The 276,251-nt window shown below is 48.5% G+C and overlaps 6 protein-coding genes across 11 annotated transcripts; 3 read left to right on the forward strand and 3 right to left on the reverse strand.

Moving 5' to 3' along the window:
* Nucleotides 1–10,625: 10,625 nt before the first annotated feature.
* taf5l (TAF5-like RNA polymerase II, p300/CBP-associated factor (PCAF)-associated factor) lies at nt 10,626–40,819 on the reverse strand. 2 transcript variants are annotated; one of them, XM_041183031.1, is made up of 5 exons: nt 40,664–40,819; nt 38,646–38,790; nt 25,851–25,955; nt 21,576–22,300; nt 10,626–12,388 (listed from the first exon to the last, which is right to left on the reverse strand). In XM_041183031.1, the coding sequence occupies exons 2-5, from the start codon at nt 38,785–38,787 to the stop codon at nt 11,597–11,599; spliced, it is 1,764 nt and encodes a 587-aa protein (XP_041038965.1). In that variant the 5' UTR covers nt 38,788–38,790; nt 40,664–40,819; the 3' UTR covers nt 10,626–11,596. The 2 variants fall into 2 exon arrangements, with proteins under 2 accessions (XP_041038965.1, XP_041038966.1); XM_041183032.1 differs by lacking the exon at nt 25,851–25,955.
* Nucleotides 40,820–40,882: 63 nt separating this feature from the next.
* On the forward strand, nt 40,883–114,053 carry urb2 (URB2 ribosome biogenesis homolog). Of its 2 annotated transcripts, none has more exons than XM_041182733.1 (10): nt 40,883–40,967; nt 44,222–44,350; nt 45,366–45,542; nt 47,483–50,819; nt 103,119–103,279; nt 106,115–106,225; nt 108,083–108,325; nt 110,048–110,144; nt 111,932–112,071; nt 113,016–114,053. In XM_041182733.1, exons 2-10 carry the CDS (start codon nt 44,225–44,227, stop codon nt 113,211–113,213), a joined length of 4,590 nt encoding a protein of 1,529 aa, XP_041038667.1. In that variant the 5' UTR covers nt 40,883–40,967; nt 44,222–44,224; the 3' UTR covers nt 113,214–114,053. The 2 variants fall into 2 exon arrangements, with proteins under 2 accessions (XP_041038667.1, XP_041038668.1); XM_041182734.1 differs by lacking the exon at nt 40,883–40,967 and adding an exon at nt 40,981–41,189.
* A 1,223-nt stretch (nt 114,054–115,276) lies between these two features.
* Nucleotides 115,277–154,899, reverse strand: memo1 (mediator of cell motility 1). The gene is made up of 9 exons (XM_041182976.1): nt 154,604–154,899; nt 144,132–144,213; nt 140,510–140,578; nt 130,712–130,824; nt 126,439–126,550; nt 123,499–123,641; nt 120,283–120,359; nt 116,756–116,860; nt 115,277–115,956 (listed from the first exon to the last, which is right to left on the reverse strand). The coding sequence occupies exons 1-9, from the start codon at nt 154,893–154,895 to the stop codon at nt 115,825–115,827; spliced, it is 1,125 nt and encodes a 374-aa protein (XP_041038910.1). The 5' UTR covers nt 154,896–154,899; the 3' UTR covers nt 115,277–115,824.
* A 6,544-nt stretch (nt 154,900–161,443) lies between these two features.
* Nucleotides 161,444–188,972, forward strand: bud23 (BUD23 rRNA methyltransferase and ribosome maturation factor). 2 transcript variants are annotated; one of them, XM_041213749.1, is made up of 12 exons: nt 161,444–161,534; nt 166,776–166,813; nt 167,895–167,990; nt 169,095–169,177; nt 171,942–172,038; nt 174,865–174,961; nt 175,454–175,504; nt 179,169–179,254; nt 181,375–181,420; nt 184,931–184,986; nt 187,921–188,010; nt 188,658–188,972. In XM_041213749.1, the coding sequence occupies exons 1-12, from the start codon at nt 161,487–161,489 to the stop codon at nt 188,710–188,712; spliced, it is 843 nt and encodes a 280-aa protein (XP_041069683.1). In that variant the 5' UTR covers nt 161,444–161,486; the 3' UTR covers nt 188,713–188,972. The 2 variants fall into 2 exon arrangements, with proteins under 2 accessions (XP_041069683.1, XP_041069690.1); XM_041213756.1 differs by lacking the exon at nt 167,895–167,990 and having other exon boundaries at nt 161,445–161,534.
* A 2,559-nt stretch (nt 188,973–191,531) lies between these two features.
* Nucleotides 191,532–230,388, reverse strand: rnaset2 (ribonuclease T2). 3 transcript variants are annotated; one of them, XM_041213763.1, is made up of 10 exons: nt 230,273–230,388; nt 210,848–210,964; nt 203,676–203,736; nt 202,152–202,213; nt 199,905–199,962; nt 196,726–196,790; nt 193,900–194,013; nt 193,430–193,472; nt 193,262–193,336; nt 191,532–192,747 (listed from the first exon to the last, which is right to left on the reverse strand). In XM_041213763.1, exons 2-10 carry the CDS (start codon nt 210,946–210,948, stop codon nt 192,556–192,558), a joined length of 771 nt encoding a protein of 256 aa, XP_041069697.1. In that variant the 5' UTR covers nt 210,949–210,964; nt 230,273–230,388; the 3' UTR covers nt 191,532–192,555. The 3 variants fall into 3 exon arrangements, with proteins under 3 accessions (XP_041069697.1, XP_041069696.1, XP_041069698.1); XM_041213762.1 differs by lacking the exon at nt 230,273–230,388 and adding an exon at nt 213,671–213,749; XM_041213764.1 differs by lacking the exon at nt 230,273–230,388 and adding an exon at nt 213,603–213,621.
* A 1,095-nt stretch (nt 230,389–231,483) lies between these two features.
* LOC121272663 (cytochrome c oxidase subunit 7A2, mitochondrial) lies at nt 231,484–243,311 on the forward strand. Its single transcript, XM_041179371.1, has 4 exons — nt 231,484–231,608; nt 234,329–234,418; nt 241,979–242,063; nt 243,085–243,311. The coding sequence occupies exons 1-4, from the start codon at nt 231,579–231,581 to the stop codon at nt 243,138–243,140; spliced, it is 261 nt and encodes an 86-aa protein (XP_041035305.1). The 5' UTR covers nt 231,484–231,578; the 3' UTR covers nt 243,141–243,311.
* The last annotated feature ends 32,940 nt before the right edge of the window (nt 243,312–276,251 follow it).

The raw sequence follows: 276,251 nt of genomic DNA on the forward strand, positions 1-276,251 counted from the left end.
AGGCTGGGTCATTGAATATATTCAAGGCTGAGTTAGATAGTCAAGGGTCATGGGGGTTGTGAATGTAGGGGTGGGGGAGCAGGCAGGAAAGTGGATTTGAGGCTACAATCAGATCAGACATGATTTTATCGAATGGGGCCAAATAGCCGTCTCCTGCTCCTATTTCTCATGTTCAATGATTGTGAAGCATGTAGAAGATTTGTGATGACATAATGACCATTCTTGTTATGCTTCCCATGAACATCCATTGTGCAGCCTTGCATTCTTTTCAACAGTATCCTTCATTTCGGAACTCATTCCTTTGCCTGTATATCCCTGGACATGGCCTTTATTATTATCCGTGTGTGTTGTGAATGTTCAGGTACCCACCCTGACAGATGGGCAGATAGATCTCTGTACTCTCGGCAATTTCAAAGCTTCATCTATCTTTTCTCTTTGCAGACATTAACTAGCTTGCTTTGTGCATCTGTCATTTGTTGTTTCCCCTTTTTATTTCACTCTTCCTAGAGACATTTGCTGAACACATGGGTAGGATCGTTAATAAGGACTTCAACAACCTCCTTTGCCATCCAGTCTGTCATTATGTGAATTACAATCTGGAGTATATTTCCCGAAAGTGTGTGGAAGCCGCTGTGATGGATAAAGACTTGAAGTGGAAAAAATTGCAGAGCTAGGGGAAAGGGCAGGGTGGGGGGGGGAACTAACTGGATAAGTCAACAAAGGCAGGCATGGACTGAATTGGCTCCTTCTGTACTTTATTACTCTATAATGTTATAACAGTTTGAATTTGTGATTGATTACTAAATCTCAGTGAAATATTGTACTTGCTCGAATTAGAGAGGTTTAACCCTATGACCCTACAGATGGCAGCAATGCACTCTCTGTATTGGCAGAGCTAAAGAAGTGAAATTCTCAGCTATGCTTCATGAGTGCGTGTGTGTGTGTGTGTGTTGCAGAGCGGAGGAGGGGGCAAACTAAAGAAGGGTAGATGGATCAAGGATGAATGGATGGAGGATTAAAGGGTGCATGTACAGAACATATAAGGCATTGAAAGTGCTATTGAGCCACAAAGGACACCAAAGTCAATGTAAAGAAGTGTCGAAATACTTGCATATACAGGGCGTTAATTCCCTATCTGCACCATGGTTGATTTCTCAGGCCTTCCACTGATGACTGAAAAGCTTGACCCAGCAAACTACAGGTGGTCTTCTATTGGTCACGGCATAGGTGAGTCACAGTAACACCCTGACATGCATCCAAGGTTTAAACACCCTGCGTGCCCCAGTAACACAAGTTTAGGGAACTCTTCCTGGTAACATAACTGCAGCAGTTGTGTGTTTTTTTTTTGCAGTTTCTTGGCCTTCTCCTGAACTAGCACAGCTGTCAATTTTGAGTTGACGCCCCTAAGAGCTGCAGCTGTATTTTATTTCCTGCTCGCATCTCACCAGTGAGTTTCAGCCCAACCTCACTGAATATAAGTCCCCGTCTTGGATAACCCCCCTAGATCAGGCAAGCATATTAAAGTAACCCTAAACAAAAACAGAATTACCTGGAAAAACTCAGCAGGTCTGGCAGCATCGGCGGAGAAGAAAAGAGTTGATGTTTCGAGTCCTCATGACCCTTCGACAGAACTTGAGTTCGAGTCCAAGAAAGAGTTGAAATATAAGCTGGTTTAAGGTGTGTGTGTGTGGGGGGCGGAGAGAGAGAGAGAGAGGTGGGGGGGGTGTGGTTGTAGGGACAAACAAGTAGTGATAGAAGCAGATCATCAAAAGATGTCAACGACAATAGTACAATAGAACACATAGGTGTTAAAGTTTTGGTGATATTATCTAAACGAATGTGCTAATTAAGAATGGATGGTAGGGCACTCAAGGTATAGCTCTAGTGGGGTTTTTTTTTATAATGGAAATAGGTGGGAAAAGGAAAATCTTTATAATTTATTGGAAAAAAAAGGAAGGGGGAAACAGAAAGGGGGTGGGGATGGGGGAGGGAGTTCACGACCTAAAGTTGTTGAATTCAATATTCAGTCCGGAAAGCTGTAAAGTGCTTAGTCGGAAGATGAGGTGTTGTTCCTCCAGTTTGTGTTGGGCTTCACTGGAACAATGCAGCAAGCCAAGGACAGACATGTGGGCAAGAGAGCAGGGTGGAGTGTTAAAATGGCAAGCGACAGGGAGGTTTGGGTCATTCTTGCGGACAGACCGCAGGTGTTCTGCAAAGCGGTCGCCCAGTTTACGTTTGGTCTCTCCAATGTAGAGGAGACCACATTGGGAGCAACGAATGCAGTAGACTAAGTTGGGGGAAATGCAAGTGAAATGCTGCTTCACTTGAAAGGAGTGTTTGGGTCCTTGGACGGTGAGGAGAGAGGAAGTGAAGGGGCAGGTGTTGCATCTTTTGCGTGGGCATGGGGTGGTGCCATAGGAGGGGGTTGAGGAGTAGGGATTGATGGAGGAGTGGACCAGGGTGTCCCAGAGGGAGCAATCCCTACGGAATGCCGATAAGGGGGGTGAAGGGAAGATGTGTTTGGTGGTGGCATCATGCTGGAGTTGGCGGAAATGGCAGAGGATGATCCTTTGAATGCGGAGGCTGGTGGGGTGATAAGTGAGGACAAGGGGGACCCTATCATGTCTCTGGGAGGGAGGAGAAGGCGTGAGGGCGGATGCGCGGGAGATGGGCCGGACACGGTTGAGGGCCCTGTCAACGACCATGGGTGGAAAACCTCAGTTAAGGAAGAAGGAGGACATGTCAGAGGAACTGTTTTTGAAGGTAGCATCATCGGAACAGATGCGACGGAGGCGAAGGAACTGAGAGAATGGGATGGAGTCCTTACAGGAAGCGGGGTGTGAGGAGCTGTAGTCGAGATAGCTGTGGGAGTCGGTGGGTTTGTAATGGATATTGGTGGACAGTCTATCACCAGAGATTGAGACAGAGAGGTCAAGGAAGGGAAGGGAAGTGTCAGAGATGGACCACGTGAAAATGATGGAGGGGTGGAGATTGGAAGCAAAATTAATAAATTATTCCAAGTCCCGACGAGAGCATGAAGCGGCATCGAAGTAATCATCGATGTACCAGAGAAAGAGTTGTGGAAGGGGGCCGGAGTAGGACTGGAACAAGGAATGTTCCACATACCCCATAAAGAGACAGGCATAGCTGGGGCCCATGCGGGTACCCATAGCCACACCTTTTATTTGGAGGAAGTGAGAGGAGTTGAAGGAGAAATTGTTCAGTGTGAGAACAAGTTCAGCCAGACGGAGGAGAGTAGTGGTGGATGGGGATTGTTCGGGCCTCTGTTCGAGGAAGAAGCTAAGGGCCCTCAGACCATCCTGGTGGGGGATGGAGGTGTAGAGGGATTGGACGTCCATGGTGAAGAGGAAGCGGTTGGGGCCCGGGAACTGGAAATTGTTGATGTGACGTAAGGTGTCAGAGGAATCACGGATGTAGGTGGGAAGGGACTGGACAAGGGGAAAGAGAAGGGAGTCAAGATAACGAGAAATGAGTTCTGTGGGGCAGGAGCAAGCTGAGATGATCGGTCTACCGGGGCAGTTCTGTTTGTGGATTTTGGGTAGGAGATAGAAGCGGGCCGTCCGAGGTTGGGCGACTATCAGGTTGGAAGCTGTGGGAGGGAGATCCCCAGAGGAGATGAGGTCAGTGACAGTCCTGGAAACAATGGCTTGATGTTCAGTGGTGGGGTCATGGTCCAGGGAGAGGTAGGAGGAAGTGTCTGCGAGTTGACGCTCAGCCTCTGTGAGGTAGAGGTCACTGCGCCAGACAACAACAGCACCACCCTTGTCAGCGGGTTTGATGACAATGTCAGGGTTGGACCTGAGAGAATGGAGTGCAGTAAGTTCAGAGAGAGACAGGTTAGAATGGGTGAGAGGAGCAGAGAAATTGAGATGACTAATGTCGCGCCGACAGTTCTCAATGAAAAAAAGATGAAAAAATTATAAAGATTTTCCTTTTCCCATCTATTTCCATTATAAAAAAAAACCCCACTAGAGCTATACCTTGAGTGCCCTACCATCCATTCTTAATTAGCACATTCGTTTAGATAATATCACCAACTTTAACACCTATGTGTTCTATTGTACTATTGTCATTGACACCTTTTGATGATCTGCTTCTATCACTACTTGTTTGTCCCTACAACCACACCACCCCCCTCCCCCACCTCTCTCTCTCTCCGCCCCCCACACACACACCTTAAACCAGCTTATATTTCAACTCTTTCTTGGACTTGAACTCAAGTTCTGTCGAAGGGTCATGAGGACTCGAAACGTCAACTCTTTTCTTCTCCGCCGATGCTGCCAGACCTGCTGAGTTTTTCCAGGTAATTCTGTTTTTGTTTTGGATTTCCAGCATCCGCAGTTTTTTTTTGTTTTTATTAAAGTAACCCTACTGCTTGAGTGGGCAGGATGTGATTTTTTTTTGCTCCATACAAGGTAGGACGTGATCTGTTGCTATCACCAAATAGTCTGGTCACAGATTATCTGGCAGACACCACAAAGCTCATAGTGATGATGTATTTTGACCATACATACTTTAGATTGAAAAATGAGAAGTGGTGACATGAACAAAATGGTACATTTTCAAAGGTGGATGCAGGAACAAAGTGATCTAGGGCCGCACATACACAAGTCTTTGAAGGTGGCAGGACAAGCTGATAATCCTATTAAAAATACATATTGGATTCTGATTTGCTTTTTAAAAAAAGCAAAAGTTATGGCTTTATAAATCACTGGTTAAGACTCAACTTGGGTTGTGTTCAATTCTGGGCACCACACCTTAGGAAGGATGTCAAGGCTTTGGAGAGGATGCAGAGATTTACTAGAATGGTACCGTGGGGGGAGTAACTTTCAGAAACTTAAGAGAGACTGGATAAGCTGAGGTTGTTCTCAGAGCAGAGATGGTTAAAGTGAGGTTTAATAGAGGTGTTTGTAATGATGATTTTGAGAAGAGTAAATAGGGAAAAAACTGGTTTTCACTGCCAGCAGGACCAGTAACCAGAAGAAACAGGTTTAAGCTAATCAGTGAGCAGAAGGGAAATTAGATTGGATTTTAATTATTTATTCTTTCGTGGAATAAAAGTGGCACTGACAAGGCCATCATTTGTTTCACAAACCTAATTGCCCTTGAACTGAGGGGCTTACTAGGTCATTTTAGTTAGGGCAGTTGAGAGTCAAACACATTGCTGTGGGTCTGGAGTCACAAGTAGGCCAGGCCAGGTGAGGATGACAGATTTCCTTCCCTAAAGGACATTAGTGAACCATTATGACAATCACCATTACTGTGATCAGCTTTCAATTCAAGATTTATTAATTGAATTCAAATTCCACCAGCTGCCATGGTTGGATTTGAACCCATGGTCAGAATCACAGTGCAGAAGAGGCCCTTTGGCCCGTCGAGTCTGCACCGACACGTGAGAAACACCTGACCTACCTACCTAATCCCACTTACCAGCACTTGGCCCATAGCCTTGAATGTTATGACGTGCCAAGTGCTCATCCAGGTACTTTTTAAAGGATGTGAGGCAACCCGTCTCCACCACCCTCCCCGGCAGTGCATTCCAGACCGTCACCACCCTCTGGGTAAAAAAGTTTTTCCTCACATCCCCCCTAAACCTCCTGCCCCTCACCTTGAACTTATGCCCCCTTGTGACTGACCCTTCAACTAAGGGAAACAGCTCTCCCTATCCACCCTGTCCATGCCCCTCAGTCTTCTCTGCTCCAGCGAAAACAACCCAAGTCTATCCAACAGAGCATTAGCCTGGGCCTCTGTATTACTAGTACAATGACATTACCAATCTGTGCCAGTAGCATCCAACAAGCACAGTAAGATTTATGACCAGTTAACCAGCCATTAATTGCCATGAGCCTTCACATACTGTGGGCTGAAGTAGCTGTATCTATCACTTTGCTTGTGACTGGGTGTGGAGTTTTCTGCTTTTCAATTAAATGGGTCAACTCTGGTTGACAGCAATTGTTAAAATTAGATGATCTAAAAATAACTAGTCTGTTACGGAGAGATGAGGAATCCAGGCACATTGGGATAAGTAATTTTGTTACCCCGAACCCTCCTCCCAGCTAGATTGAAATCATAATAATCCATTGATTTCAATGAATGTGAAAGCTGTTTGATTAAAGCTAGGATGTAATTGACAGTGACATTCAAGGTCTTAAGATATTAATTTGGACATGGATCATGATAATACTGTGATAATTTTGGTTTTAGGGGACTAGAAGACACAGGAATATAGTTTAATGAAGCAGCAAGTTGTTGCATAGCTCCATTGTGCTCAGACACATTGCTACTTATAGAAAAACCCAGTGATTAAAGTTGAGTATTGCAAAAAAAAACCTGGGCAATAAATCTAGGGAAATAAGGTTGCACCAAAAATTTTACTGACAGAAAGAAATTTCTTTCTCTGTTTCACTACTTTCGATGTCATTGTTCCTTGACTCTGCCCAAATTGAAACCCAGGCTGGACCAAGTTCTGTACTTCTTCCTAATATTCCTTTAGTGAATCACAATAACCTCATTAACAGAATCAGACTCCATGCTGATCAGATGCCCAGTGGCACCATGGACGTCGACAGAGTTTGAGAAGTGCCTGGCCACTAAGGCTGAATCAGGAGATAGTCTTTGAAATGGTGCCGCATTCCTGGCTCAATGCCAGTGGTTGGTTGCATCCAGATTCCCTTTGAGAATAGTGAATATTAGCAATGCTTCAGTTGCATTTTTACATGAACTCCTCTGGGGCTGCAACTGAATGGATAGCACAGTGGTAACAAGGTAAGTGACTTTTCAACAACTTGCTTGTCCTTAATAGTCAAAAGTAATTCACTGTATCGTACAAAATTCAACTATAAATGAGCAAGATTTGTGCAAAGATTGACAAGATTTGTGTAGCAATTGCCTAAATAATAGGAAATCAGGTAGAATGGTGAAGAGGTCAGTCATGTTTTGTAGTTTGATTTGTCCTTAATCATTCTTCCATTTCCTTATTCAGAAGCAACTTCTGTTGCTTTACAGCTCATTGTTGGTATCTCTGCAGCACTTTACCCCAAAACCATTCCTCATACATGAATGTTGACAATGTCAACAGATCTTTTGGCTACGCTGGATCCTTTTTAGATAGATGCATGTTATTCTGGAGAGGAAAGGGCATGGGAGTCCCTAAATAAAGATCAAGGACAGGAGTTTCCCCCATTTCTCCTTCCCTAGCCTCCAAAACACACAGACCCATTTGTAGCCCATATAACTTGATCTAAGATTTCAAATGTCCGCCTTCTTGCTTGTGTGTACTACATTAGGTAGTACCTTTGTTTGGGTGATTATGAGATTTCCCTCTCCACATTCATGCTCTTTCACTTTGTCAAATCCAAGTGAAATGAGATGGTCATTTCTGAAAATTCTAATTCACACAAAAGTTGTACAGCATTAATGATAAGAACTGTAACATTGCAATATTTCAAGAGATTGCCTCGAGTCACATTGTGGTTCAAATCTTGGAAACATTCCCTGTGATAATAGCTGTCGATTGATGTCGCACGCATTAAGAGGTTACCAGTGTGATTCCCTCCCTCCGTGAGTAAAACAAATCTGAACAATGGGAGTTGCTTCCAAAGACTGGAAGCAACAGGCCATATGTCTTCATAAAATAAGTACCAGTTTTTCCAAAAAGGGTTGAAACATCAACAGTGATGGTATTTCCTTCAGTAAGGCTTAGCACAGGTATGAGGACAGGTAATTTTACGATTCTGTTAGAAAGAGATTTGGAATTATATTAGTTATAGATTAAGACCATCAATGCAGGAGATGAAGTTCATTAGAAATGAGCAACTTCCCAGATAATTTATGTTGCAGCCCAAGTTACGTACACAAAGATAAACAGGAATAAATGTCTTGCAGAAGCATATGGTGGTGCAGTGGCTGTGTCACCGGACTAATGATCCAGACAATTGGATCAATAATACAGAACGAGATCAAATCCCAATAGGGGTTTGCAAGCTTGTTGAACTGTGACAACATTTGACCCAGAAGCTCTACTGTAAGAAAAATTTGTAATTTCTTTAAAAGTCTGGGGAATCTGTAATTTTCTTGGATAAGAAAAATGCTGGTCCATGCGACCTGGTGACTCTTGACATAGAAGCAGTACCAACATGAAGGAAGTTAAGACATAAGGCATGTGACCAGACACAAAGGAGAGTTGCAGACACGAAGGAGAGCTAGAGTCATAAAGTGATCAGCATACAGATGCAGATTCAAAGAAGTGCAGTGGCAGGACGCAGTTATCAAAGTCCAATGGTGCATTTAGGAGCAAGCCAGTTTTCTGTTTGGCAGCAAAAAAAAAAAAACATTACAGAAGCTTTTGAGGGATCCGTGGATGACCCAACTGAAAGGGAGTGAATCCTAAAAGCAGTATGAATAGCTCACTTGCAAAAAATCTAAGAGTTTGCATCAGAGGACCAGATCAGGAACTGGGTATGGTTGGTTGGCCAGTTGAAAAGGAACTCTGGAAGGATGCCCCATCAGGACTTCTGCAACCCAGGGTGAGAGGATTCATAGACTATATCCGGGGACCTCAGATAAAATATATCTGCCACTGAGCATCACTTGAGGGCTGAATCTATTGACTGGGAAAGTGAGAAATCCTACATGTCAGAGGCCAAGTTGGAAAGACTGAGATTGCACATTTATGGAGGGAGTGATGCGGATGCTTGTGATTGCGTTAGTCATATCTTTGTATCAACTATTTAAATTGAAATTCAAGTTAAAATAAAGGTTACAAAAAAAATGCAATCTTGGTAATTTCTTCATTTGGAAGTTGTTCAGTAAACTTGGCTATTTTGGTTTACAGTTCCTCCATGGAGATTGGAACATAATCCACATTACATTATTCTTGCATAACTAAAATATATTTTTTCAGAGCTTATCACCTTTGACTTTTACCAAAAGAATGGAGATTTGAGAAAGATTTATGTTCAAGTCTCAGCCACAGCTCAGCTGATAGCACTGTCACCTCTGGGTCTGAACGATATGGGTTCAAGTCCCAGGTCAGGATTTAATGACAAAAATCTAGGCTAACATTCCAGTACAGTACTGAGGGAGCGCTGCAGAGATGTCAGAGATGCAGTCTTTTGGATGAGACATTAAACCAGGGCCCCATCTACTCTCTCAGATGCAAAAGATCCCATGGCACTATTTTGAAGAGCAGGAGGAGTTAACTCTGGTATCCTGGCAAATATTTATCCTTAAATTAATATCACAAAAACAAACAGATTATTGGGCCAGCATCGCATTATTGTTTGTGGGAGTTTGCTGTACGCAATTGGCTTCCACATTTCCTACGTTACAACAATGACCACACTTAAAATACTGCAGATGCTGGAAATCTGAATACAACAGTAAAGGCTGGAAATACACAGCAGGTCTGGCAGCATCTGTGGAGAGAGAAACAGTTAACATTTCAGGTCTGTAACCTTCCATCTGAATAGTACGAGTATTTCTGACATTTTCTGTTTTTACTTCAAAAGTACTTCCTTGGCTGTAAAGCACTTTGGGGCATCTGGTGGTTACAAGGCAAGTCTTTCTTTCTTGTATCGTTTTTACATAACTATCAACATAGCATTTTCCCAAACTACAAGAGATTACATAAAAAAGAAATTGGTTGTTTTGGCCTGCAGAAAATGAATCCATCTAACCTGACAGATGATGTAGTGTGAACAGATTAATTCCACTCCATGGTGTTAGTCAAAGCCTTTTGTTTGCACAAAAAATTCAGCAACTTAATTAAAACAGAACTTATTCATTTACATGAAACAAAAATTAAGTAAAATGAAATGGATTTGAATTAAACAGTAGTCTGCAACCATTAACCCTTGGCTATGCAACGTAATGCAAACACTACCCATTCATTAGAAGCCAAGGCCACTCGGTGGTGATATCATTATTTGGTAGACTGTTTGACTATTGAACAGATTGCATAACATGGCACACACTTTGGGGAGTGTTTATAATGTAAGCTACATAAGCTTTTATTTTTATTTATTCTTTCCTGGGTTGTGGCCATCGTGGGCAATGTCAGTAGCGGTTGCCCATCCCTAATTGCTAGGCTATTTCAGCAGTTAATAGCTGTAGGTCTGGGGTCACATGTAGACCATACAGGGTAAGGACAACATTAGTGAACCAAATGGGTTATTAACGACAATTTGGCAGTTTCAGTCACCATTGCTGAGACTAGCTTTCAATTCCAGATTTATTAATTGAACTTAAATCCCACCAGATGCCGTGGTGGAATTTGAACCCATGCCTGGGCCACTGGATTATTAGTCCAGTGACATTACCGGTATGCCACGATCTCTGTTTTAAACGTATAACGTTGTGATTACAGAGTCCTCCAAGTGGAAGCACTGCAGCACTACCACAAGTGGAAAGGTGGAATTCCAGCCTGCTGGATTTCTACTTTAAAATATGGACACGGGAAAACAATAGTAATGGCACGATTTACAGCTTTGAAACAGAGACACTAAATTACATCTGCATATCATGGCTAATTATTTCCTACCCTCTTAACTTTGCTTTACTTGAAGAATCCATTAGAGTCTTGATAACCATGTCAAAGCCATGGGGAAACAAATGTATATTTATGTAAATCTTTGCCTCAGTGTTACAATTAAATTGTGAGATTTCTTCCAAACAACAATATCTTGATCACTGGTAAAAACCACAACTAACAATTGACATTGTATTCAGAAACGACAAACTGCATTTGGAAAGCAGGAATCAAATTCATCTCACACTGTGCAAAACAGAGTTTAATACGCAGTTTGACAAAACGTATCTTGATGTTTTTCTGGAGACAGAGCAGAAGGTTCATTTCATTTCTAAAGGCCTGTGGCTGTATGTGAAGTACTTCTTAAATCCCTTTCATAATTTCACAATACACTGCTTCACAGATTAAACATAATCAACCCCTGCCTTACAAGCATATCTGCCAGAAAATTGCAGAATTAAACATCTGGGCTAGTGTAACAGAGGAACTCAAATTTCAGCAAGGTTTTGTTTGTTTTGAACATAAGATCAGATGAAATGAATTACAGCAAGAACATTCCAGTCACCTTTCGGCTGATTGTGTATGAGTGGTATACTTCATCCAACAGATGGACAAAATGGCAGTTAGCATCGGAATGGTGTCCGATTCACGTTCTGAATGTCATAGCAATACAGTGATACAAGCATGCGTCTTAACCTCAACCACGTGTTGATCGGAGCTTCTGCGCCGAGTGGATTTGCATAGGACTGCAAACTGAGTGACTCAGACACCCGGCACAGATGTCCCAGGGTTGGCAAGGGGAGAACCACCATTTCAGTCCCAGTGTGCATCATAAAATCACTCTTTCCTATCTAAATATTGGAAGATTGTGCAACAGGTGGTGTGTTTGGCTGCAACAAGTTGTAATCAAAGCAAGACTGTATGGTACACTCACGATATGTCTCCCCAAAGAAAGTCAGTAAGGTAAATTCATGATACACCTGGTCCTCTGATGGCTTACTTTTCTTAGGAGCTTCTAATTAAATAGTGGGAATTGTTCTTTTATGCTTATTGTTCTTTTTTTTCTTGTGCAACCCCTGTAACCAAAACCAGATTGCAGGCCATGAACTGCACACTCAAAAGGTTACTGGTCTGTCCCATATATACGCCCACCAGCTCACTGGAAGAACCATCCACCAATGAATTAGAGTAAGTGTTACGAATATCCCAGACACGAACTGAATTATCAACAGATGCTGAAACTATCAAACTGCTATCCGGACTAAACGCAAGGTTAGTTATATTGTCAGTGTGCCCTCTCAGCTCTTTGAATAAAGTACCCGATGCAAGGTCCCATAGTTTCAGTCGCTGATCTTCACCCGCTGAAGCCAAGTACTTTCCATTAGGAGAGAAAGCCAATGCCAACACAGGTCCACGATGTCCCGTGAAGAGACGCACAGTATTCCCTTGCTGTGTACTCCACAGCCGCACAGTTTTATCTATCGAGCCTGTGGCTATGTAATTAGAGTTCGGGTGGAACTTAACACAGTCTACGTCTGCTAAGTGACCCGCATAAATGCGTAGTGGGTACGTTCTGTCAAGCGCCCAAAGTCTTGCTGTCCGATCATGCGATCCACTTACAAAGTAAAGGCTCAGGGGACTAATATCAATGTCCCAGACTGGATAAGCATGTCCTTGATACAAACCAGTGTTCTTGAAACTGCACAAATCCCAGTAACGGACTGTTGTGTCTTCTGAACAAGACAGGAGTCCTGAATTATCAGAGAGGAATTTGGTGCCATATACAGGCCCACAGTGCCCTCGTAGGATTTTCATTTCGCTGCCCACATCATCTTCCACCTGCATTAGGGAATAAAAATACAAAACCAATAAATAAAAGGAGCAGGTAGAAAAAAAAACATTTAAATTTCAATTACTCATACAAACATGTAGGATCTGAAAGTTTCCTTCTTTGCTCCTCTGAAGTTTTACATATCACACTGTGATCTTGGGAGTGCAATGGCAAAATCAACCATGTGCTTATACCCTCCTTTGCTTCTGCTCTCCTGTAGATCAACTGATGATTCAGAACATGAGACATGGTATTTTGCACAATCATCTTTCCTAAATCAGCTTCCAATGGGCAAGAGAGTGAGAGCAAGGGGACAACAAGATCTCTTTCCATCTCTAAGCTGTCCTGGGAATCAGGTGAAGCTGGCTCCGGAGTGCGTGTTTGTAAAAATTAATGCTGTAGGCCTGGAAAACAGCACAGAGACAGCCTTGAACATCAGACTGTTACAATGCTGCTCTGTCAGGGGCTAAGCACCTGGACACAGCTGGTGCAGCTCACTTAGCAGGAAGAAGCTGAAAGTACCAACTACAGAGCAGTAAAAGTGAGTTCTCCAGCTGTGGAGCCCAGACTGTTTACAACCAATGGTGGTCTAGTCAGACAGAGGCAACTTGAGGGCAGAAGCTCTTTAACACTCCCTCTGATCCTAAAGAGCAAAGGTGACATTTTGAAATGATGCAAATTCACTACCTATTACAAATATATATATTATTCATATTCATACAGTGCAACAGAACACATGATGGAACCTCCCTGCAATCCACCACGCAATGGAACAGCAGAAAAACACAACAATGTGTGCACCAGTTGCATCATGTGCCTTAAATAGAAAAGAGATCTCACACCTGGTAACCCTCTAGCCTCGGAGTCAGAAGCCCCATTTCAGAGACTTGAGCACATAATCTTGGCACACTGCCCCAAACATAAGCTGCTTTTATACTGAAGCCTGGTACTTGGAGAGGGCTGACTACAGTACCCTCACATTTTTAATCAGTAGATCCTACAGCTAGAAATGCTGCAGGCATGGGAAATAGAGAATAAAGACAACATGCTACAAATACTCAGCACATCTGGCAGCATCTGCTGAGGAATTATTCAAAAGGTTATTGACCTGGAATATTTAACCCTAACCTTCCTCTCACCACAGGCTGCACCATACACCAGTAAAGATAGTGTGACTGCTATACTGTCTCGGGAGTAGTCAAGAGACCAAATAGAGTAAAAGAAATTGCTGGCATAGACCAGATGGACTGAATGGCCTGTTTGTGTGCTGTAATGACTCCATATCATTGTTGCACTCCAGAAGCCAGTGGCCAAAACAATATAAAAAAAAATTTTTAGCCATTCTTTCCCTATACAGCCATAGGGCTTTTAAAATTCAATTGTGATGCCATTGACTCACTGAGGTTGGAAGGAGGATTGATCCAGTTTGTGTCATTCATTGTAGGCTCAGTATTACAGTGGCTTAGTCACTGTTTCAAGTGGTCAGGTTACAGGTTACAACCTTGACGTCTCTATAGATTCCCAGATGTACCTGGAATTTCACACTCTGGTTGCAAACAGGTAATTCTTCTAGTAGCCCAGAGAACATTCAAATTCCCACCACAGCAGTAGAGTTTTGAATTAAAGTATTTTTTTTAATATCTGAAAATTAGAAGCTGGTACACAACTGATTCACCAACATTCTTTAAAGGAAGAAAATCTGCCATCCCTACCTGGTTTGGCTGCAATGTGACCATGGTGATTGATTTAATGGCCTAGCAAGTTATTTAGTTGAAGTAAATGGAAGCACCTTAAGGGGGAACTACAGATGGACAATAAATGTCAGTATTCTAGATAATGAGAAAAATTCTCATAAGAGATTATATTCTAATTAATTATATTATATGAGCATACGAAATAGGAGAAGTAGGCCATTCAGCCCCTCAAGCTTGCTCCGCCATTCAATGAGATCATGGTTAGTCTGTTTGTGTTTCAAATTCCACATTCCTAGCTACCCCTGATAACCTTTGATTCTATCTATCTCTGCCTTAAATATATTCAGTGACCCTGCCTCAACCACCTTCAAAGGCAGAGAGTTCCAAAGTTGCATAACCCTCAGAAAAAAAAATTCCTCATCTCTGTCCTAAAAGGGCAACCTCCAATTTTAAAACAGTGCCCCCTAGTTCTGGACTCACCCACCAGTGGAAACATCCTTTCCACGTCCAACTTGTCAATACTGTTCAGGAGCTTATATATACTTCCTCACTCTTTACTCTCCCCTCACTCTTCTGAGCTCCAGTCTGTCGAGCCTTTCCTTATAAGACAACACGTTCATTCCAGGTATCAATCTAGTAAACCTCCTGAATGGCCTCCAACGCATTTACATCCTTCCTCAAATAAGACCAAAACTGCACACAATATTCGAGATGTGGTCTCACCAATGTGCCCTGTATAACTGAAGCATTAAATCCTTACTTTTATGTTCAATTCCTCTTGTAATAAAGGATAGCATTCCATTAACCTTCTTACTTACTTGCTGTAGCTGCATACTAACTTTTTATGACACACACTAGAACACCTAGATCCCTCTGCACCTCTGAATTCTGCAGTCATCTCTGTTTAAGTAAAACTCTGCTTTTTTATTCTTCCTGCCAAAGTGAACTGCACATTTTCCCACATTATACTCCAACTGCCAGATTTTTGCTCACTCACTCAACCTATCTACATCTGCCTGCGACCACCTTATGTCCTCTTAACGACATTCTTTCCTGCCAATCTGTGTTGTCTGCAAATTTAGCTACTATATCATTGTTTCTCTCATCTAAGTCATTGATGTAAATTGTAAAAAGTTGAGGCGCCAGCACAGACTCCACTCGTCACATCCTGACAATCAGAAAAAGACCCTTTTATGCATACTCTCAGTTTTCTGCCAGCCAGCCAATCTTCTACCCATGCTAATATTTACCTTCTACACCATGAGCTTTGCTTTTCCACAATGACTTCTGATGTGACACCTTATCAAATGCCTTCTGGAAATCAAAGTACGGTATTCTACAGGCTCCCCTTTATCCACAGCGCATGTTACTCCTTCAAAGAACTCCAATAAATGGTTAAACATGATTTCCCTTTCACAAAACCATACTGACTCTTCCCATTTACCTTGTGTTTCTCTAAGTGCCCAACTATAACTTCCTTAATGATTGATTCTAACACCTTCCCCACGACAGACGTCAAGCTAACTGGCCTATAGTTTCTTGTTTTCAGCCTCCCTCCCTTCTTGAAGAGGGGTTATTTTTGCTAGTTTCCAGTCTGATGGGACCTTTCCAGAATATAGCGAATTTTGGAAAATTAACACCAACCCATCTAATATCTCATTAGCCACCTCTTTTAAGACCCAAAAATGAAGCCCATCAGGACGTGGAGACTTGTCAGGCCACAGCTCCATCTGCTTGCTCAGTACTGTTTCCCTAGTGATTGTAATTTCACCAAGTTCCCCCCTCCCTTCCAACTGATTTACAGCTATTACTAGAATATTTTTTGTATCCTCTATAGGGAAGACAGAAGCAAAATACTTGTTCATTTCAACTGCCATTTCCTTATTATGTACTATTAACTCCACATTCTCACTCTCTAGAGGACCAACACTCTTTCCTTGTTTAAATACCTATAGAAACTCTTGCTGCCCATTTATACATTTCTAGCTAGCTTCCTCTCATACTCTAATTTATTTCTCCTGATTGACTTTTTAGTCATTCTCTGCCATTCTTTATATTCTAACCAATCATCTGGCCTGCCGCTCATCTTTGCACCATTATATGCTTTCCTTAACTTCTTTAGTTAACCACGGATGGTGGCTCCTAAGACCATAAGATATGGGAGCAGAAGTAGGCCATTCATCCATCGAGTCTGCTCCACCATTCTGATAATTCTCAAATCCACTTTCCTGCCTTTTCCACCATGGTCCTTGATTCCTTTACTGATTAAAAATCTGTCGATCTCAGCCTTGAATATACTTAATGACCCAGCCTCCAAAGGCCTCTGCGGTAAAGATTTCCAGATTCAATACCCTCTGAAGAAATTCCTCCTCTTCTCTGTCTTAAATGGGCAACCTCCTACTGAGATTATGCCTTCTAGTCCTAGAGTCTCCCACAAGGGGAAACATACTCTCAGCATCTACCCTGTCAAGGCCCCTAAGAATCTTATATGTTTCAATAAGGTCACCTCTCATTCTTCTAAACTCCAATGAATACGGCCAAACCTACTCAACTGCCATACCTGGGATCAACCTAGTGAACCTTCTCTGGACTGCCTCCAATGCCAGTATATCTTTCTTTAGATAAGGTGACCAAAACTGTTCACAATATTACAGGTGTGGTCTAACTAGTGCCTAGTTTTAGCAGGGCTTCCCTATTTTTGTATTCCACACCCTTTGAAATAAAGACCAACATTCCATCTGCCTTCCCTAATACCTGCTGAACTTGTATGCTAGCTTTTTGTGATTCATACACAAGGGCCCCCAAAGCCCTCTGTGCAGCAACTTTCTGAAATATTTCTCCATTTAAATAATATTCAACTCCTCTATCCTTCCTGCCAAAGTGCATAACCTCACACTTTCCCACATTATAATCCATCTGCCATGATTTTGCCCACTCACTTAACCTGTGTATATCCCTCTGTGGACTGTCATCCTCACCACTTGCCTTCCCACCTACGTTTCTGTCATCCACAAACGTGGCAATAATACATTCACTTCCCTCATCTAAGTCATTAATATATATATTGTAAATAATTGTGACATCAGCACTGATCTCTGTGGCATTCCATTAGTTACAGGTTGCCATCCTAAAAATGCCCTCCTTATCTCTGTCTTCTGTTAGTTAGCCAATCCTCTATCCATGCTAATATACTGCCCCAACAACTTGGGGTCTTATCAAGTAGCCTTAAGTGTGATACCTTATCGAACGCCTTTTGGAAATCCAAATATATTACATCTACTGGTTCCCCTTTACCTATCCTGCTTGTTACCTCCTCAAAGAACTCTAATAAATTTATCAAGCATGATTTCCCCTTCGTGAAGCCATGCTGACTCTGCTTGATTATACTGTGCATTTCTAAATGCTCTGCTTTTACATCCTTTATAATAAACTGTAACATTTTCCCAAGGACAGATGTTAAGCTAACTGGCCTAGAGTTACCTGTTTTTTTTGTCTCCCTCCCTTTTTGAATAATGAACATTGGCAGTTATCCAATTCTCTGGGACTTTTCCACAATCTAAGGATTCTTGGAAGATTACCACCAGTGCATCCACGATCTAAGTAGGTACTTCCTTTTAATATCCTAGGATGCAACCCATCAAGTCCAGGGGACTTATCGGCCTTTAGTCCCATTAGTTTCCCTAGTACTTTTTCTCTAATGATAGTCTTTGTATTTATTAATGTCTTCTGCCATGAATGCTGATGCAAAGTATTTATTCAACTCCTCTGCCATTTCCTGGCTCCCCATTATTATTTCCCCAGCCTCATTCTCTAAGGTGCCTATGTTCATTTTGGCTTCTCTCTTCCTTTTTATATATCTAAAGAAGTTTTCACTGTTTGTTTTTATACTACTTGCTAGTTTACTTTCAACGTTTCGTTTTCTCCCTCTATTATTTTTTTGGTTATCTTTTGTTGGTTTTAAAACTTTCCCAATACTCTGGCTTACCACTAATCTTTGCCACATTATATATTCTTTCTTTCAATTTGATACTATCCTTAACTTCCTTGGTTAATCATGGTTGGATTACCCCCTTCCTATAATCCTTCTTCCTTTGAAGGATCCTCTCCCTAGAATTTTTCTTTATAGTAGGAGTATACTTATTCTGAATATTATGAAATATTCTTTTAAATGTCTGCCACTGCTTCTCTATTGATCTATTCCCTAGCTTAGTATCCCAGTTCACTTCAGCTTTCATGCCCACATAGTTGCCTTTATTTAAATTTAAAATATTAGTCTTAGACCTACTCTTCTCCCTTTCAAACTGGGTGTAAAATTCAATCATATTGTGGTCACTGCTACCTAGCGGTGTCTTCATTCTGAGGTCATTAATTCATTGTCACATTACACAATACCAAGTCTAATGTAACCAGCTCAACACAGCCCAATCACAGACATGCTTCTGTGGAACAGCACCAGGTTTGTCTGCCTTGGTCGGACTCAGCTTCCCTGGTCAGCTCACCAGAAAGTGGAGGGTGACTCTCAGCAAGCAGCTGTTGAAGTCACTTTGTCTTTTCCCCACCTGCTTCGCTCGATTGGGGTCAACTCCAACATTTATGTCTGCAAACTCCCATGTGATTAGCTGAATCAGATCCAAATTTGCCCCATTTAATATCAAAATCAAAGATCTCCATCCACTCTGCTGCCTGGTACACAGGCCACATTGGTGACCTTAAGTCTGCAGGCTGAGACTAGAATTCCAGGACAAAGCAGTTTGCTTAATTGACAGTCCATCCACCACCTTAAAGCCTCCACTGAAGGATTTTGGGATACAGCACAATATCATTCACTCTCATTTCCCTATTCTAGAGAACAAGAACAGCCCTAAACACACTTCTCTACAACTGAGCTTCTCCAAGCCCCCCTATCCTGCATCTTCAGCTCGAGGCTTTCTTGATGTTAAAAATAAAGGTTCTGTTTAGCAACCCCTAGTTCTTCCTTTTGTCCCTCAGTTCTCCCTATTCCCCCACCCTATTCTACCCATCTCTTTCTTAATGCCTCTCAGCTGATTCTTCAACCCCTCCAATTTGACCACTCACTCACTCTTTATTGACACCATACTAACTGGGCATTGCATCGCTGTCCCCAGCCTTCACTGTTCTTACTTCTCTTAAAAGTCTTTTTCTAAAAAGGAAAAAAGCCCCATTCCCAACCATCTCTCCTTACAAGCTACTGTTCCAATCCTAACCAGTCTTTTCTCCCTATGGTCACCTCTACCACAAACTCAGCTCTCGATAGACCCCTTTCCAATCTTATTTCTAACCAGACCAAGACAGAAACACCACTATGGTCAATGTCATAAGGATATCCTGTGCAACACTGGTAAGTGCTCACTGTCCTTTCATTTTCCTTGGCTACTCTTCAATCTATGCAACTGTTGATTACTCCACTTTTCACCACAGACTGCACTGTACTTTCATATCACACTTTGTTAGGCCACTCTGATGTATCCTAGTGTCAATTTCTCATCTACTCCAAAGCTGCTCATTCATCTACATACTATTCCTTAATATCATGTCCATAGAACAGCGGACGATACGAAAATACCAGATAAACCAAAGTTTCCTGCAGTTTAGCAATGGCTGGTCTATCCCATTCAGAAATCTACTTACTTCTGCCTCCAGCGCCGAATTTCCTGCATGTCTACCTGGACTAAATCCAATGATGTATAAGCTTAGTATTCTGCTTTGCCTCAAGGCATGCATTCACAGCGTCATCAACATCAGCTTCTTCCATCCCTGGGATTCTAATTGTTTATGCCCCTTTCGTCCCAAATCAAATCAAACAGCATGTTCCTTGCTGTTTGAGTGTTTGTAATAGGTAGCAGAGTACAGACTGTACTCAACCAGCCTGCACTTGTACAACCCAAAATAAAAAGTCTACTGTTAGGTGCAATTCCACAAAGGGAAATAAAAAAATGTCCAATGAGAAAATAACATGCTTCACTGCTGGCAACTAAGTAAAGTGCTGTACCAACACACGGTATTGATGTGACAATTGCATTCTCTCTCATTATGGGGAAAAATAATTTTGATTTATATAGACCTTTCATGACATTAAGACATCCCAAAGCGCTTTACAGCCAATTAAGTTTGTAGTCACTGTCGTATTACAGAAAATGGGGCAGCCAATTTGCACATAGCAAGGTCTCACAAACAGCAGTATGATAATGGCCAGATAATCTGTTTTAGCAACGATGATTGAAGAGTAAATATTGGCCAGGACACTGGGGATAACTCCCTTGCTCTTCTTTAAAACAGTGCCACAGGATCTCTTACATCCAGCCAAGAGAGCAGACAGGGACTAATTTAACATCTCATCAAAAGATGGCAAGTCCAACAGTGCGATTCCCTCAGTACTGCACTGATATGTCAGTCTAGGTTTTTGTGCTCAAGTCTCTGCAGTAGGCCTTGAACCAGCCACCTTCTGACTTTCAGAGGGATATCAACTAAGGCACAGCAGCTGAAAGTCAAACCTTGGGATGGTATGTGAGGTTGGCAATCCTGGGACATGGAGCATACAGAGTCTGAGGAAGGGCTGTGCTATGAGGGTATGTTGGGAAGGAGAGGTGATGGAAGCATGTGAAAGGGGGATATTGTAAAGAGGGAGGGTGCCATGTCCTGCAAGCTGCATTCTTCCTGCATCTGCCATCAGAAAATTTGACCAACTGTACTTGGCAGGTTTTCTTCCCCACACACCACTCAAACAAGGGAGAAGAGAGAGAAATTAAAAGAGCAAGTACAGGACAATCGACAAGAGAGCCTAGCTTCCACCATGGCAGATTCACTTTTGCATGCACAAAAAAAAACCTGCATTCAGCACATATTCTGTCCATTGTGTCACAACATGCAGTTCCTTTATCCAAGTTGTTGAGCTGGGAACGATGTGGATTCTCTAGCTCTGATCTGTAGTGTTAAGGAGTGCGCACCAAGTGGATTCACAGCCACGTCCTGCCTGTTTTACAACACAGAACTATACTCACCATTTAGCAAGTTAACACAACTGAAGAAAAATGATTACATTTGGAAGAAATGGTTAGAAGGTGTCATTGCAGAGCCAGCTGTGTTATTTACTGCATCAGTCACTTGGAGCCTCAACATCAGCTATAACAAACCTTAAATTTTGTTGAAAATATTTCTTCACCAAACTCAAGTAAACAGAATGGTTATTCTTGGAAACATCTCGTGTGTAGCCTGTGTGCAAGAGTACTTCAGGTGACCTACCTCATGTATCTTACCGACTGCACAATATGTTGGTTGTTCCTTCACCGTGCTGTGAATATGAATGGGAGTTTAAAAGGTAACTTCAAACCCTAGGAGAGCCAAATGAAAATTCAAGTTTTCAGGATCTCTTGCAACTGCCAGTGACCAAAATATTAAATATCAAACCTATCATCCAACATGATACTAACTGCTAGATTTAGCCCGTCATCACAAAACCCAGGGAGCACAAACACTTTCATACCTCATCATCCAAGATATCACAGGCAAGGTTGATGCGAGAGACATCCACCTGCTGGGGTCCGAACTTGAGTTTCTTCGACCTCAAACTCCAGAGTTTGATGCAAGAGTTATCAAAACCAGCACTAAGCAGTTTGTTGTCTGGTGAAATTTCTGCAGTATTGAGCAGCTGGTCTGTGTTGTAGAAAGCATAGAAACAAATGGTTGTGAGAGAGGGAGGTCCATCTTTTACCCGTTTTATGGTGTCCTGCAACATATCCAGCGCAGCTTCATTCTGCAACATGGTAGAGGGTAGCTCTGAGGGCTCCATGCCTACCCCCTCGTTGCGAGATAGTGTCCCGACACTGTACAGCTGATAGCCTGTCTGTGGAGAACACTGCACATCCAGCTGAACCCGAGAGGCCAGAACCTTGCACAAAGCACTATTGTTGTCACTCTGGAGGTAGCGGAGGAGATAGTTGTAGCTTTCTTCAGTAAGGGTAAGAACATATTTGTTTTCAATCAGGCTACGCAGTTTGGAGTTTGAATAAATGTCCTGGCTATTCAGGGTAGTCCGTAGCTGTTCCATGATGTCCTTCTGATCCGTATTTTGTAGGAACATCCCGTGAAAATGACTGTAGAAGCTGTCTGCTGCACTCTTCAAACCACTGTGCACCATGTCAAGGTGGAGGTAGACAAATAAAGGGTAGAGCAATTGTTTCACTTCTCGGCTGTACTTTGATTCAGTATCTGGAACCAGAAGTGTGATAGCGGAGTGAGTAAATACACTTGTAGCACTTGCTAGAACTCAAACTTTATGTTTCCCCAATATTCAAAATAGTAATCTTTGGATTACTGCTGGTGCCATGTACAAGGGAGCTTAGAAACAGGAGGATAGAACAGATGAATGTGTGGGGTACAATTGAGGTATATTCCCACAAGGGAGAAAGGTACGGTAATCAAAGCCAAAGCTCCCAGCATGAAGAAGGAGATAGAGTAAGATGAAGCAGAAAACAAAAAACGTGTGTAGACATAGCAGGTTGTTAATACAAATGGTTATAATCTTCCAATCTTTTTTAGATACAGGAATTGTGTCAGAGAACTGGGGGATTACAAATGTAACACCCTTTTTCAAAAATAAAAGGCTATAAGGTTAAACTCCAGGCCAGTTGGTTTAACTTTGATGGTAGGAAAGCTTTTAGCAACGATAATCTAGGACAAACAGTCATTTGAACAAGAGTGGATTAGTTATGGAAAGCCAGCATGGATTTGTTAAAGGCAGCTTGTATTTAACTAACTTGATTTAGTTTGGTAATGTAACAGAGGGTTGATGAGGGTAATGCTGTTGATGTGGTGTGGATGAACTTCCAAAAGGCATTTGATAAAATGCCACATATTAGACTTGCCAGCAAAGTTGAAGTTCACTGAACACAAGGGACAGTGGCAGCATGGATACAAAGTTGGCTAAATGACAGGAAAAAGTAGGTGAAAAGTAGTTGTTTTTCGGAATGGAGGATATACAATGGTGTCCCCCAGGGATTGTTACTAGGACCACTTTCTAGATCTATATTAATGACTTAGGGCTTGGGTGTACAGGGCACTATTTAAAAATGTGCAGAGGACAAAACTTGGAAGTATTGCGAACGGTGAGGATAGTGATAGACTTTAATAGGACATAGGCTGGTGGAATGGATGGACATATGGTAAATAGAATTCAGTGCAGAGACGTGAAGTGAGGCATTTTGGTAGGATGAGAAGAGGCAATATGAAATAAAAGGCACAATTCTAAAGGGGCTGCAGGAACAGGGATACCAGGGGGATATATGTGCACAAATTGAAGGTGCCAGGACAGGTTGAAAAAGGATTAGAATCCTAAGTTTTAAAGAGAAGCAGGGAGTACAAAAGGAAGGAAATTGAACCTTTATAAAACACTAGTTTAATCTCAACTGGAGTATTTTGTCCAATTTTCGGCACTGCACTTAAGGAAGGGTGTGAAGATTTTAGAGAGGGTGTGGTAAAGATTTACCAGAATGGTTCCCAGGATGAGGGGCTTCAGTTACCTGGACAGACTGGAGAAGTTGGGGTTGTTCTCCTCAGCAAACAGAAAGTGAGAGGAGATAATTGAGGTGGTCAAAATCATGAATGTAGACAGAATATATAGGGTGCAACCGTTGCCATTGGTGGAAGGGTCCAGTACCAGAGGGTACCTATTTAAGGTGAATGGCAAAAGCACCAAAGGCGACATGGGGAAAAACAGCAGCAAATGGTTAGGATCTGGAATGAACTGCACAAGGGTGTGCTGGAGGCAGATTCAATCGTGGCTTTCAAAAGGGAATTGGATAAGCACCTTAAGGGAAAAGAATTGCAGGGCTATGGGGATAAAGGGTCAGGGTGAGTGGATCTTGCTAAGTTGCTCTTGCAGAGAGCAGGCACAGACACGACAAGCTGAATGGCCTCCTGTGCTGAAGCTATTCTATGATTCCTTACTTGCGCTTCAACAGAAAAGGGAGCTTCCATTGCAAGTCCCACTTTCTATGAATGAAAACTTAATCACACGAGTCAACTGGGTGGGTAAAAGGTGAGCCCTAGCTCCATTAAGGCAAGCACCAGGAATACTCAGCACCAATATTCCTTGTAAAATGTTATTTTCTCAACGTGCAGTACCTTTAAATTTATTTGAGCGGATCTGCATGCATTGTATTTAATCAGGAACAAGGCCTGCATGGTCGCGCACAGCTTAGCGGAAACACTGGTTGGCACCCTCCTGGTATTTCTAAAGTGACGGAAAATGCCACGCTGTCTTGACTGTCATTCCGGCTAACAGTATTTATTAAAATGGCAGGTGGAAACCTAGAATAAGCAGTGACATGTGCTTCCAACAGAAGTCCCAATATCTTTGTCATTCTCTTCAATAACTTTTACCTGTGGGAACTGAATTGATTGAACTAATACCATTTTCTGCATTCAATGAAATGAGTGAAGTGAACTGCAAGATCTGCTTTCCTGGGACTCAAATCAACAATTAAAAGCTAAAAGTGCCTATTAGCTCTTGAGAATGGACCAATTTACTCTCCATATGCCACACATATAATTAACATTCTTTACAAGTGAGAAGATTATTTAAATCTTCTGAAAGTCTCATTGTATTTGATGCTACATTTCCCTGTAGTGTTAGAGTATACAATACACCATCTCACACACTGCTATTTTTTTCCCCATTTTCATCTACATCATACCCCCTCCGCTCTGAATAGCAAGACAAGTTTCAGAAAAAAGTAGACTCATACTGAACAAGTATCTGACAGTGGGTTAGTTCAGTAATTTAAAAGGTGACTGTATTTCTCACTTCCAAGGCACCTGTGAGAACTGCTTCAATATCAATAGAAGAGATTTTTTTTCCTCCCAAATAACTTCTCAAAAGGCAAAGTGTTAATTTAAGGAGGAAGTAGTACTGAGCACACTTACTATAAAACTTTGTTCAACTAAGACCCTCAATTAACTAAATGGGAGACAAATCTTTCTACAAATTACAGGACCTGCACCTTAGTCACTAATGCCCGTTCTTAAACATTCATTATGGAATGTAGGTGCCACTGGGCAAGGCCAATATTCAATGCTAATCCCTAATTACCCTTGAAAAGGTGGGGGTGAGCAGTCTCGTTGAATACAGTAGGTGGTTTGCTAGACCATTTTGGAGGAAACCACAACAGTTGACCACATTGCTATGCACCCAAAGTAATGTATAGACCCACCAGGCAAGGACGGGAGATTTCCTTCCCTAAAGGATATTAGTGAACCAGGTGGGCTTTTACGACAAACTAATACTTTTACGTTCACCATAAGTGATACTAGCTTCTTATGCCAGAGTTATTTAATTAATTGAATTTTCCAACTGTAGTGGAGGGATTTGAACTCATGCCTCCGAATCATCCAGGCCTCTGGATTACTAATCCTGTAACATGTCACTATGCTACCATACCTCCCAAACCTGTGTCTGTGTTCTGAACTTGGGTTATGAGGTTTAACAATGCCACTAAGTCAGCTGTACTGGTAGAATATCTTTCTTTTGATTGTCCGAGCTCAGTAGCTATTTAACTAATTTTGAAAAGAGGATAAATTTCAAATAATACTGTTTTTTTTGGTAAAAATTTGAACGACACACAAATTGTAGCTTTCTAATGCGATCTACCGATTTCAGGAAGAGTATCAAGCAGAGAGCAAGACACACAAACTCAGTGCAAGGACAACTTTACATGAACATTTTTACTATTAAACACAAGCTGCTTCTATCTGAACTTACCGAAAAGGAAGATTTTCAACCTTGCAAACTGTATTTCATATTGATTAGGATCAGCTTGACAGGGAGCTGCAGACACCACATTGGGAGAACCAGACTCTGCCTGAACTGTTTTTGAAAATACAAAATTAATGCGATCAGCATCAAAGACCTGACACTTGCAGAAAAGTCATACATGCCACAGTCTGTAGTGTAAGCTGGTAGTTGGGTTGAGGAAAGTCCTGCAGAAATGGAAGTTTCACCAGGGACCTGGCAGAAAGTGCCTCAGAAAAACAGGTGCAGAAAGTTGAGACAGCATTGTATTATTTGTATGGATTTTTGCTAATCCCTACCCCTCTCCCCACCATCACTCCCCTCCCTGCCAACACTGGCCTCAGGTATGGTTCTGGACACAAAGTTGAAGAACCAGGCATAACTGAACACATACAAAGGCTGCACACACCTCTTGGTGTGCCCAGCTGCCAAAACTAAAAACATACAGTACATTACTGGAAGCAGCTGGATGTTCCTTGGACATACTCAAACAACCTGCCATTTTACTTGCCATGGTCCAACATTCCACTTGTCCTAGGAACATGTGAAATGCCATAATACAATATGAACCCTCATCCTCTGGGTTGTTGATCCAGTGCCATAATCACTTGTTCCTGGAATATGGGAGACAACTGCAAGGTTGTATTTATTACCCACCCACAATTGCACCATTAAGATTCAACCACACTGAGAGAGACTGGGTCATATGTAAGTTAACAGACCAGATGGAGGTGGCAGGGTCACTTTCCTGAAGAACATCAGTCAAACATGGTCATTTTCTGCAGTAATTTAACAAATTACCAAATTAACAATTAATTTGCCGTGATCCAATTTGGACTCGTGACTTCTGGGTTGCTAGTCCAGTACCGTAATCACTGGGCTATCATATACTGCTGGAGTCCATAGAATGTAGCAACATACACAATTGGTCAAATACCCCAAAATCTTTTTTGCTATCTTTTGTGTACATTTTACTGTGACTTCTGCTCATTAACATGGTAAATAGGTACGGGTGGGAAAGAGACTTCCATTCCATGAGAATGGGGTAGATTCAAACCAGATCCAACAGACACATGCAACCTACATCACAAATGCCACATGTACTTGTACTTAAGATTATATCATTCAATTCTATTAAAATCTTTGTCAACAATGTATGCTTGCTTATGAAGCCCAATGGGTTGAGCCTATTTCCTCAGTTTCCAATAGTGCGAGTTATGCACAGATAATTACAATATCCAAAGTATCACCCACTTTGCAATATATATATCTTGCATTTCTTGGTATTACTTCAATTCATCTGCTCAATTACTTCAGGACTATAGATTATTTTAAAATCATACAGGCCTCCTCAAAGCAACCCAATTTCAAATATAAATCGTACCTTAAAAAAAATTGCATCAGTTTCAGCATTTTAAAAAAGTAGTTCTCACATTCATTCCCCTGGGAATTGCAACCGTCCAATTACAAATACTGGTGGCAATAATTACCCTGAGCTGTATATCACAAGTTAATTAACATTTCAAAAACTCTTCATCCCACGTATTTTATTTTTAGCCACAATGCCTTTGTGAACTAACACTTACTATAGCTGCTTTTACACAGCTGCTTAGTCCCAATTCTGAAGAATAAGTGATTTTACGTGCCCACCATTCTACTGCTAAGGGGATTGCAATTTATTGGAACCACAAGAAGTCACCACACAGACGTTGGTCTCCCAGAATCCGAGCAAACATCTGCATAAAACTTGTTTGTGACATTCCTAACTTGGACTTAGTTTTTAATTTTGTAACATTTTTACAAAAGCACCATAAAACCGGCTCCCATCTCTTTTCATACATGTTGTCAATGATGGGCTCAATGCAAAAGAAATGAGCTAATTATAAATATAACAACTTGTATTTATACAGCACCGTTAACGTAGTAAAATGACCCAAGACACTTCAGATGAGAGCTAACACACATGATTCAACATCAAGCCAAATAAGGATATGTATTACGGCAGATGGCCAAATCCTTAGTCAAGTATGCAGATTTTTGAGGACGGTCTAAAAGAGGGAAAGGGAAGAAGAGAGTCAGGGAGATTTTGGAGGGGAATTTCAGAGCTCAAAGTCTGAGCAGCTGAAGACATGGCTGTCAAAAGTGGAGATATTAAAATCAGGGTGCTGAAGAGGCCAGAACTGGACAAGTGCAGAGATTGCAGAGCTGGAGGAGATTGTAGATAGGGAATGGCGAAGCCACAGAGGGATCTGAAAAAAAGGATGAAAATTTTAAAATCGAGGCCTTGCTTAGCTAGAAGTCAGCAGAGGTTAATGAGCACAAGCTAATGGGCAAACGGGATATGGTGCGAGTTCGGAAACAGACAGCAGAGCTTTAGATAACTTCAAGTTATGGAAGGTAGAACATGCGAAGCCAGCCAGGAGTGCATTGGAATAGTCATGGCTATGGATAACAAAGGCACGAATGAGGGTTTCAGCAGCAGATGAGCTGAGATGGAGTGGAGATGGAAACAAGGGGTCTTAGTAATTGGAGCAGAAATGTGGTCAGAAGCTTGCCCTTGGGTCAAATGTGACACCAAGGTTGCAAACAGACTGGTTTTGTCTCAAACAGTTGCCAGGGAGAAGAACAGAGTCAGTAGCTGGTGAATAGAGTTTACTGGGGAGGGGGGTCTGATGACAATGACTTTGGTCTTACCAATATTTAGTCGAGGGGCAATTGCTGATCGTCCAATACTAGCTACCAGACAAGTAGTCTGACAATTTGGAGACAGTGGAGGGCCTGAACACGGTGGTGCTGAAGTGAAGGTAGGTGTCATCAGTGTACATGTGGAAACTGATAAAAACAAAAAAAAACTGCGGATGCTGGAAATCCACAACAACAACAAAAACAGAACTACCTGGAAAAACTCAGCAGGTCTGGCAGCATCGGCAGAGAAGAAAAGAGTTGACTTTTCGAGTCCTCATGACCCTTCGACAGAACTTGAGTTCGAGTCCAGGAAAGAGTTGAAATATAAGCTGGTTTAAGGTGTGTGTGTGGGGGGCGGAGAGAGAGAGAGAGAGAGAGAGAGGTGGAGTGGGGGTGTGGTTGTAGGGACAAACAAGCAGTGATAGAAGCAGATCATCAAAAGATGTCAACAACAATAAAACAAAAGAACTCATAGGTGTTAAAGTTAAAGTTGGTGATATTATCTAAACGAATGTGCTAATTAAGAATGGATGGTAGGGCACTCAAGGTATAGCTCTAGTGGGGGTGGGGAGAGCATAAAAGATGTAAAAAAAAATAAAGTTTTTTTTTCCTTTTTCTCTTTTTATAATGGAAATAGGTGGGAAAAGGAAAATCTATATAATTTATTGGAAAAAAAAAGGAAGGGGGAAAACAGAAAGGGGGTGGGGTGGGGGAGGGAGCTCACGACCTAAAGTTGTTGAATTCAATATTCAGTCCGGAAGGCTGTAAAGTGCCTAGTCGGAAGATGAGGTGTTGTTCCTCCAGTTTGTGTTGGGCTTCACTGGAACAATGCAGCAAGCCAAGGACAGACATGTGGGCAAGAGAGCAGGGTGGAGTGTTAAAATGGCAAGCGACAGGGAGGTTTGGGTCATTCTTGCGGACAGACCGCAGGTGTTCTGCAAAGCGGTCACCCAGTTTACGTTTGGTCTCTCCAATGTAGAGGAGACCACATTGGGAGCAACGAATGCAGTAGACTAAGTTGGGGGAAATGCAAGTGAAATGCTGCTTCACTTGAAAGGAGTGTTTGGGTCCTTGGACGGTGAGGAGAGAGGAAGTGAAGGGGCAGGTATTGCATCTTTTGCGTGGGCATGGGGTGGTGCCATAGGAGGGGGTTGAGGAGTAGGGGGTGATGGAGGAGTGGACCAGGGTGTCCCGGAGGGAGCGATCCCTACGGAATGCCGATGGGGGGGGGGGGGGGGGGGGGGGGGGGGGGGGGAAGATGTGTTTGGTGGTGGCATCATGCTGGAGTTGGCGGAAATGGCGGAGGATGATCCTTTGAATGCGGAGGCTGGTCGGGTGATAAGTGAGGACAAGGGGGACCCTATCATGTTTCTGGGAGGGAGGAGAAGGCGTGAGGGCGGATGCGCGGGAGATGGGCCGGACACGGTTGAGGGCCCTGTCAACGACCGTGGGTGGAAAACCTTGGTTAAGGAAGAAGGAGGACATGTCAGAGGAACTGTTTTTGAAGGTAGCATCATCGGAACAGATGCAACGGAGGTGAAGGAACTTAGAGAATGGGATGGAGTCCTTACAGGAAGCGGGGTGTGAGGAGCTGTAGTCGAGATAGCTGTGGGAGTCGGTGGGTTTGTAATGGATATTGGTGGACAGTCTATCACCAGAGATTGAGACAGAGAGGTCAAGGAAGGGAAGGGAAGTGTCAGAGATGGACCACGTGAAAATGATGGAGGGGTGGAGATCGGAAGCAAAATTAATAAATTTTTCCAAGTCCCGACGAGAGCATGAAGCGGCATCGAAGTAATCATCGATGTACCAGAGAAAGAGTTGTGGAAGGGGGCCGGAGTAGGACTGGAACAAGGAATGTTCCACATACCCCATAAAGAGACAGGCATAGCTGGGGCCCATGCTGGTACCCATAGCCACACCTTTTATTTGGAGGAAGTGAGAGGAGTTGAAGGAGAAATTGTTCAACGTGAGAACAGGTTCAGCCAGACGGAGGAGAGTAGTGGTGGATGGGGATTGTTCGGGCCTCTGTTCGAGGAAGAAGCTAAGGGCCCTCAGACCATCCTGGTGGGGGATGGAGGTGTAGAGGGATTGGACGTCCATGGTGAAGAGGAAGCGGTTGGGGCCAGGGAACTGGAAATTGTTGATGTGACGTAAGGTGTCAGAGGAATCACGGATGTAGGTGGGAAGGGACTGGACAAGGGGAGAGAGAAGGGAGTCAAGATAACGGGAAATGAGTTCTGTGGGGCAGGAGCAAGCTGAGACGATCGGTCTATCGGGGCAGTTCTGTTTGTGGATTTTGGGTAGGAGATAGAAGCGGGCCGTCCGAGGTTGGGCGACTATCAGGTTGGAAGCTGTGGGAGGGAGATCCCCAGAGTGAAGCCCAACGCAAACTGGAGGAACAACACCTCATCTTCCGACTAGGCACTTTACAGCCATCCGGACTGAATATTGAATTCAACAACTTTAGGTCGTGAGCTCCCTCCCCCACCCCACCCCCTTTCTGTTTCCCGCTTCCTTTTTCTTCTCCAATAAATTATATAGATTTTCCTTTTCCCACCTATTTCCATTATAAAAGGAGAAAAAGAAAAAAAAAATATTTATTTATTTATTTTTTACATCTTTTATGCTCTCCCCACCCCCACTAGAGCTATACCTTGAGTGCCCTACCATCCATTCTTAATTAGCACATTCGTTTAGATAATATTACCAACTTTAACTTTAACACCTATGTGTTCTATTGTACTATTGTTGTTGACATCTTTTGATGATCTGCTTCTATCACTACTTGTTTGTCCCTACAACCATACCCCCCCCCCACCTCTCTCTCTCTCTCTCCGCCCCCCCACACACACACCTTAAACCAGCTTATATTTCAACTCTTTCTTGGACTCGAACTCAAGTTCTGTCGAAGGGTCATGAGGACTCGAAACGTCAACTCTTTTCTTCATGTGGAAACTGATGCTGTGCTTTCAGATGACATTGCTAAAGGGCAGTTTGTAGATCAGAAATAGGAGGTGACATAGGATCGATTGATTCTTGGGGGACCAGAAGACCATAAGACATAGGAGCAGAAATTAGGCCATTCGGCCCATCAAGTCTGCTCCGCCATTCAATCATGGCTGATAAGTTTCTCAAGCCCTTACCAATCAAGAACCTATCTATCTCAGTCTTAAATACACTCAATGACCTGGCCTCCACAGCCTTCTGTGGCAATGAATTCCATAGATTCACCACTCTCTGGCTAAAGAAGTTTCTCCTCATCTCCGTTCTAAAAGGTCTTCCCTTTACTCTGAGACTGTGCTCTCGGATCCTGGTCTCTTCTACTAATGGAAACATCTTCCTCACGTCCACTTTGTCCAGGCCTTTCGGTATTCTGTACGTTTCAATCAGATCCCCCCTCATCCTTCTAAACTCCATCGAGTATAAACCTAGAGTCCTCAAACTTTCCTCATATGTTAAGCCTTTCATTCCTGGGATCATTCTCGTGAACCTTCTCTGGACTCTCTCCAGGGCCAGAACATCCTTCCTGAGATACGGAGCCCAAAATTGCTCACAATATTCTAAATGTGGTCTGACCAGAGCCATATAAAGCCTCAGCAGCACATCCCTGCTTTTATATTCTAGTCCTCTCAAAATAAATGCCAACATTGCATTTGCCTTCCTAACTACCGGCTCAACCTGCAAGTTAACCTTAAGAGAATCCTGGACTAGGACTCCCAAGTCCCTTTGCACTCCAGATTTCTGAATTCTCTCCCCATTTAGAAAATAGTCTATGTCTCTATTCTTCCTACAAAAGTGCATGACCTCACACTTCCCCACGTTGTATTTCATCTGCCACTTCTTTGCCCATTCTCCTAACCTGTCCAAATCCTTCTGCAGCCTCCCCGCCTCCTCAATACTACCTGTCTCTCCATCTATCTTTGTATCATCCGCAAACTTAGCCAGGATGCCCTCAGTTCCTTCATCTAGATCATTAATGTATAAAGTGAAAAGTTGTGTCCCAACACTGACCCCTACGGAATTTCACTAGTCACCAGCTACCACCCTGAGAAGGACCCCCATATCCCCACTCTCTGCCTCCTGCCAAACAGCCAATCTTCTATCCATGCTAGTACCTTGCCTCTAACACCATGGGCTCTTATCTTTCTGAGCAGCCTCCTGTGCGGCACCTTGTCAAAGGCCTTCTGGAAGTCCAAATAGATAACATCCATTGGCTCTCCTTTGTCTAACCTACTCGTTACCTCCTCAAAGAATTCTAACAGATTTGTCAGGCATGACCTCCCCTTGATGAAGCCATTCTGACTTTGCCCTATTTTACCATGCCTTTCCAACTATTCTGAAATCTCATCCTTAATAATGGACTCTAAAATCTTCCCAACGACCGAGGTCAGGTTAATCGGCCTGTAATTTCCCGTCTTTTGCCTCACTCCCTTCTTAAACAGGGGGGTTACATTAGCGATTTTCCAGTCCTCTGGGATCCTCCCTGATTCCAGTGATTCCTGAAAGATCACCACTAATGCCTCCACTATCTCTTCAGCTATCTCCTTCAGAACTCTGGGGTGTAATCCATCTGGTCCAGGTGATTTATCCACCTTCAGACCTTTCAGTTTTCCTAGCACCTTCTCCTTGGTAATGGCCACCATACTCACCCCTGCCCCCCGACTCTCTTGAACTTTGGGGATGTTACTCATGTCTTCCACTGTGAAGATTGACGCAAAAGTACCTATTCAGTTCCTCCGCCATTTCTTTGTTCCCCACTACTACTTCTCCAGCGTCATTTTCCAGTGGCCCAATGTCCACTTTTGCCTCTCTCTTACCCTTTATATATCTAAAAAAACTCTTGCAATCTTCTTTTATATTACTGGCTGGTTTACCCTCACATTTAATCTTCTCCCTATTTCTTTTTTAGTTGTCCTCTGTTGGTCTTTGTAGGCTTCCCAATCCCCTGGTTTCCCACTGCTCTTCGCCACATTGTATGCTTCCTCTTCAGCTTTCATGCTGTCCCGGACTTCCCTTGTCAGCCATTGTTGCCTTGTCCTCCCTTTAATATGTTTCTTCTTCCTAAGGATGAATTTTTGCTGTGTCTCCCAAATTTCTCCCAGAAACTCCTGCTATTGCTGTTCCACTGTCTTTCCTGCTAGGCTCATCTCCCAGTCAATTCTGGCCAGATCCTCCCTCATGCCTCTGTAGTTGCCTTTATTCAACTGTAATACGACACCAGAGGTAACGACGTGGGAGGGGGAAAGAGAAGTCACTGCAGTTAATTCGCTGGCTTAGACTGGGTGGGTAAGAATGGGAGCAGGTGAGTGCAGTCTCAGCAGCTGGATGGCAGTGGAGGAGAATGGTGTGGTCAAAAGCCACAGACAGGTCAAAAAGGGCAAGAAGAGATAGTTTACCTTTGTCACCCCACTTAAGATATAATTTGTGATTTTGAATAGAGCCTTTCCAGTATTATGGTAGGAGTGTAAACCGAAATTCAAAAGTAGTTCTGAGAAAGATCTGCTCAAGACATTGGACAGAAATTGGACTTTGGAAATGAGGCAATGGTTTGCATGGACAGAGGAGTCAGGTTTATTTGTGGGATGGGGTGATGGTAGATTTAAGGGAGATGGGGAAAGAACTGAAGGATGGAGAACAATTAACAATATCAGCGCAGGGGCGGGGGGGAGATGGTGGTGTCATGGTAATATCACTGGACTAGTAATGCAGAGGGCCAGGTTAATGCACTGAGGACACTGATTCAAATCCCACCACAAGAGCTGGTGGAAGTTAAATTCAACAATAAATCTAGAATTATAAAGCTATTCTCAGGATGGTGACTATGATAGCAATCATCATTTGTTGTGTAAAAAAAACCCCATCTGGTTCACTAATATCCTTTAGGGAAGGAAATTTGCCATCCTTATTTGGCCTGGCCTACATGTGACTCCAGACCAACAGCAATGTAGTTGACTCTTAACTGTCCTCTGAAATGGCCTAGCAAGCCACTCAGTTCAAGGGCAATTAAGAATGAGCAACAAATGCTGGTCTTGCCAACAACACCCACTTCCCATAAAAGGAAGAGAAATAAAAACTGGAAACTGAAAGACAAATTGGGTGGTCAGCAGTCTAATGGGAATAAAGGGAGTGAAAATAAGGTTGAGGGAGCAACAAGTGGGTCTCATGACCAAGATGAATTTGAAGGGCAATGGAAGAGAAAAATGCAAGTCCAGGGCTGGGGCAGGGGTGAATCTTAGAGGAGGTTTGGCCCAGCGATGAGGGGGAAGGGAGGGAAATGGGAGAAGCAGCGGATCAAATGGGCTCAATGCTAGTGGCAAAGGAGTTCACAAATGTCTAGCACCTTTTGTTGCTGGAGCGAGGGTAGGGGGTTAAGATGATGGTTTGCAGTACAGAAAAGAAGCCTGGGCTTACCTTGGCATTCCAGGATGATCCTAATACAGTGAACATTTTGGGCAGGCAAGGGCAAGGCCCCAATGCTTTATGCAGCCCAAACAGATCTGGCAGTCAGCGGCTAAATCAGTTGGCTGCCATCTCTGTTCAAGCCTGCATCCCCTGGACCAAAGGGAGTTAAGTATACCAGGGTGAGTATGTGTAATGGCTTTAATGAAATGAGGATTGAGCAAGTCAGTAGCTGCAAAAATGTCTTGGTGAAGGGAGGGCTAAAGGCTGGATAATTGGGATTTTAAAAGTGCGGTTGTATGTGAATTAGGAGAGATTGGTTATCATATTTTGAAGATTCTATATGAAAGGCTGACACATTAGCAACCTAGAATAGTGAATGCTATCAACATGGACAGCCAGCCCGTCAGTGCTTTACTGTACACTGTGCTGTATTTCCAAATTTCAGAATTGTGGCAGTAGTCTATCCGTTTTGTTACTAGTTCTGAATCTCAGTGGCTCTCCCACACAGCTGATGTAACAGCCAGATCCCATGTGTGCTGAGCCTCAGTTACCCCACACCCGTCCCCTCAATTCAATAAAAGCAGGGTACCCTAACTGTTCAACCACATGGGTTACTAAGGAGTTTTAATTCATGATCTCATTCATTTGCGAAACCCTCAGATTGCCAATATCAACAGATTACAATTTAGAATATATCTAACAATTCTCTAACAGTGATTCTCACTTAGAACTGCAGTGCATACTATCTGCAGGATGCACTGCAGAAATTTGTTGAGGCTTCTTTGACAGCAAATCCCAAAATCACAAAGAGCAAGGACAGCAAGAGAATGCGGACATTTGGACATATCTCGCTATTCCTTTACTGTCACTGCAGAACTCCCTACCCAATAGTATTGTGGCAGTACCTTCATCAGATGAACTGCAGTGGTTCAAGAAGTTGGCCCACCACCACTTTGTTCAAGAGACAGACCATAAATGCCACCATATGCAGAGAATAAATCAAAAGAAAAAGGAGATTACAATTTAGGATAATTCCGCCAATTCTCTAATGATAACAAATAGCAACCACCTGGGTTTCATAGGCTGATTTACCAGGCTGCAATTAGTCATCGTTGACTGCTGCATGCTACAACAGCTCAATTTAGAGAACCCTTTAAAATTCAGTGGAAGAGCAAGGTGAAAGCTATGTTCTAGGCCTTCTTACTCAAGTGTTATAACTTGCCTGAATGACTTTTTAACCCTCAATTCAGCCACTGGGATTTCACTTCAGACCGATGGGTTGAAAGTCAATATCTCTCTCTCTGTCTGAAAAATAAGTCTTAACCCAGCTCAGAATCTCACAATGCGGAAGACGCCCATCGAGTCTGCACCGACACGTGAGAAACACATGACCTACCTACCTAATCCCATTTACCAGCACTTGGCCCATAGCCTTGAATGTTATGACGTGCCAAGTGCTCATTCAGGTACTTTTTAAAAGTATGTGAGGCAACCGCCTCCACCACCCTCCCAGGCAGTGCATTCCAGACTGTCACCACCCTCTGGGTAAAAAAGTTTTTCCTCACATTCCCCCTAAACCTCCTGCCTCTCACCTTGAACTTGTGTCCCCTTGTGACTGACCCTTCAACTAAGAGGAACAGCTGCTCCTTATCCACCCTGTCCACGCCCCTCAATCTTGTACACCTCGATCAGGTCGCCCCTCAGTCTTCTCTGCTCCAACAAAAATAACCCAAGTCTATCCAACCTCTCTTCATAACTTAAATGTTTCATCCCAGGCAACATCCTGGTGAATCTCCTCTGCAACCCCTCCAGTGCAATCACATCCTTCCTATAATGTACTCCAGCTGCAACCTCACCAAGGTTCTATACAACTCCAACATGACCTTCATACTTTTGTAATCTATGCCTCAATTGATAAAGGCAAGTGTCCCATATGCCTTTTTCACCACCCCACTAACATGCCCCTCCACCTTCAGAGATCTATGGGCACATATGCCAAGGTCCCTTTGTTCCTCAGAACTTCCTAGTGTCATGCTGTTCATTGAATACTTCCTTGTCAAATTACACCTTCCAAAGTGTATCACCTCACAGTTTTTAGGGTTAAATTCCACTTATCCGCCCATTTGACAATCCCGTCTATATCTTCCTGTAGCCCAAGACGCTCAACCTCGCTGATAACCACCCGGCCAATCTTTGTGTCATCCGCAAACTTACTAATCCTACATCCACATAGTCATCTATGTTGTTTATATAAATGACAAATAATAGGGGACCCAGCACAGATCCCTGTGGTACGCCACTGGACATAGGCTTCCAGTCACTAAAGCAGCCTTCTGTCATCACCCTCTGTCTCCTACAATTAAACCAATTTTGAATTCACCTTATCAAATTACCCTGTATCCCATGTGCATTTGCCTACTTTATAAGTCTCCCATGTGGGACCTTGTCAAAGGCTTTGCTGAAATCCATATAAACTACATCAACTGCACTACCCTCATCTACACCCCTGGTCACCTCCTCAAAAAATTCAATCAAATTTGTTAAGCATGACCTCCCTCTGACAAAGCCATGCTGACTATCCCTGATCAAACCTTCCCTCTCCAAGTGCAGATAGATTCTCTCCAATAGTTTCCCTACCACTGACATGAGACTCACTGGTCTGTAGTTCCCTGGCTTATCCCTTCTTGAATAGCAGAACCACATTAGTTGTTCTCCAATCCTCTCACACTTCCCCCATGGCCAGATTGGAATTCAAAATTTGGGTCAAAGCCCCGGTGATCTCCTCCTTTGCCTCCCTCAGCAGTATGGGACACAAATCATCTGGACCTGGAGATTTGTCCACTTTTAAGCCTGCCAACACCTCCAATACCTTGTCACTCCCTATATCAATTTGCTCAAGAGCCTCGCATTCCCTCTCCCCGAGTTCCATAGCTTCATTCTCATTCTCTTGGGTGAAGACGGATGTGAAGTATTCGTTCACCACTCTACCGATGTCCTCTGGTTCCACCTATAGACTGCCCCCTTGGTCCCTAATGGGCCCTACTTTTTCCCTGGTTATCCTCTTCCCATTGATATACTTATAGAATATCTTGGGATTTTCCCTACTTTTACCAGCCAGAGATGCGAGTTCACAGCAGGAAGCTATGTGCAATTTACTATGCTTCAGTAAACGTGCAGGCAGACTTGCTTACTTAGCCGTAGCTTAAATGACTTCCACTGCACAGTTGTGCCATTAACTCTTTTACTCCTCCATGCCCATACCCCCTTTCAATTGTCTAGGGATGCTTTAGTATATTAAAGGAAATTATTATTGAATGCAGACATGCAGGTGGCTAGTGCAGGAATTGGAATGCCACACTATTACAATCGTGAGAAGTAAACTGGGGTGGGCGGGTGGGCGGGCGGGGGGGGGGGGGGGGGGGGGGGGGGTGGTGGTGGTTAAGGTTCACAGCAAAGGAAAAGAATGTGACATGGAGTTTACCGCACAGAAACAGGTCATTTGGCTCACCCAATCAGTCTATGCTCCACACAGGCCTTTCCCCATTCTATTTACTTCATATCACCCCATCAACGTATCAGCAAGAAGCTTTACTCTGCCTGGCTTAACGCTGATACCTAGTCCACAAAATAAGGTGGAATGATCCACATCGTTGCTCAAATTGGTCTTTGATGTACCTGTTAAGTTAGTTGCCATTTCCTCTGCAGTCTGAGAAAATTTGGGTCCTTGCTTCAGGGCTCCATCGGAGTCTACATATTGTCTTCTTCGGAGGTAGTGAGCCACTGCAGCCTGTATCTGTTCTGTGCGTACTCGCTTCATGGTCTAATTGTGAAAAACACAAGATCAATACAAAGGACAGTATACCACAGTCATACTCTCTAGGCGACTGTGTTATCAATAATATTTCTGCAGCTACTGATTGGCTAAACTGCAGCCTCATCTTTTCATTTGATGCCCTAGTCCCCGCTGAAACTATTACTCGCTCTCTCTCACTGTGACCGTTCACTTTGGTAAGGCCCTCAGCACCACTCACTCAGGCTTAAACGGACATGGCAGACATCAGGTTTAACAATTCAATGCCAAATTTAGCTGAAGCAATAAAGCTCTATTGCACCCTGTTCACACCAGCCAAAACACAGGATGGGGGTCCGTTAATTACCTGTGTTTGGGGGTGGGTACCCAGGTGGCCAGGCAGGGGAGCTCCCAGGTTGGGAGTGGGGTTTACCTGGGTTGGGGTGGGGGTCCAAGGGTTACAGGGGTTTGGGATGGGAGAGGGAGGGTTTCGGAAGAGGGGGGAGGGTTTCCCAGGTTGGGTTGGGGGTAGGGATTACACATGGGGGTACAGTTTTGGGGAGAGAGGGGGAGAGTGTGGGGGTTACCCAGGTGGAGGGAGAGAGAGCAAGAGAGCACGATAGAGAGGGAGCGCAAGATAGAGATGGTGTGGCGGGGGGGAATTGGGGGTTACCCAGGTTGAATGGGGTGGGGAGAGAGTTGGGGCTTACCGGGGGGGGGGGGGGGGGGGGGGAGACACTGTTAGTGGTTTACCCAGGTTGGGTGGATTACCCAGGTTGGTTGGTGGGGGATGGTGGTGGAGCAGTGGGTTCTCCCCATGTTGGTTGGGGGGATGGGGGTTACCCAGGTTGGGTGGATGGGGCTAGGGGGGGGAGGGGGTTACCCACCCAGGTTAGGTGGATGGGGCTGGAGGGGGGGGGTTACCCAGCTTGGGTGGATGGGGCTGCGGTTTACCCAGGTTGGTTGGTGGGGGTGGGGGATGGTGGTGGAGCATCGGGTTCTCCCCAGGTTGGTTGGGGGGATGGGGGTTACCCAGGTTGGGGGGGGAGTGGAGCTGGGGGGTTACCCGGGTTGGGGTGGGTGGGGCTGGGGGGTTACCCGGGTTGGGGTGGGTGGGGCTGGGGGGTTACCCGGGTTGGGGTGGGTGGGGCTGGGGGGTTACCCGGGTTGGGGTGGGTGGGGCTGGGGGTTACCCGTGTTAGAGTGGGTGGGGCTGGGGGTTACCCCAGATGGGGTGGGTGAGGCTGGGGGGCGGGGGTTTACCCGGGTTGGGGTGGGTTACCCAGGTTGGGTGCATGGGTCTTGGGGGGGGTTACCCAGGTTGGGTGGGGCTGGGGGGGTTACGCAGGTTGGGGTAGGTGGGGCTGGGGGGGGTTACCCAGGTTGGGGTGGGTGAGGCTGGGAGGTGGTTACCCGGGTTGGGGTGGGTGGGGCTGGGGGGGTTACCCGGGTTGCGGTTACCCGGGTTGGGGTGGGTGCGGCTGGGTGGTCTGGGTTACCTCAGTTGGGGTGGGTGGGACTCGGGGGAGGTGGTACCCAGGTTGGGGTGAATGGGGCTGGGGGGTTACCCGGGTTGGGCGGGATTACTCGGGTTGGGAGGGGTGGGGCTGGGGAGGTTTACCCTGGGTTGTGGTGGATGGGGCTCGGGGGAGGGGGTGGTACCCGGGTTGGGGTGGATGGGGCTGAGTGGGTTACCCGGGTTGGGGGGCTGGGGCTGGGGGTGAGTTACCCGGGTTGGGGTGGGGGATGGTGATGGGGCGGTGGGTACTCCACAGGTTGGTTGGGGGGATGGGAGTTACCCAGGTTGATTTGAAGCTGCGGCCGGCCCGGGGTCCTGTAGGCCGGAAGCCTCGGCCCGGCCGAACCGTCTCCTCCTTCTCCTCCCTCGGGCCGGGGAACTTACTGCATGACGGCCGCTCGCTAACACCGCAGAAAGGGAAGTCGACAATCCGGGGAGCGGCCCCCGGACTCGGGTTCGGGTTCGGGTTCGGGTTCAGGCCCGGACTCGAGGCCTCTCCGCCGCTTTGGCGCCTCCGCTCGGCTTCATGTTGATTGGCTGGGTGAGGGGTGAGGGGTGAGAGGTGAAGGGTGAGGCGGGTCAGGGGTCACATGATGCTGGCACTGGAGAAACCACGTGGTGTAGTGGAGACTGAAGCTGGAGAGCAGGAGGAGAATCTGTCTGTAACTGGATAGGAACCTGGGAGCCTGTATGTAACTATATATAGAGGTCTGGGATCCTGTGTAACTGTAAATGTAAAGAGAGGTTTGGGGAACTCTGTATAACTTATACGTCTGGGACGTATGGAGGTCTGATACACTGTGTAATTATATATAGAGTATTGGACACTGATAAGCCACATAGAGGGGTCTGAGACATTGTAACCAAAAACGGATAGCAAGAGTTTCTACATTATTTAAAAAGGAAAAGAGTAAGTAAAGTGAGTGTTGGTCCTCTAGAGAGTGACAGTGGGGAGTTCATAGTAGATAATAAGGAAATGGTGGATGAAATGAACACATATTTTGCTTCCGTGTTCACTATAAAGGATACAAAAAACCTTCCAGTAATAGCTGCAAATCAGGAGGTGAATGGGAGAGAGGAACTTGGTGAAATTGAAATCACTAGGGAAACGGTACTGAGCAAATTGATGAAGTTGCAGGCTGGCAAGCCTCCGGGGTGCCCTTGGACTACATCCTAGGATCTTAAAAGAGGTGGCTGATGCACTGGTGTTAATTTTCCAAAATTCGCTAATTTCTGGAAAGGTTCCATCAGATTGGAAAGTAGTAAATATAACCCCTCTATTCAAGAAGGGAGGGAGGCAGAAAACAAGAAACTATACACCAGTTAGCTTGACGTCAGTTGTGGGGAAGTTATTAGAATTGATCATTAAGGAGGTTATAGCTGGGCATTGAGAAGAGCTCAAGGTAATAGGAAAGAGTCAGCATGGTTTTGTGAAAGGAAAATCATGTTTAACCAATTTATTGGAGTTTTTTTGAAGGAACAACATGCGCAGTGGATAAAGGGGAGCCTGTAGATACACTGTACTTTCCAGAAGGCATTTGATGATGATTATTACAGAAGATAAAAGCGCATGGTGCAGTGGGTAACATATTAGCAAGGATAGAAGATTGGCTGGCTGGCAGAAAGTATGCATAAATGGGTCTTTTTCTGATTGGCAGGATATGATGAGTGGAGTCCCACAGGGATCTGTACTGGGGCTTCAACTTTTTACAGTTTACATCAATGACTTAGATGAGAGGAGTGAAGACATGGTAGCTAAATTTGCAGATGACACAAAGATAGGTAGGAAAGTATGTTGTGAAGAGGACATGAGGAGGTTGCAGATGGATATGGATAGGTTGAGTGAGTGGGAAAGGTCTGGAAAATGGAGTTTCATATGGGAAAATGTGAAGTTGTTCACTTTGACAGGAAGAACAATAAAGCAGAGTATTACTTAAATGGAGAACAGCTGCATAATTCTGAGGTGCAGAGGGATCTCGATGTTCTGGTACATGAGTCACAAAAAGTTAGTATGCAGGTCCAGCAAGTAATTAAGAAGGCTAATGGAATGCTGTCCTTTATTATGAGATGAATTGAACATAAAAGGAAGCATGTTATGCTTCAGTTATACAGGGCATTGGTGAGACCGCACCTCAGATATTGTGTACAGTTTCGGTCTCCTTATTTAAAGAAGGATGTAAATGTACTGGAGGCGGTTCAAAGGAGGTTTACTAGATTGATACCTGGAATGAATGGGTTGTCTTATGAGGAAAGGTTGGACAGACTAGGCTTCTTTCCACTGGAGTTTAGAAGAGTGAGTTGTGATTTGATTGAAGTGTACAAGATCCTGAATGGCCTTGACAAGGTGGACATCGAAAGGATGTTTCCTCTTGTGGATGAGTCCAGAACTAGGGGGCACTGTTTTAAAATTAGGGGTCATGATTTTAGGACAGAGATTAGAAATTTTTTCTTTCAGAGGGTTGTGCGACTTTGAAACTCTCTACCTCAGAAGGTGGTGGAGGCAGGGTCATTGAATATTTTTAAGGCACCGGTACATAGATTCTTGTTAGGCAAGGAAATCAAAAGTTATCGGGGGTAAATGGCAATTTGGAAATTGAAACACAAGCAGATCAGCCATGATCTTATTGAATGGCGGAGCAGGCTCAAGGGGCCGAATGGTCTACTCCTATATCTATTTCTTATGTTCTTTTTTATTATTGGACACTATTGTTACATAGAGGGATGAGGGACACTGTTACTAAATGTATGGGGATCTGGTCACTCGAGGGTCTGAATGGCCTCCTCCTGTTCCTGTGTCTCAAAGTGAGTCCTGTGTGATCCGGTGAGAAAAATAGGTAGAGCTCCTGGTAAACAGGTAAATGCCTGTAGGCACCTCACAGTTCCTGACTGCACTGGGCAGGTACAGGGGTTAGCAGGACGACAGTAGGTTCAAAAAGCAAGTAATGTTAGCAAAATGTCAGGCTTAATGTAGTGAAAATTTACTAGATTCAAATACCACAAATTAGAAAGTACTTTTTTTAACTTTCATGAGACTGAATAGACTGGAACTCTTTCTTTGGAAAAGAGAAGGCTGAGCGGTGACTGGATTGAAGTCTTTAAAATTAGGAAAGATTTTGAAGAGAAGATGTTTCCACTTGTGAGGGAGCCCAAAACTATGTAAACAGAGATATGGGACATTGTAGCTATATAGAGCCTGGGATACTATGTAACTATATAGTAATGTGGGACGCTATGTAACAGCATACATGGGCATGGAAAACTATTTAACTGTATGGGATATTATGTAACTATACGATGATGTGGAACACTAATTATATGTAGGTATATGGGCACCATGTGACTATATAGGATTATGGGACACTATATCTAAATTTGTAGCGGTTTGGGTTCACCTAACTTTGTATATAGGACACTATGTAACTACATCGAGGTACAGAACACTGTATCTAACTATAAAGGGATGTGGGATATTGAATGTAACTACATATTTTAGTTTGAGACACTATGCAAAAATAAATAATGGCCAGAAGACCAGGGAGAAATCTTGTTCTTCAAATAGTTATGTGGGATCTTTCACCTAAAAGAGCAAATTGGGCATGTTTAACATCTCATCTGAAAGATGGCACCTTTGACAATTTCTACTTTATTCGTCCTTGGATTCTGAGCATCACTGGTAAGGCCAGCATTTATTGCCCATCTCTAATCGTCCTTAAAGAGGTGCCTTGAGAAGATGCAGCACCCCCTCAGGACTGTCAGCCTTGATTTTGTGCTCATGTCTTGGGGTGGGGCTTGAATCCACAAATTTCTGACTTAGGCAAGAATGCTAACCATTGGCAAAGTGGATACTGATGCAATAGTTCACATCGAGACATAGAGAGTCACCACCAAGTTTCTGGGCAGCTCTCTCTATGTTAACTCTAAATGTTGTTCTGTTGATTTCAGATCATGGCTGCGATTTATTCTGGGATTCACCAAAAAATAAAAAGTGCAAAGACCCCATGGGGAGACAAACTGAAGTTGGCTCGATTTGCTTGGATTTCACACCAGTGTTTTCTCCCAAACAAGGAACAGGTGTGTAGTCTGTAAACCTTCTCATCTCCTTTTTAATTTGGTTTTAAAATTCCCATCCTTGTTTTCAAATCCCTGGGCCTCTGGATTACTAGTTGAGTGACATCACCACAATGCAGTGGTCTCCCCAGTTGTGAATCCTGTGATATAAGAGAGGGCCAAATGATCTTTTCTTGCTTGTTTGCTGATAAGAAAAATATTTTAACATTGTTAGGCACTTTTGAAAATAAAATCTCTCAACCGTAAGTGAGTGTAAGTGCTGCTTGGTCAATTGTTGGGTTACTGGTCATAAATATGAATTCAGACCCAGCCTTACCTTTTGGTCAGATTGAGCTGCAATCTATTAGTGGCATGATGGGGGCATAGTGGGGAGATGGTGGGGTAGTGGTAAAGTCACTGGACCAGTAATCCATAGATCCAGGCTAATGCTCTGGGGATATGGGTTCAAATCCCACTGTGGCAGCTGGTGGAAATTAAATTCAATTAATAATCTAAATTAATAAAGCTGGAATATAAAGCTAGTTCAGTAATGGTGACCATGGCAATTACCATTGATTGTTGTGAAAACCCATCCAGTTCACTAATGTCCTTCGGGGAAGGAAATTTGCCATCCTTACCTGGTCTGGCCTACATGTGACTACAACCACAGCAATGTGGTTGACTCTTAACTGCCCTCTGAAATGGCTGAGCAAATCACTCAGTTCAAGGGCAATTAGGGAGGGGCAACAAATGTTGGCCTTGCCACTGACACATCCCATAAAGGAATAAAGAAAAAAAATGTCCTTTTGTCGGCTGAGTATCTATTCAGGTCTCTTCCCCCAGAGCTAAGAAGGTAAGAAAAGGCAATAAAAGTGCCATAAAAACCTATCTTCAATTTGTTAAAAAATCTTGTATCTCAGATGCAACTTCGCCCCGTCATTTTTAATATATTCTCTGACTCATCTAAATGGAAATGACTTTGGTGCAGTGGTAGGAGTTTTTAATATTGTAATCCACTCCTTTTCTCTCCAATACAAAGGTATTAGTGGATTGGGTGAGTCACGCATTGACTGGATATTACAGCAAAAAGCTACTGTTGGAAGATGAGATTGTGGAGGGACTGTGGATCTACCTGGATGATATTCTTCATAGCGTAAAGCTGCAGAAGCTGCTCGAGAAAGGGAAGATCATCACTATTCGCGCCACGATTGCACAGGTGAAATGACTCAAAGTACCTGTATAGGTCACAGTGTATAGGTCACAGTGACAGAATCATCAGTTGTTATTAATAACCATCTCAATTTAGCCCAGCTCTTTCAGTTTAGACAGAAGTGGACTAATTGGTGACTATCATGCTAGAAAGACATACAAGAAAGAACTTATATTTGTGTAGCGCCTTCTACAACTTCAGGACATCCCAAAGTGCTTTACAGCTACCAAAGTACTTTTATAGTCACTCTTGTAATGTAGAAAATACAGCAGTCAATTTGTGCACAGTAAACTCTCACAAACAGCAATGTGATAATGACCATATAATCTGTTTTAGTGGTGTTAGTTGGGGGATAAATATTGACCAGGACACTGGGGAAAACTTCCCTGACTCTTTTCGAAATATTGCCATAGGATCATCTACATCCAGTTGACAGGGCAGATGGAGTCTCAATTTAATGTCCCATCTGAAATATGGCACCTCCAATAATGCAGCATTCTCTCAGTACTGCACTGGAGTGAAGGCCTAGATTATGTGCGGCAGTCTCTGTGGTGGGACTTGAACCCACAGCCTCCTAGCTCAATGTTAAGAGTTAACCACTGAGCCAAGGGAACAAAGATCAGTGCCTAGCCCATCACAGCATCTGGCTTAAGTAATTTTGTTTAAACATCTTAAAGCTAAAGGGGCTGAATGGCCTCCTCCTGTTGCGATGCCTCAAAGCAAGTCCTGTAGATCTGGCAGGAAAAGCAGGGTGTTTTTCTGATAATCTCCATCAGCACCTCACATTTCCTGATCATGCATGGCCTCTGCAGGACTGCAGTGGGTTCAAAAAACAAGTAACATTAGCAAAATGTTTGACTTAATGTGGCGCACATTTAACGGATACAAACACCGCCGACTGAGAAAGTACTTTTTAACTGTCATGAGACTGAACAGACTGGAAAAAAGGTGGCCATGGGGTGACCTGCTGCTGCTGAGTGTGTAGCCACTCCCACCAGGAGGTCTGCTGTCATAGTATGTCACACTCGCCTGTCTTGCGCCATCTTAACACATCCAGTGTAGCTCGTCTGTAACCACCTTGTGATATCCAACTATGCCTCGGTCGACCCCTCTTTCTGCTGCCCTCCACGTTGCCTTCTAGAAGGGATTTGTGTAGCTTTTCATCTCTGATCAAAGGGCTGAAATACTGACATTTTCTTTTCTGATGCCACTTTTTAGAGTTCTTTTTGCTCTGGCAATTTCGAGCTTGTTTTATGGACTGTGTATAGAAATTTTAGCACACGTCTTAGCACCCACATCTCAAAGGCCTCTATTCTCTTCCACAGATCTTTACTTATTGTCCAGGCTTCCAAGGCAGACAGGGAAGTGGAAAGAACATAGCATCTTATGAGTTTTTTTTCATTGTTACAAGCTTGAGTTTTCTTGTTAACACAACCTTCATCTTCACAAAATTACTTCTGGCTGCCTCAATCCTTCTAACTTAAGCATTGCATTGACTATTGTCTGTTATTGCTCTTTAAACTTATGAAGGGTTTGTGGTGGAGTCCAAAATTAGCGGCTATAACTATAAGGCAGACACTAATAAACCCAGAGAATCCAAGAGAAACATCTTTTCCCAAAGATTGGAACTTGCTACCAGAGGATGTAGTTGAGGCAAATAGCGTGGCGTGTTTAAGCTGAAGCTTGATAAACACATGAGGAAGAAGAGCAGAGGATATGTTAATTGAGTGAAATGAAGTAGGGAAGGAGAAGGCATGTGTTGAGTGTAAAAACTCTCAATGTAGACCAGTTGGGCCAAGTGTTCTGTTTCTGTGCTGTAACTTTGATGTATCCTAAACATGTTTATAAACTTGTAATTTGTGAAATACTCCCTCGGTATTTAATACGAAATGTCTAAATCTGTGTGAGAAATATTGCCAATGCCTCTTTTAAAATTTTCATTTCAGATTATAAATGACAGGATCTGGGAACATTCCGGGAAAGTGCCGCTGAATGACTGCACAGTGAGCGTAACCACGGTGCTGAGCTGCTGTCAAGGCATTCTCACCTCTCCTGCTTTGTCCATCATCTATACCAGCAAGTGGGAGCTGCTGGTGGATCTTCTCTGTAAACTTTCCATACTGCTCTGCAGCAGGTTGAAATCACAGGAAGCCTTGAGCACCACGCAGCTCTTTGATGTCCTCCTGCTGACCTTCGAACAGTACCTCGTCATTCAACGGCAGCAGCACAACCAGTCCCGGGTATTCCTGCAGGTCTGCGGCCCTCTCCTTCAGCCCTTTCTCCTCCTGAGGCACCTGCTGTCCTCTAGGTGCTGGATGAGTGAGGACGAGGCCACCGTGCGACAGCACCTCAGCAAAGAGATATGCAATCAAATCCAGGCGGCCCTTCATAGCGGCCTCTTCCACGCTGACTTCTTGAACTATTACAGGGAGGAGCTTCTGCAAAGTGACGGATTGCAGCAGCAGAAGATGGGCTTTTCTAAGGCCTTGGCAGCACCTGTCGAAATGGTGCTCTTAAGGTTAGCCGACGCTGACTTCTTCGGCCCAGACCTGCACCCCGCCATTGTGGCGGGGTCGGTCCCACTGCTTTTCAGACTGTGTCTCGAGTCCTACTGCAGGGATGAGAATCACCTGCTTGGTTTCCATATCTTCACCAGATTCTTTGACTCCCTGGGATTCCAAAAGCTGAAGGGCGACGAGGCTGGGGAATCGGCAGACTGGAATCCTGGGCTACTAGCTCTCGACCAGCTACTGAATTCGATCTTGAGCCGCAACATTTACAACATTGCAGTGGATAAAATCCGGTGTGGGGGCGTGCAGTTCACCTTCTACAGCAGAGTGGCGGAGATGTTGCTAACTTACCCCCTCCCAGCAACACCGACCTGGTTTAGGTGCCTGAAGACGTTGATCCTATTGAACCATTTGATTGTGGAGCCGAACCTAGATGACTTGGTGTCGTTGGCATGGATTGATGCCGATGTCAATGATTCGCGGGTCAAAAGAGCGCAGGAAGCACTGCTCAGCACACTGCTTGAGATTTATACCAAACTACGGCAGTTGCCGAGGTTGTTTAAGGAAGTGTTGGCTGTTGTTTCTCGTCCGGCTGCTGACGAGCTGAGGCAACCCATCCTATCCTTTGGCCTTACCAAGCAGCTTTGTGAATGTCTATTGGAAGTACCAGCCAGTCAAGTCCTGGATATCTGGGACCTAATCTTGAAGAGCCAGGAATGTTTGATGCCGGAACTAGCTGGGAACTCGGACATGGCATTGAAAGTTCTCTCAATGAGTACCCTACTGAACTCGGTTCTTTTCAACATGAAGAGTCTCGATAGCAAAACACCGGCGCCAATAGTTCTGCGCACGCAGCTTCTAATGGATAAGATGGCGCGGGTGGTGGTGATGCCACTCTTCCGCACAGCCAGGAGCCCTGATTGCCATGACTCTTCCTTATGGGCCGAGAGAGCCATGAGCTCAGGGCTGATTCTCAGCTATACCTGGGTGGAAGTTGATCACATGTTGAAGTTGAACTGTGGCAAATACATCTCGCCTGGCGGTGAAGCGGGCAAGATTGACGGGGAGGAGTGGAATCTTCATTGTCCTCTTCCTCAGGTGGGATGGGGTGACAGGAGGCTGATGGTGGAGGCCTCGGGACAGAGCAGCCACTTCCTCCAGCTGCTGGCAGTCCAGGAGATGAAAAAGATCATGCTTCAGCCTGGGGTGCGGACGGAAATGGAGGAGGCGCTGCTGAGATCGGCCGCCCTGTTCATCGTGCAGTCCGGAAAAACTGCTGTTAAAAACGCAGCAGAGGCCCAAGGATGGGATGGAGAAGCCGGCACAATAAACGATGAAACGTACGCTGTCGCACATTGGCATCTGGTCACATCAAACCTCGTCCTCCTGGTTCCCTATCTCCCTAAGGAAGAGCTCACCTATGTAGCGGATGTGGTGATGAGGAATTTGTTATTGAGGGAGACTCGGGAGGCGGGCCGAGACCCAGGAAATTCGCTTTCTATTCCAACAATGTGTGAGAGTTTGCTCAACAGCACTCTTCTTCCAGAAATGCAGCCCCTGCACCGAGCGATTTTACTTGTGCTGATGGAGAGGGTGAGGGGTCAGGTATCTGTCCCGGAGCTCAGTGTGCCCACCCATATACTAGAACAGCTGGGAGACAGGGATGATGCCAGCCAGGGCAGCGGCAACCAGCAGAGCAGCACTTCAGAGTCGCTGGTCTCTCACCCTGTGCTGCCTCAAGGGAGCTCACTTCTTGTTGCCCACAATGCACTGTCTGTAAATAGGCCCGCATTTCTTGCCCTTTCTGAGCAGCAGTTGGATCGCCTGCTGCGATCTTTGGACATTCTGTCTGCATTGAGGCTGGACAGCCTGTCATGCACCGATCACCTCCATTGCTTTCTTTTCCTAGTGTCCCTGGTGTCTACCCTCAAACCCGGCTCAGAGAAGACCAACGCCTCCAAGTGTCTGCAGGCGTTGAGCAAGTGCTACTTCCTCCTCACCATCCTGCAGACGGGCACCAAAGCGAACGTGGTCTTTAAACTGGCGCACGCCGGAGATATCCTGGTGACGGTGACAGCTCCTTTGTTTCCAGTGAGCAGCGAGTTGTCCAGCTGTGTAGGGTGTCCGGCCTGGCCAGAATTTCTTGGCAGCGTTCAGAGGTTTCTGACTAATTTCATCCAGACCATAGTTGAAAGGAAGCAAAGCATGCGCCTGAACTTGGAGCAATTTGTTGTTTTCCTCTCGAACGCCTGGTTGTCTTCCAAGGTAAAAGGCAAGTGGAAACCGGTGGCCGAGCAGCTGCTCATTGTTACCCTGTCGACATTGAGTCGGGTCATCGTGAACACTCTGCAGCGATATGAGAAGGCCAGACACACAAGCAGCACTCTGCATTCCCTTCTCGCCCAACTCACTGGGCTGTTGGCTCCCGTTCTCCACTCCCATTTCGACAGGGGCGGACGATTAGACCGAACCCTCACCGTGCCCTGTGTCGCTGCCCTTCTGGAAGCAGAGCAGTGTCTGAGAGGGAAGGAGGACGACGTGGTCAGTGAGGGAGGGAGCCAAGATGTCCAGGGGCTGCAGCACAGTGACTTGTACCAGAGGACGTGTTTTCAGGTTCTTCACCAACTCACCTCTCCCACTGATGACCTGGAATTACTCCGAATACAACTTGAATTTTTACAGGCGTTCTGCTCAGCTTCAGAGCTTTGCTCTGATTGTGACACCAAGACTGGCATCATCTCCATACTCAGCGCTGTAAAGGCCCTGCTCGCAGGTAAATAACTCGAATGTTTGCTTATTCAAAGCGAATATAAAATGATGATGCAAATATAAATGATGATGACGGCAGCAACTTGTATTTATATAGCACCTTTAACATAATACAATGACCCAAGGAGCCTCATAGGAACCCCATTGAACAAAATTTGACATCGAGCCACATAGAGATAATTAGGGCAGATGACCAAAAGCTTCGTTGAAGAGGTGGGTTTTAAGGTGTGTCTTAAGGGAAGAAAGAGAGGTGGAGAGGTTTAGCGAGGAAATTCCAGAGTTTAGGACTGTGACAACTGAAGGCACAGTCACCAATGGCGGAGTTGATGGAAATCAGGGATGCTCAAAATGCCAGAATTGGGGGAATGCTGAGAACTCGGAGGGCTGTAGTGCTGGATGTTACAGAGATAGGAAGGGGCAGGGCCATGGAGGGGTTGAAAACAAGGATAAGAATTAAAAAAACGAGGTGCTTGTTAACTGGGAGCCAGTGTAGGTCAGCGTGCACAGGGGGCGATGGGTGAACATGAGACTTGGTGCGAGTCAGCACATGGGCAGCAGAGATTTACAAATTTACAAAGAGAGACTGAGAGGCCAACCAGGAGTGTGTTGGAATAGCCATTCCCAGATGGAATGAAGGCACAGACGAAGGTTTCGGCTGCAGATGAGCTGAGGCTATTGTGGAGTTGGCCAATGTTACTGAGGTGGAAATAGGTGGTCTTAGTAATGGCGCAAGTACGCACCTCAGAGTCAAATATGGCACTAAGGTTGCAAACAGACTGTTTCAGCCTCAGACAGTTGCCAGGGAGAGGAGTGGAGTCAATAGTTAGGGAACAGAGTTCGTAGCGGGGACTGAAGACAATGGCTCCAGACTTCCCAACATTTACTTGGAGGAAATTTCACCTCACCCAGTACTGGATGTTGGATAAGCAATCTGACAGTTTAGAGACAGTGGAGAAGTCAAGAAAGATGGTGCTAAGGTAAAGACGGTGTGTGGTCAGCGGACATGTGGAAACTAATATAAGAATAGAAAGTGCCGGAAATACTCAGCAGGCCTGGCAGCATCTGCAGAGAGAGAAACAGTCTTAGCGTTTCGAGGTCGAATATGACTTCTCCAGAACTGGAAACTGTTGCTTTGTTTTCAGATGAAGTCGCCGACGGACAACATTTAGATTAGGAATAGGAAGAGGCCAAGGATAGATCTTTGGGGGCACCAGAGGTAATGGTGTGTGAGCAGGAAGAGAAGCAATTAAAGTTGGTACTCTGGCTGTGCCTGAATAGACAGGAGTGCAGTCATCCACAATAAGCTCATGGATGGCAAGTGAATGGATATCTTAGAGGGAGATGGGTAGAGAGCTGATCCACTGGCAGAGGCCATAGGGTCAGCACTGGGAGGGTTGAGCTGGACAAGTAGACGATTAGCAAGGTTAACCCCCAGCAGCTGAACTGGGTGGAAATCTCGGTGAGAGAGTAGGATGGGGCAGTTGGGGTTGGTGCTCGTAATGAGCCGGCGCCGAGTGCCGTGATGAGCCTATTAAAGGATGCCAGGAGAGGCACAAAGGGAGGTTGTAGGCTTACCTAGGAGGATGTCAAGCCTAGGAGAGTAGGATGGTCAATGAGGTGTGATGAAGGGTTTGGGTAGGGACTTGGGAAGACAGAACACATAGTAGAGAAATGAAAGATGGCAAGAGAAAGGAGAGAGGATTCTAGGAGGGGTTAAGAGAAAAGATTTTTTTAAAAAAAGAAAAAAGTTGAAATAGAAGTGACGGGCTCGGGTTTGGAGCAGCGGACCCCATGTTTAAAATGTTAAATAAATTTGAAGATTCTGTGCGTTTCTGCTCCACCAATCACAGGCAGTTTCTCTCCTGCATTTGCTATTAAAGGCTCACTATAGTGATCTTATCAGCAGCAATGGTGAGAGAGAATCAGTCGCTGATTGGAGGAGTAGTTTCCTTCAGTTTGAGGCCTGAAAAAAATGGCATGATGGCAGCGGTGAGTCTGTAGGGGAGCGAGTGCATGAGAGAGGGAGAGAGCGCATGACAGAGAGAGAGAGAGAGCGAGCGCGTGAGAGAGAGAGAGCGAGCGCGTGAGAGAGAGAGCGAGCGCGTGAGAGAGAGAGCGAGCGCGTGAGAGAGAGCGCATGAGAGAGAGCGAGCGCGTGAGAGAGAGAGCGAGCGCGTGAGAGAGCGAGCGCATGAGAGAGAGAGAGTGAGCGCGTGAGAGAGTGAGCGCATGAGAGAGTGAGCGCGTGAGAGAGAGAGTGCGCGTGACAGAGAGAGAGTGCGCGTGAGAGAGAGTGAGCTCGTGAGAGAGTGAGCGCGTGAGAGAGAGTGAGCGCATGAGAGAGAGTGAGCGCGTGAGAGAGAGAGTGAGCGTGTGAGAGAGAGAGTGAGCGTGTGAGAGAGAGAGAGAGTGAGCGTGTGAGAGAGAGAGCGAGCGCGTGAGAGAGCGAGCGCGTGAGAGAGAGCGAGCGCGTGAGAGAGAGCGAGCGCGTGAGAGAGAGCGAGCGCGTGAGAGAGAGAGAGCGCGTGTGAGAGAGAGAGAGCGAGCGCGTGTGAGAGAGAGAGCGAGCGCATGAGAGAGCGAGCATGTGAGAGAGCGAGCGAGCGCGTGAGAGCGAGCGAGCGCGCGAGAGAGAGCGAGCGCGTGAGAGAGCGAGCGCGTGAGAAAGAGAGCGAGCGCGTGAGAAAGAGCGAGCGCGTCAGAGAGAGCGAGCGCGTGAGAGAGAGCGAGCGCGTGAGAGAGAGCGAGAGCGCGTGAGAGAGAGCGAGCGCGTGAGAGCGAGCGCGTGAGAGAGAGCGAGCGCGTGAGAGAGAGCGAGCGCGTGAGAGCGAGCGCGTGAGAGAGCGAGCGCGTGAGAGAGCGAGCGCGTGAGAGAGCGAGCGCGTGAGAAAGAGAGCGAGCGCGTGAGAGAGAGCGAGCGCGTGAGAGAGAGCGAGCGCGTGAGAGAGAGCGAGCGCGTGAGAGAGAGCGAGCGCGTGAGAGAGAGAGCGAGCGCGTGAGAGAACGAGCGAGCGCGTGAGAGAGCGAGCGAGCGCGTGAGAGAGAGAGCGAGCGAGCGCGTGAGAGAGAGAGCGAGCGAGCGCGTGAGAGAGAGAGCGAGCGCGTGAGAGAGAGAGCGAGCGCGTGAGAGAGAGAGCGAGCGAGCGCGTGAGAGAGAGAGCGAGCGAGCGTGTGAGAGAGCGAGCGAGCGCGTGAGAGAGCGAGCGAGCGCGTGAGAGAGCGAGCGAGCGTGAGAGAGAGCGAGCGAGCGCGAGAGAGAGCGATCGAGCGCAAGAGAGCGAGCGAGCGTGTGAGAGAGAGCGAGCGAGCGCGTGAGAGTGAGCGCGTGAGAGAGAGCGAAAGCGTGAGAGAGCGAGCGCGTGAGAGAGAGCGAGCGCGTGAGAGAGCGAGCGCGTGAGAGAGCGAGCGCTTGAGAGAGAGCGAGCGAGCGCGTGAGAGAGCGAGCGCAAGAGAGCGAGCGCGAGAGAGCGAGCGCGAAAGAGTGAGCGCGTGAGAGAGACCGAGCGCGTGAGAGAGAGCGAGCGCGTGAGAGAGCGAGCGCATGAGAGCGAGCGCGTGAGAGAGCGAGCGCATGAGAGCGAGCGCGTGAGAGAGCGAGCACATGAGGGAGAGCGAGCGAGCGCGTGAGGGAGAGCAAGCGAGCGCGTGAGGGAGAGCGAGCGAGCGCGTGAGAGAGAGCAAGCGCGAGAGAGAGCAAGCGCGAGAGAGCGAGCGCGAGAGAGCGAGCGCGAGAGAGAGCGAGCGCGTGAGAGAGAGCGAGCAAGAGAGAGCAAGCGCGTGAGAGAGCGAGCGCGTGAGAGAGCGAGCGCGTGAGTGAGCGCGTGAGAGAGCGAGCGCGTGAGAGAGAGAGAGCGAGCGCGTGAGAGAGAGCGAGCGCGTGAGAGAGAGAGAGCGAGCGCGTGAGAGAGAGCGAGCGCGTGAGAGAGAGCGAGCGCGTGAGAGAGAGCGAGCGCGTGAGGGAGAGCGAGCGAGCGCGTCAGAAAGAGCGAGCACGAGAGAGAGTGAGCGCGTGAGAGAGCGCGAGCGCGTGAGAGCGTGTGAGAGAGCGAGCGTGTGAGAGAGCGAGCGCGTGAGAGCGAGCGCATGCGAGCGAGCGCGAGAGAGAGCGAGAGAGAGCGAGAGAGAGCGAGCGCGTGAGAGAGAGCGACGCGTGAGAGAGAGCGAGCGCGTGAGAGAGAGCGAGCGCGTGAGAGAGAGCGAGCACGTGAGAGAGCGCGTGAGTGAGAGAGCGCGTGAGTGAGAGAGCGCGTGAGTGAGAGAGCGAGCGCGTGAGAGAGCGAGCGCGTGAGAGAGCGAGCGCGTGAGAGAGCGAGCGAGCGCGTGAGAGAGCGAGCGAGCACGTGAGAGCGAGCGAGCACGTGAGAGCGAGCGCGAGAGAGCGAACGAGCGCGAGAGAGCGAGCGCATGAGGGAGTGCGAGCGCGTTAGAGAGAGCGAGCACGTGAGAGAGAGAGCGAGCGCGTGAGAGAGCGAGCGCGTTAGAGAGAGCGAGCACGTGAGAGAGAGAGCGAGCGCGTGAGAGAGCGAGCGTGTGTGAGAGAGCGAGCGAGAGAGAGCGAGCGCGTGAGAGAGAGCGAGCGCGTGAGAGAGAGCGAGCGGGTGAGAGAGCGAGCGCGTGAGAGAGCGAGCGCGTGGGAGACAGAGCGAGCGCACGTGAGAGAGAGAGCGAGCACTTGAGAGAGCGAGCGCGTGAGAGAGAGCGAGCGCGAGAGAGAGCGAGCGCGTGAGAGAGAGCGAGCGCGTGAGAGAGCGAGCGCGAGAGAGAGAGCGAGCGCGTGAGAGAGCGAGCGCGTGAGAAAGAGCGAGCGCGTGAGAGCGAGCGCGTGAGAGAGCGAGCGCGCGTGAGAGAGAGAGCGAGCGCGTGAGAGAGAGCGAGCGCGTGAGAGAGAGCGAGCGCGTGAGAGAGCGAGCGCGAGAGAGAGCGAGCGCGTGAGAGAGTGAGCGCGTGAGGGACAGAGCGAGCGCGTGAGGGAGAGAGCGAGCGCGTGAGAGAGCACGAGAGAGAGAAAGCGAGCCCGTGAGAGAGAGAGCGCGTGAGAGCGAGTGAGCGCGTGAGAGAGCGAGCACGTGAGAGAGCGCGTGAGTGAGAGAGCGAGCGCGTGAGAGAGCGAGCGTGTGAGAGAGCGAGCGCGTGAGAGAGCGAGCGAGCACGTGAGAGAGCGAGCGCGAGAGAGCGAGCGAGCGTGAGAGAGCGAGCGCATGAGAGAGTGCGAGCGTGAGAGAGAGAGCGAGCGCGTGAGAGAGCGAGCGTGTGTGAGAGAGCGAGCGCGAGAGAGCGAGCGAGAGAGAGCGAGCGCGTGAGAGAGAGCAAGCGCGTGAGAGAGCGAGCGCGTGAGAGAGCGAGCGCGTGAGGGAAAGAGAGCGAGCGCGTGAGAGAGCGAGCACGTGGGAGACAGAGCGAGCGCACGTGAGAGAGAGAGCGAGCACATGAGAGAGCGAGCGCGAGAGAGAGCGAGCGCGTGAGAGAGAGCGAGCGCGTGAGAGAGCGAGCGCGTGAGAGAGCGAGCGCGTGAGAGAGCGAGCGCGAGAGAGAGAGCGAGCGCGAGAGCGCGAGCACGTGAGAGAGCGAGCGCGTGAGAGAGAGCGAGCGCGTGAGAGAGAGCGAGCGCGTGAGAAAGAGCGAGCGCGTGAGAGCGAGCGCGTGAGAGCGAGCGCGTGAGAGAGCGAGCGCGCGTGAGAGAGCGAGCACATGAGAGAGCGAGCGCGTGAGAGAGAGCGAGCGCGTGAGAGAGAGCGAGCGCGAGAGAGCGCGAGCGCGTGAGAGAGCGAGCGCGTGAGAGAGAGTGAGCGCGTGAGGGACAGAGCGAGCGCGTGAGGGAGAGAGCGAGCGCGTGAGAGAGCACGAGAGAGAGAAAGCGAGCCCGTGAGAGAGAGAGCGCGTGAGAGCGAGTGAGCGCGTGAGAGAGCGAGCGCGTGAGAGAGAGAGAGCGAGCGCGTGAGAGAGAGCGCAAGCGCGTGAGAGAGAGCGAGCGTGTGAGAGAGAGCGAGCGCATGAGAGAGAGCGAGCGTGTGAGGGAGAGCGCGTGAGAGAGCGAGTGCGAGAGAGCGAGTGCGAGAGAGCGATCGCGTGAGAGAGAGCGATCGCGTGAGAGAGCGAGCGCGTGAGAGAGAGCGAGCGCGTGAGAGAGCGAGCGCGTGAGGGAGAGAGCGAGTGCGTGAGAGAGAGCACGAGAGAGAGAAAGCGAGCCCGTGAGAGAGAGCGCGTGAGAGAGAGCGAGCGCGTGAGAGCGAGCGAGCGCGTGAGAGAGCGAGCGAGCGCGTGAGAGAGCGAGCGAGCGCGTGAGAGAGAGCGCGAGAGAGCGCGCGAGAGAGAGAGCGAGAGAGAGCGAGCGCGTGAGAAAGAGAGCGAGCGCGTGAGAAAGAGCGAGCGCGAGAGCGAGCGAGCGCGTGAGAGCGAGCGAGCGCGTGAGAGAGCGAGCGAGCGTGTGAGAGAGAGCGCGTTAGAGAGAGCGAGCACGTGAGAGAGAGCGAGCGCGTGAGAGCGAGCGCGTGAGAGAGAGCGAGCATGTGAGAGAGCGAGCGTGAATGTGAGAGAGCGAGCGCGAGAGAGCGAGCGCGAGAGACCGAGCGAGAGAGAGCGAGTGCGTGAGAGAGTGAGCGCGTGAGGGAGCGAGCGCGTGAGAGAGCGAGCGCGTGAGAGAGAAAGAGAGTGAGCGCGTAAGAGCGAGCGCGTGAGAGAGCGAGCGCGTGGGAGACAGAGCGAGCGCGCGTGGGAGAGAGCGAGCACATGAGAGAGCGAGCGCGTGAGAGAGAGCGAGCGCGTGAGAGAGCGAGCGCGTGAGAGAGCGAGCGCGTGAGAGCGAGCGCGTGAGAGAGCGAGCGCGAGAGAGCGCGAGCACGTGAGAGAGCGAGCGCGTGAAAGAGAGCGAGCGCGTGAGAGAGCGAGCGCGTGAAAGAGAGCGAGCGCGTGAGAGAGCGAGCGCGTGAGGGAGAGAGCGAGCGCGTGAGGGAGAGAGCGAGCGCGTGAGAGAGAGAGCGAGCGCGTGAGAGAGAGAACGAGCGCGTGAGAGAGCGAGCGCGTGAGAGAGCGAGCACGAGAAAGCGAGCCCGTGAGAGAGAGCGCGTGATAGCGAGCGAGCGCGTGAGAGAGCGAGCGCGTGAGAGAGCGAGCGCGTGAGAGAGAGAGCGAGCGCGTGAGAGAGAGCGAGCACGTGAGAGAGAGCGAGCGCGTGAGAGAGCGAGCATGAGAGAGCGAGCGAGCGCGTGAGAGCGAGCGCGCGAGAGAGCGAGCGAGCGCGTGAGAGAGAGAGCGCGTGAGAGAGAGCGAGCGAGCGCGTGAGAGAGAGCGAGCGAGCGCGTGAGTGCGAGCGCGAGAGAGCGAGCGCGTGAGTGCGAGCGCGAGAGAGCGAGCGCGTGAGAGAGAGCGAGCGAGCGCGTGAGAGAGCGAGCGCGAGAGAGCGAGCGCGAGAGCGCGTGAGAGAGCGAGCGTGTGAGAGAGCGAGCGTGTGAGAGCGAGCGTGTGAGAGCGAGCGCGTGAGAGAGCGAGCGCGTGAGAGAGCGAGCACGTGAGGGAGAGTGAGCGCGCGTGAGAGAGTGAGCGAGAGAGTGAGCGCGTGAGAGAGCGAGCGCGTGAGAGAGAGAGCGAGCGAGAGAAAGAGAGGGCGAGCGAGAGAGAGAGAAGGCGAGCGAGCGAGAGAGAGGGCGAGCGAGAGAGGGCGAGCGAGAGAGAGGGCGAGCGAGCGAGGGTGAGCGAGAAAGAGAGAGGGTGAGCGAGAGAGAGAGAGTGGGCGACAGAGAGAGGGCGAGCGAGAGAGAGGGCGAGAGAGGGAGAGGGCGAGCGAGAGAGAGAGAGAGAGAGCGAGCGAGAGAGGGCGAGCGATCGAAAGAGGGCGAGCGCGCGAGAGAGAGGGAGGGCGAGCGAGAGAGACGGAGGGCGAGCGAGAGAGAGGGAGGGCGAGGGAGAGAGAGGAAGGGCGAGGGAGAGAGAGGGAGGGCGAGGGAGAGCTAGTGCGCGCGAGAGAGAGAGGGCTAGTGCGAGAGAGATAGGGTGAGAGAGAGAGAGGGCGAGCGAGAGAGGGCGAGCGAGAGAGAGGGCAAATGAGAGAGAGAGTGCGAGCGAGCGAGAGAGAGGGCAAGTGAGCGAGAGAGAGGGCGAGCGAGAAAGAGAGAGCGAGTGAGAGAGAAGACGAGCGTGATAAAGAGAGGGCGAGCAAGAGAGAGGGCGAGCGAGAGAGGGTGAGCGAGAGAGAGGGCGAGCGAGAGAGAGAGAGAGGGCAAACGAGACAGAGAGGGCGACCGAGCGAGAGAGAGAGAGGGCAAGCGAGAGAGAGGGCAAGCGAGCGAGAGAGAGAGAGAGGGCAAGCAAGAGTTGAGAGAGGGCAAGCGAGAGTTGAGAGAGGGCGAGAGAGAGGGCGAGTGAGTGAGAGAGAGGGTGAGCGAGAGAGAGTGGGCGAGCGAGAGAGTGGGCGAGCGAGAGAGTGGGCGAGCGAGAGAGTGGGCGAGCGAGAGAGTGGGCGAGCGAGAGAGAGGCCGAGCGAGAGAGAGGGCGAGCGAGCGAGAGAGGGCGATCAAGAGTTGAGAGAGGGCGAGCGAGAGAGGGCGAGCGAGCGAAAGAGAGGGCAAGCGAGAGAGAGCGAGCGAGAGAGAGGGCGAGCGAGCGAGAGAGAGCGCACGATCGAGAGAGAGGGCGAGAGAGAGGGCGAGAGAGAGAGGGCGAGCGAGAGAGAGCGAGAGAGGGAGAGAGCGAGAGAGAGGGCGAGCGAGGGAGAGAGGGGGAGAGAGCGAGAGAGAGAGCGAGCGAGAGTTGAGATAGGGTGATCGAGAGTTGAGAGAGGGCGAGCGAGCGAGAGAGGACGATCAAGAGTTGAGAGAGGGCGAGCGAGAGAGGGCGAGCGAGAGAGAGAGGGCGAGCGAGAGAGAGGGCGAGCGAGAGAGAGGGCGAGCGAGAGAGAGAGAGAGGGCGAGCGAGAGTTGAGAGAGGGCGAGAGAGAGAGGGCGAGAGAGAGAGGGCGAGAGAGAGAGAGAGAGCGCGTGAGAGAGAGCGAGCGCGTGAGAGAGAGCGAGCGCGTGAGAGAGAGCGAGCGCGTGAGAGAGAGCGAGCGCGTGAGAGAGCGCGTGAGAGAGAGCGAGTGCGAGAGAGCGATCTCGTGAGAGCGAGCGCGTGAGAGAGAGCGAGCGCGTGAGGGAGAGAGCGAGCGCGTGAGAGAGCGAGCGCGTGAGAGAGCGAGCGCGTGAGAGAGAGCACGAGAGAGAGAGCACGAGAGAGAGAGCGCGTGAGAGAGAGATAGCGCGTGAGAGAGAGAGCGAGCGCGTGAGAGAGAGAGCGAGCGCGTGAGAGAGAGAGCGAGCGCGTGAGAGAGAGAGCGAGCGCGTGAGAGAGAGAGCGAGCGCGTGAGAGAGAGAGCGAGCGCGTGAGAGAGAGAGCGAGCGCGTGAGAGAGAGAGAGCGAGCGCGTGAGAGAGAGAGCGAGCGCGTGAGAGAGAGAGCGAGCGCGTGAGAGAGAGCGAGCGCGTGAGAGAGCGAGCGAGCGCGTGAGAGAGCGAGCGAGCGCGTGAGAGAGCGAGCGAGCGCGAGCGAGCGCGTGAGAGAGCGAGCGAGCGCGAGAGAGCGAGCGAGCGTGAGAGAGAGAGCGCGTGAGAGAGTGCGAGCGTGTTAGAGAGAGAGAGTGAGCGCGTGAGAAAGAGAGCGAGCACGTGTGAGAGAGCGAGCGCGTGAGAGAGAGCGACCGTGTGAGTGTGAGAGAGTGAGCGCGAGAGAGAGAACGAGCACATGAGAGAGAGCGAGCACATGAGAGAGAGAGAGCGAGCGCGTGAGAGAGCGAGCGCGAAAGAGAGCGAGCGCGAAAGAGCGAGCGCGAGAGAGCGCGAGCGCGTGAGAGAGCGAGCGCGTGAAAGAGAGCGAGCGCGTGAGGGAGAGAGCGAGCGCGTGAGAGAGAGAGCGAGCGCGTGAGAGAGCGAGCACGAGAGAGAGAAAGCGAGCCCGTGAGAGAGAGAGCGCGTGATAGCGAGCGAGCGCGTGAGAGAGAGAGCGAGCGCGTGAGAGAGAGAGCGAGCGCGTGAGAGAGCGAGCACGTGAGAGAGAGCGAGCGCGTGAGAGTGCGAGCGCGTTAGAGAGAGCGCGTGAGAGAGAGCGAGCACAGAGAGCGAGCGCGTGAGAAAGAGCGAGCGCGTGAGAGAAAGAGCGAGCGCGTGAGAGAGAGAGCGAGCGCGAGAGAGAGAGCGAGCGTGTGAGTGTGAGAGAGCAAGCGTGAGAGAGAGCGATCGAGAGAGCAAGCGTGTGAGAGAGAGTGAGCGCGTGAGAGAGCGAGCGTGTGAGAGCGAGCGGGTGAGAGAGCAAGCATGTGAGAGAGCGAGCGCGTGAGAGAGAGCGAGCGAGCACGTGAGAGAGAGCGAGTGCGTGAGAGCGAGCGCGTGCGTGAGAGCGAGCGTGTGTGAGAGCGAGCGCGTGTGAGAGAGCGAGCACGTGAGAGAGAGAGCGAGCACGTGAGAGAGAGAGCGAGCATGTGAGAGAGCGAGCATGAGAGCGAGCGAGCGCGTGAGAGCGAGCGCGTGAGAGCGAGCGCGTGAGAGAGCGAGCGAGCGCGTGAGAGAGCGAGCGCGAGAGAGCAAGCGCGAGAGAGTGCATGAGAGAGCGAGCGCGTGAGAGAGCGAGCGTGTGAGAGAGCGAGCGCGTGAGAGCGAGCGCGTGAGAGCGAGCGCGTGAGAGCGAGCGCGAGAGCGAGCGCGAGAGAGTGCGTGAGAGAGCGAGCGCGAGAGCGAGCGTGTGAGAGAGCGAGCGCGTGAGAGAGCGAGCGCGTGAGAGAGCGAGCGCGTGAGGGAGAGCGAGCGCGTGAGAGAGCGAGCGCGTGAGAGAGCGAGCGCGTGAGAGAGAGCGAGCGAGAGAGAGAGGGCGAGAGAGAGAGAGAAGGCGAGCGAGAGAGAGGGCGAGCGAGCGAGAGGGTGAGCGAGAAAGAGACGGTGAGCGAGAGAGAGTGGGCGAGAGAGAGAGAGAGGGCGAGCGAGAGAGAGGGCGAGAGAGGGAGAGGGCGAGCGAGAGAGAGAGAGAGAGAGCGAGCGAGCGAGAGAGGGCGAGCGATCGAAAGAGGGCGAGCGCGCGAGAGAGAGGGAGGGCGAGCGAGAGAGAGGGAGGGCGAGCGAGAGAGAGGGAGGGCGAGGGAGAGAGACGAAGGGCGAGGGAGAGAGAGGGAGGGCGAGGGAGAGCTAGTGCGCGCGAGAGAGAGAGGGCTAGTGCAAGAGAGATAGGGTGAGAGAGAGAGAGGGCGAGCGAGAGATAGAGTGGGCGAGCGAGAGAGAGAGGGCGAGCGAGAGAGGGCAAGCGAGAGAGAGAGTGCGAGCGAGAGATAGAGAGGGCAAGTGAGCGAGAGAGAGGGCGAGCGAGAGAGAGAGAGCGAGTGAGAGAGAAGACGAGCGTGATAAAGAGAGGGCGAGCAAGAAAGAGAGAGCGAGCGAGAGAGGGTGAGCGAGAGAGAAGGCGAGAGAGAGGGCGAGCGAGAGAGAGAGAGAGGGCAAACGAGAGAGAGAGGGCGACCGAGCGAGAGAGAGAGAGGACAAGCGAGAGAGAGGGCAAGCGAGCGAGAGAGAGAGAGAGGGCAAGCGAGAGTTGAGAGAGGGCGAGAGAGAGGGCAAGTGAGTGAGAGAGGGTGAGCGAGAGAGAGAGAGTGGGCGAGCGAGAGAGTGGGCGAGCGAGAGAGTGGGCGAGCGAGAGAGTGGGCGAGCGAGAGAGAGGCCGAGCGAGAGAGAGGGCGAGCGAGCGAGAGAGGGCGAACGAGCGAGAGAGAGGGCGAGAGAGAGGGCGAGTGAGAGAGAGCGAGAGAGGGAGAGAGCGAGAGAGAGGGCGAGAGGGAGAGAGCGAGAGAGAGAGAGGGCGAGCGAGAGTTGAGATAGGGCGATCGAGAGTTGAGAGAGGGCGAGCGAGCGAGAGAGGGCGATCAAGAGTTGAGAGAGGGCGAGCGAGAGAGGGCGAGCGAGCGAAAGAGAGGGCGAGAGAGAGGGCGAGCGAGCGAGAGGGCGAGCGAGAGAGAGAGCGCGCGAGCGAGAGAGAGGGCGAGAGAGAGAGGGCGAGCAAGAGAGAGCGAGAGAGGGAGAGAGCGAGAGAGAGGGCGAGCGAGGGAGAGAGAGGGAGAGAGCGAGAGAGAGAGAGGGTGAGCGAGAGTTGAGATAGGGCGATCGAGAATTGAGAGAGGGCGAGCGAGCGAGAGAGGGCGATCAAGGGTTGAGAGAGGGCGAGCGAGAGAGGGCGAGCGAGAGAGGGCGAGCGAGAGAGGGCGAGCGAGAGAGGGCGAGCGAGAGAGAGAGAGGGCGAGCGAGAGAGAGAGAGGGCGAGCGAGAGTTTGAGAGAGGGCGAGAGAGAGAGAGAGAGAGCGCGTGAGAGAGAGCGCGAGCGCGTGAGAGAGAGCGAGCGCGTGAGAGAGAGAGCGAGCGCATGAGAGAGAGCGAGCGCGTGTGAGCGAGCGAGCGCGTGAGAGAGAGAGAGCGCGAGCGCGTGAGAGAGCGATCGCGTGAGAGAGCGAGCGCGAGAGAGAGCGAGCGCGTGAGGGAGAGCGAGCATGAGAGAGAGAGAGCGAGCGCATGAGAAAGAGCGAGCGCGTGAAAGAGCGAGCGCGTGAGAGAGAGAGCGAGCGCGTGAGAGAAAGAGCGAGCGCGTGAGAGAGAGAGCGAGCGCATGAGAGAGAGAGCGAGCACGTGAGAGAGAGAGAGCGAGCACGTGAGAGAGAGCGAGCACGTGAGAGAGAGAGAGCGAGCGCGTGAGAGAGAGAGCGAGCACGAAAGAGAGAGCGAGCGCGAAAGAGAGCGAGCGCGAGAGAGCGCGAGCACGTGAGAGAGCCAGCGCGTGAAAGAGAGAGCCAGCGCGTGAAAGAGAGAGCGAGCGCGTGAGAGAGAGCGAGCGCGTGAGGGAGAGAGCGAGCGCGTGAGAGAGCGAGCGCGTGAGAGAGAGAGCGAGCACGAGAGAAAGCGAGCCCGTGAGAGAGCGCGTGATAGCGAGCGAGCACGTGAGAGAGCGAGCGCGTGAGAGAGAGCGAGCGCGTGAGAGAGAGCGAGCACGTGAGAGAGAGAGCGAGCGCATGAGAGAGAGCGAGCGCGTGTGAGCGAGCGAGCGCGTGAGAGAGAGAGAGCGCGAGCGCGTGAGAGAGCGATCGCGTGAGAGAGCGAGCGCGTGAGGGAGAGAGCGAGCGCGTGAGAGCGAGCGCGTGAGAGAGAGCACGAGAGAGAGAAAACGAGCCCGTGAGAGAGAGAGAGCGCGTGAGAGAGAGCGAGCGCGTGAGAGAGAGAGCGAGCGCGTGAGAGAGCGAGCGAGCGCGTGAGAGAGCGAGCGTGTGAGAGAGAGAGCGAGCGCGTGAGAGTGCGAGCGCGTTAGAGAGAGCACGTGAGAGAGAGCGCGAGAGAGAGAGCGCGAGAGAGTGAGCGCGTGAGAAAGAGAGCGAGCGCGTGAGAGCGAGCGTGTGAGAGAGCGAGCGAGCGCGTGAGAGAGTGAGCGCGTGAGAGAGCGAGCGCGTGAGAGAGCGAGCGCGTGAGAGAGCGAGCGCGTGAGAGAGCGAGCGCGTGAGAGTGCGAGCGCGTTAGAGAGAGCGCGTGAGAGAGAGCGAGCATGAGAGAGAGAGCGAGCGCATGAGAAAGAGCGAGCGCGTGAAAGAGCGAGCGCGTGAGAGAGAGAGCGAGCGCGTGAGAGAGAGAGCGAGCGCATGAGAGAGAGAGCGAGCGCGTGAGAGAGAGCGAGCGCGTGAGAGAGAGCGAGCGTGTGAGTGTGAGAGAGAGCGAGCGCGAGAGAGCGATCGAGAGAGCAAGCGCGAGAGAGAGCGAGCGTGTGAGAGAGAGTGAGCGCGTGAGAGTGAGCGCGTGAGAGCGAGCGCGTGAGAGCGAGCGTGTGAGAGAGCGAGCGCGTGAGAGAGAGCGAGCGAGCACGTGAGAGAGCGAGTGCGAGAGCGAGCGCGTGCGTGAGAGCGAGCGCGTGAGAGCGAGCGCGTGTGAGAGAGAGAGCGAGCGCGTGTGAGAGAGAGCGAGCGCCTGAGAGAGAGCGAGCACGTGAGAGAGAGCGAGCGCGAGAGAGCGAGCATGAGAGCGAGCGAGCGCGCGAGAGCGAGCGAGCGCGTGAGAGAGAGCGCGTGAGAGAGAGCGAGCGAGCGCGTGAGAGCGAGCGCGTGAGAGCGAGCGCGTGAGAGCGAGCGCGAGAGAGCGAGCGAGCACGAGAGAGCGAGCGCGAGAGAGCGAGCGCGAGAGAGTGCGTGAGAGAGAGCGAGCGCGTGAGAGAGCGAGCGTGTGAGAGAGCGAGCGCGTGAGAGCGAGCGCGTGAGAGAGCGAGCGTGTGAGAGAGCGAGCACGTGAGGGAGAGTGAGCGCGTGAGAGAGTGAGCGAGAGTGAGCGCGTGAGAGAGCGAGCGCGTGAGAGAGAGAAGGCGAGCGAGAGAGAGGACGAGCGAGCGAGAGAGAGGGCGAGCGAGCGAGAGGGCGAGAGAGAGAGAGTGGGCGACCGAGCGAGAGAGAGAGGGCAAGCGAGAGAGAGGGCAAGCGAGCGAGAGAGAGAGAGAGAGAGGGCAAGCAAGAGTTGAGAGAGGGCAAGCGAGAGTTGAGAGAGGGCGAGAGAGAGGGCGAGTGAGAGAGAGAGGGTGAGCAAGAGAGAGAGTGGGCGAGCGAGAGAGTGGGCGAGCGAGAGAGAGGGCGAACGAGAGGGCGAGCGAGAGAGAGGGCGAGCGAGAGAGTGGGTGAGCGAGAGGGAGAGTGGGTGAGCGAGAGAGAGAGAGGGCGAGCGAGAGAGAGGGCGAGCGAGAGAGAGGGCGAGCGAGAGAGAGGGCGAGCGAGCGAGAGAGAGGGCGGGCAAGCAAGAGGGCGAGAGAGGGCGAGAGAGAGAGGGCGAGAGAGAGAGGGCGAGAGAGAGAGGGCGAGAGAGAAAGAGGGCGAGAGAGAGAGAGGGTGAGCGAGAGAGAGTGGGCGAGCGAGAGAGAGTGGGCGAGCGAGAGAGAGTGGGCGAGCGAGAGGCCGAGAGAGAGGGAGGCCGAGAGAGAGGGAGGACGAGCGAGAGAGGGCGAGAGAGAGAGGGCGAGAGAGAGGACGAGTGAGAGAGAGAGAGAGGGCGAGCGAAAGAGAGAGAGGGCGAGCGAGAGTTGAGAGAGGGCGAGCGAGAGAGAGGGCGAGCGAGAGGGCGAGAGAGAGAGAGGGCGAGCGAGAGAGGGAGAGCGAGAGTTGCGAGAGGGCGAGCGAGAGAGAGGGCGAGAGAGAGGGCGAGAGAGAGCGAGCGAGCGAGAGAGGGCGAGCGAGAGAGAGGGCCAGCGAGCGCGTGAGAGAGAGAGCGCGTGAGAGAGCGAGCAAGTGAGAGAGAAGACGAGCGTGAGAAAGAGAGGGCGAGCGAGAGAGAGAGAGAGGGCGAGAGAGAGGGCGAGAGAGAGGGCGAGCGAGAGAGCAAGAGAGGGAGAGAGCGAGAGAGAGGGCGAGCGAGAGAGAGAGGGAGAGAGCGAGAGAGAGAGGGCGAGCGAGAGTTGAGAGAGGGCGAGCGAGAGAGAGGGCGAGCGAGAGAGAGGGCGAGCGAGAGAGAGGGCGAGCGAGAGAGAGGGCGAGCGAGAGAGAGGGCGAGCGAGAGAGAGGGCGAGAGAGAGAGAGGGCGAGCGAGAGAGGGAGAGCGAGAGTTGCGAGAGGGCGAGCGAGAGAGAGAGAGGGCGAGAGAGAGAGGGCGAGCGAGAGAGAGAGAGGGCGAGAGAGAGAGAGCGAGCGAGCGAGAGAGAGGGCCAGCGAGCGCGTGAGAGAGAGAGCGAGCGCATGAGGGAGCGAGCGCGTGAGAGATAGAGCGAGCGAGTGAGAGAGAAGACGAGCGGGAGAGAGGGCGAGCGAGAGAGAGGGCGAGCGAGCGAGAGAGGGCGAGCGAGCGAGAGAGAGCGAGCGAGAGAGAGCGCGTGAGCGAGAGAGAGAGAGGGCGAGAGAGAGGGCGAGAGAGAGAGGGCGAGCGAGAGAGAGCAAGAGAGGGAGAGAGCGAGAGAGAGGGCAAGCGAGAGAGAGAGGGAGAGAGCGAGAGAGAGAGAGGGCGAGCGAGAGTCGAGATAGGGCGATCGAGAGTTGAGAGAGGGCGAGCGAGCGAGAGAGGGCGAGCGAGAGAGGGCGAGCGAGAGAGGGCGAGCGAGAGAGGGCGAGCGAGCGAAAGAGAGGGCGAGCGAGAGTTGAGAGGGCGAGCGAGAGAGGGCGAGCAAGTGAGAGAAGACGAGCTTGAGAAAGAGAGGGCGTGCGTGAGAGAGAGAGCGAGTGAGAGAGAGAGAGAGAGGGCGAGAGAGGGCGAGCGAGAGAGAGGGTGAGCGAGAGAGAGGGCGAGAGAGAGCAAGAGGGAGAGGGCGAGCGAGAGAGGGCGAGCGAGAGAGAGGGCGAGAGAGAGAGAAAGGGAGAGAGAGGGCGAGCGAGAGAGAGAGGGCGAGCGAGAGAGAGGGCGAGAGAGAGAGAGGGCGAGAGAGAGAGGGCGAGAGAGAGGGCGAGCGAGAGAGAGTAGGCGAGCGAGAGAGAGAGGGCGAGCGAGAGGCCGAGAGAGAGAGAGAGGGCGAGCGAGAGAGGGCGAGAGAGAGGACAAGCGAGAGGGCGAGAGAGAGAGGGCGAGCGAGAGAGAATGAGGGTGAGCAAGAAAGAGAGAGGTGAGCGAGAGAGAGAGAGTGGGCGAGAGAGAGAGAGAGGGTGAGCGAGAGAGAGGGCGAGAGAGGGAGAGGGCGAGAGAGGGAGAGCGAGTGAGCGAGAGAGGGCGAGCGCGTGAGAGAGAGGGAGGGCGAGGGAGAGGGAGGGCGAGGGAGAGAGAGGGAGGGCGAGGGAGAGCTAGTGCGCGCGAGAGAGAGAGGGCTAGTGCGAGAGAGATAGGGTGAGTGAGAGAGAGAGGGCGAGCGAGAGAGAGAGAGGGCAAGCGAGAGAGAGAGTGCGAGCGAGAGAGAGAGAGTGCGAGCGAGAGAGAGAGAGTGCGAGCGAGAGAGAGAGAGTGCGAGCGAGAGAGAGAGAGTGCGAGCGAGAGAGAGAGAGAGGGTGAGCGAGAGAGAGGGCGAGAGAGGGAGAGGGCGAGCGAGAGAGAGAGAGAGCGAGTGAGCGAGAGAGGGCGAGTGCGCGAGAGTGAGGGAGGGCGAGGGAGAGAGAGGGAGGGCGAGGGAGAGAGAGGGAGGGCGAGGGAGAGAGAGGGAGGGCGAGGGAGAGCTAGTGCGCGCGAGTGAGAGAGGGCTAGTGCGAGAGAGATAGGGTGAGTGAGAGAGAGAGGGCGAGCGAGAGATAGAGTGGGCGAGCGAGAGAGAGAGGGCGAGCGAGAGAGAGGGCAAGCGAGAGAGAGAGTGCGAGCGAGAGAGAGGGCAAGCGAGCGAGAGGGCGAGCGAGAGAGAGAGCGAGTGAGAGAGAAGACAAGCGTGATAAAGAGGAGGCGAGCAAGAGAGAGAGGGCGAGCGAGAGAGAGAGGGCGAGCGAGAGAGAGGGCGAGAGAGAGGGCAAACGAGAGAGAGAGGGCGACCGAGCGAGAGAAAGAGAGAGGGCAAGCGAGAGAGAGAGAGAGAGGGCAAGCAAGATTTGAGAGAGGGTAAGCGAGAGTTGAGAGAGGGCGAGAGAGAGGGCGAGTGAGTGAGAGGGTGAGCGAGAGAGAGAGTGGGTGAGCGAGAGAGTGGGCGAGCGAGAGAGTGGGCGAGCGAGCGTGGGCGAGCGAGCGAGAGAGGGCGAGCGAGCGAGAGAGGGCGAGCGAGCGAGAGAGCGCGTGAGCGAGAGAGAGAGAGGGCGAGAGAGAGGGCGAGAGAGAGAGGGCGAGCGAGAGAGAGCGAGAGAGGGAGAGAGCGAGAGAGAGGGCGAGCGAGAGAGAGAGAGGGAGAGAGCGAGAGAGAGAGAGGGCGAGCGAGAGTTGAGATAGGGCGATCGAGAGTTGAGAGAGGGCGAGCGAGCGAGAGAGGGCGATCAAGAGTTGAGAGAGGGCGAGCGAGAGAGGGCGAGCGAGAGAGGGCGAGCAAGCGAAAGAGAGGGCGAGCGAGAGAGAGAGAGGGCGAGAGAGAGAGAGGGAGAGAGAGGGCGAGCGAGAGAGAGCGAGCGAGAGAGAGAGAGGGCGAGAGAGAGAGAGGGCGAGAGAGAGGGCGAGCGAGAGAGAGTGGGCGAGCGAGAGAGAGAGGGCGAGCGAGAGGCCGAGAGAAAGAGAGGACGAGCGAGAGAGGGCGAGCGAGAGAGGGCGAGAGAGAGGACGAGCGAGAGGGCGAGAGAGAGAGAGGGCGAGCGAGAGAGAGAGAGGGTGAGCAAGAAAGAGAGAGGTGAGCGAGAGAGAGAGAGTGGGCGAGAGAGGGAGAGGGCGAGAGAGGGAGAGGGCGAGAGAGAGAGAGGGCGAGAGAGGGAGAGGGCGAGAGAGAGAGAGGGCGAGCGAGCGAGAGAGGGCGAGCGAGCGAGAGAGCGCGTGAGCGAGAGAGAGAGGGCGAGAGAGGGCGAGAGAGAGGGCGAGAGAGAGAGCGAGAGAGGGAGAGCGAGAGAGAGGGCGAGCGAGAGAGAGAGAGGGAGAGAGCGAGAGAGAGAGAGGGCGAGCGAGAGTTGAGATAGGGCGATCGAGAGTTGAGAGAGGGCGAGCGAGCGAGAGAGGGCGATCAAGAGTTGAGAGAGGGCGAGCGAGAGAGGGCGAGCGAGAGAGGGCGAGCGAGAGAGGGCGAGCGAGCGAAAGAGAGGGCGAGCGAGAGAGAGAGAGGGCGAGCGAGAGAGAGGGCGAGCGAGAGAGAGAGGGCGAGCGAGAGTTGAGAGAGGGCGAGCGAGAGTTGAGAGAGGGCGATCCAGAGTTGAGAGAGGGCGAGCGAGCGAGAGGGCAATCGAGAGTTGAGAGAGGGCGAGCGAGAGAGAGAGGACGAGCAAGAGAGAGAGAGAAGGCGAGCGAGTGAGAGAGAGAGAGAGGGCGAGCGAGAGTTGAGAGGGCGAGCGAGAGTTGAGAGAGGGCGAGCGAACGAGAGAAAGAGCGCGCGAGCGAGAGAGAGGGCGAGAGAGTGGGCGAGAGAGTGGGCGAGAGAGAGGGCGAGCGAGAGAGGGCGAGCGAGAGAGAGGGAGAGAGCGAGAGAGAGAGGGTGAGCGAGAGAGAGAGGGAGAGAGAGAGAGGGCGAGCGAGAGTTGAGATAGGGCGATCGAGAGTTGAGAGAGGGCGAGAGAGAGTGAGCGAAAGAGAGGGCGAGCGAAAGGGCGAGCGAGCGAGAGAGAGGGCGAGCGAGAGAGGGCGAGCGAGAGAGAGAGAGAGGGCAAGCGAGAGAGAGAGAGAGGGTGAGCGAGAGTTGAGATAGGGCGAGCGAGAGTTGAGATAGGGCGATCCAGAGCTGAGAGAGGGCGAGCGAGCGAGAGGGCGATCAAGAGTTGAGAGAGGGCGAGAGAGAGAGAGGGCGAGAGAGGGAGAGGGTGAGCGAGAGGGCGAGCGAGAGTTGAGATAGGGCGATCGAGAGTTGAGAGAGGGCGAGAGAGAGCGAGCGAAAGAGAGGGCGAGCGAAAGGGCGAGCGAGCGAGAGGGCGAGCGAGAGAGAGAGGGCGAGCGAGAGGGCAAGCGAGAGAGAGAGAGAGGGCGAGCAAGAGTTGAGAGAGGGCGAGCGAGAGTTGTGATAGGGCGATCCAGAGCTGAGAGAGGGCGAGCGAGCGAGAGGGCGATCAAGAGTTGAGAGAGGGCGAGCGAGAGAGAGAGAGGGCGAGAGAGGGCGAGAGAGGGCGAGAGAGAGAGACCGAGCGAGAGAGAGGGCGAGCGAGCGAGAGAGAGGGCGAGCGAGCGAGAGAGGGCGAGCGAGCGCATGAGAGCGAGCGCGTGAGAGAGTGAGCGCGTGAGAGAGAGCGAGCGCGTGAGAGAGAGCGAGCGAGTGAGAGAAGACGAGCGTGAGAAAGAGAGGGCGTGCGTGAGAGAGAGGGCGAGCGAGCGAGAGAGAGAGGGCGAGCGAGCGCATGAGAGAGCGAGCGCGTGAGAGAGAGCGAGCGCGTGAGAGCGAGCGCGTGAGAGAGAGAGCGAGCGAGTGAGAGAAGACGAGAGAGGGCGAGCGAGCGAGAGAGAGGGTGAGCGAGAGAGAGAGGACGAGAGAGAGGGCGAGTGCGAGAAAGAGAGGGCGAGCGAGAGAGAGAGGGCGAGCGAGAGGGGGCGAGCAAGTGAGAGAGAAGACGAGCGTGAGAAAGCGAGGGCGAGCGAGAGAGAGAGGGCAAGCGAGAGAGAGGGCGAGAGAGAGGGCGAGCGAGAGAGGGAGAGCGAGAGTTGCGAGAGGGCGAGCGAGAGAGAGAGAGGGCGAGAGAGAGAGAGCGAGCGAGCGAGAGAGGGCGAGCGAGAGAGAGGGCCAGCGAGCGCGTGAGAGAGAGAGCGAGCGCATGAGGGAGCGAGCGCGTGAGAGAGAGAGAGCGCGTGAGAGATAGAGCGAGCGAGTGAGAGAGAAGACGAGCGTGAGAAAGAGAGGGCGTGCGTGAGAGAGAGCGAGCGAGAGAGAGCGAGCGAGAGAGAGAGGGCGTGAGAGAGAGGGCGAGCGAGAGAGGGCGAGCGAGAGAGAGAGGGCGAGCGAGAGAGAGAGGGCGAGCGAGAGAGAGAGGGCGAGCGAGAGGGAGAGAGAGAGGGCGAGAGAGAGGGCGAGCGAGAGTTGAGAGCGCGCGAGCGAGAGAGGGCGACCGAGCGAGAGAGGGCGACCGAGCGAGAGAGAGAGATCGAGCGAGAGAGGGCGAACGAGAGTTCAGAGAGGGCGAGTGAGAGTTGAGAGAGGGCGAGTGAGAGTTGCGAGAGGGCCAGCAAGAGAGAGAGGGCGAGAGAGAGAGAGGGCGAGAGAGAGAGAGGGCGAGAGAGAGAGAGGGCGAGAGAGAGAGAGGGCGAGAGAGAGAGAGGGAGAGAGAGGGCGAGCGAGAGAGAGGGCGAGCGAGAGAGAGGGCGAGTGAGCGAGAGAGAGGGCGAGCGAGCGAGAGAGAGAGGGCGAGAGAGGGCGAGTGAGAGAGAGGGCGAGCGAGAGAGATAGGGTGAGTGAGAGAGAGAGGGCGAGCGAGAGATAGTGTGGGCAAGCGAGAGAGAGAGGGCGAGCGAGAGAGAGGGCAAGCGAGAGAGAGAGTGCGAGCAAGAGAGAGAGAGGGAGAGGGCGAGAGTTGAGAGAGGGCGAGCGAGAGTTGAGAGAGAGCGAGCGAGAGTTGAGATAGGGCGATCCAGAGCTGAGAGAGGGCGATCAAGAGTTGAGAGAGGGCGAGCGAGAGAGAGGGCGAGAGAGGGAGACCGAGCGAGAGAGAGAGAGGGCGAGCGAGCGAGAGAGAGAGGGCGAGCGAGCGCGAGGGCGAGCGAGCGCGAGGGCGAGCGAGCGCGAGAGAGAGCGAGCGCATGAGAGAGCGAGCGCGTGAGAGAGAGCGAGCGCGTGAGAGAGAGAGCGAGCGAGTGAGAGAAGACGAGCGTGAGAAAGAGAGGGCGAGCGAACGAGAGGGCGAGCGAGCGCGTGAGAGAGAGCGAGCGCGTGAGAGAGAGAGCGAGTGAGTGAGAGAAGACGAGAGAGAGGGCGAGCGAGCGAGAGAGAGAGGGTGAGCGAGAGAGAGAGGGCGAGAGAGAGGGCGAGCGAGAGAGAGGGCGAGTGCGAGAAAGAGAGGGCGAGCGAGAGAGAGGGCGAGTGCGAGAAAGAGAGGGCGAGCGAGAGAGAGAGAGGGCGAGCGAGAGAGAGAGGGCGAGCGAGAGGGGGTGAGCAAGTGAGAGAGAAGACGAGCGTGAGAAAGCGAGGGCGAGCGAGAGAGAGAGGGCGAGCGAGAGAGGGCGAGCGAGAGAGAGGGCGAGCGAGAGAGAGGGCGAGCGAGAGAGAGGGCGAGCGAGAGAGAGGGCGAGAGAGAGAGGGCGAGCGAGAGAGGGAGAGCGAGAGTTGCGAGAGGGCGAGCGAGAGAGAGAGAGGGCGAGAGAGAGAGAGCGAGCGAGAGAGGGCCAGCAAGCGCGTGAGAGAGAGAGCGAGCGCATGAGGGAGCGAGCGCGTGAGAGAGAGAAAGCGCGTGAGAGATAGAGCGAGCGAGTGAGAGAGAAGACAAGCGTGAGAAAGAGAGGGCGTGCGTGAGAGAGAGAGCGAGCGAGAGAGAGAGGGCGTGAGAGAGAGGGCGAGCGAGAGAGGGCGAGCGAGAGAGGGCGAGCGAGAGAGAGAGGGCGAGCGAGAGGGAGAGAGGGCGAGCGAGAGTTGAGAGCGCGCGAGCGAGAGAGGGCGACCGAGCGAGAGAGAGCGAGCGAGAGAGGGCGAACGAGAGTTCAGAGAGGGCGAGCGAGAGTTGAGAGAGGGCGAGTGAGAGTTGCGAGAGGGCGAGCAAGAGAGAGAGGGCAAGAGAGAGGGCGAGAGAGAGAGAGGGCGAGAGAGAGAGAGGGCGAGAGAGAGAGGGCGAGCGAGAGAGGGCGAGCGAGAGAGAGGGCGAGCGAGAGAGAGGGCGAGCGAGAGAGAGGGCGAGAGAGAGAGAGGGCGAGCGAGAGAGGGAGAGCGAGCGAGAGAGGGCGAGCGAGAGAGAGGGCCAGCGAGCGCGTGAGAGAGAGAGCGAGCGCATGAGGGAGCGAGCGCGTGAGAGAGAGAAAGCGCGTGAGAGATAGAGCGAGCGAGTGAGAGAGAAGACGAGCGTGAGAAAGAGAGGGCGTGCGTGAGAGAGAGAGCGAGCGAGAGAGCGAGCGAGAGAGAGAGGGCGTGAGAGAGAGGGCGAGCGAGAGAGGGCGAGAGAGAGAGGGCGAGCGAGAGGGAGAGAGAGAGGGCGAGCGAGAGTTGAGAGCGCGCGAGCGAGAGAGGGCGACCGAGCGAGAGAGGGCGACCGAGCGAGAGAGAGAGGGCGAACGAGAGTTCAGAGAGGGCGAGCGAGAGTTGAGAGAGGGCGAGCGAGAGTTGAGAGAGGGCGAGTGAGAGTTGCGAGAGGGCGAGAGAGAGAGAGGGGGCGAGAGAGAGAGGGCGAGAGAGAGAGAGGAGCGAGAGAGGGCGAGCGAGAGAGAGGGAGAGAGGGCGAGAGAGAGAGAGAGAGGGCGAGCGAGAGAGAGAGAGGGCGAGTGAGCGAGAGAGAGGGCGAGCGAGCGAGAGAGAGGGCGAGAGAGAGGGCGAGTGAGAGAAAGAGAGGGCGAGCGAGAGAGATAGGGTGAGTGAGAGAGAGAGGGCGAGCGAGAGATAGTGTGGGCAAGCGAGAGAGAGAGAGAGGGCAAGCGAGAGAGAGGGCCAGCGAGCGCGTGAGAGAGAGAGCGAGCGCATGAGGGAGCGAGCGCGTGAGAGAGAGAAAGCGCGTGAGAGATAGAGCGAGCGAGTGAGAGAGAAGACGAGCGTGAGAAAGAGAGGGCGTGCGTGAGAGAGAGCGAGCGAGAGAGCGAGCGAGAGAGAGAGGGCGTGAGAGAGAGGGTGAGCGAGAAAGGGCAAGAGAGAGAGGGCGAGCGAGAGGGAGAGAGAGAGGGCGAGCGAGAGTTGAGAGCGCGCGAGCGAGAGAGGGCGACCGAGCGAGAGAGGGCGACCGAGCGAGAGAGAGAGGGCGAACGAGAGTTCAGAGAGGGCGAGCGAGAGTTGAGAGAGGGCGAGTGAGAGTTGCGAGAGGGCGAGAGAGAGAGAGGGGGCGAGAGAGAGGGCGAGAGAGAGAGAGGGCGAGAGAGAGAGAGGGCGAGAGAGGGCGAGCGAGAGAGGGCGAGCGAGCGAGAGCGAGAGAGGGCGAGAGAGAGAGAGGGAGAGAGAGGGCGAGCGAGAGAGAGAGAGGGCGAGTGAACGAGAGAGAGGGCGAGCGAGCGAGAGAGAGGGCGAGAGAGAGGGCGAGTGAGAGAAAGAGAGGGCGAGCGAGAGAGATAGGGTGAGTGAGAGAGAGAGGGCGAGCGAGAGATAGTGTGGGCAAGCGAGAGAGAGAGAAAGCGAGAGAGAGGGCAAGCGAGAGTTGAGAGAGGGCGAGCGAGAGTTGAGAGAGGGCGAGCGAGAGAGGGCGAGCAAGTGAGAGAGAAGACGAGCGTGAGAGAGAGCGAGTGAGAGAGGGCGAGAGAGAGAGGGCAAGCGAGAGAGAGGGCGAGTGAGAGAGAGAGAGAGAGGGCGAGCGAGAGTTGAGAGAGGGCGAGCGAGAGTTGAGAGAGGGCGAGCGAGAGTTGAGAGAGCGCGAGCGAGAGTTGAGAGAGCGCGAGCGAGAGTTGAGAGAGCGCGAGCGAGAGTTGAGAGAGGGCGAGCGAGAGTTGAGATAGGGCGATCCAGAGTTGAGAGAGGGCGAGCGAGCGAGAGGGCGATCGAGAGTTGAGAGAGGGCGAGCGAGAGAGAGAAGGCGAGTGAGTGAGAGAGAGGGCGAGCGAGAGTTGAGAGAGGGCGAGCGAGAGTTGAGAGAGGGCGAGCGAGCGAGAGAGAGAGGGCGAGCGAGAGAGAGGGCAAGCGAGAGTTGAGAGAGGGCGAGCGAGAGTTGAGAGAGGGCGAGCGAGAGAGGGCGAGCAAGTGAGAGAGAAGACGAGCGTGAGAAAGAGAGGGCGTGCGTGAGAGAAAGAGCGAGTGAGAGAGAGAGAGAGCGAGAGAGAGAGGGCGAGCGAGAGAGAGGGCGAGTGAGAGAGAGAGAGAGGGCGAGCGAAAGAGAGAGAGGGCGAGCGAGAGTTGAGAGAGGGCGAGCGAGAGTTGAGAGAGCGCGAGCGAGAGTTGAGAGAGGGCGAGCGAGAGTTGAGATAGGGCGATCCAGAGTTGAGAGAGGGCGAGCGAGCGAGAGGGCGATCGAGAGTTGAGAGAGGGCGAGCGAGAGAGAGAGGACGAGCGAGAGAGAGAAGGCGAGTGAGTGAGAGGGAGAGAGAGGGCGAGCGAGAGTTGAGAGAGGGCGAGCGAGAGTTGAGAGAGGGCGAGCGAGCGAGAGAAAGAGCGGGCGAGAGAGAGGGCGAGCGAGAGAGGGCGAGCGAGAGAGAGCGAGCGAGAGAGAGCGAGCGAGAGAGAGGGAGAAAGCGAGAGAGAGAGAGGGTGAGCGAGAGAGAGAGGCAGAGAGAGAGGGCGAGCGAGAGTTGAGATAGGGCGATCGAGAGTTGAGAGAGGGCGAGTGAGAGAGGGCGAGCGAGAGAGGGCGAGCGAGCGAAAGAGAGGGCGAGCGAAAGAGAGGGCGAGCGAGAGGGAGGGCGAGCGAGAGAGAGAGTGCGAGCGAGAGAGAGAGTGAGAGGGCAAGCGAGAGAGAGAGGGCGAGCGAGAGTTGAGAGAGGGCGAGCGAGAGTTGAGAGAGGGCGAGCGAGAGTTGAGAGAGAGCGAGCGAGAGTTGAGATAGGGTGATCCAGAGCTGAGAGAGGGCGAGCGAGCGAGAGGGCGATCAAGAGTTGAGGACGAGCGAGAGAGAGGGCGAGAGAGGGAGACCGAGCGAGAGAGAGGGCGAGCGAGCGAGAGAGAGAGGGCGAGCGAGCACGAGGGCGAGCGAGCGCGAGAGAGAGCGAGCGCATGAGAGAGCGAGCGCGTGAGAGAGAGCGAGCGCGTGAGAGAGAGAGCGAGCGAGTGAGAGAAGACGAACGTGAGAAAGAGAGGGCGTGCGTGAGAGAGAGAGCGAGTGAGAGAGGGCGAGCGAGCGCGAGGGCGAGCGAGCGCGAGAGAGCGAGCGCGTGAGAGAGAGCGAGCGCGTGAGAGCGAGCACGTGAGAGAGCGAGCGAGTGAGAGAGGGCGAGCGAGAGAGAGGGCGAGAGAGAGGGCGAGCGAGAGAGAGGGCGAGTGAGAGAAAGAGAGGGCGAGCGAGAGAGAGAGGGCGAGCGAGAGAAAGAGAGGGCGTGCGTGAGAGAGCGAGCGAGAGAGAGAGAGGGCGAGAGAGAGAGGGCGAGCGAGCGAGAGAGAGAGGGCGAGCGAGAGAGAGAGAGGGTGAGCGAGAGAGAGGGCGAGTGAGAGAAAGAGAGGGCGAGCGAGAGAGAGAGAGGGCGAGCGAGAGAGAGAGGGCGAGCGAGAGGGGGCGAGCAAGTGAGAGAAGACGAGCGTGAGAAAGCGAGGGCGAGCGAGAGAGAGAGGGCGAGCGAGAGAGAGGGCGAGCGAGAGAGAGGGCGAGCGAGAGAGAGGGCGAGCGAGAGAGGGAGAGCGAGAGTTGCGAGAGGGCAAGCGAGAGAGAGAGGGCGAGAGAGAGAGCGGGCGAGCGAGAGAGGGCGAGCGAGCGCGTGAGAGAGCGAGCGCATGAGAGAGAGAGCGCGTGAGAGAGAGAGCGCGTGAGAGAGAGAGCGCGTGAGAGAGAGAGCGAGCGAGTGAGAGAGAAGACGAGCGTGAGAGAGGGCGTGCGTGAAAGAGAGAGTGAGCGAGAGAGAGAGGGCGTGAGAGAGAGGGCGAGCGATAGAGGGCGAGAGAGAGAGGGCGAGCGAGAGGGAGAGAGAGAGGGCGAGCGAGAGTTGAGAGAGCGCGAGCGAGAGAGGGCGACCGAGCGAGAGAGGGCGACCGAGCGAGAGAGAGCGAGCGAGAGAGGGCGAGCGAGAGTTCAGAGAGGGCGAGCGAGAGTTGAGAGAGGGCGAGCGAGAGTTGCGAGTGGGCGAGCAAGAGAGAGAGGGCGAGAGAGAGGGCGAGAGAGAGAGAGGGCGAGCGAGCGAGAGAGAGAGAGAGAGGGCGAGAGAGAGAGAGGGAGAGAGAGGGCGAGCAAGAGAGAGGGCGAGCGAGAGAGAGAGAGGGTGAGTGAGCGAGAGAGAGGGCAAGCGAGCGAGAGAGAGAGGGCGAGCGAGAGTTGAGAGAGGGCGAGCGAGAGAGAGAGGGCGAGCGAGCGAGAGAGAGAGAGGGCGAGGGAGCGAGAGAGAGGGCAAGCGAGCGAGAGGGCGAGAGAGGGCGAGCGAGAGAGAGGGCGAGTGAGAGAAAGAGAGGGCGAGCGAGAGAGAGAGGGCGAGCGAGAGAGGGCGAGCGAGAGAGAGAGGGCGAGCGAGAGAGGGTGAGCGAGAAAGAGGGTGAGCGAGAAAGAGAGAGGGTGAGCGAGAGAGAGAGTGGGCGAGAGAGGGAGAGGGCGAGCGAGAGAGAGAGAGGGCGAGTGAGCAACAGAGAGGGAGGGCGAGGGAGAGAGAGGGAGGGCGAGGGAGAGAGAGGGAGGGCAAGGGAAAGCTAGTGTGCGCGAGAGAGAGAGGGCTAGTGCGCGCGAGAGAGAGGGCTAGTGCGCGCGAGAGAGAGGGCTAGTGCGCGAGAGATAGGGTGAGAGAGAGAGAGGGCGAGCAAGAGAGAGAGAGAGGGCGAGCGAGAGAGAGAGGGCGAGCGAGAGTTGAGAGAGGGCGAGTGAGAGTTGAGAGAGGGTGAGCGAGAGTTGAGAGAGGGTGAGCGAGAGTTGAGAGAGGGCGAGCGAGAGAGAGAGGGCAAGCGAGAGAGAGAGGGCGAGCGAGCGAAAGAGAAGGCGAGCGAGAGAGAGAGAGGGCGAGCGAGAGTTGAGAGAGGGCGAGTGAGAGAAGACGAGCGTGAGAAAGAGAGGGCGAGTGAGAGAGAGAGAGAGGGCGTGAGAGAGAGGGAGAGCGTGAGAGAGAGGGCGAGCGTGAGAGAGAGGGCGAGCGAGAGAGAGAGGGCGAGCAAGAGTTGAGAGAGCGCGAGCGAGAGTGGGCGACCGAGCGAGAGAGAGGGCGACCGAGCGAGAGAGAGGGCAAGCGAGCGAGAGAGAGAGGGCGAGCGAGAGTTGAGAGAGGGCGAGCGAGAGTTGAGAGAGGGCGAGTGAGAGTTGAGAGAGGGCGAGTGAGAGTTGAGAGAGGGCGAGCGAGAGTTGAGAGAGGGCGAGAGAGAGGGCGAGCGAGAGAGAGCGATAGCGAGCGAGAGAGGGCGAGCGAGAGTTCAGTGAGGGCGAGCGAGAGTTGCGAGAGGGCGAGCGAGAGTTGCGAGAGGGCGAGCAAGAGAGAGAGGACGAGAGAGAGGGCGAGAGAGAGAGGGCAAGAGAGAGAGCGAGCGAGAGAGAGAGGGCGAGCGAGCGAGAGAGAGAGAGAGAGAGGGCGAGGGAGAGAGGGCGAGCGAGCGAGAGAGAGGGCAAGCGAGCGAGAGGGCGACCGAGCGAGAGAGAGAGGGCGAGCGAGCGAGAGAGAGAGGGCGAGCGAGAGAGAGAGGGCGAGAGAGAGGGCGAGTGAGAGAAAGAGAGGGCGAGCAAGAGAGAGAGGGCGAGCGAGAGAGAGAGGGCGAGCGAGAGAGAGAGGGCGAGCGAGAGAGGGTGAGCGAGAAAGAGGGTGAGCGAGAAAGAGAGAGGGTGAGCGAGAGAGAGAGAGTGGGCGAGCGAGAGAGAGAGAGAGGGCGAGCGAGAGAGAGGGCGAGAGAGGGAGAGGGTGAGTGAGCGAGAGAGGGCGAGCGCGTGAGAAAGAGGGCGAGCGAGCGAAAGAGGGCGAGCGCGCGAGAGAGGGAGGGCGAGGGAGAGAGAGGGAGGGCGAGGGAGAGAGAGGGAGGGCAAGGGAAAGCTAGTGCGCGCGAGAGAGAGGGCTAGTGCGCGAGAGATAGGGTGAGTGAGAGAGAGAGAGGGCGAGCTAGAGATAGAGAGGGCGAGCAAGAGAGAGAGGGCGAGCGAGAGAGAGGGCAAACGAGAGAGAGAGAGAGGGCGAGCGAGAGAGAGAGGGCGAGCGAGAGTTGAGAGAGGGCGAGCGAGAGTTGAGAGAGGGCGAGCGAGAGTTGAGATAGGGCGATCCAGAGTTGAGAGAGGGCGAGCGAGCGAGAGAGGGCGATCGAGAGTTGAGAGAGGGCGAGCGAGAGAGAGAGGGCAAGCGAGAGAGGGCGAGCGAGCGAAAGAGAAGGCGAGCGAGCGAGAGAGAGAGAGGGCGAGCGAGAGTTGAGAGAGGGTGAGTGAGAGAGAAGACGAGCGTGAGAAAGAGAGGGCGAGTGAGAGAGAGAGAGAGAGAGAGGGCGAGCACGAGCGAGGGCGAGCGCGAGAGAGAGGGCGAGCGCGAGAGAGAGAGGGCGAGAGCGAGCGAGAGAGAGGGCGAGGGAGAAAGGGAGGGCTAGTGCGCGCGAGAGAGAGGACTAGTGCACGCGAGAGAGAGAGGGCTAGTGCACGAGAGGGAGAGGGCGAGCGAGAGAGGGCGGGCAAGTGAGAGAAGACAAGCATGAGAAAGAGAGGGCATGCGTGAGAGAGAGAGAGAGCGAGTGAGAGAGAGAGAGGGCAAGAGAGGGCGAGCGAGAGAGAGAGAGAGGGCGAGCGAGCGAGCGAGAGGGCGAGCGAGAGAGAGAGGGCGAGCGAGAGATGGCGAGAGAGAGAGAGAGGGCGAGCGAGAGAGGGCGAGCGAGCGAGAGTGGGCGAGCGAGAGAGAGAAAGGGCGTGCGAGAGAGAGGGCGAGAGAGAGGGTGAGCGAGAGAGGGCGAGCGAGAGAGAGAGGGCGAGAGAGGGAGAGAGAAGGCGAGGGAGAGAGAGGGCGAGCGAGCGAGAGAGAGGGCGAGCGAGAGTTGAGAGGGCGAGTGAGTGAGAGAGAAGACGAGCGTGATAAAGAGAGGGAGAGCGAGAGAGGGCGAGCAAGAGAGAGAGGGCGAGCGAGAGTTGAGAGAGGGCGAGCGAGAGTTGAGAGAGAGCGAGAGAGAGAGGGCGAGCGAGTGAGAGAGAAGACGAGCATGATAAAGAGAGGGCGAGCGAGAGAGAGAGAGAGGGCAAGCGAGAGGGCAAGCGAGCGAGAGAGAGAGAGAGGGCAAGCAAGAGTTGAGAGAAGGCAAGCGAGAGTTGAGAGAGGGCGAGAGAGAGAGGGCGAGTGAGAGGGTGAGCGAGAGAGAGAGAGTGGGCGAGAGAGAGAGGGCGAGCGAGAGGGCGATCGAGAGTTGAGAGAGGGCGAGCGAGAGAGAGAAGGCGAGTGAGTGAGAGAGAGGGCGAGCGAGAGTTGAGAGAGGGCGAGCGAGAGTTGAGAGAGGGCGAGCGAGCGAGAGAGAGAGGGCGAGCGAGAGAGAGGGCAAGCGAGAGTTGAGAGAGGGCGAGCGAGAGTTGAGAGAGGGCGAGCGAGAGAGGGCGAGCAAGTGAGAGAGAAGACGAGCGTGAGAAAGAGAGGGCGTGCGTGAGAGAAAGAGCGAGTGAGAGAGAGAGAGAGCGAGAGAGAGAGGGCGAGCGAGAGAGAGGGCGAGTGAGAGAGAGAGAGAGGGCGAGCGAAAGAGAGAGAGGGCGAGCGAGAGTTGAGAGAGGGCGAGCGAGAGTTGAGAGAGCGCGAGCGAGAGTTGAGAGAGGGCGAGCGAGAGTTGAGATAGGGCGATCCAGAGTTGAGAGAGGGCGAGCGAGCGAGAGGGCGATCGAGAGTTGAGAGAGGGCGAGCGAGAGAGAGAGGACGAGCGAGAGAGAGAAGGCGAGTGAGTGAGAGAGAGAGAGAGAGGGCGAGCGAGAGTTGAGAGAGGGCGAGCGAGAGTTGAGAGAGGGCGAGCGAGCGAGAGAAAGAGCGGGCGAGAGAGAGGGCGAGCGAGAGAGGGCGAGCGAGAGAGAGCGAGCGAGAGAGAGCGAGCGAGAGAGAGGGAGAAAGCGAGAGAGAGAGAGGGTGAGCGAGAGAGAGAGGCAGAGAGAGAGGGCGAGCGAGAGTTGAGATAGGGCGATCGAGAGTTGAGAGAGGGCGAGTGAGAGAGGGCGAGCGAGAGAGGGCGAGCGAGCGAAAGAGAGGGCGAGCGAAAGAGAGGGCGAGCGAGAGAGAGGGCGAGCGAGAGAGAGAGTGCGAGCGAGAGAGAGAGTGAGAGGGCAAGCGAGAGAGAGAGGGCGAGCGAGAGTTGAGAGAGGGCGAGCGAGAGTTGAGAGAGGGCGAGCGAGAGTTGAGAGAGAGCGAGCGAGAGTTGAGATAGGGTGATCCAGAGCTGAGAGAGGGCGAGCGAGCGAGAGGGCGATCAAGAGTTGAGGGCGAGCGAGAGAGAGGGCGAGAGAGGGAGACCGAGCGAGAGAGAGGGCGAGCGAGCGAGAGAGAGAGGGCGAGCGAGCACGAGGGCGAGCGAGCGCGAGAGAGAGCGAGCGCATGAGAGAGCGAGCGCGTGAGAGAGAGCGAGCGCGAGAGAGAGTGAGCGCGTGAGAGAGAGAGCGAGCGAGTGAGAGAAGACGAGCGTGAGAAAGAGAGGGCGTGCGTGAGAGAGAGAGCGAGTGAGAGAGGGCGAGCGAGCGCGAGGGCGAGCGAGCGCGAGAGAGCGAGCGCGTGAGAGAGAGCGAGCGCGTGAGAGCGAGCACGTGAGAGAGCGAGCGAGTGAGAGAGGGCGAGCGAGAGAGAGGGCGAGAGAGAGGGCGAGCGAGAGAGAGGGCGAGTGAGAGAAAGAGAGGGCGAGCGAGAGAGAGAGAGGGCGAGCGAGAGAAAGAGAGGGCGTGCGTGAGAGAGCGAGCGAGAGAGAGAGAGGGCGAGAGAGAGAGGGCGAGCGAGCGAGAGAGAGAGGGCGAGCGAGAGAGAGAGAGGGTGAGCGAGAGAGAGGGCGAGTGAGAGAAAGAGAGGGCGAGCGAGAGAGAGAGAGAGAGGGCGAGCGAGAGAGAGAGGGCGAGCGAGAGGGGGCGAGCAACTGAGAGAGAAGACGAGCGTGAGAAAGCGAGGGCGAGCGAGAGAGAGAGGGCGAGCGAGAGAGAGGGCGAGCGAGAGAGAGGGCGAGCGAGAGAGGGAGAGCGAGAGTTGCGAGAGGGCAAGCGAGAGAGAGAGGGCGAGAGAGAGGGCGAGAGAGAGAGCGGGCGAGCGAGAGAGGGCGAGCGAGCGCGTGAGAGAGCGAGCGCATGAGAGAGAGAGCGCGTGAGAGAGAGAGCGCGTGAGAGAGAGAGCGAGCGAGTGAGAGAGAAGACGAGCGTGAGAGAGGGCGTGCGTGAAAGAGAGAGTGAGCGAGAGAGAGAGGGCGTGAGAGAGAGGGCGAGCGATAGAGGGCGAGAGAGAGAGGGCGAGCGAGAGGGAGAGAGAGAGGGCGAGCGAGAGTTGAGAGAGCGCGAGCGAGAGAGGGCGACCGAGCGAGAGAGGGCGACCGAGCGAGAGAGAGAGAGCGAGCGAGAGAGGGCGAGCGAGAGTTGAGAGAGGGCGAGCGAGAGTTGAGAGAGGGCGAGCGAGAGTTGCGATGGGCGAGCAAGAGAGAGAGGGCGAGAGAGAGGGCGAGAGAGAGAGAGAGAGGGCGAGCGAGAGAGGGCGAGCGAGCGAGAGAGAGAGAGAGAGGGCGAGAGAGAGAGAGGGAGAGAGAGGGCGAGCAAGAGAGAGGGCGAGCGAGAGAGAGAGAGGGTGAGTGAGCGAGAGAGAGAGGGCAAGCGAGCGAGAGAGAGAGGGCGAGCGAGAGTTGAGAGAGGGCGAGCGAGAGAGAGAGGGCGAGCGAGCGAGAGAGAGAGAGGGCGAGGGAGCGAGAGAGAGGGCGAGCGAGAGAGAGGGCGAGTGAGAGAAAGAGAGGGCGAGCGAGAGAGAGAGGGCGAGCGAGAGAGGGCGAGCGAGAGAGAGAGGGCGAGCGAGAGAGGGTGAGCGAGAAAGAGGGTGAGCGAGAAAGAGAGAGGGTGAGCGAGAGAGAGAGTGGGCGAGAGAGGGAGAGGGCGAGCGAGAGAGGGAGAGGGCGAGCGAGAGAGAGAGAGGGCGAGTGAGCAACAGAGAGGGAGGGCGAGGGAGAGAGAGGGAGGGCGAGGGAGAGAGAGGGAGGGCAAGGGAAAGCTAGTGCGCGCGAGAGAGAGAGGGCTAGTGCGCGCGAGAGAGAGGGCTAGTGCGCGCGAGAGAGAGGGCTAGTGCGCGAGAGATAGGGTGAGAGAGAGAGAGGGCGAGCAAGAGAGAGAGAGAGGGCGAGCGAGAGAGAGGGCGAGCGAGAGAGAGAGGGCGAGCGAGAGTTGAGAGAGGGCGAGTGAGAGTTGAGAGAGGGTGAGCGAGAGTTGAGAGAGGGCGAGCGAGAGAGAGAGGGCAAGCGAGAGAGAGAGGGCGAGCGAGCGAAAGAGAAGGCGAGCGAGAGAGAGGGCGAGCGAGAGTTGAGAGAGGGCGAGTGAGAGAAGACGAGCGTGAGAAAGAGAGGGCGAGTGAGAGAGAGAGAGAGGGCGTGAGAGAGAGGGCGAGCGTGAGAGAGAGGGCGAGTGAGAGAGAGGGCGAGCGAGAGAGAGAGGGCGAGCAAGAGTTGAGAGAGCGCGAGCGAGAGTGGGCGACCGAGCGAGAGAGAGGGCGACCGAGCGAGAGAGAGGGCAAGCGAGCGAGAGAGAGAGGGCGAGCGAGAGTTGAGAGAGGGCGAGCGAGAGTTGAGAGAGGGCGAGCGAGAGTTGAGAGAGGGCGAGCGAGAGTTGAGAGAGGGCGAGAGAGAGGGCGAGCGAGAGAGAGCGATAGCGAGCGAGAGAGGGCGAGCGAGAGTTCAGTGAGGGCGAGCGAGAGTTGCGAGAGGGCGAGCGAGAGTTGCGAGAGGGCGAGCAAGAGAGAGAGGACGAGAGAGAGGGCGAGAGAGAGAGGGCAAGAGAGAGAGCGAGCGAGAGAGAGAGGGCGAGCGAGCGAGAGAGAGAGAGAGAGGGCGAGGGAGAGAGAGGGCGAGCGAGAGAGCGAGGGCGAGCGAGCGAGAGAGAGGGCAAGCGAGCGAGAGGGCGACCGAGCGAGAGAGAGAGGGCGAGCGAGCGAGAGAGAGAGGGCGAGCGAGAGAGAGAGGGCGAGAGAGAGGGCGAGTGAGAGAAAGAGAGGGCGAGCAAGAGAGAGAGGGCGAGCGAGAGAGAGAGGGCGAGCGAGAGAGGGTGAGCGAGAAAGAGGGTGAGCGAGAAAGAGAGAGGGTGAGCGAGAGAGAGAGAGTGGGCGAGCGAGAGAGAGAGAGAGGGCGAGCGAGAGAGAGGGCGAGAGAGGGAGAGGGTGAGTGAGCGAGAGAGGGCGAGCGCGTGAGAAAGAGGGCGAGCGAGCGAAAGAGGGCGAGCGCGCGAGAGAGGGAGGGCGAGGGAGAGAGAGGGAGGGCGAGGGAGAGAGAGGGAGGGCAAGGGAAAGCTAGTGCGCGCGAGAGAGAGGGCTAGTGCGCGAGAGATAGGGTGAGTGAGAGAGAGAGAGGGCGAGCTAGAGATAGAGAGGGCGAGCAAGAGAGAGAGGGCGAGCGAGAGAGAGGGCAAACGAGAGAGAGAGAGAGGGCGAGCGAGAGAGAGAGGGCGAGCGAGAGTTGAGAGAGGGCGAGCGAGAGTTGAGAGAGGGCGAGCGAGAGTTGAGATAGGGCGATCCAGAGTTGAGAGAGGGCGAGCGAGCGAGAGAGGGCGATCGAGAGTTGAGAGAGGGCGAGCGAGAGAGAGAGGGCAAGCGAGAGAGGGCGAGCGAGCGAAAGAGAAGGCGAGCGAGCGAGAGAGAGAGAGGGCGAGCGAGAGTTGAGAGAGGGTGAGTGAGAGAGAAGACGAGCGTGAGAAAGAGAGGGCGAGTGAGAGAGAGAGAGAGAGGGCGAGCACGAGCGAGGGCGAGCGCGAGAGAGAGGGCGAGCGCGAGAGAGAGAGGGCGAGAGCGAGCGAGAGAGAGGGCGAGGGAGAAAGGGAGGGCTAGTGCGCGCGAGAGAGAGGACTAGTGCACGCGAGAGAGAGAGGGCTAGTGCACGAGAGGGAGAGGGCGAGCGAGAGAGGGCGGGCAAGTGAGAGAGAAGACAAGCATGAGAAAGAGAGGGCATGCGTGAGAGAGAGAGAGAGCGAGTGAGAGAGAGAGAGGGCAAGAGAGGGCGAGCGAGAGAGAGAGAGAGGGCGAGCGAGCGAGCGAGCGAGAGGGCGAGCGAGAGAGAGAGGGCGAGCGAGAGATGGCGAGAGAGAGAGAGGGCGAGCGAGCGAGAGTGGGCGAGCGAGAGAGAGAAAGGGCGTGCGAGAGAGAGGGCGAGAGAGAGGGTGAGCGAGAGAGGGCGAGCGAGAGAGAGAGGGCGAGAGAGGGAGAGAGAAGGCGAGGGAGAGAGAGGGCGAGCGAGCGAGAGAGAGGGCGAGCGAGAGTTGAGAGGGCGAGTGAGTGAGAGAGAAGACGAGCGTGATAAAGAGAGGGAGAGCGAGAGAGGGCGAGCAAGAGAGAGAGGGCGAGCGAGAGTTGAGAGAGGGCGAGCGAGAGTTGAGAGAGAGCGAGAGAGAGAGGGCGAGCGAGTGAGAGAGAAGACGAGCATGATAAAGAGAGGGCGAGCGAGAGAGAGAGAGAGGGCAAGCGAGAGGGCAAGCGAGCGAGAGAGAGAGAGGGCAAGCAAGAGTTGAGAGAAGGCAAGCGAGAGTTGAGAGAGGGCGAGAGAGAGAGGGCGAGTGAGAGGGTGAGCGAGAGAGAGAGAGTGGGCGAGAGAGAGAGGGCGAGCGAGAGGGCGATCGAGAGTTGAGAGAGGGCGAGCGAGAGAGAGAAGGCGAGTGAGTGAGAGAGAGGGCGAGCGAGAGTTGAGAGAGGGCGAGCGAGAGTTGAGAGAGGGCGAGCGAGCGAGAGAGAGAGGGCGAGCGAGAGAGAGGGCAAGCGAGAGTTGAGAGAGGGCGAGCGAGAGTTGAGAGAGGGCGAGCGAGAGAGGGCGAGCAAGTGAGAGAGAAGACGAGCGTGAGAAAGAGAGGGCGTGCGTGAGAGAAAGAGCGAGTGAGAGAGAGAGAGAGAGAGAGAGAGAGGGCGAGCGAGAGAGAGGGCGAGTGAGAGAGAGAGAGAGGGCGAGCGAAAGAGAGAGAGGGCGAGCGAGAGTTGAGAGAGGGCGAGCGAGAGTTGAGAGAGCGCGAGCGAGAGTTGAGAGAGGGCGAGCGAGAGTTGAGATAGGGCGATCCAGAGTTGAGAGAGGGCGAGCGAGCGAGAGGGTGATCGAGAGTTGAGAGAGGGCGAGCGAGAGAGAGAGGACGAGCGAGAGAGAGAAGGCGAGTGAGTGAGAGAGAGAGAGAGGGCGAGCGAGAGTTGAGAGAGGGCGAGCGAGAGTTGAGAGAGGGCGAGCGAGAGAGAGAAAGAGCGGGCGAGAGAGAGGGCGAGCGAGAGAGGGCGAGCGAGAGAGAGCGAGCGAGAGAGAGCGAGCGAGAGAGAGGGAGAAAGCGAGAGAGAGAGAGGGTGAGCGAGAGAGAGAGGCAGAGAGAGAGGGCGAGCGAGAGTTGAGAGAGGGCGGGCGAGCGAGCGAGAGAGGGCGAGCGAGAGAGGGCGAGCGAGAGAGAGGGCGAGCGAAAGAGAGAGGGCGAGCGAAAGAGAGTGAGAGGGCGAGCGAGAGAGTGAGGGCGAGCGAGAGTTGAGAGAGGGCGAGCGAGAGTTGAGAGAGGGCGAGCGAGAGTTGAGAGAGGGCGATCCAGAGTTGAGAGAGGGCGAGCGAGCGAGAGGGCGATCGAGAGTTGAGAGAGGGCGAGCGAGAGAGAGAGGGCGAGCGAGCGAAAGAGAGGGCGGGCGAGCGAGCGAGAGAGGGCGAGCGAGCGAGAGAGGGCGAGCGAGCGAGAGAGGGCGAGCGAGCGAGAGGGCGAGCGAGAGAGAGGGCGAGCGAGCGAAAGAGAAGGCGAGCGAGCGAAAGAGAAGGCGAGCGAGCGAGAGAGAGAGAGGGCGAGCGAGAGTTGAGAGAGGGCGAGCGAGAGGGGGCGAGCAAGTGAGAGAGAAGACGAGCATGAGAAAGAGAGGGCGAGCGAGAGAGAGAGAAAGAGGGCAAGCGAGAGAGAGGGCGAGCGAGAGAGAGAGAGGGCGAGTGAGAGTTGCGAGAGGGCGAGAGAGAGAGAGGGCGAGGGAGAGAGAGAGAGAGCGAGCGAGAGAGGGCGAGCGAGAGTTGAGAGAGGGCGAGCGAGAGTTCCGAGAGGACGAGCGAGAGAGAGAGGGCAAGAGAGAGAGAGCGAGCGAGAGAGAGGGCGAGCAAGCGAGAGAGAGCGAGCGAGCGAGAGAGAAAGGGCGAGCGAGCGAGAGAGAAAGGGCGAGCGAGCAAGAGAGAGAGGGCGAGCGAGCGAGAGAGGGCGAGCGAGCGAGAGAGAGAGGGCGAGCGAGCGAGAGGGCGAGCGAGCGAGAGGGCGAGCGAGAGAGAGAGGGCGAGCGAGCGAGAGAGAGAGGGCGAGTGAGAGGGCGAGAGAGAGAGAGGGCGAGCGAGAGAGAGGGCGAGCGAGAGAGAGGACGAGAGAGAGAGAGGGTGAGCGAGAGAGTGGGTGAGCAAGAGAGGGCGAGCGAGAGAGAGAGAGGGCGAGAGAGGGAGAGAGAGGGCGAGCAAAACAGAGGGCGAGCGAGAGAGAGGGCGAGCGAGCGAGAGAGAGAGAGCGAGCGAGAGAGAGAGGGCGAGCGAGTGAGAGAGAAGACGAGCGTGATAAAGAGAGGGAGAGCGAGAGAGAGAGGGCGAGCGAGAGAGAGGGCGAGCGAGCGAGAGAGGGCGAGCAAGAGTTGAGAGAGGGCAAGCGAGAGTTGAGAGAGGGCGAGCGAGAGTTGAGAGAGGGCGAGAGAGAGAGGGCGAGAGAGAGAGGGCGAGCAAGAGAGAGAGGGCGAGCGAGAGAGAGAGGGCAAACGAGAGAGAGAGAGGGCAAGCGAGAGAGAGGGCAAGCGAGCGAGAGAGAGAGAGAGCAAGCAAGAGTTGAGAGAGGGCGAGAGAGAGAGGGCGAGTGAGTGAGAGAGGGTGAGCGAGAGAGAGAGAGTGGGCGAGCGAGAGAGGGCGAGCGAGAGAGAGGGCGAGCAAGCGAGAGAAAGAGCGCGCGAGCGAGAGGGCGAGAGAGAGAGCGAGAGAGAGAGAGGGCGAGCGAGCGAGAGAGAGAGGGCGAGAGAGAGAGAAGGCGAGCGAGAGAGAGGGCGAGTGAGAGAAAGAGAGGGTGAGCGAGAGAGGGCGAGCGAGAGAGAGAGAGTGAGCGAGAGAGAGAGAGAGTGAGCGAGAGAGAGAGAGAGTGAGCGAGAGAGAGAGAGTGAGCGAGAGAGAGAGAGTGAGCGAGAGAGAGAGAGTGAGCGAGAGAGAGAGAGAGGGCGAGCGAGAGAGGGCGAGCGAGAGAGGGCGAGCGAGAGAGAGGGCGAGTGAGAGAAAGAGAGGGTGAGCGAGAGAGGGCGAGCGAGAGAGAGAGGGTGAACGAGAAAGAGAGAGGGTGAGAGAGAGAGAGAGTGAGCGAGAGAGAGAGAGGGCGAGCGAGAGAGAAGGCGAGAGAGGGAGAGGGCGAGCGAGAGAGAGAGGGCGAGTGAGCGAGAGAGGGCGAGCGAGCGAAAGAGGGCGAGCGCGCGAGAGAGAGGGAGGGCGAGGGAGAGAGAGGGAGGGCGAGGGAGGGCGAGAGAGAGAGGACTAGTGCGCGCGAGAGAGAGAGGGCTAGTGTGCGAGAGATAGGGTGAGTGAGAGAGAGAGGGCGAGCGAGAGATAGAGAGGGCGAGCAAGAGAGAGAGGGCAAGCGAGAGAGCGTGCAAGCGAGAGAGAGAGAGGGCGAGAGAGAGAGAGAGAGGGCAAGCGAGCGAGAGAGGGCGAGCGAGAGTTGAGAGAGGGCGAGGGAGAGAGGGCGAGCAAGTGAGAGAGAAGACGAGCGTGAGAAAGAGAGGGCGTGCGTGAGAGAGAGAGAGCGAGTGAGAGAGAGAGAGAGGGCGAGAGAGGGCGAGAGAGAGAGGGTGAGCGAGAGAGGGCGAGCGAGAGAGGGCGAGAGAGAGAGGGCGAGCGAGAGAGAGAGAGGGCGAGCGAGAGAGAGAGAGGGCGAGCGAGAGAGAGAGGGCGAGCGAGAGAGAGAGGGCGAGCGAGAGAGAGAGGGCGAGCGAGAGAGAGGGCGAGAGAGAGAGGGCGAGAGAGAGAGTGAGAGAGGGCGAGCGAGAGAGAGGGCGAGTGAGCGAGAGAGAGGGCGAGCGAGAGAGGGCGAGCGAGAGAGAGAGGGTGAGAGAGAGCGAGAGAGAGAGAGGGCGAGCGAGAGAGGGTGAGCGAGCGAGAGAGAGGGCGAGCGAGAGAGAAAGGGCAAGCGAGAGAGGGCGAGCGAGAGAGAGAGGGCGAGCAAGAGAGAGGGCGAGCGAGAGAGAGCAAGAGGGCGAGCGAGAGAGAAAGGGCGAGCGAGAGGGCGAGCGAGAGAGAGAGGATGAGAGAGAGAGAGGGTGAGCGAGAGAGAGGGCGAGCGAGAGAGGGCGAGAGAGAGAGAGGGCGAGCGAAAGAGAGGGCGAGCGAGAGAGAGGGTGAGCGAGTGAGAGAGAAGACGAGCGTGATAAAGAGAGGGAGAGCGAGAGAGAGAGAGAGAGGGCGAGCGAGAGAGAGGGCGAGCGAGAGAGGGCGAGCGAGAGAGAGGGCGAGCAAGAGTTGAGAGAGGGCGAGTGAGAGTTGAGAGAGAGCGAGAGAGGGCGAGCGAGTGAGAGAAGACGAGCGTGATAAAGAGAGGGCGAGCGAGAGAGAGAGAGAGGGCGAGCGAGAGAGAGAGAGGGCGAGCGAGAGAGAGAGAGAGGGCGAGCGAGAGAGAGAGGGCGAGAGAGAGAGCGAGAGAGAGAGGGCAAACGAGAGAGAGGGCAAGCGAGCGAGAGACAGAGAGCAAGCAAGAGTTGAAAGAGGGCAAGCGAGAGTTGAGAGAGGGTGAGAGAGAGAGGGCGAGTGAGTGAGAGGGTGAGCGAGAGAGAGAGTGGGTGAGCGAGAGAGGGCGAGCGAGAGAGAGGGCGAGCGAGCAAGAGAGGGCGAGCGAGCGAGAGAAAGCGCGCGAGCGAGAGAGGGCGAGAGAGAGAGCGAGAGAGAGAGGGCGAGCGAGAGAGAGAGGGCAAGCGAGCGAGAGGGCGAGCGAGCGAGAGAGAGAGGGCGAGCGAGAGAGAGAGAGAGCGAGAGAGGGCGAGCGAGAGAGAGAAAGAGAGCGAGCGAGAGAAAGGGCGAGCGAGAGAGAGGGCGAGAGAGAGGGTGAGCGAGAGAGAGGGTGAGCGAGAGAGGGCGAGCGAGAGAGAGACAGAGAGGGCGAGAGGGCGAGCGAGAGAGAGGGCGAGCGAGAGAGAGAGAGAGGGCGAGCGAGAGTTGAGAGAGAGCGAGAGAGAGGGCGAGCGAGTGAGTGAGAAGACGAGCGTGATAAAGAGAGGGCGAGCGAGAGAGAGAGAGGGCGAGAGAGAGAGGGCGAGCGAGAGAGAGAGAGAGGGCAAACGAGAGAGAGAGAGGGCGACCGAGCGAGAGAGAGGGCAAGCGAGAGAGAGGGCAAGCAAGAGTTGAGAGAGGACAACCGAGAGTTGAGAGCGAGAGAGAGAGGGCGAGCTAGAGAGAGGGCGAGCTAGAGAGAGGGCGAGCGAGCGAGAGAGAGAGAGAGGGCGAGAGAGAGAGAGGGCGAGAGAGAGAGAGAGGGCGAGAGAGAGAGAGAGGGCGAGCGAGAGAGGGCGAGCGAGAGAGGGCGAGCGAGAGAGGGCGAGCGAGAGAGGGCGAGCGAGAGAGGGCGAGCAAGAGAGAGGGAGAGAGAGAGAGAGAGAGGGAGAGAGCGAGAGAGAGAGAGGGCGAGTTGAGATAGGGCAATCAAGAGTTGAGAGAGGGCGAGCGAGAGAGGGCGAGCGGGCGAAAGAGAGGGCGAGCGAGCGAGAGAGGGCGAGCGAGAGAGAGATAGGGCGAGCGAGAGAGAGAGAGGGAGAGAGCGAGAGAGAGAGGACGAGCGAGAGTTGAGATAGGGCGATCGAGAGTTGAGAGAGGGCGATCAAGAGTTGAGAGAGGGCAAGCGAGAGAGGGTGAGCGAGAGAGGGCGAGCGAGCGAAAGAGAGGGCGAGCGAACGAGGGAGAGAGAGGGCGAGTGAGAGAGAGGGCGAGCGAGAGAGAGAGAGTGAGGGCGAGCGAAAGAGAGTGAGAGGGCGTGCGAGAGAGAGGGCGAGCGAGAGTTGAGAGAGGGCGAGCGAGAGTTGAGAGAGGGCGAGCGAGAGTTGAGACAGGGCGATCCAGAGTTGAGAGAGGGCGAGTGAGCGAGAGGGCGATCGAGAGTTGAGAGGGCGAGCGAGAGAGAGAGGGCGAGCGAGAGAGAGAGGGCGAGCGAGAGAGAGAGAAGGTGAGCGAGCGAAAGAGAAGGCGAGCGAGCGAGAGAGAGAGAGAGGGCGAGCGAGAGTTGAGAGAGGGCGAGCGAGAGTTGAGAGAGGGCGAGCGAGAGTTGAGAGAGGGCGAGCGAGAGAGGGCGAGCAAGTGAGAGAGAAGACGAGCGTGAGAAAGAGAGGGCGAGCGAGAGAGGGGGAGGGCGAGCGAGAGAGAGGGCGAGCGAGAGAGGGCGAGAGAGAGGGTGAGAGAGAGGGCGAGAGAGAGAGAGAGCGAGAGAGAGAGGGCGAGCGAGCGCATGAGAGAGAGCGAGCGCATGAGAGAGCGAGCGCGTGAGAGAGCGAGCGCGTGAGAGAGAGAGCGAGCGCGTGAGAGAGCGAGCGCGTGAGAGAGAGAGCGAGCGCGTGAGAGAGCGAGTGAGAGAGCAAGCGCGTGAGAGAGAAGACGAGTGTGAGAAAGAGAGGGCGAGCGAGAGAGAGGGCGAGCGAGAGAGAGAGGGCGAGAGAGAGAGCGAGAGAGAGAGGGCGAGCGAGAGAGGGCGAGCGTGAGAGAGGGCGAGCGAGAGAGAGAGCGAGAGAGAGAGAGCGAGAGAGAGGGCGAGAGAGAGAGGGCGAGCGAGAGAGGGCGAGCGTGAGAGAGGGCGAGCGAGAGAGAGAGAGCGAGAGAGAGGGCGAGCGTGAGAGAGGGCGAGCGTAAGAGAGGGCGAGCGAGAGAGGGCGAGCGAGAGAGAGAGGGCAAGCGAGAGTTGAGAGAGGGCGAGCGCGCGAGAGAGAGAGAGCGCGTGAGAGAGAGCGAGCGCGAGAGAGAGAGCGAGCGTGTGAGAGAGCGAGCGAGCGTGTGAGAGAGCGAGCGAGCGCGTGAGAGAGCGAGCGAGCGTGTGAGAGAGTACGAGCGAGCGCGTGAGAGCGAGCGAGCGCGAGATAGCGAGCGAGCGCGTGAGAGAGTGCGAGCGAGCGCGTGAGAGAGAGCGCCTGAGAGAGAGTGAGCGCCTGAGAGAGTGAGTGCGTGAGAGCGAGCACGTGAGAGCGAGCGAGCGCGTGAGTGAGAGCAAGCGCGTCAGAGAGAGCGAGCGCGTGAGAGCGAGCGCGTGAGAGAGCGACGCGTGAGAGAGAGAGCGAGTGCGTGAGAGAGAGAGAGCGAGCACATGGGAGAGTGAGCCAGTGAGAGAGAAGACGAGCGTGAGAAAGAGAGGGCGACCGAGAGAGAGAGAGGGCAAGCGAGCGAGAGGGCGAGCGAGAGGGCGAGCGAGAGGGAGAGAGAGAGAGGGCGAGCGAGAGTTGAGAGAGGGCGAGCGAGAGTTGAGAGAGGGCGAGCGAGAGTTGAGAGGGTGAGAGAGAGTTGAGAGAGGGCGAGAGAGAGAGGGCGAGAGAGAGAGGGCGAGAGAGAGAGGGCGAGAGAGAGAGGGCGAGAGAGAGAGGGCGAGAGAGAGAGGGCGAGAGAGAGAGGGCGAGAGAGAGAGGGCGAGAGAGTGAGAGGGCGAGCAAGAGAGAGGGCGAGCAAGAGAGAGGGCGAGCGAGAGTTGAGAGAGAGCGAGAGAGAGAGAGGGCGAGAGGGAGAGAGGGCGAGAGAGAGAGAGGGTGAGCGAGCGCGTGAGAGAACGAGCGAGCGCGTGAGAGAGAGAGCGAGCGCGTGAGAGAGAGCGAGCACGTGAGAGATAGAGCGCGTGAGAGAGAGCGCGTGAGAGCGAGCGCGTGAGAGAGAGCGAGCGCGTGAGAGAGAGAGCGAGCGCGTGAGAGAGAGAGCGAGCGCGTGAGAGAGAGCGAGCGCGTGAGAGAGAAGACGAGCGTGAGAAAGAGAGGGCGTGCATGAGAGAGAGAGCGAGCGAGAGAGAGAGAGAGAGGGCGACCGAGCGAGAGGGCAAGCCAGACAGAGGGCGAGCGAGAGAGAGTGGGCGAGAGGGCGAGCGAGAGTTGAGAGAGGTTGAGAGAGGGCGAGAGAGAGAGGGTGAGTGAGTGAGGGCGAGCGAGAGAGAGAGAGGGCGAGCGAGAGAGGGCGAGTGAGAGTTGAGAGAGGGCGAGTGAGAGTTGAGAGAGGGCGAGCGAGAGTTGCAAGAGGGCGAGTGAGAGAGAGAGAGGGCGAGAGAAAGGGCGAGAGAAAGGGCGAGAGAGAGGGCGAGAGAGAGAGAGGGCGAGCGAGAGAGAGAGGGCGAGCGAGCAAGCGAGAGAGAGAGGGCGAGCGAGCGAGAGAGAGAGAGAGGGCGAGCGAGAGAGAGAGGGTGAGCGAGAGAGGGGGCAAGCGAGAGAGAGGGCGAGCGAGAGAGAGGCCGAGAGAGAGAGGGCGAGCGAGAGAGAGTGGGCGAGCGAGAGAGAGAGAGTGGGCGAGAGAGAGAGGGCGAGCGAGAGAGAGTGGGCGAGCGAGAGAGAGAGAGTGGGCGAGCGAGAGAGAGAGAGAGGGCGAGCGAGAGAGAGGGCGAGCGAGAAAGAGAGAGGTCGAGCAAGAGAGAGAGTGGGCGAGCGAGAGAGAGAGGGCGAGCGAGAGAGAGGGCGAGAAAGGGAGAGAGAGAGGGCGAGAGAGAGAGAGAGGGCGAGCGAGAGAGAGAGCAAGCGAGCGAGAGGGCGAGCGAGAGAGAGAGATAGGGCGAGCGAGAGTTGAGAGAGGGCAAGCGAGAGTTGAGAGAGGGCGAGCGAGAGTTGAGAGAGGGCGAGCGAGAGTTGAGAGAGGGCGAGCGAGAGTTGAGAGAGGGCGAGCGAGAGTTGAGAGAGGGCGAGCGAGAGTTGAGAGAGGGCGTGCGAGAGTTGAGAGAGCGCGAGAGAGAGAGGGTGAGTGAGTGAGAGGGCGAGCGAGAGAGAGAGAGGGTGAGCGAGAGAGGGTGAGCGAGAGAGGGCGAGTGAGAGAGAGGGCGAGCGAGAGAGAGGGCGAGCGAGAGAGAGGGCGAGAGAGAGAGAGGGCGAGCGAGAGAGAGAGGGTGAGCGAGAGAGAGGGCGAGTGAGAGAGGGCGAGCGAGAGAGAGAGAGAGGGTGAGAGAGAGAGAGAAAGGGCGAGCGAGAGAGAGGGCGAGCGAGCGAGAGGGCGAGCGAGAGAAAGGGCGAGCGAGAGAGAGGGCGAGCGAGCGAGAGGGCGAGCGAGAGAAAGAGCGCGCGAGCGAGAGGGCGGTCGAGCGAGAGTGAGGGCGAGAGAGAGCGAGAGAGAGGGACAGAGCGAGAGAGGGCGAGCGAGAGTTGAGAGAGGGCGAGCGAGAGTTGAGAGAGGGAGCGAGCGAGAGAGGACGAGCGAGAGTTGAGATAGGGCGATCGAGAGTTGAGAGAGGGCGAGCGAGAGAGGGCGAGCGAGAGAGAGCGAGCGAGCGAAAGAGAGGGCGAGCGAGGGAGAGAGAGGGCGAGCGAGAGAGAGAGAGGGTGAGTGAGAGAGAGGGCGAGCGAGAGAGAGAGTGAGGGCGAGCGAAAGAGAGTGAGAGGGCGTGCGAGAGAGAGGGCGAGCGAGAGTTGAGAGAGGGCAAGCGAGAGTTGAGACAGGGCGAGCGAGAGTTGAGACAGGGCGATCCAGAGTTGAGAGAGGGCGAGTGAGCGAGAGGGCGATCGAGAGTTGAGAGGGCGAGCGAGAGAGAGAGGGCGAGCGAGAGAGAGAGAGGGTGAGCGAGCGAAAGAGAAGGCGAGCGAGCGAGAGAGAGAGAGAGAGGGCGAGCGAGAGTTGAGAGAGGGCGAGCGAGAGTTGAGAGAGGGCGAGCGAGAGAGGGCGAGCAAGTGAGAGAGAAGACGAGCGTGAGAAAGAGAGGGCAAGCGAGAGAGGGAGAGGGCGAGCGAGAGAGAGAGAGAGGGCGAGAGAGAGGGCGAGAGAGAGGGCGAGAGAGAGAGAGGGCGAGAGAGAGAGGGGGAGCGAGAGAGAGAGGGCGAGAGAGAGGGCGAGAGAGAGAGGGCGAGAGAGAGAGAGCGAGCGAGAGAGAGAGAGGGCGAGCGAGCGAGAGAGGGCGAGCGAGCGCGTGAGAGAGAGCGAGCGCATGAGAGAGCGAGCGCGTGAGAGAGAGAACGAGCGCGTGAGAGAGAGAGCGAGCGCGTGAGAGAGAGAGCGAGCGCAAGAGAGCGAGTGAGAGAGCGAGCGCGTGAGAGAGAAGACGAGCGTGAGAAAGAGAGGGCGAGCGAGAGAGAGAGGGCGAGAGAGAGAGCGAGAGAGAGAGAGGGCGAGCGAGAGAGGGCGAGCGTGAGAGAGGGCGAGCGAGAGAGAGAGAGAGAGCGAGAGAGAGGGTGAGCGAGAGAGGGCGAGCGTGAGAGAGGGCGAGCGTGAGAGAGGGCGAGCGTGAGAGAGGGCGAGCGAGAGAGAGGGCGAGCGAGAGAGAGGGCAAGCACGCGAGAGAGAGCGCGTGAGAGAGAGAGCGAGCGCGTGAGAGAGAGAGCGCGTGAGAGAGAGAGCGAACGCGCAAGAGAGAGAGCGCGTGAGAGAGAGAGCGAGCGCGAGAGAGAGAGAGCGCGAGAGAGAGCGAGCGCGAGAGCGAGCGCGTGAGAGAGAGAGCGAGCGTGTGAGAGAGAGCGAGCGCGAGAGCGAGCGAGCGCGTGAGAGAGCGAGTGAGCGTGTGAGAGAGTGCGAGCGAGCACGTGAGAGCGAGCGCGTGAGAGCGAGCGAGCGCGTGAGAGAGAGCGCCTCAGAGTGAGCGCCTGAGAGAGAGTGAGCGCGTGAGAGCGAGCGCGTGAGAGCGAGCGAGCGCGTCAGAGAGAGCGAGCGCGTCAGAGAGAGAGAGCGAGCGCGTGAGAGAGCGAGCGCGTGAGAGAGCGAGCGCGTGAGAGAGCGAGTGTGTGAGAGAGCGAGCGCGAGAAAGAGCGAGCGCGTGAGAGAGAGCGAGCGTGTGAGAGAGCGAGCGCGTGAGAGCGAGCGCGTGAGAGAGAGCGAGCGAGCGCGTGAGAGAGCGAGCGCGTGAGAGAGCGAGCGCGTGAGAGAGAACGAGTGCGTGAGAGAGAGAGAGCGAGCGCATGAGAGAGTGAGCCAGTGAGAGAGAAGACGAGCGTGAGAAATAGAGGGCGCGTGAGAGAGAGAGCGAGCGAGAGAGAGAGGGCGAGAGAGAGAGGGCGACCGAGAGAGAGAGAGGGCGAGAGAGAGAGGGCGACCGAGAGAGAGAGAGGGCAAGCGAGCGAGAGGGCGAGCGAGAGGGAGAGAGAGAGAGGGCGAGCGAGAGTTGAGAGAGGGCGAGCGAGAGTTGAGAGAGGGCGAGCGAGAGTTGAGAGGGTGAGAGAGAGTTGAGAGAGGGCGAGAGAGAGAGGGCGAGAGAGAGAGGGCGAGAGAGAGAGGGCGAGTGAGTGAGAGAGCGAGCAAGAGAGAGGGCGAGCGAGAGAGGGCGAGCGAGAGTTGAGAGAGAGCGAGAGAGAGGGCGAGAGGGAGAGAGGGCGAGAGAGAGAGAGAGGGCGAGCGAGCGCGTGAGAGAGAACGAGTGAGCGCGTGAGAGATAGAGCGCGTGAGAGAGAGAGAGCGCGTGAGAGAGAGAGCGCGTGAGAGAGAGAGCGAGCGCGTGAGAGAGAGAGCGAGCGCGTGAGAGAGAGCGAGCGCGTGAGAGAGCGAGCGCGTGAGAGAGCGAGCGAGCAAGTGAGAGAGAGCGAGCAAGTGAGAGAGAAGACGAGCGTGAGAAAGAGAGGGCGTGCGTGAGAGAGAGAGCGAGCGAGAGAGAGAGAGAGAGGGCGACCGAGCGAGAGGGCAAGCCAGACAGAGGGCGAGCGAGAGAGAGTGGGCGAGAGGGCGAGCGAGAGTTGAGACAGGGCGAGCGAGAGTTGAGAGAGGGCGAGAGAGAGAGGGTGAGTGAGTGAGGGCGAGCGAGAGAGAGAGAGGGCGAGCGAGAGAGGGCGAGTGAGAGTTGAGAGAGGGCGAGCGAGAGTTGCGAGAGGGCGAGCGAGAGAGAGAGGGCGAGAGAGAGGGCGAGAGAAAGGGCGAAAGGGCGAGAGAGAGGGCGAGAGAGAGAGAGGGCGAGAGAGAGAGAGGGCGAGCGAGAGAGAGAGGGCGAGCGAGCAAGCGAGAGAGAGAGGGCGAGCGAGCGAGAGAGAGAGAGAGAGGGCGAGCGAGAGAGGGGGCAAGCGAGAGAGAGGGCGAGCGAGAGAGAGGCCGAGTGAGAGAGAGAGGGCGAGCGAGAGAGAGTGGGCGAGCGAGAGAGAGAGTGGGCGAGCGAGAGAGAGAGGGCGAGCGAGAGAGAGGGCGAGCGAGAAAGAGAGAGGTCGAGCAAGAGAGAGAGTGGGCGAGCGAGAGAGAGAGGGCGAGCGAGAGTTGAGAGAGGGCGAGCGAGAGAGAGAGAGGGCGAGCGAGCGAGAGAGGGCGAGCGAGCGAGAGGGCGAGCGAGCGAAAGAGTGGGCGAGCGAGCGAGAGGGCGAGCGAGAGAGAGGGCGAGCGAGAGAGAGGGCGAGCGAGAGAAAGAGAGAGACCGAGAGTGAGTGAGAGGGCGAGCAAGAGAGAGAGAGGGCGAGCGAGAGTTGAGAGAGGGCGAGAAAGAGAGAGGGCGAGCGAGCGAGAGATGGCAAGCGAAAGGGAGAGAGAGGGCGCGCGAGCGAGAGAGAGGGCGAGCGAGAGAGTGGGCGAACGAGAGAGGACGAGCGAGAGAGAGTGAGGGCGAGCGTGAGAGAGAGGACGAGCGAGAAAGAGAGGGCGAGCGAGAGTTGAGAGAGGGCGAGAGAGAGAGGGCGAGTGAGAGAGAGAGAGAGCGAGAGAGAGAGCGAGAGAGCGAGAGAGAGAGCGGGCGAGCGAGAGAGAGAGCGGGCGAGAGAGGGAGAGAGAGGGCGAGCGAAAGAGAGGGCTAGCGAGAGAGAGGGCGAGCGAGCGAGAGAGAGGGCGAGCGAGTGAGAGAGAAGACAAGCGTGATAAAGAGAGGGAGAGCGAGAGAGAGAGGGCGAGCGAGAGAGAGGGCGAGCGAGAGAGAGGGCGAGCGAGAGAGAGGGCGAGCGAGAGAGAGGGCGAGCGAGAGAGAGGGCGAGCGAGAGAGAGAGGGCGAGCGAGAGAAAGAGAGAGAGCGAGAGTGAGTGAGAGGGCGAGCGAGAGAGAGAGAGAGCGAGAGTTGAGAAAGGGCGAGAGAGAGAGAGAGGGCGAGCGAGCGAGAGTGGGCAAGCGAGAGGGAGAGAGAGGGCGCGCGAGCGAGAGAGAGAGAGAGGGCGAGCAAGAGAGTGGGTGAGCGAGAGAGGATGAGCGAGAGAGAGGGCGAGCGAGAAAGAGAGGGCGAGCGAGAGTTGAGAGAGGGCGAGAGAGAGAGGGCGAGCGAGAGAGAGGGCGAGCGAGCGAGAGAAAGAGCGCGCGAGCGAGAGAGAAAGGGCGTGCGAGCGAGAGAGAGGGCGAGAGAGAGCGAGAGAGAGAGGGCGAGCAAGAGAGAGAGGGAGAGGGCGAGAGTTGAGAGAGGGCGAGCGAGAGTTGAGAGAGGGCGAGCGAGAGTTGAGAGAGGGCGAGCGAGAGAGAGAGGACAAGCGAGCGAGAGAGAGAGGGCAAGCGAGCAGGAGAGAGAGAGAGGGCGAGCGAGCGAGAGAGAGGTCGAGCGAGAGAGAGAGAGGGCGAGCGAGCGAAAGAGAGGGCGAGCGAGAGGGCGAGCGAGCGACAGAGAGGGTGAGTGAGAGAGAGGGCGAGCGAGAGAACGAGAGGGAGCGAGCGAGAGAGAGTGAGAGGGCGAGCGAGAGAGAGAGAGAGGGCGAGCGAGAGAGAGAGAGAGGGCGAGCGAGAGTTGAGAGAGGGCGAGAGAGAGAGAGGGCGAGCGAGCGAGAGAGGGCAAGCGAGAGGGAGAGAGAGAGAGGGCGCGCGAGCGAGAGAGAGAGAGAGAGAGAGGGCGAGCGAGCGAGAGAGAGGGCGAGCGAGCGAGAGAGTGGGCGAGCGAGAGAGAGGACAAGCGAGAGAGAGTGAGGGCGAGCGTGAGAGAGAGAGGGCGAGCAAGAGAGAGAGGGCGAGCGAGAGTTGAGAGAGGGCGAGCGAGAGAGAGAGAGGGCGAGCGAGAGAGAGAGAGGGCGAGCGAGAGAGAGAGGGCGAGCGAGAGAGAGAGGGCGAGCGAGAGAGGTAGAGGGCGAGCGAGCGAGAGAGGGAGAGGGCGAGCGAGCGAGAGAGGGAGAGGGCGAGCGAGCGAGAGAGGGAGAGGGCGAGCGAGCGAGAGAGGGAGAGGGCGAGCGAGCGAGAGAGCGAGAGAGAGGGCGAGCGAGCGAGAGGGAGAGAGTGAGCGAGAGAGAGAGGGCGAGCGAGAGAGGGCGAGCGAGCGAGAGAGGGCGAGCGAGCGAGAGAGCGGGCAAGCATGCGAGAGAGAGAGGGCGAGCGAGAGAGAGAGAGGGCGAGCGAGAGAGAGAGAGGGCGAGCGAGCGAGAGAGAGGGCGAGCGAGCGAGAGAGAGGGCGAGCGAGCGAGAGAGAGGGCGAGCGAGCGAGAGAGAGAGTGGGCGAGCGAGCGAGAGAGAGGGCGAGCGAGCGAGAGAGAGAGTGGGCGAGCAAGAGAGAGCGAGCAAGAGAGAGGGTGAGCGAGAGAGAGTGAGAGGGCGAGCGAGAGAGAGAGGGCGAGCGAGAGTTGAGAGAGGGCGAGAGAGAGAGAGGGTGAGAGAGAGAGAGGGCGAGCGAGCGAGAGAAGGCAAGCGAGAGGGAGAGAGAGAGAGGGCGCGCAAGCGAGAGAGAGAGAGGGCGAGCGAGCGAGAGAGTGGGCGAGCGAGAGAGAGTGAGGGTGAGCTAGAGAGAGAGGGCGAGCGAGAGTTGAGAGAGGGCAAGCGAGAGAGAGAGAGGGCGAGCGAGAGAGAGGGCGAGCGAGAGAGGGAGATGGCGAGCGAGAGAGAGAGAGGGCGAGCGAGAGAGAGGGCGAGCGAGAGAGAGTGAGGGCGAGCGAGAGAGAGTGAGGGCGAGCGAGAGAGAGGGCGAGCGAGCGAGAGAGGGAGGGCGGGCGAGAGAGAGGGTGGGCGAGCGAGAGGGAGGGAGGGCGAGCGAGAGAGAGGGAGGGCGAGCGAGAGGGAGGGAGGGCGGGCGAGAGGGAGGGAGGGCGAGCGAGAGAGAGGGAGGGCAAGCCAGAGAGATAGAGGGAGGGAGGGCGAGCGCGAGAGGGCGAGAGAGTGCGAGTGAGAGGGCGAGCGAGCGAGAGAGAAGACGAGCGTGAGAAAGAGAGGGCGAGCGTGAGAGAGAGAGAGAGCGCAAGCGAGCATGAGAGAGAGCGGGCGAAGGCATGCGAGAGAGCGACCAGGTGCCCAAGAGAGGGGGCTGGCGAGAGAGAGAGCGAGTGAGCAAGCGTGCAAGATAGAGCATGAGAGAGAGAGAGAGCAAGCGCCTGTCTGTGTGTGAGAGTGAGCATGAGTGCGTGTGTGTGAGTGCATGAGAGTCTGGCTCACTCCCAGTTGCAGGGTTCACGCTCACACACACCAACACACTTGCACCAACTCACACAGCGGGTGTGTGTGAGGGTGAGTGAGTAAGCACTGTGAGTCAATCACAATTTGACCCTCTCACGCTCAAATGGTCATTTTTATTAATTGCTCATTTTTTTAAAAAATATCAATTTATTGCTGTGACATTGCGTTATTTTTGCTCAGCAAGCGGTTTATTTTCCTCATACCTCAGCATTTTATTGAAATTCGTTTAACGTTGCGCCAAACCTTACCTTTCTGAAACTTGCATCATCAGTCCTTTGAGTGAGGAAAAAATTGAAACATGGCACCTTGTACGAAAGAGTTATAGGGGAGAAAAAAAGGTGGAGACTACCAAAAAACACAGACATGACGGAAAAATGTACTACAGTGTAGAAGAGTGAATTTCTGGCCAGGAACCAGACTGTAGCAGAAAGTGGAAAGACCAGTGGAACCAGTCCCAAGCTCAAGCAGTAACAGCAGTGGTGAGGGGAAAGGCTGTAAGCTGATCATTGCCACTTGGTTGGGAGATGCACAATGGCGGCTCAAACAAATAGTTAACCTGTAGTTAGAGCCACTGTTGGAGCCAATGAAAGGAAGGTGATTGAGGGATAAAAACAAAAAACTGCAGATGCTGGAAATCCAAAACAAAAGCAGAATTACCTGGAAAAACTCAGCAGGTCTGGCAGCATCGGCGGAGAAGAAAAGAGTTGACGTTTCGAGTCCTCATGACCCTTCAACAGAACTAGGTTCTGAGGTGATTGAGGGAGGACTGGCTAAGGATAGGAACGCACTGCAAGGAGCTCCCACGGGGAATGACCACCCAGGAACCATCTGGAACATTCCTTCCTGAAAATCATTCTTGACAGTAAAATCAGGATTATTGTCATGGAGACATCATCCGTTCTGGTAGTAAGGAATTAACTCATATTTTTCCTCATCTGTTTGACTTGTTTTTGTCAGCTGTTGTCCTTTAAGTTTCAAAACAACACTGGTGATGAAAATGGGCATTCAGACCATGATTATCTCTGTTTCATTTTATAAGCAGAATATAAAGAAAGTCGTGCATTAATGTAGCACCTTTCACAGCTTCGGGACATCCCAAAACTCTTACAGAAAATGTACTTCTGAAGTGCCATCGCTATTGTAATGTAAGAAAATCAGTAGCCAATTTGTAAAGAGTAATGTCATAACGACCAGATAAACTGTTTTTGTGATGTTGTTTGAGAGAGCTAAATGTTGAAGAAGGCACCAAAGACAGTTCCCCTGCTGTTCTGGGAATAGCGCCACAGGATGATTTACACCCACCTGAGAGGACAGGCTCGGTTTAATGCCTCATCCGAAAGCTGGCCCCCCCTGCCAGTGCAGCACTCCCTCAAAATGCGTTAAAGTGTCGGACAAAATGGTGCGAATTTTGGCTCTGAAGTGGGACCTGAACCCACAAACTTCTGACTCCGAGCTGAGTACGCTACCACCGAGGTGAGGCTGACGTCTGAATCTGCAGTTGCACAATAATGTTGTAAATTCAGCCCAAAACCATACTCAGCGTTTGAGTCGATGCTAGCAGAGCCCAAGACCAGCATGGTCTCACTCCCCATCACTTTGGAGTCAGGTCAGGACTTCCAGCATTCCACAAGTTAAGGGTAAAACGGAAACCATCTCTCATGTCCTGTAAACTCTGTGTGTGAAACACTAGAAAAGGCTTTCTGCTGAATCTAGCTGTATTGGTTGCACCGATTATGCATTACGCTCACACTTTGTCACGCTGGCACTGGCAAAAGACTGCTTCCACTTGAATGGGTCTGACTTATGCATTAAATTTTATGGTACCTGAGAGAATGGTTATGAACTTGAAAGATAAGCTGTAGTACAGGTACATTATCGATCTACATGTTATACCCTTTATTCTTTGGAGTCCCTGCAAAGCCTTCACAAGGAAGAGGGTACAATTACAGCGTGACTCGTTTACATAGACAGTTTCCATAACAAATTGGCCAAGCTCCTGTGGCATTGTACAAGGTGAGTTTGGGTACACAAGTTTAAAAGCATCGAACCAGGATATCTTCCTTCCCCCATTCTCCCTCCCAATCTTTTTCTCTCTTCCTCTAGTCCTGTGGTTTTTTAAAAAAAATATCTGGCACATGGGAAATTTGTCAAATTGATTAGGTTCTTCTATGGTTACTTCACTTAAGGGGAGATGGTGGCGTAATGGTAACATCACCTGTCTAGTAATCTAGAGGCCCAGGCTATGTTCTGGGGACTGGGGCTCAAATCCCACCCCGGCATTGGGTGTACGTATACCCACAGTGCTGTTAGGGAGGGAGTTCTAGGATTTTGACTCAGTGATAGTGAAGGAACAGTGATATAGTTCCAAGTCAAGATAGTGTGTGGTTTGGAGGAGAATTCACAGTTTGTGGTGTTTCCATGCCTCTGCTGCCCTTGTCCTTCTAAGTGGTAGAGGTTCTGGGTTTGAAAGGTTCTATCAAAGGTGCCATGGTGAGTAGCTGCAGTGCATCTTGTAGATGGTGCACATCTTGTTGCTGTTGTTATGATAGGCAGAATGTCCTGTTTCATTCTATGTCCCTATAAAGTTAGTGCAATGTTACCTTGTGTTGCTCTTAAACTGCTCTTCATTTCACAGTACAAATTTAATCACACTGCTCTCTGTGTTGCTCCAGCTCCATGGATGACGGCGCAATTCATTCAGTTGCTGGACGTTCAGCTCACTGGACTGCTCCAATGCTTAGCAGAAGGGTCTACAAATCAGCAGTTTTACCTGATTTTGAAGTCCTTTACACAGGGCCTTGAAGTCAGCAACCTTTGGAAAGGACAGCATCAGGTGAGTGGACCTCTGGCCCTCAAACATACATACAAACATACGAGTTAGGAGCAGGAGTAGGCCACACAGCCCTTCGAGCCTGCTCCACCACTCAATAAGACTGTAATCGCCCACCTACCCTCGATGACTCTTCACCCCATTGTTTACCAAGAATTTATCTACCTCTGCCTTAAACATGTTCAAAAACTCTGCTTTCACTGCCGTTTGAGGAAGGACTCACTACCCTCGGAGAAAAAAATTTCTTCTCATCTCTGTCTTAAATGAGCGACCCCTTTATTTTTAAACAGTGACCCCCTAGTTCTAGATTCTCCCACATCACTCCTTATCCACCCTGTCAAGACCCCTCAGGATCTTGTGTTTCAATCAAGCCACCTCTTACTCTTCTAAACTCCAGCGGGTACAAGCCTAGCCTGTCCAACCTTTCCTCATAAGACAACCTGCCCATTTCAGGTATTAGTTTAGTAAACCGTCTCTGAACTGCTTCTAATGCATTTATATCCTTCCTTTAAATTAGGAGACCAATACTGTACACAGTACTCCAGATATACAACTGAGGCATAACCTCCTTGTGTATTCAATTCCGCTCGCAATAAACAATATCGTTCTATTAGCTTTCCTAATTACTTGCCGTACATGCATACTAATCTTTTGTGACTCATGGACTAGGACACCCAGATCCCCCTGCATCTCAGAGCTCTGTAACCTCTCTCCATTTAGATAATATGCTTCTTCTGTAATCTTCCTGCCAAAATGGACAGTTTCACATTTTCCCACATTATACTTCATTTGCCAGATTTTTGCCCTCTCACTTAACCTTTCTGTGTCCTCTTGTAGCGTCTTTATGGCCTCTTCACAACTTACTTTCCTACCTATGTTTGTATCATCAGCAAATTTAGCAACAATACTTTCTGTCCCTTCACCCAAGCCATTTATATAAATTGTAAAATGGTGAGGTCCCAGCACTGATCCCTGTGGCACATCACTCGTCACATCCTGCCAACCTGAAAAAGACCCACTGATGGCTACCCTGTTTCCTGTTAGCTAGCCAATCTTCTATCCATGCCATTGTTACCCCCTATACCATGAGCTTTTATTTTCCACAATAATCTTTGATGTGGCACCTTATCAAATGCCTTCTGGAAATCTAAGTACAGTACATCCACCTTTTATCCACAACACATGTGACTCCTTCAAAGAACTCCAATAAATTGGTTAAACATGATTTCCCTTTTACGAAACCATGTTGACTCTGCCTGATTGCCTTAATTTTCCCAAGCACCTTGCTATAATATTTTTAATAATAGCTTCCAACATTTACCCTATGATAGATGTTAAGTGAACTGGCCTGTAGTTTCCTACTTTGTTTCCCTCCCTTTTTGAATAAAGGGGTTACATTTGCTGTTTTCCAATCTAATGGCACTTTCCCTGAATCCAGGGAATTTTGGAAAATTAAAACTAATGCATCAACTATTTCACAAGCCACTTCTTTTAAGACCCTAGGTTGAAGCCCATCAGGACCCCGGAATTTGTCAGCCCACAGCTCCAACAATTTGCTAAGTACCATTTCCATGATTGTAATTTTCTTGAGTTCCTCCCTCCCCTCCAGTTCCTGGTTTACAGCTATTTCTGGGATGTTACCAAAAGAAAATACCTGTTCAATTCATCTGCCATCTCTTTATTTTTCATTATTAATTCCCCAGACTCACTTTCTATAAGTCAAAGCTCACTTTGTTAACTCTTTTCTTATTTAAGTATCTATAGAAACTATTACTATCCATCTTTATATATCTAGCTAGCTTTTTCTCATACTCTAATTTTCCCCTCCTTAGTAATCTTTTTGTCATTTATATTCTTTCCAATCTTCTGACTTGCCACCCTTCTTTGCACAATTATGTGCTTTTTAAAAAAGTTTGATACTGTCTTTAAACTTTTTAGTTAACCACAGATAGTGGGTCCTCCCCTTTGAATTTTTTGTTCTCATTGGAATATATCTATTCTGTGTATTCTGAAATATCCCTTTAAATGTCTGCCACTGTACCTCTATTGACCGATCTCTTAACCTCATTTGCCAGTTCACTTAAGCTAGATCAGCTTTCATTTTCAATTGCCCTTATTTAAGTTTCAAATACTAGTCTCGGACCCATTCTCCTTTCCCTTAAACTGAATGTAAAATGCAATCATATTATGATTGCTGCTACCCAGGGACATCTTCACTATGAGGTTATCAATTAATCCCATCTCGTTGCACAATACCAGGTCTAGGATAGGCTGTTCTCTGGTTGGCTCCAGAATGTGCTGTTCTAAGAAACTATCCTGAAAACATTTTATGAACTCCTCGTTTAGGCTATCTTTGCCCATCTGATCTTTCCAGTCTTTATATAGATTAATATCCCCCCCCCATAATTATCGCCGTACCTTTCTGACAAACTCCCATTATCTCTTCCATTATACTCTGTCCTACTATGTAGTTAGTCCTACCATGTAGTTACAATTTGGGGGCACACCACTCCCACAAGTGACTTCTTGCCTTTATCATTTCTCCTCTCGACCCACAACACTTCTGAATCCTGTTTTCCTGAACTTAGGTCATTCCTCTCTAATATGCTAGTACCATCATTAATTAGCAGAGCCACCCCTCCACCTTTTCCTAGCATCTTGTCCTTCATTAAAGTCACGTAGCTTTCATTATTCAGGTCCCAGTCTATGTCATCCTGCAACCATGTTTTTGTATTGGCTATTAGATCGTACCTGCACCTGGAGCCCAACCTCCTCATTGAGCCAGTTTCTATTCTCATTAACGTTGTGCTGTGATTTGGTTTTATCTGTTTGATTCAGGATGTTGTGTCATCTCTGATCCTGACCACACTCCTCTTGAAATGTCCTCTAAGCGGGGATGTAGAAAAGGCTGTTTGGTTTACAGCTCCGCAGATCATCATGGCACTCCTGGTAAGTCATAGCACGAATTGGCTTTTTCCCTGCTTTTGGAAGAAACCGAGAGCAATGGGTGGGTCCAATGTTTGGTGATCACACGAGTATTGAGTCTCGAGGATCAAATGCAGGGTTTGAACAAGGAAGAGCTTGCATTTATATACAATAATTGCATCCTTGGGATATCGTAGGGTGCTTCACTGTCAATAAATCACATTTTGAGTGGTAGTCCCATTTTGCAGGCAAATTGTGCACAGCAGGATCCCACAAACTGTAAATGAGATAAATTACCAGATAATCTGTTTTAATGATGTTGGCTGAGGGATTAATATTGGCTGGGACATTGGGGAGAATTAGTTTTGAAGTGTACGCGCTACTATGTAGGTAAACGACAGTCAATTTGCACACAGCAAGACCTCATTAAGAGCAAATCAAATATGCGATCAGGTAATCTGCTTGACAATCCATAGGATGGATAATGAGCTGAACCAACTGATTCCCAAAGGTTTTTGACAGAATATTCATCAAACCTCACATCTGCCATTATTAATCACTTGCCCTGAGGATTGACCATTATAGTCTATAACTATCCCATAACTTTCAACCCTAATCCTAAGCAACTGTATATCCAGCTCCATTATGAAGAAACTAATCAATATGTCATCAACTGTTTGCACTGTGACTTAGTTCCGCAGAAGGGCTACCCATCGTCTGGAAATCATCCCTATTGTTTTTTTTGGAAAACACCAGGAAGCTTTACCTTTACAATTGAACATTGCTGAAAAGAGAGACCTGTTGCAGAAGGTTTTCATCTTGCACTCGTCAGGACAAACGCAAGAGCGTCAAAGTTCAAATGATCACAGCAATTTATACTACAGGAGAAAAGGGTGCTAAATTGTTGGCAAGTCAACTCTGATCAGCCGGGGCATTGCCATGGAGAAGGCAATCGGGAACTCTGGGCTCCCCAATCTCCTGGGTAATTTATTAGGTAATTCATACAGACAAAAGAACATATCCAGGCGTTGTGCCTTTTTTGATTAAACAAAAGCGTGGGGGACAATAGTTCCTTGGTGCGTTCTTCATGGCTACACCTCGACCAATGAAAGTCAATTTGCCAACCAATCAACACCCTTTTCCCATGCAATATAAATTGCTGCTCTCTTTGAAATTTGGCATTCTTGCGTCTGTCCTGGTGAGTGCAAGATGAAAAGTTTTGAAAGCATGTCTTTTTTTCAGCAATACTCAATATTTGTTCTTGGGGTGTTGGCAGCACTGTCTAGCCAGAAATTCTTGCCCATCCCTAGGTGATCCGGGGGAAATTAGGAGTCAACCATATAGTGTGGGACTGGAGTCAAGTGCTGGCCAGGACAGGTAAGGATGGCACATTCACTTTCCTAAAGGACATTATTGAACCAAATGGGTTATTGCCCTAATCTGTCAACTTCTCAGGGTCATTTTCTGGTATCAGACACAAATTACCATATTTATTTCACAATTTGCCCTGGTGGGGTTTGAACCCATCATCCGTGGGTTGCGAGTCCAACTCAGCCCACTCCTTTTCCTTGATGTAGTGCCATGGGATCTTTAACATCCACCCAAGCAGACAAATGGGACCTCAGTTTAGTGTTTCGTCGGGAAGATGGTACCTCCGACAGTGCAGCCCTCCCTCAGTACCGCACAGGAACGACAGCCTTGACTTTTGTGCTCAAGCCCTGCAGTGGGAGTCAAACCTGGAACCTTGTGATTCAGAGACAGAAGTGCTACCAACTGAGCCACAGCTGGCACTTGAAGTATTCAACAGAATGATAGGGCTTACAGTGCAGCCCATTGACAGAAGCTTCACTGTCATTACCTTTTAACCTCTTGGTTTTTCAGGTCCTGTGCAAGGAAGCAGCTCTGGATCATCCCTGGGGTTGTAAGATCACTTTGCTCAGTTTGGAGACCTTGGCAGTTCTCATACAGCAGGGAGAAGGCATGCTCTCAAATCCACATCACGTGACACTTGCGTTTGATGCTCTGTTGTGTGTTTCACTTGACCATCTAAAGTTGGATGAATATGGGGCTATTTTTCGAGCTATCCAGGCGGTGCTGTTTTCTATCTTACAGTCTCACCCTAAGGTAAGCTGGTGCTTCTGGGTATAATAAGGGTCCTCTCCTAAATGCTGCTTATAATTCGATCAGCTGAACCCTGAAGTAGGTGTGTGGCTGTGGGACAGGGGCCGCCTTCACTCTCCCAGACTCTGCCAGTGAGATCTTGCCCATTCCTGCCTTTCCTTGCACTGTGTATGATGAGGCAGTCGGGAGGTAGGTTTGGAGCATGGCTTGGATCTGTCACTGTGGGCTGGATTTAACCAACCCCCACCCAGTGGGTTTGAAGCCGATGAAGACTTGTTAAATCCATCAGGTGGCTTGCCTGCTGCCTACCCACCCTCCCCAACCCCCATTGCAATTCAACAAGCAGCGGGGGTGGTGTTGGGTGGCCCATTAAGTGGGCCAATTGAGACTCGGAAGTGGACAATTAATGCCCAATTAGGGGCCTCACTTCCCGCCCCCGCCAGCTGCCAGCATTTAATCGGTGGTGGGAGAGGCCCACGTCAAGCTGCCAGCCTGGCAGGTTTCCCAGCACAGACTAGTGATGGGCGAGGTGGGAGTTCCCTCAAATGACTCCCTGGCCCTGTTGGAGCCCCCTGCACCACAAGGTCCAACCTGTCCACGTTGCCTTCCCCCATGTCCTCTCAAATCTGAGTCTTCACCACCGCTTCCCCCTCGCTGCCCCCCAAACATTTACAAAGTTCCAATCTAGCACAGCTTGTCTCATCACACGAGTGCAATACCAGCAGTGGCCACTGCTCTTCACTGGCACTACGAGTACATCGAGAGCTGACAGCTTCTGATTGGTCAACAGCTCTCTGAGGTAGGACCTCCTAACCCTGAGGGGTGGGAATCCCGCCTTTAGTCTATTAATGGCCAATTAGTTGTTAAATGACTGTGGAGCAGCTATTTTTCCCTTGGTCGGGCTCCCCCTTGACTTTTTATCTGGACAGTGGGGACCACAGTGCTCCCTATAATTCAGCCCTGTGTTTATAATGCCCTTGCTATGCCACTGATGCTCCCTAAATCTGAGAACGTGACCAATGGGTTTCCTTGAAGCATTGATTGGCTGGAATGGGTGAATTTTCAGAGAATTTGTCCTCAGACTCCTTTTGGTGGGAGCGATGATTGGAGAATTGGCAGATGTCAGCATACTTTCTCCTGATTACAGTACAGTATGCCGGAGGCTAAAGATTTAGTGTTCTGCAGTTAAAAGTACGGTATGCTATTGCACTCAGACTTTTAGAGTGTATTCACTTAGAATAAACTCAGGGTGACTTTAAAAAATGGAATCTTTAATAATCATATTTGTTATTGGACTTTCCTCTACATAGAACCCTGTAATCTTAAAGCTGCTGTATTTGCTGATTAAAATACTTTCATGTGGAACAAAAGGGGAGTTTATTTGCATAGTAGGGGCTGAGAGCAGATTCCTCTGACATGTGACCATGCTCATCCTTGTGTTTGCAGGAAAAAGCCTGTACTGTAGCTTTGGACTTTAGTGGGAGGAACTGATTATCAACCAGTTGCTCTTTGGCCAGATTCACCTGAGACTGGCTGTTCATGTATGGGATCCTGCTGATCCCTAGTCTGAGAATGATGTAACTTGTACAAGGAAAGAGGGCCCGATTCAATATTAACTTAAAAAGGGAGATATTTTTGGAAGCCCTGAAACTCTGGCCTTAATTATTTCTTGTTACCCTGATTGAAGTATTGCCATTGATTGGGATCCTTTACTTTGGCACACAGGTTTTGCACAATGCTGCACCCTCCTTCCTCAAGTGCTTTAACCGACTGGTGCTTTCTATTATGCATAAGGGTCGTCAAAAATGTGTTGGAGAGAAAGGTACGTGCAGAACAAATTTATCCTGAGTTGTTCCACCTTTTGATGAAGTCACTACAAACCCTGCATTAGTTTGCCTCTGTAATGTACTGGAGTGTCAGCTTAGATTTTTTTACATTATTTCATGGGACGTAGGTGTAGCTGGCAAGACCAGCATTGTTGCCCATCCCTAACTGTCCTTGAACTCAGTGGCTTGCTAGGCCATTTCACAGGACAGCTAAGAGTCAACCACATTATTGTAGATCCAGAGTCACATGTAGGCCAGACCAGGTAAGGGTGGCTGATTTGTGAACCAGATGGGTTTTTACGACAATCAACAATAGTTTCATGGTCTAGCTTTATATTCCCGGGTTATTAATTGAATTTAAAATTCAACCAGCTGCCATGGTGGAATTTGAACCCGTGTCCCCAGAGTATTAGCCTGGACCTCTGGATTACTAGTCCAGTGACATTACCACAACATCACCATCTTCCCCCATTTGTGCTCAAGTCTTAGAGTGGGGCTTGAACTTACAATCTTCTGAACAACAGCACATATTCATATACTGAGCCTCAGTGCAACACCGTTTCTAGTTTTTTTAAACATGCACCTTTGAAGTTTGACCTAAAGCAACTTGCTTTATGTGGAAAATATAATAGTTGCTGGAAATTTGAAATAAAAATGGAAAATGCTGAAAATGAAAATATAGGTCAGTATCAATGGAGAGAGATACGGTTAACGTTTCAGGTTGATGACCTTTCATCAGAGTTTTGGCCTGACCTATTGAGTATTTCCAGCATTTTCTATTTTTACTGTCTTTATATATTGCCTTTAACATATTAAATTATTTCAAGGTGCTTCACAGGAGCATAATCAGAGAAAATCTGACACAGCCATGTAGGTAGATATTAGGACAACCGACCAAAAGCTTGTTCAAAGATGTAGGTTTTAAGGAGTGTCTTAAAGGAGGGTAGAACGACAAGAGGCTTAGGGAGTGAATTCTAGATCTTAGGGCCTAGGCAGCTTAAGACATTTTGAGAGAAATTAAAATTGATGATGCACAAGAGGCCAGAATTGAAGGAGCCACAGATATCTGCAGCTTGTAGGGATGAAGGAAGCGATAAACGGAGGGGCAAGATCATGTTTCACACAAGCACTTAAATCTACAAATATTCAACAAGCATCTCAACCTCAAACATTACAGTCAGGAATCTGTTTAAACTCTGGCAAAGTTTGTAAATTCGACTGTTTGATCAGATTCCAAAATAAGCAAGAGTCGAGTGATGTAGTGGGTTTTTGACAGTGGCATTTTATCCCTGCGGTCTGGATTTGAAACCGGGTACCTTCATTTTGGTTGGAGAAGTAACTTTAAGATGTTCAGCTCAGTTTGGAGCGTGATGTGGGGCCATAAAACAAAACACAAAATTCACAGCGCTGCAGCGTCGGTCACTGTTCTGAGGTTGGAGTAGAAGGAGCTTTATCTGATGAAGAACAAGTACCCAGATTAGGAAAGTTGTCCCTCCATCATTACTATCATTCACCTGAACACAAGGTCATCAAAAAAAATTCAAATACTCATAGATGACCCAGCAGTGCAGTGATAAGTTGTTGAGTTGGTGTGTCAATGTTACGTGAGGATGAACTGATGCAATGAAGTGTCGGTGTGTTGGTGAGATGCAATGCTGTGCCAATGCACTGTTACAATGTAACAGTAAAATACCAAAATAAGTAGGGCGTTCATATATGCTTTAGTAAAATTTCCCCCTTGGCTGGAGCCCTGCAATCTCTAATTATTGTAATTTTATCACAGCTACAACAACAGTCAGTGAAGTTGTCCTGGAATGTGCACATCTGGTGGAAAGGACGTACACTCACATTGCATCAAAAGCGGAGGAGTTTGCAATATTCTCTGCCTTTACAGTGGCACTGTATGTCAATGAGCTACAAAAGGTAATCATCATCAACAATCAATGCTACCTTCTAATTGCAGGACTTCACTTGGAACGAATGATTCAACCAAGGATCAATAGTAGGACACTTGCCTCTGAGTCAAAGGTTATGTGTTATATCCCCACTCCTAAGACCTGAGCTATTCGCTGGACTTGGCGTTACAATATGGCAGCCAATTTGCTCAAAGCACAATCCCACAATGTCATCTGTTTTCATGATGTTGGTTGAGGGATAAATACTGACCAAGACACCGGAGATAACTCCTGCGTTCTTCAATTTAGAGCCTTGGGATCTTTTACATGGACCTGAAAGAGCCGACATCGTAACCTCTCATCCGAAAGATGGCATCACTGAAAATGCAGCTGGACTCAGTAGTCAGGCTGACAAGTGTCAGCCTGGTTTCTGTCCTCAGGTCTCTGGAGTGGGACGTGGAACCCACAGTGTTCTAACTCAGAAATGAGGGGGATTGCCACCAGCTGAGCTGACACCACTTAGCATCTTGTCACATTGTAGCACGGAGTGCCAGGAACTTGGTTTGTGCCTATGATTTCCTCCCAATCTATCTGAAACTAACCAAACCACAACAGAGAAAGGCAAACTAGAGACTGTCTATTCTCCTGCTGTAAGCAGTCTGTTGTGATCCTTGCAACCCTGGATCTGGCATATCAGAGTGTTTCACAATTGCCAGTGGTCCTACTGGAGCATCGTGGAACATGGAGGTTGATGCATAGATTGCAGATTGTACTGTTAGGTCAAATTGCCTCACACTCTGAGCATCTCCCAACATGGAGCACAGAATGATGCAGTTACCAGCAAAACAGCTGCTGTTCCATATCCAAAGGCCCCTCTTATTTCCCAGATATTGTTGAACTTCACAATGAAAGGTTGTCATGCTTTTTTTCAAAATACATGAGTTCCTACCAGTCTGTGTTCTTTATTTTCAGGTCACCCTCAATGCAGATGTGAAAAGACACTTGACAGGGGGAATGTATCACCTCCTGGATCTGGTCACCGAACGCGATCTCCGCTTCCTCAATGCATCATTACAGACTGGTGTGAGGGAGGTGTTTAAGGAGTTGTACAACGATTACACACACTACCACAAGAGTAAAAGACAAGGCGAGGAGAAGTACACAGCCTAAAGTGGAAGGAACAAAATTTTGTTTTCTTTTGGCTCTGCAAATTTTGATCTTTTCCTCTCCCGATGCCTTGGTGACCCATTGCCCACCAATGCCTCAGCGATAGGACTGTCATTCATGGGTAAATCCTTGAGTGTTGGTGGGAATGACAACCTTAGCCCAGTCTTTGACTGTATGGTTCCCAACAAGAAAGCTGGAAAGGAAAACCTTGCTCATGTCACCCCACTAACCCCATCTTCCATAAGTCACTGGTTTTAGCCTAGAAAACATGCACTAGGAACCTATAGTTCAGTTGAGAGACCTCTAAGAAGATATGAAAATTGCTCAGATTTAAAACAGAGGCTCCTCTCTCATCGTGACATAAAATGAAACACAGACCCTATGTGGGTCAAATAACCAAATAAATCACTCCTCGTCACATAGGGGCAGTGTACCTTAGTATAATTTCTGTTGTGAGCCATGTATGAATGCAGTATTTGAAATGCAGGTGAAGTCAGAATTATTTTAAGTCATTCTCTCAGTGGTTGAAAATGCCAAGCAAAGAAATAGCATCAAATCCGATCAAAGTGATGAATATTTTCAGTTCTGGTAAAGTCCAGGTTCTGCAGGCAAATTAAGACTTGTGTACTCAGGCTGAAAGACTAGAGACAACAAAAGCAGCCTGTTGGTCCAAAGGAATTGCCATTTAACTGATTAAGAGGCAGCTTGTTCATATGGGCTCATTAGCTCCTTATGGACCAATTAGAATTAATTTCTATGAATATTGCATTGGTTGGTATTGCCATGTCTTTCTGCTTTTGTATATATCTTGTTTGTAAATAAATCTATAACACTTTAGCCTTACAGTAGTCTGAGGGTGATATTTTTCACTGGGACTAAATTTTTCAGTAATACAATTAACGCGGTTTAGTGTAGTTCCAATTAACTGACTAAGTGTGGCAAAGAATGTGGTTTTCAGCTGATAATTCTAAGAGAAAGGTCGTTAGGGAAACTGCTTGAAACATAATGGTCATTTGGGAATTGTATGGTCCTAGCGAGACCCTTTTCTAAAATACGGTGTCCAGCTTTAGTCTGCAAGGTTTGAAAATACTCCATTGACCCACTTTAATATTCTTGGCCTAACAAATCTGTCAGTTTCAGTTTTGAAATTTTCAGTTGACCTAACTTAAGCTTTTTGAGAAATCTGATATTTTTATTACCCTCTGTATGAAGATGTGGTGCCCAATATCACCCTTGAACAACCTAGCTCTAAATTTAAGGTTAATCTTCTAGAGGGGGGAAAAGAAACTTAGTCGATGCAATCTATCCTCATAATTTAAACCATTTTAGCTACTTCCTTCAACTTTTTCCTCTGCTTTCTGACTCTCAATCTCTCTCTGGCTATGTTCTCTGGATCCATTTCCATTATCAATTTCTCCATTAAATCTCTTTCCTTCAGACATCTCTCAATGTTTGTGTGTGTCTCTCATTTAATTTTACTTATGCAGCCAACTTCATGTTCCTGACTTTAAGCCCCAGGTAGCCGCGAGGTTGCAACCAAGGTGCATTGCCAGATGGGCTGGGGGTCTGCCTGACGATAAGTGTAGGCTGGAAAGAAACTAGGCCATTTGGGGTGAGGCAGATGTTGATGAAGTAGGAGGGAGTAGGCAGCCTGGGTTTGTGAATGCAGTGGAGAGCTAGTAGTAGGTGGTGGCAGAATCTAGGCTTAGCAGCAGGACTCCTAGAGGAGGTTTAACACCTGCCAGCATTTTGCCAATCCTCTTTACCCCTCCATCCCCAACCTGCTTCCCAGATGTGGGATACAGAGCCAATTAGATATTTGAGACAACTTTGATGTGCTTTGTTCACAGATAAGGCATTTGATTTTGTTGGTTTGCAGCCTCTCACTGCCCAGCACCAGACACAAACATTTAAATACATGTACAGAAGTAACCTTGCAGAACAGAAAGGGGTTAACTGGATGGGCACACCAGAGTTGTGGGGAGACTGGTTCATCCTGCTTGGAGAAATATTTAAGTAAAATTAGAAACTATGTATAAAGTATGTGTTGTAAGTAATGAAAATAATCAAGAAAAGAATTAAACTTTAATTGTTTTTAAAAATAGGTAATAAAAACACTACAGTTAGTGACAAAATTCAGATTACACATTGGATAGCAGGAAATCTAAATCATAAGACCATTTTGGTGTGTGTAGCCCTTTATTAGCAACTAAACAAAAAACCTTATACAATGTTGGCAGCAGCTGTTTGCACTGCAGCTTATATCTTGAGTAACTATGGTATGAGATTATAAATGCAACTGACGTGAATATAAACGGTACACTCTCACCCACATCCTGCAGAACTATCTGTAAGCAAGTACACGTCTTCGGTTTTACAGGGTCAGCATTGGCCAACTTATCACTACTTTACGTCATCCTGTACCTCACTTCAGCGTAAAGAAGAAAACAAAGAAAAAGCACATGTCAATCAAAACTATGAGGGACTACACCTCAAGGAAGAAGAAAGTTCAAAAGTTCAATGTTAGATAGCTCCAAATAATGGAGGTATGTCTTCGAGGGAAGGCTGGGACCAGGAGTCTGAGGATGCAGTGGCTTTCCTGAGTAGCGATGATTCAGTGGACCATCAAAGTACCCGCGGCATAGCTAACGGAGCTATCCTCCCAGTTTTTGCATTGACTTGATTGGGCATAGTTCAGGAAGGAGAACGCCATGTTCATCCCATTCTTCCTCAATTCTGCTACCGCCTAAAAGAAAAACAGGAATAACCTTTAACATCCCATAAGCAAAACCTGGCGGGGGGGGGCAGTGTGTGGAGACAGGGAAAAGAGCATTTCTGGTTATTAAAGCCCACTAGTCATTCTTTGACCAAACATTGCAAACCGATCAAGGATATGAACCATCACAACTAACTTTCAGCACGTTAGGGTCTAATTAGAGAGTCTGATTTTGAGTTGTACTGCAGTTTCATTTTTTCTCATGTAGCTCATGTAAGCAAACAGGGTGTTGCAAGATCCTCAAAACCCTGTAATGATTTTGAACACTTCTAATTATCAGAAAAGAAATGCTATTGAAGCTGCAGTGTGACTCGCCCACTTTTACTGTTAAGTGGCACCTGATGTGACCATTCTTTTTGCTTCTGTTTGCATTGACAAAGATGGCAAGTTTGATAGCAGTTAGGAAGCTGCAACAGTTAAACTCTTTGGACACCCTGATGACTCATTAGACTGTTGAACATTTATGCAGCTGTAAACTACACATTTTCAGCATGCCAAATAGAGCATACAAAAACATGAACCAAATGTATGGATTTCATTTTTAGATGAGACTTCATAGAAATTAAATGTCAGGGCTTTTCCCTGACCCAAAACAATTTAATCTGAATGTGCTCTCCCTATAGCACATGTACTTGGCTTCCCACTACAAAATGTTAGACCATCAATGATCCAAATAACTACAATAAAAGGATACATTTAACAGCAACTAGTAAAACTACAGTAGAGAGATAAAGGCCAAAAACAGCAAAACTGAGTAATTCCAACTTACATTGAGAAGAACCCCAATTGGGTGGCGACCACAGATAGTGTTGTGGTATTTCTTCAAATAGTTGTTAAATGACACAGCGTCTAATTGCTCTATAATATCCATACCCTGAAACAAAACAGATTAAGTGATAGACTGCATTGTAATCCATTCTGGGGTTCATTGCAAAACTGTCTATCTTCAGGATACATTACCAATCCTGCTGTCTTCAGAAACCAAACTTCACCATGTGTAAAAGGCCAGTTTGTGAGGAAACAGGTTCTATCCAAGATTCAATGACTGTTGCTTTACTGATGAACAAACTAAATCCTTAAGATATAAATGCCATTGCATTTCTGACTATTTGCAGTTACACAGATTGGCCCCGTCCGAGAGGGAAGATGGATTGCTTTTTAATCAAAGTGCATTCAAACTCTTAACCCATCTATCTCTTTCCCTGTGCCATCAATCAATGCACTCCTTGAAATTGCATGGAGTATTGTTTAATATCCACCCCAGCAATTCCAAAACCTATAATGTAATCATGGATCTGAACTTAAATTGCTAATCAAAAAGTATAACTCTATAGATTTTCAAGTATGAACATGATGGCCTGAATGGCCTTTTGTGTAAATTTCTAGGATTTTGGATCAGTAGTCCCTTCAGCTGTTTCAATTCTATTAGGCCAAAGCTTAATTGCATCAGTCTGCAAGGCCCTAAAAAAGCTCAGGAAGTTCAGTGCGCTAAATCTATTAAACGTTTTACTGTTTCAGCAAATCTCTCAATCACAGAAAAATGACGTAGGAGGCCACCATTTGGCCCATCATGTCTGCACCAGCTCTCCAAATGAGCAACTCACCTAGTGCCATTCCCCTGCCTTCTCCCCGTAACCCTGCACGTTATTTAATTTTCAAACAACAGTCTAATTCCCTTTTGAATGCTTCAATTGAACTTGCCTCCATCACTCTCAGGCAGTGCATTCCAAACCCTAACCACTCACTGTGTGAAAAAGTTTCACCTCATATCAGTTTTGCTCTTTTTTTTACTAATTACTTTAAATCTGTGCCCTCTTGTTCCTGATCCTTTGACGAATGGGAACACTTTCTCCCTACCTACTCTGTACAGACCCCTGATGATTTTGAATGCCTCTATAAATCTCTTCTCAACCTCCTTCTTTCTAAGGAAAACAGTCCTATTCTCTCCAATCTATCTTCACTACTGAAGTTCCTTATACCCGGAACCACTCTCGTGTACCTGTTGCTCTCATGATAGAAATTTATACACGAAACAACAACCCTCATCACAATTGCCCGTGTTTCCTTCTGAAATTAATCAAGTATCCTTTTTCTTTTATGCAATACTAATTCGACCAATCCGTCTTTCAGATGAGATGTTAAACCGAGGCCCATTCTGCCCTTTCGGTGGATGTAAAAAATCCCACAGCACTATTTCAAAGGATTGTATGAATGAGCATTCTCCCCAGTGTCCAGGCCACTATTTAACCTTCAATCAACATCATAAAAACAGATTATCTGCTCATTTTCACAATGCTATTTTTAGGAGTTTGCTGTGTGCAAAACTGGTTGACGCGTTGCTTCGATTACAATAGTAACTATACTTCAAAAACAAAAGTACTTTATTGGCTGAAAAACACTTCGAGACATCCGGTAATAAGAGTCCTTTTTTAATCCTGTTCTCTCATTTGGAACCCCAATACAGCCAATCCTGTTATACATGATCTCATTGCCCAATGATAAGTTACAAAATTCCACTATTGATATATTGATATAAAATATAAAATATTGATCAGCAATAATCGTTCCCAGAGAGCCTTCTTCACTTCTGACTAGGCAATTACTGCCAATCATGGCTTACTTCCATTCATTGACTGGCCGAAAGTGATCGGTTCCATGCTTGCACTCATGTACACCTCAAAGACCTCCTCTCTGCTCACTTATCCAAAGTTCATAAAAGGACCTTAGTGTGCCATTAAAGAGCCTTATGATAGTACAGGGTGCCCCAACCTCAGTCATATCTTTCTCTGTGTGTGCGACAAGTAAATCATCCCATAACAATGCCATTTAGAAGTCATTGAGTTATTGAAGCCACCCCAATAAAAAGACTTGGAGCCCGTGCAACAACTCACCAAGGCTTCTTCAGCAGCACCTTCCAAAACCGTGACCTCTACCATCTAGAAGGACAAGTGCAACAGATATATGGGAACAACACCGTCTGCAAATTACCCTCCAAGTCACTCACCATCCTGACTTGGAACTATATTGTCATTCCTTCAGTATCACTGGGTCAAAATCCTGGAACTCCCTCCCTGACAAAACTGTGGGTGTGCCTACACCACATGGGCTGCAGCGATTCAAAAAGCAGATCACCACCAACTTCTCAAGGACAATTAGGGATGGGCAATAAATGCTGGCCTAGCTAGCAGCGCCTATATTCTGTGAAGTAAGTTTTAAAAAGAGACAATTTACAACAACATCTTGTATTTATATAGCTCCTTTAACATAGCAATACATCCCAAGGCACTTTGCAAGAACATATCACTGTTTGATACTGAGACACATAAGGAGATGTTAGACAGGTGTCCAGAAGGTTGGTCGGAGAGGTAGTATTTAAGGAGTATCTTAAAGAGGAGACAGAGTTAGAGAGCACAAGAGATGTAGGGTGGGAAAAGGGCCAAGGCAGCTAAAGACAGCATCTGATGTAAAGCAGCTTTTTGATTCAAGATTTGCTTGCAGTCAAGAAATTCTGAACAGCCCGTCATGGCAGAGCAGAGACACCCAAGCAATAGTAGTGAATTATGCAGGTAAGTCTGCCTTATAGATAGAAGTGCATGAAATGACCAAACACAAATAGGATGAGCCATTTTTCTGCTTCAAACGCTTAAAGGGCAAAGGAGAGAAAAATGCTTCACTTAACATTCAGCCTTTATTAGCTTAGTGGATTTAGGTCAGGTTGGTCATGAATCTAGACAACAAACAGCCTGGGGAAATCACTTGTGTTTCAGCAGTAGACCAAATCCACAGAACCACCAGGACTTTGAGCTTTCACTAATGTAACAGATACCTGATGGCAGACTTGAAGGGGCTTGGATAGGGTGGACAAAGAAGATGTTTTCCATTTGGGGAGAGACCAGAATTAGGAGCAATAAATATCAGATAGTCACTTGTAATTCCAATAAAGAAATCATGAAGAATATCTTTACCCAGAGTTTGGCTGGAATGTAGAACTTGTTACCACTGAGACATTGAAGGGGAAGTTAGATAAACACATGAGGGAGAAAGGAATAGAAAATTGTGCTGATAGGATTAGATGAAGAGGGGCAGGAGATTTGTATGGACCATAAACATCTCCATAGGTCAGTTGGGCCACATAGAATGTACAGCACAGAAACGGCCATGTTCGAATGATAGGCTCCTTTTCGTATGCAGTTAATTGTGTTTAATTTGCTACAAATGGCAAAGTTGGAACAAAACTGTATACAGGAAACACAACAAAGGGTCTCCTCCCTCAGAAAACAACGTCATATGCCGTACCATTTTATCCAAGTGCTGAATCGATCTGTAGATCTCCCCTTGACTCTCATCATAATGTGTGTATCGAAAACGCTGCCCTGAAAAATAACAAGTGTCAGAATCTGAGGCAGAGGTGGTCCAGCAAGCTTTAAACCCAGCTACAAACACTACATCCTTAATCACACAAGTACTCTGCAGTCCGATGGACTGAATGGCCTCCTGCTGTTCATGCCCATTGTTCTATAAATAATGAGGTGGCCCGTGTAATACTTTTGCTGCCTGATTTTCCGCATTTTTAAAGGGAACAGCTCATTCATTTGTAGACATGGCTCTCTGTAAATCCATTATTTGCCCTCTCCTGGAATACCTGTGCAGTCAAGCAGAATCAAAAAGCAGCAATGTAAAGCCATTGAAAGTGTTAGAAAAGGGCTTGCAAAGTCATTCTTGGTCCTAATTACCATAGTTATTCAGATGCCTTACATGATTGTGGTCTGCAGACGCGCAAGAATAGACACGATCAAGTCTGCCGTCCTTTCACAAGTTTGCTGAACTCCAAGCTTCACTACCTGTTAACTGCAGACATCTCACAGATGCTACCAGCTACTGAACTCAAAACAACTGAATGAAGATGTAATATGACAAGATTTAAGAATAGTCCAATACCATATCTCATCTGCACAATGAACAAATTCTAATGGCTATTAAAATTTGAACCCTGACAATGTAAATACCACCATGATAAATATGTTATTCTACTCTGTGGTATGTATTTTTATATCTTATTTCGAATGATCGATTGTAAAAACTTACCTCAATTCGGCCCTTGGCCACAATGGATTTTTAAATAAATAAACCTTTGATAAAATTAACAATAATATGCACATAATGGAACTCTTTCCATATCAAGCACTCCCAGGTCAGACATCAAGTAAAGCTCCCTGTGCTCTGTCCCTAAACTGAGAGGAATGCCCCCTACTGTCAAAGTGTGGCATTGTCCCATTTTCCACATCAAGCATTCTTGGGCCTCTTGAGTGCAAGACTGCCAATCAGTGTCGGACAGGGAACACTTAGTTGTGTGCTGTCAAGAACTGGGCTGAGACCAGCTAAATTCACCTCAGAGTCTGGGCTGGATCCAAACTTAGGTCCCAGAGGTAAAAAGCCAACCTACTGTTCCACTCAATTCCCCCTAGCTCGAAGTTTCTATCACTGTGGTTCACTTGCACTGTAAAAATAAAATACTTTAATGTTGGGTAGCAACAGAAAGAAAAAGGCTAATATGTCTGCCATTAGCAATGAAAGCAAACTCCAATATCATCCAATTATACTCTTGTAATAAGCATCAGAGCCAGGCTGTGAAACCATAAATGAGTTCTATGACAATTTATTAAAATATAAGGCTATTGGGGGTTGAGAATTTTAATATCTACTAATGGTATTGTCATAATCATCCGGTTTCATAGTTTATACTAATATTTTAGATATTACTTTTATATTAGAGATTGAAGTGTTAAATGAAAGATAAATGGAAAAACCTGGTTAAGAAACTGATATATAACTCTATAGTAAAGGCAAATCAAACAAACCTAGGTTTAATTAACCTGTGCTTATCATACAAGGTCAGAGTTGATAATGAAAAAACTTGAACAAAGAATGAGCCATCCCTAACTTGTAATGGAGCCAGAAAGTTTACCCTTGTCTCAATAAAGATTTAAATTGTTTATGTAGTTCCCAGATGAAAAGAAACTACAGGCAGTTTGTAAACATGGCTTTTTCCATGGGTGTTTCCATGGGTGATATGGAATCATATCCATTATTCATGTGGGCTACAGAGTCAAAGAGTTGTGTTAAAGGTAAGATAGTTGATTTACATTTGTGTTTGGGACCTCCCAAAGCATGCCATGTTGTCATGGAGATGGGCTGTGGAGGTTAGAAGGTTCTTTTGGTTAATTTAGCTGGGTTTTTCTCACAGAAGGCAGTTGCAGATTTGGTCTCGTGCAGTTGCGGCTCACTGAGTCAAGGGAGCAAAAGGAGATAAATGTTAGTCAGGCCTGCACCTTAAGCAGAGAAAATACTAACTTTATCGATCACCGCACAGGACGCGGGTGGGGGCTCGAGCTCAGTTCAGAGACATGGGGTTTATGAGGGGAAAATAGAAAGCTGGGAGATTTGCCTAGCTTAAAGCTAGAAGACGACATCCACAATGGTTCTTACAGTGAAAGGCAGTTAGCCTTACAGTAGCTAGCTGTCAGTCAGCTTGAAGCAGGCAGAGAGAAACTGGGAATCAGCTGTGGCACCAGAAGCAGTACAGGAGCTGTTGGAGCACAGAGAGCCATTAGGAACCAGGTGTGTTCCTGATGTTTAAATTCCTAAGCAAGGCGGCAGTGAAGCCCATGAGTGAATTGAAGAACCAACAGTTGGGAAGTCTTGAAAGAAAATTGGAGGATCGCTTAGTCAAAAGCTAATGGAAGGATCCCCATGAAATTTCATATTTCAGGGAATAACTGGGACACTAAGAAGAAATTGAAGTGACTTCTGCAGGGCTGTGGTTTACCTTTGGATTGGTCCCAGGAAAAGCGAATGAACCTTCAGGATTTTGTAAGATAAGGGAACTCTTGGAGGGAGTGGCAGGGGGCTGGAGAGGAGGTTTAAGTAAACTGAATTCATAGCAAACATAGTTATAAACTATAATGTTAATAGCGCTTGCTTTCTTTAAATTTCTTTATTTATACAATAAGGATTATTTTTATATAGAAACGTGAAATCTTGTGACATAGTTCTGCCAGTTAATTACTGGGTGTTCAGACATCTCTTTAAACATTAACGCTCCCTACAAGAGGACCAAGATAGTAGATGGAACATTTTAGAGATATCTGAAAGTCACTTCACAATGACAAAAAAGGCAATAAAATGCCCTCAACATTTATAAACAGCACAGGGGCTAAAACAAACAAAATACTTTCTCCATGCTGTATATTTATATATAAACAGAAGTACAGAGCTTCTAGAGCTTAATTGCACTTGGGATCAAAATCAAGAGCTAACTCACTCAGCTCCCAAATTCTAGACTCAAGAACCTGTATTCAAAGGATTATCTTTTATACATTTACCTTTTTAATGGATTTGTGGCTTAGAAGATAGTGTAAATATGAGATTACAATATGTGACAAAACTGCACAAAGATGGCATCCTTTCTCAGATCCCTTCCAACAGCACAATGTGGTTTAAATTGATACATACCCCAGTGACAGAAATCTGATGAAATCACAAAGAGGTTTAGAGGATCCGCTAGGTATTTACTGAAGAGTTCCCCGTACATCTGCTCTTTGGAATCACTCAGGGCTCCAACCAAAACGGGAACAATGGTTAACTCATCTTTTTGGCTGGTTAAAAACAGAGTCATTTCAGTAAAAATTGTAACAGTTACTAGGAATGAAAAATATTTTCTTAGCATTTTAAAAAGGGTCCAAGCTGACATTGGATTACTCACCTGCTTCTCTTTTTCACCAGCCATGACTCATTTGGTAGCACACTCCCCCTCTGAATCAGAAGGTGAAGTTCCACTCCAGAGCCTTGAGTAGCTAATCTAGTTTGTCACTTCAGTACATTACTGAGGGAAAGCTGCACCAGAGGTGCTGTCTGTTTGATGAAATGTTAAACTGAGGCTCCGTCTGCCCTCTCAAGTGGATGTCAAAGATTCCAAAGAAACAATTTCTAAGAGCAGAGGAGCTTATTTATTCTACTGTTCTGGACAAAACTTATATCAATAATTGATTGGTAGTACAGAACTTGAGTATTGCTGGAAAAGAGAGACATGCTGTCAAGCTTTTTGTCTTGCAGTCATCAGGACAGGCACAAGAATGCCAAATTTCAAAGAGAGCAATAATTTATACTGCATCAGAAAAGGATGATGATTGGTTGGCAAATTGACTCTGAGTGATTTGACAGCATCTCTCTCTCTTCTGCATCTTGTAACTGAGGGCTATAAATGTTGATTGGATACTCCATGACACATGCTATTGTGGTCAAGGAAGTGGCACAAACCAACATCCAACAGGCTCAAACTGAATAAGAGTCATGTTCGACCATCTGTGAAGACGGAGATGTGTGCAGAGCCACTCCTTGAAAGATTGAATAAGGTACTGCTTATTTCTTGTGGAAGAAGTGACTTTGAGAGGAAAAAAGGACCTTTTCTAATTTTGTGTTACATTTCTACCATTCTTCTCCATATCCTTTGATGATCTCACTATTGTCCATAGCTGTATCCTCAGGTGGATGGATAAAAGGGGCCTGTTTTGACACTACAATCCCAAATTCTGTCCCCAATATTGGCCCAAAAATGATCACTGTGTTTATACAGAACACTTTACCATCCACATACTTCCACTGATTATCCAAGGCCTCTGAGTTTTCTATGCTGTGCAGCTGCTAGGTTCAAAAGCCGATAACTTAATGGAAGGTTCAGTCTGTCAGTGAGGACATAAAATCTGCTACATTTTAAGTAGGGAGGAAGACCCAATTCCTTTAAAAATAAATGTCAAGAACACTTGGACCACAGCTGTATGTTCTCCAGTCTAACAAATGCTGAATGCTCATATGACTTGATTGAAGCAAATGTTTCAAAGGGAACTTCACAGCTGGAGATCAGAACAATGTCCTGTACCATCACCCCGCTGTTTTTGCATGACCCTTACTTTATTACGAGTGCTAATAAAACCCTGTTTGCTCCAAGTCAGCAAGCCCCAGTTGATTTAAACTGTAAAAAGGCAAGTCCAATTGGACATACTAAAAAGGACTGAGTGTTGGGCATTTGGGTCCTCCAAGGCATACAGTGCCCATGACTGAAGAAACAGCATGGAGACCTGACCCAAGAATAAGAATAGGCCATTTAACTCCTCATTCTTGGACCCATTCAGTTGGATCATGGCCGACCTGCTATTAAAGCCATTTACCTGCTTTGGTTCCATAACCTTTAATAACTTTACTCAATAAAAATCTCAGTTTAGAAAATTTTCAACTGACCTAGCCTTAACAGCATTTTAGGATAGGACGGTTCTAGATTTCCACTACCCTTTGTGTGAAGAAATGCTTCCTGACATCACTCCTCAAAAGCCTAGCTCTTATTTCAAGGTTATGCTCCCAAACACTGGACTCCCCCTCCCCAAGGGAATACAAGCCTGGTCTGTGCAACCGGTCAACGTAATTTAGCCATTTTAGCACTGGTATTATTTTAGTGAATCTGTGCTGCATCCCCTCCAAGCTGCTTAAACCACTACATTGAAACAGGGAAAACAGCACTGACCAGGATTCATACAAACATACATAGGAATGAGGAGGAGTAGGCCATCGAACCTGCTCCGCCATTCGATAAGATCATGGCTGATCTGATTGTGGCCTCAAATCCACTTCCCCATCTACGGCCTATACCTTTTGACTCCCTTGTCAATCAAGGATCTATCTAACTCATCCCGAACAATATTTAATGACCCTGCCTCCACTGCTCTCTGACTCAAAAAAAATTCTCCTCATCTCTGTCTTAACTGGGAGACAGATTTTTAAAACTGTGCCCCCTAGTTCTTGTCTCTCTCATAAAGGGAAAACAACCTCTCAGCATCCACTCTCTCAAGTCCGTTCAGGATCTTATGTTTCAATAAGATCACCTCCCATTCATCTAAACTCAAACGGATACAGGGCCAACCTTTTCTCACAAGATAACCCCTTCATTCCAGGAGCCAGGGGGAGGAGAGGAGAACAACAACAGGTCTATGATGTCGATGAGGTGAGGTGGGGTGCGGACGGAAATGATGCTCAGGTGTTGCTGGGCCATTTATACCGGGAGAGACAGATGGGTTTTCATGGAGCAGCAGTAGTCAGGATAGATTATGAAAAGCAGGACCAGATCAGGAGCAGAAAATCACTGACTTTTTGAAGCAAACTGAAAATGAAATTAAATTCAACTTTACACAGAGCCCAGTAGTATTCCAAGCATGGCACAAGATGGTGGTGAGTTGTCCCAGCTCTGCAGTAAAGTAACACGTTATCTGAACAACATCTCGCCTCTCAGCACAAAGCCCTTTACAACATTTCAGCCAATGGAAACACAAGAGGGAGGCTTCAAATTTAGTTTTACTTTAAATAACTGCACGCTCACTCATGATGTACAGCAGTTGGGTGACTTACCTCTCCATGGTTTTAGCTGTGTAAGGCAGATGCATTTCAATACTATGTTCATCTTCATCTATCTGAATAGTCATCCGTTCAAACATTCCCGTCTTCCACAGTTCTCCATAAACTAATAGTTACAAAAAAGGAAAAAAATCAAAATCGCAAGGCATCTTCGACTTCAACACGATTTCACCTACACGTGCCTTGCCCCTCATTTGAGGTATTTCTAACCATAGTATCACTCAATTAAATTCACCAGCATCTTCAGACCGAGTGTGAGCCAGAAATCTGAAAGAACTGGTCAAGTAACATTGGACAGGGCATTTGTTATTGGTTCACTTGGACACTGAAGAATTTCTCCGCATTGAGGGGGGTTGAGGAAGTGAGAGACCTTGGAGTGCATATCCAAAGGTCCCCAAAAGTGGCAGGACAGGTGGATAAGGTGGTAAAGGAAGCATATGGAATGTTTTCATTTATTGGACAAGGTATTGAATACAAAAGCAGGGATGTAATGATGGAACTGTATAAAACACTGGTTAGGCTACAGCTGGAATTGTGGTCACACAGTACAGGAAGGTCATAATTGCTCGGAGAGAGCAGAGAGATTTACAAGAATGTTGCCTGGGCTGAAAAACTGCAGCTGTGAGGAAAGATTGGATAGGCTGGGGTTGTTTTCCTTAGAACAGAGGAGGCTGAGGGGTGACCTAATTGAGCTGTACACAATTATGAGGGGCCTAGATATGGTAGACAAAAAAGATCTGTTTCCCCTATCTGAGGAATCAATTAGCAGGGGCTTAGATTCAAGGTGATTGGTAGAAGGATTAGAGCGTACATGAGGAAAAACTCTTTTGTCTAGAGGGTGTTGGGCATCTGGAATTCACTGCCTAAATTGGTAGTTAAGTCTGAAATGCTCAACTCATTTAAAAAGGTACCTGGATTTGCACCCAAAGTGCTATAACCTGCAAGGCTACGGACCAGGTGCTGGAATGGGATTAAAACTAATTGTCTAGTTTCTTTTCTTTTGGCTGGCGCTGACACGATGGGCTGAATGGCTTCTTTCTGCACCGTTAACTTTTCTATGGTTCTATCTCACTCTCACAGAGCACACAGAATAAAACAACTATCAGAATATTACAATCTGTTATCCTCTCTGACAAAGTACTTAGTGGAGCTGAAAACGATCTCGAGGCAAGCTCAAGTGCATGTTCTGTGAAATGATTAAGGCATTCCTCAATTTAAGCTCTGTATGGAGCTATGTTAGTTTTCACACAAACAGAGAACACCATGCTCCCTATAATTTAGTGATGCCTTGTGACAGTGCGGCTGTGTGACAATGCCTGTCAACACACACAAGTCTTTTATTCCTATCAGGGTTGCCGTGGAGAGAGACACCAAAGCTTAAGGGGTTGATTGCCCAGTGCTGTCTGACAGACTTCCTATTGGCTTATTCCCAAACCCTTCCATTTTTAAAGCTTTGCGATTTAGTTTGGCATGACTTGCAAAGTGCCCTTTGTCAAATGATACCAAGTGACAATCCAACAGAATACTTCCAAGCAACTGAAAAGTCAGTTTTCTGTCTGGGTGTGGCCAAGCTTTTATAGGCCATTTATAACATTTGGAGCCTGTGGCGGGGTGGGGGGGGGGGGGGGGGGAACGACACACACGACATTTAAATCCTTGTCCCCACTGTCTTCATAAATCTCATCTCAGTGCTGATACTAACAGATCCTGGGTATTCTGATTCAGGATTTACCCACCATTGAGGCAACAGTGCTAAGAACAGCCCTTTTCCATATCTCTAGATTCATGCAGGACAGAGAAATACAAGTGCAAAATGGACTGAGCTGCCTGAGCTTTATTGGGCACAGGCAGCCCAATCTCAGATGACCTTGGGCCAGGATCAAAGAGTGAACATTTATAGACCACGTGGTTGGCCAAATTAATAATGAGCATTAATAAAAACAAAAAAACTGCGGATGCTGGAAATCCAAAACAAAAACAAAAACAGAATTACCTGGAAAAACTCAGCAGGTCTGGCAGCATCAGCGGAGAAGAAAAGAGTTGACGTTTCGAGTCCTCATGACCCTTCAACAGAACTTGAGTTCGAGTCCAAGAAAGAGTTGAAATATAAGCTGGTTTAAGATGTGTGTGTGGGGGGCGGAGAGAGAGAGAGAGAGAGAGGTGGAGTGGGGGTGTGGTTGTAGGGACGCCCCTACAACCACACCCCCACTCCACCTCTCTCTCTCTCCGCCCCCCACACACACATCTTAAACCAGCTTATATTTCAACTCTTTCTTGGACTCGAACTCAAGTTCTGTCGAAGAGTCATGAGGACTCGAAACGTCCACTCTTTTCTTCTCCGCTGATGCTGCCAGACCTGCTGAGTTTTTCCAGGTAATTCTGTTTTTGTTTTTGTTAATAATGAGCATTGTGATTTTCACAAGCAACACAAACATTTAATTCAGTTTAATAAATAATGAGATTTTGAATTGCTGACCCCTGTAAGAGGACTATTCCAGAAAATAAGGATGAAGGACTTGCCCTTCCTTTACTACTCTTCTAAAGACACTGCCTAATGTTGGGGTGTGTTTTTCACCGGTCCTGTGGAGCTTGGACAGCAAGTGCCGGTGGTCTGGCCTACTCTGGGGGCCACTGATGTTGCCCACAGGGGCACCAAATGGGATATCCTGATTCAATTACCTCAGCCCTAGGTCAGAGGAGCAAGTGTCAACTGTATCATTACCACTACAGCCCCCAATGAGAATTAGCAAAGTTCAGAACAAGTGACCAGTCAAGCTTGGGGCCCTGTTGCTCCCATGGGACTTAATACCACACCCGATCATTTCTAAATCCATTGGGCAAATGAAAAAGCGTTTAGGGTGGGGTTGTTGGGCCAAACTGCAAGTAGTAAAGAAATAGACAGAAGTTACAACATGGAGACAGACATCCAGCCAAACCAGTTCATGCTGGTGTTGACATTCACATGAACAAATAATCCCAATCACATTTACCCACTCTGCTCCCATATGCCTTCAACCTTTTTCCTTTATCCAACTATTCAATCTAAGCTTGAGTAAACAGTTTCTGTCTCAACAATTAAATCAAGGGCAACACCTTGATTTAAAATTCTCATTCTTGTTTTCAAATCCCTCCACTGACTCTTTTCGTATTCTAACTTCTGTGTATTTCTATACTATTTCCAATTTGGCCCCTCTTCCTCCTCTAGAAAGAGATCAGGTTTGGATCTTTAAGATCATTAAAGATTTCATAGGATGGTTATATAAAGGTGTTTCCACTTGCACGCAAGACCAGGTCTAGGGGTCATTAATGAAGAATAGTCACTAAAAATCTAACAGGAAATTCAGGAGAAACTGCTTTTCCTAGAGGCTGGTTAGAATGTGGAACTTGGTGGCTCCCACAAGACTAGCATGGATGCGTTTAGGGGGAAGCTGGATAAACACATGAGGGAGAAAGGAATACATGGATATGCTGATAGGATTATACAAAAGATAAGGCGCATGTGGAGCATCAACACTAGTACTGACCTCTTGGGCTGAATAATCTGTCTTGCTAGACTGTAAATATTACATAATACTATATAACCCAAGTTGCTACCTGTCATGTCCTGTGAATCAGTGCCCCAAATCACAGCATTGAACTTACTTCCATTAAAAGTACAATAACTGATGTTTTATTTTACAATATGTACCATCTCACACATACTGATATTGAATTGCATCTGTCCCTTTTCAGCCCATTTCCCCATCATACCAATATCCCATTGCAGCTTTCTTTGGTTTTCTAAAGAATTAACTATATGCCATATTTTGGTATCATTTATAAACTTCAGCACTGTTTCCTCTAGGCCTATATCCAAAACATTGGTATATACAATGAACAGAGTGGCCCCGGAAACACTGTGGGACAGTATTATCAACTTCTGAAAATCTGCCCTTAATTCCTACTCTTTGTTTTCCGCTTTCTAACCAATTTTTAATCCAGTTTGGCATTCTCCCCGTAATTTCATACCGTTAACCTTCTCTAACAACCTCCAATGTGGTAACGAGTCAGAGTTTCCTAAAATCCATGTACACCACAACCACTGCATTTCCCCCTCTACTTTGCCCATTACCTCCTCAAGGGGGGCAGAACAGTTAATAATAAATGTTAAAGGAAATCTATTTCTAGATTTAGTGATTTTAACATGAGTTGTTCCACATATGTTAAAAAACCCAAACATAATGCTTTGCTTTTTAATCAGTAGCAAGATGCAAGTATTGACACTTACTCTTTTGATCGATGCGTAGATCATACAAAGGCGTTCTATAAATATCTGCAGTGGATAGAGCACAGCGAGAAAGAGGCGCATGGTGCGATGGTCCCAAGATAAAAACTCTGCGTCTGTGATGAAATTAAATTGACTGGTAAATCTAAGCAGTCACCTTCCTTCTAATTTAACACAAATGATTAGAAATTATTTAAAAGGAGAACCCATCAGTTCTACAACAAGCAGTTAGACACGCAGCAGAGATCAGCAACAGGTTCCAACCTTCTGCCTTTTTACCTGCTCTTTAATGTAGGTGACAGGTTTGATGACACTTGCCATTTACTTTCCATTGAAATACAGAGAAAAGGGCTCAACTATCTCAGTGTCACAGGCCCGAGAGTGACATGGTAATGTCACTTGGGTCAAAATCCTGGAACTCCCTCCCTAATAGCACTGTGGGTGTACCTTCACCATACGGACTGCAACGGTTCATGAAAGCAGCTCACCACCACCTTCTCCAGGGCAATAAATGCTGGCCTAGCCAGCGACGCCTATGCCAGGTGAAAAATTTTAAAAATGACAGTTGAGAAGGCTCATTCAGCCCATCTTATTTCATCCATCTAGTGAGATTGTAACAGCCTTCCATTGCAACATCTAATTATTTTGGAACTGATGTCAGGGTTTTGCCACCATCGCACTATTTGGAAGTTTCTTTAATCACTGTGTGCAGAATTCCTTGATATGGGTCTTATAATCAATTTTCACTAGTTTGTACCTCTGGCCACCTTAAGAGCATAAGCAGGAGCAGGAATAGGCCATACAGCTCCTTGAGCTTGCTCCAACATTCAATAAAGTCACGACTGATCTTCCACTCAAATTCCACTTTCCCCCCATATAACCCTCGATTCTCTTAGTGCCAAAAATCTCTATATTCAATATACTTAATGACTAAGCATCTACAGCCCACTGGAATAGAAATGCCCTAAGTATCTTAAACCACTAAGTGAAGAAATGTATCCTCCCCTAAGTTCTAAATGGCTGATCCACCATTCTTAGTTTCTCACTCTACAATTAAGAACAATATTCTGGGTTAACTTTGTACTACCTAATGCCATTTCGGAGATCCTCTGAAATCCCACTGCCCCTTCTGATTTGGAATCATCCTCAAATTTGACCACTTTGTGTTGATTTTCCAAATCCAGTAACTGGGAAACATTAAAGGAACTTGGACTTAAGAGTTTCAGTTTGTTTCAGGGTGCCAAAAAAAACTTGGGTTTTCTCCTAGAGTTTCATGCACCCTAACTTTCATTCATTTTGCAGTCACTGGAGTTCTACATTAAACAGTCTAGTGAAGTGCCCAAGATGTTGTCCATAGTTAGTTGAATACGAGCTATCTTTTACATACAATGTGGCAACAGAATTGGAGAAAGACTACAGAAAGTAAGTCCACAGCCACTAAGTGGCTCAACGAAGCACTCGGCACTGCCTCTTACTGATTACAGGATTGCAACTCTTGGCATTGCGGCAACATTAGCATGGACTGAGATTGGCTCATGGGTAGAAAAGAGACTAGGAACGATTGAGTCATTCTCAAGTTTGCAAGCTGTAACAAGTGTAGGCCATTGGAAGGACCAGTGCTTGGGGCTCACCTATTTACCATCTGTATCAATGACTTAGATAAGAGAGCCGAGTGCAGTGTATCCAATTTTACTGACTATACAAAGCTAGGTAGAAAAGTAAGCAGTCAGGAGAACACAGAGGTTGCAAATGGATTTAGACAAGATTAAGTGAGTGGGCAAGGATGTAGCAGATGAAATATAATGTGGAGAAATGTAAAGTTATCCACATTGGTTAAAAAAAGGAAAGCAGAATATTTTTTAAATGGTGACAGACTGGGGAATGTTGGTATTCAGAGGGGCCTGGGTATCCTTGTATACAAATTCTAAAGTTAATGCAGGTCTAGCACACAATTATGAAAGCAAATGGAATGTCAGTGTATATTACAAAAGAATTAGAGCATAAGACTAAAGATTATTACTGCAATTATGTGTGTCTTGGTGTGATCACACTTGGGAGCACTGTGCATAATTTTGGTCTCATTTCCTAAGGAAAAATATACTTGCCTAGAGGGAGTGCAACAAAAATTTGCTGCACTTATTCATGGCATGGAGATTTTTTAAAACATCCTTTCATGGGATGTGAACATCACTGGAAAGGCAGCATTTGTTGCCCATCCCTAAATGCCCTCGAGGTGGTGAGCCACCTTCTTCAGCTGCTGCAATCCATCTGGTGTAGGTACACCCAGTGCTGTTAGGACAGAAGCTCCAGATTTTTGACCTAGTGACAGAGTAGGCTAGGCCTATGGTGTTTAGAAGAATGAGAGGTCATCTCATTGAAACGTATAAAATTTTTAAGGGCTTGACAGGATAGACATTGGGAGGCTGATTACTCTGGGTGGAGAATCTACAACAAGGGGTCACAATGCACAGACAGTCTCAGGATGAAGGGTCGGCCATTTAGGACTGAAACGAGGGGAAATTTCTTCACTCGAAGGGGTTGAGAATCTTTGGAATTCTCTACCCGAGGTCTGTGGATGCTCAGTCAGAGTACATGCAAGTCAAAGATTGACAGATTTTTGGATACTAAGGGAATCAAGGGATATGAGGGTACAGCAGAAATGTGAAGTTGACATAGATGATCAGCCAAGAACTTATGGGATGGCAGGGCAGGCTAGAAGGGCTGAACAGCCTATTTCTACTTAAGCTCTTATGAGCAGCAACTCCAAACTGCCCAATCCCACTCTGCTGTTGACCTTCTGCCCTGTACCCCAGCTAGGGGATAATCCTACCAATATCTTTACTTTCCAATTCACCATTCCCAGTGCTGATCATGTGGACTCATCAGTGGATCAGTTATCACCATCCTTCTCCACATCTCCCTCAAGAATATCCGTTCAGGTGTGAGCAAGGCCCTTGCCATCCATGAGCTTATTGTGGATGGCTGCATTGACATCATAACCTTGATTGAGCTTGGCTGAGAGGTGATGACACCTTCCACCTAAATGAAGCCCCCCTACTCAGATGGTCTTTTCCTCCATCCCCTCGACCCCAACTAGCTGTCACCCTAAACTTGGAAAGGCTAAATGCCATTTATTGGCTAAATCATCAATGTTGTAATAACGTGCTAAAACGACAAAGACAGTTCTGGTCACAACTTGGATTCTGGCTTTTGGCACCCAGTATCTAAAGTGGAGATTGTGGAAAGGTTGCATCCAGCAGTCAGAAACCAGTTTGAAAGCTAATTCTCCATTTGTATTAAAATGAGTACCTTTCCTCCTTACACCTTTTAGCAGGGTCTGAGCCATTGCACAGATGGAAAAATGTGGCAACTTGGGCTTGCCAAATGACAGAATCTGTGCTGTTGCAAATGCCCAAAATTTCAATTTGCAGTGTAATCTGCCTACACTCTAAGTCAGCACTGCCATCCACTCGCTTCCAACATTGGTGACTGCTGCAGTGAAAATAACTGTCCAAACAATCAAACCCTGTACATCCAGACTGTACAGGGGTTGTGACATATACAATTAGTACAAAAAACGCAGGTCAAATGATTTTTATTGATGAAAGCATTGAGGGAGGGGGAAAATGGAAACATAAGAAAAACAAATGACAAGTAAAACATCCAGTCCTTCTTTTGAAATTTAATCCGCTTATGGCAGACTATCCCAACCTTCCACCCCACCACCCACTGGTAGGTCTCCACCCATGCCCTTTACAAAGAAAGGTCACATGTACAGTTTGATATACCCCACTGATAAACGCAGTTTCATTCTCTGACTGGCTCCTCCATGGGTCATCAAGCAGACAAAGCAATGCACTTGCAGACAAATGAAAATGAGGGGGACACTTCCCCCCCATTACACACGGCTATCAGAGGGTCTTTTATTAACTGCCAGTGAGGTTTAGTTTGCTGGAGTACTTTACCAACTTCAAGAGGGAAGATGGTGCATCGGAGGTGGTTAGTGCAATGGATGAAAATTAAACCGCAAGCAGAACAGTTCATTCTAATGTCTAAGTAAACCTAACCAAGGAATGCACTTGCAATACTCACAAATGAATATTGTGATATTTGCTTGTTGCTGCAGTAAGAATTCCAGTAATGCTTCAAGAGCATTTGGAACTACAGAGGCTCCTACACTAAGCTTTTTCCGTTTTGAAGCAAAACAGGGCGTACCTCTCCAGTTCTTTTGACTTGCATTCTCCTGTTGGGAGCAATCTAGCAAAAGGAAGTAGTCATTGTTTTTTCTATTAAACTGCAGACATTGTACCATTTCATGCTCTTCACTGAGGCATGAGATCGACTGTAGTTACTTAGATACGAGCAGCAAAACTAATCTCAGATTCCATGTTTCCCTGAAACCTATGTTTCTGATTTTGTTCAGTATACTGTTTTAATTTTTAAGAATACACTGGTTCCATAAGAATACATTTTTGATTTAAAGCAGAATCTATTTTTGCAGTATTATGTTTAAAATAGGGGCCAGTTGAGCAATAGACAGGGGGCTTATCCAATCAGTAAACAAGGGCTCATCTAATCAATCAGTATTTCCATGTTCGCCATGCAACCATCCTCTTGCTAGTCCCATCCTATCAGTTACACCTTCAATCCCTTAAGTCCAAGAGACGGAGACTTGCAAGGGTATGGTGCACAACTGATTTAGCCATCCACTGCCAGATCTGGCCGGGAAACCACTTCAAGCACTTTCAGGGCCTGCTCTTAACTGCGAAAAATGCTCACAAATCCAGGATCACCATGGAATGCAAAGGTAACGCCCTGCCTCTTCTCTTTATTGCAAATCATCGTCTTGAATCCCTTGCCACACCCCCTGTCCCCTCCACCAAAAAAAGAGCTCAAGGACTGGTCATTAAGATCGAGACTATCTGATCTTTGCTGAAAAGAAACTTGCTGCCATAGCTTTTCATCTTGCACGCATCAGGACAAACACAAAAATGCCAAATTTCAAACAATCACAACAATATATACTACAGGAGAAAAGGTACTTGCTGACTTGCCAACCAATCATCACCCTTTTCTCCTGTGGTATAAATTGTTGTGACCATTTGAAATTTGGCACTCTTCCATTTGTCCTGATGAGTGCAAGATGTCTCTCTTTTCAGCAACTCTCAAGTTCTACACCACCAAGTGGCCATTTGATCAACAGCCTCCCTCCCATCCATAAGCCAAGCTGGCCAAATTTCCTTTAATGCTCCAACCCCCCCCACTCTAACCCCAAACTTGCACCTTTGTCTCAGATCTTCTTTCATGCCAACTCCAAGCTCATCTTGTCCTTTTGTTCCCTCCACCCTATTCTCAAAACTGATCACCCAGCTTCTTCTCCTGGCCCCCATTTTAGCAAATATTGTAAAAGGTTCTCTCTATTCGGGTATTGCCTCTCTCTCTCCTTTAAATCTGCCATCATCAATCCCCCAATCAAAATAAAATAAAAACTACCCTTGACTCCACTGCTCTTGAAAACTACATCCCTTTCTCCTCTGTAAATTAGATACAGGCAGGGGATTTATCCTATCAGTAATGGACTGGTCTTATCTAGAGTAATTGAGTCAGACAGGTTAATCTCCCAGCCTGTTCTGAGTTAGTTAATTTGAACCATGGCAGTTGTAGCTCACTATAGTTGACTGAAGCAGCCCTGAATTTTCCTTGAAAGGGAGAGAGGGAGGGGGGCAGGAAAGAAAAAAACAAGGACAAGCAGGGTCCTGTTTTTGGTCACCACCCAGTGACACTTGAAGGTACATGCAGCCATCAGATGGGCACAGAATTGCATCCAGCAGAGGCTTCCATGGTGGAACAGCTTATTGGCATTCAACATCAAGGCTCACGTATGAATAAGAGTCAGAGAGCAGAATAACTGATATCGGAGGAAGGTATGAATACTTTTCCAGACAGGATGCATGGGCAGGAGAAGAGAGAAAGAAAGCATTGACAAATAGACTAGTCTCAGTAATGAAACCATGAAACCATTGTCGATTGTTCTAAAAACCCATCTGGTTCACTTATGTCCTTTAGGGAAGGAAATGTGCCATCCTTACCTCGTCTGGCCCACAGCAGTGTGGCTGACTCAACTGCCCTCTGGAGTGGTGTGGCAAGCCACTCAGTTTATGGGCAATTAGGGATGGGCAAGAAATGCTGGCCTCATCAGTGATACCCACATCCCATGAAGGAATAAAAAAAGACAGAGGAGACAGCAACAACAGATTTTCAGCTGTATAAATGTTTATTGCTAATATATAAATTAGTTACTTAGCTCTGCTACAAGTGCAGATGTATAAAGAACACTGTACATGGCTTGCAAGTAAACTTAACTTTTTGCGCAAGTCTGAGCCAGTTATTGGCCCTGTTCCATTTTGTCAGATACTCCAGCTCCATCTTTTTAATCCTAATACCCTGCTCTTTCTTGATATTGCTTAATATCCTTACTGTCAAAGCCTCCTTGTCTCTTACAAAGCATGTCAATTGTTTCTGCATTTAATGGCATCAGGGACAACGCACTGCACATTCTCACAATCCTTGATGTGAAGGCAATTTTGTGAATTTGCTTTAAACCAGTATGTTCCAGTTCTAAAATTCTGTCCCCTGGGTCTGGATTCCCCCACTAGAGGGAAGTCATTCTGCCTCTATCCTGCCAATCATTGTTTTAGACACCCAAAGCAGATCACCCCCAACATTTATCATCAGGGAGCGCAACACAAGTTTACTCAGTACGTTATCACAGCCCAGTCTGCTCACCTCACGCATCACAGCTTGATTCTCCAAGGCCAGTATCTCCTCCCTACAGTCTACACCCAAAACTAAATATTATAGTCCAAAAAGAATGCTAAGGAGCCCTGCTGTGTCACCACTGAATCCTTGTTTTCATATTCTATAGCCTTAGAACTAATAGCTAAAACCAAATTCAATATGCTGTTAGCTATTTAAGATTACTTTTTGCACTCAAGCTAGCTTTTAACAATTCAGGTACCTGGGTTCTAAATCTCTGTTCTTCTCTCTCCTTCACCCGTAGTACTTCCAAACTTGAGCTTTGCTCCCATTCGTCATGCTTACCACCAAATTCTCACATTTTACTCTACTCTGCATCTGCCATTGATCCACATACATTTCACCGTGACCTTCTTTGTATTTCTCCTTTCTTCACAATTCACCTTCTAGCTCAGTGGCATCTGCAAACCTGCATATACACCATGAATTAATAATTAGAAAAGTTTGGGTCCCTAGAGCATCACAAGCCATCGCTTCCTTTTATCTCAAATCTCTGCGACCTACCTAAATTCCTATCCATGCTAACAAGTTTGCCTCCAATCCCATTTCCTATAATCCTTGCAATTAATCTCCTGTATGGAATCATTTCAAACACCTTCTGAGATGTACAGAATATCCAGAGAAACCCCTACCTGCCAACTCAGTGATTCTATCGTTAGGTTAGATAGGTATACTGCTACCTTTCATAAAACAACATTGACTGCACGTCTGTGGTAGTGGTTATGTTACTGGACAAGTAATAATCCAGAGAATGGAGTTCAAATCCCACTGTAGCAATTTTGAGAACCAGAATTCTGGCTTTTTTTAAAAAAAAATCTGTAAATAAAAAGATGGAATTAGTTTAAAAAAAATGACCATGACGCTAACAAAAGGCTCACCACCATCTGTGTAGGGCAAACAGGAATGAATAATAAATGCTCAGCTTGTCAGCTTTTCCAATACATCCATTAATATTTATTTTGTGTGGAAAGGTTCTTGGCCTGGAGCTGTAATCTCAATGTTTTATCCATTGCAAATTTCTGTCCACACTTTGCTTTTTCCTTTCTTGAACTAACCTTCAGGTTCCCTGTAGCTCTAATACCGTACCGACCTTCTCTAATGTGAAGATATGGATAAAATGTTAATTTGCCAATCCCATCGCATCTTATCCTCTAAAACCATTCTTAAATGGCCGCAACCACTTTATTTCCCCCATGTCCGTGTAAAACCCTTTTCTACTTACACTTCATACAATTTGTGAATCCCTTTTGACATCATTTCATCAGTATCTTTTGTTCTTTATACCTTCTTCCTTCTCTGAGCATCATGTTTCCCTTTACACAAGTTTTCTTCTTTCATTCCATTCTGGTCTCAGCCCCTCTTGCAGACAATGGCAGAAATGTCCGCAAAAGTAATTCTGAAGCCTTTCCATGCTCATTTATAATGATCTTGGATAGATCATGGAATGACACAGCAGACTAGGAGGCCATCCGGTCCATCAAGTGTGCGCCGGCTCTTTTGAAAGAGCTATACAATTCACCCTCTGTTCTTTCCCCATAGCCCGGAAATTTTTTCTCCAAGCGTTTAACCAATTCCCTTTTCATAGTTACAGTTAAATCTGCTTCCATCCTCCCTCCGAGCAGTGCATTTCAGATCATAACTTGTTGCATAAAAAAAGCTCTCATTTCACCACTGGTTTTTCTGCCCATGATCTTAAATCTGTGTCCTCTAGTTACTGACCCATCTGTCACTTGAAAAAGTTTCTTATTCACTTTATCAACACCCTTCATGATTTTGAACACCCCCATCAAATCTCCCCTTAACTTTCTCTGGTTTAAAGAAAGCAACCCCAGCTTCTCCTGTCTCTCCGCATAACTGGAGTCCCTCATCCCAGGTACCACCCTAGTAAATTTCCTCTGCATCCTCCCTTGACATACTTCCTACAATGTGGTGCCCAGAATTGGACACATCAGCTGGGGCCTAACCAATAATTTATAAAGGACTAACACAATGTTCTTGCTTTTGTTCTCTATGCCTTTATTCATGAAACAAGAGATCCTGGGCTTCAACTTGTTCTAACTTCTTCATAGATTTGTGTATCTATACCCCAGATCTCTATTCCTGCATCCTCTAAAATTGTACCATTTAGTTTATACTGCTCTCCTCATTCTTCTTACAAAGTACATCACTCCACACTTCTCTTTGTTAATCTGGCATTCACCCTCCCATGTCACCAATCTGCTCATGGTCTCTTGGAGTCTATCCCTCAGGGTTTATTTTTTGTTTATTTGTTCATGGGACATGGACGTCGCTGGCTATGCCAGGATTTGTTGCCCATCCCTAATTGTCCTTGTTCAGAGGGCATTTTAAAATCAACCACATCACTGTTGGTCTGAAGTCAAGTGTAGGCCAGACCAGGTAAGGGCACAGATTTCCTTCCCTAAAGGGCACCAGTGAACCAAATGGGTTTTTATGACAATCAATAATGGTTTCGTGGTCATCATCAGTCTTTTACTTCCAGATTTTTTATTGAATTCAAATTCCACTATCTGCCATGGTGGGATTTAAACCCAGGTCCCCAGAACATTACCCTGGGTCTCTGGATTACTAGTCCAGTGACAATACCACTATGCCACCAGCTCCCCAATTTGACTTTCATGTCATTTGTAAATTTTGGCATTATGCCCTGTATACCTAAGCCCAGGACCCTAATTTACATCAACAAGAGATGTGGTCCTAATAACAAGCCCTGGGGAACACCACTGTATACTTTCCTGCAGTTTGAAAAACAATTGTTCGCCACTACTCTCTTTCTGTTTCTTAACCAATTTGGTATCCATGCTATCACTGCCTCATTAATCCATTGGGCTTTAAATTTGTTAACAAATCTAATATGTGGGAAGATTTCATTGATTTAAATATTCCCACCACCCAATTCTCCTTCAAAATTAACCTTGCCTAAGATAGTGTTTACCAGAGAAGCCCCAACATTTAAAATTCACTTACGTGATGGATGGATCCACTTGTTTATAAGCATGAGCAGCACAAGATCCACAGTATGTGTATCCTGCATGACTGTAAAAGGGAAAAAAAAACAGAAGAGGCTCGCATAAGCACAGGAATTCCACACCATCTTACACAGATCTAATCAAAATGTCTCCAGCCAGTGTAAGATCCTGTACCACAGAATGGTAGGACATGGCTTTAAGCCAGCAGCCCTCTGCAGGGCACGGTTCCAACTCAGATGAGCAAGTGGAAACCAAGCACTTCCTGGCACAGAGGGAAGAAGGATCAGTAGGAATGTCATCAGGGAGTTGTTCTTGTGCACCTTGCAGCAGCAATTACAGAGCCGCAATTGAGGTAGGCTCAGAAGCAGATCAAGACTGTTTCAGGGACAGAGAGGACAGGTGGGAGAAAAATACAAACATAAAGTCCCCAAAAATTGCCATAAAATGCTTTTTAGTGTTTTCTCAATATTCCCACAGACAGGGAATGTTCTAGCAGTCAGCTTTCAAAGCTTAAGATACTAATGGAGAATTTGCTATCTTTGAACTTGGCAGTGAAAAAAATGCACCCAAGGCATAGGAGTTCCCTGGGTTAATCCATGCAACATCTCAGTAAGATGCTTATTCTTACATAGGCAGGTTATTTTATATAATTTTTAATGGCTGTTACACCCGTGGCCATACCACACCTTTGCACCAGCACTATTCACTGTATGCACGTTATCTGCATGCACCTGTGCCTCAGCTTGTCCAATTCACCTTTCAGGCCAACCAGTTCACTTAAGGTGACAAAATATATTGTACAAAACAAACATATCAGGAGATGAATTACACCATGTACAGCTCAATTCAGAATTTGTAACATGCCAGCCAATATCATTCTGGAACTGCACATTCTGTACCTAAAAATGGGGAGGGAAATCTTGAAGCAATCAAGTCACCATTTGGCACTACGTTGAGGATGATGCAAAATCTAAGACTACAAAAACCATATTGCACAGTTTAAGTGTTGGCAATTCTGATGAAAATATATTTGATCTTGGTAGCACCAATAGCATAAGACTATTCTTTCTGAGTGGGGTGTCAATAATGAGGTATCATCCATTTAATTAAGTTACCAAGAGAGTGAAGGAGAAAGATGAAGAAACACGTCTTTATACAGAGAGGCGATGGATGATCGACTGATCTGAGGTTGAGTCAGGAACCACTGCATCCTTTACTGGACAACCTGACAAATATTTCAGACAGAGCAGAACACATAATGAGCAGTCCACAGGGCAGGGGGATTAGTTCTGGATTAGGCCAGCCAAGAATAGGCACAGATAAGAAGGGCTGTACATGAATAGATCTCAAGTGCTCTGATGCAAGATTTATCTGCCAATACGGCAATGCCATGAACAAACTTTTAAAATCTTTCTGTTCCAGAAAATTCAAGCACAACAAACTAGCAAATTAATATGTATGAGAGGACATGGCTGAATGGGCTTTCAGGTCATGGGGTCAGAAATTGGAAGCTGCCCTTTTCCAGTTGTCCTCGAGAAGGTGCTGGTGAGCGTTCCTGTGTGGTGGTGGTACACTCAGTTCCAGGAGTTTGGCTCAGTATGATGAAGAAACAGTCCAAGTAGGGACGGTGTGATACCTGCAGGGGAACCTAGAAGTGATGGTGTTCCAATGTACTTGCCCTTGTCTTTCTAGGTGGTGGAGGTCACAGTGCTTTTGGTTGAGGGAGGAATGTTGACTAGGATTCTGGGGGAACTCCTAATCTACCCCAATTAGTGTCACTGAATCTTTGATACATTCGTGAGCAGATAGGTGAGTCTCGCCTGAAAGACGAACTCTCCAAAAAAATGCAGCACTCCCTTAGCATGACCTTCTGCTTCAGGTGTGAAAGTAGTGCAGTAACCATTTCCAGGTACACAACCCATAACAATGCAATGCAAGCAATTCGCATCTTCTGTTTACAGGCACCAGCATGCCCTTGCTATAGCACTTTATATAAACTCTTCAAAGACAAAATTATAATAATAAATGAACCAGTTATATTTTTGTGGGTCCACAGCTGTGAACACTTATTAATATCTTGAACTGCTCAGAAATGTTCTTACATTAACCAAGAAATCAACTGGAGAATGCTTGCATTGTCTTTTCATGCAAGTGGTTTGTGTTCAAATACAAGCTAACGATAGGTAATGGTGGTTATTTGCCACAAAGCGCTTACTTGACTGGTAACTGAGAATTGGAACAGCCAGTTAAACAACTGGTTCAGTCATATCAAACAAACTTGTATTTACATAATTACTTTCCCAAGCAGTTCACATCCAATGAAGTACTTTCATTGTTACTTTCATAAACTTTATGAAATTTACTCATTGCCTTAATAAATGGAAATCAATTTGCATACAGCAAAATCCCATAAATAGCAATGATGGGATTAACCGCTAGATAATTTGCTACAGTGATGTTGGTGGTCAGGACACTGGATGCTTTCCCTGCTCTTCTTTGAACAGTGTCACGGGATCTTTTACATCCTTTGAGGGGAAGACGGGCCTCTGGCTGAACATCTCATCCAAACGATGTCATCTCCAACAGTGCAGCACTCCCTTAATGCTGCACTGGAGCATCTGCCTAGATTACACACAAAAGTTTCTGGAGGGGGGTCTTGAACCCACCACCTTCTGCATCAAGAGACAACAGAGTTCCCACTAAGCCAAGGCTAACACTTCCTCCAAGACATCATCACAACTAACAAAACAAGTTTTGCTCAAACAAAATTGAAAGTTAATATTGCTGAAATAGAGAGACAAACTGAAGCTTTTCACCTTGCACTCATCAAGACACTTTACAAGAATACCAGAAAGAACATGTATACACAGCGCACCTGTTTCAGCTAAACAAAATAAGTGACAGCCATTCACTGACTCATTCCTCAGGACAATGCCTTGACCAATCAAGGTCAAGCTGTCTGGTTTAAATTTCAAATAATGCTTAGCAGTTAACTGTCAGTTACCATCACTGGTGCATTATCCATAGCAACACCTCTACCAATCAGAGTCCATTTGACAACCAATCAGCACACTCTTCACATACAGTATAAATTGTTGTTTTCCCCTTATACTGGTATTCTTGCGAAGTGTCCTGATGAGTGCAAGATGAAAAGCTTTGACATGTCTCTTTCAGCAATACTCTCAAGTTCTGTACTACCAAATAACTATATGAAAGTTAATAATTCAATGACCTCGGTAACCAGTTTGAACAAAGGTGCCTCCTTTCAATGGGATGTCAAACCGAGATCTCATCACCCTATTCAGATGGATGCAAAGGTTACAATGGTACAATTGAGAGAACCAAGATTTCCTGGTGTCCTGGTCAACTCTCCTCCTTTAACCAACACCAGCCCAAAAATGTTTGCTAATTGTGGGATTTGGTGCACATTTACCCACACTGAGTGGAGGTGAAGCACGTTGGAACATCTGGGTTGTGGAAAGGCACTGTACAAATAAAGGTTCTTTCCTCACAGCTGAGGCAAACAGGATCCGCATATTTGGTAGGAATAGACATGGGAGTGAACTTGCTGTTAAGACTGTCACTTTAAAACTGTTGACAGGTTTAATGGATATACTTACGGTGCAATGATGGCTCTAGCTGGCCTCCCAGTGGGTTGTGCTTGGGCAAGCCAGCTTTCTAATTGTGCGTTCAGTTGAGCTCCTGGAAAGAAACAAGAGATTATTCCTGGTGGATCTTAAAAATTCATCTTGTTCACAAGTTCTGGCTGCACATTTCAAATGGGGCCTATTTTGATTCTTTGCTTCTTCTTCAACCTCTTCTTGCTCAACCACCACCGACCCCCCTCCCCCCGCCAACTGATTCTACTAGTCCAAGAACACCCTGTTCCTCAAACATTTGTACATCCCCATTCTGTGCCCCACCTTCAACAAGCATGCCTTCAGAAGTCCTACACTCCAGAATGCTCTCGTAAACCTCTCCACTGCTCCCCCTTCCTTTATCACACTGCTTAAAACACACCTCTGACTAATTTTTTAGTCACCCCATCAAATCTCTCTCATCATTCATGTTTCTCTGATTACAACAGCAGCTTGCACATGAGGCTAGAATTGGAGGAGTGCATAGATCTCGAAGGGTGTAAGACTGTAAGAAGTAGGGAGGGGCATGGCCATGGAAAGGTCTGAATAAAAGGAAAAGAATGTTAAAATTGAGGCCAATGTAGGTCAACGAATATGGGGTGATGGGCAAATGGGACTTGGTCCGAACTAGAATGTTCACAGCAGAGTTTTGGATTATGGGCACCTGTGAAGTAACTTGGGATGCTTTTTACGTTAAAGGCACTATATTAGTCATCGATACTGTTAAATTATTGGTGTTGGAATCCCCAACACTACATGTTTAAGACCAAAAAAGTCTAAGCATAGATCCTGTGCCAAGTAAATTCTAACACTAACAGCCTGACCTGATTTCCCTACAAACAGAATGAATCTACGAGGGAAAAAAAAAAGCTCATTATCATCTCTGCTTTTAAGCTGGCAAATAGAATAGGACACGATAGGATTAGGAAACTCTGTTCTTGAACAGTACAAATAAATCTAAAAATGCTCAAGTGGAATAGGCATGTTTAAACATATATTAAGTAAAACAGATCCTTTGTAAAGTTAAAATTTCCCCAAGGTTTAAAGAAGAATGACTAGGCCAAAATGTTATAATATTCAGGGAATCACACATCATGCATACTTTGTACATGTATATCTTTTAACACAAGTTTAAATTGGCATAATCCCAATCTTCAAAAAAACCCTTATGCCTTCTTGTTCTTCCTGAGGACACATTTTAAATACATCACTTTATATTTCTCACATCACAATAGAAATTGAGTGCAAACTGGTGAAACAAAACAAAATGCAGCTGATGCTGGTAAACTCTGGCACCAAAGCACTGCAGCCACATTGGGGCAATGTGGCTGCAGATATGGGTGCAATTGTCAAAGAGATGACAATGCCATTATGGACTGTCAAGCCTCAGAAACCATATGAAAGGTGAGGAGGCCATTCAGTCCACCTAATGTCTCCTAAAGAAACCTACAGTTCACCACAACAACTTCCGTCACAGTGCATCATCTGCAGGTTTGCCTCAACCCTCCACCTTGAAAACAATTCTGGCTACAGATCATTGAGACATGCTTCTTGAGACCAAACCTGAATTCCCTCATTAGCAGTTTGCCCTCTTACCCCTTGTCTTCTAAGTCATCGTTTAACTTAGAAACATTGGAACAAGAGGACTGAGTCTTTGAGCTTGTTCCGCTGTTCAAATAGATCAACAGCTGTGGTTCTGTAATACTTAATATCCTTATCCACAAGCATCTATTGATCTCAGGCACAAAATTTTTAATTTCATAACAGTGCTCAGGATTAACCTTTTCAATTCTAATTAAGCCCTCAGATATTCTACATGATTCTTTCTCATTTGCCTCCCTTCATGGCTAAGAGTTCTGGCAACTCAACTGCCAGACTAACGGTCAGGTCCCAAGTCGAGGCTGTTTGTTAGGGGAAGAAAACAATATTGCACTGGCATGACGCTGAATCACATTTAAAAAAAAAATTCTTGTGAGTAATTATTTCACAAGAGGGGAACCACTGAATGACCAGCAGATCCAGTTCGAGTGTTACCATGCAACTCAGTTTTATGTAATTCCGGATTAGTATTGTTCAATGGGTCATACGGTCACTTTATGACTCAAAAGAATCTTGTTCTTTTATTCTTCAAAAAGGGCTGTGAAAATTTGGGTTTTAGTAGATTGTGTGGATCATTAGTCTCTCAGCGGGGTCACGAACATGTAAAGCTTACCTGGAGTGCCAAGTAACTCCCATACATCTCAAGTTGTTAACAGCAACTGGTGTTCTGATTCCACATTTAGCCATCGCAAGGCAACAGGATAACCCCTTCAAAACCACCTGGCCCATTTAAATTCAGACAGGGCATTACAGAAATACAAGCACAAATAGAACTGCGTTGCCTTGGCTCTGACTTCAGGGCCTCAGAGGGGCTGCAGTTTGGAAATCCATGCTTTAAAATAACAGGGAGTAGCAAAGTCATACAGCAGCTGGTTGGCAGAAGTGAGCAACTTGAAAAAGACACCTGCCATCTTCCTGTTACAGGATGAGATGATCAGAGGTGCTTTGACAGCCAACCACAGCAGCAGAACAACTTCAAGTCCACCAGACCAAAACCGAGTGAAGAATCACAAGAGTTTCAACCCTCCATCCATACTCCAGTGAGTTCTTAGAATTTCCAACAGAGTTAAAAGAAAAAAATCATTTAGTCACCCTGCAGTACAAACATCAACAGGGCACCAAACCTGCTAAGCAGCCCCAAACTAGCAACTGCAAGAAATGGCAAGGGTTTTCAGCTGCAGCGAACATTCATTATGGGAATGAATTCAGCCCTGACTTTTTGCAAGAGTCATCTTTGGGCTTGTATTGCCCACGTTACTGACATGCCAGCAGGATTAAGTGCCCACATTCAGCCTTCTTTACTAGACAGAGATATTGTGTAGAACCACATCACAGAGTAACATCTGGCTGTACTTTCCATGTTGAATATTGCCAATGAAAGTGTATTTACCACTGACCCACAGCCTCACCAGGAAAAGAAGCAGCAGATTCAAAGGCCCATATGACTTCCTCCTGCTCCTATTTCCAATGAACCTGTCAATGCAGCACTGAGGACTTCAGTAAAAACAGACTGAAGAGAATCGAGTTACATCAGCTGTTCGTAGCGATGAGGTTCAGAAATAAAGCCGCACACCAGGCTGGCCCTGAAACCATGATATGAACTCCATGTGGAAATTCAACAGCTTAGAATATACTCACCAATAATTTTCTTCTGTCACTGATTCTGCAATCATTTAACAATCCATCAAGCAAAAAGAGGAAAATGCTGAATTTATGTTTAATTCTTTCAAGCCCGAAAAGTGACCATCATTCAACAGCCAGTTAAGCAACAACCCCCAAACCCTCCCCTTGGTTACACCCCAACTTTCACTGATCATCTCTGGTCAAACCCCACAACCACCCCAATTTCCACATTTCAGTTTCCCCTTCCATGCCCAGCCCACCACCCACTGCATGTTTGCGTTCATTCATTTCATTAAGGTGAGGGAGGCTGCACCCTCCATGCCTGCATCCACTGGAGTTTAGAAGAATGAGAGGTGATCTTATTGAAACATACAATATCCTGAGGGTCTTGGCAGGGTGGATGCTGTAAGGGTTTCCCCTTATGGGAGAGACTAGAACTAGGGGATAGTTTAAAAACATGGGAGCTTCCATTTAACATGGAGATGATGAGACTTTTTTTTCCTCTCAGGAGGTTGTTAGTCTGTGGGATTCTCTTCCCCAGAGAGGCTGGATCATTGATTATTTTTAAGACCAAGTTAGATTGACAAGGGAGTCAAAGGTTATAGGGGACCGACAGGAAAATAGAGTTGAGACCATAATCAGATCAGCCATGATCTTAACAAATGGCCTACGCTCCTACTCCTAATTCTTGTGTTCTTGTTCTCCTATTTCGTTCAGGCATGCAGCCATCTATGTCAAGCACCCTCAAAGCAAAAAAGCTTAAGTATGGTATGGGTATGATCAATACCCACTTGTAACTCTGTCCCTAACCCAAACCCACCCGCATCATTTCACACACATGCTGCCATTACGGTCCCTTGTGGGCAAGTTTATTGCCAAGTTAACAGACTTGCATTGGCCACACCCACTACAAACTGGGCAGCAAGATCCTCATTTTACTCTGGACCCTTAAAGGAAAAGGCCATCATTCCATCTGTTTGTGTTAGGTTAGGAGGAGGGAAAGACCAATATGCTAACTGACTGTTCTACAGTGTTCTGGTATTGTCTGCATCAGATCTCTTCACACTTGTAAACACTATTTCTTCTTGGATTCCAGCAAAATATGTCTTGTTAGGACAGAATTTGAATATTGCTGAAGAGAGACACATTACCAAAGCTTTCCATCTTCCACTCAGACATGCCAACCAATCAGCCCCCTTTTCTCCAAGAGTATAAATTGTTGTGATCATTTGAAATTTGGAATTCTGTTTGTCCTCAAGAGTGCAAGATGAAAAACTTCAGCAACATGTCTCACTTTTCAGTAATACTGTCCCATGTGCAGGATGATAAGGACATTCATCAATTCTCCAACAACTTCCTGTCACCACCACCCATTAACCATGTCAAATACCATCTCCAATCTCCAAGCCTCTTCCCCAATGTCCTGTTACCCTTTATCCCCATCAGTTCCCCCTCCCAATCTACCTTGTACCTTACCACTCCTCATTCTTCAGAACTGCCATTTTCCATGCTCGTGCCTCCACATATATTCCCTTTCCATCACATCATTAAACTCCAATCAACTCTACAATCCACCCTAATCTATTTACACTGATCAGACCCTGTCACCACTGTCAATATCACATCACATACTGCACTCAACATCAGCTATCATGGTCCCTGCTATAGAGGTTGAGACACAGGGCTTCAGTTGCTCAATGCCAGATCCCCATCCACTATCCAACAATCCTATCGCTCCTCTTCCGATATATGGTACATCTATCATGTCATTCCAATAATTCACCCTGCCAGCCTCACCCCTTCCTAGTAATCCACCCATATCCCAATTCTGTCACCGTCCTTCCCCTCAGTGAACATCCCATATCCCGATTTTGTCACCTTTCCCCACCAGTAAGCTAATCCTGTCACATTTTCCCCCAGTAACCCACCATGTCCTAATCATGCCCCCCTTCCTCAGTAACCCACCCATATCCCAGTCCTGTCCCCCTTCCTCAGTATCCCACCTATTTCCCAGTCCTATCACACTCCCACCCCCCATCCCAGTCCTGTCACCCTTCACCCCCCAACTATGCCACCCCTCCTCCAGTAACCCACCCATTTCCCAGTCCTGTCACCCTTTGCCCCCCCCCTCCAGTAACCCACCCATTTCCCAGTCCTGTCACCCTTTGCCCCCCCCAATCCAGTAACCCACCCATTTCCCAGTCCTGTCACCCTTTGCCCCCCCCCAATCCAGTAACCCACCCATTTCCCAGTCCTGTCACCCTTTGCCCCCCCTCCAGTAACTCACCCATTTCCCAGTCCTGTCACACTCCCACGCCACCCCCCACCCCATCCCAGTCCTGTCCTGTCACACTCCCACCCACCCAGTCCTGTCCTGTCACAATCCCACCCCCCCACCTCATCCCAGTCCTGTCCTGTCACACTCCCACCGGTCCCCACCCCACCCCATCCCAGTCCTGTCACACTCCCACCCCTCCCCCCACCCCATCCCAGTCCTGTCACACTCCCACCCCTCCCCCCACCCCATCCCAGTCCTGTCACACTCCCACCCCTCCCCCCACCCCATCCCAGTCCTGTCACACTCCCACCCCTCCCCCCACCCCATCCCAGTCCTGTCACACTCCCACCCCTCCCCCCACCCCATCCCAGTCCTGTCACACTCCCACCCCTCCCCCCACCCCATCCCAGTCCTGTCACACTCCCACCCCTCCCCCCACCCCATCCCAGTCCTGTCACACTCCCACCCCTCCCCCCACCCCATCCCAGTCCTGTCACACTCCACCCCTCCCCCCACCCCATCCCAGTCCTGTCACACTCCCACCCCTCCCCCCACCCCATCCCAGTCCTGTCACACTCCCACCCCCCCCCCACCCCACCCCATCCCAGTCCTGTCACACTCCCACCCCCCCCCCCACCCCACCCCATCCCAGTCCTGTCACACTCCCACCCCCCCCCCACCCCACCCCATCCCAGTCCTGTCACATTCCCACCCGCACACCCCATCCCAGTCCTGTCACCCCCCACCACCCCATCCCAGTCCTGTCACACTCCCACCAACCCCCCCCAACCCACCCCACCCCAGTCCTGTCACACTCCCACCCCCCCAGCCCCCCATCCCAGTCCTGTCACACTCCCACCCCCCTCCAACACAGTCCTGTCACACTCCCACCCACCTCCAACACAGTCCTGTCACACTCCCTCCACCCCGTCCCAGTCCTGTCACACTCCCACCCCCCCCCACCAGCCCGTCCCAGTCCTGTCACACTCCCACCCCCCCCCCCACCACCCCGTCCCAGTCCTGTCACACTCCCACCCCCCCCACCACCCCGTCCCAGTCCTGTCACACTCCCACCCCCCCCACCACCCCGTCCCAGTCCTGTCACACTCCCACCAACCCCCCCCAACCCACCCCACCCCAGTCCTGTCACACTCCCACCCCCCCAGCCCCCCATCCCAGTCCTGTCACACTCCCACCCCCCTCCAACACAGTCCTGTCACACTCCCACCCACCTCCAACACAGTCCTGTCACACTCCCTCCACCCCGTCCCAGTCCTGTCACACTCCCACCCCCCCCACCAGACCGTCCCAGTCCTGTCACACTCCCACCCCCCCCCCACCACCCCGTCCCAGTCCTGTCACACTCCCACCCCCCCCCCACCCCGTCCCAGTCCTGTCACACTCCCACCCCCCCCACCCCCCCGTCCCAGTCCTGTCACACTCCCACCCCCCCCACCACCGCGTCCCAGTCCTGTCACACTCCAACCGCCCCCCCCGCCCCGTCCCAGTCCTGTCACACTCCCACCCCTCCCCCCACCCCATCCCAGTCCTGTCACACTCCCACCAACCCCCCCACCACCCCGTCCCAGTCCTGTCACACTCCCACCACCCCCCCCACCACCCCGTCCCAGTCCTGTCACACTCCCACCAACCCCCCCACCACCCCGTCCCAGTCCTGTCACACTCCCACCCCCCCCTCACCCCCCCGTCCCAGTCCTGTCACACTCCCACCCCCCCCGTCCCAGTCCTGTCACACTCCCACCCACCCCCGTCCCAGTCCTGTCACACTCAAGCCCCCCGTCCCCGTCCTGTCACACTCAAGCCCCCCGTCCCCGTCCTGTCACACTCAACCCCCCCGTCCCAGTCCTGTCACACTCAACCCCCCCGTCCCAGTCCTGTCACACTCAACCCCCCCGTCCCAGTCCTGTCACACTCCCACCACCACCGCCCCCCCCCACCCCGTCCCAGTCCTGTCACACACCCACCCCCCCCCACCACCGCGTCCCAGTCCTGTCACACTCCCACCCCCCCCACCACCGCGTCCCAGTCCTGTCACACTCCCACCCCCCCCACCACCGCGTCCCAGTCCTGTCACACTCCCACCCCCCCCACCACCGCGTCCCAGTCCTGTCACACTCCCACCCCCCCCACCACCGCGTCCCAGTCCTGTCACACTCCCACCCCCCCACCACCGCGTCCCAGTCCTGTCACACTCCCACCCCCCCCACCCCGTCCCAGTCCTGTCACACTCCCACCCCCCCCACCACCGCGTCCCAGTCCTGTCACACTCCCACCCCCCCCACCACCCCGTCCCAGTCCTGTCACACTCCCACCCCCCGCCCCACCACCCCGTCCCAGTCCTGTCACACTCCCACCCCCCCACCCCGTCCCAGTCCTGTCACACACCCACACCCCCCCCGCCACCACCCCGTCCCAGTCCTGTCACACTCCCACCCCCCCACCCCGTCCCAGTCCTGTCACACTCCCACACCCCCGTCCCAGTCCTGTCACACTCCCACACCCCCGTCCCAGTCCTGTCACACTCCCACCACCCCCCGTCCCAGTCCTGTCACACTCCCACCCCCCCGTCCCAGTCCTGTCACACTCAAGCCCCCCGTCCCAGTCCTGTCACACTCAAGCCCCCCGTCCCAGTCCTGTCACACTCAACCCCTCCGTCCCAATCCTGTCACACTCAACTCCCCCTTCCCAGTCCTGTCACACTCAACTCCCCCGTCCCAGTCCTGTCACACTCCCACCACCACCGACCCCCCCACCCCGTCCCAGTCCTGTCACACTCCCACCACCACCGCCCCCCCCACCCCGTCCCAGTCCTGTCACACTCCAACCACCCCCCCAACCCCGTCCCAGTCCTGTCACACTCCCACCACCACCGACCCCCCCACCCCGTCCCAGTCCTGTCACACTCCCACCACCACCGACCCCCCCACCCCGTCCCAGTCCTGTCACACTCCCACCACCACCGCCCCCCCCACCCCGTCCCAGTCCTGTCACACTCCAACCACCCCCCCCACCCCGTCCCAGTCCTGTCACACTCCCACCACCACCGCCCCCCCCACCCGTCCCAGTCCTGTCACTCCCACCCCCCCCACCACGCGCCGTCCCAGTCCTGTCACTCTCCCACCCCCCCACCACCTGCGTCCCCAGTCCTGTCACACTCCCACCCCCCCCCACCACCGCGTCCCAGTCCTGTCACACTCCCACCCCCCCCACCCCCATCCCAGTCCTGTCACACTCCCACCCCCCCACCCCATCCCAGTCCTGTCACACTCCCACCCCCCCACCCCATCCCAGTCCTGTCACACTCCCACCCCCCCACCCCATCCCAGTCCTGTCACACTCTCACACCCCCCCCATCCCAGTCCTGTCACACTCACACCCCCCCCATCCCAGTCCTGTCACACTCCCACTCCCCCCCATCCCAGTCCTGTCACACTCACCCCCCCATCGCAGTCCTGTCACACTCACCCCCCCATCGCAGTCCTGTCACACTCACCCCCCCATCGCAGTCCTGTCACACTCACCCCCCCATCGCAGTCCTGTCACACTCACCCCCCCATCGCAGTCCTGTCACACTCACCCCCCCATCGCAGTCCTGTCACACTCACCCCCCCATCGCAGTCCTGTCACACTCACCCCCCCATCGCAGTCCTGTCACACTCACCCCCCCATCGCAGTCCTGTCACACTCACCCCCCCATCGCAGTCCTGTCACACTCACCCCCCCATCGCAGTCCTGTCACACTCACCCCCCCATCGCAGTCCTGTCACACTCACCCCCCCATCGCAGTCCTGTCACACTCACCCCCCCATCGCAGTCCTGTCACACTCACCCCCCCATCGCAGTCCTGTCACACTCACCCCCCCATCGCAGTCCTGTCACACTCACCCCCCCATCGCAGTCCTGTCACACTCACCCCCCCATCGCAGTCCTGTCACACTCACCCCCCCATCGCAGTCCTGTCACACTCACCCCCCCATCGCAGTCCTGTCACACTCACCCCCCCATCGCAGTCCTGTCACACTCACCCCCCCATCGCAGTCCTGTCACACTCACCCCCCCATCGCAGTCCTGTCACACTCACCCCCCCATCGCAGTCCTGTCACACTCACCCCCCCATCGCAGTCCTGTCACACTCACCCCCCCATCGCAGTCCTGTCACACTCACCCCCCCATCGCAGTCCTGTCACACTCACCCCCCCATCGCAGTCCTGTCACACTCACCCCCCCATCGCAGTCCTGTCACACTCACCCCCCCATCGCAGTCCTGTCACACTCACCCCCCCATCGCAGTCCTGTCACACTCACCCCCCCATCGCAGTCCTGTCACACTCACCCCCCCATCGCAGTCCTGTCACACTCACCCCCCCATCGCAGTCCTGTCACACTCACCCCCCCATCGCAGTCCTGTCACACTCACCCCCCCATCGCAGTCCTGTCACACTCACCCCCCCATCGCAGTCCTGTCACACTCACCCCCCCATCGCAGTCCTGTCACACTCACCCCCCCATCGCAGTCCTGTCACACTCACCCCCCCATCGCAGTCCTGTCACACTCACCCCCCCATCGCAGTCCTGTCACACTCACCCCCCCATCGCAGTCCTGTCACACTCACCCCCCCATCGCAGTCCTGTCACACTCACCCCCCCATCGCAGTCCTGTCACACTCACCCCCCTGCCATCCCAGTCCTGTCACACTCACCCCCCTGCCATCCCAGTTCTGTCACTCTCACCAAACCCCCATCCCAGTCCTGTCACCCTTCATACCCCGCCCCAGCATCCCACCCATATCCCAGTCCTGTCACCCTTCACCCCCCCACCCCCCAGTATCCCACCCATATCCCTGTGTTGTCACCCTGCCTGGTCCCATCCAGACTTCCTTCCTCCCGGGTCCGCCCCCCCGTACACCAAACCGCTGCCCCGCCCGGCTCCTACCTGAGGCCGTGTACCAGCTCCCGGCGTGACTGGCCTCTCGGCAGACGGCTCGGCTGGACATCTTGGAGCTGGAGCCTCCTATGATGGGATTTCGGCAGGCGGGTGGGGGGGATGGGGGTTGGGGAAAGGGGAGGGGGGGAAAACAAGAGGGCCGCAGCCGGGATCCAGCGGCACCTGAGGGCGGTGACACTGACTCACACAAGCCGCCGGCTCGACCCTGCCAGCGAGAACAAAGCGGCCGCCAAGCGGAGCCGAGCCGTCCGGTCCCTAAGGAAATGGGAGCCCGGCGCATGCGCACGGCGCCGCTGTTGCGTCGGGCGACGCCAAGACGCGCAGCTGAACAGTGAGCTACGCGCGTGCATAAGACTCCGTGCCGGGCGACGTCATGACGTCAAGGACGTCGAGTCCGCCCCCGGACCTGGGAGACCGGCGCACGCGCACAGTGCCGCGGCAGCGTGGTGATGTCATGACGCACAGTTACCCCCGCCCTCTTCGCCAGCCCTTTAACTTTAAGGCACATCCTGAGCAAACGCTACACAAACTCTGGGTAATTTCAAACCTGTCACATCCCCAATTTTCCCACTTCTGATTGCACCTTATCCCTGGAGACGGGTCATACGGATTCGGAACGTTAACTCTATTGTTTGTCTTTCCACAGATGCTATCAGACCTACTGAGTTTTTCCAGCATTTTCTGTTTTTGTTTCAGTTTTCCAGCATCCGCAGTATTTTGTTTTCAACTTATCTCTGGTCCTGTTGCCAGAAGCGCCAAAGACTTACCACCCTCTGAGTGAAGAAGTTCCTCCTCACCTGAGTCCTAACCCACAGCATTAACCCGCAGCCACTACTTCTTTCATTAAGTTTCAAATTGTGACTTTCTTCAAACCAATTTTTTAAAATAACCCCAATGGAGTTGTTCAGCCTCTATGACCTTTCTCTTTACATCACCAATGCTGCCTGCCTGGCCTTATAAGTGTTTCCAACAATTTCCAATTTTTTAATCAGAAAATGCTGGAAAAACTCAGCAGGCCTGGCAGCATCTGTGGAGAGAGAAACAGAGTTAATGTTTCGAGTCTGTATGACTCTTCTTCAGAGCTCCTGTCACCCTTCCTCCCCCAGAGCTCTGAAGAAGAGTCATATGGAATCGAAACATTAACTCTGTTTCTCTCTCCACAGATGCTGTCAGATCTGCTGAGTTTTTCCAGCATTTTCTGTTTTGTTTCAGGTTTCCAGCATCCGCAGTATTTTGCTTTTATCCAATTTTTAAATCTCGCACATGTTTTTGATTCCTCACTCTTGACCATAACCATATTGTGCTTTGTTTCTTGGGGAAAAGGTGGAACTGGCTCAAGGGGCCCAGTGGCCTACTCCTTTTCCTATGTGCCTATATTCTTCAATTCAAATCAAACATCTTTTTTAAACTCATCTGCTTTTTTTTGCAAAAATATACTTTATTCATAAATCTTCAAAAACATTTCGAAACTTTTTAAATCACCATTACAAAAATACAAAGGTTCAACTTTTACAAACTGAAAACACAAGGTGTATCAGAAAAAACAATGAATATTTCAATCATTGGCAGACATACATTTTAATCTGTACAGACTGAGGGGCTCTTTACAGTTCACAGCCCCCCAGTGCACTGTGGCAGAAAGGTCTTAGGCAGCGACCCTTCGCCATTGCGCCTTTGCGGTGGCTGCCCCAAGCTTAACTGTGTCCCTCAGCACGTAGTCCTGGACCTTGGAAAGTGCTAGTCTACTACACTCGGTCGGGGACAACTCTTTGCGCTGGAAAACCAACAAGTTTCAGACAGACCAAAGAGCGTCTTTCACCGAGTTGATGATCCTCCAGCTGCGGTTGATGTTTGTCTCGGTGTGTGTCCCTGGGAACAGCCCGTAGAGCACAGAGTCCTCTGTCACAGAACTGCTCGGGATGAACCTCGACAGCAACCACTGCATCCCTCTCCAGAACTTCTTTGCAAAGACACAATCTACAAGGAGGTGAACAACGGTCTCTTCCCCACCACAGCCACCTCGAGGGCAACGTGCAGAGGGGGTGAGACTCCTGGCGTGTAGGAAGGATCTTACAGGGAGGGCCTTTCTCACCACCAGCCAAGCTACATCTTGGTGTTTGTTGGAAAGTTCTGGTGATGAGGCATTCTGCCAAACTACTTTGTCAGTCTGCTCAGGGAACCATCCCACAGGATCCACCCTCTCCTTTTCCCTCAGGGCCTTTAAGATGTTACGTGCCGATCACTGCCTGACGGACTTGTGGTCGAAGGTGTTTCTCTGCATAAATTTTCCCATGAGGGACAGGTGGTATGGCACGGTCCAACTACTTGGAGCGTTCCGCGGCATCGTGGCCAGACCCATCCTTCGCAACACCTGGGACAGGTAGAACCTCAGCATGTAGTGACACTTGGTGTTTGCATACTGAGGGTCTACGCACCGCTTGATGCAGCCGCACACAAAGGTGGCCATCAGTATGAGGGCGATGTTGGGCACGTTTTTTCCCCCTTTATCTAGAGGCTTGTACATCATGTCCCTGCGGACACGATCCATTTTCAACCTCCAGATAAAGCTGAAGATGGCTCGGGTGATCGCCACCACACAGGAGTGTGGAATGGGCCAGACCTGCGCCACGTACAGCAACAGCGAGAGTGCCTCACACCTGATGACCAGGTTCTTACCCGCAATGGAGAGGGACCGTCGCTCCCACATGTCCAGTTTCCTTTTTACCATAGACACTTGCTCCTTCCAATTTCTAACACATGCCCTGGTCCCTCCGAACCATATTCCCAGACCTTCAGGCCATCAGCCCTGACAGTGAAGGGGACAAAGGATCGGTCAGCCCAGTTCCCAAAGAACATGGCCTCGCTCTTCCCACGATTTACCTTGGCTCCCGAGGCCAGTTCGAACTGGTCGCAGATGTGGATAAGTCTGTGCACCGACAGCGGATCAGAGCAGAAGATGGCGACATCGTCCATGTACAGGGAGACTTTGATCTGAGTGCCTCCACTACCTGGGATCGCCACTCCTCTTATGCCCGGATCCTTCCTGATGGACTCAGCAAAGGGTTCTATGCAACACACAAAAAGAACAGGCGAGAGAGGGCAGCCCTGCCTGACTCCAGATTTAATAGGAAAGCTATCTGATTCCCACCAATTGATTGAGACTGCACTACTGATGCTAGTGTAGAGCAGTTGGATCCAATTGCGAATTCCCTCCCCAAACCCCATTTTGGAGAGCACATCCACCATGTAGGTGTGCGATATTCTGTCAAAGGCCTTCTCCTGATCCAGGCTGATGAGGCAGGTATCCACACCCCTGTCCTGTACATAGGCAATCGTATCCCTGAGCAGCGCGAGGCTGTCAGAGATCTTCCTGCCCGGCACAGTGCAGGTCTGGTCAGGTTGGATCACCAATTCCAGAGCGGATTTGACCCGATTGGCAATGACCTTGGACAGAATTTTATAGTCCACATTCAACAGTGAATGTTTTTAAACTCATCTGCTATTGATGCTTTCAAGTATTCTGATTAGTACCAGATACAGGCTGATATTTCAAAGGTTCAAGAGTCTATAATTTGTGTTCATATTAAAGAAAGACTTGTATTGATGTAGCATCTGATCACCTCCTCAGGATGTCCCAAAATACTTTAAGCACAATGGATTACTGTTGAAGTGTGTGATCGCTGTTATGTGGCAAACACAGTAGCTAATTTTGCACAGCAAATCCCATAAGTAAATGAATGAAATGACCAGGCAATCTGTTTTTGGTAATAAAAAGCAAAGTACTGCGGATGCTGGAAATCTGAAATAAAAACAGAAAATGCTGGAAAAATTCAGCAGGTCTGCAGCATCTGTGGAAAGGGAAACAAAGTTAATGTTTCGAGTCCGTATGACTCTTCTTTAGAACTAAAGAGAAGTAAAAATAAGATGGAATTTATACTGTTGGAGGGGATTTGGATCAGGTAAAGCAGAATTACTTCAGAATTACTGCTTTGGGTGGAACTGAGTACAGTATCACCCAAACAGTGAGCACATGACCCGTACACAGGGTTAGTCTAATGTTGGACAGAGCTGTGTGTACTAGCAAGCATGGAGACAGCTCCTAGCTTGTACCCTTTGCTTTTTGTTTGTAAATAGTTCTAAGAGTCAATAAAGACTTACAATTGACCTATGTATGACTACGAAGACTTCTTCAGACATACTGAACTGTAACCAACACCCTACAAAAGGTACGACTATCAGTGCAGCAATCCCTCAGTACTGCTCACATGTGTAATGGAACTTGAATGTTCTGACTTAGAATTGAGAGTCCTACCACTGAGTTGGGATGACCCTAAGATTCCAGTTGCTCCCTTTGGATGTTAAATGTTGAAATGGTTTGTATTGTTTTCTTTATTATCACTTTTTTCATCAGTGATATCTGACACACATGGAGCCCTGTCACCATGTTTAATAGATCCCAAACCAAGATTCACATGGGTAGTTTTGGCTCAACTAAACTGAGCTCTTGCTAAGCATCAGAAGCATCTTACAAGTGACATGTCGCACACCACCACTTGTTATGAAATGTATGAATGCATTATTAGCATCCTGCTGACCACCACACAGACTTGCACAGCACTGGATATCACTTCTGACATTTGCTTCAGCATTAATAGCTTGACTTTCTGCAGCCTAATCAAAGTACGGATCAAATCCTGGAAATATGAACAGATGACCTCATATCATGCCTGCCAAGAACTGTTATCCCAAGCCTCAGTCTCCTTATCATCTTTGCAACCAGCATCCACCTTCTGCCTCATTTGCTTTAGTCATGTTGCCATCACAGACTGATATTAGTATTCCGCCAACATTTAAAAAGGTTGCGCTGGCTAAGCCAGATGTGACCTGCTGATGTAAACATTTAAATGAAAGTAATCTAAAGATGAGTCTTGAAGATTTTAAATAATGGAACTGTGACTATTTCCTTTGGTAGCTTGTTCCATTGTGGGATTGTCCTTGGGAAGAAAGATCTTGGAAATAAAAGACCTTGGAAATAAATGTGGTGACTTTGTGGTTTGTGTCCATGGCTACCTCATGTTCTGTCATTGCCAGAGGTCATCAGGTACTTGTTTCTGTCAATTCCCATCAGTCTGTTCCATATTTTACAGAAAACACAATCAGTCTGTTTTCTCCCTCCTTTTCTGTAGTGATTCCCATTGCAAATCTTTGATCAAGGATGTGACATACACAATATGTATTTCCCATATTGATTTGTGCAATATTGTGTAGCACGTCTTTGGATTGATTCAATCTTATTTATATCTCCAACCACATAAGGATCCCATTCACAATTTGTATACTCCAGGATTGGACAAACAAATGTTTGGTTAGCTATAACTCTGATATTTTTGTTGCAATACCAAAAGCCCCTCCTCAGAAACCCAAGAACCTGATTTGCTTTGGATGTTATCTGCTGAATATGGAATCCCCATTGAAGATTATTTTTAAGATAACCTCCCAGTTATGGCTGCATATCTACCTGTTGGAGAATTTGATTACAGAACTTAAAGCTACCCATTGATGCATCCTTTTTGTTGGTAATGCACATGACATAACATTTGTTGGCATTGAATACCATATCCCATTGGTCCTGCCATTTTTGCAATCCCAGAAGATCATCGTGCAGTAGACTGATATGATCTTGAGTTTTTCCTGATGCGTAAACCACATATCATCTGCAAATAGTCACACCCTTTTTTTTTAACTTGTTGGGAATGTCATTTATGTATGCCAAGAAGAGTAAAGATCCTAGCAGTTCTCTGGGGCACTCCAAAGAGGACATCTTTAGAAGAGGATGATTCCCCATCACATCCCACTCTGTTTTCTGTTAGTAAGGAAATGCTGGACTTGACAGTAATGGAGTCTGTACAAGAGCTGTTCATGAGGAACTTTGCAATACTAGATTTGTCAAAAGCCTTTGACAATGTGTGTAGTTTAATCTCTTTTGAGATTTGAAACTAGGTCATCAAGAGTCTGCAAAAGCTGTGTTTTGGTAGGTCTTTTCACTTGAAAACCATGCTATTTACCAGTATATTGTGGGCCTTAGGAAGAATTAAATAGAATAGTGTGTGAAATGTTAGGCACCAAGATATTCTAAACATCCAGGTTCAATAGGGGTGCACCAGGCTTATTTACCAGATAGTGGGTTCAATCAAAGAGATTTGCCTGCCAGAAGACTGATTTTCCTCTCCAGTGTACTGAGCAACAGCCATGGGCTCCTGGCAACCACTCCCATCTGACCACAAATCTACTCACAACTTTGCCCATGACCTCAGACATGTTTCACCAACCCTTCAGAACTTTATTGGAGCCTCTAGAAAGTAAGAATCCATTTCCTGGGTACTGCTATACAGAAGCTAAGGGAAAAAGTCATAGGGGCATAAAATTGTTCTTGCATTTTCATTGAACATTTTCCTTTATTGGTTATAAAGATATTGGAGATTGTGGGAAAATGGTGTTTGACAGGGTGGATTAGATAAATTGGAGGTTATGTGATGAAAGCTCCAGAAAACTGTTTAGAAAGAGGAATGGAAGCAATCAACAACCAATTAAAACAAGTAATGCAGCTGTGATTTTCATGAACAGGTTGACACTGCTCTTAAAACAGAAGATAGCATTTCGTTTAAAGGAAATCATTGGGAAGCATCAACTGTTTACTGTCTTGGGAAGAAAATAAGGAGTTAAATTGCCCAATTATTAGAATATATGAGAGTGTGTGTGCGCTCCCAGGAGTCTGCCTCTCCTTTACCAAGATGGCGATCAGCTTGGCGCGCGATGATGACGCAAATGCGCCGCGTGGTGATGACGCTCCTGTCTGGGACCCCGTGGGAAGATGGCGGCTCGAGTCGGGAGGCCTGAGCACCGGGCGCCGCCTGAAGTGGTAAAGCCGAGCGGTGAACGTGGGAGTGTGGAGCCGGGGGACGAGGGGAGGGGGTGACGGGGCCGGGGGGACGAGGGGAGGGGGTGACGGGGCCGGGGGGACGAGGGGAGGAGGTGACGGGGCCGGGGGGACGAGGGGAGGGGGTGACAGCCCTGGGGCTCCAGACCAGAGCGCATCAGTGTGAGGGTCCCCTTCGCCCGCCCCCGTCCCCCGCCTCCTTCGCCCGCCCCCATCTCCCCCCCTCCTTCGCCCGCCCCCATCTCCCCCCCTCCTTCGCCCGCCCCCATCTCCCCCCCTCCTTTGCCCGCCCCCATCTCCCCCCCTCCTTTGCCCGCCCCCATCTCCCCCCCTCCTTTGCCCGCCCCCATCTCCCCCCCTCCTTTGCCCGCCCCCATCTCCCCCCCTCCTTTGCCCGCCCCCATCTCCCCCCCTCCTTTGCCCGCCCCCATCTCCCCCCCTCCTTTGCCCGCCCCCATCTCCCCCCCTCCTTTGCCCGCCCCCATCTCCCCCCCTCCTTTGCCCGCCCCCATCTCCCCCCCTCCTTTGCCCGCCCCCATCTCCCCCCCTCCTTTGCCCGCCCCCATCTCCCCCCCTCCTTTGCCCGCCCCCATCTCCCCCCCTCCTTTGCCCGCCCCCATCTCCCCCCCTCCTTTGCCCGCCCCCATCTCCCCCCCTCCTTTGCCCGCCCCCATCTCCCCCCCTCCTTTGCCCGCCCCCATCTCCCCCCCTCCTTTGCCCGCCCCCATCTCCCCCCCTCCTTTGCCCGCCCCCATCTCCCCCCCTCCTTTGCCCGCCCCCATCTCCCCCCCTCCTTTGCCCGCCCCCATCTCCCCCCCTCCTTTGCCCGCCCCCATCTCCCCCCCTCCTTTGCCCGCCCCCATCTCCCCCCCTCCTTTGCCCGCCCCCATCTCCCCCCCTCCTTTGCCCGCCCCCATCTCCCCCCCTCCTTTGCCCGCCCCCATCTCCCCCCCTCCTTTGCCCGCCCCCATCTCCCCCCCTCCTTTGCCCGCCCCCATCTCCCCCCCTCCTTTGCCCGCCCCCATCTCCCCCCCTCCTTTGCCCGCCCCCATCTCCCCCCCTCCTTTGCCCGCCCCCATCTCCCCCCCTCCTTTGCCCGCCCCCATCTCCCCCCCTCCTTTGCCCGCCCCCATCTCCCCCCCTCCTTTGCCCGCCCCCATCTCCCCCCCTCCTTTGCCCGCCCCCATCTCCCCCCCTCCTTTGCCCGCCCCCATCTCCCCCCCTCCTTTGCCCGCCCCCATCTCCCCCCCTCCTTTGCCCGCCCCCATCTCCCCCCCTCCTTTGCCCGCCCCCATCTCCCCCCCTCCTTTGCCCGCCCCCATCTCCCCCCCTCCTTTGCCCGCCCCCATCTCCCCCCCTCCTTTGCCCGCCCCCATCTCCCCCCCTCCTTTGCCCGCCCCCATCTCCCCCCCTCCTTTGCCCGCCCCCATCTCCCCCCCTCCTTTGCCCGCCCCCATCTCCCCCCCTCCTTTGCCCGCCCCCATCTCCCCCCCTCCTTTGCCCGCCCCCATCTCCCCCCCTCCTTTGCCCGCCCCCATCTCCCCCCCTCCTTTGCCCGCCCCCATCTCCCCCCCTCCTTTGCCCGCCCCCATCTCCCCCCCTCCTTTGCCCGCCCCCATCTCCCCCCCTCCTTTGCCCGCCCCCATCTCCCCCCCTCCTTTGCCCGCCCCCATCTCCCCCCCTCCTTTGCCCGCCCCCATCTCCCCCCCTCCTTTGCCCGCCCCCATCTCCCCCCCTCCTTTGCCCGCCCCCATCTCCCCCCCTCCTTTGCCCGCCCCCATCTCCCCCCCTCCTTTGCCCGCCCCCATCTCCCCCCCTCCTTTGCCCGCCCCCATCTCCCCCCCTCCTTTGCCCGCCCCCATCTCCCCCCCTCCTTTGCCCGCCCCCATCTCCCCCCCTCCTTTGCCCGCCCCCATCTCCCCCCCTCCTTTGCCCGCCCCCATCTCCCCCCCTCCTTTGCCCGCCCCCATCTCCCCCCCTCCTTTGCCCGCCCCCATCTCCCCCCCTCCTTTGCCCGCCCCCATCTCCCCCCCTCCTTTGCCCGCCCCCATCTCCCCCCCTCCTTTGCCCGCCCCCATCTCCCCCCCTCCTTTGCCCGCCCCCATCTCCCCCCCTCCTTTGCCCGCCCCCATCTCCCCCCCTCCTTTGCCCGCCCCCATCTCCCCCCCTCCTTTGCCCGCCCCCATCTCCCCCCCTCCTTTGCCCGCCCCCATCTCCCCCCCTCCTTTGCCCGCCCCCATCTCCCCCCCTCCTTTGCCCGCCCCCATCTCCCCCCCTCCTTTGCCCGCCCCCATCTCCCCCCCTCCTTTGCCCGCCCCCATCTCCCCCCCTCCTTTGCCCGCCCCCATCTCCCCCCCTCCTTTGCCCGCCCCCATCTCCCCCCCTCCTTTGCCCGCCCCCATCTCCCCCCCTCCTTTGCCCGCCCCCATCTCCCCCCCTCCTTTGCCCGCCCCCATCTCCCCCCCTCCTTTGCCCGCCCCCATCTCCCCCCCTCCTTTGCCCGCCCCCATCTCCCCCCCTCCTTTGCCCGCCCCCATCTCCCCCCCTCCTTTGCCCGCCCCCATCTCCCCCCCTCCTTTGCCCGCCCCCATCTCCCCCCCTCCTTTGCCCGCCCCCATCTCCCCCCCTCCTTTGCCCGCCCCCATCTCCCCCCCTCCTTTGCCCGCCCCCATCTCCCCCCCTCCTTTGCCCGCCCCCATCTCCCCCCCTCCTTTGCCCGCCCCCATCTCCCCCCCTCCTTTGCCCGCCCCCATCTCCCCCCCTCCTTTGCCCGCCCCCATCTCCCCCCCTCCTTTGCCCGCCCCCATCTCCCCCCCTCCTTTGCCCGCCCCCATCTCCCCCCCTCCTTTGCCCGCCCCCATCTCCCCCCCTCCTTTGCCCGCCCCCATCTCCCCCCCTCCTTTGCCCGCCCCCATCTCCCCCCCTCCTTTGCCCGCCCCCATCTCCCCCCCTCCTTTGCCCGCCCCCATCTCCCCCCCTCCTTTGCCCGCCCCCATCTCCCCCCCTCCTTTGCCCGCCCCCATCTCCCCCCCTCCTTTGCCCGCCCCCATCTCCCCCCCTCCTTTGCCCGCCCCCATCTCCCCCCCTCCTTTGCCCGCCCCCATCTCCCCCCCTCCTTTGCCCGCCCCCATCTCCCCCCCTCCTTTGCCCGCCCCCATCTCCCCCCCTCCTTTGCCCGCCCCCATCTCCCCCCCTCCTTTGCCCGCCCCCATCTCCCCCCCTCCTTTGCCCGCCCCCATCTCCCCCCCTCCTTTGCCCGCCCCCATCTCCCCCCCTCCTTTGCCCGCCCCCATCTCCCCCCCTCCTTTGCCCGCCCCCATCTCCCCCCCTCCTTTGCCCGCCCCCATCTCCCCCCCTCCTTTGCCCGCCCCCATCTCCCCCCCTCCTTCGCCCGCCCCCATCTCCCCCCCTCCTTCGCCCGCCCCCATCTCCCCCCCTCCTTCGCCCGCCCCCATCTCCCCCCCTCCTTCGCCCGCCCCCATCTCCCCCCCTCCTTCGCCCGCCCCCATCTCCCCCCCTCCTTCGCCCGCCCCCATCTCCCCCCCTCCTTTGCCCGCCCCCATCTCCCCCCCTCCTTTGCCCGCCCCCATCTCCCCCCCTCCTTTGCCCGCCCCCATCTCCCCCCCTCCTTTGCCCGCCCCCATCTCCCCCCCTCCTTCGCCCGCCCCCATCTCCCCCCCTCCTTCGCCCGCCCCCATCTCCCCCCCTCCTTCGCCCGCCCCCATCTCCCCCCCTCCTTCGCCCGCCCCCATCTCCCCCCCTCCTTCGCCCGCCCCCATCTCCCCCCCTCCTTCGCCCGCCCCCATCTCCCCCCCTCCTTCGCCCGCCCCCATCTCCCCCCCTCCTTCGCCCGCCCCCATCTCCCCCCCTCCTTCGCCCGCCCCCATCTCCCCCCCCTCCTTCGCCCGCCCCCATCTCCCCCCCTCCTTCGCCCGCCCCCATCTCCCCCCCTCCTTCGCCCGCCCCCATCTCCCCCCCTCCTTCGCCCGCCCCCATCTCCCCCCCCTCCTTCGCCCGCCCCCATCTCCCCCCCTCCTTCGCCCGCCCCCATCTCCCCCCCTCCTTCGCCCGCCCCCATCTCCCCCCCTCCTTCGCCCGCCCCCATCTCCCCCCCTCCTTCGCCCGCCCCCATCTCCCCCCCTCCTTCGCCCGCCCCCATCTCCCCCCCTCCTTCGCCCCGCCCCCATCTCCCCCCCTCCTTCGCCCCGCCCCCATCTCCCCCCCTCCTTCGCCCCGCCCCCATCTCCCCCCCTCCTTCGCCCCGCCCCCATCTCCCCCCCTCCTTCGCCCCGCCCCCATCTCCCCCCCTCCTTCGCCCCGCCCCCATCTCCCCCCCTCCTTCGCCCCGCCCCCATCTCCCCCCCTCCTTCGCCCCGCCCCCATCTCCCCCCCTCCTTCGCCCCGCCCCCATCTCCCCCCCTCCTTCGCCCCGCCCCCATCTCCCCCCCTCCTTCGCCCCGCCCCCATCTCCCCCCCTCCTTCGCCCCGCCCCCATCTCCCCCCCTCCTTCGCCCCGCCCCCATCTCCCCCCCTCCTTCGCCCCGCCCCCATCTCCCCCCCTCCTTCGCCCCGCCCCCATCTCCCCCCCTCCTTCGCCCCGCCCCCATCTCCCCCCCTCCTTCGCCCCGCCCCCATCTCCCCCCCTCCTTCGCCCCGCCCCCATCTCCCCCCCTCCTTCGCCCCGCCCCCATCTCCCCCCCTCCTTCGCCCCGCCCCCATCTCCCCCCCTCCTTCGCCCCGCCCCCATCTCCCCCCCTCCTTCGCCCCGCCCCCATCTCCCCCCCTCCTTCGCCCCGCCCCCATCTCCCCCCCTCCTTCGCCCCGCCCCCATCTCCCCCCCTCCTTCGCCCCGCCCCCATCTCCCCCCCTCCTTCGCCCCGCCCTCAAATCACCGTCTCTCCAAATGCTGATGCCATCTCATTTGTAGGAAACCTTTATTTCCATTAACTGACCTTGGGCAGTTTGCTGCTTTGAATGAGTACCATTGTGTGCAACAGGTACAGTACCAGTGTGGTACGTATGCTGTGTTGTGTTTCCCTCTTAGAGCCATTTACAGTGGTGTTGCGTTTTGTTTTATGTGCAGGTCTGGAGACTGATTTAATCTTGTGAAAAAGATATCACACAAATGAACTAATCAAAATCCTGGGGGGGTTAGATGTTGTATAATTTACAATGAGGCTTAAACTCTAGGAACTGCTTTAAAGATTATTTTCTTTTCTTCAGTTTTACAATGAAGATGAAGCAAGGAAATATACGCAGAAGTAAGTATTCTCACCTTGGCGTCAGGTGTTTGTTTTTTTATTCTTGTTAGTAGAGGTTATGTGGCGACAGATGTGCTATTAACTATTGTTCTGTAATAGTTTAATGAGCCATGTGATTTCAGAAGACTATTTATTCCACTTGCTATAATTCATTAGCAAATTTTGAAAATGTTTTGCCAGATTGTTACTAAAGCAAATCCGACAGTTTCATTCCTAGCCTGTATTGAGCTAGCTGATTGCAGAAGATAGTCGCTTGGGTCTCTGTGCCCTGATTTGAGAGGAGGGGACATCAGCCAGCTTCCAGCTGGGAGATGTGGATGTGTGACAAAAGTTTAGGAGCCAATCAGGTTTCACCGCAATATCCCTGCTTCCCCAGGCCAGGCACCTTGCTGTCCCTCACTGTTACCCTTGAGTCAAAATGGAAAGTCGCTAGTACCTGCTAGAGTTGATATTTTCAGGAAGGAGGTTTTGGGGAGTAATTACGAAATGTTTGGAGGATGGGAAGTTTTTCTACTTTGTTCAATGGATGTGAGCAATGTTATGAAGGTGCTGTGAATCTGTGTCTTGCATTCCGTAGCTTTGTGTTTAAGGTATTGTAGTGAGCACTTAGAGTTCATACAAAAGCAAAATACTGTGGTACTGGAAATCTGAAATAATCTGACATGCTCAGCACGTCAGGCAGCATCAGTGGAGAAAAATAGAGTTAACACTTCAGGTCGAGATGATCTTTCCTTCAGATCTCAGCCTAAAACGTTAACTCTGTTTCTCTCCACAGATGCTGCTTGACCCGTTGAGTATTTCCAGCACTTGTTGTTTTTATTACTTGGAGCTCACGTCTGGCCTTGCCATCTGATAACATGTAGGCTAGCGCCTGAAGGTTGTCAGAATTATTGTTAAAAACCAACTTGTTCACTAATGCCAATCGGAGGAGCAAGCCTATCAACTCTCAGGGCAACTAGAGACAGGCAATAAACGCGTTTTTGTCGGCCCAAGAATAAATAGGGCGGGAGGGGGAACTCAGCCATCAATTGATGGAAACAAGCCAGTTATGTGAATAAAATGTGGTGTCTTCCCTTTTCAGTTCTCGTATGATCGAAATCCAGACTCAGATGTCAGAAAGAGCTGTCGAACTACTCAATTTACCCGAGGATCGACCTTGCTTCTTGTTAGATGTTGGGTAGGGCTCTCCTTTAATCTTTAAAATCTTGCAGAGTATTTTCAGAGAAGGCCAACTTCAAGGTGAGGCTGTGTCATCCCTCCTGCTCTCTTTTTGTTCCTTCTACTCCACGCACTGTTCCCCAGACTGGACTCTGAATCTGCTCCTGGGCCACTACTGAAGCTATTCTTCATTGGACTTTGGACATGTGAGAGCTGTCCCGTTTGAGTTGCTTGATATATCGTACCACCTTTTATATAAACGTTCAGTGTGCAAGAATAGGTTTTTTGTGCTGGTGGAAGGAAGTGGAAGTTTTCATATTTAAGGAAGCAGCTATAGTGAGTTTCATTGTATGGGTGGGGATTAAAAAAATTTCAATGGAACTGGATTTTACAGCGGGTCGGGTACTGGCCTTTCACCTCTAGAAGCAGAATTTAGTTCCAGCCCAAACTGATGGGATGATAGTCTCTTCCTTTGGCTCTAAGGGTCTTTTGTAATAAATGTACAGTCTCAATCCAGTTCTTAGTAGGGTTGGGATGAACCGGCTCTTATTCAGCATGGACCAGCATCCTCAAGATGGCTGGTGCAGGGAAGTGAGAAAAAAGTGACACCAAAGGGTTTCTCCTCAATTGAGGGTTGAAGTACAGTGTTGTGGCCCATGTGTTGGTAGCTTTACTCTGCGTCTGGATGTTCTCTCTGAAGTGGGAGTGTATGCTGCCGTTGGGTTCTTAAAATGGTAGGTTTTCTGTCCTACAGCACTGCTGCGAAGGTGGTGTCTCACCTTGCTGGTCAAAACAAGATTCAAGGCTTTGTCCAACCCCTTCCAAACAGTAAAATAAGATGTCCGCACTTGCAAACCAGCTGTTGGAAACAAGTGGGATTGAATCAATTTTAGAGCAGTCTTGTAAATAATGACTGTCTTAATTTTTGCCAGCCTGTTTTTCTTTTTTGAGGCATTGACTGAGCAACCATTCACACAAACATCTCTTAGATGCTGCATATCTGATTGACCTCACTGAGTTACACAACTGCTGCATGACTCAATCCGTTTTCATGTCAGAGGTGCACTTGGGCTTGTTATCTCTTGATGGGATTGGTGTGACTTTGTTTCTGTTTGTGTTCCAGGTGTGGATCAGGTCTCAGTGGGGATTACCTCTCTGAAGAAGGACATCACTGGGTTGGTGTGGATATCAGTGCAGCCATGCTTGGTAGGTGGCAAGATAATTTTTTTATTCTTTCACTGGATGTGCACTTCACTGGCTAGCCAGCATTTATTGCCCATCCCTAATTGTCATTGAGAAGGTGGTGGTGAGCCACCTCCTTGAACTGCTGCAGTCCATGTGGTTCATGGACACCCACAGTACTGTTAGAGAGTTCCATGATTTTGACCCAGTGACAGTGAAGGAATGGCAATATAGTTCCAAGTGAGGATGGTGTGTGGTTTGGAGGGGAGCTTATAGGTGGTGGTGTTCCCATGCATCTGTTGCCCTTGTCCTTCTAGGTGGTAAAGGTCACGATGTGCTGCCGAAGGAGTCTTGGTGAGTTGCGGCAGTGCATCTTGTAGATGGTACACACTGCTGCCACTGTGTATCGGTGGTGAAGGGAATGAATGTTGAAGATTGTGGATGGGGTGCCAATCAAGCAATCTGCTTTGTCCTTTTGTAGCAAGGCAATTAGACTGGATAGCGTCAAGCTTCTTGAGTGTTGGAGCTGTGTCATCCAGACAAGTGGAGAGTATTTTATCACACTCCTGACTTGCGCCTTGTGGATGGTGGACAGGCTTTGGGGAGTCAGGAGGTGAGTTATTCACCACAGAATTCCCAACCTCTGACCTGCTCTTATAACCACAGTATTTATATGGCTGGTGCAGTTCAGTTTCTGGCCAATGGTAACCCCCAGGATGTTGATAGTGGGCAATTCAGCGATGGTAATGCCACTGAATGTCATGGGGAGATTGTTGGATTCTCTCTTGTTGGAAATGGTCATTGCCTGGCACTTGTGTGGCGTGAATGTTGACTTGCCACCTATTGGCCCAAGTCTGTTTGTTGTCCAGGTCTTGCTGCATGTGGACACAGATAAAAACAAAAAACTGCAGATGCTGGAAATCCAAAACAAAAACAGAAATACCTGGAAAAACTCAGCAGGTCTGGCAGTATCGGTGGAGAAGAACAAAGTTGACGTTTCGAGTCCTCATGACCCTTCAACAGAATTAAGTAAAAATAGGAGAAGGGTGACCTCCTATTTTTACTTAGTTCTGTTGCATGGTCATGAGGACTCAACATCAACTTTGTTCTTCTCTGCCGATGCTGCCAGACCTGCTGAGTTTTTCCAGGTATTTCTGTTTTTGTTGTGGGCACAGACTGTTTCAGTATCTGAGGAGTCACAATTATTACACACATTGCACATTCCTGTTGCAAGCAGATTCAACAACATGGTGAACTACAGCTCACTACCTGGCCCTCCCTATGTCACACTCACATTTTTATTTTTGAACTTTGCCACTGAGACTACAATTCTGGCAGCCAGGTAAGACTCCCAGGAAAGAGCCTCTGTGGAAGAGGATGGAGTAAGGTGATTTTTGGTTGGGATACCTTTGACTGTGGAAGACTTGTGCACCAAGAGTTGACAACAGCAGCGGGATAAAAGTCCCTGTAGTAGAGACTTAGTTCCCACATGCTTCCTCTGTGGGGGTGAGATTTTTTAAACTGAAGAGATCTGAAGCTTGTTAGCTTTGCTGAGAATAATAGTGCTGTTGGACCTTGTGCCGTATTGTTCATTGCTCATTGGGTCAGAGGAAAAGAGCCTTGGGTGGCCTTGTTTGAAGAAGTCCTGTTTCCATTTGGGTTTGGCTAGTTTAGTTCCATTTAGGATGGAAGGGTAGGCATCCTTAAACTAGCTTCTTTCTGTTTGAGGAGTCAGGTGAAGAGCTGTTACAGAGCTAGAGTTTTAAGCAGATGCATGTGCTTGCAGAGCACCAGACTGTCACATACCTGATTCCCTGAGCACTGGACCCTGCTTTCTCCTCTAAATTTTATAAACTTAGGATCAGCATTCAGGGTTTGATTCAATTTGCCTGTCTCACCGATGAGGGAATCTTGGTGCTTGCTTAAAATATCACAGCAACTTCTCACCAAGTCCCTGACTCATGAGCTGTGCTGCCCAAGCAGCTGAGAGAACTCAGTGAGGCATTGAGCAACTGAGATATAAGAATGAGTAAATAAAATTGGCTTCTAACCATCCTCAAAATGATTGTTTCATGAGCAGATCTCTCATGGCATTGGTCATAGTGGATCAGAGTTTACGCTGCTTTAAGACAATAGGGGTTATCAACAAAGTGTCACAGGAAGTATATGATGACAGATATTGCAATAATGATTAAATAAATATCCGTCATGTTTTGGTTGTGGATGTAGATATAAAGAAACATTTCATACATTTACTTGAAAAAGAAGCATATTAAAGGGGTTGGGGAGCAAGCATGCAAGTGGGTTTAGATCAGGTTTCATGTTAGGGCAGTGAGAACAGTGAGACTAGTGGAAGTAGACTAGGTAGGACGTTAAAGCACGTGGGGCGTGAGCAGGTGTCAGATTAAACTGGGTGACTTATGAAGAAAAACACATGCACAAATTCAATGGGCCAAATGGCTTATTTAAGTGCTGCTTGGATAAAGATTCACTAGAGCAATGGATATTGTAAGTGAGGAAATCTTGTTGCATTTCACCTTGTGCGCTTTTCACCAGAGAAAGAAGTGTTTGAGAGAAGAGAAGGAGACTGTAAAACAACAAAATCTTAACTCCAAAAGAACAAAAATGTTATCTTTGTTCACGCTTGTGTTCATCACATGCTTGTAAAATCTCCTGTATTTGAATACCACGGAAGAACAGGGCATTCTCCCACACCATTAAAGCCATTTTGTCCCCCTGTTTCTATACACCATGACCTTGAATTTGTTTTGTTTCCTTTTCCTGACAGATGTTGCGTTGGAGAGAGAGGTAGAAGGTGACCTCATTTTGGGAGATGTGGGTGCTGGTATTCCATTCCGCGCTGGCACCTTTGACGGCTGCATCAGGTAAACGAGAAATTGATGGGGACCTGGTATTGCCTTCTACATAAACACTTACACTTTGCAGCAACGGCAATTGTGTTCAATGAAAAGATAGATTTTGTTTTGTCCCAGCCGCAGGTTAGAGAAGGAATTGATATGAAGAGTCCACACAGCCTGTGCAGGTCCTGTTTCAATTAGACCATCACTTTTGTCCCAAAAACAACAACAAATTGCACTTATATAACACCTTTTTAATGTTGTAAAGTGTACCAAGGAGCTTCACAGGAATGTTATCAGATAAAATTTGTCACTGAGCCCCATAAAGAGATATTGGAGCAGGTAATCAAAAGCTTGATTGAAGTGGTAGTTTTTAAAAGAGCGAGTTAAAGGAGGAGAGCAGGATGAGTTGCAGAGGGTATATGGAGGAATTCCAGAGCTTAGGACCAAGTCGCTGATGGTGCTGCAGCCAATGGTGGAGCAGTGGAAAATTGGTGCTGTGCAAGAGGCCAGAATTTGAGGAAGGCAGAGCACTCAGATGATGGTATGGCTGGAACAGTTTGCAGGGATAGAAATCGGCAAGGCCATGGAGAGATTCAAAAACAAGGATGTGAATTTTAAAATTGAGGTGTTGCTAGACTGAGGGTTAGTGCGGGTCAGCAAGCATGAAGGTGATGGGTGAATGGGACTTGGTGTTCTACATGCTTCCCCTGCTCCTGGCTGATGAGCTGAGTTTCGTGTGCCCACACTCTCATTGTGCTGTTCTGTGGCACAGCTTTAATGTGGTGCCTAGTCAGTAACTGGGTGCCAATTGGGTAAGTATCTGGGCCGTTGCTGTGTCCTTCACTCAGCGGAGTAGCTGCTAAAGCACTGAACTCGGATTTTCACAAAGTGAGGAAATAACATTTCTGATATCTCCTGCAGGATGGAGGTTAAAATGTACCATTTCTGAAAACCACAATACAAACAGGGAATGGTTCATATTGAAAGTGATCCCCTCAAAATAAAGCTTTTTTTTTTAAAACTCCCCTCCCTTTAATATGCATGACCTATTCAATCTTTGTAGTCTGCCCCAGGAATGTGTCGTGGAGTAGCACCACACAATATGAGGAAAAATGTGCAGTGATGCAAAGCATTATTAAAATATCTACACTGCTGAGTTGATTTAACTCCAGATACTGGAGCCCTAACACACCAGTGCCATACTGAGGGAGTGCTGCATTATCAGAGGTGCTGTCTTTCCAGTGATCTGTTAAATTAAGGCCCCACTTGCTGTCTGCAGTGGACATTAGGAGCCCTATGGTGCTGAGCAAGGGAGGTTTCCCCAGTGTCCTGGCTAACACCTACCCTTCAACCACCACACCAAAGACATGATCTGGTGAATCTTCACACTGCTGTTTGTGGCACCTCCATATGTCAAAATGGCTGCCATATTTGCCTACATTGCAACTCCTGACTACATTTCAGAAATAATTCATTGGCTACGAAGCACTTTAGACTGTCTCAAGGATGTGAAAGTTACTATATAAATGCAAGTTATTTCTGTCAAACCATAATCTGATTTTGTTTCTCTGCTGTCATGGCTGTAAAATCAGAAAACCATAATGCAGTTTGTTTAAAGTTGATAATATTCAAAACTAGCTTCCCACGTGTACAGTTACAATGCAGTTCTATTGATTGCATATGGAATATACAAGGTACACTGGTCTTGACAAACACTGCCATTTATGGGTGAAGATAGACCCCTTTCCATTGACAGGTACTTGCACACTGCAAAATTAGTGTGTTGTTGCCTTGTATTTCCTAGCGAAGTTTTCTTCATTTAAATTTAGTTAATGGTTCAGTATAGAGCTTTCAAATAAAACTCTGATGTGAAATCTTTTATAGTCTTCATTCAAGTTCACTTCCCAAAATAAATCTTATTCTTGTTCTGATCTCTAATGAACTGATTGTGTAGTCTTTGCACTTAAGTATCAGTTCCCTCTTTAGTTGCTCCGTATTTCTGTCTTTCTAAACTCATATTACTGATGCTGTGAGGGTGAGCGAATGGCTTTGCCCATCCAACCTGTGCCAGTGTTACAACATGTTGTCCAAGTGAGCCAGGCAAGATATAATCTTGTACATTGCTCTGTTTTTTGGTGATGTGTTCTATCCGATTGGTTCCAAAAATAAATGCTACTTATTGCCGACTCCATCAGATTTTGCACACTTTCTCCCTTTCTGTCCAGTCCATTCCACGTGTAAAGTTACATCTAAACTGTGCCTTCTCTTTTTTTATCTTGTCTATAGGTTCTGGAGCTTGTGACAATCTCAAACGTTATCAGAGTGCAATTACATTCCCTTAGGAATCCAGAATGCTTGAATAATCTCTCCCATGAACCTTTTCTCCTCCAGACTAAAGAATTCCAGATTCTTCTGCCTCTCTTCACAGCCCAGACATTTTAAACTGGGTATAAGTTTGGTACCAGAGTTTTATTTATAAGCCCAGAGTGCTATTTATAATCACTCCCCATTCTTTGGTTTCCACCAGGATGACATGTTTGAACAAGGCTCTTAACTGTGTCATGAGAGAGTGTTTTTAAAGCTAATCCAGTAATTTTGATTGATCTTCCTTCTCTCTTGTCATACTCAACTCCCCTGCCCACCCCCACTCCAAACCATTCCAAATATTGGAAAGTTGAAATCCTTTCCACAAAATAACTAACCAAGGGTATTGCCTGAGTGCTGAACTAAACATCAGTTAATCAGAAGCAAAGCACTTGGCCTTCAAATACTTGGCAGACTGGCACACCATAAAGAGAGCCAAAATGGAAACAGTGAATTTAATGGTATGTTTTTTCTTTCTGTCCTCAGTATTTCCGCCCTGCAGTGGCTTTGTAATGCGGATAAGAAGAGTCACAGCCCCCCGAAGCGACTCTACAAATTCTTCAGCTCCCTGTATGCGAGTCTGGTAAGCTTCGAGACTGGGGAATTTCAATATCCAGGCACCCATTGTTCAGATATGTGTGGTTTTGTATGCGGGTTGCTTGGTTTGTTTCTAGAATATCACTTTAAGGGTTCCACTGTAACTAGGTTGTAAGCTACTGGCAGAATGGGTCTGGATATTCAGGTCATGCAAGAAAGCAGGAAGAAAGAAATATAGTGTACACCCAGATACTTTCATTTCTCTGCTTTCCCTCCGCTGCACTCAACCAAAGCAATCCACCCCCTCTCCCCCATTTTACTCAGATGCATCATACCCCTCACAAAGACTCAGAGGTTGCACCCTACCAAGCTATGATCCTCTAGTTGTGAACCATTGAGGGTTTGGAGTGAGAGCCTCATGGAGAATGCTTGCCATGTGAACTCCTAGAGGAGCTTCAGATATTTAATCAAACTGGGAGTTAGAATTTTTGTTTTGACCAGAATGGCTGTTTGCTATATTCTTCTATTTGTTTTACAGGTGCGAGGAGCTAGAGCTGTGTTTCAGTTATATCCTGAGAACTCTGAGCAGGTTGGTTATTACAATATTAAAATAGTGGAACTTAATACCCAGCCCAACATATGGGGGGTGTGTGTGTTGTGTGTCTTTCTATCTGTGGTCTGATTTGTTCAGTTGTTCATTTGTGACTACTTTCCTGTGACAAATTCAGCACACTCACTGAAATCTTAGTCCACTCAAAGCTTATGGCCAGCATTTTAAATGATCATTCGATAAGGTGACAGTGTGTGAGTTCCTCAGGGTTTAGTCATGACAGCAGGTGCCTGCCTTGGTACCTGACATTCACCCTACTAGACTGAGCTAGGGAAGAGAGCCAGTGAAGTTCAACGCTGTTTGAGTTTTCTCTGTTGAATGGCAGTGACTCTTGCTAGTTATTGCTTCATAGGTGTTAGCACTCCAGCACTTCATCCAAGTGGTCATTCTTCACTCAAACTTAAACGGCCAGTATAATTGAACTATTGGTTCAAGGAGAGCATGTTATCAAGCTGAATTACCTTGTCATCTGACCTCCATATAAGTACACATTCCAGCTAGGTCACTGGGTAGCAAACAGCTGTAAGATAGAACAGAGAAAGTTAAAGGGGAGTTCAGAGTTACAAAGGATTTCAGTATCGTAAATAAGGAGAAACTGTTGCCACAGACAGAAGAGACCATAACTAGAAGACAGTTTTAATAATTGATAAAAGAATCAAAGACTAGATGAGAATTCTTTTACACAATGAGTTATGATGATCTGGCATGCACTGCCTGAAAGGCTGGTGGAAGCAGATCCATTAGTAACTTTCAAAAAGGAATTGGATATTTTCTTGAAAAGCAAACATTTGCAGGGCCCTGGGGAAAGAGCAAGGGAGTGGGGATAGTTGAGTAGTTCTTTCAGAGAGGTGACACTGGCACAATGAGTTAAATGTCCTCTGCCTGTATTGGAAAAATTCTGTATTGGAAAATAAGGAAATGGCAGTTGAATTGAACTGATTATTTGTGCCCCTCTTCACTATAGAGGGTAGAAGTAACATCCCAGAAGTAATTGTGACTCAGGAGGTGAAAGGGAGGGAGGAACTAAAAACAATTCCAATCACCAGGGAAAGGGCACTGAAAGAATAATTAGAACTAAAGGCCGACAAGTCCCCAGGTTCTGATGAACTTCATCCTAGGGTCTTGAAAGAAATGGCTGCTGGGATAGAAGATGAATTGGTTTTGATTTTCCAAAGTTCCCTTGATTCTGGAAAGGCCCCAATCAGATTGGAAAATAGAGAATGTGACTCCTCTATTCAAGATGGCAGGGAGACAGAAACCAGGAAACTACAGGCCAGTTAGCTTAATATCTGTCATAGGGAAAGTGCTAGAATCTGTTGTTAAGGAGGTTATAGTGGGGCACTTAAAATCTCAATGCAATCAGGCAGTTTCAACATGGATTTGAGAAAGGGAAATCATGTTTACCTAATTTATTGGAGTTTTTTGAGGAACTAACAAGCAATGTGGATAAAGGCGACCCTGTGGATGTGCTGTACTTAGATTTCCAGAAGGCATTTGACAAGGTGCCACATCAAAGGTTACTATGCAAACTAAGAGCTCGGGTACGGGGTAGTGCGTTAGCATGGATTGAGGATTCGTTAGCCAGTAGGAAGCAGAGTAGGCATAATTGGGTCATTTTCCAGTTGACAAGGCGTGACGAGTGGAGTGCCACAGGGATCCGTACTGGGGCCTCAACTATTTGCAATTTATATAAATGACTTGGATGAAGGGACTGAATGTATAGTTGTTAAACATGCTGATGACACAAAGATAAGTGGAAAAGTAAGTTGTGAAGAGAACAAGGAATCTGCAAAGGGATATAGATAGGTTAAGTGAGTGGGCGAAAATTTGGCAGATGGAGTACAATGTGGGGAAAATATGAACTTGTCCACTCTGGCAGCAAGAATAGAAAAGCAGCATATTATTTAAATGGATAGAGATTACAGAACTCTGAGGTTCAGATGGAAGGGATGTTTTACCACAGTTGTGTGGGGCGTTGGTGAGACCACATCTGGAGTATGGTGTACAGTTTTGGTCTCCTTATTTAAGAAAGGTTATAAATATGTTAGAAGCAGTTCAGAGAAGGTTCATTTGACTGATAGCCAGCATGGAGGGGTTAGCTTATGAGGAAAGGTTGGGCCTGTATTCATTGGAGTTTAGAAGAATGAGAGGTGACCTTGTTGAAACATAAGATCCTGAGGGGCCTTGACAGAGTGGAAGCTAAAAGGATGTTTCCCCTAGTGGGGGAGATCAGAGTTAGGGGACACAGTTTAAAGACAAGGAGTGTCCTTAAGACAGAGGTGAGAAGTTTTTTTCTGAGGGTTGTGTCTCTTTGGAACTCTTCCCCAGAGAGCGGTGGAGGCAGGGTCATTGAATATTTTAAGGGCAGAGGTAGGTAGACTCTTGATTGACAAGGGAGCCAGGTTATCAGGGGTGAGTGGGAATGTGGAGTTGAGGTCACAATCAAATCAACCATGACCTTATTGAATGGCGGAGCAGGCTCAAGGAGCCGAATGGCTTACTACTCCTAACTTGTATGTTCATATGTAAAATTCTAGGTTATCTAGTTGCCTTTTTTCTGCCCTCCCGTTTTGTAGCACAAGGTGCTAGTGTTCATTGTTGGCATCCAGATTTAACTGGAGACAACGGACTGAACCTGTGACCCTCTGCTCAGAATGATGCTATAGATGTTGTCCACATCTGCCAGGCCATTTGAGGAGTGTGGTGGCCCAGTGTTAAGTTTTTGGAGTCCTGTGAGCCTTGGATGGATTCTTAACATGCCATCGTCACAATGTAATTGTAATTAGATAAGTCACTGTGCCTGGCTGTGTCCTCCATACAGCCTCCATAGGTATTAATTGATAAAACAAACAGCAGTTGCTACTGTTCCCACAGATGCTGTATGTGTAGTTGATCAGTGTAGAATCTGTCACCTTTAATCTAATTGGTCTTGGCAGTTACTGAGAGCGTCCAACGACTCATTCAATTGATGCAGCAAGCAGCTGAGTCTTATAAAAAAAATAGCCAAGATTCCCACTTCAAACTGCCATGCAGTAACCCCCTGCTACAAATATGCAAGTGTGGGAGTTGGGCAAAAATAGAATTGGACTCAGCTGTGATACCCCTGCAGTTGAATTGCCCACTGATACTGTTTAGCCTCCCAAAGAACTGCTTTTTTTCAGAAGAAAAAACATTGTGGTACCTTATTACCTCTCAATTGTCTCAAAACACAGTGCGCAGCCTGAACTGCCTGGAACTGTGTTGGTTGCATAGCCAGTAGCACAGCTTGTTACTATCCAATAGTGCGATGGGATCTTTAACATGCACCCCAAGAAACAGAACAGGTAGATATTAGTGCCTTGGTTCAATATCTCAGCCAAAGGAAGGCCTCTGTAACAATGCGGTAATCAGTGCCGTCTCAGTACTACAATGTGGGAATGGTCTGGATTATACGCTGAAGTCCCAGAGTGGGGTTTTAACCTGCTACCACCTGATTCAAACAAGAGCCTTACCACAATGCCAATGGGCAAGGTACCAAAAGGTGCCCACAAAACTATATACCAGTGAAGAGTCATGCTTTGAGGGGAGAGGAAGATTTACTGAAGGGAAGAGGGAATGAATGATTGAGAACAATTAAACTCAGTATGAATTGTTTTGTCCTCAGCTGGAGTTGATCACAGCGCAGGCGATGAAGGCTGGTTTCACAGGTGGGATGGTGGTGGATTACCCCAACAGCAGCAAAGCAAAAAAGTGAGCATTGAATAATCCAGTTTTCTTGTGGAACGCAGTCAGTATTCAGAAAAAAAGAAACACTGCTTTAACTGATTTCATTCCTCAGTTCTGAAGTAATTTTTGTCTGCTTATGTATTGGGCTCTGAGCTCTCACCTGAGTCAGAAGATTGTGGGTTCAAGTCTCGCTCCAGAGACTTGAGTACATAATCTAAGCTGACATTTCAGTGTAGCGCTGAAGGAGTGCTACAATGGTGGAGGTGCCATCTTTTTAGTGTTATATTAAACCGAGACCCTGACTACCCTCAGATTAAAATACCAGTGGCACTGTTCAAGGAGCAGGGTAAATTCTTCTAGTGTTTCTCAACCAACACTAAAAACGGATGACCTGGTCAATATTTCGGTGCTGTTTTTGGGATCTTCTGTGCATAAAATTAGGGGTTGCCCTTTTAGGACAGAGATGAGAAGAAATATTTTCTGAGGGTTGTGCGACTTTGGAACTCTCTGCCTCAAGAGGCGGGGTCATTGAATATTTTTAAGGTGGAGGTAGATAGATTTTTGTTAGGCAAGGAAATCAAAGGTTATCGGGGTGGATGGGAATGTCGAATTCAAAACACAAACAGGTCAGCCATGATCATATTGAATGGTGGAGCAGGCTCGAGGGGCCAAATGGCCTACTTCTGCTCCTATTTTATATGCTTGTGTAAATTAGCTACCACATTATCCTGTAAAACAGCAGTGACTACAATTCAAAAGTAATTCATTGGCTGTGATGAGCACCCTGAAAACGTGAAAAACGCCATATCATTTTTTTTTGCTATCAGAACAAGTTGCAATTAGCACCAGTACCTTTTCCAAATAATTGAAAGGAGTTGAATGAACCAGCCTAAGTTTTCACCTTGGCATTAGATAGACTATTGTGGGACAGTTAAATTATTCATTTATCCTGCGTGCTACTTTCTCACTTGCGGGCTATATATAAACCTGGTAAAGGCTTGCTTATTGTCTAAGCAGATGATCCTCCTGATGCATTCACTTTCCATCTGTCCCCAGGTTGAGTGCAAATTTTGAGCGTTCTCGAGATTTATTTTTGCCTCTTTCCTTTGCCCTGCTCTGCCCATCTGAATCAGCAGATGCTTTGTTCTGTAGATTCTCTCTTGAGTTTGTGAGATGTTGTAGATCTGATAACCCATCACAATGCATTTATTTCACTGTAATGGTTGGCCATGCGGTAAAGTTTATGAGTATTCTGTTCCCGGACCTTGTCACCTTTGTCTAAGGTTAGGAATAGGAATGCAGCTAATGTTCTGGGTTGTGGAAAGCTGCCCCTCCACACCTCCCTTTATTGGGTACTCAATAGATTCCTATTCCTGAAGTAATTCACTGGGTGGGGGCAGAAGATAAGTAATACGTGGAGTAAAGATAGTAGTGACACAGGTGTAATGCAAAGGTAGATTGACAACAAAGCAAGGTACTTGGAGGTACAGTAGCCTGGTATTTATTCTGTAACGGCATTTCAAGAAGCAATTAATTGCTTCTGGTGGGGGTGGAGGGAGACTTTGGTAATGTCACCGGACTAGTAATTCAGAGACCCAGACTAATGCTCTGGGGACAGGGGTTCAAATCCCACCGTGGTAATTGGTGGAATTTAAATTCAGTTAATAAAACCTGGAATTAAAAAAGCTAGTCTCAGTATTACTGACCGTGAAACCGTTGTTGATTGTCATAAAAACCCACTAATGGAATTCCTTCCTAAGGGAAGCCTACATGTGACTCCAGACCCACAGCAATATGGTTGTCTCTGCCCACTGAAATTGGTGAGCAAACCACTCAGTTCAGGGACAATTAGGGACAGGCTTCCAGTCCATACAAAACTAGCAAGAACCAGATGTGAAAATGGGGTGAGTCCTCTGGGCCCCAAGGGCTGGATTGTCAGGGATTGGAGGTGGTGGTTCACAGGCTGAAAGTCCCTGGTCTTGCATTTGGACACCTGCATTCCACGAAAGAATAAATTAATTAATTGGCTATAAAACCCTATGGGACATTCCATGGGATATAACAAAATGCTGTGCATAACTGCATGTTCTTACTGTAGATTGCCCATGTGAGTTCTGTTTATTAATTCATTCTTTCTTCCTTAGATTCTTCTTGTGTTTATTTGTTGGAGTCTCTGGAAAGCTGCCAATGGTAACTCCTCCTATTTTATTTTCACTTTACTGTTGGAGGCCGCTCCCTGTTCCTGTGTTGTGCTTGTGCTGGCTCCATAGTGAGCAATGTTTTTATTTTCAGCTGAATCTGACTATGTTGTACACACAATCCTCTGTAGACTCTTGAGCTCCTCTCAGGGCTGCCTGAACAATTAATAGACCTGAAGTATGTTCATCTAGAAATTGTGCCTTAAGATTTTGTGTTGAATTTTTGAAAACATCCACATTGACAGCAACGTTGACATTTAAAAAATATTATAGTGACAGTAACATTTTCTTTTATAACAAGGGGAGAGTGGGGAAAGTACTTTGAACAAAAAGCTCTCCCCTGCCCTAGACCAGGGACTTTCAGCCTGTGAACCATCACCTCCAATCCCTGACAATCCAGCCCTTGGGGTCCAGAGGACTCACCCCCATTTTCACATCTGGTTCTTGCTAGTTTTGTATGGGCTGGAGGCCTGTCCTTCATGTCGTAACTTCAGCGGCAGATTAATTCTAAATCAGAGCAGCCAGATCTGTTGGTAGCAGCAGCTTGAGACCTTTGCAAATTAACAGGGGCATCAATTTAAACTTTATACGGGACTCTGGGCCTTCATGGTGCAAAGCAATGTAACCAGTGAAAACGCAACTTTAAATGTCCTGCCCTAGAATTTCACTTCTTTTTACTGTTGTGTTAGAACTAAAAATCTTTGTGTGATGCTTTGTGTTGCAAGGCTATCCTTTGTCTTATGAGCTGGTTTCAAATTTCTGCAGGCAGGGGAGCGAAGGTCCTCAGTTAAATTAATTGTGGACGGTCTTTTTCCAGCTCTTCCCAGTGGCTGCAATTCCAAAGCTCCAATCTACCCTCAAACAGCACATGAATCCAACATTATTTCCAATGGCAAAGTTACCTCTGAAGCCATAGATTCTCAGTCAAGCCATGGTTACATGGGAACTGGTTACAGGTGCATGAATATCAACAAGCTCTTCTACCATAAGGAGCATTGCTGATGACTTCCCTGATATCTGTGTACCTTACGCACGGAGCTTCTAATATCTTGATTTCCCTCCATAATCCCGGAGGCACTGAACTCATTCGTACCTTCTTCTCCCCCCCCCCCCCGCCACAAAAGACCTCTGCTGAGATCAGCTTCTTAAGCATGGAGCAGAAATATGACCTGAGACCTCAGGCTAATTGGCCTATAGTTTCCTGTTTTCTGCCTCCCTCCCACCTTGAATAGAGGGGTTTATTTGCTAGTTTCCAGTCTGATGGAACCTTTCCAGAGTCCAGCGAATTTTGGAAAATTGACACTAACACGTCCTTTTAATACCCTAAGGCCTATGACTCAACCAGTCTGCCCTACCAAGTCCAACGGACTTCATCCTGTTTAAGATCTGTGTATTGGAAGATTTATAAAAGGCTGTTCCCAACATAACCACATCAGCATCAAATTCTAAATTATAACTGTGATCTGTTTTATCCACAAAGGCAGGTTAAGGGGAACATTGAGCTAAATGTTTGACATGTAGCCCTTGTATTGCATGTCAAGCAGCTAAATGACCCACTAGGCAAAAAGCTTAGGCACTGCTACAGAGAGCAGATGTAGAGATGCAAATATTTAAAGTAGATCAGCATAGGTGGTTGGATTAGAGATTGCAACATGCATCAGAGGGACCCTTGGGATACTGAGTTTGATTGTATTGCAAATTGAACAAGAGAAAACACTTCCATGTTCACAGATGATTGAGCTGTAAGTTCTTTGGCCATTAAACAAATAAGTAATCTAAATTATGGTGAAGTAATAGTGACCTCTTCAATCATACTGTTTAGCAGTATTGTTCTGACATGGAGCCTCTTTTAAAAGTTAATATTTAGCCTTCTTGAAAATGGCGTATTCAAAAGAGAAAAACAGAAATGGAAATCTGAAATAAGATCACAAACTATTGGAAATACATGGTAGGTTAATCAGTATCTCTAGATAGGATGGGATGTTTTGGTTATAGACACTGTCATACCCAACATGTCAGCCCATCTGTTCAGGTGCTGTCAGGTACTGCTGTGTATTTCCATTTCCATTCCCTGAAAGTTACTCTAAACTTGCTGCTGCAGATAGCTTGTGCTATTTAATGGATGTTCTGCTGTTTACATGTTTGTGGCTTTGAGTAATCTCCAGCTGTCTGTGGTGCTGTTTATTTTTGGGTAAGGGCTGTTTTTAGAAACCTGAGTTCCATAGTTGGTAAGCTGTGTTTTTATAGGACAGGCAAGATCACATAGCCAAGGGTAGATGCAGAACTTTGGATTCATTGTAAATCCCAGAATCTTAGAATTGTTACATTGCAGGAGGTGGCCCTTCGGCCCATCGTGTCTGCACCAGCTCTCCAAATGAGCAATTCACTGAGTGCCCTTCTGCAACCTTCTCCTTGTAATCTGCACGTTCTTCCTTTTCAGGTCACAGTCTAATTCTCTTTTGAATGCTTTGATTGAACCTTCCTCCACCACACTCCCAGGCAGTGCATTCCAGACTTTAACCATTCGCTGCATGAAAGTTTTTTGGCATGTGACTTTTTTGCGTCTTTTGCCAATTACTTAAATCTGTGCCCCTTGTTCTCGATCATGAATTTAAACCATGTTAAGGGCTGGAATAGACTGGATGTTAGTTCTTCTTTTGCCAGAGAATAGTGAGCCTCAGGGATGCTTGTGACTGGTGTGGGGGTGCTGATTCTCTGCACGCCTTCAAGAGGGAGCTGATCTGGTTCTTGACTGGGGCAGAGATCACACCATATTCACAGAGGTATTATTAAAAACATGATTGCAGCCGTCTACTTACTTTTTCCTTCCCACCTTTTTCTCTCCTGAAGAATTTGACTCACATAGATTCCACAGATGCTAGCTAACCTTCAGTACTGTTCATTATTTATATGTGAATACTGGCAGGCTATTTGATCAAAACAAGACCAAAATTTCCCTTACCAAGCACACACACATTAGCACTTCCCACAGGAGTCATTGGATAAGGAGCATGATGTCAAGCCAAATGGCCCCTGACAAGCCCACTAGCATTGTAGGTGCTGCACCAAAACTTGGCTGAGCTCAATTAATTCTAAATTTTAGTGAAAAATCTACGTCTGTGTGAGTTCTCTGAAAATGCTTTTTCAGCTGACGTTATATGTTCATGTATCCAAATTAAAGGTATGAACAAAATGGGGAAACTAGAGAATAAACTTCAAAATCCTTATTCAAGTGAAATGTATATTGTGTACTTTGTTAAACATAAACAGTTGATTTCCTACTTATAAACTGATGGGCTGAGTGGACTTTCTTCCATGCCCCTCTCCTGCCCTTATTCTGCCAAATGCCCCTTCCCAGTCCCCCACCACTTCGATTTGTGCAGATCTATGTGTTCACTGGCATCTGTGCTTCTTCTGTCTCGAGATCTTGGTATGAAATACAATTTGAATTTCAGTGGACGCTGTGTTGAATGTTATATTTTGTGCTCTTCCCCCTGTTTAGGGTCTCGGAGCACAGGTGGAAGAAACAATGAGCCAAGTACAGTTCACAAATGCCAGGTAAGGTGTTGATGTGTGGGGAGTCTAAAACTGAAGGTCATAAATACATGTTAGCCACTAATAAATCCAATAATTATTCGGGTGAAACTCCTTTTACTTATAAAGGGTGGTGAGAATGTGGAACTGGCTACCTCCTGGAGTATTTGAGATGAATAACATAGATGGTATGTAAGCGGAAGCTGGATAAATATAAGGAAGGAAATAATAGCAGGATGTGGTGAGAGGGTTTGTGTGGAACCATAAACATTGGCATCGACCTGTTGGGATGCATGTCTATTTCTGCTTTGTAGAATTGTTTCTAACTCTCGCCTGAAATCGGGTAACGCTCACATTGGCTGGGGATTCTGTTCCACCCCAGTTCTCCGTCCAGTTAAAACCTCAGAGTTAAGGGAGGTTGACTTAATAAAGGCAGTTCCAATGATGTGTTAGAAGCCAGAGGTGAGAAAAGCCTCGCTGTGTTTATGGAAGAGCTCACCTTTTAACTTGAACAAGTAGGCATGTGTACAGAATTCCAGATATTCAGTTTTGAAAATATTTCTTGGGCATGGGACCAGCCCCCAACCAATTGTTCAACTGACTGGAAATGCAGAACTTGTTTATCAATGAAAAATGTCTGTCCCTGACAGGCACCCACATTGTGACTCTTACAATGATTTCCTGGTCCCATTCATGTTCTGAAATTGTATGTTTTGAACACTGCAGATATCCGTATTTTTTTTTTAAATTTTCTTATTTAGTTTGCTCCCAATTATTTCCTGCTCTTGCAGCTTGACAAAGCCAAAAAAATGTGAATATTCTCAAAATGATGAACAGTTTAATCCATGGCTGCCCATCTTTCAAGCTGCACATAGGGAATACAGAGCTCTCATAACAGCCTCTGTGGTTCGTTGTATGCCCAGTGTGACAGAGTAAAGAGACCCCAACCTCGGCTCCTTGTTCATGTTGAGTAAACCCATCAGTAACCTGTGGTATGGGAGGGCGAAAATGATCTTAAAGTTTTAACTCCTCAATATCTGGCGACTGTGTGTGTGCGTACATCCTGACCCATGATTAATAAGTTCAAACAATAGCACAGGAGCTTATGTAAATTCTACATTCAGAGACTAGAGAGGATTGTGTGCAATATTTTAATCTTTATAGATGTTAGTACAGTGGCTTAATGATTGTTGTCCAGGTCCCTCAGAAAAAAACAGAGAAGGTTACAGTCTCCTTCTGCCTGTCACTGAGAGACCTATAGTAATTGAGGAACATCGATGTGACAGCCCTGAAGTGCTGGTTGCCGTATTTTCCTGCCTCTTACAGTTTGTGAGCTTGATGCTGTAGGGGTAAAATAAATGTGAAGGTGCCCCTTGATGGTTCAGTTGGAATTTCCTGGCTGACCATTGTGCTTGTACATCAGGACATGGACTGGAGGGGTTCAAAGAAGACCCACCACCTCAAGGCAACTAATTGCCAGCATCACCCCCAACCTGAGAGCAAACTTTAGATACTGGCCACCTGTCCTGAAGCCATACAGAAGGGCCCAGGTTCAATTGCAGAGTAGAATTAATTGGTATTAGTGGGGCTGAGACAGGGCTTGGTATGGTGGTCCCGAGCTCTACCCAGTTAGAGGGACAAAAATCACTTGGGCTGCTTCCTCTTGATCACTGTGTGATCCCTGCCTTAAGTGCTTAGATGGATATGGCTTTGGGACAGGATCTGTCTTGTTTCTGACACTCGCAGCCTATTTTACATCATACCTGACTCCTAATGAAATCAAGAAATTTGGGCATGGTGTAAAGGGCTCCTGATTTGCAGTCTGTCCGTTTCATGTTTTTGCTGAAGATCAGTTTCAGTCCTCGATCTCTAGGCTTGCAATTGAGGGGCCACATGTACAAATCACCAGAAAGGGGGACTAAACTAGGATGAGGCCTTGCCTTCCTGGAACAAAATACGGGCGGTTGGTGGGGAGGAGAGCAAACTGTGCGAAATAAGTAATTGCACTTATAGGTTGTGTGTGCTTCTAAGTTAATGAGGCCCTGAGTCAAGATTAGCTGATCTCCGCCAGGAGACAGTAAGGGAATGATAAATAGGCACACCGTCCCTGGATCGAGAAGTGGGTAGGAGAACAGCCAGATTTTTCTCACCCAGTCACTGTACAGTGATCTCCACTACTGGGAAAGTGGATGCCAGATGGAGTTAGAATTGGACTGCGGTATGATCTGCTGCAGTAGTTGAATATCCTGCAGACATGGCTCATGTAAGTGATGGATTCATGGTCGGTGAGAAGTCTGGGTGGTGCAGTGATGGAGGGCCATATGTACCCATGGAACATGCCTCACACCCACCCCTCAGGCATGGTTCTGTGCTTTCAGCTTAGGGGAGTTAAAAACAGTTCAGGGATCCAATGGGAGCATTATGAAAGATACGCTTCTGGACTAGATCTGAATCAGGATGGTGATTGTACCTAACAGTATCCCGAGGCTCCATAAATCTGGGAAGGTTCCTACGACTGATGACCATCCATCAATTTCTATGTGAAATGTGCGTATGCAGACGTTAACTGAGGAAAGGATCGGGTTTATCTGTAACACACTGGTGCTCAAATTGGCTGTCACCATCTTAAGTTAGCAAGAACAGTGCATGTCGAGCCTGTGGGACCTTGCCTCTAGGCCTCTGCTACTAGGGAACATGGAGGAGGATCGGGTGTGGTGAAGGATTAGTCACCTTTCCATTTTCTGCACTCCAGTGGAGAATTCTATTCCAATTCCTGCTCCCAGCAAAATTCGTGATGTAGCACGTTGGAGAAACAAAAGCTCATAGCCAGGGAGATCAAAGAGGCCTTAAAGTAGAACAAATAAGTACCAAAGCTTTTAAAAACCAAACCCCTGAAGTGTTGGCTGGATAAGACTAGTACCAATTATCTGAACAAACTCTTCCATTTCCTGCCTGCAGGTTGAGATTTAAAAACTTGAAGGGGAAACCTGCAAAGAGAAGCAGGGACTGGATTCTGGAGAAGAAGGAGCGTCGAAGGCGTCAGGGCAGGTGATTTGATGGATCATTGTGCTTATAATATGTAACAAGAAACCTCAGCGTGGTGAATGTGTTAACTCCCTGCTCTTCTCTTGACCCGTTCAGTGTGAACTCCTTGGATCATTAGGTAGAAACTGTTTGCAGCATGGTTCTTACATGAAATGAGACTTGGGATGCTCCTGCCCTTACAATATACATTATTCTGTTCATTAGTGCAAGCAGCCAATGCCAACCCGAGATGATGGCATTCTCTCTTCCTTTGGGATATGGAGTGAAAACAGTAAAAGCAATGCTTGGATATCTGTTTACTTCAAGTATTTAAGAATCCACTTGGAAGTAAATTGGAGAGAGGTTACAAATAGGTTTTGTAGATGTGATAAAAACAAAAAACTGCGGATGCTGGAAATCCAAAACAAAAACAATTACCTGTAAAAACTCAGCAGGTCCGGCAGCATCAGCGGAGAAGAGTCGACGTTTGAGTCCTCATGACCCCTCGATGAGGACTCAACGTCGACTCTTTTCTTCTCCGCCGATGCTGCCGGACCTGCTGAGTTTTTCCAGGTAATTCTGTTTTTGTAGGTGTGATGCAGTTTAAAGATGATGCACATAACTGGTGTGTTCAGATTTTAAACAATTCTGTTCTCCCTTTCCCTCCCCAGGACTGTTCGAAATGACACAAAGTACACCGGCAGGAAGAGGAAGACCCGTTTTTAGAGTGGAAATGGCAGGGGACATATTGTTCTCAGTCGGAGAATTTCATTTGTTTGATTTTGTGCCTTCCTTCAATCTGCTGAAATATCTGCAAAATGGCCCTGATATCATCAGCAACGCTACACAATGTTAAATTCACAACTCTGGGTGGACCACCTTTGGTTGATGGCTATGCCAAACCATTACCAGCACTGAGCTTCCATTTCTGACAATCTTCACAAGTGACTTGTTGGTTTTGTGAATAGTAAACAGTATAAATGGAATTTCTTCCTCCTGTGTTTTCATCTTTACTTCCTTTTATGACTTTTCCGAATTCTGAGTACCCTACATTGTTCAATCCTTGACCACAGCTTGAAAACAGTGCTGTGTAACCTGCATAATATCACATTGTTTCATGAACTTGGTGCAAAAGGACCTGTGCTTTTGAATCCTATTGTTTTTAAATAACATGAGTGCAGAAGACAATTCCTAGATGACTGACCAAACCCGCGGCTGCTATTATAAGCAAGTGACAGATGAACTACCGTCTTTGTACAGAAAGGACATTTATACTGACTGCCTGCTGTTACAAGTTTGACATTCAATTAGGCAGTTGAACAATTTAATCTATTGTGTGAAGTATCTACTGAAGGGAATTTTGACAAATTTATTTTTCAATCCTGATCCAGTCTACCTGTTAATCTGTACGAAAGGGTCAATTACTGATTAAGCTGTGGAGTGCTGATTGCTTTATGGGGAATTTACTGGGCCAGGTTTAGTAAAGGCGTGTTAAATAGCCATTTAGGCTTTCAGGTCTGCTTTATCACTCAGATCATCGTGGATCTACCTCCGCTCCACCTTCTGCACTTTCCCCATGTCCCTCAATTCCCTTAGTATCCAAAAATCTATCAGCATCTGCAGCCCTCGAATTGAGAATTCGCAAGATTCACAATCCTTTGAAGAAACTCTTCCTCATATTGGTTCCAGTTCTCAAGCTCCCTGATAGCTACCTTGTCAAGGCCCTTAAGAATTTTGTATGTTTCAATGAAATCACTTTTTGTTCTTCTAAACACTGGGGAATATGGGCCTAATCTACTTAATCCCCCCTCATCCTAAGAATCAGTGTAGTAAACCTTTATTGCACACTCAGTATTTGCTTCCTTAGGCAAGGAGACCAAAACTATACACAGTACTCCAGCCATATTCTCATCAAGGGTCTATGTAATTGCAGTAAAATGTCCTTTTGCTTATGCTCCAATTAATTCATAAGAGGCCAACGTACCATTTGTTTATGATTCAGGTACAAGGACATCTATATGTCACTGAATACCAACATTTTCCAGTCTCTGACCATTGAAAAATATTGTTTCTTCTGCATTTCAAAGTGGAAAACTTCACACTTCTCTGCATTATATTCCACCAGCCTTGTTCTTGTCCATTCACTTAATCCATCTCTTTGTAGCGTTTTTTCCACCTAGCTTTGTATTGTAAGCAATCTTGACTATGTTACTCTGTCCCTTTTATCTAAGTCATCAGTACAGATTGTAAATAGCTAGGTCCCAAGCATTGATCCTTGCACCAGTGGTTATAGCCTGCCTGAAAAGGACCTATTTAGTCCTACAGTTTGGTCTGCTAAATAATCCTCAATTACCCCCAATCCCATGAGCTCTTAATGTTGTGTAGTAGTATGGAAGATGAAAACCCAGTGGTGAAGGTGCAGGATTACTGAAACATTAGCGATGTCATTAACTACTGCTGCATTTTGATCCTCTGTTTATTCAGAAATCTGCAATGTATGACATTTTATCATTCATCAGCTTCTCAAGTTTGAATTACTGGGGAGAACAGTTAGTGGAGAATTATGGCATTTTCTATTGTGATGAGTGGGATTAGCCAACTGTCCTCAATTGCAGGTGGATCAGCTATGAAGTGATGGTCTGCGCTCCTGTCAATGGGAAGAGTTCCTGACAAAATTACTATACCCATTATCTTGTCCCAGCTTTCCCTTCCCTCCTGTTTAAGCATGTAGGCAACACATCTTAATCTACATGATGGTAAGTGATGGATTGCTGTTATCAAAGCCAAATTGTTTAGTGAGCTCAATATATACTTGATGTGCTGCTTTCACAAGAGGCCTGCAACTGCCTTAGATTGTACAGGGCATCTCACTGAAGAGTTCACAGAAACCTGTATAAATGGATAATTGTCTAAAAAAAGAGACACAAAATAACTTGCAATGTGAAATATACAAGCTATGCTCTGGAATTACAACCTTCAGTGCATCAAGCCCTTTTATAGTTCAGCACAGTCTATTGCAAAGCTACTCTATCTGGAACTCGCACTGAATTAGGCAATTCTCCTTTCAGCTCATTTCATGACTGCCTCCAAATTCACAGCAAGTTTCTCCATAGCAGCAGTGATTGGTACCATAAGCTCTTTATCGATCCATTCAAAGTGCCAGAGAAAGAGCTCTCGGTGCCAGTGAGAGTTCTTGCACTGCCATTATGGGTGCTGACTAAAGAACTCCCTGAAAATTTTTGTTTTAAACACTATATGCAATAAAAAATTTGTAGGAAGATAGCTGGCGGCAGTCGCTTACATGTTTGATATCCAGGTTTCGCCGTACAAGTCTTCATTGTTCACATGGTGCATTTATTTTTTGCCCTTCCCTATTGCTGTGCCAGATGCTGGAGAGGATTTCTGCTCCATCACACCCCTTGCATCTTTTTAAAATCTCTCTTTGGACTTAACTTTTTGATGCATATCCTTCCCAATCTCAAACTTCATGTTAAAGGCAAGTTCTTGATGGAGCAATTGTGAAATCACCCACCTCTAATGACCAGTTTAAAATGTACTCAGTTTTATTTTAAAAGAACTCTACTTATTGAATTACAAGTTCATAATATTTCAATGTAATGTTACACAAGTCAGAAGAAAAAGTCTCTATTTAGAAACTGCAATATCATGATTTTACTTGAGCCACAACCTGTGTTACTGAGCTTGATTTAATTATTCATTAGAAAAGTTAATTGGAAGCTTTAAAACCATCCTGAATGGTAAAACAATCACAGTGGTGACGGGTGATTCCAGCTCGTGAGACTAAGGTAGGTACACAAACAAGCACCGCTTTCAAATAATAAAACCTAGGAGGGAGAGAAGGTTGACCAAAACACACCACCAGCAAGTGAGACATCCTCTTCTGGTGAAGAGCACAGGGGTCAATTGAATTGTGTCTCATCTGGTGGGGGCACATGCCCACTAATTGCCAATAAGAGGAAGCTCCAGGTGTATGACCACTTCCCTGCAGCTAAGGAAATGACTGAGGAGGAGGAACTAAGCAAGCACAAATTATTAAAGCTTTAAGATAAAAACTTGGCTGCATTCTTGTCCTATTCACTGATGAAACAGTTTCTTTGGTTTCCTGTCTTCAAGTACTAGCACCATTATATTGAAGTATATTGTGCAACACCAAATATCATGATAAACTGATGCCTATTTAATACACAGGTTAACTTACCCACATAATAAGGCAAGCTAATTTAAAATGAGCGATAAAGCTTACTTTATCTGGGCAGAAATAAGCTATAAAATCTATTAAAATATTTCACTAAGTAATTCCACACACAGGAAATGGTGATAAAAGGACATTAAATGCTAGAAAATCACCTGAGACACATGTAATTGCTCTCTTAGCAAGTTGGCTGACCCACTATGCATTGCTAACACACTTTCCTCAATATTAAAATTTGGCACTGCACCCAAACTGACAGCTCATACTCGTGTCCTTAGAATCACACACAAATGTATTGTACTCTCCAGTGAACCTGCAGCACAGGACACCACTGTAATTGCCATCTTCTCTCAGTCTCAGTACTGGTGTTCGATTGGAGGGTAATAGATTTTCTGGTTACGCTTACACACAGAAAAGTCCAAATAGGTAGCGTGCTGTCTGCCATTCTCGGAGACGAACATGCTAGGTGCAGTTTCTGTGCAGTTCAGCAGCTGAAAGTCTTTAGTGTAACAGAATTCAATCTGGCCCAGTAGTTGCGCTGAGCCTCCCTGTGGTTGGGGAAGTGGAGGAAACAGAAACCAAAAAAAAATCAGAGTTCCAAGCAATTCTGTTTTCTGAAGCAAAAACAACAGAATATGTCTGAAATGCGTTTTAAGTCACAACATTGCAATTTATAATCAAGCAAAGTCTTTTCAAGTAGACCGGCAAGCAATTGCAGACCCAAATCTCCAAATTTTAAAATCACTATTTAACCTTAATTCCCAGACCTGAGGAGATTAAAACTTGCTGCAGACACCAAATGATCCATGTGTAATCTCCCCTGCAATCCCATCAACATGAGCTATTGCTCCTGGTTCTGGGATAATCTCTCAACACTAATCAATCTTCATATTGCATCAGTCTACACAGGCTGGGCGAAACAGACATTCGGATTTGGATTCTCTTAAATAGCAGCAAGGCAAATCAAGGCAAAAATATACTCAAAAATTAAGGTTTTATAATTTACTTGAAGTCAGGTTTTGAACAGAACTATACAAATAACAAACAAAAAGCATAAATTACCCCAGTTGGAGACAGGCACTGAATCTTCGGTATTACCTCATAGAATGATACAAGTGCATTTTCAATGTTCTCGATCTAAGTGTGAGAATGTTACCATAAGAATTAGAGCAAAGTGTGCAAAGCAGAAAAATGAGGTGCTCAAAAGGATGAACACTAGCGGGTACTTACCATATAATACTTGGATGGCAAAATATCAAACTTCTTCAGAGCACTGAATAAAAATGTAAAAGAATGGTCAATTTCATTAACAAGTTGCTGATTTAAAATAAATATCAAGTTGTACAGTATAACGTTAGGACAGTGACTGATTTCAGAATTATTCTGATTATTAATAGAAGGATTGAGCACATGGAACTCTTTTTCAATTATGCATTCAGAGCATTAGCAAGGAGGGGGATTGGGGCGACTGAGAAATAGGTGAAGAGGGCACAGATGCTCTGGTTTTGGTGGTAACAAGAAAGCACACAAACAGGACAAATGAAGTGTTAACCTATCTGGTTATACCTCTTGCTGATTTTCCCTCAAACATGTCTGACGATTTGGGAGAAAAATATAGCCAAAATTCCAGTCGGGGCTGTTTCAGTGAGAAGGGTTTGGGTAGAGTCCAAAATCTAATAGCAAGAGGGCAGGCGGGTTACCTGTTCAGGTCGATTTTTTGGTACAGTTCCAGTGCTTTACTGAAATACTTCTCCTGTGTGTCTAAAGATTCCAGCATAGCTGCACACGTTCCATGTTTCAGCCATTCATGTTTCCTGTAGAGAGAGAGCCATAGCGTCAGGTAGGTGTGGTGAGTGGGAGCAGCTTGTTGTCCATGTCTACATGCTGCCAGACACCCAGGTTTTATTCCATGTTGCCGAGGTTTCCTTACTCTTCCAATGTTTTTCAGCTTGTACCAAGGTCCGACTCCACAGCTACCTATCTTTAAGACCCTCCTTAAAACCTCTTTGACCCGACTTCTAGTCACCCCTCCTAACATCTCCTCTTTTGACTTTGCATCCATTCCCATCTGATAAGAGCTCTGTGAAGAGCCTGGGGTGGGGGGTTTATTTTTGTTACAGGTGCTATATAAACGCAAGTAGACAGTTACCAAGTCCAGAGGGACTTCCTTCATATGTGAGCCTGAACAGTAATAGCTGCCAGAGTGTTCAACCTTGTGGGGAGGCAGCAAACTGAATTCTCTCCTGACTTGAGCTGCAACAGTGACCAGGTGCAGGAACTCTGGCCGATTTCCCCTATTAATGCCCCCTTCCCCATTGCTGCTCTGGTAGAGTAGAGCCAACTCTAGGAAACAACTCCAGGGCCCTCGAATTGGCGTAATTTCTGTCTTGGAGAACAGAGATCATTTTCATCATCTTCCAGTATGCACTCTACTTACTCAGCTTTAGTCAGAACTAATTACACCCTGCAGACAAACCAAGGAGGAGTATTCATTCATCCACCTGCTTTACTGGCTCTGGGTGACCCACCAATATGAAATGACAGCCCCTATGATGGGCTTAACGCGGGGCAAATGAAGTCAGGGCTGTAATAGGAGGCGCCTATGGGGAGGTTACAAAGGATGAAGTTTTCAGTTGGGACAAAATGAGAAGCTAGGGTCTTTCTTGTAGAGCTGAGAAGATTAAGTGGAGGCTGGATGGAAGAGATTACGAAAAGGTAAAATAGTGAGAGATTGTTCCCATGGCTCAAGACAGTATTGAGCGTGCGCAGATTTAATATGATTTCAAATAGAATTAGGGATTAGAATGTGGGATTCTCAGTCTGAATCTGTCGTTGAGTCCAGAAATCCTTTTAAAGGGGAATTAGTTAGTCACTTGTAAACAAAAGAAAATTAAAAGGTATTATAATCGCTGTAGAGACCATTAACCAAAAGAAGCTCAAACTTCCAGTGACTGACTGAAAGGATGACGTGACAAGATTTCTAGTTTTTAGATGTTTACTGTAACAAACAAACTAAAAGCCACATTAATTAAACACCATCTCAGTAGGCAACTTATACACTAAACTACAGAAAAGATCCCAGATTTAAGACTTAAATGCCCAAAATTCTCCCTCCGTGGTTATATTTTATCCCTTAAGCGGACATTTTATCTGGGAACTAGTCCAAAGTGATTCTTAGCTCCTTTTTCTTTTCCAGTCAGATGACTTCTAGATTTCGAACTGGCTTTCATGGTGAGGAACGAATTGGAGATCCCTTCCTCTAGCCAAAGCTAGGCGAATTTCCCAGCCTCGTTTAAACCATCACAAACTCGGTCTCTTCAATCTGTGTATGAGCTCCCACCCACATCCTGCATGGTGAGCATTAAAGACTTGGTGCCTCTCTCTCCGATCTCTCAGATTCCTGCAGATTGCTAGTGAGGCTCAGTGAAAATTTTAGGAAAACCTGCAACTCGATCCTACAACAGTTTCCTACAGAGACTTCCTCTCTCAAAGTCCATCTCTAATGGCAGTGTGAATTACATGGGCCTTGTATTCAGGTAGAATTGATAATTAGCTATCCTTTAGATCTTAACTTCCATTCTATCTTGAAATTAAAGAGTTTAACTGCTTATAAAACTCAACATTCCTAGTACCTCCCTGAGACTTGGAGACTAACAGTTTTTCCACTGTCAGCACAGCTGTTCAGCTCATTGCTGACAGGCATGAATATCTTGCACCTTCTTCCCAGTAAAACAACCTGCACCCATTCCTACTCTCCCTCCCCCCACCGTCACCGCCCCTTTAATCATAAAATCACCCAAGGTTGTCGTTTGCAGAATTCAGAACAGGTCTCAAGGACCCCCTTCATTATTACCCCATTTCACTCTAATTTAGAGAAACAGACCCAAAACATATACTTACATACTTTGCATTTGTAACAAAAGGTGCAAGCATCGAACTGGGGATTTGGGCCAGACAATGAGTCAATGGCTAGCATAGACCAGATGAGCAGAACAACTTGTTTCTGTTCTCCACATTTCTAGGGGAAGTGATATAGTACACCTTTACTTCTGGTTCTCCTCTGATGCTGAAGACCTGGCCTTCCTCCCATCTGCAGCAGCAGTGGTGGCCTCACATTCACTTGCCGTCAAGTGGAGGAGGTCACACTGACCGGGCCCTGCGTTTGGGGTTTGATTTTGAGAAACTCCACACGGGCACTTGACTAGGGCTCACTGCTAAATGCATTGCAGGGAATCCATGAGCCACAGACGTCCCTCCGAAACACTTGTGCACCCCATATCTGTTGGATGGGCAAAATTGTTTGTGGAGGGGTCTTTGCTTAACTGCTCATCAGGAAGCCGGCAGCTCTGACAGTGCAGCACTCCCTCAGTACTGCACTGGGGCATCAGTGGATTGCATGCTCAAATCCTGAAGTGGCATTTGTGCACAGAACAGAAGACAACTGTGGGCAGCTAGTGTTAAATGTCCACTTGCGACTATTTCATGTTGTGTGTGTTGAATAACTGAATGTTACCAAAAAGACATACCAGAGCTCAGTACTGTTGAGATGGAGCACATCAGGCCACCAGTGCTCTAATTCAGATAAAATACCCTGCAGATAAAGAGAGACATCAGAACTCATCAGCATCACCTTTCTGTCTGAAGGCGTACCGAAAGCTGCAATGAAACTGACTCGGACACAGAATGCTAACAGTGGGATTTTAATCTTGTGTAATACACCCTTCACCAATCTGCACCGGATCCTTTATTTTAAACTCACTCAGCACTCCCTGGGTCCAAGGCCAAATTGCCACAGTTCAGAGGTCACAGCATGGTCACCCTGCCCTGTAGAGACCCAATCTAACCAACTGAAGTTTCTTGTCTTTATTCAGAGAAACCTGAACTTTCGTTTTGCCAAGCGCACTCAGAAATCCAAAAATCAGCATTTGCAAGCCAAGGACGGGGCTGTCACAAGGTGTGAAATCAAACTATCAGTCACACTTATAATAGTCAGTCCCAATCAATAATACATTTACACCTCATGGTTTAGCCTCAATGAGAAGTGATTTCACTTGGACTGTAAAGTCAGGTGTGAAGGAGTGAACTGGCCCTGAAGGGAAACAGAGTGAGATGACTCCGCCAGAGACTCTCTTTCTGCTACCAGGTTAGACCTAGAGTCCAAATTCAGGCTATGCTTAATCACATAACCATAGCATCAATGAAAGCAAAGTCACTTCTCACCAACACTCGAGCTGAATATGAATATAACCTCAAAATTAAGAAGTTCCTTTTAACATTATAGCTTCATGTCTCATTCCCTCATTTCTAACATTAAAGTGCTAGTACTTAATTAGAATCAAGTACATGCAAATATAACAACTTACGTATTCCATGTGAATGATAAAGTGATAAGGTTAGCCCTCATTAAACGTTGTTTCACTTTAACGTCAGTAAGTTAATGGGGTCCATAATCTCCGAGCATTATGAGATTAATTTTAAAGTCGTTTCCTGTGTGATCCAATTTTTTTTTTATTCATTCACAGGATGTGGGCATCGCTGGCCAGGCCAGCATTTATTGCCCATCCCTATCGGCCCTTGGAAAGGTGGTGGTGAACTGCGTTCTTGAACCACTGCAGTCCATGTGGTGTAGGTACACCCACAGTGCTGTTAGAGAGGGAGTTCCAGGGTTTTGACCCAGTGACAGTGAAGGAACGGCGATATATTTCCAAGTCAGGATGGTAAGTAACTTGGAGGGGAACTTCCAGGTGGTGGTGCTCCCATCTACCTGCTGCCCTTGTCCTTCTAATAGTAGTGGATTTGGAAGGTGCTGTTGAAGGAGCCTTGGTGAGTTCCTGAAGTGCCATTTTGGAGTGGCCTCTCCCGCTCTCTGACAATCCAACTTCCGGCCTCACCACATGCCCAACTCCCATCCCTACCACCCAACATACAGTCTCTCACTCTCCCCGACCTTCTGACTTTCAGCCTCCCTGCAAACTCCCTGACTCACCTCTTACCACTTCCTTCTCCTGCACCTTCCCATTGAAGATCCAGATCCGATCCAATGCCGGATCCCCAGGCTTGTGAAAGTGCAAGTACCACTGGTACAGCCAAGTGCCGAGCTGGGGAATATCATAACCTAATTTGTATTTTAAATGACAGTCGAAGCTGTGCTTCCAGCCTCACCACTCATACTTAAAGCCCTTGCTCACAGCGGCGGTTCAGGAGAGGGAAACAGCAAGCGGGAGCGATTAAAAACAGATATTGGTTATAAGAGCCCCAACTCAGCACTACTGGGATTCGCACTTTCACAACCCCAGAATTCCAGCTTTGGATCGTGAACAGGAACGCAGGTTCAGGAGAGGGAAGCGGTGAAAGGTTGAGTCAGGGGTCAGGAGGTTCAGTGAGAGGCTGCGGGTGAGAGGTTCAGCTGTGGGGTGTGGGGAGGGGGGGGGGGAGGATGCCATAGGTCAGATGGTAATGGGGGGGGTATCGGCTGCAGGACAGAGGGTCATTTGGGGAGGTGTGGGGGGAGCGGCCGCAGGTCAGAGGGTCATGGAGGTGGGGGCGTGATTGGGAGAGGCCCCAGGTCAGGGGTTGGAGAGGGAGTGGGGTTGGGGGGGGGTGGAGAGAGAAGCGCCGCAGGTCAGAGAGTTGGGGAGAGGAAAGATCTGCAGCAAGGTGGAGGATCAGGGAGGAGATTTAGGAAACAGTGAGCAGGAGGTACTGTAAGTAGGTTAATTTTTCTTTGATGTTTTTAAATTTTATTTTGTTTATAAAGTTATTTCATTTATCAATGTAGGAATTTAGCAATGTAAAGTATTTCAACTTGCAGGTATGATATTTTAATTTTTCTGATAAGGGAGGCCTTACAGAACCTAACTCTAGTTTTAACATTGGTTCCTACAGGAATCAATGTTTCACTTAAAGCTGCAGTTTTCAGGAATGCAATCACAACTTTAAGTGAGGACGTACTGTACAGGTTACGTTAAATGTACTTCAACAAAAGGATAACCACCTAGCTTATTATTTCAAATTGCACATCATGTTGGTTCAAAGTAGTATATGCCATATTGCTTGACCAAGATCCCCACAGCACCAATGTAAACATAGTAAGTCCTCACTTAAAGTTGTGGTTGCGTTCCTGCACATTCCCAGCTGAAATAACTTGCAAAATAAAATACATCACTAAATATAAAAGAAACGTAACATACAATGCAATGGAAAATGTTGAAGAGAATTACAGTACACTCACCCACAGTACAGTACTTTTACTGACCAGGCTCCATCTAGTGGCAGACATTGGTTATTACAGGTAGCAGCTGAAGTCCTTGGACTACCTTCGCCAACCAACCACTTTTGCCACTAGATGGAGCCCAGGACTTCAGTGCAAGTTCAGCAGCAGGAGCCAGGAGCAGAAGCGAAGCCAGCAGGGGAGCGAGGAGTGGGGCAGCAAGAACAAACCCCAGGGACTAAGGTAGGAACAGAGCAGAGGTGAGGCGAACAGTGCTGGGAGGTCAGGCCAGCAGCAGGAGGAGAAAGGGAAACTGACAAGTGCGGAAACGCTGCAGGAAAGGTCATGTGAACAGGCAGGTCACAGCAGAAACATTTGTGGCAAAACATGTTAGGTGAAACTGGCAACATTACACAGATATACTGAAACTACTTTATTAAAGATGATAAAGTGAAACAACGTTAAGCGGGAACTTACTTAAAATTAAACACCCACCTTAACATTTTCGATTTTGAAATGCCAGGAGCTGTTGCATGTCTGGACACTTTTGGGCCTATTTAAAAAAAACACAATTGTTTCACATGATCAGGACCTGCTTTATTCTGAGCAATTTTTTTTCTTATATCAATATAGTTCTGAAGTAAAAGCAGGAAACTTAGGCAAGTAAAAGTGGGTAACTTTTCACCTTCAAAGGACTTTTTAATGAGAGTTGGATTTCTAACACTTGCAGTCATATTCTACTCTCCCAAATTAAGGAAGGATGGTGGGAAACACAGGGGAAAAGAGGGGAGGGAAAAAAAAACCAAGGAGAGCAAATGGATTGGGTGGGGCTGGACGACAACCAGTGACAGAAAAAAATGGAAGGAAAAAAACTAAAATTAATTGTGCATTTCATCGCATCTGAAAAATGCCCTAAAATGTCAGAGACAATAAATTACTTCCAGTTGTAACTATTTAGGTAAACAGGGCAAAGTCAGCTGCTGTTCCCAAAGAAAAAGGCCATCTTAAGGACAGTAACTCTACTCGCAACTTCCACTTTACACAGTAATCTGTCTCTCCCATCTGGATCAAAGTTGCTGTTAATTGAAAAATTGGCACATTTTCATGTTAAAGGGACATGTGGAATTGCTCATACCCAAATTGCTATTGTTACAGGGAGGAAATATTACTTTGATCTCCACTGCAATCCTACAAAGTGTTAATCTCTTTTTCTGGGCTTTGTTGCAACTGAGTAGACCATTGTGCAAGCTGTTGCTTGCAATGTCAACGATCTTCTCTAAAGAATGGCGCTGACCACAGCGTGATGAACAAATGCCATTTGGTGGAGTTAGCAAATCAATGAGTCCAATGTACCTCAAAAGCTGCATAGGATGTGGGTAATGTATTGCTCATCTTTAGTTGATCAAGTGACTTGTGCAATTAAACGGTTTGCGAGGCCTTTTCAGAAAGTTAAGCAGATAACATGGAATTGGAGTCACATGTAGTCCCAGACAAGTGACAGCAGATTTCCTTCCCTCGAGGACATTAGTGAACCAGTTGGGGCTTTCATGATAATCTGGTTTTTTTTGGTCTTTCCCCCATGGTGGCATGGTGGTAATGTCACTGGACCAGTAGTTCAGAGGCCCAAGCTAAGGCTCTAGGGAAATGGGTTCAAATCCCACCACAGCAGTTTGTGGAATTTGCATTAAATTAATAAATCTGGAATATACAGCTAGTTTTGGTAATGGTAACCATGACAGCTATCATCGATTGTTGTAAAAACCCATCTGGTTCCCTAATGTCCCTTTAGGGAAGGAAATCTGCCATTCTTAGCCAGTCTGGCCTACACATGACTCCAAATCCACAACCATGAGATTCATTCTTAATTGCCTCTGAAATGGCTGAGCCAGCCACTCAGTTCAAGGTGAATTAGGGATGGGTAACAAATGCTGGCCTTGCCAGTGACTTCTACATCCCATGAAAAAATAAACAAGAAAGAAATTGCTTGACCTGGGTACTGGGAAATTACAGCTGCCCACTGTCTCCAATTCACAGCATCCAATGGAACATCAAGGTAATTAGAAGTAGTCCAGCTTCATTCTGACCTAAAAGTTAGTACCTTCATACCACACCATTGGGCAAAGAGCTGGAGATTTAAAGTGAATTCTAAAATAGTCTGCTCCTCAAGTTCTTTCTTCCTCTATGTTAACATCTCAGGCCAGGCTTTACAGAGGTGCCAACAAACATGGAAAAATGCAGACCAGTATTTAATCATTATCAATGTCAGCTTGGCTCTATTGGTACCAATCTTACTTTGAAGTCAGATGGTCATGGCTTCAGCCCCATTCCAGGATTTGAGCTCTGAATCCAGGCTGGCACTAGCAGCTTTTGAGAGAGTGTTCTGCACTACTGGAGCTGCCACCTTTCAGATGAAACATTCAGCAAAGGGCCTCAGTGGCCCAGTCAGGTGGGTGTAAAAGATCCCATGGCATTATTCAAAGGAGAGCTGGTGAGCTTTCCCAGAGCACTTATCAACATTCCTCTCTCAAACACCACCAGCAAACCACAGATTTTCTGGTAATTCATTGCATTTGTTGTTTGTGGGATCTTGCTGTGTGAAAATTGGCCAACAAATCAACAGTAACTGCACTTCATTGGCTGTGTAATGCTTTGAGTGCTTTAATAACGCACTACATGAAGTGAACAAGGAATTGCACACATTATATTATTTACAATAGACCATGAATCAGCGCATCTGCTTACCAGAGTCCATGAACTGTCCAGTAGCTAATATTAGGAGAAATTTTACAAGTCTCATTCACCATCTGAGAGAGGTAAAAGATATAAAGATTTTTCACAAAGTTTAATGCCATTTTAAAATCTGCTCTAAGGTAGAGTTCCATTTCTGGAAACTGACATCATGCACTAGAGGTCCATTTATAAATAAAAACACAAGCACTGCAACCCGCAATTATGCTGGAATTTCTCAAAGAACCAAAAAAGAGCAACAGAGAACTACTTAGTTTGGGCATCGGTCTGTTGGCACTTAAGCTGCCTGAATTCCAAGCAGTGATCTTGCCATGGGATAAGGCTCTCCTCATTCTGGGGAAAGACAACGCGAATGGAAAAGATGTCAGGTTGCAGCACCCTAACTCTGCCAAGGTCACTGAGCACTTCAAACATTGGGAGTCCACAGCCCCTTATTGGATGCATTCCCTGGTCCCATCTGAAGGCCAGAAGGACAGGTGGAACTACCCAAACAAAGTGTCCTTTGCAACTCCCTTTCCAAAGTCACTCTGTCTAGTCATTTGACCCCCTTCCTAGGGACCCAGCCTTCATCCATGATTTCTCCTCTCCCACCCAGTATTTGTTTCTCTCTCGCTTCCCAGCTTTTTCCTTCCCTTCACTCTGTAAATCAGGCTCTTCAACGTTTGCTATGAGGTCACTGAAACCTATAAAAAATGGCTGAAAAGAAAACCTCAAAGAGCATTTTGTGAGGGAAGGGAGCCTTATCATCATCTTTTTTAAAAATCAATTGTACTTGGCATGGTTTTCTGTTCCATTCACAAATAAAAGAGTTCACACTCAGCAATTTTCTCTGCTGTTCTTTTCCCCTCCTCCCCTGGCAGTTCCTTCCTGTGGCTCCAAGTGCCTAGCACCTCAAAAAAATGCCCAGGCCGGTCAATAGTCAGATGTGAATCTGGACAGCGAGTGACAGAAAGCTACTCGAATACAGGAGAAATTGCGAGTGCCTACACCCAGATCTCCTACCCACTTCAGACAGGAGTCACTGGTTCACGATCTGGAGCATGAACCCATGCGAATTCTCCCTCCCCTAATCCAGGGACACCAAGACCAACTGCAACATTGCTCCTCGCCCGATCCAAAACGGTGATTGAGCACGGGGCACTCTTGGCACGTTTGCCTTGGCTGGTCACTGAGATGGAACAGCATCCATTTTGCTTCCAATGTTTCCATTCAAGCAGTAAACACAGTGGGGCTGGCTTACAGTAAGTCACGAGCCCCAGTATGAGGAAGCAAATGATTCAAACTGTAGTCGATAATTCAGCTGATTCATGCATAAACAACTTTTGCAACCTACTCACTCAAATCCAGAAACACATTCAACAACTAAAAACAAAAATGGACAGAATAAGACAAAATCAAATTAATGATCAAACTTTGCGCATTTGATTTTTTAGGACACTTTAAAATTCCAGTCCAAGTATGTAACAGGCAAAAGTAAAAACAGTCAACTCCACAATGTTACAACAGTTGCATACTCACCAAACATACAGTCTGAGGCCAGTGCTGGGACAAAATGAGGCGGTGCCATGGGTGAGTTTTGCTACAGTAGAAGAGACTATAATTAGCAAATGTCTTCACTATTTCATGTTACACATTTCAATATTGTCAGTGGTTTGAACCCTCCCATCAATTTCATAAGCTTGCAAGAGTCAGATCCTCAATTGCTCAGTGGGTTACATTACTAGTTTATGGGCTATATGGATAAGATTCAATCCCTAGTCTACATTGAACTGTCCAATCTTAGCCTGGCGCAGAGATTTGAGGTGAAACTCAGGATGCTCAACTGATGGCCCTGGGATAGGAGCAGATGAAGAGAGAAGCGGGGAGCAATCAACTGGGGTTTCTGTTTCTCAATATTCAGCAACATATGCTGGAAGGACATATGGACAGGGTCAGGTTCAAATGCAATGCTCCCACAGCTGATTAGCTGGTTACCACTCACCAACTGGAATCACAACTCGAGGATGGCCAACCAGAGAGATGTTAACATTCAAAGAGTCACAACCCAACAGAGTTCCTGTCTTCAGAAAAGGGAGAAGAAATGAGAAGGGAGGCTGACGGGAATAGAAAGAACGACTTTTTAAGTCAAAACTTTTTACAGTGTCACACAATACACATTCTAACACATTGGCCATCATTGATTACATAGGAACCACATGACAGTAGTTTCTGGCCATTCAGCCCAGTCTGTGATGGTCTTGGAAGAGAACATTTTTCCATACAGCTGGCTGTAACATGACCAAACTTAAAAATTGACCAAATTTAAAAATTGACCAAATTTTAAAATTGACCAAATTTTAAAATTGACCAAATTTTAAAATTGACCAAATTTTAAAATTGACCAAATTTTAAAATTGACCAAATTTTAAAATTGACCAAATTTTAAAATTGACCAAATTTTAAAATTGACCAAATTTTATACACCAGCATGCTTCACAGGCCAAAGGAAAATTAAAACCTACAAAATGCCGCAAGCAGTTTACACAGATATGAGAGGTCATGGGCAGAAATGTCTCCTGTTGGTATGAAAAAAAGAACATTTCTAGGTTCAGCCTCAAGGTCCACAGATGATTTAAGGAACTATTGATGAGGGTTGAAATAAAATAACTCTCATTGGAATGTGAATATTAATGGGAGGGTTTTTATCCCTTGGTTTAGACAAAGTGCTCAACATACTATTGGGCATTTTGTATGAAGGTGGGGGGGGGTAGCATTTATAAGACAATATGGTCCTGTTAATATAATGCCCCGATCAACAACCTGAAAAAGGGTATAAAAGATGTTGTACAATGACACTTGAGGCTGCAATCGAGGACAACCTGGTCAGTTGCCAACTAAAGAGCTATGTCGAATCACTGCTGAACTGACCATTTGCTGGTGTTTGTAAGTAATAGGTTTTGCCACAGTCACTTGAGCTTAAAGTAAAGGGGTAGATCTGTGCATGCATTTAAGTAATCTGGGATCACTGTGTGACAGTACTATCGGATGTTTACTTATATATCAAACAAAAATCAGCAAGAGGCTACAAGTAAAAAGGAACTTATTCCAGAAATCTTCGGCTGAACTCAGCAGGCTGACAAAGGGAACATCCTTCACACGAACAGTGACACTAATCCCACATCATTCCCATTTTTTATTTTAAATTTCCCCGTTCTCCTCCATCTACCTAACCCATTCCTTAAATGCTAATGGTTTCTGTTTCAATCACTAACACTATTGGTGAGGTCTAAAGCCTCAGAATCCTCTGTGCAAAAACATTTCTCCTGCTGTCTGTCCCAAATCTCTTACTTTTAATCGTATGCCTACACGTGACCTGATTTAAGTGCTTCATCAGCAAAGCAGCCCAGTTACTGCACTGAAACTTTACAGCCAATGGCAAGCTCCAAGATTGATTTATTACTGCTGAAGTAAGTGTTACAGGGCAGAATATTCTGCCTGTCGGGCGGGCAGGGTAGGGGAGGACCTAATCGCCGCCCGCGATCGGATCCACACCACCATTTTACCTGCGGGGGTGGGGGGGCAATTAAGGCTCGCCCAGTGTGAATCACGGCTCCCGAGGACAGCAGGAGTGGGCGGGTGGCAGCAGGACTGCCAGGTCCAATGGTGACCTAGCGGACTGTTTAAGAAAGCTGCTGCAGTCTTTCAAAGGCTGTCCAACATGGCCAGTGGAAGGGCTCCCCAGAGCGCTGCTGGTGAGCAGGCCAGGCAGGAGGGTAGGGCAGGGGGGGCACTGTGCCCCTCGTTTTTTGGGTGATTGTCTTGCTGCCCTCGAGGAGGTGGGAGCGCGGCAGGAGATCCTCATACCCCAGGACAGGAAGAGGAGGCCCCCCCCCACATGACCAAACGTGCCTGGGAGGAGGTGGCGGAGGTGGTGAGCTCCCGTGATGTGGTGCGACGCACCTGGATCCAGTGTCGCAAGCGCTTCAACGATCTGTTGCGCTCAGGAAGGGTGAGTACCATGTTGGCATTGGTCATTTAACCCAACAGGTAGGATTCCCCCCCTGGCGCCCCATCCCACCCCAAGTCTGAGTTTAGTGACTGCAGTGAGTCATTGGCGGCATGTGTCCTTTGCAGGGTGGCCCAGCAGATATTGCCCATGCTGAGGTTACTCTGGGAGGGTGGTGAGGAGATGGGTTCTGCCCTCGCAGCATGTGGTACACTGTGACCCACATGACTGTTTTGGGGGCAACCTGGAGGAGCTGTTACTGGGAGTTTGCCCAGCAGGGAGGTCACCATGGTTTTCCCAACAGCCATGACAGCGCTGAATGTTCAGTGCTGAAACTCCAGGACATGTCAAAGTCAGGGTGGTGACATGCTGGGAGGGGAGCCTCAAGCACCGATCGATCTGCTGTCCTCTGCGCTCGACGTGCTTGCGCCTCCTTGCTATGGGAGATTAGACCATGTGGTGCCACGTGACGTAGGCAGCATTTGGCCGGGTGTGGGGTGAGGAGGCAATGGAGCCCTGCAATGTTTCACTCTGGCTGGGGTGGGCCGTCTGCAAAGAGAATCCAGGTACAACTGGCACTAATCAATGTCCTTCTCTCCTTTTCAGGAGAAGAATGCACATAATACTGCCGAGTGGGTAAGGACTGGCAGAGGGCTGGCCCAGGTGGCGATGCTTGCCCGGTTCCAGCAGGAGGTCCTAGATCTGGAGAGGCACCATGCGCCCAGGTCCACTGGTGTTGGTGAGGCTGGGATGCCACGGGCAACTATGTATGGCCAGTAGTGAGGTCACCATTGTTCTCCCAACAGCCATGGCAGTGCTGAATGTTCAGTGATTGAAGTTTGCAACATGGCTTGATCATTGCTTATTGATGGATGAGCACATAATGATCCAGGGGGGCAGGGATGCACATTGACATTGTCTCCATGTTAACTGATCAAATATCCTCGTTCTTCCTTTCAGCATCAGCGGAGCAGGGCTGGGAGGAGGAGCAGGGGCCCCTCTCACACCTGAGGGCCCTGCAATCTCAGACTCACCTGCATCACACCATCTCTGCCAGGCAGGCACCAGCGCAGATACTAGCATCTCGCTGGGAATTAGACCATTGGCTAGTGTCCCAGGGCACAGCGGTGAGGGCACTTCACAGTTGCTGGAGGATCTGGCAGAGACAGAGAGTGCCCATGGTGCCAGCAGTCAGAGGACTGCAGGAGACCAGGCATATACTCAATCGGTGACTGATGTGCTGCCTCTGGAGTCATCTGTGACGCAGCAAACACAGGAAATGAGGCCGGGAGTGTGGTAGCATCTAGTGAAGATACATGAGGCTATGCTTGGCTTGGAGTCCGTGGTGGAGGAGTCTACGCAGACCGTCGCTGAAGCAATGAGCCTCATGGTTAAGCGCTATGCCTCCTCCATGGAGAGGATGGCGACTCTTGTGGAGAGGCTCCTCCAGGAGACCCATCAGGGCTTCCTAGGGATGCGCTTGGACCAGCAAGCCCTCACATTGGCATTGACCTCAGCTGGTGGGAGATGGCCTGGGCGCCAAGTTTCCCAGCTCGGTGCCCATCCATCCACGGTGAGCAGGGAAGTTGGAAGCGACATCACGTCGGCGCAGCAGCTGCCTGTCATCTCTGTGGGCTCCTCTTAGGGCACTCTGGATGAGGGTGGAACCCCCTCCGCCCCGCTCCCAATGACTATATCATCTAGTGAGGCTGCAATGACTGGGGAGATGCCAGCTGTGGAACTGGCCACTCCCTCCCAGGCGGGGCCAGCACTGGCTCCACGGGCCAGAGGACGGCAGCCAAGGTCATCGAGGCCAACAGGACAGCAGAGTCAGCAGGTGTCTCAGATGCCACTCCCAGCGAGGGGTCAGCACCAAGATGTAGCACCCGCAAACATAAACATAAGGCACCTTAGGCACAACACGGGGTTATCACTGGTGCTTTTGTGTTGGCCACAATGAGGTCTGTATGAGTTGGTGTGATTTTTAACACCTTTGTCATTTTGTTTTCTTAAGTTCCTTTTGTTATACCATTAAATTCAGACACATCACCATGGCTGAGGGTGCCTCTTTTCTTCCCCAGGTGGATGGTTACCTATAATGTTATGAGTGATTTGTGTGACATTCAGCTTTATTGACAAGACCCTTAGCTAACGTGGCTACCCAGGCAGATTTAGCACTTAGGAATCGAGTGTGGAGCCTGCAGCGCAGGCTTGTGCTGGAGGAGCAAACATGGTGTGCTAGCTGAAGGTTCGTTGGATTAAAGCCTCCCGGATGTCCCTGCCTCTCTGCAGTGTGCCCGGGTCAGCGTCTACCCCCTCAGCATTTCCCTATGTGCGCTCATCCTCGGACTCACTGCTGGAATCATCGCATGCAGCCGCAGCCACTGCATCTACATCGTTGTCTACGGGGTCGCCCCTTTCCAGTGCTGCACTCTCAGCATGCAACCACTATCAGCGACATACAACCTAGGGGGTACTGGAGCGCACCCCCTGAACGGTCCAGGCATTAGAAGCGCATTTTGAGAAGACCGATGGCTCTCTCCACCACAGCCCTTATGGAGGCATGGGTCCTATTATACCACTGCTCAGCTTGTTCTCAGATGACAGAGCGATGTCATGGGCCACCTTCTGAGGGAATAGCCTTTGTCTCCCACCAGCCATCCATCCAGCTGAGCTGGAGCACTGAACAGCCCCAGCACCTGGGAGTGTCTGAGGATGTAGGTATTGTGGTTGCTGCCTGGGTACCTTGCACAGACTTATAGAATCAGCATCCTGTGATCACACACTATCTGCACGTTCATGGAGTGGAAGCCCTTCCTGTTGACAAAGGCACCGGGCTCACCTGCTGGCGCCTTGACGGCCATGTGTGTACTGGACACGGGAGAAGCCAGCAATGGCCGCGAAGCCTCTGGCTCGCTGTGTCTGGCTTGCCTGGTCCCAACAGCAGTGGGTGAAGGTCAATGCACGTCTGAACAGAGCGTCTGTAACCTGCCTGACACAAGTGTGGGCTTCTGATTGGGAGACACCACAAAAATCAACCGTCAACCTCTGGAAGGAGCGAGGGGCATAGAAGTTGAGGGCAGCTGTGACAGTTAGAGCCACTGGCATGGGGTGTCCACCCACACAGTTAGGGGGCCTAACATCTGACAGATATAGTTGACTGTCTCCCTTGAGAGATGGAGCCTCCTTCGGCACTGCTCCTCAGACATATTGAGATAGCTGCTTCACCGCCTGTATACCCTGGCAGCAGGATAATGGCATTTTTTGTGGCCCCTTCTGCCTTGGACAACCTCTTGGCCCTGCACCCCTCCTCCCAAAGGTGGCTCCCTTGGAGGCTGAATGTGCACTCCTGGCCTCCTCCTCCTTTTAGCCCGCCCTTCCTCCTCAGAGGAGGTGTCTCTGTGGAGAGTTCAACTCCCATTCCCAGGCTAAGAGAAGGCTTCCTGAAACCTGCAGGCCCCAAAACGTTTCTTCATTGCAGAGTGCTGACCTGAAGGTTGAGAGTCCAGACCAGGCAGTTGGTGTGATTTTTGAAGTGTTTCAGCTCACACAGGCAAGTATCAGTTACTTTCCAAGTTAAATATTTGACAGAGCACATTCGCGACCCCACTGAGCCCTCTTATCCCACCCGTGGATGAGGTTTATACAAATGTCGCCTACCTGCCTGCCCGTTGCACCTGTGCGCCAACCCGAAGATTGCACTGGCCCCAAAAAATCGCAGTCAATTGGTGCCTCAAGGGCCTTAAGTGGCCGGTAACTTAATGGCGGGCGCGCAGAGATCATTGCATGCCCGCCCAATAAAATATCACAATGGCGCGTGGTGACATTGGGATGCTCGCCTGACATCACCGCGCAGGTCCTGCCCCTGCATGCCAACTGGAAAATTCTGCCCACAAGAATTGCAAGGTGAATTTTCTAGCCTCTGCACACAGCTGCCGAGGTAAAGGAACAGACTCATTTACAAAGCGATTCGTTCAGCTTAAAAGCACTCACCAGCGCAGACAGTGAGAAATCACTTTGTGACTCAAACCACATGCAAAGAACATCGAGCTGAAGGACTTCAACTCCAAGGGTGTGCTTTCAAAATACAACTTACGAAACTACAGAAACAAAACATCTGGAGCAAAGCGAATGGCAGGATGGGGGTGAAGAAATAAGTCATAGAATTGTACACCCACCCCCACCAAACCATTTGTCTTAGTGTGTCTGTGCCAGCTCTTTGAAAGAGTAATACTCACTCTGTCCCCATAGCTCTGCAAATTCTTCCATTTCAAGTTTTTTTTTTGTCTGAAAGGGACTCTTGAAACTGCTTCCACCACCCACGGGCAGTGAATTCCCGATCCTTACAACGCATTGTGTAAAAAGATGTTTCCTCATCTTGCCCATTGTCTAACTGGTATTTATACAAAGCTTTAGTGTAACGTCCTTATTCTTGTACTCTATGCCCTCAAAGAAAGTCAAGGGTCCCACGTGTTTTGTTTTAACCAGCCCACCAACCTCATCTGACACCTTCCAACCCCCACCTGGCCCAAAGTTTCTCTGGTCCCGCACCTCCTGGATGATTGTGACACCTAATTCGTGTCACAAAACTAATTCTAGCAGACACCTCGAATTCCACTCCTAAAGATGCAACGTCACGTAATTTCAGGGGATGTCAGTAGTGTAACTTCTGGCATAGTTTACCCACATTCTGTTTCACACTTACCAATCAGAAATTTCAGGAAGAGTTAAGGCAACAAGCAGAGGTGGGAAAGCCCAGGCAAACATCCACTTCCTCTGGTTTCCTTTGCCTTTCCGATAAGCCATTTCACATTAACTTGTCCTGTGAGCAAACAGATAACGATTGAGGGGTTAACGCTGTTCAGTGCTTCATCACTATGTCCTGGCAGCCAAATGTCAGAGCTCCAGGCCCAAGTTAAACAGAAAGATCTTAAATCACTTTCCAACATTCTCTGCTCCTTGTTGGGATTTGGATCCACTGGAAACTTTAGTGTAGTGCCCAAATGGCCATTACAAGGGTATATTAACTTAGCAGTCCTGATCCTGGACAAGCAAGTACAAATCCCGTGAGGACAAGTTGTAACAGTGAAGTCATTAAATCTGGTCACTCGTGGGCTGTTGCCAGAAAAAAGTCACTATGAAAACTCCAATGTTGGGTAGGGCATTCCTTCCTTAAATAGTCCAAATTCAGACATGTGGAACAAACAATTCGAGACAAAGATTTCTGGAATATGTTATATTTACTTAAAACATTAGCAAGAGAATTCAAGTAAGCACCTGATAGCGTTGTTACACAGTAATCCCAGTTTACACATGGACCTGTACATATTTAATGCTTTGCTTTGAGCTCAAGTGACTATAAGCAAAACTTCATATGTACGAACAGCAGCAAGTAGTCGCTCAATGCAGCTCTAAATGGCAACTAACCAAATTGCCCTGGACTGCAGCTCCAATGTCTTTTCCCCTTTTTTCAGGGGTGGGCCTGGGCTTTATACTGACAGTACCTTATTATTCTATAAAAAGGTTACCCCTATTATAAAATGTCCAATAATTTGTCGAACTCTATCTAAACTATGGGGTTAAAACCCCACCCTTACGTTAGCCGCCTTCCATTAATTTTCACATTCCAGAGAGTTTTTTTTCCCCGGATCCTTCATAGTTCCTTAAATCATCCATAGGCCTCAAAGCCAGAACAGGTAATGTTCTTCATCTTTATCGTAACAATTGGATATGTTCCTGCCCATTGACTTTCCTATCTGTGAAAGACAGCTTGCAGCATACAGGAGTTTTATTTTAATTTGAAAAATTGCTTTGACCCTTGCAAAGGCTGCTGGTACATAAACTCTGGTCCATTATCAAGTTTCGTCAGCAGCAACTGTACCAGGAAATATCTGTAATCTTACAGTTGTGAAATCCCAACTGATTTATCAACATCTTCGGGGAGGGGAACTGGCTGTACTTGCCCAGTCTGTGACTCCAGTGCAACATTAAGTCTTTGAGTCTTATCTCAAGGAAACTTAGTCTGGGCTGTAAATAGTGGCAAATTCAGCAAGTACGGGCTGTCTAACTACAAAACTGATCCTACAATTAGGAACAGAAATCCTGACTGAATCCTCTCCCTAACCGGAGACCAGCCACAAGCCTCGAAAGCAATAATGGCACCTGACCCTGGAGCCCCACCTCATCCATGTCAAACCTCTCTTCACTTGACACACTTCCCATTGGGCAGTTTTGGGGGGGGGGGGGGGTCAACATATAGAAATTGGGTGCCAACTCCTGAGAGACCTGCCCTGCACAGACACGATGGGCAGAATGGCCTCCTTCTGTGCAGTAGCCATCCTATGATTCTGTTACTTCTGCCCAACTACAGGAATCAGAAATTAAAAAAGGGATGTAAAATTTAATTGTCCACGAGATTTTTCTCATTAAACATAAAATGCAAACTTAATTGTATTGTACAGAGGTTACTGTTTGAACGAAAAAAATCTGTGTCAAACGATTGCCATTATTGTCTGTCAAATCCTGGAGAGGGTCCAGGGCTCTTCATAAAAATGAAGTTCTCCTCAAAGTGTAGTCATTGCTCTACAGACAAACACAGCAGTCATTTTGTACACAGCAAGTTCCCACAAACAGCACGGAGGTAAAATGTGCAGGTGTGCTTTGCTGGTTGACAGAAGAAAAATGCTGGCACAGGACAACAATGACTGCCCACTAGATAAACTGGACTGCCTTGTCCGCTAACCGCGCCCCCCAAACCGTGTATCAATTTGCTGAACCCCCGGGTCTCTCCCCTCCCCTCCGTGGCGGGCGAGTCCGCTCTGCACTTTTACGCAGCTTTGCTGAGTTACAGCTGAATCGGGAAATAATAAGTCAAGCTCATGTGATGCCTGTCGGGTGTTGCTGCATCCAGTTGCACATCGTTGCAAGTCTAGACACGGACATTTGTTCCTCGGACCAGTCTTAAAGCAGTCCCCAACCTCACAAAATACCTAGTCACGTTCCTGTTCCACAAACATTTAAAACGGCACAAACTTAAGCTTCCCATGAACTCACAAGAATATAACTGAAAATTACAAAACCAACATATTCTCTCCTGTATCGCTGAGGGTACTGACTCGGGTTGGGGTGTCGGTTAGGTTTGCTATCCCAGTCCGGTTGAGAGCCTAGACCGCCCTACCAGCTGTTTGACTGGGGAGGCTGCGCCCAGTGCAGGAGCCCCATCGACTCCCAGAGTCAGCCCCTCCGAATACAAGTCTGGAACTTCGCCATCTCACCTGCAGGCGGTGCTTACCCTCTCACTCTCCCCTCCCCGGATTAACCGGGATCCCCACACAACCAGAGGAACGGGGAGAGCGGGTCTACCAGCCGCCCCATGTTTCCCCAGCTGCAGCCCCGCTTCCCCCAAACTCTCAACCTTTGTGGAACCTCGCACGTAACGTGTAACACCCTATATCACGCACCCTTCATATTACAGCCCATCTAGTGTACCCTACACAATTTGGTAGCGATTCGCGGACACATCACTCACCCGCTGCCACTCTCCAACAACAAAGACACTGTCTCCTCCGGTCACATGGGACAGGTTGTTGCAATTTAATAGTGGGCGGGGCTCAGATTAACACTCCTCTGCGAGTGACAGCGAGCGTTTCGGGTTAGTGGAAGGGGTTGAGGTTATCGCTGGTTACTACTACTGTAACTAAAAGAGATGGCATGGAGTATACCTGGTTAGTGGAAGTGAATGGATCGGTATTTATACAAAGATAAAAACAAAAAAACTGCGGATGCTGGAAATCCAAAACAAAAACAGAATTACCTGGAAAAACTCAGCAGGTCTGGCAGCATCGGCGGAGAAGAAAAGAGTTAACGTTTCGAGTCCTCAAGACCCTTCGACACAACTTGAGTTTTTGTTTTGGTATTTATACAAGCCGTTCAGAGCCAAGCAACTACTTTTGAAGTGTAACCAGTCTGTTAACAACCCTTTGCGCCACATTTGATCCCGAGATCCTATTCCCACCTCCATAACATTGCTCGACTTCACCCCTGTCTCAGTTTATCTGCTGCTGTAACCCTCATTCATGCCTTCGTTATCTCCAAACATGATTATTTCAATGCATGCCAGACACCCTCACCTCCTTTATATATATATATATATATAAAAGCAAAATACTGGGGATGCTGGAAATCTGAAACAAAAACAGAAAATGCTGGAAAAACTCAGCAGGTCTAACAGCATCTGGGAAGAGAAAAACAGAGTTAACATTTCGACTCTGCATGACTCTTCTTCAGAGCCGGACTCGAAAGCTCTGTTTTTCTCTCCACAGATGCTGTTAGACCTGCTGAGTGCTCCCACTTTTTTTATTCATTCATGGGATGTGGGCTTTGCTAGCTGAGCCAGCATTTATTGCCCAACCCTAGTTGCCCTTGAGAAGGTTGTAGTGGTGATCCCTGTGGTGTAGGTACACCCACAGTGCTGTTAGAATGGAAGTTACAGGATTTTTAGCCAGTGACAGTGAAGGAACGGCAATATATTTCCAAGTCAGAATGGTGAGTGGCTTGGAGTGGAAATTCCAGATGGTGGTGTTCCCATTTATCTGCTGCCCTTGTCCTTCTAGATAGTAGTGGTCGTGGGTCTGGAAGGTGCTGCCTAAGTGAGTTTCTGCAGTGCATCTTGTAGACGGTACACACTGCTACCATTGTGCATCGGTGGTGGAGGGAGTGAATGTTTGTGAATGTGGTGCCAATCAAGCGGGCTGCTTTGTCCTGGATGGTGTCCAGCTTCTTCAGTGTTGTAGGAGCTGCACTCATCCAAGTAAATGGGGAGTAGTCCATCACATTCCTGACTTGTGCCTTGTAGATGGGGTGGACAGGTTTTGGGGAGTCAAGAGGTGAGTTACTCATTGCAGGATTGCTAGCCTCTGACCCGCTCTTGTAGTCACAATATTTATATGGCTAGTCCAGTTCAGTTTCTGGTCAATGGTAACCCCCAGGATGTTGATAGTGGGGGAATTCAGTGATGGTTATGCCATTGAATGTCAAGGGGCGATGGTTAGATTCTCTCTTGTTGGAGATGGTCATTGCCTGGCACTTATGTGGTGCGAATGTTACTTGCCACTTGTCAGCCCAAGCCTGGATATTGTCCAGGTCTTGCTGCATTTGGACATGAACTGCTTCAGTATCTGAGGAGTCATGAATGGTGCTGAACATTGTACAATCATCAGCAAACATTTCTGACCTTATTGTGGAAGGAAGGTCATTGATGAAGCAGCTGAAGGTGGTTGGGCCTAGGACCCTGACGAACTCCTGCAGTGATGTCCTGGAACTGAGATGATTGACCTCCAACAACAAGCATCTTTCTTTGTGCTAGGTATGACTCCAGCCAGTGGAGAGTTTTCCCCCTGATTCCCATTGACTCCAGTTTTGCTAGAGCTCCTTGATGCCACACTCGGTCAAATGCGGCCTTGATGTCAAGGGCAGTCACTCCTTCCTCAACTCGGGAGTTCAGCTCTTTTACCCATGTTTGAGCCAAGGCTGTAATGAGATCAGGAGCTGAGTGGCCCTGGTGAAACCCAAACTGGGTGTCAGTGAGCAGGTTATTGCTGAGCAAGTGCTGTTTGATAGCACTGTTGATGACCCCTTCCATTACTTAACTGATGACCTAAAGTAGACTGATGGGGTTGTAATTGGCTGGATTGGATTTGTCCTGCTTTTTGTGTACAGGACATACCTGGGCAATTTTCCATATAGCTGGGTAGATGCCATTGTTGTAGCTGTACTGGAACTGCTTGGCTAAGGACACAGCAAGTTCTGGAGCACAAGTCTTCAGTACTATTTCCGGAATATTGTCAGGGCCCATAGCCTTTTCAGAATGCAGTGTCTTCAACCATTTCTTGATATCACGTGGAGTGAATTGAATTGGCTAAAGACATCTGTGATACTGGGGACCTCCGGAGGAGGCCGAGATGGATCATCCACTCAGCACTTCTGACTGAAGATTGTTGCAAATGCTTCAGCCTTATCTTTTGCACTGATGTGCTGGGCTCCCCCATCATTGAGGATGGGGATATTTGTGGAGCCTCCTCCTCCAGTGAGTTGTTTAATTATCCACTTATATTCACGGCTGGATGTGGCAGGACTGCATAGCCTAGATCTGACCTATTGGTTGTGGGGTCGCTTAGCTCTGCCTATCACTTGCTGCTTATGCTGTTTGACATGCAAGTAGTCCTTTGTTGGACCTTCACCAGGTTGATACCTCATTTTGAGGTATGCCTGGTGCTGCTCCTGACATGCCCTCATGCACTCTTCATTGAACCAGGGAGGGCTGGATAAAGAGCAGGAGTGGAGCGGCTGTATATGACATGAAAATTGATGGTGTCGTAAATAGTGAGGAGGAAAGCCTTAGAATACAGGACAATATATGTGGGCTGGTAAGATGGGCAGAGCAGTGTCAAATGGAATTTAATCTTGAGAAGTGTGAGGTCCTGCATTTTGGGAGGACTAACATGACAAAGTAATACACAATGAATGGTGGGACCCTAGAAAGTACAGAGGATCAGAGGGACCTTGGTGTACATGTCCATAGATTCCCCGAAGGCAGCAACACAGGTAGATAAGGTGGTTAAGAAGGCATATGGGATACTTGCCTGTATTAGCTGATGCATAGAATATAAAAGCAGGGAGGTTATGTTGGAGCTGTATAAAAGACGAGTTAGGCCACAGGTAGAGTGCCGTGTGCAGTTCTGGTTGCCACAATATAGGAAGGATGTGATTGCATTGGAGAGGAGATTCACCAGGATGTTGCCTGGACTGGAGCATTTCAGCTGTAAAGAGAGACTGGATAGGCTAGAGTTGTCTTCCTTACAGCAGCGAAGGCTGAGGGGGGACCTGATAGAGGTACACAAAATTATGATGGGCATAGATAGGGTAGATAGGAAGAAACTTTTCCCCTTAGCGGAGGTGTCAATAACCAGGTGGCATAGATTTAAGGTAAGGGGCAGGAGGTTTAGAGGGTGGTTGGAATCTGGAACACACTGCCTGAGGGGTTGGTAAAGGCAGGAACCCTCACAACATTTAAGAAGTATTTAGAGGAGCACTTGAAACGCCATAGCATACAGGGTTATTGTTTCTGTGCTGTATAACTTTATGACTCCCTGGCTTGTTGGTAATGGTAGAGTGGGGGATATGCTGGGCCATGAGATTACGGATTGTGTTTGAGTACAATTCTGCTACTGCAGATGGCCCACAACACCTCATGGATGCCCAATCTTGAGTTGCTAGATCTGTTTGAAATCTATCCCATTTAGCATGGTGGTGGTGCCACAGAACACAATGGACCCCTCCATCATTTTCACATGGTCCATCTCTGACACTTCCCTTCCCTTCCTTGACCTCTCTGTCTCAATTTCTGGTGATAGACTGTCCATCAATATCCATTACAAACCCACCGACTCCCACAGCTATCTCGACTACAGCTCCTCGCACCCCGCTTCCTGTAAGGACTCCATCCCATTCTCTCAGTTCCTTCGACTCCGTCGCATCTGTTCCGATGATGCTACATTCAAAAACAGTTCCTCTGACATGTCCTCCTTCTTCCTTAACCGAGGTTTTCCACCCACGGTCGTTGACAGGGCCCTCAACCGTGTCCGGCCCATCTCCCGTGCATCCGCCCTCACGCCTTCTCCTCCCTCCCAGAAACATGATAGGGTCCCCATTGTCCTCACTTATCACCCCACCAGCCTCCGCATTCAAAGGATCATCCTCCGCCATTTCCGCCAACTCCAGCATGATGCCACCACCAAACACATCTTCCCTTCACCCCCCTTATCGGCATTCCATAGGGAACGCTCCCTCCAGGACACCCTGGTCCACTCCTCCATCACCCCCTACTCCTCAACCCCCTCCTATGGCACAACCCCATGCCCACGCAAAAGATGCAACACCTGCCCCTTCAATTCCTCTCTCCTCACCGTCCAAGGACCCAAACACTCCTTTCAAGTGAAGCAGCATTTCACTTGCATTTCCCCCAACTTAGTCTACTGCATTCGTTGCTCCCAATGTGGTCTCCTCTACATTGGAGAGACCAAACGTAAACTGGGCAACCGCTTTGCAGAACACCTGCGGTCTGTCCGCAAGAATGACCCAAACCTCCCTGTCGCTTGCCATTTTAACACTCCACCCTGCTCTCTTGCCCACGTCTGTCCTTGGCTTGCTGCATTGTTCCAGTGAAGCCCAACGCAAACTGGAAGAACAACACCTCATCTTCCGACTAGGGACTTTACAGCCTTCCGGACTGAATATTGAATTCAACAACTTTAGGTCGTGAGCTCCCTCCCCCATCCCCACCCCCTTTCTGTTTCCCCCTTCCTTTTTTTTTCCCCAATAAATGATAAAGATTTTCCTTTTCCCACCTATTTCCATTATAAAAAAACCCCACTAGAGCTATACCTTGAGTGCCCTACCATCCATTCTTAATTAGCACATTCGTTTAGATAATATCACCAACTTTAACTTTAACACCTATGTGTTCTATTGTACTATTGTCGTTGACATCTTTTGATGATCTGCTTCTATCACTGCTTGTTTGTCCCTACAACCACACCGCCCCCCCTCCACCTCTCTGTCTCTCTATCTCTCCGCCCCCCACACACACACCTTAAACCAGCTTATATTTCAGCTCTTTCCTGGACTCGAACTCAAGTTCTGTCGAAGGGTCATGAGGACTCGAAACGTCAACTCTTTTCTTCTCCGCCGATGCTGCCAGACCTGCCGAGTTTTTCCAGGTAATTCTGTTTTTGTTTTGGATTTCCAGCATCCGCAGTTTCTTTGTTTTTATAACAATGGACGGTATCCTCAATGTGAAGGCAGGACTTTGCCTCCACAACAATTGTGCAGTGGTCACTCCTACTGATACAGTCATGGACAGATGCATCTGTGGCGGGCAGGTTGGTGAGGATGAGGTCAAGTTTGTTTTTCCCTCCTGTTGGTTCCCTCACCACCTGCCGCAGACCCAGTGTAGCAGCTATATCCTCTAGGACTCAGCCAGCTCGGTCAGTAGTGGTGCTACCAAGTCACTCCTGGTGATGGACATTGAAGTGCCCCACCTAGAGTACATTCTGTGCCCTTGCCACCCTCAGTGCTTCTTCCAAGTGGTGTTCAGCATGGAGGAGTACTGGTTCATCAACTGAGGGAGGGCAGTACGTGGTAATCAGAAGGAGATTTCTTTGCCCATGTTTGACCTGATGCCATGAGACTTCATGGGGTCCAGAGTCAATATTGAGGACTCCCAGGGCAACTCCCTCCCGATTGTATACCACAGTGCCGCCACCTCTGCTGGGTCTGTCCTGCCAGTAGGAGGACAGGGCATACCCAGGGATGGTGATGGTGGTGTCTGGGACATTACCTGTAAGATATGATTTCGTGAGAACGACTATGTCAGGCTGCTGCTTGACTAGGCTGTGAGACAGCTCTCCAATTTTGGCACTAGCCCCCAGAATTTAGAAAGGAGGACTTGGCAGGGTCAACAAGGCTGAGCTGCCGTTGTTGTTTGCAGTGCCTAGGTCGATGCCTGGTGGTCTGTCCGTAAACTTTAGGTCGTCCAAAACTTATTTCTCAATAATCCCTGTGCTCGCTGACCTAAGTGGCTCCCTGTCAAACAACATCTTTACTTTAAAATTCTCATCTTTGTTTTCAAGTCCCATTATGGTCTCGTCCCTCCCTATCTCCACCATCTCCTCATTTGAATACGTTGATTGTAGGGAAATGGGGAACGGGTGTTCCGTGAAGCCTTTGGGATACTGTATGCTCTCAGTGTAAATATGAAAATGCATAATGCACAGTGATGATTTGTTTTATACAGAAATACATAGAAGTTACAATTAGGAAACAGGACATTCATCCCAATCACTCCATGCTGCCATTTACCTTCCATGCAAATAAAGAGTTCAAATCGCATTTCATAGAATTGCGAATAATGCTGCACAGAGGCCGGCTGTTTGTCCTGTTGTGCATGTGTCGCTTCTTTGAAGGACCTATTGAATGAGTTCCAATGCCCGCTTCTTTCCCATTGCCCTACTCTTTTTTTACTACTGCAAGTAATTATCCAATTTCCTGTTGGGAGTTATTACCGAATCTGGTTCCACTGCCCTTGCTGCTTTCCCATCCTTTCCTATTTAAATGCTTCTATCAAATCACTCCCATAATCTGCATTATTCTAATAAAAAAAAATTAAATTTTTCAAGTCCCCTTATTTATATTTCCTCATACCAGGCAGTACCCTAGTGAATCTATGATTAATTGCTCTCTTCATTTATTGGCTAGCTGATGCATTATAACTCGTACGAGGGGTTTTATTACTCAATTAAATAAAGCCACACAGATAAATACAGATGAGATAGCCATTTGGCCCATCTAGTTCATCCTTCCACTGAAACCTGCAGATGCTCCATAACAACAACAAACAACAGTATCACCTTGCGTTTATATAGAATCTTTATTGTAGAAAACTGTCCCAAGGGCTTCACGGAACTGTAATCAGACAAAAGTAACTGGCAAATCAAAGGAAGAGATATTAGGTTCATTGGATCCAAATTAAGTCATTGGAAATAAAGATCAGAACAGTGTAAAACCTGCTGCTGACTTTTCCACTATTACATATCAGCAAACTGATGGAGCTGCAGGCTGACAAGTCTCCGGGTTCTGATGGACTTCATCCTAGGGTCTTAAAAGTGGTGATTATTAGGTAGTAGATGCGTTGGTGTTAATTTTCCAAAATTCCCTAGATTCTGGAAAGGTTCCATTGGGCTAGCAAGTTGCAAACATAATCCCTCTATTCAAGAAGGGAGTGAGGCAAAAAACAGGAAACTATAGTTCAGTTAGCTTGACTCTGTCATGGGGAAGGTGTTAGAACTGCTCATTAATGAGGCTATAGCTGTGCACTTAGAAAAACTCAAGGTAATCAGGAAGAGTCAGCATAGTTTTGTGAAAAGGAAATCATGTTTAACCACGTTATTGCAGTTCTTGGAAGGACAAACATGTGCTGTGGATAAAGGGGAGCCTGTAGGTGTGCTGTACTTGGATTTCCAGAAAGCATTTGAGAAGGTGCCACATGAAAAGTTATTGCGGAAAATAAAAGCTCATGGTGTAGGGGGTAACGTATTAACATCTTAGAAAATTGGCTGGCAGGCAAAAAACAGAGAGTACGCATAAATGAGTCTTTTTCTGATTGGCAGGGAGTGACGAGTGGTGTCCCGCAGGGTCTGTGCTGGGGCCTCAACTTTTTACAATTTATATCAATGACTTAGATGAGGGGAGCGAACTCATGGTAGCTAAATTTGCAGATGATAGGTAGAAAAGTAAGTATGTTATGAGGAGGTTGCAGATGGATATAGATAGGTTGAGTGAGTGGGCAAAGATCTGGCAAATGGAGTTTAATGTGGGAAAATGTGAAGTTGTTCACTTTGGCAGGAAGAACAAAAAAGCAGAGTATTACTTAAATGGAGAACAGCTGCATAATTCTGAGGTGTAGTGGGATCCAGGAGTTCTAGTGCATGAGTCACAAAAAGTTGGAATGCAGGTACAGCAAGTAATTAAGAAGGCTAATGGAATGCTGTCCTTTATTATGAAAGGAACTGAACATAAAAGCAAGGATGTTATGCTTCAGTTATACAACATCTCGAATATTGTGTGCAGTTTTGGCCTCCTTATTTAACTAAGGATATAAATGCATTGGAAGCAGTTCAGTGGAGGTTACTAGATTGAAACTTGCAATGAACGGGTTATCTGATGAGGAAAAGTTAGACAGACTGGTCTTACTTTCACTGGTATTTAGGAGAGTGAGGGGTGACTTGATTGAAGCATATAAAATTCTGAACGCAATTGATAGGGTGGATGTGGAAAGGTTGTTTCCTCTTGTGGGAGAGTCCAGAACTAGGGCGTGCTGTTTTAAAATTAGGGGCTGCACTTTTAGGACAGGAGATGAGGAGAATTTATTTCTCTGAGAGTTGTGTGACTTTGGAACTCTCTGTTTCAGAAGGCAGTGGAGACGTGGTCATTGAATATTTTAAAGCGGAGGTAGACAGATTCTTGTTAGGCAAGGGAATCAAAGGTTATTGCAGTAGATGGGAATGTGGAATTAGAAACACAAACAGATCAGCCATGATCTTACTGAATGGCAGCGCAGGCTTAAGGGGCCAAATGGCCTACTTCTGCTCCTGTTTCATATGTTCATATAAAGTCAAAATGTAAGCCATCAATATTTAACCTTCAGCAGCCCTTGACATTCACTGTAACCAGATTTCACCTGTATAAAAATGCCACGGTGGGGGCCAGAGAGTGTGATTTGTCCCAGGCCTCGCACCCCCCGAGGGAAGGCCCAGATGGCAGCTGCTGGAATTTAAATTCAATTAATAAATCTGAAATTGAAAGTTAGTCGCAGTAATGGTGACCATGAAATGATCATCAATTGGTGTAAAAACCCATCTAGTTCACTATTGCTCTTTGGGGAAGGAAATCTGCTATCCTTACCTGGTCTGGCCTACCGTGTCTCCAGATCCACAGCAATGTGGTTGACTCTTAAGTGCCCTCTGACATGGCCTAGCAAGCTATTCAATTAAAGGGTAATCAGGGATGGGCAACAAATGCTGGACTTGCCGGCAAGCCCATATCCCATGAAAGGATAAATTTAAAAAAATAAAGACCTCACAACACCAATATGATAATCAATCTTGGGACCAGGTTTAGACACGATTAAGCCAAACATGGCCCAGTAGACTCTACAAAGGCCTCTTCATTAACCGCTGGGGACTTGTGTCTAAATTGGGACAGCTGTCCCACAGACTAGTCAAGCATCAGCCTGGCACAGTCATCCTCAGCAAATCATACCTTACAGCCAATATCCCAGGCTCCTCTGCCACCGTCCCTTAGTATGTCCTATCCCATTGGCGGGACAGATGAACCATAGGTTGTGGCACAGTGGTGTACAGTCAGTAGGAAGTGGCCTTGGGGGTGCTCAACATTGACTCCAGACCCTGTGAACTGATGTTGGCATCAGGTCAAACATGGGAAAGGAAAGCACCAGGCATATCTAAAAATGAAGTGCCAACATGGTGAAGCTATAACAGAGGATTACATGCATACTAAAGATGGAAGCAGCATGCAATAAACAAAAAGTGGTCTCACAATCAACTGATCCAGATGAAACTGTTTCAGTCCTGTCACATCCAATAATGAATGGTGGTGGACAATTAAACAACTCACTGTATGAGGCTCCACAAATATCCCCATCCTTAATGATGGGGGTGCTCAGCACATTAATGCAAAAGATAAGGTTGAAGCATTTGCAACCATCTTCAGCCAGAAGTGCTGATTGGATGATCCATCCCGGCCTCCTCCTGAGGTCCCCAGCATCACAGATGCCAGTCTTCAGCCAAGTCAATTCACTCCACGTGATACCAAGAAACAGCTGAAGGCACTGAATATTGCAAAGGCTATGGGCCCTGACAACATTCTGGCCATTGTACTGAAGACTTATGCTCCAGAAGTTGTCGCGCCCCTAGCCAAGCTGTTCCATTACAGCTGCAACACTGGCATCTATTTGGCAATGTGGAAACTTGCCCAGGTATGTCATCTGCACAAAAATCATGGCAAATCCAACCCAGCCAATTGCCACCCTGTCAGTCTACTCTCGATCAACAGTAAAGTGATGGAAGTGGTCATCAACAGTGCTACCAAGTGGCATTTACAAATCAATAACCTGCTTACTGACTCCCAGTTTGGGTTCCACCAGGGCCACTCAGCTCCTGACCTTATTACAGTCTTGGTTCAAACTTGGACAAAAGAGCTGAACTCCTGAAGTGGGGTGAGAGCGACTGTCCTTGACATCAAGGGAGCATTTGACCAAGTGTGGCATCAAGCAGCCTGAGCTAAACTGGAGTCAATGGGAATCAGAGGGAAAACTCTCCACTGGCTGGAGTCATACCTAGCACAAAGGAAGATGACTGTGGTGTCAGAAGCCAATCATCCCATCCTCAGGACATCACTGCAGGAGTTTGTCAGGGTAGTGTCCTTGGCCCAGCCATTTTCAGCTGCTTCATCAATGACCTTCCTTCCATCAGCAGTGGGGATTTTGCTGATGACTGTACAGTGTTAAGTAACATTTGCAGCTTCTCAGACACTAAAGCAGTCTGTGACAATGTACAGCAAACCCGGACAATATTCAGACTTGGGCTGATAAGTGACAAGTAACATTCATGCCAAGTTATGATCACCTCCAAGAAGAGAAAGTTTAACCACCTTCCCAGGCATTCAATTGCATTACCATGGTCGAATCCCCAATCATCAACTTTGAGAGAGCTGTCCCACAGACTAGTCAAGCCACAGCCTGGCATGTTCAAACTCAGCAAATCATACCTTACAGCTAGTATCCCAGACTCCTCCATCATAGTCCCTTATTATGTCCTATCCCATTGACAGGACAGATACACCATTAGTGGGGGGTGGGGTCACCATTAATCAAACTGAACAGGACCAGCCACAAAAGTACTGTGGCTACAAGAGCAGGTCAGGGGCTTGGAATTCTGCAAGTGAGTAAGTCACTTCCTGATTCCTCAAAACCTCTCCACCATTTAGGGATGTGGGGAGTGGGCGATGGAGTGGCAGTACGCAAATTGCTCCTTAGGCAAGACAGCACAGATACGAAGGGCTGAGTGGCCTTCTTCTGTACTGTAACGATTTTATGATTCACAAGGTACAAGTCAGGAGTGTGATGGAATACTCTCCACTTGTCTGGATGAGCACAGCTCTAATAACACTCAAGGAGCTCAACACCATCCAGAACAACGTAGCCATCTTTATTGGCACCCCATCCACCACCTTAAACATTTTGTCCCTCTACCACCGCACACCGTGCCTGCCGTGTGTACCATCTCCAACATGCACTGCAGCAACTCACCAAGCATCTCCCATGACCCCTTAGACAGAGAAGGACAAGGGAAACAGGCACATGGGAACACCACCAGCTCCAAGCTCCCTCCTAAGTCACACACCATCCTGACCTGGAAATAGACCTCAGTTCTTTGTCACCATTGCTGGATCGATATTCTAACAGTGATGTAGAAGTACTTTCACCAAGAGGGCCACAGCAGTTCATGAAGGCAGGTCATCAACACCTTCGCTAGAAAAACTGGAAATGGGCAAAAAATGCTGGTCTTACCTGCGATGCCACAACCAGTGAAGGAAAAAAATTCTGCTTTTATCAATATTGCTTTAGGGATAAATATTGGCCTTGAGACAGGAAAGAACTTGGCAGCTGTTTCTTCAATTGTACTTTGGATTCTATTATTCCCGCGTGAGAGCAGAGGTATAATGGCTCAGCTGAGAAAAATCCATTTCAACTGTGCAGCACTCCCTCGGTACTGACCCTCTGACAGTGCAGCACTACCTCAGTACTGACCCTCCGACAGTCCAGCACTTCCTCAATGCTGACCCCACAACAGTGCGGCACTCCCTCAGTACTGACCCTCTGAGAGTTCAGCACTCCCTCAGCACGATCCTCTGACAGCACTCCCTCAGTGCTGACCATCCGACAGTGTGACACTCCCTCAGTACTGATGCTCAGACAATGTAGCACTCCCTCAGTACTGACCGTCCAACGGCACACCACTCCCTCAGTATTGACCTTCTGACAGTTCAGCATTCCCTCAGTACTGACCCTCTGATAGTGCAGCGCTCCCTTAATGCTGATCCTACAACAGTTCAGCACTTCCTTGATACTGATCTTAAAACAGTCCAACGTCCCTCAGTACTGACTGTCCAACAGTGTGGTGCTCCCTCAGTACTGGTAGGTTGCTGGAGGAACTCCGGCTCAGAATTGATGAGCTGGAGTCCAAGCTCCAGACGCTGCGGCACATCCGGGAGGGGGAGAGTTACCTGGAAGCTTTGTTTCAGGAGGCAGTTACACCCGGTAGATTAAGTACCTCAAATTCAGTCAGTGGTCAGGGTCAGCAGGGTGTGACTGCAAGTGAGGCAGTTAGAGGGATCCTGTGTTCAGGAACAAAGGAGCCTCAGCTGTTGACCTTGTCCAACAGGTACGAGGTACTTGCTCCCTGTGTGGATGAGGATCAGGGCTGTAGGGAGGATGAGCCAGCTGATCACGGCACCATGGCAAAGGAGGCCATTTGAGAGGGGGGGAGCAAAAAGACAAGTGATAGTTGTAGGGGATTCTATAATTAGGGGAATTGATAGCTTCATTTGTAAGCAGGATCGAGAGTCCCGCATGGTATGTTGCCTGCCCGGTGCCAGGGTGAGGGACATCTCTGACCGGCTTGAAAGGATATTGGAGATGGAGGGGGGGGATCCAGTTGTTGTGGTCCACGTCGGGACAAATAACATAGGTAAGACTAGGAAAGAGGACCTGTTTGGGGATTATCAGGAACTAGGAACTAAATTAAAGAACAAGTCCTCAAGGGTTATAATCTCTGGATTACTACCCGAGCCACTTGCAAATTAGCATAGGGACACGAGAATAAGGGAAGTAAACACATGGCTAAAGGAGTGATGTGGGAAAGAGGGGTTCCATTTCATGGGGCACTGGCATCAGTATTGGAACAGGAGGGATCTGTACCGTTGGGATGGTCTCCACCGGAACCGATCTGGGACCAATGTTCTAGCGAAAAGGATAAATAGGGTGGTCAACAAGACTTTAAACTAGAAAGTGGGGAGGGGGGGGAAGGAAGGGAAGGATAAAACTCCAAGAAGCATGACTAATGGGAAACAAAGCAGCAGGTTAGCATGTGGGAGGGTGGATTCAACTTCATGGAAAATTATGAAAAAACTGAAAAGAAAGGAGAGCCCAGGAGAGGCTATTAAAGTCCCCAGAACACAAAATAAGACTGAGTGTTTGGAAAGGGCTAGGAATCTAACTTCAAGCACATCAGATAAAGGGATAACAACGAGAAAGTGGACGGGAAATACAGGACTGAAGGTGTTGTATCTGAATGCACGCAGTATAAAAAATAAGGTAAATGAGCTTGTGGCGCAGATTGAAATTGGCAGGTATGATGTGGTGGGCATCATGGAGACATGGCTACAAGGGGATCAGGACTGGGAGCTAAATATCCAAGGATATACATCCTATCGAAAAGATAGGCATGTTGGCAGAGGGGGTGGGGTTGCTTGGTTAGTAAGAAATGAAATGAAATCGATAGCAAGAAATGACTTAGGGTCAGATGATGTAGAATCTGTGTGGGTAGAGTTGAGGAACCGCAAAGTTAAAAAAACCATAATGGGAGTTAAGTACAGGCCTCCGAACAGTAGTCAGGATGTGGGGCACAAGATATACCAGGAGATAGAAAAGGCATGTAAGAAAGGTAAAGTGATCATGGGGGATTTCAATATGCAGGTAGACTGGGAAAATCAGGTTGGTAGTGGATCCCAAGAAAAGGAATTTGTGGAATGTCTACGAGATGGCTTTTTGGAGCAGCTTGTGGTGGAGCCCACTAGGGAACAGGCAATTCTAGATTTAGTGATGTGTAATGAGGCAGATTTGATAAGGGAGCTTAAGGTGAAGGAACCCTTAGGAGGAAGTGACCATAATATGATAGAATTTACCCTGCAATTTGAGAGGAAAAAGCTGGAATTAGATGTAACGGTATTACAGTTGAATAAAGTTAATTACAGAGGCATGAGGGAGGAGCTGGCCAGAATTGACTGGGAGATAAGCCTAGCAGGAAAGACAGTGGAACAGCAATGGCAGGAGTTTCTGGGAGTAATTTGGGAGACACAGCAAAAATTCATCCCTAGGAAGAAGCATACTAAAGGGAGGACGAGGCAACCATGGCTGACAAGGGAAATCAGGGACAGCATAAAAGCTAAAGAGAAAACATACAATGCAGTGAAGAGCAGTGGGAAACCAGGGGATTGGGAAGCCTACAAAGACCAACAGAGGACAACTAAAAAAGAAATGAGAAGGGAGAAGATTAAATATGAGGGTAAACTAGCCAGTAATATAAAAGAAGATTGCAAGAGTTTTTTTAGATATATAAAGGGTAAGAGAGAGGCAAAAGTGGACATTGGGCCACTGGAAAATGACGCTGGAGAAGTAGTAGTGGGGAACATAGAAATGGCGGAGGAACTGAAGAGGTACTTTGCGTCAATCTTCACGGTGGAAGACACGAGTAACATCTCCAAAGTTCAAGAGAGTCGGGGAGCAGTGGTGATTATGGTGGCCATTACCAAGTAGAAGGTGCTAGGAAAACTGAAAGATCTGAAGGTGGATAAATCACCTGGACCAGATGGATTACACCCCAGAGTTCTGAAGGAGATAGCTGAAGAGATAGTGGAGGCGTTAGTGGTGATCTTTCAAGAATCACTGGAGTCAGGGAGGGTCCCAGAGGACTGGAAAATTGCTAATGTAACCCCCCCATTTAAGAAGGGAGTAAGGCAAAAGACGGGAAATTACAGGCTGATTAGCCTGACCTCGGTCGTTGGGAAGATTTTAGAGTCCATTATTAAGGATGAGATTTCAGAATACTTGGAAGTGCATGGTAAAATAGGGCAAAGTCAGCATGGTTCATCAAGGGGAGATCATGCCTGGCAAATCTTTTAGAATTCTTTGAAGAGGTAACGAGCAGGTTAGACACAGGAGAGCCAATGGATGTTATCTACTTGGACTTCCAGAAGGTCTTTGACAAAGGGCCGCACAGGAGGCTGCTCAGTAAGATAAGAGCCCATGGTGTTAGAGGCAAGGTACTAGCATGGATAGAAGATTGGCTGTTTGGCAGGAGGCAGAGAGTGGGGATAAGGGGGTCCTTCTCAGGATGGCGGCCGGTGACTAGTGGAGTTCCGCAGGGGTCAGTGTTGGGACCACAACTTTTCACTTTATACATTAATGATCTAGATGAAGGAACTGAGGGCATCCTGGCTGTTTGCAGATGATACAAAGATAGGTGGAGGGACAGGTAGTATTGAGGAGGCGGGGAGACTACATAAGGATTTGGACAGGTTAGGAGAATGGGCAAAGAAGTGGCAGATGGAATATGTGGGGAAGTGTGAGGTCATGCACTTTTGTAGGAATAGAGGCATAGACTATTTTCTAAATGGGAAGAGAATTCAGAAATCTGGAGTGCAAAGGGACTTGGGAGTCCTAGTCTAGGATTCTCTTAAGGTTAACTTGCAGGTTGAGTCGGTAGTTAGGAAGGCAAATGCAATGTTGGCATTTATTTCAAGAGGACTAGAATATAAAAGCAGGGATGTGCTGCTGAGGCTTTATAAGGCTCTGGTCAGGCCACATTTAGAATATTGTGAGCAACTTTGGGCCCCGTATCTTAGGAAGGATGTGCTGGCCCTGGAGAGGATCCAGAGGAGATTCGCGAGAACGATTCCAGGAATGAAAGGCTTAACATATGAGGAACATTTGAGGACTTTGGGTCAATACTCGATGGAGTTTAGAAGGATGAGGGGGATCTGATTGAAACTTACAGAATATTGAAAGGCCTGGCTAGAGTGGACGTGGGGAAGATGTTTCCATTAGTAGGAGAGACTAGGACCTGAGGGCACAGCCTCAGAGTAAAGGGAAGACCATTTAGAATGGAAATGAGGAAAAACTTCTTTAGCCAGAGAGTGGTGAATCTATGGAATTCATTGCCAGAAGGCCAAGGAGGCCAGGTCATTGAGTGTATTTAAGAATGAGATAGATAGGTGCTTCAATGGTAAGGGGATCAAAGGTTACGGGGAGAAGGCAGGAGAATGGGCTGAGAAACTTATCAGCCATGATTGAATGGTGGAGCAGACTCGATGGGCCAAATGGCCTAATTTCTGCTCCTATGTGTTATGGTCTTATAGTACTGACCCTGCAACAGTGCAAAACCCCTCAGTACTGACCGTCCGACAGTGTGGCGCTTCCTCAGTACTGATGCTCACAGTGAAGCACTCCCTCAGTACTGACCGTTCAAAGGTGCACTACTCCCTCTGTACTGACCATCTGACAATGCAGTACTTTCTCAATGTTGACCCTACAGTGTAGTGCTCCCTGAGTGCTAATGCTCAGACAGTGTGACACTCCTTCAATACTGATGCTCAGACAGTGCAGCACTCCCTCAGTACTGACCGTTCAACAGTGCAGCGCTCCCTCAGTACTGACCTTCTGACGGCGCAGCGCTCCCTTGCTGCCGACCTTCTGACGGCGCAGCGCTCCCTCGCTGTCGACCTTCTGACGGTGCAGCGCTCCCTCGCTGTCGACCTTCTGACGGCGCAGCGCTCCCTCGCTGTCGACCTTCTGACAGTGCAGCGCTCCCTCGCTGCCGACCTTCTGACGGCACAGTGCTCCCTCGCTGCTGACCCTCTCACAGTGCAGCACTCCCTCGCTGCTGACCCTCTCACAGTGCAGCACTCCCTCGCTGCTGACCCTCTCACAGTGCAGCACTCCCTCGCTGCTGACCCTCTCACAGTGCAGCACTCCCTCGCTGCTGACCCTCTCACAGTGCAGCACTCCCTCGCTGCTGACCCTCTCACAGTGCAGCACTCCCTCGCTGCTGACCCTCTCACAGTGCAGCACTCCCTCGCTGCTGACCCTCTCACAGTGCAGCACTCCCTCGCTGCTGACCCTCTCACAGTGCAGCACTCCCTCGCTGCTGACCCTCTCACAGTGCAGCACTCCCTCGCTGCTGACCCTCTCACAGTGCAGCACTCCCTCGCTGCTGACCCTCTCACAGTGCAGCACTCCCTCGCTGCTGACCCTCTCACAGTGCAGCACTCCCTCGCTGCTGACCCTCTCACAGTGCAGCACTCCCTCGCTGCTGACCCTCTCACAGTGCAGCACTCCCTCGCTGCTGACCCTCTCACAGTGCAGCACTCCCTCGCTGCTGACCCTCTCACAGTGCAGCACTCCCTCGCTGCTGACCCTCTCACAGTACAGCACTCCCTCGCTGCTGACCCTCTCACAGTGCAGCACTCCCTCGCTGCTGACCCTCTCACAGTGCAGCACTCCCTCGCTACTGACCCTCTGACAGTGCAACAAACGTTCAGCACTGATCCTCCGACAGTGCGGCACTCCCTCAGCACTGCAATGCAGTGCGGGCCTGTCTTTGGTGTTCAGCTTTTCGGAATAGGTGATGACCCACAAGTTTCTGATTCAGAGTTGAGAGTGTTCCCCTCTGAGGCCACGGAGACGGGCTTCGCAGTGATTTTTTTGGCCGCTCCGACTATCGCCGGGGTCACGTTCAGCTGGCGGCCCGCCCACTAGCGTCATCAGTGACGCTACGGCTCGGCCAATGGAGGGTGGGGGTGGTAGCGATTAGGACCACGTGGGTCTGCGACCGCGCCCCCGCCAATCACGACGGGAAGAATCCGTATGTGACGTCGACCGAAGCTTCCGGTCACATGTTTCACACCCGGTAGAGGCGGTGCATTGTGGTCCGGCGTTTGTCCTTGAGGGAAGTTGGAGCGATATGAGCGGCCTGGGAGTGCGGGGCCTGCGGGTGAGGGGGATGTGAGACCCGTTGGGGAGGGTGGGGTAGGGAAAAAGAGAGACGCCCCGTTTGGGTGGGGGTGGGGGTGGGGGTGGGGATAGAGATAGAGATAGAGGAAGAGGAGGAGGAGGAAGATGCTGCCCGGCTTCCATCCTTTGGCCTTGGCCACTGGTCCTGTCCAAGAGGCTGGATCCCCAGGGAGGCTGCTGCGGGGGCGGTGAGGCCGGGCAATAACGGCCGCTGCCTCCTTCCCCCCTCCCCCATTGCCGAAGGGCAGCTTTAGGCCGAAAGTAAATGATAGAAGCTGGCACGCAGCCTGTAAATATAGACTGAGATCACATGATAGATAAATATTCCGGAGGGAGAGGTTCATCAATAATTTATATATCGATGCAGCACCAAGTTAGGTCATTCGGCCCTTTATGCCTGTGCGTGCTCTTTAGAAGAGCAGCTCCATTATTTCCTGCACCCTATTTCCCCATAGCCCTGGATATGTTTCCTTTTCAAGCATTTACCCAACAAGCCTCTTGAACGTTATCATTGAATCTACTTCCTTTCAGACACTGCATTCCATATCCAAACAATTTGCCTCTTGACTCTTCTTCAGTTGCCAAACACCTTTAATCTGTGCCCTTTGGTTTATAAGCCTCTTTTAACTGGAAGTTTGTTGTGGCACAGCTTTTCATGATTTTGAACATATTTAGCAAGTCTTCTTTCCTGTGCTTGAAGGGCAACAATCCCAGCATGTCTGGTGTACCAATGTAACTGAAGGCCTGCGCCCCAGCACCTCTTTTTTGCACAAATCTTGCACCCTCCCTAAGGCCTTGACATCCTTGAAATGTTCAGCCCAGAGCTGAACACGCTGTCCCAGCTGAGTCCGGACCACTAATTTGTAAAAAATTTAGCGTGACATCTTTGGCTGTGTAGAAAACCGAGGATCCTGTCTGCTTTTTTAACAGCCTGTCAAAAATTTATGTATGTACACTCGCGGGTGTCTCTGCTCCTGCATCCGCTTTTAAGTTGTACCATTTAATTTATCTTGCCTCTCGTTTCTTTCTACTTCATGTTTTGCTGTATTATATTTTATCTGCCATGTGTCTGTCCATTTCACCACTGTGCCTGTGTCCGACACATGACATCTGTTACTATCCTCCATTCTGTTTACTACATTTGGGTTTTGATTTATCTGCAAGATTTGAAATTGTGCTCAAGCCCAGATTATATCTGTATATTTGACATGGCTCTATAAGTGTTAGTGCATCTATATACCTGGATGTATATCTCCAGTATAAGTAAATGCAACATATGATATCAAAGTACCAGATAATATAACTGATCTCCATTGCCATGGAATGATATACATACATCGGAAACAGTTCAGAGAACGTTCACTAGGCTGATTCCTAAGATGAAGGTGTCTTATGAGGAAAGGTTGAGACTATACCCATTGGAGTTTAGAAGAATGAGAAGTTAGATGCTGAGAAGATATTTCTCCTTGTGGGGGAATCTAGAACTAGGGGAACACAGTTTCAAAATAAGAAGTCTTTTGAGATGAGGAGTTTCTTCTCTGAGGGTTGTTAATCTTTGGAATTCTCTGCCAGAGAGCAGCAGTGGAGCTTGGGTGATTAAATATATTCAAGACTGAGTTAGACAGATTTTTGATCAACAAGGGAGTAGAGGGTTATGGGAGACGGGTAGGAAAGTGAGGTCAAGACCACAATCGTATCAGCCATGATCTTATTGACTGTCAAAACTGACTCGATGGGCCGAATGGCCTACTCCTGCTACTTACCTTTGGGACTTATATAACTAATCTTATAATTATGTTCTGATATTAATTTTCATATATCTATGCATTTGATTATGTTCCATTAGTTAATATCTTGGTATAAAGACAACATCTAAGCACATAGATATCGAAAATATTTATCATTTCAATATCTGGAATGTGGAAATGTGAACTTGAGAAGTGCTTTCACTTTATTTCCTCTTTTTTTTCTGAGCTTTTGGGTTTGGGAATATGAGCCTGTGGGCTGATGGACTGTTTGTGGCTGGTCAGTCAGCATTGGGAAGAAGGGCCCGTACCCAGAGTGCTGCCATTTCCATTTTCCTGACCCGATGTTGTCTAACTCAGTGTGTTTCCAATTCTTTCCTCTTCCCGTTTCAGATTTCCAGTGCCTGCAGCTTTTTAATTTTCTTTTTGTCGGTTTGGTCATCATAGCTGGTCTTGGCCATGTCTCCAAATAACCATGTCTGGCATGCTCTGTGGCCCTTGCTGAAGCTAAGTATATGTGTGCTGCTAAAAGCCCTTGTTCTGTGGTCCAGTGTGGACTGTTCTGGGTATCTGTCTTGGAGCCATTCAGCTAACCATGTGTGCTGGAATTTTGGAGATTAATTTTCAAACTTGCCTTTGGTACATCACTCAATAAAATGCACAAATAGCTACATTAATTTGCCACTCGCCTCACTTGCTGTTTATTGGACTTTGTTAGGGCTTGTTACCTACATGACTGACTGCAGTCCAAAAGTAATCAGTTGGTAGTGAAGTGCTCTGAGATGCACCAAGGAGTGCAAAAGTGACAATTAAATGCCAGTTCATCATTTGTGTGTCGAATGGTGCTTTCCTTCACACTCAGCTAGTTATATATTGTCCATTTGGGAAGTTATATTTCAATGTTCCTTTGTTTCTCTCCTTCGCACCCCCTTGACCCAATCACCCCTACCCCCAGGCTTTTCAGCAGCTTTCACAGCGAACCTTCAGCACTGCAGTCCGCAGGCGAGTGGAGAATAGGGTTCCTGAGAAGCAGAAGATATTCCAGGTGAGTGACCTGTATGTTCCCGGGTGGGCTACTTCAGGCATCTGAGCTCTGCATAGAGCTTTTTGACACTCATTGCTGCTGCTGATATCTTGCATTTTAAATGCGTTCACAGATGTGTGCAGTTAATGCAGGTCATCTGAGTGCAACTGAAACAGCGAGCATTTAATCATTTTTCCGATTATTTTGTATGCTAAATGTGGAAACTGAAGTTGATTCCTGCTTCAAGTGCCATTAAATAGGAATTGCTAAACAAGAAAAGACTCGATCTATCTAGTTTGCCTTCTGCCATCCTGGTAGCCACATGACAACAGTAAGTGTTATTAACTAATCTTGGTAATCAATATCTATCATTTAGTCCAAAACAGGCCTAGGCGTGAGGTCAGGAAAACCCAAAAGGTGTAGAGCTTTGAGACTTTTGTCCAAAGTCCTGCCAAGCATGCTGAACTTACCACATCATGCCTTGTTACTGACATACTGTATCTCAAAATGTGAGTAAAGTACTCAATTCTTGCCAATAATTGCAATACAGTTTCAGACAGCTGTGATGGGGAATGTGACCTCCCTTTGCTGTACATCAACTGCAGGTCTTAGATTTCTTTGCCCCATGTTTAAACAGAATAAGTGCCACAGTAAGATCTGTAGATTTGGACATGATTTTAGTCATTTCATAGTCAGCAGAAGCTAATAAGACTGTTCATCAGATCTGCAGGATTCAAACAGTGGCCACTGTTGTGCTTTAAGTTAACAATTCTGAAACTCAGAAATATTTGCTTTTCATTTAAAAAATACTAGAGGGCAATCTTAAAAAAGGATGAAATTGACTTTGAGATAGCTAAAACATTCTATAATAAAGCGTAAACCATCCCTTACTGTATATACAGGCTCATCCAACATGGGAAGTAGATTGGATTCAGGCTGGGTTAACTGTCAACTTCCATAAGGATTAATGTAAATTGGGAAATTCACTGGATAAACTTTATCAATCTTTACAGACAGTGTTGCACTCAAATACTATTGAACTTTAATCTGAGTAATTTTAACGTGTATATGTGCTCTTTAAAATTTTAGCTTTATTTTCAAGGCATCTGTACTTTTTCCAAAGTGAATTCTTGATTTTTTTTTCCCTTTTTGAAGAAATGAGTTGAAGTTTTGAGCTTCCAACAGACAAATTGTTGGCTGCAGATATGGTCAGTAGTTACCATGCGAATTTGTTTTGTGTTCAAGCTTTGCTTACAGGCTGCATGCCAATAAATAGCATTGTTGGCTGACTAAGCGAATTACCAGCAAGGTGCACTTCAAACATAACCAAGTCAATTGCTCGTATTCTTCAGCTAAAGAATGCTAGCCAAAGTCTCCTAGGGTGTTGCTTGAGCTAGTCTTTTGTGAACAATGCACTACCAGCAAATAATTGAGTTGCCCTCGTGCTCTGTATTTTTAATGACTAGAATATCTCATATGGTTAATTCTGAGCATTGACCGACCCATCTTTGGGTATTTCTGCGGACTCTTAGGCAGTAGTTTGCACGTTTCCACATTGCAGCCCCCTCACGGGTCGATAACATTTTATGTACCAGCACAGTCCATTAACCCTCCCTGCACTGTTTTCCCGATTGTTGTCTCTGCTGGAAGAATGTGTGTGTGTGTGTTGGATAAGAGTAGGGCCAGGTTTGCCTTTGATGAATGAAGCAGCTTGCTGATCTTCACCCAGAATAGGCATCTGCTTGAGCCATTGACTCTCAATGGGAGTGTACCTGAGCATGAGCTGCTGCATTCTGCAGAGCAATAACACCCTTCATTTATATAGTGCCTTTAACATAGCAAAACTCCCCAAAGTGTTTCACAGGAACGGAGAGAATTGGCATTGAGCCACAAAGGGGGATATTAGGGCAGCTGACTGAAAACTTGATTTAAAAAGCAGCAGTTTACCATAGTCAACTTAGTTTCCTGGATTTATCCTGGGCTGTAGATCGGTAAAAGGCAGCTTGTAGGACATGGTAGGGGAGGATTTTGTAGGACAGATGGGGGCTGCTCGTCCCAATGTGATAACCTGGTGGAGTGGGTCATCACCCTTTATAGATCCTACTTTTTGTAGTTAAAAACAATGGGATGAAAATCAGGCCAGGTCTATCATGGCTAGGTGAACTGTTCTTCCAGGGTAATACCCAGACAGCGAAGTTGAAAATCTGCCCCACCTGACCCTCCCTTATCTTTTTAGTTCTGCATTTGCGATTTTTGCCTCTGCTGCCCTAAAGGTTTGAAAGCAGGCCAAGACTGTCTCCTCTTTGGATTTTACAGCTGAAGCATTTTCTGCAGTTCTTTCCATACCATCTAAGTCATGTCAAGTTCAACTGGGAAATCAGTGGCTAGCGGGAAGTGCAGTCACTTGAACAACACTTGTGGGAAGTTGTGTAATGTCAATGACACAATGATTGCAGTGTTTGTGTTTATTAATAAGCAGAGGAACTTCTCAGTCACTGCTTGAACTGAGGGCTCAAATCTTGCAAAATGGGCTAGAAAATGTCTGTCTTCTGACCGAGCTTGTATGCAAAAGTTTTAAAACTATGCTGAGAGGTGACTCCAGAGAGTGGAAAAATGGATGATTCCTCATCCACAAACTTCTTAATTATTCATTCATGGGATGTGAGCATCTCTGGCAAACCCATCACTTATTGTGGTGTGGGATGAAGCCTCATTAATTGGATTGTAAAGGTGGCCCTTGCCCTCAGACTTTCCTGATTCTGGGGTACCTCGAGTTTGCGAACCCAGTAAACCCAGCTCACAAAACCCTGTATAACATAAGTGCAGATTACTTTTCCCTTCCATAGTTTCTCCTCACACTGGTTCTTGTATATATACCCTAGCCTTTCCCCAGTTCGTATCAGCTGCTCTTAATCATAACCGGAGCATGCACTCAATTGTCACAGCATTGACAAGGATGAAGGGGAGGACCAACAAATCAGTGTAATGACAGCTCAGGAGAATCGATGAAGCAGAGTCACCATTCTCTGGAGCCTTATCACATGGCAGCTTGAAAAGCCAAGGTTGCCATCTATTCTGTGGCCTCTGATATGGAGTGAATGGAAGCTGTTCATCCAGAGAAGGATCTGAGCGAGCAGTAATTTGCTAGATGCTCGATGGTTTGGACAGTGCATTGCTAGTTGCATCAGCCTAGTCTTCACCTTCCAGTTAGGTGCAATGACACCATTCTCCAAGGCAATGGGAGCATATAAACAATGTGATTGCAGAATTTAAGGGGAAGTTAGAAAACTCCTTTACTCAGTTGGGTTAGAATGTTGAATTCTGTTCTACAGAATAGAGTCCAGGGATTCTTTCTAAAAGGGAATCAGTTACTGGAGGGCGAGGTGTTAAAGGCTATGGGAAGTGGGCAGAGAGTGGAATTAGTCAGGGTGGGATATTAAAAGGTTAATACAAAAGCAAAATACTGCAGACACTGGAAATCTGAAATTAAAAACAGGATGCTGGAAATAGCTGATCGGGCAGCATCTGTGGAATGGGAAACAGAGTTAGCATTTCAGGACAAGGTGACCTTTGATCAGAATACACTTTGCAGTTCACAGTTCTGATGAAAGGTCACCTTGACCTGAAACGTTAACTCTCTTTCTCTCCGCAGATGCTGCCCGACCAACTGAGCATTTCCAGCATTTTTTGTTTTAATTTGTGACGTTGAAGGGTATGAGAAGCGATCCAGGAGTTTGGGATTAGACTTGAGTAACTTGTGGAGAAAAAAAAAAATCACTGCTGCAAGCTGGAGGGGCTGAATGGCCTGTTCCAGCCATGCAACATGTTGACTCTATTGATTTTATGTAGGAGTTTGAGGTGAGAGATGAGAACATGATGGTCTTGTCAGGTAATGGGCTTTGTCTTGCACTCTGGCCAGGAGAAATACAAGGGAGCATTATTCAACTCCACGGTGAACTTTGTTTTTATTGAGTCAAGGGTTTAAAGGAAGCATCAGTGGTGCCTGTTCAGTTTCAGATTTCAAAGCTCATGCAGCTCACACACCTTGTTTTAAGAATGAGTTGTTTTTAAGCTATTTTATGGCTGTGAGTTGGCCTTTATAGTGCTAGACTTCAGGAGTAAAGGGCAAGGGATATCTTTTGAGAGACGAGTCTTTGAAAATGCAGTAAGTGTAGCGTTTTAGAGTGCACCATTAAAGTACCTTGCAGAGACACAGGACATGCTGCCACATTTGTTGCACACTACCATGCTGAGCTGAGTTGCCTGACAACTTGCAGAAACAGACCACATTTAGTGTAATATCTTAGGTGATCCTTTGATTGTAGCCAGCACAATGCCTTGGTGTCACTCTGAGGGACAGGAGGTCATTCAGCCCCCTGAGCTTGTTCCACCTTTCAATCAGATGGTGGCTGATCTGTATCTCAACTCCACTTGCCAATCATTACACCTTATCCCTTACCCATCTAAAATATATCAGTTTCGTTCTTGAAGTCCCCTGTTGTCTGGCCCACCACCAGTGTCGACAGCCTTTTAGGGGGCAGAGTTCCAGACTTTCACCACTCTGTGAAATAGTGCTTCAAGTTTCACTCCTAAATGGCCTAGCTCAAAATTTAAAGTTATGCCCTCCTTGCTAAGGTACATGGACCAAATGAGATGCATCCAAGGGTACGAAGGGAATTGGGAGTGGAAATTGCAGGGGCACGAGTGATAATCTTCCAGTCTTCCTTAGACACGGGAGGTGCCAAATGACTGGAGAACTGTGAATGTTACATCCTTGTTCAAAAAGGGGTGCAAGAATAAAGCTGGCAACTACAGGCCAGTCAGTCTGACTTCAGTGGTAGGGAAACTTCTGGAAACTATAATATGGGATAAAATCAGTAATCACTTAGACAAGTGCAGGATAATTAAGGAAAGCCAGCTTGGATTCATCAAGGGGAAATCATGTTTAACTAACTTGCTGGAGTTTTTTGAGGAAGTAACAGAAGATTGATTAAAGGAAATGCTGTTGATGTGGTGTATATGGAGTTTCAAAAGGCTTTGATAAAGTGCCACACAACAGACTTGTGAGCAAAATTCTAGGTCATGGTATAAAAGGGAGAGTAAGCATTTGGATAAGAAAAAAGCAAAATACTGCGGATGCTGGAAATCTTAAACAAAAGTAAAAATAGCTGGAAAAACTCAGCATGCCTGACAGCATCTGCAGAGAGGAACACAGTTAATGTTTCGCGTTCTGATAAAGAGTCAGACGCGAAACATTAACTGTCTTCCTCTCCACAGATGCTGTCAGACCTGCTGAGTTTTTCCAGCTATTTTTATTTTTGTTTCACTTGGACAAGAAATTGGCTGAGTGACGGGAAACAGAGTAGTGATAAATGACTTTTTCAGATGGGAGGAAGGTTTGTAGTTGAGTTGCCAGGGTCAGTGTTGGGACTCTTGCTCTTCATGATATATATTAATGACCCAGACTGGTGTGCAGGGCATGATTTCAAAATTTGCAGATGATACAAAGATTGGAAATGTCAACTGTGATGGGGATAGTCTTGAATTTCGAAAGGACATAGACATGGTAGAGAGACAAGTGGCAGATGAAGTTCAATGCAGGGAACTGAGGTGATTTGTTTTGGCAGGAAAGTATGGTGAGACAGTATAAAATAAAGGGAGAGCCTCTAAAGGAGGTGCAGAAACAGAGGGACCTCGGTGTATACGTACATAGGTCATTGAAGATGACAGAGCATTTTGAGAGAGCAGTTAATAAAGCATATAGTATCTTAGGCTTTATTAATGGGGCATTGAGTACAAGAGTAAGGAGGTCATCTTGCACTTGTATAAGACCCTAGTTAGACCTCATCTGGCATACTGTGTCCAGTTCTGGGTGCCATACTTGAGGAAGGATGTGAAGGCATTGGAGAGAGCACAGAGGAGATTCACAAGAATGATTCCAGAGACAAAGAACTGTAGCTATGAGGATAGATTGGAGAGGTTGGGACTGTTTTCCTTGGAGAAAAGAAGGCTGAGAGGAGACTTGCTAGAGGTATTCAAGATCCTGAGGGGTTTGGACAGGGTAAATAGTGAGAAACTGTTCCCACTCAAGAGAATATCAAGAACTAGAGGGTACAGATTCATAATAACTGGTAAAAGGAGTAACTGTGATGTGAGGAAAACATTTTTCACCCAGAGGGTGGTTGGAGTCTGGAACAAACTTCCTGAGAGGGTGGTGGAGGCAGGTTATATTGAGGTATTCAAAAGGGAATTGGATTGCTACCTGTAAAGAGAATGTGCAAGGTTACAAGGATAAGGTAGGGGGAGGCTAGGTGAGAGCCAGTGCAGACTCAATGGGCTGAATAGCCTCCTGCACTGATAAGATACTGTGATCCCTATTCCCCCCCATCAGAAGAAAGTTTTTCCAAATCTACCCTGTCAAATCCCTTTCGATTTTAAGCACATCGATCAGATCATCCTTCTAAACTCAAGGGGATACAAACCAAGTTTATGCAGCCTGTCCTCTGAATTTAACCCTTAAAGCCTCGGAATTACTCTGAGTCTGCATGGCACAACCTCCAAGGTCAACTTACCCTTCCTGCAGTGCAGGGCCCAAAACTGAATGCAGTGCTCCAGATGTGCTCTAACAAGAGCTCTATACAACTGTAACTTATCAACCATCCCTTTGTATACCAGCCCTCTTGAAATGAAGTCCCATTAGCTTTTTTATTGCTTTATATATCTGTGCTTTTTGTAATTTCTGTATGGACACACGCTCCACAGCTGCTTGTTTCTCCCCATTACAAAGATACATGACTTTGGTTCCTTGCCTGAGTGTTTGCTCAGCTATGCTGTTGGTTTGAGCAGAGACTGGACCTTACTCCACACTCCTCCTCCTCTTGGGAAATGGAGCTGCAGAGCTCTCCTCGCCGCACCTAGTGGCTCGGTCCCAATAGCAAATGTCTGAGAGTGAGATATGGGTTTCTTTGTCTCAGTGAGGTAATACAGATCAGGCAGCTTTAAATCTAGTTTTCTGTGCACTGTGACATTAATTGCATTACCTGACTGACAGTCTCAGCAATATGTAGTCATGGGATCTCTACAACAGTGAATGGTACTGAAAATATAACCTGCCTGACTCAGGATGTAAGTGACTTGTGCTCTGAAGTGTGTGTGAAACAGAAGAAGCCTTGTGATTTGGAAGGGATGGCGCCCCAGAGATTGGAATTAGTCGCTGATATGATTCATGTGCCTTTTGCCCCATATTCCCCCACTTCTCCAAACCTGCCATCTCTGCTCCACCTTGCCCTGAACTTGGCTCCACTGTGACTTCTCCTGCCCTTCCCACCCCGCTCTGCTATGCAGTGTGGGCAGGCGGTCCCTTCTCCTGTCCCGTTTACACAAACAGCTGGTTTTTCACCTTATTCTCTCTGAACTCTGGTGTACCTGCTGTACCATGGAAACCTGTGTGTCAGGAATTTGGGTCAGTATCTCGATCACAGACAGCAGCTGTAGGTTTGGCTTGTTCGGGCTGCTTTCCTAATGCAGGTATTGGCAAAGCACAGCTGGGACTGCACTTTCAGTGACTCCATTTTGTTTTAGGAGGACAATGGGATGCCGATTCACTTAAAAGGCGGTGTGATGGATGCTGTGCTCTACAGGCTAACCATGGGCCTCACTGTTGCGGGTAAGGGGTACTTGGTACTCATTTTGAAACATACTGATCTCCCTCAGCATGTCCTAGTCAGTAAAGGCATTGGCTCCTATCCAGTAGCCCACCCTGGGATTTGAAAGGATGTGGGCATCAGGTAAGAAGAGCAATGGGCATGACTGTGAACTCCCAACACCGCCTCCTTGCCCCCAAGGGCCGAACGACCAGCCAGCTCTCATTGTCTCAGTTCAAGCATGAAGCATAACCCACTCTCTAAGGTACAAGAGGAATCCCAAAACCCTCGTGGCCCGGTAATAGTCGGCATTAGAAGAGGAGGAGATTCCATTTGTGATGAGATTTAAGTCTATGTAAAAATACAAATTCTGCATAAGTTAGCCGCTGCAACATGAGACTCGGGTCCCTGCTAACCAGGACCTGGTGAGCTCATCCAAGGTGCATAGAGCCTAGTATAGAGTCAATTCCCTGTGCAGCTGCAGGTTAACACGCAGGCAGATGATGGGGAAAGCTTGCTGGTTAGAATTGCTTCTGGAACCAGTGTGTCAGAAAACAGATGTAGGGGGATAAAATAAAGCATGTGGTGCATTGGAGCCCCCCTAAGTTTGAGGGTGGAAATCATTCGCGCCAGGAGCCCCTAGGCCATCGACCTTTTGGATTGTGGCCCCCAACTCATGGGAACCACGATTTGCTTCACAGGAGAGTTGGGAATGGGGTGGTGGGGCGGGAGTGGGGGGGTGGGGGGTTGGTGGTGGTAGTGGAATGCTGTTCCATGGGCTGCTCTTGTGTAGAATCCAGTGCTCAAACTGGGAGCAGGACTGGTAGTGACCTGAGACCAATGGTCGGGTTTGATGGGTGGCAGAGAAATTGGGGGTTGGGAAAGAAGGGGAAATGTCAACAATACCCAACATAAAAGCAGAGATGGAGGAAAACGTTCTATGCATTTGGTAAATTGACTTGTGTTTGTGCTGGAAAAGCCTACAGTATTGCTGATTTTTTTAAGTGCTCATATGTGATCACAGAATTTTTTTCTCGTTTTCAGGTGCAGCCTATGTTGTGTACGAACTCGTCACAATTGCCCTGCCCAAGAAGAAGTAGCGTCAGCTCTTGGACATGCCTAACTCTTCGTTTTATTCCACAACCCTGTCCAACTGTTCAACTGTAAATTATCAGGGACCCACCCTTTCGAATGACAGTTCACGCTTATGGGAACAGTCATTTATTTGATGATAAGGCTTACATAACTAAAATAAAATGATTTATCACGTGCTTGTGCCTTCTGTCACGTGGGTTTGTTTGAGCTTTTTGGGGTGATTTGGGTGTTTGGCAGCGACAAGGGCTCACCTTGCCTTGTGTACGCAAAGGCTCCAGGCTCACTTTCTAATGTAAATTGCACATATATAAATAAGTCAAATTTTATGGCTGCCTGCAATTTGCATGAGATATGTGGCTGGAACTGGACCCATGAGTTGTCGGCAGTGGGCATTTTGATCAACCGCTCAAAACTTGCTTAGCTTTGTGAACAGCTGTCTTGGACAAGCGGTGGGAGGCTGTATAAAGGGTGACAGGTGAAGTCAGCCAACCTCCGGAGGTCCCTAGCATCACAGATGCCAATCTTCAGCCAATTCGATTCACTCCACAATGATATCAAGAAATGGCTGAAGGCACTGGATACTGCAAAGGCTATGGGTCTTGACAATATTCTGGCAATAGTACTGAAGATTTGTGCCCTAGAACTTGCTGCACCCCTAGCCAAGCTGTTCCAGTACAGATACAATACTGGCATCTACCCGGCAATGTGGAAAATTGCTCAGGTATGTCCTGTACACAAAGCAGGACCATTCCAACCCAGTAAATTACTGCCCCATCAGTCCACTCTTGATTATCAGTAAAACGATGGAAGGGGTCACCAACAGTGCTATCAAGCAGCACTTGCTTAGCAATAACCTGCTCGCTTTGGGTTCCACCAGGGCCACTCAGCTCCTGACTTCATTGCAGCCTTGGTTCAAACATGGACAAAAGACCTGAACCCCAGAGGTGAAGTGAAAGTGACTGGCCTTGACATCACGGTAGCATTTGACCAGGTGTGGTGTCAAAGAACCTTAGAAAAATGAGTCAATGAGAATTGGGGAAAACTATCCACTGGTTGAAGTCACACCTAGTACAAAGGAAAATGGTTGTTGTTGGAGGTCAATCATTTCAGTTTGAGAACATCACCGCAGGAGTTCCTCAGGGTAGTGTCCTAGGCCCAACTATCTTCAGCTGCTTCATCAATGACCTTCCCTCCACCATAAGGTCTGAAGTGGGGATTTTCGCTGGTGATTGTACAATGTTCAACATTAGCGACTACTCAGATACTGAAGCACTACTTTTCAAAATGCAACATTTATTGCCCATCTCTAATTGCCCTTGAGAAGGTGGTGGTGAGCTGCCGCCTTGAACCGCTGCAGTCCATGTGGCGTAGGTACACCCACAGTGCTGTTAGGAAGGGAGTTTAGGCTGACAAGTGGCAAGTAACATTCGCGCCACACAAATGCAGGGCAATGACCATCTCCAACAAGAGAGAATCTAACCATTGCTCCTTGACATTCAAAGGTATTACCGTCACTGAATCCCCCCACTATCAACATATAAATACTGTGGCTACAAGAGAGGTTAGAGGCTAGGAATCCTGCGGCAAGTAACTCACCTAATTCCCCAAAGCCTCTTCACCTACAAGGCACAAGTCTGGAGTATGATGGAATACTCCCTGCTTGCCTGGATGAGTGCAGCTTCCAGAAAACTGAAGAAGCTTGACACCATCCAGGACAAAGCAGCCTGCTTGATTGGCACCCCATTTACAAATATTCACTCCCTCCACCACTGACGCACGGTAGCAGCAGTTTGTACCAGCTGTAGGATGCACCACTAGAACTCAAACAAGGCTCTTTACCATCTTCCAAACCCATGGTCATTACCATCTGGAAGGACAAGGGCAGCAGATACATGGGAACAACACCAACTGGAAGTTCCCCACCAAGCCATTCACCATCCTGACATGGAAATATATCGCCGTCCCTTCATTGTCGCTGGTCAAGATCCTGGAACTCCCTTCCTAACAGCACTGTGGGTGTACCTACACCACATGGACTGCAGCGGTTCAAGAAGGCAGCTCACCACCACCTTCTCAAAAGGCAACTAGAGATGGGCAATAAATGCTGGGCCCAGCCAGTGATGCCCACATCCCATGAAGGAATAAAAAAAATTGCTGAGACCCAAGTTAATTCTCAGCCTGTTACCCACAGAATGAACATCAAACCCCACTGATCTGTTTCACTGCACTTACTGGATTTTAAACATGACAGCAGGAGAGTGTGCACTGCACGTCCTGCCTGGAAACGAAACACCCGTTGCCAACGATCACTAACATCAGGGCGGGAACGTTACCTTTTTATTACTTCTCTGCCGTCTTGCACACTCCCAGCATAGAGAGAAGCATAACTTCATGAAAGGTGCTTCCACTGAATGCCAGGAGGAACTGCAGCAGAATTATTACTGCATAAGGGGGGATTTTTAAAAACCATTTCATCTTGGAAAGAAGCTGATTTGGCCAACCTCTTGAAACATCCTTGTGGACCTCTGGTTGGGAATCCCTGTGGTAGATGATGGGATGAAGGAATGTAGAAATAGTAATCGGTTGTTAGGTTCCTTATGCCAGCTTAGCTCATGGCTGATTTGAATCTTAACTCCAACTACCTGCCTCCACCATAGTTCCATAACCCTGTGCCTAAGAAAAATTCTTTAATCTGTGTTTGGATATTCCTCAATTGAGCTGCTGAGGCTTGTGGTAAAGTGAAGTGTCATGTACCTTTAAGAGAATGTAGTTAATTAATCATGGGACTGCATTGACCAATCACGACACAGCATGGGCTCCTTGGGTAACTGGGAAGCCTAGAGCTGGAGGTAATTGAAGAAGCACACATGGTGTTAGTGCTCTGTTCTTAGTTCCAATAAACCACCAGTGTTTGTTCAGTTAATCAGTCTCTCTGCCTATATTGTTTCAAGCACCAACTAATGTGTTAATATCAAGGGCACAGTTAGCGTTTGTCGGACAAAGCGAATCTGATAACCAAGAACATAAAAAGACAGATACGGTTTTGTGCTCCTTGGTCTGGCCTTGCTTGAAGGGAAGATGGCTGCAGATTGGACAACTTGGGGAGGTCAGTGCTACAGGCCCAATTTGCAGTTCCCCATCCCTCACCCTTATTCCTAAATCATTAAAGTGAATAATTGGAAAATTATGAGTCCTCACCTTCAGGCCCCATCTCCTGTCCCACTGAATGAGGCTCCATGCCTCAACCAATGGACTTCTAAAAGAGCCACATAACAGGCATGCCAGCAAAGCTGAAGTCGATAGAATGAAAGGGCCAGTGATAGCCTGAATGTGAAGTTGGCCGAGCAACAGGAAATAGAGTAATGGTGAACGGTTGTTTTCCTGACTGAAGGAAGGTAAACAATGCTTTTCTCCAAGGCAGTTAAAAGGGGTGTACGCAAGCAAATCGTCAAAGGTGGCAGAGCAGGTTGAGAAAGCAGCTAAAAAGGGGACATGGGATTCTGGACTTTATAAATAGTGACAGAGTACAAAAACAAGGAAATTATGGTGAACCTTTTTTTATTAGCGAGTGGCTAGGTTCTGAAATGGACTGCCTGAAAGGGTTGGGGAGGCAGATTCAATCTTAGCCTTCAAAAGGGAATTGGATAGGCACCTGAAGGGGGAAGAAAAGATTGCAGGGTTAAGGGGAAAGGGTGTAGGACTAGCTGAATTTCTCTTGCACAGAGTCGGCACAGGCTAAATGATCTCCTTCCGTGCTGTAACCATTCTATGATTCTATAACTGTAACCTCTGCTTCCCCATTGAAAGTAATTTCCTCTTGCCTTCTGAAAAGAGAAACCTCGGCCAAATGTTCCCTTTTTCTCAGTTTATTGAGGCAAAAGTATTACTTCATGCAATCTGGACTAAAAAGCTATCAATAAACCTATATACAAACATTTTTGAGCAAACACTCCAATATATTTACTGTCAATAAATCATTGGTCCTGTCCACTCTTAGGAATGGTTGTACCATTAATCATTCTTATCTCGTGCACTGTCTTTGTCACTCTTCCTGATCAATAGCTGATAAGCTTTCTTGCCAAATAAAATATTTGTATGTGGAGTTTACCCTGTGGTGGCAGGCTGCCTCCCACTGCACAAGAAACTTTGCTCCTCTTCATGAAAATCTGATTGAATGGATACATAGAACTACTTTCAAAACGCTTTAATTGTTAGTCTTGGCTTAGTGCTAGCAGTCTTGCCTCTGAGACAGGGTTTTGGGGGCAGAATGAGACTTGAGTCCATAGCTCTGCGCAAGACTGAGGGAATGTTGGAGGTTTGGCTCTCTGAGGTAGACGGAAATGATTCCACAACATTGCAAAAAAAACCCCAGAATATCTGGTCATTTTCTCATTGCCGATCGTGGGACCTTGCTGTGTGCAATTTGGCTGCTGTGTTTCTAATGTTACAAGTTGAATGGCAAGTGCACTTCAAAAAGCATTTAATGGGCTGTGAAGTGCTTTGAAATGCCCTGGGTTCTTTCTTTGTTGAATTATGTACAGGCACCCTAATGGTAGCTAGACTTTCATGGCAAAAAGTGTAATATGAAATGAAAATACTTCGTGAATCAGGGGTTATTTTTAATCTCAATCATAAAGTTGCTGCAGAACTAACCTAGAACTGAGAAATTTCATAAGTGCGTGCTCAGAAAGTGTAGTTCAAGTGTATTACCTGCAGATGGCAGTACTTGTACACAGTTGCCTCCTGTTATAATGGCTTTACTGGCTGACATGGACTGGTGTACTTAAACTGACGAGTTCAGTATTATTCTAAACAAAAACAGAATTACCTGGAAAAACTTAGCAGGTCTGGCAGCATCGGCGGAGAAGAAAAGAGTTGACGTTTCGAGTCCTCATGACCCTTCGACAGAACTCAGTTCTGTCGAAGGGTCATGAGGACTCGAAACGTCAACTCTTTTCTTCTCCGCCGATGCTGCCAGACCTGCTGAGTTTTTCCAGGTAATTCTGTTTTTGTTTTGGATTTCCAGCATCCGCAGTTTTTTTGTTTTTATCTCAGTATTATTCTACTGGGATAGAACATCAGCATGCTTCTCCACATATTGGGTGACATTCCTCATGCTGGGAATGTATGCAACAATTGACTGTGAACATAGGATCACAGAGGGAGGTAATTCCGCCTACCATACCAATGCCAACTCTCTGAAAGAGCCTTTCAATTCATCCCACTGCTCTTATCTCTCCCCATAGGCTGGTAAATGTTTCCCTTCCAAGCACACATTTGAAAGTTAGTATTGAATTTCAGGTGGTTCATTCCAGATCACAAAAACTTACTGCATAGAAAAAAGTCATAATTTCCAATCTTATTGGGCAAAGGGTACCTAGGGATATGGAGAAAGGGGACTAAAGGGTGTTGAGATACAGGTCACCCACAATCTAATAGTACAAGCTCTCGAGGCTGGATAATTTGACCCCTTTAAGGGGCATTTGGAGGTTATCAGCTTTTGGGGACAGTTTTGTCATTTTTATTTTGACCTCCCCATAGAGTTAATACTGGGACAAAATACTGGGAGAAATGTTGCAATTGATGAAGCCTGGTATTAAATTCTGGTTAACGCAGACTCCACACATACAGAAGCCATCTTGGTAAAATATGTGCCCATTTGAGAAGGGTTTTCCTCCTCCTTTCTGCTTCAGGGCCATCAATCAGGACAGGGATCAGTTGACAGGGATGATGATGATTTTCAGCCTTCAGCTCCTCATCTCACCCTCCGTCTCTCTCCCCCAATGTCCTGCGCTTTGTTTCACAGCCAACCAGCCCCAGGCTTTTACCCCACCGATACACTTCCTGAGGCTTCATCCTCTCTCTGGGGCATTAACCCCTCTCTGGGGCATCAACCCCTCTCCCTGGTGCATCAACCCTTCTCCCTGGTGCATCAACCCCTCTCTCTGGGGCATCAAACCCTCTCCCTGAGGCTTTACCCTCTCCTTGGGGCATTAACCCCTCTTCCTGGGGCATTAACCCCTCTCTCTGGGGCATTAACCCCTCTCCCTGGCGCATTAACCCCTCGCCCTAGGCCATTAACCCCTTTTGCTGGTGTATTAACCCCTCTCCTTGGGACATTAACCCCTCTCCCTCCTCTTGGGGCTTTACCTCTCCTCTCTCCCAGGGGTTTCAACCCCTGACCCGTTTATACCTCCTCTGCCTCTTAGGGAGGAGATGGAGGAAACAAACCATCAAACCAGGCAAATAAGGCACGCAGGGCGGGCAGCTGGACAAGAGCATACGTGTTGTAAGGCAGCAGCTTGTTGCAATTGGCAACCTGGTAACCGGGGAGTATCGTCTCTGGGGAGTATCGACTGTAGGAAATATAGGCGGTCCCGGCGCAGAGCCGCACTCTGTGGCTCAGGTACTTGAGGTAAGGGCACCGCTCCTGGCCGCTCTCAGCCTTTCTCGGGCCGGTCGTTCACTTTATCCCCTCCCACATCTGGCTGCTGTATTTCTGCAGCACATCTGGTTATACCCAGTGTTCCACACATCTGGTTATACCTACTGCCCCACACAGCTGGTTATACCCAGTGTCCCACACATCTGGTTATACCCAGTGTCCCACACATCTGGTTATACCTACTGCCCCACACAGCTGGTTATACCCAGTGTCCCACACATCTGGTTATACCTGGTGTCCCACACACCTGGTTATGCCTACTGCCCTACATATCTGGTTATTCAGTGCACCACACATTTGGTTACCTGATGCTCTACACACCTGGTTACCCAGTGCCCCACACATCTTGGTGACCTGGTACTCCACACGTCAGCAAGCTGTGAAATGATAGAGGGCACCAGGCCATTACTTGTCAGAAATAATGATAATTAGGGGCAGGCTGAGGAAATCAGTTATCTTGATAAGCCAGGCACCATTCAGTGCACTAAGTAGGTTTTTTCCCCCAAAATATCCTTCATTCATAAAACTTAAAAAAATACATAACACTTCAACATTGACATAAAATAAAGTGCAAAACAGAGCAGTTTTTTTACAAGAGAGTGTGTGGCACCTTGAGGTGCCTGACTACACTTACAATCACAAATTATATTTACAATATTCATTTCACGTCAAGCATCCAGCCTGGGGGGGTTTTACAGTTTTTTCCCCAAAAAATATACTTTATTCATAAAAATTTGTAAAACTAGATTCCATAATTGTTCAAATTGGAAATTGCCAAAAGTGCAATAGTGTTCAAGTTCTTTCCACACAACTCTGAATACCCTTGATACAATTGCAATTACATGTGATTACACGACAAATATACCACCCGAGGGGGTTTAACACAGTTTCCAGCCCCTCGGTGTCCTATGGCAAATGGACATTAGACCATCGCCTTTCCCACATTTGTGACTTCTGCCCCAAGTTTTAGTGCGTCCTTCAGCACGTACACTTGGATCTTGGAATGTGCCAGTCTGCAACACTCGGTCATGGACAGCTCTTTGCACTGGTTGACCAACAAGTTTCGGGCAGACTAAAGAGTGTTTTTGACCCAACTGATGGTCCTCCAGCAACAGTTGATGTTTGTCTTGGAGTGTGTCCCTAGCAACAACCCATAGAGCACAGAGTTCTGCATCACAGAGCTGCTTGGGATGAACCTCAAAAAAAACTGCTGCATCTCTTTCCAGATCTTCTTTGCAATGGCACATTCCAGAAGGAGGTGGACAATGGTTTCTTCCCCATCACAGCCTGCTCGAAGGCAATGTGCAGAGCAGGGTGAGACTCTGAGTGTGCAGGAAGGATCTGATGGGGACAGCCCTTCTCACCATCAGCCAATTTACATCATGGTGCTTAATTAAAAGTTCTGGTGATGTGGTGTTCTGCCGAATGTCTTTGACCATCTGGTCAGGGAACCACTAGACAGTATCCACCAGCTCCTTTTCCCGCAGGGCCTTGAGGACATTAATTGTGGACCACTCCCTGATGGACTTATGGTCAAAGGTACTTTTCTGCATAAACTTTTCCACGAGGGATAGGTGGTGTGGCGCAGTCCAACATAATGGAGCCCTCTGCGGCAATGTTGCTAGACCCATCCTTCGCAACTCCGGGGACAGTCAGAACCTCAGTATGTGGTGACACTTGGTGCTTGCGTACCAAGGGTCTACACGTAGCTTGATGCAGCTGTACACAAAGGTGGCCATCAGGATGAAGACGACTTTGGGTATGTTCTCCCCCACACCCCACCGTTCCCTGCCGCCCTTGTCCAGAGCCTTGTGCACTGTGACCCTGTGGACAAGGTCCATTTTCTATTTCCAGATAAAGCGGAACATGGTGTGGGTTTTTAAAAATTCATTCATCGGATGTGGGCGTCGCCGGCTAGGCCAGCATTTATTACCCATCCCTAATTGCCCTTGACAAGATGGTGGTGAGCCATTTTCTTGAACCGCTGCAGTCCCTGTGGTGTAGGTACACCCACAGAGCTGTTAGGGAAGGAGTTCCAGGATTTTGACTCAGTGACAGTGAAGGAACGGCGATATATTTCCAAGTCAGGATGGTGAGTGACTTGGAGGGGAACTTCCAGATGGTGATGTTCCTATGTATCTGCTGCCCTTGTCCTTCCAGATGATAATGGTCATGGGTTTGGAAGTTGCTGTCTAAGGAGCCTTGGTGGGTTCTTGCAGTGCATCTTGTAGATGGTACACACTGCTGCCACTGTGCGTCAGTGGTGGAGGGAGTGAATGTGGATGGGGTGCCAATCAAGTGGACTGCTTTGTCCTGGATAGTATCCAGCTTCTTGAGTGTTGTGGGAGCTGCACTCATCCAGACAAGTGGAGAGTATTCCGTCACACTCCTGACTTGTGCCTTATAGATGGTGGGCTGGCTTTGGGGAGTCAGGAGGTGAGTTACTCGCTGCAGGATTCCTAGCCTCTGACCTGCTCTTGCAGCCACAGTATTTATATGGCTAGTCCAGTTCAGTTTCTGGTCAATGGTAACCCCCAGGATGTTGATAGTGGGGGATTAAGTGATGGTAATGCCATTGAATGTCAAGGGGCGATGGTTAGATACTTTCTTGTTGGAGATAGTCATTGCCTAGCACTTGTGTGGCATGAATGTTACTTGCCACTTGTCAGCCCAAACCTGGATATTGTCCAGGTCCTGCTGCATTTGGACATGGACTGCTTCAGGATCTGAGGAGTCGTGAATGGTGCTGAACATTGCGCAATCATCAGCTAACATCCCCACTTCTCACCTTATGATGGAGGGAAGGTCGTTGATGAAGCAGCTGAAGATGGTTGGGCCCAGGTCACTACCCTGAGGATCTCCTGCAGTGAGGCCCTGGAACTGAGATGATTGACCAGGTGACCACCACAGTGCATGAATAGGGTATGGGCCAGACCTGCACCACATACAGCAACACCAAGAGCACCTTGCACCTGATGACCAGGTTCATTCTCACATGCATTACACAATTTCCTGACCTGTTGTATTTTTCACTGCAGTTTGGTGTTTTACCAGGTTCGTCAACTGAGAAAGGAGCCAGCTGACAGACACAGGTAGCTCAAGGTGTTTGGGTGGCTGAGGGTTGCCAACTCTGGATGGGCTTATTCCTGGCTTTTAAGTTTCCCAGCCTTAGGCAGGGATTCAGGGCTCAACTGGAGGAGCAGCTGAAGTTAGCTAATTAAGGAAAGCAGTTTAAACTAGTTTCTGTTGAAGGGTCATGAGGACTCGAAATGTCAACTCTTTTCTTCTCCGTCGATGCTGCCAGACCTGCTGAGTTTTTCCAGGTAATTCTGTTTTTGTGTTCTGTAACTGGGTCCATTAACTCCTTAGTTTCAGAAGGATATATAAACTGACATTTCAGTGCAACTTAACACTGAGTGTGCCTTTGAACTGAGTACTGCAATTGGTGATGAAGGGAGTTTGGTGAGGAGGGGAAACAGATGCTCCTTTGCTTTTGCCTTTTATAACTTTTTCACTCTGTAGGAATTGGTTCTTGCTCCACTGCAGGGGTAGAAGTTGTCCATTTGGTGAGTACCTGGAAAGTGATTAAGGTCTGTTCTTTCCCTGAGGTTTAAAAAGAATACAAAATGATGGTAAGTTCATAAAATATATTAAAAAGGAAAATAATTAATTGAATAAAATAATTTGAGAAGTTAATGAAGACACATTAAGGATGGTAGGACAGGTGATGTGTCACAGCTGCAGCATTTGGGAGCTCCTGGATGCCAGTGTGATCCAGGGCAAACATTTCTGCAGTAAATGTTTGTGACTTGAGGAGCTTTGGCTCAGAGTCATTGAGCTGGAGGCCGAGCTGCAGACACTGTGACATCAGGGAGGGGGCAAGTTACCTGACTACTTTGTACCAGGAGGCAGTAACACCTCTTAGGATAGGGTCTTCTGATTTGTTCAGTGGTCAGGGCCAGGAGAGTGTGACCGTGAGTGAGGCAGGTAAGGAGACCCAGAGGGCAGGAGCCTCAGCCTTTGCTTTGTCCACAGGTTTGAGGTTCTCTCAGCTTGTTTGGATGAGAGTCGGGGCTGCAGTGTGGATGAGCAAACTGACCATGGCACCGTGGTACAGGAAGACATTCAAGTGGGGGAAGCAAAAGGAAAGTAGTGGTAATAGGGGACAGTATATTGATACTGTTCTCTGCGGCAAACAGCAAGAATCCAGATGGCTATGTTGCTTGCCCGGTGCCACGGTTCGGGACCTTGCAGTCTGAGGGGGAAGATCCAATTGTCATGATTTATGTAGGTACCAATGACAAGGGTAGAACTAGGAAATAGGTACTGCATAGTCAGCATGAGGGAGTGGGCACCAAATTAAGAATCAGAACTTCAAAGGTAACAATCTCTGGATTATTACCTGAGCCATGTGTAAATTGGCATACGGCAAATAAGATTAGAGAAATTAATGCATGGCTCAAAGTCTGGTGTGGAAGAAGAGGGTTCTGGTTCATTGGGGAATAGCACTGGTATTGGGGAAAGTGGAATCTGCAGTGTTGGGACAGTCTACACCTGAACTGTACTGGGACTGGTGTTCTAGTGGGCCACATTACTAGGGAAGTAGACAGTGTTTAAAACTAAACAGTGGAGGGCAAGGGGTCAAATTTGGGGAGATTTGGTAAATCAAAGAGTAGGGACAAGGCAAGAGGGACAGGTATTATTATTATGGGAAATGATAAACAGACCATGACAGGAAGGGATAGAGTATGAAGCTAAGAGTACATCAGCAAGTAAGGCTAGAGGTTACAAATATAATAAAAGGACAAAACTAAAGGCTCTGTATCTGAATGCACATAGCATTTGTAACAAAACAGATGAACTGAGAGAGCAAATAGAAATAAATGGGTATGATCTGACAGCCATTACAAAGACATGACTGCAGGATGACATAGATTGGGACCTGAATATTGAGGGGTACATAACATTTAGGAAGGACAGGAAGCTAGGAAAAGGTGGAGGGGTGGTTCTGCTAATTAATGATGATACTAGCGCATTAGAGAGGGATGACCTAACCCAGGATATAAAAACAGATTGGGTAGAGGTGAGAAATGATAAAGGCAGAAGTCACTTGTGTGAGTAGTGTACAAGCCCCCTAACAGTAACCACATAGTAGGGTAGAGTACAAAGGAAGAAATAAAGGGAGATTCTCAGAAAGGTATGGCGGTAATCATGGGAGTTTTAATCCAGATATAGACCTGATAAATCAGATGGGAAAAGACAACCTAGATGAGGAGTTCATAGAGTGTTTTAGAGAGAGTTTCTTAGAACAGCATGTTCTGGAGCTAAGCAGAGAACTGGCTATACTAGACCTGGTAGTGTGCAACGAGACAGGATTAATTAATGATCTCATAATGAAAGCACCCCTAGATAGCAGTGATCATAATATGATTGAATTTTACATTCAGCTTGAGGGAGAGCAGAGTGGTTCCAAGACTAGTATCTTAAACTTAAGTAAGGGCAATTATGAGGGCATGAAATCAGAACTTGCTAAAGTGAACTTGCAAATGAGGTTAAGGGATAAGTCAATAGAGATGCAGGGGCAGAATTTAAGGGGATATTTCAGAATACTCAGAATAGATAGATTCCAACAAGAAAGGAAAAATCCAAGGGGTGGATCCACCATCTGTGGTTATTTGTAAAAGTTAAAGATAGTATCAAACTTGAAGTAAAAGCACTTAGTTATGCAAGGATGGGTGACAAGTCAGAAGACTGGATAGAATATAAACAACAGCAAGAAAGACTAAAAGATTAATAAGGAGGGAAAATAATTAGAGTACAAGAGAAGGCTAGCTAGAAATATAAAAACAGATAGTAAAAGTTTCTATAGATACTTAAATAAGAAAAAAGTTAACAAAGTGAGTCTGGAGAATTAATAATGGAAAGTAAGGAGATGGCAAATGAATTGAACAGGGTTTTTGCATTAGTCTTCACTATAAAGGATACAAGTAACAATGCAGAAATGGCTATAAATCAGGAACTGGAAGAGACCTAGGAACTCAGGAATATCACAATCACCAGGGAAGTAGTTGGAACTGTGAGCTGACAAATCCCCGGGTTCTGATGGACTTCACCCTGGGGTCTTAAAAGAAGTGATGAGTGAGATAGTTGATGCATTGGTTTTAATTTTCCAAGACTCCCTAGATTTGGGAAAGGTTCCATTAGATTGGAAAATAACAAATGTAACTCCTTTATCCAAGAAGGGAGGGAGACAGAAAGCAGGAGAGAGAACTTACAGTTGCATTGAGAGAGGGATGATGTAGTGCAGGATCCTCATATGGGTGTTCGCCACCGATCTCACTGTTGCTGCAGGCACTGTCCACGTCCTCACCAGTCAGCGTGATGGCATGATCCTCAAAGTGAGTGAGAGGCCTAATGTGGGCCGCTCCACCCCACGGGCTGGGACCTCTCCCTGCTGTTGTGAGCCAGCTTTTCCTGCATAAAAACAGATGGAGAGTGTGAGCAGATGCATGGCACTGCGTGGAATGTTTGTGTGGTGAGCGGAACTATGGATGGGATGGGACTGAGAGCTCCAGAGTATATGAGCCTGATGCAGATGTGAGGGTGTGTGTGACAGTTAGTGGCGTTGTCCCTTGAGCTGTGAGATCCCTGTGGGTGTGTGATGAGTTTGTGAGTAGGAGTTGAGTTTGAGGTGGTTGACTCTAGCGGAGTGGATGAGAGCATTCACCCTCTTCCTGCATTGGATGGCTGACCTCCTCTATGCTCCGGTGACTCTGACTACCACTACCAACACCTCCCAGGCTGAATTAGTGACTCTGGTGGGCCTCCTGTAACCAGACTGGGGGTAGAGGACATTGCGATGGCCTTTCACTGTGTCCAGAGGCATCACTAAATGTGGGGCCTGCCACCTCAATTGCTTTTGGGGCCATCTGTTGCCTGGAACAGTCCTGGTCTGAAGACATGATGTAGGCTGTGGTCTGGTGCGCTTTAAACATGGCGCCTGGAGCGAGGAAGCACTGAGTCATGGCATGGTGGGAAAATCCAAGTCCACCCACCAGCGATCCGGAGTGTTCCCCGTGAATGCATTATTAATGAGGCAGGATGCGGAAGAATGGAGACGATATGGCGTGAAAGACCCCCATTGCGGCCGGTGGGTAAAACGACTTTTTTCATGCCCGCTACCGCACTTCGCGCAAATCTGGGGTGATTCAGCCCTTTGACAGGTGATGAATCTTGTAAATGCTAACTGTAATTGTAAAGATATTGAGGAACACGCAATATTGATAGAAACTGATCTGTTTTGCGCTTTATGTAATGCCAACTTTGGTCACATAATGTATTTTTATAAATTTTATGAATAAAGTATATTTTTGGGGAAAAAGAAGGTGGAGTTAATGTGCAGGTCTGATTGAATAGAGGAGCAGGCTTGAGGAGCTGAATGGCCTCCTTCTGTTCTTCTGTCCCTAGATTTGTTTTGGAAAAATACACTTTATTCATAAAATATCTGAAAGGACATGGCAAAACATTTCTAAATGGCCATCACAAAATCATATTCAACTTTTACACATGGATCACGAGATGCTTCAATACAATCAATGAATATTACAGTAATTTCAATGTGGTCATTACAGACAGTCAGACAGTGCAATGGGATTGAAGTTATTGATATACATCATGTTGCACTCTGAGGTGCTTTGATACAATCAGGCAGTGGTTGGCATGCAACGTCCTAGAGGCCCTGCGGGAAAAGGAGAGGCTGGATCCTGTGGGATGGTTCCCTGAGCAGACTGTCAAAATCATTTGGCAGAATGCCTCATCGCCAGAACTTTCCAAGAAGCACCAAGATGTAGCTTGGCTGGTGGTGAGAAAGGCCCTCCCCGTCAGATCCTTCCTACACACCATAAGTCTCACCCACTCTGCACGATTCCCTCGAGGTGTCTGCGGTAGGGAAGAGACCGCTGTTCACCTCCTTGAGGAATGTGTCTTTGCAAAGGAGGTTTGGTACGAGATGCAGTAGTTTCTGTTGAGTTTCATCCTGAGCAGTGCTGTGATACAGGACTCTGTGCTCTACGGGCTGTTCCCAGGGACACATACCGAGACAAACATCAACTGCAGCTGGAGGATCATCAACTCGGTGAAAGATGCTGTTTGGTTTGCCTGAAATTTGTTGGTCTTCCAGCGCAAAGAGTTGTCCCCGACCGAGTGTTGCAGACTGGCACTTTCCAAGGTCCAGGACTACGTGCTGAGGGACGCACTAAAGCTTGGGGCAGCCGCCGCAAAGGCGCAATGGGGAAAGGTCGCTGTCTAAGACCTTTCTGCCATAGGGCACCGAGGGGCTGGGAACTGTATCGACCCCTCAGGCTCTGTTCCTAGGTGGTGGTTATCACTGGAGGAACAAAAAGGGAAGTCAGGTGAAATGTTTTTATGCAGAGGCTTATTAGGACATTTGCTTTACCACAAGCGGCTGTTGTGGTGGAGAGACTACAGTTGCACATTTCAAATTATCTTAAAACTGATTTTTTTTTGTGCTAAATTTTGAATTAGCTGGGATTACTTATGCTCCTTAATTCAAATGATCGGATAATATGTTTATTTGGAAGACTTGCACCTATATAGTACATTATGCAAACTCAGGACTTCCCAATGCGTTTTACAGCTAATGAAGTACTTCTGAAGTGTACTCACTGCTGTAATGTAGGGAAAATGCAGCAGACCATTTGTGGATAGCAAGCTCCCACAAACAGCAATGAAATGAAAACCAGTTTCAGCGGTGGCTCAGTTGGCAGCACTCTGACCTCTGCCTCACAAGTTTTGGGTTTATGTCCCACTCTAGGACTTGAGTGCATAAAGCAAAGCTGACACTCCAGGGCAGTACTGAGGAGGTGCTGCACTGTCGGAGATGCCATCTTTTGGACAAGACATTAAATGGAGACCCCATCTGCCTGCTCGGGCGGATGTAAAAGATCTCATGGCACTATTTTGAAGAAGAGCAGGTGTCCTGGCTAATATTTATCAACCAATTAATAGCGCAAAAGCAGTTCACCTGGTCATTATCACATTGCAGGGAATTTGCTAAGTGCATATTGGCTGCTGTGTTTTCTACATTGCAACAGTGACTACACTTTAAAAAGTACTTCATTGGCTCTAAATCGCTTTGAGATGCCTGGTGGTCATGAAAAGCACTATATAAATGCAAGTTTTTTTTCTATTTTTAGATCAACTGTTTCTTTTAAATATTATTGTTTGAGGTATAAATGTTGGCCACCAGTGAAAGAACCCTGCTCTTTTTCAAATAGTGCCTTGTATGTCCCACCTGAGAAGGTAGAAGGGGCTTCAGTTTAATGTCTCGTCTGAAAGACTGTACTGACAGTGCAGCACTCCCTCAATACTGCATAGAAGTTTCAGCCTAAATTTTGTGCTCTGGTCCCTGGAGTAGGGGTTGAATCTCCAACTCAGGGATAAGAGTGCTAGCATCAGAGCCAGCACCTAATAAACCTTAAATCTGTTTCTTTTTAATCCATGTTTTACATCCGATGGCCAGCTGAGCTTCAGAAATTACAAACCAAACTCACCTCAGATAAATGGTATAGAGCAAATTCAAGCATTATATTTAAGCACCAAGAGACTCAAAAGCTAAATGGAAGTTGGCAGTATTGTGATAGAATGCAAGTTCTCCCTGCATTACTCCAGTGCCTGATCTTAGTCAGGTTGTAGAGGAACTAGTGGGGGATGGGGCGGGAAGGGGGGACATTGTAGAGATTGTGGCAGAAGTAGAGGGAAGCAAGAAGTTCTTAGAAGTGGTAAAGGCCTCTCCCGAAAGCAGTGGAAATTCATCCGTGGAGTAGTGCAGCATGCTTAAGAACATTGGGTAGGCGCCAATACATTACTGCTAGGCACTATTGCGTTGATGTGCTGTGACTCTGCCTATTCAGTAGGGTGAGGCTATTGTAGGTGAAGTATTTCATTGTCCTCTGTGCCCTTATGGCTCAGTTTTAATGGAAAATAGAAAGCTTCACAAAAAAGTGATTGACGTCAGTCGAGGGCCAAGGTGAAACTTCATTGTGGCAATTTGGCTTTGAAGTTCTTAATGATTTTGAAACTTTGTGAGTCAGGCTTAAGTGAATGAGATTGGTCTTCACTTTGTGTAATGGGTCCAGCCTTTCCATCTCACTCAGGGTTGCCTGAGTTATTGTCAGTGGTGGGCGGCAAGGAACCTTGAGGGTTTATCAGCCTTTGTGGGTTAGGGGCTGGTCCACTGCAATCACACAGGCTGATGAGTAGCTGATTAGGTTGATTTCCCCAGCGAGTTGTGGTTTAGAGAGTTGGTCAATGGCTGCCGGGGTGTTGAATGTGATAGTTCTGCTGTCATGTGCCTTGTTTAGGAGTCGTTTGCTGAACATATTAATGTGACGGGCAGGAAAAGACCAGCAGGCTTATCAAGCCTACTCATGAAGACAAGAGGATCATGACTTGTAACTTTCTGTCAGCCATGTCATCCCCTGGGGCAGACAAACAAAACAAAAAAAAATAAACAGGACCAATGGGGCAAAAAATACGCTGGAAGATTCTTTACTGACCCTTTCAGGTGATTGGAACCAATCTAGAGATCACATGGACCAAGTGTTCTCAAGAAAGACACTTACCTCCTACAGGATGTGATCTCTGGCCCCAGTCAGGAACTGGCCTAACTTCCCCTTGAAGGTATACCGAAGCCAGCACCCATCCCACCAGGAGGAAACACATTCCAGAGGCTCACTAATCTCTGGGAAAAGTCTAAATGCCATTATATTCCCGCTCTAGAATGGTTTGAACAGCAGAATTTTATAGTGTGAGCTCTTCCCCAATAAATGCGTAGTGTGGGGGGACCTCTTGTCACCCCATCCACTGCTCTCTTTAACACTGAATCAGCCAGTGGGTTGTGACAAGTGCTTCCTCCTTGAAGCTATCAACTGGGGCCAACAACCGGGGCACTATATTGGAAGTGGAGGAGGAGGGCGAGGGGGATTTTCTCGTTGGGATTTGATGGGCTGAAAATGGATTGGTGGACTGGGGTCCAGCGCCCAGACTTAGCAACAGGAGTCAGCTCTCTCCTCTCCTCCTTCGGAGACTGGAGCTGGACCCCTGTACCATTGGGAGGCTGTTGGGCACTGGGTCCGAAGCTTTACCCTGGATCAGGAGTTGGGGTTGGAAGAGTGGGTGATGAACATTTGCTTTCACAGATGTTGGTGGGGGGTGTGAACTCATTTTTTTCTTCTTCAGTTGCTCCATTTGCATGTTAAGATGGAACTGTGCCGAACTGACAAGGACAGTAGGTGAGACTTAGTTTAAAATTTGTGTCTGATTGCACAGCCAATGCCTCACCTGGATCACAATCCTATTAGACCTTTCCTGAACACCACCAACAACTTGCATTTATATAGCACCTTTAACGGAATAAATCATCTCCAGGCACTTCACAAGTGCTATTAAACAAAATGTTGACGCTGAGCCGACATAAACAAGCTTTTGGTCAAACACTCCTTACAAGTGAAGCAGCATTTCACTTGCATTTCCCCCAACTTAGTCTGCTGCATTTGTTGCTCGCAATGTGGTCTCCTCTACATTGGAGAGACCAAACGTAAACTGGGCGACCGCTTTGCAGAACACCTGCGGTCTGTCCGCAAGAATGACCCAAACCTCCCTGTCGCTTGCCATTTTAGCACTCCACCCTGCTCTCTTGCCCACATGTCTGTCCTTGGCTTGCTGCATTGTTCCAGTGAAGCCCAACGCAAACTGGAGGAACAGCACCTCATCTTCCGACTAGGCACGTTACAGTCTTCCCGACTGAATATTGAATTCAACAACTTTAGATCTTGAACTCCCTCCTCCATCCCCACCCCCTTTCTGTTTCTTCCCCCTTCCTTTTGTTTTTTCCAATAATTTATATAGATTTTTCTTTTCCCACCTATTTCCATTATTTTTAGATCTTTTATGCCCTGCTAGCCTTTCCGCCTCACCCCCACTAGAGCTGTACCTTGAGTGCCCTACCATCCATTCTTAATTAGCACATTCGTTTAGATAATATCACCATCTTCAACGCCTCTGTGTTCTTTTGTTCTTTTGTCTGTGACATCTTTTGACTATCTGCTCCTATCACTGTTTGCTTGTCCCTACCACCACACCACCCCCCCCAACTTCTCTCCCCCCACCCAACACTGCGCCACGCCCCCCACATATTAAACCAGCTTATATTTCACCCCTCTCCTAATATTCACTCAGTTCTGTTGAAGGGTCATGAGGACTCGAAATGTCAACTCTTTTCTTCTCCACCGATGCTGCCAGACTTGCTGAGTTTTTCCAGGTAATTCTGTTTTTGCTGAGCAAATAAAATGAATGCTTAAGAGGCCACAATTAATTGAGCACAGGTGTTTCAGGGGACTATGAGGCTGGAGGAGATTCGAGGGCGGGGTGAGGCCATGAAATGATCTGCAATTAGGGATGAAAGTTTTAAAATTGAGGCGTTGCTTAACTGGGAGCCAATTTGGGTCAGCAAGCACAGGGGAGACAGATGAATGGGACTTGGTGTGAGTTAGGACACTGCAATAGAGTTTTTGAATGATCTCAAGTGTGTAGAGGCTTGAATGTGGGAAACCAGCCAGGCGTGCATTGGAACAGTCGGGCCTAGAGGTACTGAAAGCATAGATGAGAGTTTCAGTACCAAATGAGCTGACCCAAAGATGAAGTTAAGCCAATATTTGCGAGGTGGAAATGGGCGATCTTAATGATGATGTGGATGTGTGTTTGGGAACTCATCTCTGAGTGAAGTATAACACCAAGGCTGTGAACAATCTGGTCCAGATGGTTTCAAGGGTGAAGTTAGTGACAAGGTTTGTAACGGGGACAAAAGACAATGGGTTAAATTTCACAGTCCCCTGCCTGCGTGCTTTTAGGAACAGCATGTTCTGGAACCAACCAGAGATCCAGTTATATTAGACTTGGTAGGCAGCATGTTCTGGAACCAACCAGAGAGTAGGTTATATTAGACTTGGTATTTTGTAATGTGACAGGATTAATTAATTACCTCAGAGTAAAGGCACCGCTAGGTAGCAGCGACCACAATATGATTGAATTTTATATCCAGTTTGAAAGGGAGAAGAGTGGGTCTAAGACTAGTATCTTAAACTTAAATAAGGGCAACTATGTGGGGATGAAAGCTGAGCTAGCTGAAGTGAACTGGGAAACTAGGCTAGAGGATAGATCAATAGAGAAGCAGTGGTAGACATTTAAGGGGATATTTCAGAGTATTCAGAATAAGTACATTCCTATTATATAAAGAAAAATCCAAGGGGAGGAGCCACCATCCCTGGTTAACTAAGGAAGTTAAGGAAAGTATCAAACTTAAGGAAAAAACATACAACGCTGCAAAGATGAGTGGCAGGTCAGATGATAGCCCAGAATATAAAGAACGGCAGAGAATGATTAAAAGGTTAACCAGGAGAAAGAAATTAGAGTATGGGAGAAAGTTAGCTAAAAATGTAAAAACAGATAGCAAGAGTTTCTACAGGTATTTACAAAGGAAAAGAGTAGGTAAAGTGAGTGTTGGTCCTCTAGAGAGTGACAGTGGGGCGTTAATAGTAAACAATAAAGAAATGGTGGAAGAAATGAACAAATATTTTGCTTCTATGTTCACTATAGAGGATACAAAAAATATTCCAGTAATATCTGCAAATCAAGAGGTGAACAGGAGAGAGGAACCTGGTGAAATTGAAATCACTATGGAAACAGTACTGAGCAAATTGATGGAGCTGCAGGCTGGCAAGTCTCCGGGTCCTGATGGACTACACCTGAGGGTCTTAGAAAAGGTGGCTAATGAGGTGGTCGATGTGCTGGTGTTAATTTTCAAAAATGCGCTAGATTCTGGAAAGGTCCCATCAGATTGGAAAGTAATAAATATAATCCCTCTATTCAAGAAGGGAGGGAGGCAGAAAACTGGAAATTACAGGCCAGTTAGCTTGACATCTGTCATGGGGAAGTTGTTAGAATTGATCATTAAAGAGGTTATAGCTGGGCACTTAGAAGAGCTCAAGGCAATAGGGAAGAGTTAGCATGGTTTTGTGAAAGGGAAATAATGTTTAACCAATTTATTGGAGTTTTTTGAAGGAGGAACATGCACTGTGGATAAAGGGGAGCCTGTACACATACTCTACTTGGATTTCCAGAAGGCATTTGATAAGATGCCACATCAAAGATTATTACAGAAAATAAAAGCGCATGGTGTAGGGGGTAATATATTAGCATGGATGGAAGATTGGCTGGCTGGCAGAAAGCAGAGAGTATGCATAAATGGGTTTTTTGGAGTGGCAGGATGTGACGAGTAGAGTCCCACAGGGGTCTGTGCTGGGGCCTCAACATTTAACAGTTTACATCAATGACTTAGATGAGGGGAGCGAACTCATGATAGCTAAATTTGCAGGTGACACAAAGATAGGTAGGAAAGTAAGTATGTTGTGAGGAGGACATGAGGAGGTTGCAGATGGAGATAGGTTGAGTGAGTGGGCAAAGATCTGGCAAATGGAGTTTAATGTGGGAAAATATAAATGTTCACTTTGGCAGGAAGAACAAAAAAGCAGAGTATTACTTAAATGGAGAATGGCTGCATAATTCTGAGGTGCAGTGGGATCTAGGTGTTCTAGTACATGAGTCATAAAAAGTTAGTATGCAGGTACAGCAAGTAATTAAGAAGGCTAATGGAATGCTGTCCTTTATTACGAGAGGGATTAAACATAAAAGTAAAGATGTTACGCTTCAGTTATACAGGGCACTGGTAAGACCGCACCTCGAATATTGTGTGCAGTTTTGGCCTCCTTATTTAAGGAAGGATGTAGGTGCATTGGAGGAAGTTCAAAGGAGGTTTACTAGATTGATACCTGGAATGAGTGGGTTGTCTTATGAGGAAAGGTTGGACAGACTGGGCTTGTTTCCACTGCAGTATAGAAGAGTGAGTTGTGATTTGATTGAAGTATACAAGATTCTGAATAGCCTTGACAAGGTGGATGTGGAAAGGATGTTTCCTCTTGTGGGTGAGTCCAAAACTAGGGGGCACTATTTTTTAAAATTAGGGGTCGTCCTTTTAGGACAGAGATGAGGAGAATTTTTTCTGAGGGTTGTGTGACTTTGGTACTTTCTGCCCCTGAAGTTGGTGGAGGCAACGTCATTGAATGTTTTTAAGACAGAGGTAGATAGATACTTGTTAGGCAAAGGAATCAAAGGTTATCTGGATTAGATGGGAATGTGGAAATTGAAACACGAGAAGATCAGCCATGATCTTATTGAATGGTGGAGTAGGCTTGAAGGGCCGTATTGTCTATTCTTATTTCTATTTCTTATGTACCAGATGAGCTTTTTTTAAACAGCAATTGATTAGTAGGGAAATGGTGTTGGAGAAATTGATGGGATTGAAGGCCGATAAATCCCCAGGGCCTGATAATCTACATCCCAGAGTACTTAAGGAAGTGGCCCTAGAAATAGTGGATGCATTGGTGGTCATCTTCGGAGATTCTATAGACTCTGGAACAGTTCCTACAGATTGGAGAGTAGCTAATGTAACCCCACTTTTTAAAAAGGGAGGTAGAGAGAAAACACGGAATTATAGACCAGTCAGCCTGACGTTGGGAGTAGGGAAAATTCTAGAGTCCATTATAAAAGATTTAATAGCTGAGTGCTTGGAAAACAGTGGCAGAATCGGACAGAGTCAGCATGGATTTACGAAAGGGAAATCATGCTTGACAAATCTATTGGAATTTTTCAAGGGTGTAACTAATAGAGTTGATGAGAGGGAGCCAGTGGATATGGTTTATTTGGACTTTCAGAAGGCTTTTGACAAAGTCCCGCATAAGAGATTAGCGTGTAAAATTAAAGAGCATGGGATTGGGGGCAGTGTATTGAGATGGATAAAAAACTGGTTGGCAGACAGGAAACAAAGAGCAGGAATAAATGGGTCTTTTTCCAAATGGCAGGCAGTGACTAATGGGGTACTGCAGCGATCGGTGCTGGGACCCCAGCTACTCACAATATATATTCATGATTTAGATGAGGGAACTAAATGTAATATCTCCAAATTTGCAGATGACACAAAGCTGGATGGGAGGGTGAGGAAGATGCAGAGATGCTTCACTGTGATTTGGACAAGCTAAGTGAGTGGGCAAATGTATGGCAGATGCAGTATAATGTGGATAAATGTGAGGTTATCTGCTTTGGTAGCAAAAACAGGAAGGCAGATTATTATCTGAATGGCTATAAATTGAGAGAGGGGAATGTGCAATGAGACCTCAGTGTCCTTGTACACCAGTCGCTGAAGGTAAGCATGCAGGTGCAGCAGGCAGTAAAGAAGGCAAATGGTATGTTGGCCTTCATAGCGAGAGGATTCAAGTATAGGAGCAGAGATGTCTTGCTACAATTATACAGGCCTTGGTGAGACCACACCTGGAATATTGTGTGCAGTTTTGGTCTCCTTATCTGAGGAAGGATGTTCTTGTTATAGAGGGAGTGCAGCGAAGGTTTACCAGGCTGATTCCTGGGATGGCTGGACTGACATATGAGGAGAGATTGAGTTGGTTAGGATTATATTTGCTGGAATTCAGAAGAATGAGGGGGGATCTCATAGAAACCTATAAAATTCTAACAAGGCTAGACAGAGTAGATGCAGGAAGGATGTTCCCAATGGTGGGGGAGTCCAGAACCAAGGGTCACAGTCTGAGGATACGGGGTAGACCATTTAGGACTGAGATGAGGAGAAATTCTTCACCCAGAGAGTGGTGAGCCTGTGGAATTCACTACCACAGAAAGTAGTTGAGGCCAAAATATTGTATGTTTTCAAGAAGGAGTTAGGTATAGCTCTTGGGGCCAAAGGGATCAAAGGATAGGGGGAGAAAGCAGGAGCAGGCTATTGAGTTGGATGATCAGCCATGATCATGATGAATGGCAGAGCAGGCTCGAAGGACCGAATAACCTACTCCTGCTCCCAGTTTCAATGTTTCTAGTTATAACCTTGGTCAGGACAGTTCGGTGAAACCAGCTGACACTAATGTTTTGAGTGAGCAACAAATTTCCTGAATGTACTTTTCTCCTCTCTGCTGGCTCTGATACCTGTCCCTGCACCTTTAACGCTTGCTGCTGCCTTAATTAGTGCAGAGCTTTGCGCTTTGTGTGTGTGGAGCATGTCCTTATTGACCTGTCATTGGATAATCAGCCAGCGCGGCTCTAAACCCTCTTAAAGAAAGGGGAAGATTTGACATTAAACCCTGCCGTTTCCTTTCAGGGAGCTGAGGTCATTTGCAAAGCTACCCTCCCTCCAGAAAGGAAGTTCGAGCTCATCTGTGTGTTCCTGGGAGGGGATCAGGGCTCTCATTGGGTGTCAGGCTGCAGTGACTCAGCCCAGCCCCTGCTCAATGCTGCAGGGCTGCTCTTCAGCGATGCCGGCTTGAACTGAGCGACTCATGGGCAAAGGCGAGTGGCGGCGCGCACACACACACACATTCCGCTGAGGCAAGGCTGGTGCACACTCTGAGTGTGAGGATGGCGACAGCGCCACAGTACCGGAGATCCCCCAGGGACATTGCCAATGTGATGCAGAAATTGCAAGGTAAAGGATCTGCTGTTATTCTACAGTTGAAATAACATCCAACTGCCTGAATGTATTGAAGGGGGGGGGGGGGGGATGTTTGTTTGTCACATCGTGTGTAGCAATTATTGCAGAATATTCCTGTCTGTAAATTGTGTGTTTTGTAAAAAAAACTGGGGATATGTAAAGAATTGGCGTTGAAGGATTTTGAGTGCTGAATCACAAAGTGACTTTTTGTTGCGCTTCTGGTACTTGCATCCTCTATCCTTTCGAAGCTGCGAGTTTAAAAATAAATGAAGGCGAGCTTTAGATTTACGCTGAGATCTGAGGTTTTAACAGCGCTCGCCCGAAGCTGCAGGTTGGTGATGCTGGTTACAAGTTCGAGCGCCTGGATGGAGAGGTAAAATGTTGGTGCAGTATTAATCCATCTAGCAGTCAAGGGCACACGGTACAGCTAGCTGCACGATGTGATGACTGTACAGGAGGTATTTACACCTCACCTTGAACCCTGGTTGTCAGGGCATGCCGAAGAAAGGCTAGACTCTTGAAATCAAGGTTGCGTTTGAAAAAGCATTTCTCCCACCCCCCCCTTTAGTGTTTACTCTTGTTTCCAAGGGACCGATGCTGTTTTATTTGAACGCAGAATGCGTCGTACGAAAGCAGCAAATGCCGCTGCGAATCCGAAATGAAAACAAAGTGCTGGAAATAGTCAGCACGTCTGGCAGCAACGGTGGAGAGAGAAGCGGAGTTAACGGTGTAGGTCGATGACCTTTCGCGAAACTCAGGGCAGACATTCTAAAGGTCGCAATAGCAGCAGAGCTGCCTTTTTGGCCCAGTTTACCCGAAAAATGTGCTAGGTACAGGACTATGGGGTGGGGGCACGGCAGTGGGATTAGTTTTGGATTGCCGGTGTAATAATAATAAAACTGGAGCCAGTCTTTACATAGTTTTATTTACAGAGGTGTACATTGCAAACAAACACCTCCTCACCCAACAAGCACAGTTTTGGTCTGTTCCTATTTATAGGAGCGCAAGTGAATCCCCAGGCAATGCCCACCACCTGCATTGAATAAAACACAATTAAAAAAAAAACAATTAACATACAGGGCTTTGGGGAAAGAGTGAAGCGGTGGGGTTAGTTTGAGATTGATGCAGAGCTACTGGGAGAGAGCAGGGCAGTGAGAGTAGTTTTGGCGTGATACAGAGCTACTGGGAGAGAGCAGGGCAGTGAGAGTAGCTTTGGAGTGATACAGAGCTACTGGGAGAGAGCAGGGCAGTGAGAGTAGCTTTGGAGTGATACAGAGCTACTGGGAGAGAGCAGGGTAGTGAGAGTAGCTTTGGTGTGATACAAAGGACGGAAATTTTTGGTCCCATCGTGGCGGGACCTGTCACGGGAGATTTGGCGGCCCAGCCAAATACCCATTGACTTTCGGTGGGACCGGATGATCCCAGCGGTGGGTGGGGCTGGAAAATCCCACCCAGAGCTACTGGGAGATAGCGGGGCAGTAGGATTCATTTTGGATTGATTCAGGACAATGGGGAGAGAGTGGGGCAGTGGAATAATTTAGGATTGATATGGGGCTCTGGGGAAATTATGATGGGATTAATTTTTGTTGATCAGGAACCAGACAGACACAATGGCTTTTACACTTCATTGCAATAAATGATGGGTGGAATCAGTTGATTGTGGGAAAAATCCTCTCACTTGTACTTTTATTTAAATACACCTCTGGAAGGTTAAAAATATATTCAGCTTTGTATCATATTTAAGAAGTTATCTGCAGGAATGTTCATTCCTCCTCTGTATTCTTGTTCTGAACAATTCTTTGATCTTCCCTCCTCCTCCCTCTTCTGAAGGAAGGCTCTTTGCTTGGGTAAATTTTCACAACTGTCAATATCTGGTATCTCAACCAACTGCTCCCATTAATGTGTAATACAGGACTGCAAGAGTTAGTGAGCTATTATATTACATTACAACGGAACTACTCCTATTTTCAACTATCAGCATACATCTGACACAACCACACTCACGCGCACACTCACGCCCGCCACACACCTGACATGCATACAGTCACACTTGACATGAGCATGTGCACTCACATCGACAGACGCACACTCACACCTGATGCACACTCATAAGAACATAGGAAATAGGAACAGGAGTAGACCATTCGGCCCCTCGAGCCTACTCCGCCATTCAATAAGATCATGGCTGATCTTCTTATGTTTTGATTTCCACATTCCCATTTAACTCCAAGGAAATCAATCTACCTCTGCCTTAAAAATATTCAATGACCCCATCTCCACCACCTTTTGAGGCAGAGAATTCCAAAGTCGCACAGCCCCCTGAGAGAAAAAAATTCTCCTCATCTCTGTCCTAAAAGGGCGACGCCTAATTTTAAAACAGTGCCCCCTAGTTCTGGACTTACCCACAGGAGGAAACATCCTTTCCATGTCCACCTTGTCAAGGCTGTTCAGGATCTTGCAAACTTCAATCAAAACACCCCTCACTCTTCTAAACTCCAGTGGAAACAAGCCCAGTCTGTCCAACCTTTCCTCATAAGACAACTCACTCATTCCAGGTATCAATCTAATAAATTCCTTCGAACCACCTCCAATGCATTTACACCCTTGCTTAAATAAGGGGACCAAGACTGCACATAGCATTCCAGATGCGGTTTCACCAATGCCCAGTACAACTGAAGCAGAACATCTTTACTTTTATGTTCAATTCCTCTCATAATAAAGGATAGCATTGCATTGGCCTTCTTAACCACTTGCTGTACTCACACTCACACCTGATACACACACACTTGTGCCCGACACAGATGCACAGTCACGCCTGACACCCAACACAGACACACACAGTCACAACCAACACATGCATTCAACACACACCGCACATGCGCAAAGACACAATAAGGGCATTCAATTTCTGCCCTCCTTAACCTTGCACTAAATGCAGTTTCATTATTGCCCCTGTTGAATTCAGCTGACTCAACAAGACCTAGGTTTGAACGGTGTCACGTCCTGGCTCGGTTGCCCTGTTTTCTATGGAGCCAGGCTGCTGCTCTGAATGCTCCCTATGCTACCACACAATATTTACACGACTCTGTGTCCTTACATACTTAATTTTCTATTGAACTGATCAATATTTGATGCAGTGTACCACTAATTCTTAAATCTTCCACTCTGTAATTAAGCTTTCACCCTCCCTTAACACGAGGAAGAAGTGTCATGCTTTGAGGGCAGAGGTGCATAATTCAGATCTCACCCTGCCGTACCAGGCAATCTAAAAGGGGAAACTTTGTGGCCTTACAATATCTCACACTCCCCCCTCTCTTCATCTCTTTCCGTTGTCTGCTGCTAAAGATAGTGGTTCACATTGGGCAACAGTTCCACAGCAGAACCTCAGCCAAGTTGCCAACCCTCAGGGTGGGGGTTGAGGGTGGTGTGTGCCGTGGACAGTGAGTGCAGGTAGGCTATTTGACTGCATGGGGTATCACCGCCAAGCTTGACATGTTTATGTTCGACAATGTCCACTTTCCAGGTTTTCCATGTGTGCATCACAAGACCCTGGCCACAACCTGCCCTTGTTTTATCACATTTTAAAGGAAGTGCTCTCAAAGTTGAGGCACAGCACTGTTCAATTCCAAGAACCTTTTGGCACAAAGTTTAACTTCAGTTGGCAACTGCCACCTTCACCAGCACTAATCATTTTTGGACTTGTCATTGTGCCACCTTAGTCAGGGGGCGTTAACTTGCTCTGACCCTCCTCTTGAAGCACATGAGGATTTGGACATAAAACTCAGAGCCATGACCAGAGGAATTTGCTAAAACTCCCTCTCTGACCCAAAATAAAATCAGTGCAAATTCAAAATGATCTCCCGACTTCTTCCTCCCTCCCTGCTGTGCCAAGGACCCAGAGGTTGTCAGCCTTTGTGACCACTCCTCAGCCCCTTTCATTTAATATTTATTTGGACACACATCCCATCTCTGTGCAGCTTATTAAAGCAACTAACTGCACAGCTGAATCCTTGAGATAGGTGCAGGTGTCTGAGGTTTGCGGAAGTGGCCTGTGCCTGCTGCTATGATTCAATCATTACTCAATGTTCAGTTTGTCAGTTGCTTGTTCCTTCTCCTTTTGAGATGAATAGATTAATGAGGTCTTTGGTAAGAAGCTTTCCCTGCCCTCATCCAGTCCACATACAGTCCATTTAAGCTCATTCTCAAATAGATGACCACCCACAGAGAACTGTGTCTGTCAGTGCTTGGCTTATGAAACCACATGACTTTGTTTTCATGGAATGTACAAAGTCTGTTATTATTGATCAGTTCAATGCTGATGGATAGAGCAAGTGAACCTGCACCGTAACCAACATCTATAATCACTCAGCATTCTGAGCGAGAGCCCTTAGAGTACAGTTTAGAAAAGAGTAGGGCAGCGGTGGAACAAATGTGTTAATCTTACAGTAGAGGACGAAAGAATGGCAGACATCTACTAAATTAACTCATCTCTGTATTTAAAGAAGAACTTCAGGGACACCAGAGGAGGGGTCATAGGGGAACAACTAATTTAGATATTATAAATATCAAAAAAAGGAAGAGGCATTAAAAACAGTGAAGGGAAAGAAAGTTGTTCAATCGCCAAGCCCAGCAGCCTGGAATCGAGAGGGAGATCAGTGATGAAATAGCAGACACTCTGCTATGCACAGGCTGGGTCTCGTTTCTCTTGCAGAAAGAAGGCTGAGGGGTGGATCATGGAATCATAGATAACTGGTTACCACACAGAAGGAGGCCAATCAGCCTATCATTATGTCAGTGCTGGCTCTGGGGGGGGGGGGGGGGGGGGGGGGGGGGGTCATGTTACATGACTCCCAGCTCTCCAATTTGGCCTTGACAAAGGGTCTGTATTCCTTTTGCTTGGGTCCTTTGTCCTAGTAGGCAAATTGGCACTGGTTGGCCAGGCCTGGCTTGTAAAATGTAGATGGTCTGATAATTCCCTTTGATTTTGGTCTCTGCAGCCCTCAGGGGTCATCCGGGCCTCTTCAGAGATATCGAGGTGCAAATTTCTTCAATACTGCCAAATAACTTGTTTGAGGGTCACAGACAGACATTGCTATAGAATGTGAGATCTTAGTTCCGTTACAAATTCTTATCGTTACTCTTTGAATGCGAGTGGCACTGACAAAACCACATTTATTGCCCATCCCTAAGTTGTTCAAAGACCATTAAGAGTCAACTACATAGTCCAGCACCAGAGTAGCCCAGGGTGGTGGATAGTGACATGTTCCCTATGCTGAGGGCTGTCAGCGAATTGGCTCAGTTTTTACAACAACCTGGCAGTTTTTTTAGGGTGACTTTCTGGTGAATGCTCAGATTACCAAATTTATTGTAGCCTGGTTTTTGCCCTGGTAGGATTTGACCTCTGGCTCCGGACCCTAATCGGAGGCTGGTAAATTTTATACTCAAGTTTGGGAAAAGAAAATATTGGATAGTTGGAGACCAATTAAACTCACGCTTGTAGTAGGAAAATGATAGGAAACCATAAGGGACCATATTAATGACCACTTAGAAAAGCATTGGCAAACTGCAGAGTCAGCATAGATTTGTAAACAGTGGAGTCAAGGTTAACTAATTTAAATAAACTTCCTAAAGGGAATTACTGAATGTATAGACTAAAGGGATGCAATGGATTTAGTGTATTTACTGTTTAAAAACTTTTCATTTATTGCCACATAAGAGCTTTGTGACAATAAGGCTGTGTAGATTAAAGATAAGGGGGCTTAATTATTTTTCTACTGGAGCTGGGATCGGTGATGGGCAGCTGCTAAATTCCCTGGCTCCATCCATCCTGCCCCCTGGACCATTTTGGCAGAGGTGCGATGGTGGGGGAAGGAGGCTGCAGGGTTACCCGCCCACATGCAGAATGTAGCCAATGTGGCTCATTAAGGCCTGTTAAAGGAGGCTGAATTAGGATTTTCCAGTCGGCCTCCAAGTACCGCAGGCAGTGGGGACTGGCTTAACTACTTGGCCATGGTGGCCTCCCGACGGTAGACCGGGGGCCCAGCGCTTCAGGCAGGCCTTCAGGCCCTCCCCCTGCCTGCCTGGGTGCCCCCTGGCCACCCTGTAGAGAAGCAGCCAAACCCCCCCACCCCAAACACCCATCCCCTCCACCTCTCCCACAGCAGTGGCCTGCCATTTTCTAACTTAAATTTAAAGAAGTCGGGGAGAAGGCATCTCCATTTTGAAGTCCCTTCTCTCTTACTTTGCAGCCTGCTGCTCCTTTCAAGCTGGGAGGCCCCTGATTGGCCCTTCAGGTTCAAGAGCCAGGCTGCCAACCTTAATTGGATTGCCAACCCACCCCCTGGCTGTTAACCAACTGTTCTGAGGAAAATCACATTGAGTGACTGTTTCCCACGTAGTGCGGGTTTCCAAACTCTGTTAGAGCTTGATGGCAGGGTTCAAGAAGCACACACGGAATATCCTGCCCAAGATGTCAATATGGATTGAGGGATAGCTGGAAAACAGAAACTCAGAGAGTAGGAGGAAATGCAGGTGTTGTTTGGCAAGGCCTAGCTCATGGCGTTCCCGAGGGACACCTCTATTCTCTGTAGACGTAAGTGATCTTAGTGGGCATGGGTGGATCAAAGTGGGAGTAGCTTGTGGCTTATTCTAGGAAAGATAAACAAGAGATGGAAAAGATACATCATAGGTTTAACTGGGGTATCAGGTCACAGTTGTGATTCCTACTACCTAGTGTGAGACCTGAAAATCAATGGCAGTGTTTATTAAAGCGGAGATTAACAGGGATCTAATAGAAGCGTTCAAAACGTTGAGAGGGCTTGAAAATCTAAATACTGACAGATTGCTTCCAGTGGAACAGTGGAAACAGGATTGGGCCATTTAACCCTTTGCTCACCTCCTGCGGTCATGGCTGTTGGTGAATTGAAAACAAAGGGACACAGACTTGGGTCCATCGCTAAATAAATGGAAGAATGAGATCAGTAGATCCTTTTCAAGCCAACTATCATTGTAGAAGCAACACCACCATGCAGTGGTTTAGAAAAATAATAGGGAGTCTTAAGGGACCATGTTAATGGCTGCTCAGAAAGGCATTGGCAAACTGGAGAGAGTCAGCATGAATTTGTAAACAGAGGAGTCATGGTTAACTAATTTCCATAAACTTCCTAAAGGGAATTACTGAATATTTAGACTAAAGGGATGCAATGGATTTGATGCAATTGGTCAAAAATATTTCATTAATTGTCACATAAGAGCTTTGTGATGCTATGGCTGTGTATATTAAAGACAAGGGGCTTGATTTTTTTCAGTCCTGTGCTGGACAGGCGCTAAAAGTTCTCTGGCCCCATCCCGCCTCTTGGATCAGCTTTGCGGTGGTGGGAAGGCCCCACCAATGCCTTCTCAAAATGAGTGTGGGCAATAAATGCCAGCCTTGCCACCATTACCCACATCCTGGGAATGAATTAAAGAAAAAACAAACAGCTGTTGAAATATAGAATGCATTACTCCAATTAGCAATTGAAACTGAAGCAATCACTCTGACAGAGTTAGGTAAATATATGAGGAGGAAAAATCATTAAATGATCCAGGGATAGAGAAAGAAATGGGGTTAGAACAGAAACTTTATATTGCAGTAACAGGCTGGATAGGTAGGGAACTGGAAGTATTAATAGGAACATAGGACTGATGAGCAGAGTAGGGCATTCAGCCCTTGGTGCCTGCTCTGCCATTCAATAAGATCATTGCTAATCTGATTGTGGTAAACTCCATTTTGTCGTCTCCCCCTCCATAACCCTTGACTCCCATGTCTATCAAAAATCTGTCTAACTTAGCCTTGAATAAATTCGATGACCCTGCCTCCACTGCTTTCTGGGGAAGACAATTCCACAGACTAATGACCCTTTGAAAGAAAAAAATTCTCCTCATCGGCAGAGCTAGGCAAATACAAGGAGAAGAAAAGAGTTGACATTTTGAGTCCTCATGACCCTTCAACAGAACTGGGTCATGAGGACTCGAAACGTCAACTCTTTCCTTCTCCGCCGATGCTGCCAGACTTGCTGAGTTTTTCCAGGTAAGTCTGTTTTTGTTTTGGATTTCCAGCATCCGCAGTTTTTTGTTTTTATCTAAGCAAATACAAGTTCTATGGGCTTGCTGGCTTCTTCCTTTCCTTCTATAGAGTCAGGAATAATTTGGGGTAAAAATAGTTTCAATTACTTGTCTGAGGTTTGAAATTGGGTGGGAAAGAGTAACAGCAAATAAAGATAAACTAACTTTCAAACTATCTAACCTGTGTTTTGCTTTAACTTCATCATTCACAGGGGTGGTACAGTAAAGGGAAAGTGGCCAGTTTAAGACGCTCATTATGTAGAATCTCAGTCTGTAAAATATATTTAATGACGTCTTAGTAATTTATCCATTTCTTGGCATCACGGATCAAATTCAAACAGATGCCTGAAGGCAGCTTTTGTAAGGCAAGGACCTTGGAGAGAACAGAAGCACAGCACTTGGCCCATCATATCTGTGTTAGCGTCTTTCTCCACAAACAGCTACCCTCCCTAATTCAACTCTCCTGCACACTTGGCTTTAACGTTCCCCTTCTCCCAGCAACTATTTCATTCCCTTTCAAAGGAATTCTGCTGCACTAAGTTCGTGGCAGAGGATCCTGCATTCCCACTACCCTCGGTGTGCAGAAATTTTTATTTCCTATCTCCCCTTGATTTTTTTAATGTTGACGGTTGCCACCTGACTGACCACTGGGAACGCCTTGCACAATTGACTACTGGGAACACCTAGCACAATGCATAGCGTGGCCTGCTTAGCAGTTAGTAGTTTAGAATTGTGATTTGGGGTAGTGGTTAAGTCAATAAGTAGGTGAACCTTGGTTCAAATCCAGGCCTGAGCTATGCCATCTTACCTCAGTGGAGGGTGGAAGAGGGAGATAGTGGTTGGGTGCAAAAATGGTGGGCGTGGGAGATGCTATAGATGGTTTGTGTGCCCCTGATGTGCAAGTTCATTCTTTATATTTCAGGATTATGGTGGAGGTTTTAT

The sequence above is a fragment of the Carcharodon carcharias genome, chromosome 2, assembly GCF_017639515.1.
Source record: "Carcharodon carcharias isolate sCarCar2 chromosome 2, sCarCar2.pri, whole genome shotgun sequence".
NCBI classification, from domain to species: domain Eukaryota; kingdom Metazoa; phylum Chordata; class Chondrichthyes; order Lamniformes; family Lamnidae; genus Carcharodon; species Carcharodon carcharias.

Excerpts from the sequence above, each read along its gene's own strand:
- urb2 (XM_041182733.1), top strand. The coding sequence starts at position 44,225 with ATGGCTGCGATTTATTCTGGGATTCACCAAAAAATAAAAAGTGCAAAG. Across the intron at positions 44,351-45,365 it reads TTCTCCCAAACAAGGAACAG|GTATTAGTGGATTGGGTGAG; the intron begins GTGTGTAGTCTG and ends TCCAATACAAAG. Across the intron at positions 103,280-106,114 it reads TTTGGAAAGGACAGCATCAG|GATGTTGTGTCATCTCTGAT; the intron begins GTGAGTGGACCT and ends TGTTTGATTCAG.
- bud23 (XM_041213749.1), top strand. The coding sequence starts at position 161,487 with ATGGCGGCTCGAGTCGGGAGGCCTGAGCACCGGGCGCCGCCTGAAGTG. Across the intron at positions 166,814-167,894 it reads GCAAGGAAATATACGCAGAA|TTCTCGTATGATCGAAATCC; the intron begins GTAAGTATTCTC and ends TTCCCTTTTCAG. Across the intron at positions 167,991-169,094 it reads TGCTTCTTGTTAGATGTTGG|GTGTGGATCAGGTCTCAGTG; the intron begins GTAGGGCTCTCC and ends TTTGTGTTCCAG.
- LOC121272663 (XM_041179371.1), top strand. The coding sequence starts at position 231,579 with ATGAGCGGCCTGGGAGTGCGGGGCCTGCGG. Across the intron at positions 234,419-241,978 it reads AGAAGCAGAAGATATTCCAG|GAGGACAATGGGATGCCGAT; the intron begins GTGAGTGACCTG and ends ATTTTGTTTTAG. Across the intron at positions 242,064-243,084 it reads CATGGGCCTCACTGTTGCGG|GTGCAGCCTATGTTGTGTAC; the intron begins GTAAGGGGTACT and ends TCTCGTTTTCAG.
- taf5l (XM_041183031.1), bottom strand. The coding sequence starts at position 38,787 with ATGAAGCGAGTACGCACAGAACAGATACAGGCTGCAGTGGCTCACTAC. Across the intron at positions 22,301-25,850 it reads GTTGAAAATCTTCCTTTTCG|ATACTGAATCAAAGTACAGC; the intron begins GTAAGTTCAGAT and ends TTCTGGTTCCAG. Across the intron at positions 12,389-21,575 it reads GTGATATCTTGGATGATGAG|GTGGAAGATGATGTGGGCAG; the intron begins GTATGAAAGTGT and ends TCCCTAATGCAG.
- rnaset2 (XM_041213763.1), bottom strand. The coding sequence starts at position 210,948 with ATGGCTTATCGGAAAGGCAAAGGAAACCAGAGGAAGTGGATGTTTGCC. Across the intron at positions 199,963-202,151 it reads TGGACAGTTCATGGACTCTG|GCCCAAAAGTGTCCAGACAT; the intron begins GTAAGCAGATGC and ends TTTTTTAAATAG. Across the intron at positions 193,473-193,899 it reads CAAAAAATCGACCTGAACAG|TGCTCTGAAGAAGTTTGATA; the intron begins GTAACCCGCCTG and ends ATTTTTATTCAG.
- memo1 (XM_041182976.1), bottom strand. The coding sequence starts at position 154,895 with ATGCGCCGGGCTCCCATTTCCTTAGGGACCGGACGGCTCGGCTCCGCT. Across the intron at positions 120,360-123,498 it reads ATCAGATTTCTGTCACTGGG|GGCAGCGTTTTCGATACACA; the intron begins GTATGTATCAAT and ends GTTATTTTTCAG. Across the intron at positions 116,861-120,282 it reads TTCAGCACTTGGATAAAATG|GGTATGGATATTATAGAGCA; the intron begins GTACGGCATATG and ends GTTTTGTTTCAG.